Source organism: Mobula birostris, chromosome X (assembly GCF_030028105.1).
Source record: "Mobula birostris isolate sMobBir1 chromosome X, sMobBir1.hap1, whole genome shotgun sequence".
Classification (NCBI taxonomy): domain Eukaryota; kingdom Metazoa; phylum Chordata; class Chondrichthyes; order Myliobatiformes; family Myliobatidae; genus Mobula; species Mobula birostris.
The window spans coordinates 60,258,656-60,533,403 of NC_092402.1; the positions used below are offsets into that span (position 1 = coordinate 60,258,656).

General features: G+C 41.7%; 1 protein-coding gene across 2 annotated transcripts; it reads right to left on the reverse strand.

Moving 5' to 3' along the window:
• Nucleotides 1-2,142: 2,142 nt before the first annotated feature.
• spryd3 (SPRY domain containing 3) lies at nucleotides 2,143-238,649 on the reverse strand. Of its 2 annotated transcripts, XM_072248835.1 has the most exons (11): nucleotides 238,561-238,649; nucleotides 226,762-226,907; nucleotides 215,369-215,444; nucleotides 208,110-208,234; nucleotides 201,345-201,480; nucleotides 196,776-196,964; nucleotides 102,989-103,138; nucleotides 43,981-44,038; nucleotides 19,390-19,509; nucleotides 10,846-10,982; nucleotides 2,143-9,220 (listed from the first exon to the last, which is right to left on the reverse strand). In XM_072248835.1, exons 2-11 carry the CDS (start codon nucleotides 226,887-226,889, stop codon nucleotides 9,086-9,088), a joined length of 1,254 nt encoding a protein of 417 aa, XP_072104936.1. In that variant the 5' UTR covers nucleotides 226,890-226,907; nucleotides 238,561-238,649; the 3' UTR covers nucleotides 2,143-9,085. The 2 variants fall into 2 exon arrangements, with proteins under 2 accessions (XP_072104936.1, XP_072104937.1); XM_072248836.1 differs by lacking the exon at nucleotides 19,390-19,509.
• Between the last annotated feature and the right edge of the window lie 36,099 nt (nucleotides 238,650-274,748).

The window sequence follows — 274,748 nt, forward strand, 5'->3', positions numbered from 1 at the left end:
CCAATGCAAGTAAACCCCAGTTCACATCTCCCCATCCAATATTCTGCTATTGCACGTGTGTGGGATGAGATTGTGAATACTGCAGTATTTTGCTGTTGCATTTTTTGATGTATACTAACCTAATCTAGAATAGATCTGAAAGGCACTTTAATACCAAACGGCTTTAAATGAAGATTTTGCCTCTTCACATAAATTTTATTCACAAACTCAAAACACCTCAGAACTTAAATAGCCTCTGTTCTCCGCTGAGTTAGCTGATTTCATCCCGACAGCAATGGAATGATTAAATGTCCTGAGCCAGCGGGGTAGAGAATTCAGCCAAGGTCCCCGCAATCAGATCACTGCTCACCAACTCTGCTGAAGTTAGTGGTTACTTCTCACCTCAACCCTGCCACTTCATCCCCACTACTTCATGATGTAACGTATTTATCTCAGTTCTACAGATAGCACTAGTCAGACATAATGGCAGTGGCTAGTATACTATGTGAGTGCTTCAACTCCTAGAACTTGCTAAATCTGAGAAGACTCAAGGCCACAGTAAATGCGACAGTTAATGTGTGGCCAGGAATTGCAATAGTTTAAAAGGGCCAAGAAACCTTTCCAACATAAAGCAATTCTGTGTCCCACTGCTGAAGAGAAATCTCCAGTTGTAAATGCTTCTACAAACTCTCACTTCTTATTCTATCTTTCCTTACTGCATGATAGCTGGCAACTAACACACTGATTTTAATAAGGGGGTAGGAATACCAGCCTTGTGGTAGTGTGAGTAAGGCACTGGTGTGGGGATAGGACAGCTCACATCTGTATGCTCTCTGATGACTATTGAATTGAAACCAAGACTAAGCGAATCGGTACTTCACTTGTTGCAGGAAGTTTAAGAGTTGTACTGACAACCATGAGAAGGCTCCTTGAAAACATTCCTTCAAAAGCAGCTTGCAGACGGCAACAAGGAAATAGATTATTTTACAATGTGCCATCTAATATTGATGTTTAATAACCCTGGGGATGTGCAGAGAGAAAACAGTAATGGGGAGTATTCTTAGCAAATGCTAAGGATGTGTAGTTGTCATTAATAACACAAGAGATTCAGCAGATGCTGGAAATCCATAACAACACGCACAAAATGCTGGAGAAACTCAGCAAGTTAGGTAGTATCCATTGAAATGAATGAACAGTTGACATTTCAGGCCGAGACCCTTCATCACGGTTGGAAGGGAAGGGGGAAGAAGCCAGAATATGAAAATGGGGGGAGGGTGACAGGTGAATGAAGTAAGAAGCACAGAGGTGATGGGTGGAAAACAGAAAGGGGTGAAGGAGGAATATGAGAGAGGAGAGAGGACCGTGGGAGAAAGGGAAGAAGGAAGGGCACCTCCTGGGATGGGGTCAATAGGAAATAGAACGTTGGCCGCTGCAACAGCAATGGTCTTCTACTACTCCAGACGTGCTGAACATGAATTGTTGATCACCAACACTGACTCCTACCTTCCCACCCATACCAAAACTCTGTGGTTGCACCTCCGCTCTAAGCACTGGTATCTAATTGACTATGTCATCATCAGGAAGAGAGACAGACAGGATGTAAGGGTGACAAGATCTCTGTGCAGTGCTGAATACTGGACAGACCACTGTCTCATCATTTCTGAACTGAACATTCATATCCAGCCCAAGAGACAACCACAAGGAAAGAAAGCCCCAGGGCGACCGAAAAGCAGCAACGTAAAGCATTCTTTTGTTGGCACTCTGGAAGATTGCCTAAACTCCAGCCCGCTGCACAATCAGAATGTGGAAACTGCTTGATCAACCCTTTGAGAACTGATCTACAACACTACTACAGAGATTTTGGGGCCTGCTACCTAAAAGCCAAGTTTGATGGAAACTGTGATAACATCGAACTGCTGGATGAGAAACATCGTCTCCACAAAGCTTTCCTCAGTGACTGAAAGTCCATCTCAGCGAAGGAGGCCATCAATAACATACATAGAAACATAGAAAATAGGTGCAGGAGTAGGCCATTCGGCCTTTCGAGCCTGCACCGCCATTTATTATGATCATGGCTGATCATCCAACTCAGAACCCCGCCCCAGCCTTCCCTCCATACCCCCTGACCCCCGTAGCCACAAGGGCCATATCTAACTCCCTCTTAAATATAGCCAATGAACTGGCCTCAACTGTTTCCTGTGGCAGAGAATTCCACAGATTCACCACTCTCTGTGTGAAGAAGTTTTTCCTAATCTCGGTCCTAAAAGGCTTCCCCTCTATCCTCAAACTGTGGCCCCTCGTTCTGGACTTCCCCAACATTGGGAACAATCTTCCTGCATCTAGCCTGTCCAATCCCTTTAGGATCTTATACGTTTCAATCAGATCCCCCCTCAATCTTCTAAATTCCAACGAGTACAAGCCCAGTTCATCCAGTCTTTCTTCATATGAAAGCCCTGCCATTCCAGGAATCAATCTGGTGAACCTTCTTTGTACTCCCTCTATGGCAAGGATGTCTTTCCTCAGATTAGGGGACCAAAACTGCACACAATACTCCAGGTGTGGTCTCACCAAGGCCTTGTACAACTGCAGTAGTACCTCCCTGCTCCTGTACTCAAATCCTCTCGCTATAAATGCCAGCAAACCATTTGCCTTTTTCACCGCCTGCTGTACCTGCATGCCCACTTTCAATGACTGGTGTATAATGACACCCAGGTCTCGTTGCACCTCCCCTTTTCCTAATCGGCCACCATTCAGATAATAATCTGTTTTCCTATTTTTGCCACCAAAGTGGATAACTTCACATTTATCCACATTAAATTGCATCTGCCATGAATTTGCCCACTCACCCAACCTATCCAAGTCACCCTGCATCCTCTTAGCATCCTCCTCACAGCTAACACTGCCACCCAGCTTCGTGTCATCCGCAAACTTGGAGATGCTGCATTTAATTCCCTCATCCAAGTCATTAATATATATTGTAAACAACTGGGGTCCCAGCACTGAGCCTTGCGGTACCCCACTAGTCACTGCCTGCCATTCTGAAAAGGTCCCGTTTATTCCCACTCTTTGCTTCCCGTCTGCTAACCAATTCTCTATCCACATCAATACCTTACCCCCAATACCGTGTGCTTTAAATTTGCACACTAATCTCCTGTGCAGGACCTTGTCAAAAGCCTTTTGAAAATCCAAATATACCACATCCACTGGTTCTCCCCTATCCACTCTACTAGTTACATCCTCAAAAAATTCTATGAGATTCGTCAGACATGATTTTCCTTTCACAAATCCATGCTGGCTTTGTCCGATCATTTCACCGCTTTCCAAATGTGCTGTTATCACATCCTTGATAACTGACTCCAGCAGTTTCCCCACCACTGACGTTAGGCTAACCGGTCTATAGTTCCCCGGTTTCTCTCTCCCTCCTTTTTTAAAAAGTGGGGTTACATTAGCCACCCTCCAATCCTCAGGAACTAGTCCAGAATCTAACGAGTTTTGAAAAATTATCACTAATGCATCCACTATTTCTTGGGCTACTTCCTTAAGCACCCTGGGATGCAGACCATCTGGCCCTGGGGATTTATCTGCCTTCAATCCCTTCAATTTACCTAACACCACTTCCCTACTAACATGTATTTCGCTCAGTTCCTCCATCTCACTGGACCCTCTGTCCCCTACTATTTCTGGAAGATTATTTATGTCCTCCTTAGTGAAGACAGAACCAAAGTAATTATTCAATTGGTCTGCCATGTCCTTGCTCCCCATAATCAATTCACCTGTTTCTGTCTACAGGGGACCTACATTTGTCTTTACCGATCTTTTCCTTTTTACATATCTATAAAAGCTTTTACAGTCCGTTTTTATGTTTCCTGCCAGTTTTCTCTCCTAATCTTTTTTCCCCTTCCTAATTAAGCCCTTTGTCCTCCTCTGCTGAACTCTGAATTTCTCCCAGTCCTCAGGTGAGCCACTTTCTCTGGCTAATTTGTATGTTTCTTCTTTGGAATTGATACTATCCCTAATTTCTCTTGTCAGCCACAGGTGCACTACCTTCCTTGATTTATTCGAAGGACTGTACAACACAAACTGCCAGATGCAGGATACCTGGCTGAGTAATAACGCTGATAAGGTCCAGGCATATGCAGATAGGCATGACTTAAAGAACTTCTATGTTGCACTAAAAGAATTCTATGGTCCCACATCATCAGGATCATCCCCTCTCCTTAGTGCTGATGGGAACATGCTGACCATGGACAAAGAGAAAATTCTTCATAGGTAAGCAGAGCACTTTAACAGTGTCCTGTATCGTCCTCTGACTATAAGCGACGAAGCCATCATTCGCCTGCCCCAAGTACCTGTTAATGATGTTCTACTGACCTTTGCCGAGACCCAGACAGCAATACATCAGCTCTCTAAAGGCAAAGCTCTTGGATCAGACACAATACCAAAGTTCAAAGTACATTTATCATCAACGTATGTATACATTATACAACCTTGTGATTATTCTCCCAACAGGCAACCACAAAATAAAGAAACCCCCCAAAAAAACATTAAAAAAGATCAAACACCCAATGTGCAGAGAGAAAAAAACAAATCATGCAAACAATAAATGCAAGCAAATAGCGTTCTCAACTGAAGTCCACAGAGAGTTGGTCCACGGACCCTTATTTCAGCGCAGAGCGTTGCAGCAAGCTGAACCAGCCTGTCCCCCGCCTCGGACTCCATTATCCTGACTTTTTTCAATTTGGCCCCGTGCTTAAATCGGCATCCAAAGGTCGGTTCTGTTGCCTGGACCCTGCCGCCTCAATTCGGCCTGGCGCTTAAATCAATCGAACCTCAGGCCTTTCTCACTCTCGGCAACAGGCCTGCTGCCTCACCTCGTCTTGGTTCTGCCACATCAAATTGCCTCTAAGTCCAAAGGAATGTTACAGACTGTTGCTCATGACGATCGTTTACCAGAAAAAGAGAGATCAACAAAGTATTTAGTTATTTTCTTTGTTTCATCAGCCACCAGCCAGAAGTCACTGAGATTCACCAGCACCATCTTAAACCAGCTGAGGCCTACAAGGAAGGTGGTGCAATGCCAACAGAAAAGCTCCAACTGCTCTTCCAACTCATGTGGCAGCAGAGACGATTCCAGAGGAATTTATAGTTGCATCCATCACCCACCTGTATAAGCATAAGAGAGACCAACAGTCCTGTGACAACTACTGTGGAATATCCTTGCTGTCTATCACAGGCAAGATCTTCACTAGACTTCTTCTTAATTGTCTCGCCTCACACCTTGATTAGGGTCTCCTACCAGAGAGCCAGTGTGGATTTTGGAAAGAGTGTGGGACTATCGACATGTTTGCTGCAAGGTAGCAGCTTGAGAAGTGCCAGAACCAAAGCGCTGACCTGTTCTCCTGCTATGTCCATCTGACATCAACACTCAGCAGAAGGGGTCGATGGAAGATCACTACAAAGCACATGCCAGATGCCCAAGGAAATTCATCACCATGGTTCAGCAACTCCACGTTGGCATGCAAGCTAGAGTTCAGGACAATGGTGAGACATTCAAGCCTTCCTTGTCTCAAACGGGGTCAAGCAGGGCTGCATCTGGTGCCGAGGCTATTCAGTCTGTTGTTGCCTGATGCCTTCAGAGACAGCGATGTAAGCTTCAGCATCAGATTCCCATGATGGGAAACTGTTCAATCTCAGAGGCTTCCTTTTTGCTGATGACTGTGCCTTCAATGCTGGTTCAGAAGATGAAGTGCAGTGCCATGTCAACAAGTTTTCTGATGTGTGTACCAACCTTGGGCTGACCCTCAACACCAAGACTGAATAATGCATCAGCCATTTCCAGGGAAATCATATGTTGAGCCAAACTTCACAATCACCAGTCAAGGACTCAACCCATTAAATAGGTTCACATATCTTGGCAGCACATAGTCCCAAGACATCATCATTGATGATAAAGTAAACACCAAGATTACAAAAGCGCAGCCTTCAGCAGACTTTATACCAATGTCTGGAACAAAAGAGGCATAAATCTACATAGGAAGCTGACGGTGTACAGGGCCACAGTACTTCCCACTTTGCTTTACATCTGCAAAACATGGACAGTGTTTCAACAGCGTGCCAAGAAACGGAACCATTTCCACACAGTCTGTGTCAGAAAGCCCCTCAACATTGACAAGACAGAATCCCTGGAAAATGGTGGCAGCAGTGGGATGGCCAGTCGCAAAGGGGTGCGTTCAACTCAGTGGAGAGTGGGATTGCTGTCCCAAGTCAGGAAACTTAACCCCCAATCAAGTCTAAAAATGAAACAAATGCCTGGGAAACAGCAGGGACCTCAGAAGAGGAAGAACTTCAGCCCAGGGCCAAAATTATCAGGGTCAAGTGTCATCACCTCCAAACCCCCCCCAATATATCTGTTCAGGGAATTTTTCTCTGCCCAGCAGAGGAGAGATGATGATTTTAGAAAGGAACGCTAAAGCCTGCAGAGGTCTGTTGAGGCTGTCGCCCAGCTTGAGTCAACCGTCTCCCCGTCTGACCAGTCCTTCAACCCTCCTGCTCTGCTGCGGAAGGGTCCCAAGATGCCTTCTTCTCAACATGGTGACAGTATTGGGAACTATTTCCTCAGGTTTGAAAGGATAGCCTAGACATGGCAATGGCCAGAGGAGAAGTGGGCCTGCCAAGTAGTGCCACTAATGACAGGTATAACTCTTGAAGCCTACACTGCAATAGAAGAGATATCCAACAACTAGCCTGACCTGAGGGAGGCAATGCTGGCTAAATATGACATAAGCAGAAACCTATCACCAACACTTCAGTTCCTGCACTTTTCTGCCAGGAGAGTCACCCGCTGAGGCATATCACCACCTGAGGGGTCTTTACTGCTGATGAATTTGACCAGTGCAAAGAGGAGATTGGTGAGGCTATTGTTCTGGAGCAGCTGCTGTGGTTTCTTCCTCCAGACACCAGAACATGGGTCCGAGAGCATGAGCCTGCGGATGGACTCTCTGTGGGCCTGACTTGCCCTGCAGTACCTCCATGCCCACAAGGGGGCGCCATCATTCTGAAGCAACAGAGACTAACCCTTCAAGGGACTCTCAGGGTAACTCGGTAGAAGTGGGAGAAAAGCCAGCAAAGAATCTTTGGTAGTTTCTTATAGGACTTATTTTCTATCATTGTCAGCAGGCTGGTTACAAATCCTCTCAAGAAGGCCAAGTTATCAGGCATGTAATCACACACAAGAGAAAATCTGCAGATGCTGTAAATCCAAGCAACATACACAAAATGCTGGAGGAACTCAGCAGGACAGGCAGTATCTATGGAAAAGAGTACAGTCGATGTTTCAGGCCAAGACCCTTCACCAGTCCTGCTGATCAGGTATGCGCTATGTACTGAGTGAGAGAGGGAGATAGGGGCTTGCCAGGAGTTCACACTGGACAAGATTAGGTATGGAGCTATTATTGTGTTTTCTTGTAGCTATCTTTTTGTAAATATTGGTATTTTTTCATTATTTTCACTCATTTTTGTAAGTTTAATTTTTAATGCACCTAATAAACACCCTTGTACTAAAGTGCTAAGCGACTGCAGCCATTTTTTTCTTTGGTAAAATTAAAGGTGATGGCCCATGTTTTAACATATGGTGCCACTGAGGTACTTACCAAGGTGGGCCTGCTCAGTATCTACACCATCCTGATGCAGTCTCAGTTACACTGGGCAGGCCACGTAGCTCAAATGCTAGACCTTTGGCTGTCTAGGAGACTGCTTTATGGTGAACTACAGAAAGGAAAACATTCCAGTAGAGGCCAAAGGAAACACTATAAAGACACCCTTAAAACGTCACTAAAAGCCTTTGGCATCAACCTAGACACATGGGAACATATCGCCCAGGATCGGGTTGAGTGACGCTCCTCCCTCCATAAGGATGCAGCGATACATGAGGCAGAAAGGGCGATTGCAGCAGAGAGACTTAGGCTGGCCAGGAAAGCCCAAGCCAGTGACCCCCAATTTAGCATGTTTGCCATCTTTTATCCACACCAAATAATTTTTTGAGTGTGGATTGGCACCCCCATCCACCTGTGCACCCATGGACCAGTCCTGTCCCTACAAATCACAGATGACTGGAGTGGTTCTCATCATTGCACAGTGGGCAAACAAACTGAATGGTGGAGGAAGGGAAACCCCGTTCTTTGAAGAAGGTGGACATTTCTGATGTTCTGGAAAGGAAAGCCTCTTCTTGAGAACAGATGCAGCGAAGGTGAAGGGACTGAGAAAAGGAAATGGTATTTTTACAGGAGACAGGGTGGGAAGAGGTATAGACAAGATAGTCATGGGAGTCAATAAGTTTATAAAAGATTGGTAGACAGTTCATCTCCACAGATGGAGACAGAGATATCACGAAAGAGGAGAAAGGTGTCAGAAATGGACCAAGTGAATTTAAGTGCAAAGTGGAAATTAGATGCAAAATTAATAAAATTGAAAAGCACAGCATGGTTGTATAAAGCAGCACAACTCAGTCGGCAATGTAGCGCAGAAGATTTGGGGAACATTACCAGGGAAGGCTTGGAACATGGACTGTTCCATGTAGTAAAAGCTCATTTTTACAACCATGAGTTTGGAGAAAGTGGGAGGAAAAAGACATTTTTGAGAGTGAGGACCAGTTCCGCTAGACAGAGGAGGGTAGTGGTGGAGGGGAACTGGTTGGGTCTGTTGTTGAGAAAGAAGCAGACAGCTTTAAGGCTGGCCTTCATCATTCTCCAAAGCTGCTGTGTGACCTGAGCTTCTCCAGCATCTTGTGTGTGTTACTGAGGTAATCAATAATTAGTTCTAGAATATAGTAACTGCAAAAGATTTGAAAGCTGTGATGGAATTTTAGTGTCTTAAAGCAGGATGGAACAAAAGTGAAGTCGAAATAAATCATATTAATAACTTTCCCTATATAACCATTTGTTAAATACACTAACAGAATAGCAGAGTTACATAAAATGGGCAAATAGAACAGTCAATGCTGTGCACCCTCTGTGGAGTTACAGGCTACACCGGATATGGCCAGTAGATGGCAGTATGAAGTAGAGCATGCATTTGCTTGCTGCATTCAGTGAGGAAAAGGGGAAACAGCTCAGCCACTCAATGGATGCAGGTCGACTTTAACCTTTTCACCATTGCTAAGCATTCCGATAGTAGGGTAGAACCCTCCAGATGGCACTGGTGCTTCTTTCCTGCCAATTATCTTTCCATTTCGAGTAAAAAATACCTGAAAGAGATTTTTAAATTAATACCTGCAGTGGGCATATAGAACACAGAAAACTCTAAATAATGCTGCAACAGAAAAAGCTGATTTCAGTTCAGGCTTCAGCACACTTGCCCTGATGGAAAGTGTCTTCCTCAGTTCATAATCAAACTCCACTTACATTCTGCTTCATGGATACCACAAGGTCAAAATCAGGATTGCTCAGAACACAAAACAGTCCTCTGACATGACAATTTGAAGCGAAAAAAAAAAACTAATGTGCTAGCCACCAGGAACTGAAACAGAAAATGCTGGGAGCACTCAGCGGGTCTGTAGAGAGAGCAATGTAAGAAGGTGAAGGCAGAGAAGTCAGTGTGGGAGTGGATAATTAAAGCCCAGGGCCACCCTTGAAACTGAACAGAGTTGTAAAACAGTCACAATGTGGTCACACACCTGTGCTTCATTTCTTCAGTGTAGAGGAGACCACATTGCCAACACTGAATGTATAACACTAGATTGGATAGTGCAATTGAATCATGGCTTCATCGTTGGGTCCCTGGATGGTGAAGAGGGTGGATGTAGAATGACAGATGCTGCATGGAAGGGCAGTGGTTGGAGGAGATGGAAGGGTGGGCCAGGGAGTTGCAGAGGGGAATGGTCCCTTTGGAATATTGAAAGGGAAGGGGTGAGAAAGATTCATCTGGTGGTGGAACCCAATTGAAAACTCTGCAGATTATAAGGGATGACCCACTGAATGTGGAGACTGGTGGGGCAGACAAGGGGACTGTATCCTTGCACAGATTGAGATGAAAGGGGTTGAGGCTGAAAGTGTGGTAAATGTTGGAGATGCGTCTCTTTCAGTTATGTTGATTGGGACACCACATGTATTCTCTTCTGCATAATAACATTACAAGATGTTGTCTATCTAGTTAAGAGAGCACAGAGAGTCTTCGTTTAAAGTCTCATCAACAAGACACCATTTTGAAGAGTGCAGCAATCACAATTTCACATTGAACAGCCCCAAGTATAGCAACACTAAAACCACTTTGCACCAAAATGGACTTTGTTCCTTGGTGGTCTAATTTTGTTTTTTCTTGTATATAATTTATGTTTAATTTCTCTTGAGAATGTTGTATATCTGATGTGATGTGCCTGTGATGTTGCTGCAGGGTTTTCATTTGTAACTGGGCACACATGGACTTGTGCATCTGACAATAAACTCAGCTTTCACTTGGAGTAGGACCTGAATCCATTACCTTCCGACACAGCTAAGCTATAGCACACACTTCAGTTTGTCATATAAAAATTAATTTCTTTACTTGAATTGAGATCCAAACAAAGACAAAGCTTTCATGCTTTCGAACAGAAAGCAAAGAGATCAAGTGACGAGTACCCCTTCCCAAACTCTGGCTGTCACTTCTCTTTTGCTGTCTTTCATCAACAGCATGTTAAATGAAGACTTATCACACTGTGTCATATCCTACCCCAGGTCTCCAAACCCATAGAACTCCTTCCTTCACTCCTACTATCTGCATGCTATTAAATAATCTGCTATCTAATCATAATCTATTGTATTACCTCCTCTCATTCTACAGTAGTGAAAAATGATTGAGACACAATTGAAACAGAAGGAAGAAATGCGTCTATACCGTTACTTTCTTTCCATCATAATCTTGCTCCATATCTTCTTCATCTTCTTCATCCTCATCATTAAAATACATGATATTCCTCACTCGTCTCTGTTTGTATTTGACTTCTGCAGCGTCAATACAGTCATCACTGTCGGCTGTGGAAAGAAGCAGTCAGTCAGGACAAAGTACTTACAGGGAAGATGCACGGAAGCTTTCAAACTGCAACTGAATGGATCGATTATGGGACGCTGGCATTAATGTTTCATCAAACAGGACAAGTTCAATTAATTAAAGACACAGTAGAATGAAACAGGATATATAAATCACAGGCAGTTAAAGAAGGTGGTTAGTGTTGCTACAAATGTTTGAGGACTGAGATTCTATTATTTATGATTTAGTCTTAAAAGTTTAAATAACTTGTTTTAATTTCCTCATTCCTGGAATAGAAAAAAATGATCACACACATAAGAACAGTACCCGCACTACATTCTATGTACAATCCTAACTGGCATTTGAAAATTGTGACTTCTGTCGATCAAGGCCTGACGTCTACTCAATCCCCACAAAAAATCGTCCAGTTAACATTCAGTAAAGCTATGAAAGTTATAACTTGCAAGTCTTGCTCAATATTTGTAACTCATTTCTTATGAAGCCAGACAGCTTCAGCCAGGAGTCCTGCTCTCTGACAACAATGGAGAATCCATTTTAACCCTCAGCAAATCGGTGGCATCCATTAGTCTCGCGAGACCATGGATCTGCACCTGGAAAGTCTTGCTTCTCCTCTCCAGAGCACAAGCCTGGCAGCCCAAGCAGCAAGTCTCCCCTCTCCACGACACCAATGTTGTCCAGGGAAGGGCCAGGGCCGATACAGCTTGGCACCAGTGTCGTCACAGGAGTTGCCAGAATGAGGTTGAAGGCAACGTCGGACTGCCTTAGGGACTCCAGCTCCAGATTTGTCCTCAGGGTTTACTCTTGAAGCCTTTCCCATGAGTGGGTATGGCCACAAGGCAGTGGAGATTTGAAATCAGAGTTTTCCCTCTCTTAAATGGACTGCCTTCCCAGGCTGACAAGCACTGGTTTTAAGGCGCCAGGACCCGCCTTCGCCCCTTCTCCTGTCAGTAGAAACAGTTCCGCCGGGCTTAGAGGCTAAGCCACACAAGGAGGCCAGGAGTTGGACTTGGTTGAGGCTATTTGAGTGCATGCCATGAGGAGCACTCTTAGGTAGTGGGAGCTTGTCCCCACTACCACTCCTCGGCTTGACAACCTTAGGAACCTCAGAAAGTACTGCTTTGAAATTGGAGGTCCAAAAATGGCCTGGGTATTTTTTGAGTGATGTGGAGCTGTGGCTTGTACATTAAAACAATCAGGTAAGACCTCTACCTACTGGTATATCACCTAAAGGGGTAAGGCACCAGGGAGCTTGCAGCAGGATTATCACATCATACCCCACTCTTCCACCACCCCAACTTTGGTGATCAACTGCATTAGGCAGACTAATTCCTCAAAGTGGACAAAAAGAATTTGGCACTGTCATTATCAAAGTAAACCCAAAAGCATGGATAGGAAGTTGGCTAAAGGACAGAAACTACTGCTTGATGGATATTTCTCAAAATAGCGGGAAATAACCAGCACCATCCTCCAGGGTCACCGCTGAGGCCACAGCTCCACTCTTAAATAATTAACTACATGAAGTGAAACTTAAATTGTAACCACATTGCTCAATGACAGCAGAGTTCTGGATGACCTCAAGTTTAGTAGGACAGAAAATGGGAGGCCAGCCAAGAGAAGTTCAAAGGTATCCTAAGCACAAATGAAGACTATGGATGAGCACAGCAAGGCAATTTACCAGAGATGGAAATAGCTGCCCTTTCGGGATGCCACAGACACAGACAAGGCTGAATGTCATTCCAGACTGTAAACATTCCTATTCAGTCTCAGAGCTGCCAACAGGAGGAATGGATCCAGTGGCTAAGGAATGGAGTTTATGTTGAGGAACAAGCCGGGGTGATGTCTAGGCTTTGTTCCATGCAGGCATGATCTGCTTTATTATCTGATGAGTTACAAATGGAACTGAACATTGCACAATGAATATCCCTTTAGAACTTAAGGAAGATCACTGAGGCATCAGCTGACGATGATGGGTGGGGTTGCAACACTGTCCAGTGGGGATGGTCTGGTGATAGAATGTTTGGCCTCCACAACTACAACCTTCTTCCTACCCAAGTGCTTTGACTACAGCCAGTGGAAAGATTGTCCTGGTTTTCATTGATTTCAACTTTTTTTAAAAAAGTTCTTCAATGCCACACTTGGTCACATGCTGCTTAATGTCAAAGACAGTCACCCTCAACTCATCTCTGAAATTCAGCACTTTCATCCATGTTTGGACTAAGGATTTAGTGTCACCGGGATACAAGTGGTCCCAACAGAATCCAAATGGAGCATCAGTCAGCAGATTATTAAGTGTCATGAGACTGTTGTTAATGACTTTTAGCATCACATTGCTAACAACTGACTGTAGACTGAGGGTTGTAAGTCAGCTGAAGTGGTTTTGTTTTTTGTGAGCTGGATAGAAATGGACCACATTGCTGGGAAGATGATAGCTGTAGATGACAGAGTCTCCACAAGGCTTAACTATATTTACTTGGATAGCTGCTTCCTAATGCAGAGAGACTGACAAGGACAATGACTGGGTCATTTTTGTACTTGTGTTGCCTCACTTACTACTGTTGCAGGTTCAGAATGACAGTTATTTGTTCAGAATGCAAGGATGTCTGTCAGTATTAATGCTACCCCCAACCACTCCGCGATGAACAGTGAGGCTCCCACCCGTTAGCCTAAAATGCTGCTTTGACATGAAGCACAGACTCATTAGCTGAGGCTGGACAGTAGGTGGTAATTAGTTTCCCTGGCTGTGTTTGACTTAATAGCTTCTGACTTCCTGGGGTTCTGAGTCAATAGTGAAAACTTTCAGGTTCTTTTCTACAGGCATTTGATCTGTATAACTTTGTGGGCCATTTCAAAGCACAGTTAACAGGCAACCACTTTGGTGCAAGAACACTCAAGTAGGCTTCCTTCTGCCAGTCGTGTGAACTAATTGGCTTTTTACAATTCCAACATTTTTGTTTAAAAGAAATTCACGGTGGTATCTGACCTTTTGTTTTCTAGGTTATTTGTCCAATGACCTAACTTGTTCAATGTAGCCGGAGTAATCAAATCCTCCTGAAAGACAGTTTTTTTTGGGGGGGGGGGGCAGGAGATCCAAAGTCCAGGAGGGACAGGAGGGATCCAATTCAATGACAGGCTCAGGGGGAATCCAAGGACTGGGTTGAAACTTGCTGTGCTGTAATCGGCCAGAACGTTCTAGAAATGAGGAGGAAAAATCTGAGCAACTACAGAAACCTGAAAGAGAAATATACACAGTTACAATGACCTGAGGAACTACATTAGCTATACTAAGTGATGGAAAGCCTCTGCATCTCTAGGTGAGGTATAGGTGGAGGTGCTGGCTTGACAGAAGCAAGGACAGCCTACTGTCATACTAGAATAGGAAGTGTTATTAAAGCAACACTCAGATGCAACATATTGAAGCAATCATGAAGAAGGCACGTCAGAGGAGATTTGGTATGTTACCAAGTATTCTTGCAAATTTCTACAGATGTACCATGGAGCATTCTGACCGGTTGCATCATGTCTGGTATGAAGGCTCCAATGCACGGGATCGGAAAAAGCCGCAGAGGGTTGTAGCCTCAGCTAGTTCCATCATGGGCACTAGCCTCCCCAGCATCAAGGACATCTTCAATAGGTGATGCCCCAAAAAGTATGAAGGACCCTCACTACCCAGGGCATACTCTCTTCTCAGTACTACCATCAGAGAGGAGGTATAGGAGCCTGAGTATGTTTTAGGAACTGCTCCTTCCCCTCTGCCATCAGTTTTCTGAACATTCCATGAACTCATGAACACTACCCTACTATTTAGCTCTCTTTTTGCACTATTTCTTATATATTATTGTAATTTATAATATTTTTATCTTTGCACTGTATTGCTGCCACAAAATTTCCCGACATACGTCAGTGACAATAAACCTGATTCTGAGAACAGTGAACGCTACCTGCTAACATTTGCAACAACAGAAATTCTTTTTGGGAAAGTTTACCTTTCCTAAAGTCTAGTACGTGACAAGACTGCCAATTACTTCTTTACTGCTGCTGAGCATAGGAATTCTGTTCACCTGACAGTCGATTGAATTTCCCTCCCACGGAGAGTTCCATAACTCCAACCTCTGACTTTAAGTGGGTGAGGCTAGATTAACTGAGATGGAACGCATCTTCTCCTTTGTTAGTTAATAACCTCGTGGGAAGACTGAAACATGCGCTGAAATCGTTGTGTGCAAGCTGATGATATAAGCTGCGCTTTAAAATCATGTCCACATCTCAATATATCAATTGCAGCATCCAGTCAGAATGAACTAATTGCGTTAATGTACACCCAACAAATGTAATAGTAGCAGTGGCTAGCACCTCGGAGGGAAGTCACAACTTCTCCTCTTACATGGAAGGCGTTTATTGCTGCCAATCACCTATTACAGCGATGCTTTACGAAGACAGTAACAAGTCATGGGAGAGTTCAGAAGACGGCAAACACTGATTTTCAAACATGATTCTGGATGCCTTGGTTGATGAGGTGGAGATAAGGAGCAATCCTTTATGCCCAAGGCTGAAATACATTAGAGTGTCCAAGGTGGGAGATGGGGGGAAGTGATCAACATCAGGAGTGAAGTCTTATGCCTGTTTGGCTTTGCATGGAATCTGGAGTTCATCTTTTCCAACATGGATATGATCGTCAGCTTCATTTCAACAGAGACTCAATCATCATACACCACCTGGTGGCTGAAGTCAACAGACATATGGTTGAAACATGATCTCCCATTCCCTCAGAGATTACCAGGGTTGCTGAGATGCTGCCTTGGGGAAGCATGTCTTGTTTTCCTTTATTGTCTCAGAGTGACAGCATTTATAGTTATACCACTGCCATATGCCGAACACCCTTGCTGTTTTCCAGCAAGCAGCCAGCTCAGACTACTCCAGGGGAGATGGTGTGGCTTGAAGCCCATGAGTAACTTGAGCTTCTCCTTCAGGCCCACCTACAGCCTTCTCCATTGCACAGGAGCAGCACTCTATGGCAACAAGGGACACATTAGGAGGACTGTAAAAGGCACATAGAAAACAGGCATTAAGGGTATGGACAAGGATAGTTCATTGATACAAGTGTTTTTTTCTTAATTGGATGGGCAAAAATGATTCAACATGTTTGGTTTTGTGTTCATCAGCTGTAGTCGAGCTTCAGCAGAAATTATCAGGGAAAGGAGAACAGTAAGATGGGAATTAGGATGGGACCGAGGGTCTTGTTTTCCTTTGTTCTTATTGACTCATGCAACACACACATGGCTGGGATAATAATTCTGTATTGTTCAGCACCAGATAATCTAAATGCACCACAATGCATGGAATGAAGGCACCCGCACTCCACTGCTAGGTAGAGAGGTCCAGGGTTTAGGCTGAAGCCAGAATGACGAGTGCTTTGGAAGAGTACCATAGATGGTAGCATTGCAATGTATAGTCAAAGCAGCCTTTGGGAGTCACTGCATTCTTATGACGCAAACACTACAGCTCTGGTATGCTAGTTATGCTCAGGAAACGCTCGGGTGAAGGATGGGGTACTAATCATGCAAGGAGCTTTTTCTTGACAGATGTCAACCATCATCAATGCTGCTGGCACACACTCATTCAAACAAGTGAAGAATATTCCTTCACAATTCTGGATCAAAGTCAGGAATTGCCTCTGTCCACAGTTTACACCACTTGAGATGCTTGTGCAACTACAGTAGCTAGGTGGAGACACCAGAGATAGCACCTGCTGGAATCTGAAGCAACACACAAAGTGGGTCAGTCAGCAACTGAGAAGGAAAAAGGACAGTCAACATTTTGGCTCAAGACCCATCTGGACTACTCACAGGAATTTAGGGGACAGCTTTTTGAACTCTAAAAGACATTCAATGGTCTGGTACAGCAGACTGCCTCAAGAGAGTTGTACTTACTCTCTGGGTGTGCAGTGTGTTGATTACGTGCTTGTGACTGCTGTGAGCATTTCGAATGCTGGGGAAATGAATGTGTTTGGGGCTCCTGTACAGGCAATGGACTTGGTGTGGAGCCTTTCATGCCCTGTAAATTAATCGCCTGTACCATAGAAAGCCACACATCTGCTCTGCCTTGAATAAAATCAGAAAGGTCTGAAAACACTCAGATCAGGCAGCATTTGTGGAAGGAGACATAGGGTTCGAGTATTTCCAGGACTGCTTTTATTTTCAGATTCCCAGCTGGTGCAGATTTTTAAAAATTTTAGTAATTGCTTTCTACTCAGAGAGTAGATGAAACCCTCTCTACTTAAGTAGAGAACCCACCTCACCTCCAGAGGTGGCTGCAACCTGGATAACATTACCCACATCTGCCACAGCTCCCTGCAAGCAAAGATATAGTGACCTACCATGACCTTGACTGCCCTGGGCAGAATGACTGGGACATGACTTTGCAGTTGGAGATCGGCCAACTGCAGGAGACATATCTCAAAGACGACCACTTTGGACACATTGCTCCTGAGTGCATGTACAACTTGTTCTCCACAAACATAATGTACAGCACAGAAAAAGCTCACCTCACCCATGGTGACTGTAATGCCTGTTTATGCTAACGCTAGTAGGATCGGCCTAGAGCCTGAAAGTCATTGAGAATCTTTTTAACTAGTGCACCAATGATGTTCGCTCACTGTTGAAACAGGTTTCCTGTGCACGGGTACCACCTGGCAATCACCAGATTGAGACAGGCCAATTTGTCAAAATCAATATTGCACGAGGATCAGCAGAATCGACTGCCTACTCTCCACACATCCAAATGTACATGGAATTCTATTCCACTTAAGTAGCAGTCGCATTAAAAATGCACTCTTGTTATAAGCGCATGATCTTCCATGTACAGTGCCATAGTGCAGCTCTGGAGTTGAAAATAACACAGAGCCCAATTTTGCGACTTCTGTCTACGTGACATTGAATGTGCAATATACTGAATAGCAAAATGCAGCTTGCAGAGTTACATTTCCTGGCAAGTCAATATCGGGTACCAGAAAGGTAGCATTGACAATCAAAGAGAGACAGATACAGATGTGTAATGGTTTGCAAATGGAAACTAGAAAATAGTAGATCACATAAATAGCAGGTCTTTGCAGTAGGGAAAAAAGAATAAAATATCAGAGATATAAAGAAAATTAAGCATAAATGAAGGGAACAGAGATAATTGAAGGATCATTACAAGCAAAAAATGACAACAGACAAACCAATGAGATTACAGAGACACACATCTCCAGGTGTTGATGGCTTCTATCCCATGGTGTTACAAGTACAAGGTGAGGGATCTGCTATAATCCTCTACAGTATCCTGATTCAGGAACACTTTCCTTAGATTGTTCCTAAATGGCACTAGATTTACCAAAAGGCCAAGTGGCAAATTAGGGAATTTCTGTAACATTTGAAGTTACTAAAGCTTATTTTACACAATTACTGGTGGCAGTGATAATACAAATTGAGAAAGAGTTCCCACTGGGTCACAGAAGGGCAAGAAATTCATAGAGACCAGGCAAGGCCAAGAGAGTGACTGGGAAAGTTTAACCAGAAACAGTAGGAAAGGTACTATTCAGTTGTTCTTGAATATAGATAAACTTCTTACACAGGCAGGAAATAGGGTTAATGGGAAAGGTCTTTCAGAGCTTAAGTACTGCAATATGTGGGTGAATTGGAAGAGAAATGAGAGCACAGACTGCAGTGAGGGATGGGGTTTATAAAAGGGACAGGGGAATGGGATTCAGCTCTTTCTGACATTAGGGCGAGGAGATGGAGCAAATGTGGAATTTAAACAAAAATATGAGAAAATGTCACATAACTAGCATTATCATTGTTGAGTGCATCTGAGAGGATGGTGGTGACAAGTCATCTTGAATCGGAGCAGCCTACGTGAGCAGTATCCTTCTATAGTGCAGAGGGTGCGGAGTTTCAAGTGAGCCATTTGTTTTAGAACATCCTATCTCTAACTTTAAGGAACCAAGGCATGTACGGCTGCTCCAATTTATGTTAAAAACAGAAAAGACAGCACACGTGTCATGGGACTTAGTGGAGAAAAGGAGATCTGGACTGGGAGAGAACTCTTTAAGGAGTAGGTGCAGAGACAATGGGTCAATGCAAAAGTATGGAGAAAATGAGAGCTCCAAGTGATGATCAAAGACGTGGTCATCCAATGGAGAATGGAGCAAGGCAATAGAAGGGCTAACTCTAGTCAAGAGGTCTAAGGGGCTCCTTCTATGTTCGAATTTCTATAAAGTCAGCAGACATGCTATTGCATAAATTTGGCTGCATTGTTGGGTCACCACATCCCAACTCATTTTTACTCAGAAGTGAACAATTCTATTTTCAATATACGGGGCACGCTCCATATTATATATTGTACCAACAATGTTCTTACCATCACTGTCTAAAATATAATCTCGAGGAAACATGATACCACAACCCATGATATCACCCTTGTAGCAGCGAGGGCCAAAGGGATCTCCCACTCCACTTCCTTGGAAAAGTTTGCCATCATCTGAGAAAAAAAATCAGAAAATTCAGTAACACACACACACACACACAGCCACACACCTCTCTTTCATAAACAGTATACACACTCTCTTGTTCACACAAACATATAGACATTGTGGTATACAACAGTCACTTGCAACCACAGGGGCACTGTCACCATCTCTCAAACACACAAGCACTATCCCTCAGTCATATACTCCACAACATGCATTTATTCGCAGTCTTTAATCCAGGAAAAATGGCCAAGCAACTCCTTGGGAAAGTAATCAGACAAATTTTGACACTGAGCACATGAGATATTAGATGACCAAAATCTTGGTCCAAGAGGTAGATTTTAAGATTTTGAGATTTTAAGGAAGGAAAGACATAAAGGCAGAGAATTTCATGGAGGAAATTCTAGAGCTTAGGATCTTGGAAACTGAAGGCACAGCTGCTAATGGTGGAGTGATGAAAACTGTATACTTATAAGAGGGGAGAAAGGTTCTTGGAGTAGTGTAGGGAAGGATAACATAAGGGAAGAATTTCCTTACTCTGACACACAGGCAGCTTTGAACAAATGAACACTATACAGTATATGGATAATGTGTTTTTGTACACAGATACTGTATTCTACTATAGATACTATATTCTGCATCAAGTTTATCCACCCCAAGACCCCATGTTTAATGACCTAAATTACTTCTCAATCTGGCATCACTTCAGCTCTAAAATTTCTTATTCTTGAATATAAACGCAACCCCTCGACTTTGTCTGTCCCCACCCAGTGCTACAAACCTCCAAGATCTCTGCTCTCTGAAAATTTTAGCCTCTTAATAGCCACAATTGTTACTGCTCTGCCAACAATCAGGCCATAAACAGGACTGCGTTCAACAGTCAGGCCATAAACTCAAGTTTCCCCTCCTAAAGCTCTGTGCTTATCTTAATATTCACTCCTTAAAAATCACCCTTACAACTTTCCTTTTGTTTTAAACCAAAGTTTTGGTCATCCAACTGAAAGTCTCATCTGGGCCAACATCAAATTTTGCAGTTTGGTCATTTGCTAGCTTGTTAAGCAGCTTGGTTCATCTTTTTTGGTACAATTATCAAGATAATTGGGGAGGGTTTGAACTAATTAGGTAGGAGGAAGAGAAAAAGAAAGCAGAAAAGACATTTTGGGTCTAGAGTGCAAAGAGCTATAAATGATAGTGAAATCAGAAATATTCTAGAAAATCACAGGGACTAGATTGAAAATATCAAAATTGTCAGAGGCATTACTTGTTTGAACAATCAAACAAGGTGAGGAATACATTGTTAATATTGCTGGTAATCAAACCCTCAGGAAACAGAGAAGAATAAAGAGTAAGGAAATTAACAGTATTGCTCAAGGATGATGTTACAGTTCAAAATATAAAGAGATACTAGTTTGTTCAGGAACTGAATCTATTTAACTCAAGAAGCAGAGAGTGAAGTGTTTCATTATTGAGAGTCTGTTTAAAAAAACCTCAAACAAGGAGGTAATGGATAAGTATATTTTGGCAAATTCCCAAGACTAGTAGCAAAAATTGAATTGTAGAATTAGAAGACTCTTATGGCCCTAATGTAGCCTTGGAATAAACAAGTGGTAAGAAGTGAGATGTCTGATATTTTATATTTATGATAACTTTATACTTCTGACTATGACTGCACAGCTCCAATGCCTTATTAAGGTTTGCTGATAACACTGCTGTTGTTGGCTGAATCAAGAGCGGTGACAAACCAGCATATAGAAGGAAGATTGAAAATCTGGCTGAGTGGTGCCACAACAACAACCTCTCACTCAATGTCAGCAAGACCAAGGAGATGATCTCTGAGTTCAGGAGGAGGAAACCAGAGGTCCACAAACCAGTCCTCATCAGGGGAATTAGAAGTGGAGAGGGTCAGCAACTTTAAAACCTCTGTGTTACATTTCAGAGGATCTGTTCAGGGTGCCATTGTGAAGAAAGCATTGCAGAGCCTCTACTTCCTTAGGAGTTCGCAATGATTCCGCATGTTATCTAAAACTAACAAACTTCTATAGACGTGTGGTGGAGAGTATATTGACTACATCATGGCCTGGTATGGAAACACCAACGCCCTTGCATGGAAAAGCCTACAAAAAGTAGTGGATACAGCCCAGTCCATCATGGGTAGAGCTCTCCCCACTATTGATTATGTCTATACAGAGCTCTATCACAGGAAAGTAGCATCTATCATCGAGGACCCCCACCACCCAGGACATGCTCTTGTCTTGCTGCTGCCATCAGGAAGGTGGCACAGGAATCTCAGGACCCACAGTACCAGGTTCAGGAACAGTTATTACTCCTCAATCATCAGGCTCTTGAACCAGAGGGTATAACTTCACTCAACTTTAGTCACCCCATCACTGAACTTTTCCCACAACCTATGGACTCACTTTCAAGGACTCTTTATCTCATGTTCTCAATATTTATTGCTTACTTATTTAGTATTTCTTTTACTTTTTCTTTTGCATAGTTTGTTGTTTTTATTTTGCACATTGGTTGTTATCCACCCTGTTGAGTATGGTCTTTCATTGATTCTATTGTGTATTTTGTGTCTACTGTGTGTGATTGCCCACAAGAAAATGAATCTCAGGGTTGTATATAGTGACATATATGTACTTTGATAATAAATTTACTTTTAACTTTGATACTTGGACAAAAGAGCTTCCTCAATCAAACTGTCCAATTAGAAAGGAGCTAAATGTCTGTTCTGGTTCTGCAAATTGAGGTTGGCCAAACAGGGTATATATTAGGAGAGCTGCAAGTAACTGCCTCTAGAAAATAATTTGGTTTGCAATAATTACAGCAAGATACAAGAAAATACTGTTGGTAATGGTAATGTGTAAGGCAAGGAGAGGTTACAAGATCAACTGAAACACAAGTCATTAGCAAATAAAAAGGCCAAAAATAATTCCTCATTATAACAGATGATATGAAGATCATACTAAAGGTGGTGATGCTTATGGACAGGATAGAAATAGGAATGAAAAAACAGGTTAAAATTTTACTAAAGTTGGGGGAGTCAGCAGGTACTGAAAGATGCAAAGCTGAAGTAGCAGAAGTATCGGTTATAAATGGGCAGGTGACAGACAGAGCACTGCTCTACTCAAGACAGGAGTATGGATGAACTCAGAAACTACAGGTTTGCCAGCCAATGATTAGCAATGAAAAAGAACTTGGAAATCATTAGAAGGATCAAAATAAATTTTAATTTGGAAAAGGCATGGGTTAGTCAAAGGGAAGCAGCATGAATTCGATTACATTCTATCACAAAGTAGCAGAGGTTATTCAAGACAGTCCATATCAACTTCTGGAAGGCATTTGATGAATTGGCACCTGAGGCTCATTAAGAAACTGGAAAGAAACTCTCTTAGAATTAAAGAGAAAACAATGTTATGAAATGGAATTAGCTTAGTGAAAAGCAGCTGAGTATGGTGGAGGAATACTTTTTAGACCCGCAGCTAATCACAAAGGTCAGTTTTGAGTCTATTACACTTAGTAATTTAGATAAACAATATTGACTCAGGCGTAGGGACACGTATTATAAAGTTTGCAGATGACCCAAAATTTGACAAAGTTGTAGATGGTATGGATAGTTCTAACCTTCTCAGAGCATAGCAGATGGAGTTCAATACAGAGAGGAGTGAGGTGAGGCAAATTAGGAGGATTAACTTGGAAAAACAGTATACTATCAATGGCACAAGATTGACAAGTGTAAATAAGAAGGGAGACCTTAGTGTCTATATACACAAGTGTCTTATCAAATTTTTAAGGTGTTTAAAAAACATATGGGTTATTATATATCAAGGAAGAGAGTTTAAAATCCCAAAGACCACAAAAGAGTTTTCTAAATACTTGGAATATTTTGTAACGTCTTGGGGAACACACTTCAGGAAAGATGTAAAATCTTTTACAAAGGGTATAGAAAGTATTTGTGAGGATGTTACCAAGAATGTGAGACTTCTGTGTGGAGGAATGATTAGGAGCTTATTCCATGGAGCACCTAAATACATGACACTTAAACAGGCCCTTTTTCCTATCATGTTGCTATCGACCATCGATACTGATACCATTTACCAACACTTGGTCTGTACCCTGTTATGTCTTGATGATTCAAGTACTAATTCAGATAATACTTCAATCTTGTGAGAGCACCACCCTGAGGCAGTGTGTTCCAGATTCCAACCACCAACTGGATGTAAAAGCTCTTCTTCAGATATTCTTTAAACTTTTTACCCCTTACTCTAAGCCTATACCTTCAAGTTTTACATACCAGTACAATGGGGAAAAGTTTCCTACCATCTGCTCTATCTATGCCTCTTATATTTTTGTATACCTTTATCAGGTTCGCCCTCAGCCTCCTCTACTTCAAGAAAAGCAAACACAACCTCTCCTGTCTCTCCTCAGAATCTGAATGCTCCATCTCAGGAAACATCCTGGTGACCTGCACCCTCTTCAGTGCAATCTTCTCTCGGAGGGGAGGAGAAGATGGCGGCGCAACGCAGTGCGCGCGGCCACTCCAAAATGATATCGTATTTGTGAGTAGGTACCGTGCACAACCCTGATTTGATGGAGACAGACGTGAGAAGCACGGAGGAACACCTGGAGAAACTTCTGAAATGCCCGCTTCACTGCCACTGCTACTGTGTGATCGAGAATCTCCGGAGGGGAAGGCCCCAAATCCTTGGCTTTGCCTATTGCTGAGGCCGGGGTCAAAGCACTCGGCAGAGATGGTGCTCGGTGTTGGAGGGCTGGTCGGAGGCTCGAAGTTTTTGGACAGACCAAGCGTCAGCTGTGGTCGGGTGCTTCCAGGGTGCTGTATTGGCAAGCTTGCGGTGCTAGAAGCTCATGGCAGGGAGAGTTTTCTTCCTTCTACCGTCTGTGTGAGATGATGGGACTTTCGAGAGACTTTGAAACTTTTTTTTTACTGTGCCCATGGTCTGTTCTTTACCAAATTACGGTATTGCTTTGCACTGTTGTAACTATATGTTATAATTATGTGGTTTTTGTCAGTTTTTCAGTCTTGGTTTGTCTTCTGTTTCTGTGATATCATTCTGGAGGAACACTGTATCATTTCTTAATGCATGCGTTACTAAATGACAATAAAAGAGGACTGCGTGTCTTCATAATCTAATCACTTCCTTCCTTTAGTGTGGCCAGAACTGTACACAGTGCTTCAGCTGTGGCCTAACCAATGTTTCATAAAACCTTTCTGATCATAGATTCTCTGCCACAGCTCATGAAGGCAGGTAGCCCATATATTTCCCTCATCACCTTATTTATGTGCATGGCACCCTCAGTCATCTTTGCACTTGAACTCCTTGGTCCCCTTGTTCCTCAATACTCCCTAGGGCTCTACCATTCATTGTTTAAAGTAAATTTCATAAATACATTAACCCTGAGATTCATTTTCTTGTGGGCATTCACAGTATATATAAAGAAACACAACAGAAACAATGAAAAACTGCAAAGATGGACAAACAACCAATGTGCAAAAGACAACAAATTGCGTAAATACGAAAAAGGAGAAAATAACAGGATAAACATTGAGAACATGAGTTGTAGAGTCCTCATGGCGAGCCCACGCTTATTAGTCCTGCCAAACTGCACAAATCGCACTTATTTGGATTAAACTTTGATGTGACCTAACAGGGATATTCATGATGATAGGTTTGATAAGAGTAAATGCTTCAGAAGAATGGGTCAGTAACCAGAAGCTACAAATTTAAACCTAATGGTAGAAGAACCTGAACAAAGATGAACATTTTCACTCAGGGAGCCGGATTAGGTACTGGAGAATAAAGAACTTGATGGGTTCAGGACTAAAAGAGGGCAAAGGCTAAGAATGACACTGTTTAATGCTAAATGTTTCAATAAAATGTGGTAAATTAATGCAGGATTGTCCTTCCAACACAGGGAAACAGATCAATTTTAGCCTCACCAAACCACACAGGAAATGTGCTTGGTTCAGTCACCTGTTTTACTGCAGGGCCAACATAAACATACAGAGACATCTGCACACAAACATGTCTTCAGTCACAGACACCACATCACACCCTCACACAGACGTACACAACTGCAATCAAAGTTTAACATACACAATCAAATGGTCATTCACACAGGATCTTTGGTATTTATGCATGAATGATGCTCTATTATACATGCGTACTGGCACTTTGTTGTTTTTGTTTAGGTGCCAGTATAGTATATGCACTCGCGCCATTATTTTATGCATGTTGAAGTTTTTATTGTATATGCATTGGCAGGGTTACATTATACACATTGGCGCTGTTATTGTACACGCATTAGCGCTATTATCTTGTACACATTGGCGGCATTACTTTATTTCTATTGACAGCATTTTTTATATGCATTACCAGTGCTAATATGCATTGTTGTGTTTATTAGTGTGTTGACCCTGTGGCATATCATTACAAGTAACCTGTTTAACAATATATTTTAATCAGTTAGAAAGGACCATACAATATTCCAGTCCAATCCGTTTGCATAAACCACTCGCCTCCATATATCCACCCCACATTCCTTAACTTCACTTATCCCACATTTCATCAGATCCCCTACACCACCTTCAAATGGCCTGATCCTTCCCTATCCCTCAGAACTGTTTAACCTAATCATTTTGCCTTTAGTTTAAAAAATACATCTGTTCACTTTTCCATTTAGTCCTGTTTTCTAAAAGGGGATTTGGAATCTGAACCATAATCTTGTCAATCTTGTTCTAGCCTTGAACACTTACCTCAAACCTGATTGGCTCCTTCATTACCCACTTGCAATCAGGAGTCCAGGATCAACCCCGATTCTTGCACATGATCCAACAAAAACTCAAACACAATGACCTCTTCACATTTGTACTCTGCTCCCCTGCTAACATCACACACCATTGTTTACTTGCATGAAATGTGTCAACAAAATAACAGACCACAAGAGGAGATCAAATGTCCACTGTGCCCCTGCTGGTTAACTAGCTCCTCCAAATAACTTTACAACTATTTACACATTTACGCAGTGTTTATCCAAATCTCTATTAGTATTGAACCCATTTCTATTGCACTGGTCTTCTAGGCAGTGCAACCCAGCTTGCAACAATATGCTGAGTGGGGGGAAAAGGTTCTTTTCTCAGTTCGTTTCTATGATTTCTTAACCAATCCTACTGCCACTCATAACTGTTTCTTCCTTATGTCATCAAAATTGTAGCTGGGTATGAACACCTCTCTCCTGCTCAACCTCAACCTCTTCAGTCTCTTCACATAACTGAAGCCCCTCAATTCTGAATACTCTCTATACTTGCTCTGTACAAGAGGCTGAGATCGATCTGAAATGTGCAGTTTAGGTGCAACACACCGTAGCTACAAAGCAGGACAAAATTTGCTAAATTATTTGAAGGACTTGTTCTACCTCAACTTTGTTAGGGAAAAAGGAAACTACTTATAGGGATCATCTGCAGGAACAGATTTCAGCAAATTCAACAACTTAAAGTGACTTGATTTCCAAAAAATGCCTTTATACTGTTTCTGAACTGTTACAATTTTTGTTGCTTCCTTCCTAAATTATCAATTCCAACCATTAAGGAGATAAATAATTGAAATAAGGGCAGGAGGTGCAGGCACAGACTCATGCATTGTCACCACAAGGAATCAGTTTTAACATCAGTTACTGCATTTTTCCTTCCACAGTTCTCTTTTCTCAAAGGTGCCAAGTCCTTGCTGGATTACAATTCCAGGAACATCAGTGCTTCTCTCCTACTCCAGGCAAATAGAGTCAATAGGCTAGTGTTGGTGCACCAAATCAAGTCAGATCCAGCTGCTGCCTAGTGCCAACAGTACCTGCACTTTCCAGCAGAAGTCATGGGACAGTGAGTAAGGGCCGAAGTCCTAGTTGAATTCTCTCCCAAGCAGTGATAACCTCACTGGGTACCACAGTTAACTCAGCATAGCAGGGATTTTCTTTTGGACCTTTGGACTTTTACACTTAGCAATAAATGTGCCAGTTTTTGTCACCCTCTCCATTGTCTGGCTTCAAAAATTAACTTCATTAATGTAGGGAAAGTGGAGGGAACTAAGGGGAAGTTAACTATGCTACTGGATGCAGAAACTGTGGAAATATGGAAAATAGCTCCAGAGCTGCCAGGCCACAGAAGCAAGATATCTGATTTACACCAAATTTCAGATTATCACTTCTTGTTACAATTCCAAATTAGCCATTTTCCAAAACAGCTGCTTTCGATCACACTTCACATTTATACAGCTTTACATCTAATCCTACAATGCAACCTCTTGTTTACCAAGACAGACTTTGCATATTTGTCTTGTATCCCAATATCCATTGACATCTTACCTACATGCTGCATCTCACGGAAAAAATGATACTATATTAGGAAAGTAATAAGAAGTTAGTCCAATTGAAGAAACTCACAAGAAAAATAAACAGCACAAGATTTTTTATATATAGGATCTGCTATAAAAGCTTAATTGCAAATGTCAATATTTCTGTTCAGCACAGGAACCTTGATGTTTTCAATTTCTCTTCTAAAGCTATCCAGGCGTGTATTTCCCAGGTTAATTTACAAAACTTAATTCAACTCAGGCTATATTTATCTAATTTAAGTTCAATGTCTCTGAATAATTTAACAGTTTAAATTTGGTGTTATGGCACTCTCTCCCCAGGACAGAAATGTATAAGTGCTAATGAGCCATATCAGTTGAAAGGTCTGCATACACACTTCTGCAAAATGTTAACCAATAGAACATAAAACGGTTGGCTTAGTCGTAAATGGTTTGTTATCTGTGACCAATAATAGAATGTCTGTGATAAACCTTTGGTTCACAATGGGATAACACAGCAGCTTGCACCTGCCTGTGCTGAACTTCAGGTCGAAGATCCTTTCTGATGAAGGGTCTTTTACATAAAATATTAACTGCTTCTCTTCCCACAAATACAGCCTAGCCTGCTGAATACTTCCAGCATTTTGTGTTTTTTTTTAAAAAAGATTTACAGTGTCTGCAATTTTTTGATTTTCATTTTCCATCAATTAAGCATTTCCTTCTACCCTCGTTAACCCCATCATATCCACTCCAAGAATGAACTTAACGCCATTGTACTTACTTGTGCAGAGCCAAATCACTACTCACCTCCCCACCCCCCACTATGCACATGTATTCATGATCTAGCAAGGCCCCAATTTTAAATTTCTTTCCAATCTACTCAGCAGTCTGGTGGTTAACACATTCTATAACAAGTCAACTCAAGGACCTTCTACACACTCTAATGCCACAGGGCTAGACTTGCATCCATTTCCTTCAGCCCACCATGGGTGACTGTGCCTTCAGTTATTTCAAACCCAAGTTCCTCTGTTCTTTCTCTAAATCTCACCATCTTCAAGACATTTCTCAAATTTACTTCACTGACTATGTACTTGATCTCCTATTTTAATGTCTCTTAAGGGGTGGCAGTCAATCTTTGCCTGAACATGCGTCCATGAAATGCTTTGGGACACTTTCCTGCATTAAAAGTATGAAGTAAATGCAAGTTGGTGTTCTATGCTTAAGGATATCCTGAGGCTGAATTAGGTCCACAAGTTCATTTTGCTTTGTATGTGATAACTTATCCCTTTCTTCCCACTATGTCCTGGTAGGCTTTCCATTGTAGCTGTGGGCATGGGAAGAGGAAAATTTCTAGGTCAATTTATTGTACTTTTGGGCTTTGGCACAAGAAAAAGAGGCTGATACTTCTGACATCCTGAATATTAACAGCACTGGATTCAACTACACCCTCCTTTTTTCACTTGCCTTGGAACTTCTGGCTGAGCTCACAAGATTTGAAGATGGAATGTATGGAAAAATACCATTAGCTAATGGAAAGACTTTGTAGTTTGCAGCTTCTTAATGTAGAACTTGGCATTAGTCAGGTATTTTAAATTAAATAACTCAGCTGTAGTGTTCTGAAGCATAGTCCAGAATAAGCAGGAATTCTTGGGCAGGTGCCCGTATTCTCCTGATCACCTCAACTCCCAAGCCCATTGAAACACAAAACCCACACAATCCATTTCTCTCTGGCTTACTCTGTAATCACCTTCCATAACTTGACACCAGTCCAAGTCATCTGTATACATTTTTCTGCCTGTTTGCATGCATTAATGACCAATGGCCTAGTTTACCTGCATATGTACGACCGATCATTTGGATAAATAAACACAAATTATTTACAGCACAGAAACTGGCCACATGGCCCAACTGCTCTGTGTCAATGCCAATGTTCCACATAAACCTCCTTCCACTCCTCTATTGAAACTCACCATCATATTCTTCCAACACATATCAAAGTTGCTGGTGTCCATATTCTTCCATTCCATTCTCCTTCATTTGCCTATTTAGCTTTATTTCTGAATGTTATTTGTGAATTTATTGTCATCTACCATATTTATAGTCCCCAGAACTGGTCTGACCTCTGAGTTGAATATATCTTTTCTATCTCCACCCAATTAAACCCTACCATAATCTTGAAAACCTAAGCCTGGTCACCCTTCTGTCTCTCTATTCTAGAGAAAACAGACACAGGCCCACCAATTTTTCTTGACTGGTATGATCAGTCATTCAGGATAACATTCTGCTATTTAAGATACTTTCTGGGAGGGTGGGAGGCTGCAAAAGGAACAGTATAGCCTGTGATCGGGAAATGGGATGTGTAGAGGATGAGAGATGGGGTGAAACAGGCATAGCTGTAGAACTGTCTATGGTATCTGAGATGTTTATCTTGCATTTGGCACATATCCCTCTATGCCTTTCCTATCCATGGACATGTACAATCCGCCCCCCCCCCCACCCCCAAACACTGTGATTGTGTCTGCGGCTACCACTACCTCCTGCAAATTGTTCTACACACCTAGAGCACTATGCATAAACACAAAATGCTGAAAGAACTCAGGTCAGGCAGCATCCATGGAAATGAATAAACTGTTTACGTTTTGTGCCAAGACCCTTCATCAGGACTGGAAAGGAAGGTGGAAGATGGAAGAATAAGAAGGTGAAGGAGGAGGAGGAGGAGGAGGACAAGCTAGAAGGTGATATGTGAAGCCAGGTGGGTGGGGCGGGGGGAAGAAGTAAAAAAATAAGTGGAAAAGGTAAAGTGCTGGAGAAGAAGGGAGGCAGGGAACACTAGGGGTGTGGAGTCAGGGAGGCAGAGGGGGGGAAGGGCGTGGGGGTGCTGGAGGAGGGATGGGGCTCAAGAAAGAGAGAGAGGCAGAGGGCACAGGGCACAGGGAAGCAGGGGGAGAGAGAGAGAGTGGGAGGGAGAGGGGGAGACAGAGAAGGAGAGGGGCTGGCATAGGGAGAAAGAGAATGGGAGGCTAAGGGAGAAAGCGAGAGAGAGACACACACAGAGGGAGAGGGGGTGGCAGAGAGGAAGAGGGAGAGTGAGTGGGAGGTAGAGAGACAGAGACAGGCAGAGAGGAAGAGAGGGCAGCAGAAGGTGAGAGAGGGAGAGGGGGTGGCAGAGGGGGAGGCATTGGGGATAGGGAGAGAGAGAGGCAGGCAGAGGGGAAGAGAGAAAGTGGGAGGCAGAGGGACAAAGAGAGAGGGTGGGAGGAAGGGGGAGGGGGAGAAAGGGGGTGGGAGGTAGGCGGCGGGAGTGAGAGGGAGGGAGCAGTGGAGGGACGGAGAGAGGGAATGGGACGGACAGAGGGAGGGAGGGAGCAGGATAAACAAAGGGAGAGTGGGAGGGGGTGGAGAGGGTGAGATGTGGGAGGAAGTGGGTGGTAGGGAAGGGAGAGAGACAAGGGAGACAGAGAGAACCTTCTCCAAGCCCTGGATCAATTGAGGCACTCTATTTGTCAGGCTCGAACATAAATATTGCAAACTAGGTGTCTACTTGATACGCAGTCTGGGGCAGTACAATATAGAGAGCAAGCTGTTGTCAATGCAGCAGGCTCCTTCCCCACCCACCCCCATGCAGCTGATGAATCCAAGGGAACAGCAGAGATTGAATCAGTTTGGCACAAGAGGCATTGCAGGAGTTGTCAGTCAGTGTTGGGATTTACTCTCAAAGCCTTCCCCATGAATGGGCATAGCAGCAAGGCAGCGGAGGTTTGAGATTAGAGATTCCTTTTCAAAGTAGCTGCCAACTACGGTTGACGATTCTCATTTGCCCGAAGCAATTGATTTTTAGGTGTCAGTAACCAGCCTTTGCTGATTCTCGTGTCAGCAGAAACGGGTCTGCTGGGCTTAGTAGCTAAGCCACAGGTGAAGGCCAGGAGCGGGACTTGGTTGTCAGAGGCTGTTTGCGACACACGCCACTGGGAGCATTTAATATGTAGTGAGAGCTTGTCCCCACTACCACCCCTGGATATAATAACCTTTAGGAACCTCCATACCCTTCCTATAACAGGGCAACCAGAATTGAATGCCATACTCCAGATGTGGACTAATCGGTGTTTTATAAAGCTGAAATTGCATTCCTTGCAAAAGATTTAGTTGTATGAGGAAGAGTACAGAGTAATATGTACATTGTGGGCATGTCTTATCATCCCATTGGCAATCAAAAGCAATTGTCAATGCATAGCTGTTTATTCTCTTGTTCAAAAGTCAGATACATACCTCCAAAACTAAAATGAACCAAATGATCAAATCATGCTAACTTTTATATCTTTTATGTAACATAAATGACAGCCTTAGCTCAGTAATAGCACTCCCACCCCCGAGTCGGAAGGCCATGGGATCATGTCCCATTTCAGAAGCAAACACTTAACTTAATGTGAGTGCAAAATTCAATGCAGCATTTTTGAAGGATGGCTTGAGGACATGATAGGTGCAGGGTTTACTGCTTTCTTTAAAGTGCATTCCATAATGGCTTGATTTCACCTTCACACAACCTCCATTATCTTGAGTGCAAGTTAAAGCATACCTCCAATCCAAAGCAGAAAGGTAGACTACAGGTTATCCACTTAACAGCGCCATTTGGCTGTATTGTCTACTTTACAAGTACACAATTCACTTAATCAGATCGACAGCCATGCACGACTAGTCTAATCTGCACAAACCACTTATTGTGATACTACTATTAAGATTCAGATATAATTTCAGTGCAGCTACTGGGATAGCAACATTCTCAGGATTTCTATTTGAAGATCAACATTAAAAATGAGAACAATGTTATCAAGTTTGCAGCTTTCCAACCTTTACAATACAAGGCATTTGACCTCTTTTTCACTGATTTCTATCTAGCTAAAGGGATATCCTCTAACATTTTTTTTCTTGCTTTAGTGTTATCCAACACAGATTTTGCAGTACCCATATTTTGTTTGCTCTCCACAGGGTAACGCCCAGTCCTTTTGCTAAGTGAAAAGTGTGAAATAAGAACATTATTGAGGGTTTCAATATTCTGCCCTCCTGAAGGTACTGATTGCAGCATTTCAGGTTCACAGTTGTTGACTGCAGTGCAGGTTCACACTTGAGAGGTCTTGCTTCAGTCTGTATGACTGAAGGTTATTTATTCGCAGGGGCCAAAGCTGAGCACAATACTTGACACTCTGGATGTTTTCCAGCATTAGTCACTGAATAGTGATAAACAGAGTCAATCCTGGCAGAGTTCTTTCCAGTGGTTAAGGTCAAGAGTGGTGAAGCTAATTGGGATGCCCCTATAACATTCAACTTACTCTGTAATGGATTGGTCAACAGGGGTAATGCTCTACTGTGACCTTATCTGTTATATTCTTCACCCAATTGTATGCACCAGCTATGATCTGCTTGCTGCCACAGAACATCCTATCTTGGCAGTCGTGCTGTGCAGATACCACACACCTTCAGGAGCAGGCCATTCAGCCCCTCATGCCTGCTCCACCATTCAGCAAGATCAAGGCTGATCTTTTATCTCAGCATCATTTCCTTATATACTTCTATGCAGTGGTGTGTCAGGTCAATGGCATCAACATGGGTGATGCCAAAAGGCTCAATAAACTGACTAGAAAGGCTGGCTCTGTTATAGGAGTCAAACTGGACACACTGGAGGCTGTGGCAGAACAAAGGATCCTACAGAAAACTCTGGCAATTCTGGACAATGTTCCTCACCCTCTGTATGCCACCTTGGCTGAAGAGAGGAGCACTTTTAGTAATAGACCAAGACAACTGCACTGCTCCAAAGAGTGCTATATGAGTTCATTCTTACCCTCAGCCACCAGGCTCTATAATGAATCGACCTATAGCCGGGGAAGTGATGACCCTCTCCTGTTCGATTGTTTGTGGTAACTTATTTTTATTCTTTCTACTTCTCTTCTAATATTTGTAGAACCGTACACTTGTAATACTACTGTGACATTGTCATTTCCTTTGGGATCAATAAAGCATCCCCCCAAAGTTCTTAACAGAAAAAAAACTTGTCACTGTTATCTGAATTCTCTTGATTTGAGATGGGTGATCTGATCCTAGAGTTTAAATGCAAAGATATTTGAGAGACTGGATGCAGAGGAATTGCTTCCTCTGCTAGAACAAGAGAGAATATTAAACTTAAAGCTAGGCCAGTTAACAGTGAAATTAGAAGTGCTTCCTCCAGTCTGGAAGTAGAAACACTGAATTCTCTCCTGCAAAAAAAAGTTGCACATGTTGGGAGTTCAGTCATTCATAACAAGATTGATAGGAACGTGGGAGTGAAGACCAATAAAATGAAGTTGAAGTAAAAATTGGCCACATTCTCAGGCTTGCGGGATTGAATGACCAACTCCATTTCCTATTTACCAGCCTCAAAGAGATGACCCCAATTAGCTTTACTGCTCTTAACATTTGATTTTTATCGACTTTCAAGGTTCTGGGCATTACTAAGATCAACACTGCCCATATTTAATTGGGAAGGTGGCAGTGAGACACTTCCTTGAATTACTGTGGTCCTTCTGCTGAAAGTATTCCCACGGAGCTGCTGGGGGAAGACGTTGCAGGATTTAGACCCAGCAATGAAGGAGGAATGGTAATATATTTTTAAAGTCAGGATGGTGTACGACAAGGAGGGGAACCTGAAACTGCTGGTGTTCCCATGTGCCTGCTGACCTTGGTGGTGGAGGCTGTTGCAATTTAACACTGAATAATTGATGATACAACTGTAGGAGCGGTTCCCTTATGTAAAGAAATAGGAGGGAGAAACCTATTAAGGTCAAATCACTGGTCCCAAATTCCATTTTTATTTACTCTCATTAGTTGTGCTGATCACTTTTGTACTGAAACTCTGTTTTCACTTCAGTGTCTGGTAGCTTTGATCAAAGTGCAGTTGGGGAGCCAAGCAGCTCTGGTCAGTACTGATTGCTACTTTAAATAGCCATACACCCTAGTGATTAATTTGTTTAACTGAAGATTAGCATTAAGCAGCATTAGCTTCAGACTGCTTGTTTAGGATTGAACAAACAGAATGATAAAAAAATGGTGATGTTAAGAGTTGCTAATATTAACAATTCAGACGTTAACACAAACCATAAGGACGAGGAGCTAATCTGCAGGCATTCAATGTATCTAAAACTACTTTTGAGTCAAAACTCCAGTGAGAGATTTATATCATAGGCCATTTCTTCTCACTAATTCCATAATTTTTCTGGACTAAAAAAGTAAATCAAATGTTGGATTCAGCTCCAATTCTCTCTCATTACTCAAGTCACTGTCATCTCAAAGATGGTAATGAGAGTGACACTCACACACTTGCTTCTGCTTGACCTCTCACAACAGTAGAACAAGATTAGAATCACATAATGTGGAAAACATTCACACATCACGTCTGGTGACATGTAGTCCCTTCACTATTTACGTTGTCCAGATGCGACATTGAATTGTTCTCTGAGGCAGATGAGAAAATATCTCACGTGAAGGAGAGCAGTGGAGTTATCCTGAAATTTTTGGGGCCAGTACTAAAAACTCAACAACCTCAATAAAATAGATAATCTGGTCAACATTGTGCACAAATTGCTGCTGTGCTTTCTAGGTGACAGGAGTGACCAAGTTTCAAAAAACATCATCAGCAGTATAGAGATTTGGGAAGATCTGAAAAATACTATGAAGTCAGGTGCTGCTTTTTGAGGGGAATTAAGAGTTCAAACCCAGTTTAGATCCCTAGAGGAAATGTTACTTTGATATTAGCCATGTGCTCTCTGTACAATAGTGGTTGTATGCAACTTTTCCATATTGATATCTTTCTTATTGCAAAAATATTTATGACTTGAGAGCCATTACTGATGGGGTCATGACTCTGCTAATGGAAAATAACCCAAACTATTATCATTCATCCATTTTTTCTGCCCCAATCTTCAGCAACACTGCAAAGTAGGGGCACTTGTAATGAGATTTACATGTTGGGTTTAAGCAACACAAGGAAGCCAAAGGGATCAACTATCTGAGATTAGATGAGATTAGATTCAACTTTATTGTCATTGTGCCGAGTACAGATACAAAGCCAATGAAATGCAGTTAGCGTCTGACCAGAAATGCAAAGAATAGTGTTATTTACAAAATAACTGCGAATAAAAAGTAAGTGCTACAGCACACAAATATAAAAGTACTGAGACAGTACAATATGGGTGCAATACTGCTTAGCACTGTGATGAGAGGTTCAGCAGTGTCACAGCCTCAGGGAAGAAGCTTTTCCTGTGCCTGCTGGTGCGGGAGCAGAGGCTCCTGTAGCGCCTAGTGGATGGGAGGAGAGTAAAAAGTCCATGGTTAGGGTGAGATGCATCCTTGATAATGCTTTTCGCCCTGCCCAGGCAGCGGTTATGGTAGATGTTCTCAATGGTGGGCACTGGGTGCCGATAATCCGCTGGGCAGTTTTCACCACACGGTGGAGTGCTTTGCAGTCCGATACAGGACAATTGCCATACCACACTGAGATGCAGCTGGTGAGTATGCTCTCAATGGTACAGCGGTAAAAGTCCGTCAGTATCCTGGGACAGAGGTGAGCTATCTTGATGCTCCGCAGGAAATAAAGGCACTGTTGCGCCTTTTTGATCAGGATGGAGGAGTTCAGGGACCAGGTGAGATCCTCGGAAATGTGGACACCAAGGAATTTGAAGCTTAATACACACTCCACTACAGCTCCGTTGATGTAGATGGGGATGTGAGTGCGGCTCCTAGCATGCCTGAAGTCCACAATGATCTCCTTGGTCTTCTGGATGTTAAGGGCCAGGTTGTTGTCCGCACATCACGCGGCCAGGTGCTGGACCTCATTCCTGTAGGCCGTCTCGTCATCCCCTCTGATCAGGCCAACCACCATGGTGTCATCTGTGAACTTGATTATGTAGTTAGAACCATGTACAGGAACACAGTCATAGGTGAAAAGGGAGTACAGAAGAGGGCTCACCACACAGCCTTGAGGCACGCCGGTGTTCAGGGTGAAAGTGGAGGAGGAGAGGTTGTCCAACTTAACTGATTGGGATCTGTTAGTCAGAAAGTCCAAGGTCCAGTTGAAGAGGGATGAGCTGATACCAAGCTGGCAAAGTTTGGCGATCAGCTTGGAGGGGATCACAGTATTGAATGCTGAACTAAAGTCAATGAACAGCATTCTGACGTAAGAGTCGGGGCTGTCCAGGTGGGTCAGGGCACAGTGAAGTGCCGTGGAGATGGCGTCCTCTGATGACCTGTTGGTGCGAAAGGCAAATTGATGGGGGTCCAGGGTAGTGGGCAGACAGGATTTCAGATGTGATAGAACCTTCCAAATTACACAGAGGTTCTTCCATAGAAAAAACTAGCATAATCTATTTAACATAAAACATTTATGCCATATGAATCCCAGAAACTTAAATACTGAATAAAAACATTATAGGTCTGCTTTTTTGCACTGCAAACACAATACCCTTTAATGTTAATTTGTTCATGGAAATACAGCTCTGTAACACACACAAAAATGTTGGAGGAACTCAGCAGGTAAGGCAGCATCTACGGAGAGTAACAAACAGTCGATGTTCCAGGCCGAGACCCTTCATCAGAACTCATCTGTTCCTTCATTGTCACTGGGTGTAAATTCTGGAACTCCTTCCACAACAGCGCCTTCACCAGAAGGACTGCAGTGGTTTCAGGCGGCGGCTCATTGCCACCTTCTCAACGGGCAATAAATGCCCACAATGCATTCAGCACAACCAGTCCACATTAGTGTTTACCTTCCACCAGCGACCAATTAGCCTCACATTCACCTGCCTTCTTCCTTCATCCCTGCATCAACTTTTCCTAATTCACTTCTCAGTCTGATTTTCTCCTCAATTTCCTTTCCAGAATTCGGAGATCTGTAATACTAGCATAACAAAGCCTTTTTAACATCTTCAGTTCCAACTATATTGATGTCTTTCTTTTACTTCAGCCCTCTCTACAGCTGCATTCTTTCTGTGACTGACAATGCCCTTCCACCTAATTTTTTTCTACCAACCTTAATGTATTTTTTTCTTTTCCAGTGAGCAGCCAAGTCCTTTTTATTTACCTAAGTGCACATTTTCTCATCAATATTGAAAGTTGTGCGTCTGTTCCAGTTTTTTTCTTCATCCTTGCATTGTTTAAGTAAAAAAAATGTGTGTGAATAGGGCAGCAACCTAAAAGATTGGGACTTGATCTCCTGTCTTTATTGCCTCATGTTTTGAAATAACATCACACAATTATTACTGGAAATGCTAAAGCAGAGGTTCCAATGGGCTCCTACCGTTAACTGAGGGGTCCGGTTAATGGTAAGAGTCCGTTGGAACCCCTGTGCTAAAGCATATTTCTACTCTGTTAATCAATAGCAAAATTACCTTTACTCAAGGCTTCAGACTTTGGAATTAGAAAGTTAATAATGCTGGTGGTATTTCTCCCTCTTGATTTTGTCATTCATTTAATCAGCATATACTTTAACTTCTCTCCCCAGTCACTTCACATCCTGCAGCTTGTATGAGAAGTTTTGCATGGGAGTCCTGAATGAAGCACACAGCCAGTGCTTTCTGTGTACACACTTCCATTTGTACACAGGCAGCTGCTGCAAGTGTTTACAAAATGTTTCACTGGTAACTATGGGAACAAACAGAAAACAATTATAGACTCTGAAAGATACACACGGGTGGGAACAGATTTCTCATTTCCTTTCCCTCAAGCACCGAAGCCCTGTCACAATAAAAACCATTGCAAAAGAATTCAAAAGACTGGAAAACGAAGACCTCCAGCTTCCTGGCACACAGTAGACATAAGACACTCATTAACCTAGAAAAAGTTACAGAAACCTTGAGGAGCGCCACTTGTTTCGGTCTTATAACTGCTGACTCAATGCATGTCAATTGGGTTCAGTCCTCCTCTGAGCTATAATTGTTTGGGACAGCAATTTCACCCTGTCCCCTTGCTACCTCACTGAAGACCTTTACTGACTATGCACCTAGTAAATGCCACCTAGAATTTTATTTAAATTTCATTTATATCCCTTCTTAGGATCCTCTGGGCTAAAAGAACATTTACATCTTTTGGCATCTAGGTATTGCGAGAAGATGGTGGTGAACTACCTTTTTGAACTGTTGCAGTCTTTCTAATAAAGGTGTTTCGACAGCGCTGTTGGGAGGGAGGGAGTTCCAGGACCTGGATCCAGTGACAACCAAGGATCAGCAATAAATTTCCATCAGACAATTAAGTTTAAGCTGTACTATTTATTTCCAGTATTTAAATAATGAAATTGCTGGCACCGACATGGTAATAATGCATTATGTGAAATAGAATATTCTTATTTAATATTTATATAACTGTGCTATCGTTAGAAATAGTACTTCAGCATCAGAAAGGATTTAGACACCCAGCACCATAACATTAAGAGGCAGGAACAGAATTGGGTAAAAAAAAAGTGGTTTTATCATGGACTTAAGGGCAAATCACTAATATCAAAAGTAAGACTCATAGCCCTTCCATTTACTTGGAATCAGAAAAAGATGAGACAGACAAAACAGTTACGTTTGAACAAGAAAATTGAGCTTCATTCCAAGCTGTGTTGGATGTTAAGATATAGAAAATCAACCTTTATTTTACACCCTTCCTCTACCCAGATAGTTGAATTTTGGTGAGAAAAGTTGTAAGAAAAAAAGGTTAGCCTGTGAAAGGCATTTGGTTATTATTTTTCTCTTGTTCTTGGAGGAAGGAAGTAACATTCAATGAAGAAAATTAGGTATCCTTTGACTCTGTATATTCTCAACTGGAACAATAAAGCAGTTTAACAATTTATATTTAGCCTTGCCTCACTGAGGCGTTTTTAGTTAGCCTTCAGAATCATGCACAATAACGTTATCAGATTACAAGACGTTTCTATTCTTACACCCCACATAATTCTTTTGTTTAAGTAGATATTAGAAGTAGTACAGAAGGAATCCTGCACACAAGATGGTGAAACGACTTAAAGGGGTTACTTTACTTGAAAGAATACATCAGCCAGAGCCGAAACTAATAGCTAAAGTCCTCTGGTGCTACAGTACATAACTCAAAATGGCATCCTTTGGATGAGACATTAGACTGGTTGTTTGTTTGGGCATAAAAGATCCTTTAGCATTACTAGAAAAGTTCTTCCATTGTCCAGGTCAACATTCCACCCTCAATTAACACTACCAAAAACAGACCAATAGACCTCTGATCTTATTGGAGTTTGAGGGATTTTGATCAAAATGGCTGCATGGTAATTTATTGTCTGTTAAATTCTAAAATGAGATTAGCTTTTTCACACTTACATCAAAACATACAGTGAATGTGTCATTTTGTGCTAACGACCAACAGCCTGAAGATGTGCTGGGGCAGCCTGCAAGTATTAACATGCCTCTGGCGCTAACATAGTATGCCCACAACTTACTAACCCTAACCCGTACGTCTTTGGAATGCGGGAAGAAACCGGAGCAGCTGGAGGAAACCCACACGGTTATGTGAAGAACGTGCAAACTCCTGAGAGACAGTGGCCGGAATTCAATCCCGATTGCTGGTACTGTAAAGTGGTACACTAACTGCTTTCATTTGAAGGGAAGGAAAGCAGTGAAAACTACTTGTGTTTTGCATTTCTTCTTTCTGATTAGAATAAGCACATTTTTTTCAATAAGGATGTTTCAACAAAAAAAATGAAAAACTTCCACTGCTTTACACAACTTCAGTATATACCAAATGATTTTCTAACAAATGAGTACACTTTGAAGTGTGCTCGCTGTGGTAAATCACACACAGTTAAGGTCTATCAGCGATAAGATGAATAATCAAATATTATGTTTCAATGGTTGTCATAAACATTGGTGTGTATACCAAAAAGAATCTACTTGTCACTGAATAGTGCGTGGGATTTTTTGCATCCACCCAAAAGATAATTCGCAATCTCTTAACTCATGGCGAAAGTGATACCAAGTCACTTGTGGTTGACAGTACTTGATACCACTGAGTGCAGCTCATAGGATCTGCTCCCGACACCAGTATTCTCTCCCAGGCAGAAATCTGTTCAGACAGGTTCAAACTGTGGAATTACTGGAACAATGGGAATGGATACGGGAGGCAACAACTCATTTAAGTGCTTTGCAGAAAGGAAGTTTGAGACAGAAATGGTAGTCTGCAAGAATTTCTTTCCCCATGAGAGTATGATGATAACAGACTTGTCAAGAGGGACAATACCCTAGGAAGGGAAACAGTTTACAATACAGGGGTTGGGGAGGAAACTTTCATGCTCAGCAATTTATCATAAATATAGTTGAGGGTTGTTGGAGAGGGCACATAAAGAAACTACAGAATTATACAGGTTTAGATGGTGGTGGGAAGCTGTGGAGGCGAAACGATTTATTTGTCGAGGAAGGGAAGAACGATGCAATCAAAGCAACTGAAGGCACAGTCCTGGGAAAGCAATGACATATATAAACCTTTTGGAAAACAAAGGGGAATAGACCAAGTGAAAGCATTTGCTGCTCAGTTCAGTCACCCTGTACAGAATTCTGGTGGTATGATGTTGTTTCAAAAATATAAAAAAGAAAATATAAGTTTTATTTTTAAACCTGGTCTGATTTGATTCCCAGGAAAGTGAAGGGTTCCAAAAAAAACCTGCACCTTCAGTATTTGGTCTCATTGTCAATAAAGGTTTCACTGCTCTCTCCAGAGTCTGACAGTGCTGATTCTTCACTTAGGCCTTAGATGCAAAGAACGTTTACATCTCTTAGTATCTGCAGTAGATTTTTTCCATTCTTTATAACCATAGATTAATACTCCCTAAACTGCCAAGTCCACTACTCACTCCCTAAAATAGCTTAGTTGGAGCTCCAATGATTCAGTGTCCCATGTTGCCAGCATGTATTCTATCTTGGATGTCAACCTCAACTGCTGATGTCCCAGTTTCTACCCCTGCTGCAAAGCCTGCTCCTCCTATGTTCCCAGTAGCCACCTTTGACATGAATCAGAATCAGGTTTCAGGATCAGAATCAAGATTTTTTTTTATTGACTATTTCTGGAAAAGACAAGACATACATCCTAATGCACTATTGTAAGAGTGGAACAGAGAAACAGGGAGTCAGTAAGATGATAGAAGTAGGGAGAAGCCTGCAGCACAATGGCTCAGTTGGTAGCTGAAGTCAGAATACTTAAAAGCATTTTGTTATGTTCTCCCCACATTCTTAGCATGGCTTAGATTCTACCATTCAGCCACAGATTAGGGACAATTAATCTACCAACCCACATGTTTTTGGGGTGTGGGAGGAAACCAGTGTACCCAGGGGAAAACACACACAGTAACAGGAAGAATGTGCAAACTCTACACAGACAGTGCTGGTGGTTGGGACTGAACCCAGGTCTCAAAAGCTGGGAGGCACCAGTTCTACCAACTGCGACACTATGCCATTATGTTCTTCCCAATGTCCAAAGACCAAAGCATATCTCTAAGTCAAAGTCACAAAAATTTATTATCAGATATCACAACGCTATTTGAGGGTCTTGCTGTTTGCAATAAGTGTTTCCCAAATGTGACACATTTTAAAATTATTTCAATGGCTATTATGCACTTTGATGCATTTTGTATGTGAAGGTATTTCCTCACTGTAAAAATTTTGAAAAATCATTCAGTTGCACACCTCTTTGGTCTACAAAACAAACTGTCAGACGCAACTCCAATGAAAGGTAACCCATTCAAAATACTAACTCTGATTTTCTCTACAGATTCTGTCTACTCTAAACAACAAATACAGCATTTTATTTTTATTTTTCAAACTGGTCAAGTTTTTTACCACACAAATTATTACAACTTCTCTTCAGCATACAGCGGTGCTTTAAAATTCCCTTCAGCATTCATAGCAAAGTAATTCTATTGTAATTGCAACATCTGGTCAACAGGTGATGCTGTGGAGCTCTTTAAGGATTCTGCCACAAGTTTGATTCTCACCAACTGAGTATTTTCATCCTGGAAAGCCAATACCAAATTTCTACACTTACTATTTTCTGTTCTTATGCTGTACAATTTCCTTCCCTTTACGTTTTGAAAAGGTTTTCTTCACAATCTCCCATCACACTAACATGGCCCCACCTGGCGTCTTACTTGGGCTCTAGACCGCTACTCTTTCTGTGCCAGCTTGAAGATACTAATCAATAGTTACTGCATTGATATAAAGAATCTTTGCTTCCTCATTAGTTTCCTCGACACTTAAACAGCAAAGTTGGCTCCCACTGATTTAAAAACCTTTGCTCTAATTTCAAACAATGACTATGCTAACCTATATCTACTCCTGTTTTATTAAGGTACATAGGTACTTACATACCTCAGTTGCAAAGAAAGTTGGCTCTCAATCAATCCTACTAAAACCAACCTCAACACAAAAAAAAAACAACCTGCTTTTGAAGCCCAAATTTTGCAGAAAATTTGCCAGATTTTCCTTTGAAAAGTTATTTCTCCTTATCCCATTAGAGCATTGGTTGGATTTTAAAATGCCCCTCAACATAGTCCTTAGCCCTCTGAGCCCTGTTCCTGTTTATCACTGACTAAAAATTTCCTCTTTCTTTTCCATTCCTTACCCACCTACCTCGCTTGCCGCAAGCTTCCCAATCAGCTCCATGCAGAAATAAACCAAGGTGCCATATTATTTTCATGCATCCACCTGCATATTGTAGTTCTTTGCCTTTGGTATGTTCTCATTACCCACTTTCTTCAATTCCACACTCCCAAGCATAACACATCTTCTGTATGTTCAATACTGCATATGTCTGATATGCCAAACATCAAAACTCTTCTCATCAGCCTAAACCCTTCATTAACCTTTCTGAAAATTTTCCTTATCCCACCAATTAAAATCAATGTACCACATAGGGAGATCCAGTGGATTCAAACATTAGAATATTTTACCAACAGAATCCTGTAGCACTTTAAAATGCAAGGGTAATCACCAAACGCAGTGTATTACTAACATAGCAGTCCAAAGGAGCAACAACCAGACCTTATAATAGTTGTGGAAAATGGCTCAGATGCCTCGAAATGTTTGAACTTTATTTATGTACCTGCATGATAGGCCACCGATCCTCGACTCCAGCCAGGGTGCCGATTTTTTGGGTAATCCTAAAAGAGAAATGGAAAGTTATCAAACACTTGGTCAAGGAATTTTCTCTGGGGTGAAGACACAGTGCCTCTGGAAATCAATGGACAAGCACTGGGAGCTGCTTGACAATGGGAATGAATAACATTCTTACTTTCTTCATCACAGTCATAATGTCATGGAGCTGCACTGCACAGAAACAGGCCTTTCGGCCCACTTCATCCATACTAAACGAGATACTACATAGAACAATACAGCACTAGAACTGGCCCTTCAGCCCACAACTTTGTACTGAACCAATTAACTTAGCAATCAAATAGCTAACTAATCTCTTCTACCTACACAATGTTCATATCTCCTCCTAATCTCCCATTCCTTCCCCACCTTCCTCATCCTCCACAAATGTCCCAATCTGTGCTATACAAAAATAAACCAAGATGTACATATTATTTTCATGCATCCATTCGCGTTGTCCTTTACCTATCTGGTGAATTGTACTGTACTATTTAGCCTATATCGGCTAATCATTTGCCTGCATTCGGCCCATATCCCTCCAACTCCTTACCTGTCCACGTACCTGCTCAAGTAGCTTTTAAACACTATAATTATACCTGCTTCTATCACCTCCACTGGCAGCTCATTCCAGATAAACACCAATCTGTGGAAAATATTCTTCCTTCCCCTTTAACTTTCTCCCCTCTCACCTAAAACCTATGTCCTTCAGTTTCAGACTCTCCCACCTAAGAAAAAGACTAATTATGTATCCTATGCCCCCAATCTTATAAACCTCTATAAGATCATCTCTTATCCTCCTCACTCCAGTCAGAACATACCTGAGCTATCCAATCTCTCTATGTAACTAACTCCATTCCAGGCAACACCCTAATGAATCTCTTCTGCACTTTATTTCTACATCACCCTTCTTGTAGTGTGGCAAACAGAATGGTACACACTAGCCTTAGCTTGTTATTTTGTGCTGAGATGAGAAAATTTACTTCTGCAGAATCATTTATGTTCTATTTCAGATGCACACAATGACATCAATTTTTGAAATTTGGATATATGGTCTTCTGTTCCATTGTCTTCGTCATAAAAAATACAGTGAAGAGTTCAATGAACAATTTCTTTTGAGGAACAAATTACACCCAGTACAGGCACATAGCACAGATTTGAACCAGAGTACGACCCTCCTCCACTAAGCCAAGGACAGTAAAGATTAGATATAGAGTGAAACAACCTCTATGTTGTCCCATCAAAAAACTCTCAGGATAGGAGCATCATAGGTTAGAATTAGAATAAAGCCTTTCACATGTTCCCAGGGACAGCACGATTTGGATACAGGATCCCTGCCTCTCATTCCTCAGGAAGGGATACCATAAATTAGAAAAAGAGTAAAGCTCCCTCAGTACTGTTCCATTTATTATCGCAAGAGTAGGTACAGTACAGGTTGGACACAAGGAAAATTTCCTGTACTCTGTCCAAATCCCAATAGTGCACTTGCCATTCCTCGATGTCTTAGCATGGCAGTTTTCTATTATCCACATCACCACTCAGTGACCTGAGTTGATACCATACAAGTGGTACAGTATATCTTGCCATATTAGCATTTATCTGCTGTGCGGTTCCCTGAATAAAGATTTAATTTCAAGGCTTCAACTTGCCCTATAACCCTGGGCTTCAGCAATTTAAAAAAAAACTGACAGCAACTGAGCAAAAATTTGAACCAGTGTGGCGTATTTTTAGCAGTTTGCAGAATCTTATAGCTTGCAAAGTGTATCAATGTACCTCGAGGGTGAAGAGACCTGTGCTGCAATGCTTCAAAATATCTGTTTTACCACAGGACTGAGCAAAACTGGAAACTGAATTATCAGAGCTTAAGAAAGGTGATTGAGAGTGCTAAACAGGGAATTATAGAGCAATTAGCCTAGCATCTATTGTCAGGAAATTACACTGGTCTATAATTAGTAATAGTGTGACTGAATGCCTTGGAAATTTTCAATGATCAGCAGCAGTCAGCGATCAGTGACAGCTGAAAAGTGGGTCATGCATGGATGAAATAGTTTGTCAAAATAACTAAAGTAGCAGCCAAGAAACATGTAAATTATTTATGTACATCTTTACAAGACATATGATCAAGCCCCTCATGAGAAATTGTTCATTGAACTATTCACTGCATTTCTGCATCACAGACAATGGATAACCAATTTTACCAAGGACAGAAGTGTCATTGTGCGTGTGTACAGGTAGATGGAGGCATTAAATTGCAAGATATTAATAGATTAAACCAATAGGCATGGCTGTAACAAGTACAGAATCAATTTAGGCAAATGCGAGGTCAACCACTTTGGATGTGAAAAGGATAGAACAGAGAACTTACTAAATGGTGAAGAGCCAGAAGCAGTGGAGGTCTAAAGCGATTAAAGAGATTTAGAGGGCTTGTACATTGATTGAAATGTCATGGAGAGGTACAAAAAAAAACACAAATCAGAAGTGGTAATGAAATGCTGGGCTTTAGATTTAGCAGATTAGAGTACAGGGAACAGATGCTATGTAATAGCCATACAAAGCCCTGGTAAGACCACACCTGGAGAGAGCAGATCTGGGCGCCACATGTTAGGAAGTATGAATTGGCCCTAAGTGGATTCCATCATAGGTAATCAGAATGGTACATGGACTGCATGGATTTAGTCAGTGTAAAAATTAGGACCAAGCCCTTCAGGAACAAGTTAGCAAACACTGATGTGCAAAGGATGGTATAAGCTTGGAAGTCTATTCGATGCTAGATCAGTTGCCAATTTTATCTGAGATTAACATATCATTGATAATCAAAGGTGTAAATGGATTTGAGGAAAACGTAAGAGATTCTGCAGATGCTAGAAATCCAGAGCAAAACATACAAAATGCTGGAGCATCTAAGGAAATGAATAAACAGTCAACATTTTGGACCAAGATGCTTCTTTAGGACAGGAAAGGAAGGGGGAGGACACCAAAATATAAAGGTAGGGGGAGGGGAAGGAGGATAGCTAGAAGTGACAGGTGAAGCCAGTTGGGCAAGAAAGGTAAAGGGCTGGAGAAGAAGGAATCTAATAGGAGAGGAGAGTGGACCTTGGAAGAAAGGAAAGGAGGGTCAACAAGGGGAAGTGATAGGCAGGTGAGAAGAAGAGATAAGATGCTGAGGGGGGGGATAGGAAAAGAGGGAAGGGAGAGGGGAAAAGAAAAACATTATCAGAAGAAATCAATGTTCATGCCATCAGGTTGGAGGCTACCTAGATAGAATATGAGGTGTTGCTCCTCCACATTGTGGCAAGAAGTGGTCATGGATTGATATGGCAGAATGGGAATGGGAATTAAAATGATTAGCCAGTGGGAACTTCTACTTTAGGTAGACAGAGCAGAGGTGCTTGACAAGGCAGTCCCCCAATTTACATATACAATAGATGACCCAACAGATTCATAGGTGAAGTGTTGTCTCACCTGGTAGTAATGTTTGGGCCCCTGAATGGAGGTAAAGGAAAAGGTGAATGGGTAGGTGTAGCATTTCTGTCGCTTGCAGGGATATGTGCCAAAAGGGAGATTAGTGGGGAAGGATGAATGATAAGGGAATCAAGGAGGGAGCGATCCTTGCAGAAAGTGAAGAGTGGAGGAGTGATAAATGTGTTTGGTGATAGGATCCTGTTAAAGATGGTGGAAGTTGCGGAGAATGATGTGTTGGATAAGGAGGCTAATGGGGTGATAGGTAAGAACAAGTGGAACTCTATCACTATTAAGGCTGCGAGAAGATGAGGTGAGCACGGTTGCCTGGGAAATGGAGGAGATGTGCGTGAGGGCAGAATCAATGGTGGAGGAAGGGAAACCTTGTTCTTTAAAGGAGGAAAACATCTCTGATAGTCTGGAAAGGAAATCCTCATCCTGGGAACAGATGCAGCAGAGACAAAGAAACTGAGAAAAGGGAATAGCATCCTTACAAGAGATAGGGAATTGGTAGGTTTATGAAAGGTGTCGGTAGACAGTATATTGCCAGAGATGGAGACAGAGGGATCAAGAAAGGGGAGAGAGGTGTCAGAAATGGGCCAAGTGAATTTAAGAGCAGGTTGGAAGTTGAAGGCAAAGTTGATGAAATTGACAAAGCTCAGCATGGGTGCATGAAGCAGCACCAATGCAGTTGTCAGTGTAGTGCAGAAAGAGTTGGGGAACATCACCAGCAAAGCTACGTAGAACAGTCTATGTTCTAAGGCTAATGAAAAGACAAGCATAGCTGGGGCCCATGCAGGTGCCCATGGCTTCCTCTTGAGTTTGGAGAAAGTGGGAGGAGTAGAAGGAGAAATTGTTGAGGTTGGGGACCAGTTCTGCCAATTTGGGTAAAAGCTGAGACAAGATTAGAGTGTAGATCTGCCATGATCTCATTGGATGATGCAACAACTTTGATGAGTTTAAAAGCCTATGTTCCTAAGTTTTCACTTCAAATGATGACATTTAAATTCATTAATAATTGCTCCTTTTCCATTATGTGGCAACACCCGCGATTACAGCAGCTGTGGTTTCTTTGTTGGATGTTTGAACTCAAAACAGACTGACATTAATTAAGACACTCCCCTCTATTAAGCTTTTGAAACAATTTTGAGGTTTCAGAAAGGGGAAAAATACTGACCTTTCATAGCTGCTTTCAAAATCTCAGGACATCCCAAAGCCTTTTTACAGCCAATGAAGTACAATTTAATGTGACTCACATTGCTGTTGTCATGAACACAGTGAGCAATTTGCATACTATAATCAACCATGAGTGGTAATGCCAGATCATGTTTAAATGATGTTGGTGAAAAGATAAATCCTGACCCTTATGCCAACTCCTGCACTTTTCTTTAAAATGGTGTCACTGGATCTTTAAAATGCCCCTGAGAGGTTGGGGGAAGGGGTCTCAACTTGACAATCCACTCAAATAATGAACTAATCATGTATTGCACTTGAATGCACGTTGCTAGGAACTGCATAGGATGATAATCTGTCTAAAAGGGCACGAAAGAAGGACAGTTGACAATGTGAGGAAAACACACTGGTCACAATTTCCATTTATCATTTCAGCCAGCAACAAGAACATAGAAAGCAGGATGTTGGCCCTTAAATGAAGGTAATAATGTGAAATCTAGTGCTGCCTATAGCCTGCAGTGCAAGGTAGCTTCACTGTAAAAAGTTCTGGGGGTTGGCCTGCTGGCAGGGATGTTGAAGCTAAGTTGTATAATACTCACAACTTCCTATGCTCTCCCAGACTGCATTCCTTCCAAATGATATGAAAGGGCCCCACTGTGCTTCTGCAAGGCTTTTAGAACCTACTCTCTCCTTAAGGTGCCAGACCCTGACCTATCATGCTCCAGAGCCCAACCACGACCCAGTCGTCCTTCTGTGCTTCCAAACTCTTTCAAGACTCAACTGCATTCCTGTTGAGGTTTAATCCCAGTGTAGATTGGCAAATATAGGAATAATAGGCAAGCATAACTTAGGTTTCAGGTTCAGATTTACCTATCTATCACACAGTGAAGTACATTGTTTGCACTGATAACCAACACAACCCAAGGATATGCTGGGGGCTGCCCCAAAATGTCGCCACACATTCTGGCACTCATATAGCATGCCCACAATGCTCAGTAGAGCAACACAGAACAAGCAACAAATCAACAACAGCAAAACAAGCCCCGTTCCTCCCTCTCCCCCAACCCCTACCTGGCCAGTCCACCAATTCCAAGATAGTCCTCCAGCCTCCAGGCATCACCCATTAGGCTTCGACTTTGGGACTCCCATTAACTTGATCTATGCAATTGATTTAGGAAACCCAAGAGATATACAGATTGGGAAGGCAGGATGAATGGCACTACATTAATTAGTCATAGTCATACTTTATTAATCCCGGGGGAAATTGGTTTTTGTTACAGCTGCTCCATAAATAGTAAATAGTAATAGAACCATAAATAGTTAAATAGTAATATGTAAATTATGCCAGGAAATTATGAAATAAGTCCAGGACCAGCCTATTGGCTCAGGATGTCTGACCCCCCAAGGGAGGAGTTGTAAAGTTTGATGGCCACAGGCAGGAATGACTTCCTATGACACTCAGTGCTGCATCTCAGTGGAATGAGTCTCTGGCTGAATGTACTCCTGTGCCCACCAGTACATTATGTAGTAGATGGGAGACATTGACCAAGATGGCACGCAACTTAGACAGCATCCTCTTTTCAGACACCACCGTCAGAGAGTCCAGTTCCATCCCCACAACATCACCGGCCTTACGAATGAGTTTGTTGATTCTGTTGGTGTCTGCCACCCTCAGCCTGCTGCCCCAGCACACAACAGCAAACATGATAGCACTGGCCACCACAGACTCGTAGAACATCCTCAGCATCGTCCGGCAGATGTTAAAGGACCTCAGTCTCCTCAGGAAATAGAGATGGCTCTGACCCTTCTTGTAGACAGCCTCAGTGTTCTTTGACCAGTCCAGTTTATTGTCAATTCGTATCCCTAGGTATTTGTAATCCTCCACCATGTCCATACTGACCCCCTGGATGGAAACAGAGGTCACCGGTACCTTAGCTCTCCTCAGGTCTACCACCAGCTCCTTAGTCTTTTCACATTAAGCTGCAGATAATTCTGCTCACACCATGTGACAAAGTTTCCCACCGTAGCCCTGTACTCAGCCTCATCTCCCTTGCTGATGCATCCAACTATGGCAGAGTCACCCGAAAACTTCTGAAGATGATAAGACTCTGTGCAGTAGTTGAAGTCCGAGGTGTAAATGGTGAAGAGAAAGGGATACAAGACAGTCCCCTGTGGAGCCCCAGTGCTGCTGATCACTCTGTCGGACACATAGAGTTGCAAGCACATGTACTGTGGTCTGCCAGTCAGATAATCAAGAATCCATGACACCAGGAAAGCATCCACCTGCATCGCTGTCAGCTTCTCCCCCCAGCAAAGCAGGGCGGATGGTGTTGAACGCACTGGAGAAGTCAAAAAACATGACCCTCACAGTGCTCACTGGCTTGTCCAATTGAGGTTAGTAGCGCCATGGAGATGGGAAAGGACTTCATTAACAGAATGGCTCAAGTTGCAATGGATGCAGGAAATATTGGAGAGGTAGGTATAAAGAAATTGACACTGGATAATAGGCAAAGCTTCCTACCACCTGACGTGGTTCAGAAAGTTGAAGAAATTAGTAACTTATATATCATCACCATGAAACAGGAAAATGTATGAAAAACCGGTGGATGTAACACAAAAGATGAATGTTGGAGTGGGAAGGGAAGCCATTTCCGACAGATGTGCTTGCTGTATTTGGATAGTAGAAGTGGAATGAAGCAAAGGCTATTCTATTGAATGGATTAGTTAAGACATAGTCATAGAATCATGTGACAGTCGTGGAAAAATTTGAAGAGAATACTTTGGAAGAACTGAATGGGAAGCATGGGAAAAGTGGAGGTTAAACACATTTTGCTAAATGGAGAGCTCTCTAGGAATGACTAAAGTTTCACTAGTGAGAAGGACAGTACCAAGTAAAAGGGCTGTTAGGGCTGGCAATGAGGGGTTGGAGGAATATGTTCAGCAATGACAATGCCATGGATAAATCAGGGGCAATGGGTGTAAAGTGAAAAGACAGCCAATGAGATGTACAGAAATACATGAGATAAATCTTCTCAACAGAGACCAAAGTAAAAAGAGAATGAGAAAAAGAAAGAAAGAATAGGACAGGGCTCAGAAATGACTCAGGTCTGATGTGGTAACAGGAATTCGCACAGAAACGAACATTAATGGGAATCCTAACATTGACTACATTGTCAGAAAGACCTAGGTATCACAAGGAAGCCAGGATAATGTCTAAGGATTGATCATGAGAAAGAGAATAGAAAATTCCAGACAGGAGATAATTGATAATCAGCAACTGGTTTGGATGCCAGCAAACTATTTCTTTGTAAGAAAAGCCTACAAAATAGCAATATTTCTTTTTAAATCTAAAAAAGGAGAACCCCACACTATTGGGTTGGAGGTTCTTCAATCATAAAAACTCACTCCTTTATAAAGTTATCTGAATTACATAATTTCTGATGGCTTCAATGATCTGGTTTATTGGATAAGTACTAGCTGATTATGTACTGTTCAATAATATTAATTTCAGCACCATCAATAGCTGCGAAGGGCACAGTAATGCACTATTCTACCTCTCTGGTTTAAGTACACAACTCCACAGATAAACACACACATTTGACCTTCTAAAACAATGTTGTGCTTTCTTTTGGATAGCAATAAACTTCAGAAGTGACTAATCATAAAATTAGCTGTGTGTAATGTCATGAATAAGGTGAACAGAAAGGGTCTCTTACCACAGAGAGAGCAAACTTCCCACAAGCTATTATAACTCCTTATTGCTTATACTGAGTTTCTCTTCCCAATCATAGTGATGGCATATTGCCCAAACTCTCGCAATTTTAAAATAATTTCCATTGGCAATCAGACCATCATTAGTGGCACCTGTGGAATCAACTACTTCCTGAGCAAACCTCCCTTCCTAACAAAGTAGAAATGGTCACCACCCAACAACTTACTCTTTTCTGCCTTTGTTCACCACTCCAGGGTGCTGGCTTTTACCATGCCCTTGCATAATTATGGCGAAATAGAAAAGGCAGGTAAAAAGAACAATGCTTCAATGGTCATGGGGAATTTCAATATGCAGTGAGATTGGAAAAATCATGTTGGTGCTGGACTCCAAGGGAAGGAATGTCTACAAAATGGCTTTTTAGAGCAACTTGTAATCATGCCACCAGGGAAAAGGCAATTCTGGACTGAGTGTTGTACAATGAACCAGATTTGATTAGAGTGCTTAAGGTAAAGGAACCCTCAGGGGTGCAGTGATCATTATATGCTAGAATTTACCATGCAATTTGAGAGGAAGAAGTTAAAATTGTACATATAGGTATTAAAGTGGAGTAAAGGTAACTACAGAGGCATGAGAGAGGAGCTGGCCAAAGTTGATTGGAAGGGGACACTAGCAGGGATGATGGCAGAGCAGCAATAGCTAGAGTTTCTGGGAGTAATTCAGAAGGTGCAGAATTAGTTCATCCCAAAGAAGCAACAGCATTCTAAAGGGAGAATGAAGCAAAGTGCCTGACAAGGGAAGTCAGAGACAGCATAAAAGCAAAAGAGAGGGCATACAACATAGCAAAATTTAGTGGGAAGCTAGAGGATTGGAAAGCTTTTTAAAAACCAACAGAGAGCAACTAAAAACAGCAATAACGAGAGAAAAGATGAAATATGAAGACAAACTAGTCAATATTATAAGATAGGATACAGAAATTCTTTTTCAGATATACAAGGACTAATAAAAGAGGCAAGAATGGATATTGGACAGCTGGAAACTGACGCTGGAGAGGTAGTAATAGGGAACAAAGAAATGGCAGACAAAATTAATAAATATTTTTCATCAGTCTTCACCAGAAATATGAGTGTGTCAGGGGGCAGAAGTGAATGTAGCTGCTATTACTAAGGAGAAGGTTTTTGGGAAACTGGAAGGTCTGAAGGTAGATAAGTCACCTGGAGCAGATGGACTACACCACAGATGTAGAGGGAGCTGAAGAAATTGTGAAGGCATCAGTAGTGCTCTTTCAAGAATTACTAGATTCTGTAATGGTTTTGGAAGACTGGAAAATTGCAAATGTCAACCACTCATTAAGAAGAAAGGGAGGCTAAAGACAGGAAATTATAGCCCAGTCAGCCTGACTTCAGTGGTTGGCAAGATGTTAAGAGTCCATTATCAAGGATAAGGTACTTGGAGGCACATAATAGGTTGAAATCACTATTGTTTTCTCAAGGAGAAATCTTGCCTGACAAATTTGTTGAAAATTCTTGAGGAAATAACAGGCAAGATAGATAAAGGAGAATCAATGAATGTTGCTTATGTGGATTTTCAGAAAGCCTTTGACAAAGTGCCCTAAACAAGATAGGGGTCCATGTCCATGAAAGATATTAGCATGGACGGAAGATTGAATGACTGGCAGGAGCAAAAAAGTGGGAATAAGGGGGTGTTTTGTAGTTGACTGCTGGTGACTAGTGGTATTCCACAGGGGTTGGTGCTGGGTCTGCTACCTTCACGTTATATGCTAATGATCTGGACGATAGAATTGTTGGCTTTGTGCCCATTTGCGGGCCAGACATGAATAGCTTGGGGGGCAGGTAGTGTTGTGGAAGCAGGGAATCTGCAGATGGACTTGGACAGATTAGGAGAAAGGGCAAAGAAGTGGCAGATGGAATATAGTGTAGAGAGATGTAGGGCCATGCACTTTGGTAGAAGGAATAAAGGACTATTTTCTAAACAGGGAGTGAATTCAGAAATCGGAGATGCAAAGGCACTTGTGCAGGATTCCCTAAAGGTTGACGTGCAGGTTGAGCTGATATTCATTTTGAGAGAATGAGAATATAAAGCAAGGATGTAATGCTGGGGCTTTATAAGGTGCTAGTCAGACCCCAATTGGAGTATTGTGAGCAGTTGTATAAGGACGGATGTGCTGGCACTGGAGAGAGTCCAGAAGAGGTTCATGAGAATGACACCAGAAATGAAAGAATTAATGTGTGAGGAGTGTTTGAGAGTGTTTAGAAGAACCAGGGGTGGGTTGGGAGGGAATCTCATAGAAACCGACTGAATATTGAACAGCCTAGATTAGAGTGGACGTGGAGAGGATGTTTCCTACAGTGGAGAGTCTAGGACTGGAGGGCACAGCCACAGAATAGAAGGACGTCCTTTTAGAAGAGATGAGGAGGAATTTTTTTAGCCAGAGGGTAATGAAACTGTGGAATTGATTGCCACAAATGGCTGTGGAGGCCAATACACTGGATATATTCAAAGCGGAGGTTCACAGGCTCTTGATTAGAAAGGGCATCAAAGGTTATGAGGAGAAGGCAGGAGAATAGAGAGGAAAAATAAATAGCAGAGCAGACTCAATGGGCTGAATAGCCTAATTCTGCTCCTATATCTTAAATTTGCCAAAATGAATATCTTTCATATGCAAGTCTAAAAAGATCTGACAGTAGAAGAACCAGAGCAGAATTTCAAAGCTACACACACACAAAATGCTGGACAATTCTCAGCAGGTCAGGCAGCATCTATGAAAATGAATAAACAGTCGCTGTTTCGGGCTGAGACCCTTCATCACGACTGGAAAGTAAGGGGGAAGATGCCATAATAAAAAGGTGGAGGGAGAGGAAACAGGACAAGCTAGAAGGTGATAGGTGAATCCAGGAGGGGTGGGAAAGGTGAAGGGCTGGAGAAGAAGGAATCTAATAGGAGAGAAGAGTGGACCTTGGGGTAAAGAGAAGAAGGAGGGTCAACAGGGGGAGTTGATAGGCAGGTGAGGAGAAGAGTTAAGAGGCTAGAGTGGGGAATAGAAGAGAGGAAAAGAAGAAAAACAAAAAAAAAATAAACCGGTTAGAGAAATCGATGTTCATGCCATCAGGTTGGAGGCTACCTAAGTGGAATATGACGTGTTGCTTCTCCAACCCAAGAGTGGCCTCATTGTGCCAGAAGAGGAAGCTATGTTATAACTGGAATGGGGATAGGAATTAAAATGGAAAATTTTACTTTTGGAGCAGAGGTGCATGACAAAGCAGTCCCCCAATTTATGTTGGGTCTGAGGCTTTGGAGTATGTTAACTCCTGCTCCATCAATGCCAGGCATTGTTTAATACAATTTAAAATCCTACATAGACTACATTACTCAAAAGTAAGGATTCATAAAATATTCCCAGAGGTGTCCCTAATGTGTGAGAAATGCAAGTCCTCGGAGGCAAATTTGTTACATAGTTATGTTTTATGTCCCAGGATACAAGAGTATTGGAAGCAAATATTTGAGGTCCTATCGAAGGTACTAAAGGTTCAGATAATACCAGACCCCATTTTAATAATTTTTGGAACTTCTGCGAGGTCAAGTAAATTCCAGGCTACCCAGCAACAACTCCTGACCTATGGCATACTTAATGGAAAGAAACTCATACTGATGTTCTGGAAAAAAAAGAGGAAAATCCATCACTCAGACAATGGCTGGCTGCATTAATGGATACTCTGCATCTAGAGAGGATAAGATACGTTATCAAGGACAGACTCAAGGAATTTGAAAAAATCTGGCAACCATTACTGTTGTATTTAGAAGAGACCGACAGCTGAACTAAGTGTGGGGGGGCAGTAGGACCTAAACAGCACATACGGGAGGGGTGAGGGGAGGGAAGGGCTGGGAAGGGGAAAGGAGATGGGGTGGTAGGGTTTTCTTTGCTTTTTGCTTGTTTACTACACATACATTCATTTGATTTTCATTATGTTGTTATAAGAAAGAAAAGAAAACAGAAGCATTGTACTTTAGGACATTGTCGGTTGTGGTTAAGCTGATGTTGCTTCACAATAAAAACATTTGAAAACAGTTTATGTTGGGTCCCATCAATGTAGAGGAGGCTGGACCAAGAGTGATGGATACCTCAGATGACTCAACAGGTTTGCAGGTGAAGTGTTGCCTCACCTGGAAAGGTATATTTGCCAAGGACAATTCAAGAGTTTTACAGAATGTCATCATTGAAGTCTTAAATTTCCCCACAATAGTTTTAGAAACTGCAGGAACGAAATGGAAACCTTTGAGTACACAAGCAGTGGAACGGTGCGAAAAGTGAGCTGTTATTCTTGGGCATTCAGGACATCACAAAAACTCTCAAAATAGTCAAAAACTGTCCTGTAAAATGGAATGCTTACCCTCTCTACCCAAAATTCTGTGTTCACTTTTGCCAGGACTTTAACTCATTAAAAAAAGAGACACTGTTTGTGGTGAAACAGAATGAACATTTCTATCATTTCATTGCTTTACTGCTTCTGATCAATTTCAGAACATAGGGACATTTTAGCAGAAAAGGTCAGCTGATCCACTGAGCAGAGACTGTGGTTAGTCCAACCACTGAATTGCATTTCAACAAGATTAGTTCTTTTTATTCACTCAGAGATTACAAAACATCGAAACAAATTCACATAAGTTATTTGTTAGCGTTCTCAGACCACTTTCCCAACAACTAGCTCTCAACGAGCTGCACTTCTCTTCAAACATCTGGATGGTTGCAACTCCTGTCGTTAGACCCTACTAAAATCTTTGATTTCTAACCATCGACTCCCTGATTATGAGGCCAAACCAAATGATGCGTGACCTTTGTGAGTACGTCGAGTTCAGATTCCACAGCCACTGCATTAGAGAACACTTTCGTGTAATCATTTGTCTTTCTCCTTTTCTCAGTTCTTTTGTTGCTTAAATGTTCATTCATGATTTTGGCATTTCTAGGCCCAACTGATCCTATTATCTTGCACATCATCTCCCATCAACTATTCTCCACAAACAAAAACCTTGCTGCTTGTATAGACTGTCTTGCTCAACTAACACACTTGTTCTCCTGCCTCAGAAATTATTTGTATTTAGAAGCATGATCCTTCTGTAGTGTTGCCCTCTTGACTCAGTAACACTCTCCAACCAAACAAAAATCGGAGAATTCTGCTCTACTTTAGATCTTGCCTCTTATACGTATTTATCTTTTCCCTACCACTGCAGTAGTGGCATTAAGACACCTGGGCACCCACAAGCAGAATTCTCCCCCAAAAGACTTCCCATTAAATTTGCATCATTATACAAACTTTAAATTAACCCTCTCAAATACCCCTGCTTTGTCTCAGTGTTATTTTAGTCAATTATGCTGTGAAAGGTCCAAGGGAGTTTTCCCAAGTATACTATATTAATGCATATATTTATTGGATGTGGTGTTCACTTATGGGAGTTACTGCTGACATTTCCAGTTAAGATGGCACTACCAAATGTATGCAACAGCTCACTGGCAATTAAAAAAAGCATTCTGCCTAAAAAGATCATTAAAAACACCATTTCTGAGGTAATTTGTGTTAAATTTTCACCACCAACAGTGAAGGGGCAAGCTGAGTTCAGGGGATGAGGTGTGTTGCAGAATCGATGCAAGTGGAAGAGCCATTCGGAGAGGAGAACTCGAGGCAGAGTTGTTCTGATGCCTGTACAACTGGCCCAGGTGTGAGGTTGGATCACTTTGGGTGCAGAGGTGATCTGAAGAGTTTGAGAGCAGCTGCAGGCTGAGCAGCATGGTGCTTCACAACAGCCAGGAACTAGTGCGAGGTACGATCCACTGTTTAAACAATTTAAACGCTGGCCCAGATCAGCGGTGAGAGTTGATTTTGCTTACTCTTCGTGATGTTCACTCCTTTCTCCAGGGCACTGAAGCCTTTTGCTGTTCCGTTGTTAGGTCAATTTAAATGCCAGCCCAGAAAGAGTGAAAAGACAGCGTGTTGGGATGCAGGGCAAGAGCAGATTTTGCTCGTTCTCCACGACGGTCACTCCCCTATCCATTGCGCTGATGCTACGAAGACTGCCCTGGCTGCTGTGCTCAGTGCCTGCCAATATGCTGAACTGATAACTGAGGCTTTGGGTCTACTCCGGGTTTCGGATCTGAGGACTCAATTTTGGTTTGGAATCTTGTTGTTCACTTCAATTGTTTGAATGATTTGTATTTTTTTTCCTCTTGCACATCGTGTTGGTCTTTTACTTTTATTCATATTTTTAAAAAATTGGGTTATTTTGGGTTTCTTGCTCTGTGGCTACCTGTGACCAAACAAATCTCAAGGCTGTATGATTTATACAGTCTTTGATAATAAATGTACTTTGAATCTTTGAAATGTGAGAAAATATCGAGTGCAGTCTTCAAGCTTGCAGCAGACCTCCAGTGCCCAGGCCTGCTCAGTTTGACCGATGGTGGCAGGAGAAACCAAGGGAAGGACCAATGCATTACGCTCAAGCCCTTGAACTGATTCAGGTCGATAAAGGTGACACCAGACAGAGGTCAGCAACAAGATCTTGCTGGATTTCTTTCAATTTTCTGAGCCCAACTGTAAGCAATCTGAGAAATGCTCTGGCTCAGACCAGTTAACTAAATGCAGTTCAGGAATTGAGCCAAGAATTAACATGGTGAATGCAGCTTAATATCAATGGGCATGTTTATTTTCCAAGTGGGAAACCCAAGATTTTTAATTTCAAAACAAACAGTATACATTTGCTCATCTGATACACACACTAATCTTGAAGGAAATGGCCTTTACATCAGATGTTTGTATAAAAAAAATTGTCACCACACCCTTGCCCATTAATATTATTCAAATACTTTAAAAAAAACAATGCTATTGCTAAAGCATACAGATAATTAATCGAAAGATTGAGGCTCAGTCTCACCAGACTTACTGTCACAATGTGCTTCTGGTAGGTCACAGAGCCCTTGCAAAATAATTGAAGCACAAAAATTAAACAAACCCTGCAGGGCTTTACGATGAGGATGCCCTATATCTCTTCATTGTAATGAATGTGGGAGAGCGCTTCAGTAGACTGTGGGCATGGAGAACACAGGCGGTGGGTTGGTGGAGAGAGGACAGTGGGCACATGGAGAGACTGGACCATGGTAATGAACACAGATACACCTTCATGGCCCGCAGTAATTACACAAGCTTTTCGCTTCTGGATTTTTGCCTGTGTCCCCAAGCAGACCGAGTGAGGATGGTATAAACTTGACTTTATGGCTGAATGCTTTGCAGGTACATGCTGCCTGGACTTGCATGAAGCACGTTGTTTTGGAATCTATATAGCACTCCACTCCTTTGGCAAGTGTAGAAGAAGACAACAGCAGAGAAAGTAATGTATAAACACAATGTGGGGTAACATTCTTTGTGGGACATTGAACTTCAGAAAATGGCTTTAAGGCAAGCTTAAAATGTGAGGTAATTTTCAGTGAAGATGTTGCTTTAATCCTATCTCCCTGAATCATCAGGGAAGGACAGCAAGAGGACTCCACCCTATCCTGAAGATGAGTTGTTCACAAGACCCATTGTGTTCACCAATTAACTGCCAATTATCCCAAATCTCAATTACACATTAATTGTTCATTAAACAAACACTGATGAACTCTTTTCAAAAAAATGACTAGCTACTATCAGGTTGGATCAAAAAATATTGAAGTTACGGAATCACTCCCCAGGATCCACTTTGTTTGGTAAGAAGTCCTATATTCGTTTTACGCTTGCCATCCATTTAGACAATCTCAAATTTATCAAACCGAGGTTTATTCAGGCGATAGAGATACTGCTGGCAGCTGATGCCTAAAGAACATATTGAGGACAAGGAGAAAGTAAAAGTCTGTCAGTGATAGAGCCCACAATTAATAATATCCTGTGGCAAATAAGTTCTGTATTTTCTGTAAGAGGGCCGAGCTGGAGGTGAGACCGCAAAGTGGAATTGAGATAATCCCGAGGGTCCTTCAAAATAAGCTCTTCATTGACCTATTTACTTAAACAAACCCACATTATTGATTTTAAATGGGGCCGGGGGCTCAAGTTATTATTTTCCCTCTCCTTATTGTATATGCTGAAAAAGAAGGACTTGCACTTCTTTTTTGCCTTTCACAACCTCAGGAATACAGTTATTGTTGTAATAATAGACAACTCACTGTTAGCCTTCCTGCTGCACCTGTATGCTGTCAGTGTTTCATCTACGTCCCTCTGAAAATCCATTATCTTTTGTAAAAGGCCACTTCTTCCACATTATATTCCGTCTACCACATTCTTGTCTACAACATGTCTTAACATGTCTACAACCTCCAGCATTTTATTTTCATATGCATTTTCCTCAAAGTCTACACTACCACCCACCTTTGTAACAGCAAATCTGGATATACAGGTTGAGTACCCCTTATCCAAAGTGCTTGGGGCCGGAAGTATTTTGGATTTCGGATCTTTTTCAGATTTCGGAATATATAACAATGCATAGTTTGGGACCGCCATCATTTTCAATTCTGAATTTATGCGCTACCGGTAAGCAGTCTTTGTCTTACACTTGTTCATCACAAATACTTACTTAACAGCAAAAATTATTACGTCATTAATATAATGAAAATATAACATGAGCAGGGTAACAAAAGCAGCACAGCAGCATTGAGAGAATACCTGAATCAGCTGTTGAACAACAAACAACGGCAGGCTTTTGGTCTCCACCCACGATGCTTTTTGGTTAAAAGTTTACAGTACACTGTATTTGTATTTTATTTTGATTTTAGGTTTTATGTAAGGTATAAGAACAATCAGCATTGTAGACTTGTTCTGGTGTTAAGATTTTCATCAGTGCTGATTTTCCAAACTTATCAAAGTCTACATTGGTATCACTCCCCAACTTTTCCTAAGCTGTATCAATGACTGCATAGGCACTGCTTCCTGCACCCACGCCGAGCTCGTCAATTTCATCAACTTTGCCTTCAACTTCCACCATGCCCTCAAATTTACCTAGTCCGTTTTTGACACCTCGCTCCCCTTTCTCAATCTCTCTGTCTCTATCACTGGAGACAGTTTACCTACTAATATCTTATATAAACCCGCTGATCTCAGTTACCTGGACTATACCTCTTTCCACTGTCACTTGCAAAAATGCCAACCTTCTCTCAATTCCTCTGTCTTTGCTGCATCTGCTCTCAGGATGAGGCTTTTCATTCCAGAACTAATTAGATGTCCTCCTCCTTCAAAGAAAGGGACTTTCCTTCCTCCATTATCAATGTTGCCACCACCTGCATCTCTTCCATCTCACGCACATCTGCCCTCACCCCATCCTCCTGCTGCCACACCAGGGATAGGGATCCTCTTGTCCTCACCCATCACCCCAGTAGGATCCGTGTCTTGCACATAATTCTCTGTAAATTCTGCCATCGCTAACAGGATACCACCACCAAGCATATCTTTCTTCCCAGCAACACCCCCCCAACCCCCCGCTTTCCGCAGGGATTGCTCCCTACGCTATTCCCTTCTCCGTTCATCCCTTCCAAGTGATCTCCCTCCTGGTACTTATTCTTACCAACCTGCCCCTACAGCCCCACCCTCACTACCATTCAGGGCCCCAAAAAGTCCTTCCAGGTGAGGTGACATTTCACCTGTGAGTCTGTTGGGGTCATCTACTGTATCTGGTGCAGCCTCCTGTACATCGGTGAGACCTGATGTAGATTGGGAGACCACTTCATTGAGCACCGTCCACCAGAAAAAGTTAGATCTCCCAGTGGCCACCCATTTCAATTCTACTTCCCATTCCCATATGTCAGTCTATGGCCTGCTTTACTGTCTCGGTGAGGCCACACTCAGGTTGGAGGCAACACCTTATATATTCTGTGTGGGTAGCCTTCAACCTGATGGCATGAACATAGATTTCTTGAACTTCCTGTAATTGCCACCCTCTCACAATTCACCATTCCTATTTCCCTCTCTCACCTTATCTCCTTACCTGCCTATCACCTCCCTCTGGTGCTTCTCCCCCTTTTCTTTCTTCCATGGTCTTCTACCCTCTCCTATCAGATTCCCCCTTCTCTGGCCCTTTATATCTTTCACAAAACAACTTCCTAGCTCTTTACTTCGCCTCTCCCCTTCTCCCGGTTTCACCTATCACACACCACTAGGTACTTCTTCCTCCACTCCTCCCTTCTTAATCTGACCTCATCTTTTTTTTCCAGTCCTGATGAAGGGTCTCGGCCCAAAACGTTGACCATTTACTCTCTTCCACATGTGCTGCCTGACCTGCTGAGTTCCTCCAGCATTTTGTGTGTGTTGCTTGGATTTCTAGCATCTACAGATTTTCTCTTGTTAGTGAATTTGTCTGCTGCTTCGTGATCAGCAGATGCTTTATCTTTAAAGTTTTTGAAATCTTAAAAATTTAATTTTGTTCCTTTTCTTAAATTTCTACAACAAGCCTGCTAAATGTTCACAGTTACCTTCAGTTTTCAGTTCATCATGGTAGAACTTTGTTTCACGATCAGCATACAATTAGTCATAGTCATACTTCATTGATCCTGAGGGAAATTGGTTTTTGTTACAGTTGCACCATAAGTAATTAAATAGTAATAAATGGGATATATTCACTCAGACGTTGACAAATCCACTCTTACAATTCACAAATGATTTCTTAATTTTTCACTTTTGCAGTATTTTTCTATTTTCCATTAACTTCAGTTCATTACATATGTGACACATCATTTCTCAGAAATGTCTGTGAATCACAGAGAACTGCGCATCGCCTGGGGATCTTCCCAGCACCTTGTGGAGTTTTCCATGTGTGACGTCATGTCAATGCTCAAAAAAGCTTCAGTTTTGGAGGGGCTCAGATTTTGGAATTTTGGAGGAGGGGTACTCAACCTGTATTACATTTGATTCTATCATCTAAGTAATTTGTACTGATTTTACACAGCTGCAGCCTCAGCACACGTGCCTGTGGTACCCCACAAGTCACACCCTCCCTATCCAACAATGACCTATTTAGTACTATTTATTGTCTGTTAACCAATCCTTAATCTACATTAGTATATTATTACCCTTAATACTTTGCAGTTTAATTTTATTTATTAACCTTGTGTGCCATCTTGCCAAAGGCCTTATAAAAATCAAAATGCACCAAATCAAATGACTCTCCCTGATCTATTTTGCTTACAACCTCAACAGCTTTTAACAGATTTGTCAAATGCAATTTTCTTTCCTTTCATAAATCCATGCCCTTTCATATTATTGAGTGCCCTGTTACCACTTCCTCAATGGTAGATTCCAGCAATTTCTTGGCTGTTATTGCTGAATTGTGGGACTCTTTGCAATTCTCAGACTTGCCTCCAGTTTCACCTTTGGTCCAATACCATCATTAAACTTCAACTGATTGCCATGAATGGACCATTTTTTCAGTACACAAGTGGTGAGGTGCAACTCCTTACCACTACATCCACTGCAAAAGTCCTTTATCTGATCCAGACTTCACCTATATATTATATCAAGGCCAGTGGGAAGTGAACATTTTGCACATTCTAATGAGGGGCTTAGTATTATTCTAAAATAACATATCACTATTAAAGAATTTGGAACATTCCAGGCAGCACTTATGTTGAACCATGCTGGTTCCGAAGTGTCTCCTGTACTGGACTGTGTTGTGTCTGTTAAATACCCTTTGGCACAAAGCTATTGTAAATAAGCTTTCAAGATAATCTAAAAGCACAAACAGCAAGTGTATTACAACATACTGTAACGCACACATCAAAAAGTCATTATCCAAGGTCTAGTAGCCATTCAGTAATATCACAAAGACCTCCAGATCCTCCAACGGAACAAAGTTATTCAAATTCTTCAAAGACGCGTATTTTTCATGTCACTCTGCCTGACAGCATCTCCTACTCCTTACCTTTGAAACCCCACTCTTCATCAACATCATTGATCTTAAATGCAACTCCCACATCTTTCGTTACCAAAAGTGCCTCCAACAAATTTTAACTTCTTATTCAGCCAAAGCTCTCACTTTCCCCAAATGAACTAATTCTCTAAAGCTCAACCACTTCCCAAAGTTAGGATGCTGCTCCCATCCATGAATGCTCTTTTACCCTTGGTGCCCATGAACTAACAGGTCAAGAACAGTTTCCCTCTCTTCCCTCATGTGAGCAGCTTCCATTATAACCTTTCTTGTGATTCAATTTTCTTTCTGTACACATTCCTTCTGGAAGTTTCAAAGGAAAGAAGTCTCCTTGTCCCTTACTCTTTTCTTCCTCCTGCAATGTTCAAGCTTTTTTTTAAAAATAAAGAAATCTTCAGCTCAGCTTTAATTAGTCAGAATCAGAATCAGGTTTATTATCACTGGCATGTGACGTGAAATTTGTTAACTTAGTAGCAGCAGTTCAATGCAATACATAATATAGAAGAGAAAAAAAATAAGTAAATCTTATTCAGTATACCTTATACAGTATATGTATATTGAACAGATTAAAATTGTGCAAAAAACAGAAATACTGTACATTAAAAAAGTGAGGTAGTGTCCAAAGCTCCAATGTCCATTTAGGAATCGGATGGCAGAGGGGAAGAAGCTGTCCCTGAATCGCTGGATGCATGCCTTCAGGTTTCTGTATCTCCTACCTGGTGGTAACAGTGAGAAAAGGGCATGCCCTGGGTGCTGAAGGTTCTTAATAATGAACGCTGCCTTTCTGAGACACCGCTCCTTGAAGATGTCCTGGGTACTTTGTAGGCTAGTGCCCAAGATGGTGCTGACTAAATGTACAATCCTCTGCAGCTTCTTTCGGTCCTGTACAGTAACACCCCCATACCAGACAGTGATGTAGCCTGTCAGAATGCTCTCCACGGTACATTTGAGTGCATTTGTTGACATAGCAAATCTCTTCAAACTCCTAATGAAGTACAACCACTGTCTTGTCTTCTTTATAACTACATCGATATGTTGGGACCAGGTTAGGTCCTCAGAGATCTTGACACCCAGGAACTTGAAACTGCTCACTCTCTCCACTTCTGATCCCTCTATGAGGATTGGTATGTGTTCCTTCGTCTTACCCTTCCTGAAGTCCACAATCAGCTCTTTCGTCTTACTGACATTGAGTGCCAGGTTGTTACTGCAGCATCACTCCGCTAGTTGGCATATCTCACTCCTGTATGCCCTCTTGTCACCACCTGAGATTCTACCAACAATGGTCGATCGTCAGCAAATTTATAGATGGTATTTGAGCTATGCCTAGCCACACAGTCTTGGGTATATAGAGAGTAGAGTAGTGGGCTAAGCACACACCCCTGAGGTGCACCAGTGTCGATTGTCAGTGAGGAGGAGATGTTATCACCAATCCGCACAGATTGCGGTCTTCCGGTTAGGAAGTCGAGGATCCAATTGCAGAGGCAGGCACAGAGGCCCAGGTTCTGCAACTTCACAATCAGGATTGTGGGAATGGTGGTATTAAATGCTGAGCTATAGTCGATGAATGGCATCCTGACATAGGTGTTTGTGTTGTCCTGGTGGTCTAAAGCCGTGCGGAGAGCCATGGAGATTCCATCTGCCATTGACCTATTGTAGCGATAGGCAAATTGCAATGGGTCCAGGTCCTTGCTAAGGCAGGAGTTCAGTCTAGTCATAACCAACCTCTCAAAGCATTTCATCACTGTCGATGTGAGTGCTACCGGGCGATAGTCATTAAGGCAGCTCACGTTATTCTTCTTAGGCACTGGCATAATTGTTGCCTTTTTGAAGCTAGTGAGAACTTCTGCCCGTGGCAGTGAGAGGTTGAAAATGTCCTTGAATACTCCCGCCAATTGGTTGGCACAGGTTTTCAGAGCCTTACCAGGTACTCCATCAGGACCTTCTGCCTTGCGAGGGTTCACTCTCTTTAAAGACAGCCTAACATCAGCCTCTGAAACGGAGATCACAGGGTCATCAGGTGCAGCAGGGATCTTCACAGCTGTAGTTGTGTTCTCCCTTTCAAAGCGTGCATAGAAGTTGTTAAGTTCATCTGGTAGTGAAGCATCGCTGCCATTCATACGATTGGGTTTCGCTTTGTAGGAAATAATGTCTTGCAAATCCTGCCAGAGTTGCCGTACATCTAATATCACCTCCAACCTCGTTCAAAATTGTCTCTTCGCCTTTGAAATAGCCCTCCGCAAATCATACCTGGTTTTCTGGTACAGGCCTGGGTTGCCAGACTTGAATACCACAGATCTAGCCTTCAGCAGACGACGTACCTCCTGATTCACCCACGGCTTTTGGTTTGGGAATGTGCAGTAAGTCTTTGTAGGGACACACTCATCCACACAGGTTTTAATGAAATCAGTAATAACTGCAGCATACTCATCCAGGTTTGAAGATGAATCCCTGAATACAGTCCAGTCCACTGATTCAAAGCAGTCCTGTAGGTGCTCCTGTACTTCCCTTGTCCAAACCTTCTTGGTCCTCACTGCTGGTGCTGCAGTCTTCAGTTTTTCCTATACTCGGGGAGTAGAAGTACAGCTAGGTGATCAGACTTCCCAAAGTGAGGGCGTGGAATAGTACGGTAGGTATTCTTGATGGTGGTGTAGCAATGGTCCAGTGTGTTGTTTCCTCTGATATTGCAAGTGATCTGTTGATGGTGGTAGCTTAGAGACTTTTTCCAGACTGGCCTGGTTAAAATCTCCCAAAACACTGGAGAAGGCATTAGAGTGTGCTGTTTCGTGCATGTTGATCCCATTGCTCAGATCATCTAAAGCCTGATTGATGTTGGTCTGAGATGGAATGTAAACTGCTACCAAAATGTCCCCAGAGAACTCCCACGGTTGGTAAAAAGGACAGCACTTTACTGCTAGACATGCCAGATCTGGTGAGCAGAATTGGGACAGCACTGATATATTTGTGCACCAAGAAGAGTTGATCATGAGGCATACTCCTCCTCCTCTACTTCCCTACTTCCCGACTTCCCGTAACATTGCCCTTTCAATTTCACTCAGGCCTACATTAATTGTTTTGCTGTTCATCCAGGATTTTAAATAAGAAATGCAAATAGTATTATACTAGGAAGAGGAAGAGGGGCCCCTCCTGTCTTCTCCTATCATTTTGGATCTCCCCCTCCCACTTTCAAATCCCTTACTCACTCTTCCTTCAGTTAGTCCTGACGAAGGGTCTCGGCCTGAAACGTCGACTGCACCTCTTCCTAGAGATGCTGCCTGGCCTGCTGCGTTCACCAGCAACTTTGATGTGTGTTGCTTGAATTTCCAGCATCTGCAGAATTCCTGTTAGCATTATACTATAAGTTAGACTGGGATTCAGAATATCTCAAAGCTCCAGCAGCTTTCAGCACTTTGGTCTGTTTCCCCATTGCTTTGTCTTAGAACATAAGAACACATGGAGTTGGTTAGACTTTCGTGCTGGAGATGGTCACTACTTGGCACTTATTATACATGTCTTCAGTGTTACTTGCCACATTTGAATGTTGTCCTTGTTTCACTACCCTCCGACACGGACTACTTTAACTGAGCAGCTGCTTATGGAATTCAACATTGTGCACTGAAGAGCAGGTATCCTTACTTCTGACCAAATGATGGAGAAAAAAATACTGATAAAACTAAAGGTAGGTTGGGACTAGGGATGCTGCTCAAAGAAACTTCTGCAAATAGCCCCGGGGAGTAAGATAACTTGGCCTCCAACAAGCACAGTCATTTTCCTTATACTCGACCAGCTAGCAGAGAGTGTTCCCCTAACACGAGATTAATGGAACACTCTGCTCATCAACTGTCATTGACTTCAGTTTACAGAGCTCCTTGATGCAAGTGAGGAATTTGTTTTCACTTAGCAATGGTGGGTGGGTGTGTGTGTGTGTGTGTGTGTGTGTGTGTGTGTGTGTGTGTGTGTGTGTGCGCGCGCATATGCGCACACACACATTTATGTTCAGCTCTATTAAGTTCAATGGATGAAATGTGCAGAACTAGGTACAATTGTTGGCTGAGATTTGCACAGACTGAGTGCTAACTAAAGTCATACATCGCCTCATTCTTCATTCATTTTACTTTGCACTGCTTTTCTGAGATCAAAGTTTGAAACAAACTCTTCAATATCCGTTGATGTCGCATGATGATATAAAATGTAAACTTTAGTTGCGAATAGCTGTCAGTCATCAACAGCAGAAATTATAGCTGAATTTTCCACTCACCAATGCCAATCTTAGCCGGCAGTTCATAGCCTGCTTGCCTGGTGCCAAATCACTAAAGCATTTGAGGAATGAGGGCTTGAATTTTGTCAAATTTCATCCATACATACTGCATGGAAACCCTACTGCCCTACACTTTCCTGGTTCGGGTCCATAACTAGCCAAGCATGTCTAGGGCTTTACTGGCAAAGCCCTGCACAATGCCAAAGCCTTGCGCAGGCTCACTAGATCATGCGACCAGGCCAACAATCCATCCCCACAAAACTGCTCCCAGCAAAGCTATGTTTTCACATTCCCCACTGGTTAGCCAATCCAATTTTGGGAACGCTTCCCAATATCCTTTACATTCAGAAGCATCTAACAGTTGCAAAAATTTTAAATTGAAAATTAGAAACAAAAGATAACCACTTCAGATTTATGCAAAGAATTTTAAAAAATGCAATATCTTTTTCTTTCTTCCTCACAGATATAACATTTAATTGGATTGAATAGATTTGTAGATTCTGAATCGGGTGAAACCCAGCAGCAAGCAAACTCTTTAATTCCCTGTGAAGGATCTCTCAGCAAATTTGGAACTTGCACATTCTAACACGCATTTTACGTCCCAAATTTGCTTGCGTTTAAGTCCACGAACATCAAAAGTTCACTGCAGAACTGCTGGCTGGCACTTAACAGCAAGATTTGGCCCAAGTAATTACCTTCTTCAAGCAAACATTCAGGTGCTAAATTATAGACCCCAGTTAAAGCGGTTACAGGAATCCAGATTTCAACAGTACACAGCAGTTAAAACATAATCCTCTAATAAAGAATTAACCTAATAATAAATTAGGTTATACAGAAAAGCAAATTAGATGCATGCTTGCAAACAATCATGGAGTTTTAAACCCCAAGTAAGGCTGACCATACATTTCTTGGGCAAGAGTTCAAATCCATAAATTGTCTACGCCAGCTTCTTAGAAAACCTACACACAATACAGGCCTTTTGGCCCAAAAAGCTGTGCCGAACATGTCCTTACCTTAGAAATTACCTCGGGTTACCCATAGCCCTCTATATTCTTGGGCATCCTTATTTTGGCTGCAGACACTTGGGGAGAGAACCTATGTGGAACTTCCATAACGTTACAGACCGTAACAATGATAAATTAATTCTGTCTACCATACAGTTTTGTATTTAATGTTTGTTATAAATGGATTACAGACATTTTATTTATTTAGAAAGCACCCTTCGACCTGGATTTTGCAGTCAGTAGTAAAGTAAGGACTTGCTGCTGACCTTGAAAAAAGCTACCCATGAAAACTTGACAACTGCTGTCAGTTCTGTGACATCTAGCAGCTGTGATGTCATCAAGTAGGCTGAACAGCCAATCGCACCAAATTCTCAGACAGAACACCAAGAAGCAACAATTAAAAACTTGCAGAAAGATTTAAAATTTAAGAGACGTTTTAATAAGAAACATTTAGTCTAGGAAGTCATTTGACTTCGAATGACAGATTAATCCTGTCTCAGGACTCAGTCTGTGACTCTGTAGGGTATAAACCCTCCATTCTTATCCAGATACTACTTAAATGTGGTGTGGGTTTCCAAGCCTGCCACTCTGAGGCAGCAAGTTCCAGGGTATCACCATTCTGAGTGTAGATATTTTTCCAAGTCCCCTTCAATCTTTCAACCTATTATCTTAAATTTGTGCCCTCTTTGTTACTGATGCCTCTGATATGCACCAGTTGACAATTTTCCACAGAAGAACACCATATTACAATGGAAGTTTGCATGTTTATGGCTAGAAACAAAATGATCCCCTCTTCTATATTAACCAACACGTACAGAGATTGGCTAACTCATCAAGGCCTACTTGCAGTTCATAGGTCAGGAAGGAATAGTTCAGTTTCTGAAGAGCTAATAAAGTAAGGCCAAGAAACCAGATGCAGCAAGACCTGGGAAATGACAGACTCAATCAACAGCAAGTAACCTGAACTTAATTCACCATACTTGAAGGACTAATGAAACACAGAAGCTCAGCAAATGCCTTTTTAATCAGACAATGGTCTGAAGTTGCAGATTTAAATGTAAATAAAACAAACTGGACAATTTATGCTGCCTTATCGATACAACAGATAAACCAGAAGGATACTGCATTCTCACTCTTTCAGGTTCTGAGTAGCAATTGACATAGCGAGAGTATGGAGAGATGCACCAATCATATGAGAATTAAGACAGAAAAGTACATGTTAACACAACCAAATATGTAAAAACACATCCGACAGTCTATAGCGGTGGGGTTCACATGACACCATTAACTAACACTAATCCCATCCCAACTAGAGTAGTTTGTTTAATTCAACCCATCACATATTAGGAAGGACATGGGGGTGTACAGAAGAGACTTATTGCACAGTTCCACAAGATTACAATCACGTGGACAGACTGAAGAAACTGGCGCAAATCTCTTTAAATCAGAGAAGGCAAAAAGGTTTATTGCAGGTACTTATAAACAAAGGCTTTAGATTAAAAGCAAAGAGGAAGTGTTCCCAGTAAAAGCTGTGTCAGGGCTAATAATAGGAGGGAACAGATTTAATGTCTTACAATCGTACAGCCCAGAAACAGTCCCTTCAGCCCAATTTGTCCACACTGACTACGTTTCCCAACAAGCTGTCTGCATTTAGCATTGCCCTCTAAACATCTCCTATCCACTTACGTATCTAGACAGCTTTTAAGATAAGTACAAGGTGATTGGCAAAGGACAAGAGGGGACACAATGAAAAACTTATTTTTTAAAACAAAGTGGCAAGGATTTGCAACGTGTTACCTGCTTGGGATTCAATAGTAGCACCAAAAAGAACGAATAATTACTCAAGGGGAATAAATATGGGATGAAAGAAGAAAGCAGAAAGGTTGGAGAAAGGATTGCTCTGAATAAAATCTGATAGGCTGAATGTCCGCTCCGTGACATACCTGTCAGTGACTCTCTGAAGTTTTAAATCTCCCTCTAAAAACATAAATATGAGAAGAATTCCAATGCAAACATTTATACTAATTAATATATACATAATGGAATGATTTAAATAAATGAGAAGCTACAGGATTTTAATTCATGATACTTTACTGACTACTTAAGAGGTTCAGAGAGTCAAATTCTCAGGACATACTCTGAAAGAATAATGAATAGGAAAAGCAAAAGGTGAATGATTTTAGCAAGGAACAAAAGCTACCACAAAGATGTTGAATAACTAACATGGCACTCAATACTTTTGTTAGCAGCCTGTTGCTCTATTCAATATTGGGGGTTGGGAAGGACTGTTCTTTTCTAATCCCTGGAAGCCCAGCCATCTGGTTTAGCAGTCACTGTTGAGGGTGAGTAGACCATTTCCATTTATAGCAATTTAAGGAGCTGCAGCATACGTCTGAGACTGCAAATTTCAAGCGCAAAAAAAGCTTATGTTCCAGCCATAAATGAAAGTTAAAAAAATACCAGATGCAAGAAATAAAATATAAACAGCTTAGAAACTTTTCACAAAACAAATACTCATTTTATAAACCATAAGCAAATAGTTAAATAATCTTTTTAGCTCTGAAAAGAGAAAAGAATTTTCACCAATTAAACAAACTCACTTTATACAGACGACAAACTCAGTCTGGAACTTAAATTTAAGAAGAGCCCTCTAAAATACTTCCCCTTGACACTAATCCCAGTCAGCTCATTTCTAAAGAACACTACTCTCTTTTTGGGATTTCCACTTACATTGTACTTCACGGAAAGGGAAAAGTTCTCAAATGCTTTGACAACCCTCATCTGTTCTTTCAGCAAGTAGGATGGTTGTAGCACCTGGAGGCTGGTGCTGAGATAATGGGACAAAGCAACATGTGGGGGAAAAGCCCTACTATAATGCTGCCATTAGATGAGGGGGCAAACACATACAAACATATTTCATCCTTGCTTGCAGTTCACTGGTGTTGACTTCAGAATTAAGTTCAAGGGTACCAAAATAATACATTTATTTTAAAAATAATATATTAACCTATAATAAAGGAAGACAAATTTAAGTTTGTTTTTATGAGTGTTCATTTCCCACAATTTTTTTTTCCAGTACCAAGACATGGAAATCCTTGTTCCTTGCCCTTCCTCTCAAATCCCTGTCTCAGCTGATGTTAAAGTAATTGAGACAACAGTTGCTGAATATGGATCTTCCTTCCTGGAACTACATAAAACTACATAAAACTACAATAGCATGTACTTGAACCTTAACGTCAGGAGCCTTGAGAATGTAATTTTATTTAACGTCTGTTGACGCTTTGTTTGTTGTTCAAGTGCATGCATAAAGCCTTCAGATAAATAGAAAGTAGTAGCTAAACTCAGGAAAATTTACAAAGGATAGTGTAGTGATAAGCATTCCAGCCCCTGGCTTGGGTCCTTGGCCAGCCTCAAAATTGATACCATTTCTGACAAGGTCTTTCCTAAATCTGCAAGATTAAATGACACACACCTAAATCTACCAAGTCTTCTCATTCCGTTCTCATGGACGTTCTGAGGTTTCTTGTTCCACTACTGGGTTCAACCCAATCCTTGTATTCCATTAAACTTCATGATGCACATTAATTCAGTATACAATGTACCATTTCAAAGTCTGCAGATGACAATATACTTGGAAGTGTAATAACAATGTGGAAGATATGAATTGACTTGAAGAGAATGTAGGTAGTTGGTAGAATGTGCAGGCATATCACAAGTGAAATCTAATGCAGAGACATGTTAAGTGTAATATTTTGTTGGAAAAACAATATAACTTAAAGTAACAGAACAAGTAGCAAGAACAGAAAGTCGTGAAGCATATGCTCAAAGACCTTTGAAGATGGCAGGACAGATAAAATGCATTAAAAGCACATGGAAACTAAGGGCTTCTGAATAGTGTCAGAATGTGCAAGGTTGAGTGCCTACAAATTATGGTCATAACTGGAGTACAGATAGCCCCCAGATCCCAGAAAGCAGCCCATCTCTTGATTTTCTGGCATGCAAAACAAAGTTTTTCTCTATGGCGTAACATGGAGACATGGGGGTGGGGGGGTGTAGAGGTCACCTGTATTATGTCCCATTTTGGGTGCTGTACTTTAGGATAGATGCAAGATTATAGTGAGGTAGAGGAATGATTTATCAAAGTAGTTCCTGTGGTGAGTTTGGACTGGAAAACCTGGTAAGACAGGGTGGTAAAGCCACATAAGACATATTTGCCTTTGTCGGTTAGAGCACTGGGTATAAAAGTTGGGAAGTCATGTTGCAGCTGTGTACAACATTGAACAGACCATATTAGGAGTATTGTGAGCAGTTTCAGTTGCCACACTATAAGGATGTAGAGGCTTTGGAGTGAGTGCAGAAGAGGCTCACCAGGATGTTGCCTGGTTGGGAAAGTATTAGCTATAAAGAAAGATTGGAAAAAGGTATTTTCTCTGAAGCATTGGAGGCTTAAGTGTGACTTAATAGAAGTAGATAAAATTATGACAGTAGATAGTCAGAGTTATTCTTCTAGGGTAGAAATATCAAATGGGGTGGTGGTGGTAGTGCGTGCGTATACACACACACACACACACACACACACACACACACACACGGCAAGATTCGTTTTAAACCCAGAGAATGGTGGTAGGTGTCTGGAATGCACTATGAATGGAAGTGCTAGAAGCAGATATGACAACAATGTTTAAGAGGCATAAAGACAGACACACAAACAGGCAGGGTTATAAAGGGATATGAATTATGTGCAGGCAGTAGGGATTAATAGTCAGCACAGACACGGTGGGTTGAAAGGTCTGTTCCTGTGCTGTACTGTTGAGTACTTTTATGTTTGCAGCATATAGCCTGTATTATTTCAACCAAAGTACATTTTGAAACTACAAATGCTATCAATTCATTAAAACATTTACTACTGAGATAGATCCTAGTAACGCAAGGTCTGTAAAAGTACGTAGTGAGGTTTAAGTACAAATCAAGAATAAGGTAACCAAATAGCAGATAAGAGATGAAGGGTTGAATGGATTGTCTTATTTTGCCTTTGCTCTGAACAGCAGCATTTTAATAAATTATTTTTATTTTTATGGATGGAGAGATAATTCTTCTGTTTGACTAAATAGGTAACAACCCTGCCTCTGAACCAGAAGGTCACGGCTTCAAATCTCACTCCGGAGATTTGGTAATAAATCCCGCTCAACACTCCTGAGCAGTGCGTGCTAAACCGAGAGACGTCTTGACTTTGTTTTAGATAAGCTGCTAAACCTAGTCGCCATTAGTTTGTTTAGATGGCAATAAAAGATCTGACAGCTCTGTTTGATGAATGGGCAAGGCATGAGACCAGAGCAGACTGAAGGGGCAAGCGACAGGCTGGGAGTGGGGGGCGGGTGACACAAAATAGTGAGGAAGTGTGCGTGTGCGCATGTAAGAAAAACAGAACATGGGATAAAACATATGGCAGAAATAAGAACAGGGACGTCATCTTAGTCAATTCAACTTAAAAGGTGAATCCTAGCTCAGCTGATGTAAACCAGATGCAGAAATGTGGCAGACTGAATGGAAAAGTTTTCTAATTTGTAAAGCAAGCCAGCTGCTAATCCACCATTGTGCCGAGTAACAATGGACACCAGGTCTTTCTCCTCAATGCTCCTCCTCTGAACCGTTTTTTCCGTCACAAACTTTTTCCTTATTTCATTCCAAGTCATTTTGTGTAACCAGCCACGTTCCAACTCACTCACCCTCTCTTCTCCATCAACACCCATCTTCCACTCGCCGCTATTATTTTCTCACTTTTGCCTCCCTTGACCCCGCTATCTCTATAGGTTACCATACTGTCTACAAACTTCCTTTCCTAGCCAAGGTCCTTAAATACGTTAGCATCTACCACATCTGTCCCACCTTTCCCTCAATTCTGTGTTTGGATGCCTCCATTCAGGTTGCTAGTCCTGCTAAAGTACCGAAACAACCAAAAGCACAATGACATTTTTGTAATCCTGAAATGGCAACTAACACCTTTGCTCTCTGTAGATGCTGCTTGACCTGCTGACAGTATTCTGTGTTTTTGTTCCAAACTCCAGCATCTGCAGTCTCATTAGTCTTTTCAATCTTGACAATCCCCCTTCATTTTCCTTTGTCTTTCTGCTTCCTTCCCCACCATTTATCTCTAAAACTGCCTTTCCATTGTCTAGCTGGCATTGCAATTAATATTGAATTATTATTGTCACATGTACCAAGATAGAGTGAAAAGCTTGTTTTGCATAGTGTTCATACAGATCAAATCACTACACAGTGCATTGAGGTAGAACAAGGTAAAACAATAACAATGTAGAATAAAGGGTAACAGATATAGAGAAAGTGCAGTGCAGGTAAACAATAAGGTGCAAGATTATAGTGAGTTAGACTGTGAGGTCAGGAGTCCATCTTATCATACTAAGGAACAAAGTTCAGAGTAAATTTATTATCAAAGTACAGATACAGAGGTATGTCACCATATCTATCATGTGCCATCTTGTATGACTTGGGCAATCATGGTCTTGACCATGATTGTTCTTCGCAATTTTTTCTATGAAGTGGTTTGCTATTATCTTCTTCTGGGCAGTGTCTCTACAAGATGGGTGACCCAAGCCATTATCAATACTCTTCAGAGATTGCCTGTCTGGCATTAATGTTTGCATAACCAGGACGTGACACGGATGAGCTACTCCCATGGCTTCATGTGACCATAGGACCATAAGATATAGGAACAGAAGTAGGCCATTCAGTCCATTGAGTCTGCTCCGTCATTCAATCATGGCTGATCCAATTCTTCCAGTCATCCCCACTCCCCTGCCTTCTCCCTATACACTTTGATGCCCTGGCTAATCAAGAACCTATCTATCTTTGCCTTACATACACTCAGTGACTTGGCCTTCACAGCCGCATGTAGCGACAAATTCCACAGATTTACCACCCTCAGACTAAAGTAATTTTTCCGCATCTCAGTTTAAACAATGGCGGGAGGAGAAGATGGCGGCGCGATGCAGCTCGCAGCAGCCACTCCAGTGGCGATGTCTGTTATCTGTCAAGTAGGGTGCTGTGCACAATCCCCTGATTTGATGGAGACGGACGTGAGAGCATGGAGGAACATCTGGTGAAACTTCTGAAATGCCTGCTTTGCTGCCCCTGCTGCTGTGTGATCCAGAATCTCTGGAGGGGAAGGCCCCGAGTCCTCGCCTTTGCTTGCTGTTCGGCAGCCAGGGTGGGGTCGAAGTGCTTGGCAGAGGATGGTGCTCAGTGTCGGAGGCTCGAAGTTTTTGGACTGACTCAGAGTCCGCTGTGGTCGGGTGCTTCCAATGGTACTGCATCGGCAAGTTTGTGGTGCTTGGAGGCTCATGGCGGGTAGAGTTTCTCCCTTCTACCGCCTGCGTGAGATGATGGGGCTATCGGGACTTTGAGACTTTCTTTTTACCGTGCCCATGGTCTGCTCTTTATCAAATTACGGTATTGCTTTGCACTGTTGTAACTATATGTTATAATTATGTGGTTTTGTCAGTTTTAGTCTTGGTTTGTCCTGTGTTTCTTGTGCTATCATTCTGGAGGAACATTGTATCATTTTTTAATCCATGCATTTCTAAATGACAATAAACGAGGACTGAGTGTCCTCATAATCTAATCTAATCTAATCGAAAATGGACATCCTTCAATCCTGAAGTCGTGCCCTCTTGTCCTAGAATCCCCTACTATGGGAAATAACTTCGCCATATCTGTTCAGGCCTTTTAACATTTGGAATGTTTCTATGAGATCCCCCCTCATTCTCCTGAACTCCATGGAATACAGCCCAAGAGCTGCCAGACGTTCCTCATTCGATAACCCTTTCATTCCTGGAATCATTCTTGTGAATCTTCTTTGAACCCTCTTCAATGTCAGTATATCCTTTCTAAAATAAGGAGCCCCAAACTGCACACAATACTCCAAGTGTGGTCTCACGAGTGCCTTATAGAACCTCATCATTACATCCCTGCTCTTATATTCTATACCTCTAGAAACGAATGCCACATTGCATTAGCCTTCTTCACAACCGACTCAACCTGGAGGTTAACCTGATTGGGGGCTAAGCAGGTGCTACACCCTGCCCAAGGGTGACCTGCAGGCCAGCAGAGGGAAGGAGCGCCTTACACCTCCTTTGGTAGAGATGCATCTCCACCTCGTCACCCTGTGTCACCATATACATTTTACGACCTGGAATTTATTTTCTTCCAGATATTCACAGTAAATACAAAGAGACACAAAATCTATGGAAAACTGTACACAACGATGGACAAACAACCCATGTGCAAAAGGCAACACATTGTGCAATTACAAAAAAAACAACAAAATAATAATAACTAAATAATAAATATTGAAAACATGAGTTGTAGAATCCTGGAAAGCGAGTCCACAGGTCATGGAATCAGTTCATTGTTGAGGTGAGTGAAATTATCCATTCTAGTTCAAGAGCCTAATAGTTGAGGGGTAACAACTGCTCCTTAACCTAGTGGTGTAGGACCTAAAGCTCCTGTATTTCTTTCCCTATGGCAGCAGTGAGAAGAGAGCATGGCCTTGATGATGGATATTGCTTTCCTGCGACAGGGTTCAATGTAGTTGTGCTCAAAGGTGGGGAGGGCTTTACCCATGGTGGACTGGGCTGTATCCACTACTTTTTGTAGGCTTTTCCATTCAAGGATATTGGTGTTTCCATACCAGGTCGTGATGCAACCACTTAGTATAGTCTCTGCCATACATCTTTACAAGCTTGTCAAAGTTTTAGATGACATGCAGAATGTTCATAAATTTCTAAGAAAGTAGAGTGCTGCCATGCCTTTTATGTGCTGGGCCCAGGACAGATCCTCTGAAATTATAACTCTGAGGAATTTAAAGTTGCTTATCTTCTGATCCCCTGATGATGACTGGTTCATGGACCTTCAGTTTCCTTCTCCTGAAGTCAATATTCAGCTCTTTGGGTTTGCTAACATTGAGTGAGAGGTTGTTGTTGTGGTACCAATCAGCCAAATTTCAATCTTCCTCCTATATGCTGATTCGTCGCCACCTTTCATCCGAAAACAATGCAACAGTCTTATAACAGCAGGGTAGAAGCTGTCTTTGAGCCTGGTGGTATGTACTTTCAGGCTTTTGTATCAGTGGAAAAGGTGCGCAGTTTTAAGTTCTTGGGTATCAACATCTCTAAAGATCTATCCTAGGTCCAACATATGGATGCAATTACAGAAAAGTTGTAACAGCAGCTATATTTCACTAGGAGTTTGAGGAAATTGTATATCACCAAAGCCACTCAAATTTCTACAGGCACACTATGGAGGGCATTCTAATTAGTTGCATCCCTGGTTGGAATGAAGGGGTCACTGCACAGGATCATAAAAGGCTGTAAACTCAGCTAACTTCATCACTGGCACTAGCCTCCCCAGCATCGAGGACATCTTCAAAAGGCAATATCTCAAGAAAGCATCATCCATCATTAAGAGCCCCCGCCACACTGGACATGCCCCCTTCTCCTTATTACTATTAGAGAGGTGGTACAGGAGCCTGAGGATGCATGTTTTAGGAACAGCTGCTTCCCCTCCGCCATCAGATTTCTGAACTGTTCATGAACCCTTGAACACTCCCTATTTTTTTGCTCTTTTTGCACTACTTAATATATACAGTATATATTTCTTATTGTAATTTATAGTTTTATTATGTATTGCAATGTGCTGCTACCACAAAACAACAAAATTCATGACATATGCCAGTGATGTTCAATCTGGTTTGATTCTGAACTTCTGCCCAATGGAGGAGGGGAGAAGAGAGAATGTTCAGGATGGGTGGGGTCCTTTGATTATATTTGACACTTTTTGCATTCAGTTCATTTTTATTAAATCAAATCACTTTTCATAGGCTCGATTCCTATTCACACTGTATTGTCTCTGGAGTTATTTGGTCCCCTTTTATTCCTTTTGGTGATATTGTTCAAAGCACAATATCAAGTTAAAAGTGCACATGCCACTATCTCTGATTTGTCTCATTGTTTAAGTGATAGCCAGTTTTGGATGAGCAGCAATTTCTGGTAGGATAGGGACATCTTAGCTATTTCCTTTGGTTTCCACCATAAACCCAAATTCTTGGCTGCCACCCATCCTAAGAAACTGAAGCTGAGACAGAATATTGGCAGCCTTGATGTTATGGTCCATATGGAGCTGAGTTCACATCCACATATCACTCCATCGATACGATTTCCTACTTCCATCTCCACACTACTCCACCCTCAACTCAACTGCTGCTGAAATCTTCATTCATTTGCCACCTTGGGGTCACCGTTCCAACACTCTACGGGCCAATGCTTTCCAAAATATTACACTCATTCAGAACTCTACAACATGCATATTAACATTACGAACCTCACTCACCCATGTTTGCCAACTCACATTCGCTTTTGCTTTGAAAACAACTCAGTTCTAAAATCTTCATCCTTGTCTCCAACTCCTTCCATTGCTTCACAGCAACTCTCAGTCTCCCACTGAGATGAATTAGCACCCCAATTGTTTCTAATGTAGGTCAATGAAATGGATTCAGATATTCAGAGTAAATTGATAACATTTACAAAATACACAAATGAGGAGTTGTATTTTTATAATTAAATGGGATAGCTCGTGAAATTGAATAATGAAATCTGTTTAAACTGCCATATAATCCAAAAATTAGTAAATTTTACTGAATTACAATAGTTAAATCTGGTAGATGCAGCTTTATACATCTCATCTTAGTGTCCTGTAATAGTGAAAGTTGCTTACAAACATGATCCAATGTCTTTTCTATAAAGTGTTTCCTATACTTGCATCAGCTACAGAACAAGGCTGAGGAGAGGAGGATTGCTATCATAACTTAGAAGAGGGAAAGAACAAAACAAGACAGGACAGGGCAAAATCCTGCTACAAACAGGATGAACTTTCCACATACATTTGTGGGTCATCTGACGCAGTAGAATTGAAGTACTGACATCAATCACATCCACAACATAACAACCTAAACAAGAGCTGCCTTCCCAAACTATTTATCTTAGCCTTTAAATAAGATAAGCATCAATAATCAACATGAAGTACTGGAGACCTTGAAACACTGAGCTTTGACCAGATGTCTACAAGTTATTCGACCAAAAACTACTTAAATAACATGAGAGCGGCTCAACGTGAAACAACAGAGATCTTGCTGGAAGACCGTACAATCCACAGTGAGCAAAAACAAATTAATAAAAGCTCAGACTTCAGTTTTATTACTATATATTTTACAATCACATTTCTAATAAATACTTAAAAGTTTCCCAGTCATGGACCTCTTATTTCCTCAGGAGATTTTCGTTCCACAGCTTCCAGGAATAAAGCCTCCTAACATTACAGTCCTGATGAAAGGTCTTAGCCTGAAAAGTCAATTTTTCATTTCCCTCCATAGATGCTGCCTGACCAGCTGATTTCCTCCAGCATTTTGTGTGCGCTGCACTGCCCTTTTGCTTCCTCCCCATAATCCATAAGGTAGTATTCCTAGGTAGACCCACTGTTTCAGCCTACTCTTGACCCACAGAACATATTTCTTCCTACCTTGACTTCAGTGCCTCCCCACATGCATTCGTGACATCTCCAATGACTGCCACCAATTTGACAGTTTCCAATTACCTCGTCCCAACCAGTTCATCTTGACCGTGGACATCCAATCCCTCAATACCTCTATTCCACACTAGGATGGATTGAGGGCTTTCTGCTTCATTAAAAAGTCTCCCCTCCACCAACACACACATTCACATTTCCATTCACATTGCATAATGTTTTTTTTCCTGTACACTGGGTGCTTGACTGTCTTTTTTAAAAAATGGATTCTATTGAGTTTCTTTGTTTTGTGTCTGCCTGTAAGAAGATGAATCTCAAGGTAGTATATAGTATACATACTTTGATAATAAATGTACTTTGAACTTTGAACATTGAGCAACTTCTTCCTCAATTTTCTCTAGATCTAAGGTGCAGCTACTGCATGGCCTCAGTTGTGCTTATCTTTTTGTGCAATGTGGGAACATTCCTTGTATCAGACCTACCCCAGCCCACTACCTCAACCCTTTTACTGGTAATGACTGCATTAGTGCTGTGTTTTGTACTCATGTGGAACTCAAATTTAGTTATTTTAGCTGCTGATTTCCACCCCTCTCTCACCCTTACAATTGTCCATCTCTGACTCTTCCTCTTCTGATCACAGGGAATAAGTTAGCGACAACATCAATACAAACCTGCTGCCTCTTACGGCCATCTCAACTACGTATCCTCTCACCTTATCTTCTGTCACTGTCATATTTGCTCTGATAATGAAACTTTCCACCTCTGAAATGCTTTCCTACAAGAATGGAATTCTTGTGATAGTAATTTATTGTCAGCATGGGAAGAAGAGCCTGGTTCTTTTCTGTATGGCTCCACATTCCCTATGTGGCTCAATAATAAATTCAGTACAATAATGCTCCTGTGAAGCACTTTGTCTCACTCCCATCAGGAAAGAGGCTATGTAGCATCCACGGCAGGAATACCAGACTCAGAAACAGATACTCCCCCCCCCCCCCCACCGCCAAGCAGTAAGATTGATCAACACCTTCATCCACTAACCTGCCCTTCACACCAACTACCACTACTTTATCATTTACTGTCAGTCCCTATGTCAGGACTCCTGTGCCTAGCATCATTTTATGGAGCTACATCAATGTATATAAGCTATCTTATTTATACTTATTGTTTTACTATTATTGTGTTCTTCATCTTATTGTGTTTTGTTTTGCGCTGCATCGGAGCTGGAGTAACAATTATTTTGCTCTCCTTTACACTTGTGTACTGGAAATTACATTAAGCAATCTGGAATCTTTGAATGCTTTTTTAAAATTATGTTAATAGAAGTACAGAATGCAAGTTGCTTTTGCTCTACATAGCCTGGGTGCCACAACAATGTATTTGCACTACCTAAATTTTATAAAGTGGAAAATCAGCCACAATGCAATATAGCTACATCAACAGGAACATTTTAATTAGAGCTCAATTACAGTGAATAAGTGGTTAAGCATGATTTCTGCACAAACTGAAAAAAGTCACTCATGCGATAGAAATTTGGCACAATATAAAGTGATTAAATTCATCACTAGTTTCAAAACTAATCAGAAAATTGAAAACACAAAATATGCAAAGTGTTATCCAAAAAAAACCCTTCCTTGTCGGTTTCTTTGATCAGTTCTGGGATTTTAGTACTTGTTTAGATTTTTCATTTTATTTTTCCTCTTGCATTTCCAATTTTTTTCTTGGCTCATTGCCTTCTTTTGCCCTATCAACAGTCAGGCTCTTTTGTGAGATGTTGCGGTGACCTCCATTCTAGGATGCAAAGCCTTTGATTTTTTTAAATCTTCTTTTGGTCCCCAATTATGGTCCAGCTCAGTCACAAAATTTGCCATCGAATTAACTCAAAATGTCAATCCTGCTCATTGTTGCATATATCAAGCAATTCAATGACCTTGCTAGCTATCTTGAATCTCAGATATTACAGGTAACAATACATGAAAGTCAAAATTGTTTCTGCCACATCACTCAAGTGTACTGACCTTTGAATAATTGTCTAATCCTATCTGTCTTGCATACACCTACTCTAATTACTAGCTACAACTTTACTGAATTGTTTCTAAACAGAACTGCTATCTTGCTTCTCAATACCTGCATCCTGGTCCCATTGCTCGGAAACTCTTCAAGTACTTCTGCTTCATTCCTGGATGGGATGCAAGGAACACACGCAACTGGGGAATGATTTATTGTTTCACCCAGATATTCAATGAAGCAGTTATTATTATTTAGACAAAATACGCAACACAAAAATTAATTTAATCCTTAATTTCAGCTTCTCCTAACTTTAAACTCGTATTTTTTTAAATGCCATTGTTACCACTTCAGCTAGTTTTCTTTGCATTTTGCAGTTATTGTCCTTTCATTCCGCAAATGGTGCCAATTTACAAATTCTTTCTGCTCTCTCTGCTCAAACCAAGGTTCAGTGCACCTTCTCTAGCTCAGGACTTCAAGACTCCCTCAGTATTTTTTTCCTCATTCAGGCTAAATACTATTAGATTTACCTTGTCCTCTTGTGCACTTTTGAAACTGTGTTGGCACCCTGTATCAGTGGCCTTATTCTATCATACTGAAAGAACAGAGTAACACAAGCAAACTGCTAGACAGTGCCTGTATACTATATATTGGTTAAAATAGGCAAGTGGTTGCAATTACAAACAAGAGAAAATCTGCAGGTGCTGGAAATCAAAGCAACACACACAAAATGCTGGAGGAACTCAGCAGGCCAGGCAGCATCTATGGAAAAGTGTGCAGTTGACATTTTGGGCTGAGACCTTTCAGCAGGATGTAGCTTTGTATTAACTTGGTAGTATTATGTGTTATTTGGTAATTGGAAAGCCATAATATACAGTAGTGTGCTAAGGTTAAAGTCTTGGGCATTTTAGAGAGATATATATATATATATATATATACACACACACACATACATACACACACACATATATATACACGCCTAAGACTTTTGCACAGTACTGTAGAATTAGGCTGGATAGCTATTTTTTGGTCAGGAAGACATACTGGCTCAAATATCCTCTTTCTAGACTGTAAACATACACGAGTTAAACTGATTGTCAAAAATACACGAGGAGAAATTTATTTCACAAGTGGTTTGGATTTAGAATGTATTGCCCAATAGGGTGGTGGAAACAAATTCAGCAGTAGCTTTCCAAATGAAATTAGATAAGTACTTGAAAGAGGGCCTAGTGTAATGGTAGAGGAGGAGCACTAATTGGATTGTTTTCCACAAGAACTCACACGGACTTGGTCAAATGGTTTCCTGCTGTGCTATATACAATGAATCTATCTTGAAGCTTGAATTTTAAAACTTACCCCCATCTGACATTGGTTTATTTTTCCTTCCTCCTTGCAACAAATATTTAAAAATATACACTGGAAGGGTCAAAAAATTGGTTTAACATATGTAACTTAAATACATGCCTTTGAACTATTTCAGTAATCCTTGCTCCAATGTAAAGGATAATGAAATGGTCTTTTCATTGACTTAAGCAAGCAGGATAGCTAATATTTGCAAACTTTGGTTGAATTGGTCAGGGTCAGAAGGAAGCACATGGGAGTTTATTATAAAACATTAAGGAGCATTGATAGAATAACAAACCAGAACACAGAAGAAAATTAGTTCAAAGTACATAAATTATCAAAGTATATGTACTGTATACAACTTCGAGACCCGTCTTCCCACGGACAGCCAAGAAACAAAGAAACACAGTAGAATCCAATAAAAAAAACCCGCACAACAAAAACTGTTAAACACCCAATGTGCGAAAAAAGAACAAATCATGCAAAAATAAAAAAGTAAACAAATAGCACACAGAACATTTCACAGTTACAGAGCCAGTTCAGCGCTGAGGTGAGTGAAGCCAGTCCAGGTGCCCAATGGCTGCAGGCCATAAACCGCAGAGGCAAGTGCCGATGGTTGCAAGCCACAGCTGCAGAGTCAGTTCAGCGCTAACATGAGTAAACTTTGCAGACTGCTGAACTCCAGTTCATTCCTCACCCTTGGCCTTGACATCTTGATCAAAGTGCGCAAATAGTTTTAAAAAAAGTAAACAAAAACACAAGGAACATGAACTGAGGAAAGTGAGTCCACAGCTGTGGAGCCAAGCCGAGTGAAGCCCATCCAGAAGCCTGACCGCTGCAGTGCAACAACTGCTTATGAACCTGCTGGTGAGGGAGTCGAGACTCCTGCACCTCCTGCCTGACAGTAGTAAGTAGAAGAGAGGGAGACCAGTCAAACACAGGCAGACTGCGCTGAATACCTGTTTGTTTCCTGACTCTCGACATCGACAATTTTAATTTTGCTCGACGCTTTAATTAGTGCGGAGTAATGGAGCTGACCATCTGTTTGTCTTCCACCATCAGGCCTCAATGCAGAGTTCACCCCCCAGCGATGGCCACCCCGGCCATATCTGCATTCTTGAGAGTTTAGTTCACCCAACCCCCCAGAAGATCGCAAAAGCCTTGGATTGTTTAGTCAGTTCCAAAGAACATCCTTAAAAGGGAAATTACAGGCTGCAGACTGCAGTGATCACAGTTCAGAAGTACATCTATTAGAGTATCTAGTAGTTTTGTGAGCAAAACGTCACCATTGGCACTGGCATCATCTTATCAGATTCAGAGGGCTTGCGACCTGTTGTATCCTGAATGGTCAGCTCTGGGGCACGTGCTGGATACAGCTCTGCATATGCAGTGTTAAAATTTGTTGATTTCAGACTACTGCAGTTTTTGACATGTATTAATCACTTAGAACTTGAGGGTAAAAGATAAAAAGGAAATTGAGAATGGATATTCATAAGAATGTACCAAAAAGTGTCAGATGGAATTAAATATTACTGAGTGCAAGAAGATGGATTTTTAATTCAAAATAAAGTAGTTAAGCTCTTAAAAACCCCCAGTGCTACTGGGTTTGGGGTTCAGTTCATAAGATACAACACTGCCCAAAAAGTTCATTGAATTTAGGTTTTACCTTAAGATACCCAACTATAACAACCTGTATAAAATTAGACAGACATTCTGCAGCACCTTTATGAGCCCTTTAGAAGGATATTGCAAATTTAATGCAGCTTAGTTTGGAACCCTGAAGTAGACAGACAGACGCTAAAACAAAAATTGCTGGAAACACCCAGGTCAGGCAATGTCTATGGAAAGAAAAACAGTTAACATCTGAGGCTGCAGATAGTTCTGTTGAAGGGTCTCTGACCTGGAACAGTAATTCTGTTTCTCTTTCCACAGATGTTACCCGACCTACTGAGTGCTTCCAACATTATCTGTTTTTGTTTCAGATTTCCTGCATCTGCAGTCTGTAGGAAAGACTGACATCTTGGTGTAACAATGTAGATTAGGGGTAACATGATTCTGCATTTAAAATTACTAAAAGAATGGGTGAATGGACTGCTTCTAACAGATAAGAGTCTGGAACAAGAGACCAAAGACAAAAAAATTTATAAGAGATTCAGTTCAGAATAAGAACAGAGTCACAAAACTTTGGAATTCACTTTCAGGCTTTTGTGGTTGAGGCAGCAACTATATCAACATTCAAAATTAGATTAGGTAGGTGAATGAAGGAAAAGTGGATGAAGAGATTTGTGAATGCGGCCATTACACATGGCTAGGATTATGTGAGATATCCTACTTATTCTGTTTCCTGTTGTTAAACCAAATACGCCTTGAGGACCAGATTTTAAACCCCTCATCTGTGACAAGTTATTGAGTCATTAACCATTAACATGGAAGCATGTCAAAATGTTTCTGAAATTCAAGTGTAGAATCAACTGCAATTCTGGTGAACCCCATGTCTGCAATATCTTAGAAATAACATTCTCGGATTAGTTAAATATGATGTTCGTGTAGGAACTGTTGGCACTCTCTCTAATAGAGGGAAACAGCTTTAGGAGCCACGCACCAGATGCTTTGGAGGCTGATTAGAGAACATTTTCTTGCTGGAAACAAAACTGCTCTTTCATTTCCTCGCTTCCCACTGTCCAGAGTCCAAACACTCCTTTCAGGTGAAACTTTAACCCCCTTTTAAACACAAATCAAGGTGTGGGAACACCCTTAAATAAGTCTTGCACTCCTACTTTGGTGATGTTATCACCTGAATAATTCCAAACACTTCTAATACAGCATTGATACCCAAATAAAACAGTCATATGGTATGGTCATCATCTTCTCCTTTCAACCAGTAATATAAGGAGCCAATGAAAGGTTTATTTTATTCCAGTGTTCCATGCACCTGATTTTCCATGAATGAAAACAAGCATTCATGTCAAGATGGATCTAGTCAACTCCATCTTGGGTACTAGTCTACAAAGTACCCAGGACATCTTCGGGAAGCGGTGTCCCAGAAAGGCAGCGTCCATTATTAAGGACCTCCAGCTCCCAGAGCGTGCCCTTTTCTCACTGTTACCATCAGGTAGGAGGTACAGAAGCCTGAAGGCAGACACTCAGTGATTTAGGAACAGCTTCTTCCCCTCTGCCATCTGATTCCTAAATGGACATTGTACCCTTGGACACTACCTCACTTTTTAAAAAATATACAGTATTTCTGTTTTGCATGTTTCTTAATCTATTCAATATACGTATACTGTAATTGATTTACTATTTATTATTATTATTTTTATTTTTTCCCTTCTATATTATGTATTGCATTGAACTGCTGCTGCTAAGTTAACAAACTCCATGTCACAAGCCGGTGATAATAAACCTGATTCTGATGTTAAGCAGCAACACACACAAAATGCAACAGGTCAGGCAGCATCTATGGAAAAGAGTAAACAGTCAACGTTTCAGGCTGAGACCCTTCTTTAGGACGGAGCATCTTCTCTTCTTCAGTTAAGTAGCAGCTAACACTGGACAAAGAGAGGAGAGTTAACTGATGGCCACCAGCAAGGCCTTAAACACGAGGGGACAGGTCCCTAGAAAACCATGGATGTATCACATGTTATTTTCTTGCTATTAAAGGTTAATGATTGTTAAATACCAAGTAGTAGTACTGATTTTCCTAAGGAGCCACCTAAAGCCCCTTGAGACACCAAACACTGAGCTTTGGCCACTGGAGGTCACTTAACAGATAGAATAATCAAAATATTTTTTATTGTAGGTATAAAATGAAATTTCAATGAATTAAGTTTAAAAACATTAAAATGCAGTTATTTTTAAAAGTAGTATTTGAATCAACTGGGTTTTAGTCACTGAAAGAGAAAAGGCTAAAAAGTAAAAGCCCTGTAAAACTTAGCCAACATACTGATTCACATTTTTAACCGATATTTAAAAACGACACAAAACACGATTTTACTATTGTTTATGTTCTGCTGGTTCATTATTGTTAGCATCACCGTGAATTCTCAACTTTGCCCACTCATCTGACAATCTCCCTCTTCGCTACGCAAGCCCTTGCTGCCAGCAACTTTAATTATCTGGAATATGTACATGGAAAAGAAGGATCAGATTTTAACTTCTGAGCAAATTATCGACAGCGGTGAGATCTGCATTAATTTCTGGGCCATCTGGAAACATTTTTAAATGGAAAGAAAACTTCTCAGAAACCAAATTGTACCAGGCCACTAACATTTGATGAGTGAGAGGTGAAAGGCCAAGCACCCAACTATAGAACATTGAGTGCGGCTAACAAAACAGCAATAAATGCAGAAGTCAACAAGCATAAATGTGCTTTGTCATTTCCCATTATCAATTAAATCCCATGCTCTGCTAATGGTACTTTTAGGTTTGGCACCAGTCCATAGCACGAAAACCACGAGTGTCACACACTATTCCTCTTGAACAGTTCATGATAGTGAGCATTCTGCAAGAGCTTTGAAGACACAATACCGCTTCTAAAATGCAGTTCTATTAAAACCAAATACTGCAAACACAGGAAAATGAAAATTAAAAAAACAGAAAATGCTGAAAATACTCAGGTCAGGCCTCACCTGTGGAAAAGGAAACAATGTCCACAGACAGTTGTTCTTTGACCTGAAAAGTTAACTTGGTTTCTCTTCTCAAAGAAACCCCCATGGCCCAACATGATGTTCACTCGGACCCTGTGGGAGGCTAGTACAGAAATTGTAGGGGCCCTAGCAGAAATATTTAAAACATTATTAGCCATGAATAAACTGTTAAAGGATTAGAGGATAGCTAGTGTTGTTCCATTGTTTGAGAAATGCTCTAACAATAAGCCAGAAAATTATAGGCCAGTGAGCCTGACTGACATCAGTAGTGGGAAAGCTATTGGAAGGTATTCTAAGGAACCGTATATATAAGTATTTGGATAGACATGGACTGATTAGGGATAGCCAACATGGTTTTGTGCATGGTAGATCATGTCTAACCAACCTTGTAGAGTTGTTCGAGGAAGTTACCAGGAAAGTGGATGAAGGCCAGGCAGTGGTTGTTGTCTGCACGTACTCTAGTAAGGTCCTTGGCAAGGTCCTGCATGGGAGGTTGGTGAAGAAAGTTCAGTCACTCAGCATTCAAGATGAGGTAGTAAATTGTATTAGGCATTGGTTTTGATGGTAGTAGATGGTTGCCTCTCTGACTAGAGGCCTGTGACTAGTGGTGTGCCACAGAGATCAGTGCTGGGTCTGTTGTTGTTTGTCATCTATATTAACGATCTGGATGATCTGTGTCGCCACCCACAGCTTCAATCTGCTAATTAAATTTGCTGATGCTATTACAGTGATTGGCCTAATCTCAAATAATAATGAGGCAGCCTACAGAGAAGAGGTCATCACCCTGACACAGTGGTGTCAAGAAAACAACCTCTCCCTCAATGTCGCAAAAAAAAAGGAGCTGGTTGTGGACTATAGGAGGAATGGAGACAAGTTAACCCCTATAGACATCAATGGATCTGGGGTTGAGAGGGTGAACAGCTTTAAGTTCCTTGGCATACATGTCACCGGGGATCTCACGCGGTCTGTACGTACCAGCTGTGTGGTGAAAAAGGCACAACAGCACCTCTTTCACCTCAGGCGGATGAAGAAGTTTGGTATGGGCCCCCAAATCCTAAGGACTTTCTGCAGGGGCACAATTGAGAGCATCCTGACTGGCTGCATCACTGCCTGGTATGGGAACTGTACTTCCCTCAAACGCAGGACTCTGCAGAGAGTGGTGCGGACAGCTCACCACATCTGAAGATGTGAACTTCCCACTATTCAGGAAATTTACAAAGACAGGTGTGTGAAAAGAGCCCAAAGGATCATTGGGGACCTGAGTCACCCCAACCACAAACTGTTCCAGCTGCTACCATCCAGGAAACAGTACTGCAGCATAAAAGCCAGGACCAATAGGCTCCTGGACAGCTTCCTCCACCAGGCCAACAGATTGATTAATTCACGCTGATACAATTATATTGCCATGTCATATTGAGTGTCCTGTTGTGCATACTAATTATTACAAATTACTATAACTTGCACATTTAGACGGAGACATAACGTAAAGATTTTTACTCCTCATGTATATGAAGGATGTAAGTAATAAAGTCAATTCAATTCAATATGATAAACTGGATCATCACATTTGTGGATGACACCAAGATTGGGGTGTAGCAAATAGAGAGGAAGGCCAAAGCTTGGAGTGGGATCTGGACCAGCTGGAAAAATGGGCTGAAAAATGATAGATGGAATTTAATACAGACAAGTGTGAGGTCTTGCACTTTGGGAAGACCAACCAGCTTAGATCTTACATGGTGAATGATAAGCACTGAGGAGTGCCGTAGAACAAAGGGATCTGGGAATACAGATCCATAATTCTTTGAAAGTAGCGTCACAGGTAGATAGGGTTGTAAAGAAAGCTTTCCTAATATTGGCTTTCATAAATGTATTGAGTTCAGGAGTTAGGATGTTACATTGAAATTGTATTAGATGTTGGTGAGGCCTAATTTGGAGTATTGTGTGCAGTTTTGGTCATCTGCATACAGGAAAGATGTAAAGAAGATTGAAAAAGTACAGAGAAATTTCTGCGAGGATGTCGCTGGGACTTGAGGACCTGAGATTGAGGGAAAGGTTGAAATGGTTTGGACTTTATTCCCTAGAATATGGAAGATTGAGGGGAGATTTGATAATGGTATACAAAATTATGAGGGGTATGTAGGGTAAATGCAAGTTAGCTTTTTCCAGTGATTGGGTGAGACTACAACTAGAGGTCATGGGTTAAGGGTGTAAGGTGGAATATTTAAAGAGGAACATGAGAGGAAACTTCTTCACTCAGAGGGTGGTGACAGTATGGAACAAGCTTCCAGCACAAGTGCTAGATGCAGGTTCAATTTCTAAATCCCAACCCTGGCATCATTCAAAATTTGTTTTTCTTTTATACGATATTCCTAATTGAGATGAGCTTCACTATGCAGATTAACAGCTCATTTAAAAACAGCCTGCTTCAGTAGCACCACTTTATATCCACTGCCCTCCAGCAGCAAGAGCACAGTGGCTGCAGTATATACCACATACAAAATCTACTGTAGTAACTCACCCAGGCTACTTCAAAAGCACCTCCCAAATCCCCATCCTCTACTATCAAAGTGGACATGGGAGCACCACCACCTATAGGATGCACAACATCTTGACTTACAAATTTATCACCGTCCCTTCATCACCGACAAGTCTAAATCCAGAAACTCACTCCCAGATAGCATTGCAGGGGTACTTTACTAGAAAGATTGCAGTGGTTCAAGATAATAGCTCACTATCACCTCCTTGAGGGGCATTTAAGAATGGGTGGTAAACATTGCCTTGCCAGTGATTTCCATGAACAGAAAAAAAATGTAAGGAAGCATGCATTACCATTATTTCAAAGAAAAAGCGAAAACCATTCTACATTTAGGATTTATGGATACAATGTGGTCTTGCCGGAAAATTGACGAGACTGGAACATGATTCTCACTCAAGAGATTTAAATCTGTAATCTAGATTAACATTCCCATCATTGTACTGAATGAAGAGACCCATTTTCAGAAGAGGAGTTAAACTGAGGCGCCATCTGTATGGAAGTAAAAGAACTATTTGAAGAGCAGCAAAGTTGTCTTTAGTGGACTGACCAACAAAGCCAGTTAGCAATTTAATTCCTGGCTGTTTGTGGTACCTTGTGATGTGTAATTTGGCTGTTACATTTCTTACATTACAATTCAAATCAACTTTGTCCACACGATGCCAACAGGAAAGCAGACAACTGCCCCCAATATTGTGTAGTGACTGAAAGCATATTGCTCCCTAGATCCCTTTCAGGCCCTGGCTTCTGATTAAAGTCTGCCTCCGGCTCCAAGGCATGATTGCAGGAGATCAGCAGAGTAGCAAATGCATCATATGCAAGCCAGTGAGATCAGTAAATTCAACATTTCAATTTGCCAAATTTCAGTATTTTAATTGTCTTACTGAAATATGTTAGCATTTCTGGAGAAACATCTATCAACTGCGGCACAATTCCTATCTACTGACACCAGGGAGACAATTGCTCACTATCTCTTGTTTCCACAGTGAACAGCAATCAGAGTTCTTGGATGAGAGCAATTTGATAGAAGTATACAAGATAGTAAGAGGCATAGACAGAGTGGAAAGCCAGAGAGTTTCTCCTCAGGGTGGAAATGGCTTATGCTAGGAGGCATAATTTTAAGGTGTTTGGAGGAAAGTATGGAGCATGTCAGAGGTAGTTTTTTTTAAAAAAAATAGAGTGGTGGATGCATGGAACACCATGCCAGGGATGGTGGTAGAGTCAGATACATTTAAAAACTCTTAGATAGGCACGTGGATGATAGAAAAACAGCGGTTTATGTTGGATTGAAGGGTTAGAGTGATCTTAGAGTAGGTTAAAAGGTAAGCATAACATTGTTGGCCAAAAGGGTCCGTACTGGGTTGTAGTGTTCTATAGTCAAGGATACTTTAAAACCATTTTATCATCCAAGGCTTAAAATATAAATTCTTCAAATATACCCCTCCCACCTACTGGTTAATCCATACAACAGCATCCCTCCAGCAGAAATCACTGGTACAGCAGTAGCTAGGCATGGGTTGATCACAGAAAGCTGGCTCAAATGGGAAAATTTGAGCATGTGATATTCCAAACTATTGAGTATTAAGGAAATATTGGGGAAAATACATTGATGGTATTAGGTGGCATTGATCAATGAAATAATGTTGTACCACAAAAGATCAACCACATCACCAGAAGTCAATTCCTGTCTATTTCTACCCAGACTAGTTGTGGGAAGAGGAACAGTAAGAGTCATTGTTTATGTTGGGATTGATAACACAAGTATGAAAAGGGTTGTGATTTTAAAGATTGTATCAGTATAGTTCATCCAACGATATTGACAGCATGTTATTTCTTCAAAGATTAAATATGATTTTCTTTCACAAAACCACGTTGACTTTGCTGGATTACCTTGAAATTTGCTAAGTGGTCTGTTATAAAATGCTTTAATAGCTTAAGTTAGTACTTCATTTTCCTGGCTTGAAAAGTTACTTGCAAGATTGACAGCACTTAAAGTAGACAACTCATTTGTCAAGATAGGGAAGAAAGGATGGAAGTTATGGAGGTCTGACCACAATCTTCTGATCCATCTAGATTTGGAAGTGGTGCCACAGGACTCAAAAACCAGAGGTGGTGAAGGATAAAAGTTGATTTTATCTTTCTCCCCATTTACAACAAAGGCTGAGAAGGATAAAATCAACTTTAAATTACTGTCTAAGAAGCAGTATCAGTGGGAAAACATTACAGGCAAGAATCCATTACAAAATCAATTGGTATGTGGAAAACTACGGGTTGCTAAAGGAAACCCTGCAGGGAATTGTTCATTACATTTGACTAATGATTGAATTCTTTGAGGTAGCAATGAGGGCAATGCAGTAAATATTCTGTATATGAAATTCCAAAGGTGCTTAATAAAGTATCATATAATAATACTTATTAGCAAAATTAAAGTTTATGGGATTAAGGGATAGCTACCCCAATGGATGTAAAATTAGCTAAGGACTAGAAAGCAGAAAGTGGAAGCTGTTTTTCCAGATTGAAGGGAAGAGTAGACGTTTGAGGTATCATTTGATATATTAATGACTCGAACTGGGTTCAAAGAGCAGAATTTTAGTGTTTGCAGGTATCAGAAAACTCAGAAATTAGTGTATAGAGAATCGTAAACACCTCATAAGGATAGAAGCAGACATGAATTGGGCAGAAACACATCACGTTAAAATTAAGGTAAGGGAGTGTGAAATGCTTTTTGATAAGATGAGGAGAGGTAATGTAAACTAAATAGTACAAGTATAAAGGGATAGAGGGATCCTAGGATGTACTCTGGAGATGGCAGGAAAAGTTGAGAAGCCTGTTTAAAAAAAAAACTCAAAATCTTTTGGTTTACAAATAAAAATATGACGGCAAAGTACAGAAGTTCAAAAACTTTATCAGCACAGACTATGTTGCACTGAGGTATTATCGTGGATTCTTAGATACTACACTTTGAGAAGGATGTCAAAGCCTTAATGGCACCAGTACTTGGGAAGAACAGAATGGAGTTGTTCCTAGCATATCAATTTAGGTAATTGGCCAAACAATGGGGTGCTGATGACTTGGTTGCCCCATGGCTCTATACAATTGCAGTAGAGCTCTTTTAATTATCTCAGATCAGAATCAGAATCAGGTTTATTATCACCGGCATGTGACGTGAAACTTGTTAACTTAGCAGCAGCAGTTCAATGCAATACATAATCTAGCAGAGGGAGAGAGAAAAAAAGTACAAAATAATAATAATAAACATGTAAATCCATTACATATATTGAATAGATTAAAAACACGCAAAAACAGAAATACTGTATATTTTAAAAAAGTGAGGTAGTGTCCAAAGCTACAATGTCCATTTAGGAATCGGATGGCAGAGGGGAAGAAGCTGTTCCTGAATCGCTGAGTGTGTGCCTTCAGGCTTCTGTACCCCCTACCTGATGGTAACAATGAGAAAAGGGCATGCCCTGGGTGGTGGGGGTCCTTAATAATGGATGCTGCCTTTCTGAAACACCGCTCCCAAAAGATGTCCTGGGTACTTTGTAGGCTAGTGCCCAAGATGGAGCTGACTAGATTTACAACCTTCTGCAGCTTCTTTCGGTCCAGTACAGTAGCCCCTCCATACCAGACAGTGATGCAGCCTGAATGCCCTCCATGGTACAACTGTAGAAGTTTTTGAGTGTATTTGCTGACATGCAAATCTCTTCAAACTCCTAATAAAATATAGCCGCTGTCTTGCCTTCTTTATAACAACATCGATATGTTAGGACTAGGTTAGATTCTCAGAGATCTTGACACCCAGGAACTTGAAGCTGCTCACTCTCTCCACTTCTGATCCCTCTATGAGGACTGGTATTGTGTTCCTTTGTCTTACCATTCCAGAAGTCCACTGACGTCTTACTGACGTTGAGTGCCAGGTTGTTGCTGCGGCACCACTCCACTAGTTGGCATACCTCACTCCTGTATGCCCTCTCATCACCACCTGAGATTCTACCAACAATGGTTGTATTGTCAGCAAACTTATAGATGGTATTTGAGCTATGCCTAGCCACACAGTCATGTGTATATAGAGAGTAGAGCAGTCAGCTAAGCACACACCCGAGGTGCACCAGTGTTGATCGTCAGCAAGGAGGATATGCTATCACCCTGATAAAAGTTATCACAGCTCTTGCCTTCTCATTGTATACTATATACTTTAACTCTGGCACGTGACATTGTTCAAGAAAATATGGGTTCCTCTAAATAGAATTCCTGTTTTATCTCTTTTTATATTCTGCTTTTCAGTTTTGCCGAACAATGTGGATAACTTGTCATTTCACTGTTCCATATTCCATTTGGCAACTCTTGTACCCTGCTACATCTCATTTCCCTTACAACTTGCTTTCCCATTGACTTCTGTCTTATCTGTAAACCTTGGCACTGCATGACAGCAGGAGTTTGTCACCCATCAAACTTTGCAGCAGGAGTTGGTTACCTGCAGAATGGTACTGCAGAGATTTGTCACCTGTGTCACTGTCTGGCTACAGAAGCTTGTCAGCTGTAGGACTGCACCACAGCAGGAGACAATGTATTTGGTAAAGGAGACTGGAGAGGAGAAAAACCAGAAGAGAAACTGTCAAAATTAAAAGTTCTGCAATATTTTCCACTGTTTAAAATATGATACTGCAAAAATAAATAGGATGATATTTTAGCAAAAATTGGTAAGAAAATCTGAAAGCATGATGAGTTTATTTTTCCAAAAGGCATCTTTTTGCTATGCCTCGAAACAATCTGTAGCTAATTTTCTTTTCCATTTACAACATCAGATGAACAGGAGGAGACCATTCAACTCCTCAACCATGTTCCACTAATTAATCAGATCAAGACTGATCTGTACCTCAACTTCTACATGCTTACTCAATGATGAAACAGTTGAATTCGACTTGGCAAAAGTTAATGGTTCAAAGTTACCAACTGGAAACCCAGTGATCAATTTACCTAATTCCTCTTGGCTATTACACATCATATCTTCCCTTGGAAGACTTCATATTATCTACAGCATTGCCAATGAAGTGGATAGGCTCGAGTCTGGTTCTCATTTTGTATACTGAAAGAGTATACAAACTGAAAAGATGATAATTGCGAATAGTTAATGTAATTGGTTATGGGAAAATACAGTTATTGAAGGGCTTACTGATTGTAATCAACAGGGATATCAATATTGATGGTGGTGGTTGGGGGGCAGGGGAGAAAGAGTGTTTTTTTAACATTCTTCGTGACAGGGACAGAACCCTAATTATTTCTAGTGAAGTACCACTGTGGATACATTTTCAGAACATTTAAGTTATGTTGCTCTGGAGTCAGAACAATATAGCATGGATACAGGCTCTTCGGCTGAACAAGTCCATGCCAACCACAGTACCCACTCAGCTAGTCCCAATTTCTTGCGTATGACATATCCCTGAATGCCCCACCCATCCGTGTACCTATCCAAGTGCTTCTTAAAGAAACTACTGTACCTGCCTCGTTCCATGTACTCATCACCCTCTGCATGAAGAAGTTGTCCCTCAGGTCCCTTTAAAATTTTTCCCCTTTTAACCCAAATCTATGCCCCTGGTTTTAGTCTACCCTACCCGGGGAGAAGACTTACCATCCACATTATCGATGCTGCTCATAATTTTAAACATTTCTATAATGCAACCCTCATTCTTCTATGCTCCAAGGAATAAAGACTTAGTCTGGCCAACCTGTCCCTGTAACTCTTCGCTTTAGTCTAGGCACATCTAGTAAATCTTTTCTAAACCATATTTTGTATTAGAACCATGGCTCCAGTCAGTCCATTTAAACAAACATTGAGTTTATGTTACAATCCTGCTGCTTCAAAAAAAAACAGAGGGATAAACCAAGTAACTAGGGGGGCCTATCTAAAATTGGTTATGAGGATTTACTGGGAGGAGAGGGACTGGTGAAAAGTGATGCTACATTACACTTGAAATATAATTATCTATATTTTTAGTTGCTTTGCTCACTGAATGTGGACATCCCTGCAACGCTAGCATTTATTTTCCATCCTAATCATCTCTGTACTAAATTACGCATCAACTAGATTGGAGAGTTTGGAGTTACATATAGAGCAGAACAGATAGGACAGCTATCCTTCCCCGAAAGGGATTTCTTACTACAATCTGGTTGTCTCTCAGTCATTATCACTGAGACTTGATGTATTTTTTTTCAATTCTAAATGAATTACTTGAACTTAAGTTCCCCAGCTTGTATACTGTTATTTGAACTTATGGTTGAGGGTCAATGGTCCATACAACTCTGGTATTAGTCCAATAAGTTAATCATTACACAAAATGTGGGACACAAAAAATGTGAAAATGAGGAGAAGTAATGCTAACAGTTTAAAAGCAATACAGGAATGGAAAGATCTGTAGGTCATCTACTTAAGTCTCTGTAGGTGGTAGACTAATTAATATTTAGAAAAAAAATTCTGAGCTGCAGTAATATAGGCACATACTACATAGCAAGATTGCTATGCTAATTCTTTATAACAATCATACTCCCCAACCAATAACCTAAAACATGTTGACTAATTGGTAATTAAATTATTATTGTCATATGTACCGAAATATAGTGGGGAAAAAATGTTTTGTGTGCCATCCATACAGTTCATCTCAAAATGCAACCAAATTGAGGGAGAACAATGGGAAAGTAGCAACTGAAAACAGAATAGTGTTACAGATACAGTGCAGTGCTGGTATTACCCTTTTCAAATGGTATATATTTTGCAGTTCTGTAATCTAATGTATAGCAATTTTCATTTCATTTTACTTTAGCTAACTCACTAGTCTTACTAAAATCTGCTCTTCTTTTAGTGCTAACTTTTCCTTTCAATTTGGACCTTTGACATTCTCCCATATTTCCTTTTCTAATGCTCACTACATTTAAGTAATTTATCTGACCAACAGCATCTGTTGTCACTAGAGGTAGTCAAGACTCTTTGTCACATCACGGACACACTGTTCTAGGAAGGAGACCAACACACGTAGCAGGAATTCCATTTTTTTTCTAGTTTATTCCTTCCCTGTGCCAGTCAACAAGTGGGTCATTAAGATCTCCTGGAACGGTAATTTTGTCATTTCCTTGCTCTGTTTACTGATTTCCTCTGCCATTTCCCTTCCACAATTAGTTCCCCAGTGCAATCCCACAAACGTAAAGGTTACTTTTTATCCATAATCTCACACCCATACTGGCTCTATTTGTACCTCCTTTGCGTATGGCAATCCTGTCCATAGTAGCTTTCCCTCCTCCATCAATGTTGCTAACACCTCTCCTTCTTCCTTACCTATTCCATCCTTTCTAAAAATATTGTTTATTTTTCAGTCCTGCTGACATTCTGTCAAGTTTCTGTTTGTGGTTTTAAATCTACATCTTCCTGTGACATCATTGTTTCTAACACCCCCACTGAACTTCCCACACTTTTAGACTTACAAAACAAGCTCTGTCTTTTCCCAAGTTTGTATTTAAAGCTACTTCTTTTCCCTTGGGTATTTTGTCCAAAGTAACACTTCATTGTGTTATCTTGCTCTCGTTCCTGCTTATAACACTTCATCTTGATCTTTCACCTCAACTTGTTTTCATCCAATCACTTATGATATTTTTAGTCCTATGTTTAACTTAACAATTTCTACACATCTGTTTATCTTTAACATAAAACAGCACAGTATAGACCCTTCGACACACGATGTTGGGCTGACCTAAATCGACCTACTCCCATTAGATCCTTCCTACACAGCCCATAACCTTTTATTTGTGCCTATCTAAGAATCTCTTAAATGTCCCTATTGTATTATTCTCTGATACCACCCTCGACAGTTTGCTTCAGGCATCTACTACTCCGTGTAAAAAGAAAACTTACCTCTGACATTTCCCTTAAACTTTCCTCCACTCACATTAAATGGATGTCCTTTGGTATTAGCTATTCCTACCCTGGGAAAAAGGTGTTGACTGTCCACTCTGTCTATGCTTGTCATGATCTCATACATCTCCAACAAGTCACTTCTCATCTTTCTCACCCAAAGAGAAAAGCCCTAGATCACTCAACCTTTCTTCATAAGGTATGTTCTCTAATCCAGGCAACATCCTGGTAAATCTCCTCTGCACCTTCTCCAAAGCTTCCACATTCTTTCAATAATGAGCTCGGAACTGAACATAATATTACAAGTGTAGTCTAACCAAAGATTTAGAGTACTGCAACATTACCTCATAGTTCTTAAACCCAGTACCCTGACTAATAAAGGCCAGTACACCATATTGAACCACCCTATCAACTTTAAGGATCTATGGACTTGGACCTTAAGAACCATCTGCTTCTCAACACCACTAAGAATCCTGCCATTAACTTCATACTTTGCCTTCAAGTTCGACCTTCCAAAGTGTATCACTACACTTTTTTCTGGATTGAACTCCATCTGCCACTTCTCCACCCAGCTCTGCATCCTGTCTATATCCCATTGTAACCTATGACAACCTTCTACACTGTCCACAACACCACCAACCTTTGTGTTATCTGCAGACTACTAACACACCCTTCCACTTCCTCATCCAAGTGATTGCCTTTATTTTTCCTCTGCTCACCCATCATAGTTAAATAATTTGTTTAACTAATTTGTTTCACAATTTAATCTCTTCCGAACTTATTAGCCCTTCCTTGTGGAAACATATTTTATCCAAAACTCCAACAAATGGCTCAGATCAGAGTACCACCTCATCCCTAATATTACTCGTTCAGCTGCAGATTACTATTCTTTGAAGTGTTGATTCCTAATATTCAAATTATTACAAGAAACATTTTCCCCTACACTTGGCTCCCGCACTCCTTCCCCAGTATTTCCCAGCCTTTTCAAAATATCCTTAACCTTAACATCTGGAAGGTGACAAAATAAGTGAGAATCTATCTGGATTGCATTCAATGTGATACAAGTTCTGATGAAGGGTCTCAGCCTGAAACATTGACTGTTTATTCCTCTCCATAGATGCTGCCTGACCTGCTGAGTTCTTCCAGCATTTGGTGTGTTAGATGGTACCAGGGATACTTGCCATTATTGATTAAGGAATAGAATTAAAGAGCAGGGAGGTCATTCTGGAACTGGACAAATACTGCAATATACCTCTATGATCATCATTCAATAAGAAGGACACGATAGCACAAGAGAGGATCCGGAAGAGATTCACAAGAATGCAGCCAGGGCAGGCAAATTTAGTTACAAGCAGAATTTGGTTCATGTGAGGTTTTCTATGAAACAAAGGCAGCAATGTTGAAGCCCCAGACAGGTTAAAGTGGACCCATGCCTTTTGAGCGGATGGTCAATAGCCAGAGGGCATAGGATTAACATGGATTTAATGCTTGAAGCAGAAGACTGTACTAGAATTGACCTTGGCACATCTGTGTGCATCACTTCATGCTCAATGATTGCTGAGCATGTGAAGACACGCCAGTTGACATGTATGCAAGTTAAACATTACCTACACATAATTTTGTTGTGTGCACAAGCTCCCAGGAACGCTGAAGCAGGTGTTAACTTGAGCTAGCTGGTTAAAGGTTTCCACCCTACCTGGGCTAGTGCTGTCAGAGGCAACGACCTTCTAGGCAAGTCTTTTAACTTGTATTGTTACTCATTACACCTCTATCCCTCCACTCGTTACTAGTGACTTCTGCTTCCACCATCAGCTCATCACTATCCCACTCCCAACCATCGATTCAGCCAACATTCAAGCCACCTCAGATCAGGCAGTATCTACAGACAGAGAAATAGTTAATGTTTCAGCTCAAGGACTTTTGCAAGACTGCGGGCTTTAAATTGCAGAGTGGCGAAGGTAGAAGGAACAAAGGAAGTACCTGGGACAAATCAAGGTTGTCCATGCAACACAATTACTTTTAGTGCTAAGAGAGGGAATCAAATGCAAGGCAATCATAATGGATCTATCTGGTGAAGCATAAATGCAGACCGTTGAATGAAGGCAGTTGCAGAGTTGGAACAAAAGAAGGTTGTTGAGAATGCTTGCTTCTGAGATGGAGGAAGCCAACAGTGGCGTCTGCTTGAAAACAGGGTTAAGGACTTTTATTGATCCAAATTAATGACTTAGATTTGAGAATACATGTCATAATTTCTAAAATTGTGGATGATACGAACCTGGCAGTATTGTGAATGGCAAAGAGGATAATGATAAACTATTTCAGGTCAACACTCTTCATCTGAAGTAGATGTCAGTTAATAGTCTGTCTCCCAAGATGCAGACAGATCAAGAAAGGGGAGAGAGGTTTCTGAGATGGACCTTGAATGAGGGCAAGGTGGAATTTGATAGCAAAGTTGATAAAATTGACAAATTCAGCATGGTGCAGGATGCAGACATCAATGTGGTGGAGAAAGAGTTGGGAAGTGATACCAGGCAAATGTAGGGCCTCCACTTGAAATGTCGACTGTTCATTTTCTTCTGTAGTTACGGCCTGACCTGCTGAGTCCCTCCAGTGTTTTGTGTGTTACTACAGGTTGGTATGTAAATTGGCCACTGTAAATTGCCCCCAGTATGCAAGTGAGGGGAAGAATATTGCATTGGTGGGTATTGTGAGGAGAATAAAATGTGTTTAACAAAAAGATTAGTGTAAATGGGCGGTTGATGGTAGGTGAGGATGTGATGGGCTGAAGGGCTTGTTTCTGCACTAAAAAATTCTATGGTTCTATGTTTGTTATCCAACAGAGTGACTTCAGTATATTAGAGCATATTCACCTCTGTAAAAAAAATTAGGTTGATGTATTGTGCAAAAAAATGGTAGCAGAAACACTTGGTGCTACTAAAATTGTAAGTTCAGAAGGGATTGAGCTAAGAACATTAACATAAATGGTAGGATTTCAATACAGCAGAACTGCAGGTGTTCAATATTAAATTGTAAGATTCCTGCTCACACTGTTGGGTTTCCTTTGGTAAAAAAGTGTCCAGCTACGTGAAGCACCAAGATTACCCACCTTCCAACTGCATTTCATTGCTGCTCAGCACAATTTCGATTTGGAATTTAGTTAGATATCCAGACATTGGTGAAAATATGCTTTCATGCTAAATTGACAACATCACTCAGAAACTCAATGATTTCAGCTCTGGTTTTCTGGGACTGTGGGAACAGGACATGGCTTGGCTCGTCTTAGTGCAAATACTGATTGTTGCAATTCCCAGTGTGAACTCCCTTCAACCTTGATTAGCATAAACGTTAATAGCAGTACAAAAAGAAGTGTGTTTTTGTACCACTTACCTTTCGTGCCAATCCTAAGGCAATGTAGCACTTTTCACCTGGGTCAACTATTTCTACTTCGAAGTAATGACTTCTGGTGCTGAGAGGATGTCTTGCTTGTGCCAGACCTACATCCATTATGCTTTTCCCTTTGCCGACATATTCTAAGAGCTAGAAACAAGCCAGGGAAGGGACGAAAAGGAAAGTAAAGTGATATTAGTCTTGCGGAGATATTCAGTAATCCAAAAACAATATCATATTCCATTTATTCTTATTTGTACAGAATGTGAACTCAAATGTGAAGTTTACAAATACCCATTTCAGCATGACAGGGTGCACATCTCCAATTTCTGGTAATTACTCCCTACCTTCTCTCTTTTTCCATTCCCCATTCTGGTTATTGTCTCACCCCCTTCTCTTCTCCTTCCCTGATGGACACCTCCCTCTGATGGCACCCCTCTTTTCCTTTCTTCCATGGTCCATTGTACTCTTCTATCAGATTCCTTTTTCTTCAGCCCTTTACCTCCTCCCCCTATCAGCTCCCAGCTTCTTACTTCATCATCCCTCCCCACTCATCCACCTTTCCCCTCACCTGATTTCATCTTGGTCCAAAACATTGACTGTTTATTCATTTTCGTAGATGCTGGCTGACTTGCTGAGTTAGACCATAAAACATAGGAGCAGAATCAGGCCATTCAGCCTATCAAATTTGCTCCGCTATTCCATCATGGCTGATCCTGGATCCCACTCAACCCCATACACCTGCCTTCTTGCCGTAGCCTTTGATGCCCTGACCGATCAGGAAATGATCAACTTCTGCCCTAAATATACCCACGGACTTGGCCTCCACTGCAGTGTGTAGCAGAGTATCCCACAGATTCACTGCTCTCTGGCTAAAAAAAAAATTCCTCCTTACCTCTGTTCTAAAATCTAAAAGGTCACCCCTCAATTTTGAGGCTGTACCCTCTAGTTCTGGATACCTCCACCATAAGAAACATCCTCTCCACATCCACCTTATCCAGTCCTTTCAATATTCGGTAGGCTGAGTTCTCCAGCATTTTGTGTGTGACCCTCTGATTGCATGGATTTATCAGCCAATTAAAAACAAATTTGACCCAGTTTTTAACCAACACCTACAGGCTTTTACTTTGTTTTACTAGTTGGGGGTTGGGAGATTGATCACTGGATGAACAGATGGAACAGGACCCAAAGCTAAGGTTCCTTCTTCCCAGTTTAAGGTCATTGAGGCCCATCTGTCCTACCTGAGATCAACTAAACAGTAGAGATTAGGAATGTTATCCAGTCCCTTTCTGCTCCGCAGCTCAGTATCACCCTAACAGCTATTTTTTTTAAACTAACATAACTGCCTTGGAGAGCTTAGTAAGAGATTTCATGAGTTTAACAGTTTAATTTGCACGACAAGTAAGCAGGCCTGAGATTATGGCACCTCCTCACCTCTTAGTAACTTTCTTGCAGAGGCTGAAAATAGTCGTAAAGTTACTATGCTATCTTGGCCCCATGACTGCAGTTGTACAGCTGTTGTGAATACTGAGCTCCATAAATCCAAAGGGATATTTAAAAAAAAAGCATTTGGACTGACACCCAATTTAGCACTTACACGAACAATTGCCTCTCACACTTTAGTCTGCTACTACAAGCCGTAACTGAGACATTGCCACCACAAAGCACCAAAATACAGCAGATTTCCAACAGTATCACAAACAGCTACAGTCACAAGGTGACCACATCAAGGACATTTTTTTTTCCAAATCACACAGCAGTTTGGTAACATCTCAAAATTCTCAAGAAAAATTCACAGTCAAGTTATACATAATGGGATAAAAAAGACATTACACTTCAAAAGAATGTCAAACCTGACAACTTATATGCTACATACATTAATAGCACCAAACTGGGTAACACTTATTGAACTGAAACCAACAGTTCTTCCACTTGAAAATGTGCCCATTTTGGAATCAGACAGTTCAAGAACAATATAGCACGCTAATATTCTGCCATTCACCAATGCTTACATATTTTGGAAGTGGCCCTTGTCATCTACCTATATGGGAAGTGGATTTTGAAATAGCAGTTACCTATTCAAGGGACTTTTTGAAGGCAGGGCTATCTTTCCGAAGGAATCAATCAGCTCTTCTGAGTTTCCTGTGTTGCCCTATAAAAGCATTTACAGCTGGGATTCTTACTGAGATGAGGCTAAAGTGTCTAAGACTAGAGGGCATAGTGAGAGGTATGAGGTTTAGAGAGGACCTGAAGAACTTTTCTCTCCAAGGTGTTCATGCTTTTATGCACTGAGTTGCTGCCACATGATTGGCTGATTAGTGATTTGCATTAATGTACAGGTGTACTAATAAAGTAGGCACTGAATGTATTCATATAGCACCTTTACTATAGCACTATCACAGTAGCGTAGTGGATAGCGCAATGCTATTACAGCTCAGAGCGTTCCAGAGTTTAGAGTTCAATTACATAAAACCATAAGATATAGGAGCAGAATTAGGCCGTTTGGACAATCGTGTCCGCTTCACCATTTCATCATGACAGATCCATTCTTCCTCTCAGCCCCAACCTCCTACCTTCACCTCATATCCCTGACCAATCAAGAATTTGTCAACCTCTGCCTTAAATGTATATAAAGACTTGGCCCCCACAGCTGCCTGCGGCAATGAACTCCACAGATTCACCACTCCCTGGCTAAAGAAATTCCTTCTCATCTCCATTCTAAATAGATGCCCCTCTATTCTGAGGCTGTGTCCTCTGGTCTTAGGCACTCCCACTCCAGGAAGCATGCTCTCCACATCCACTCCAACACTTTTCACCATTCAATAGGTTTCAATGAGGTTATTCCCCATTCTTTGGAATTCCAGTGAATACAGGCCCAGAGCCATCAAACGCTCTTCATGTGACATCACAGTGCCATTCTGTAAGGAATCTCCGTATGTTCTCCCCATGGATTGTGTGGGTTTTCCCAAGATGCTCCGGTTTCCTCTCACAGTCTAAAGATGTACTGGGTAGGTTAACTGGTCATTGTAAATTGTCCTGTGATTAGGTTAATTGGATTTCTAAAGGATTGCAGGGGCAGTGTGCCTCGAAGGACCAAAATGACTTACTCTGTGCTCTATCGCTAAAATAAATGCTTTTTAAAAATCAAGGCACTGCAGAGGAGTGGACAAAACTTGCGCAGTAGTAAAACCAGAAAATGTTGGAAATATATTCAATCATCTGACCTGCCATTCGACTTTGTGCAAGTATATACTCAGTGACCATTATATTAAGTACACCTACAGAATGTATAAAAGCATGCTGACATGGTCAAGAGGTTCAGTTGTTGTTCAGACTAAACATCAGAACGGGGAAGAAATGCGATCTAAATTCTGTGGGTAAAAATATCTTGTTAATGAGAGGTCAAAAAAATGGCCAGACTGGTTCAAGTGACAGGAAGGCAACAGTAGCTTAAAATACCCAGCATTACAACAGCGGTTTGCAAAGGAGTATCTCTGAATGCACAACATGTCGAACCTTCAAGTGGGTGGGCAACAGCAGCAGAACACCACACTGGGATCCACTTTGGCCTCAGTTACCTCAGAGCCTACAAATCCAGAATGGATACAAATCATCCTCAGTTCTCAGGAGATGCCTAAAATGATGGTGGGACTGAGCAAGAGAGTGGAGTTAACTAGAAAGCTCTTGCGGGGAAAAAAGGATGGCAGTCATGATGTGTTAAACGACCTTTTTATGCTGGAACACATTCTGATTAAATGAATAGAGGATAATTACTTCTGTTAGTCATAGTCATACTTTATTGACCCTGAGGGAAATTGGTTTTCGTTACAGTTGCACCATAAATAATAAATAGTAATAGAACCATAAATAGTTAAATAGTAATATGTAAATTATGCCAGTAAATTATGAAATAAGTCCAGGACCAGCCTATTGGCTCAGGGTGTCTGACCTTCCAAGGGAGGAGTTGTAAAGTTTGATGGCCACAGGCAGGAATGACTTCCTATGACGCTCTGTGTTGCATCTCGGTGGAATGAGTCTCTGGCTGAATGTACTCCTGTGCCCACTCAGTACATTATGTAGTGGATGGGAGACATTGACCAAGATGGCATGCAACTTAGACAGCATCCTCCTTTCAGACACCACCGTGAGAGAGTCCATTTCCATCTCCACAACATCACTGGCCTTACGAATGAGGAACAGCCAGCAAAGGACCATTTACATCATCATATTTCCCTCCTTAACAGAAGCTTTTTGAGCACAATCAGAATAGATATTTTTGGTGAGGACAATGGGTTAACACATGGATACTGTGCTGTGCTAATGCATGCACTCTCAAATTATTAACTTTATTATTTAAAAAACAATCCATTACACAGCAGCCAAATGGAGTTACTCAACACATCAAAAGAAAGCCTTGCACCTTGTCTGACACAGTCCCAGGCAGAATGAAAGACACGCTATGCAAGCAAACTACAGACCTTGGAAGTTTAATTCTTCCACTGGCCTTCCAACCTCACTTTAAATGCATAAACTGCTGGGTTAAAATATTTTTACACTCCATTTAAAGACATGAATTAAAATTGACAAGTCAAGTTTATTTTTTACATTTTTTTAAAAAAAAATGACTCCAGTAAGAAATTGTGCATTACAATAGGCCATGGCAGTGTAAGCAAAAAGGAAGCTGCCTATGATATAGTTATTGTTGTCCTCAGGTGTCAAGCCGTAACTCCAGAAAGACAAATCCATCATAATAGGATAAAGAAAGCAACTGGTCAACATAAAAATATTTAGTTTAACAACCCTCTTTCTGTAAGTGATTTGCAACATTCATTCAATAAGAAATTGTCCATGGGATCTGCATTGCATCATCTTCCCCATATGCCATTAAAAAAAAACTGTTATTCCACCTATTTACTTTGTATTACATAGCTCCCTATCTATTCCATCTCCCAATCACTTTTAATATATTTACAGTACTGTGCAAAAGTCTTAGATAAATGTAAAAAATTCTGTAAAGTGAAGATATTTTCAAGAATAATGGAATGAAAAGTTTCTAAGAATCAAAAAATTACTATAATAAGCAGTAAACAGTGGAAAAAACCCTAAATCAAATCAATATTTGGTGTGACCGCCCACTGCTTTTAAATCTGCATCAATTCTGTTATGCAGTTGTATAAGACAATCTGCTGGTAGGCTGTTCCAAGCATCTTGGAGAACTTGCCACAGTTCTTCCGCAGACTTTGGCTGTCTTGCTTGTTTCTGTCTCTCCAGGTAATCCCCAAAAACCTTGATGATGTTGAGATCAGGGCTTTGTGGAGGCCATACCATCTGTTGTAGAACTCCTTGTTCTTCTTTTCACTGAAGATAGTTCTTTATGACCTTGGCTGTGTGTTTGGGGTCATTGTCCTGCTGCAGAATGAAGTTGGGACTGATTAGACACCTCCCTGATGGTATTGTGCGTTAGATGAGAATCTGCCTGTGTTTCTCAGCATTGAGGATCCCATTAATTCAGACCAGATCACCGACTCTAAATGCAGAAACGCAGCCCCAAACCTGCAGGGAACCTTCGCTGTGTTTCACTGTTGGCTGCAGACACTCATTCATGTAGCACTCTTCAGCTCTTCTACGGACAAACTGCCTCCTATTTGAGCCAAAAATTTCATATTGAAGCACTGGTCCAGAGCACTTGCTGTCAATGTTCAGCACCCCAGTCTTTGTGTTTTTGTGGGGTAGCTGAAACCCTTGGCTTTGTTTCCACTTCAGAGGAATGGCTTCTTCCAGTTTAGAAGGGACATCAGTTTGATGTATCTCTCATCTACCTTGCTCAGTTTCTGTGGCTGACCACTGTGTTTCTGGTCCTCAACCTTACCCATTTCTCTTGTGGTTCTTCAGAAGAGCTTGGACAGTACATCTTGAAACTCCAGTCTGCCCTGAAATTTCTGCTTGGGAGAGATCTTGCTGATGCAGGATGACCACCTTGTGTCTTGTTGCTATGCTCACTCTTGCCTTGGTGTAAGAATTGATGATTTGAAGGTTAAACTGTCACATCTGCCAGACCTTCACCTTTTAGTTTGGCAGCCTTTTGCCCAATTTGATTCCTTCTACACCCATTTCTGTTTCAGTTAGTCAGTTTAGTTCATTCAACTCATCATATCATTGATCATTAGCATCTTGTTTGTTATCTTTGTTTAACCATGCACTGGTCCATATACCTACAAAGTTATCAAGTTTTTATTTGAAAAGTGATCTATTATTTAATATGTTACTTCCTTTAATGAAATACAAAAAATTCTCTGTAATATTTAATTTTTTGGTAAATGAATGTTTGGAAATTTAAAATTTGCTCTTTTCTACTTACACACTAATGCAGAAAACAAAAATCACATAAAACAAAATTTATATAAAAATCTAGAGTGTCTAGGGTGTACAGTACTTTAGCATTTAAAAAAATTCTAGCAATACACTCTTGAAATTCATACCCATCAAAAGGTTTTAAGATCATAGGATTAGGTTATTCAGCCATTTGAGCTTGTTCTACTATTTTCTGATTATATCTGATCTGTATCCTAACATCATTCAACCACACTGGCCCCATAACTGTCAATAGACGGAGGGTGGAGCTTAGGATGATGGCGCCTATCGGCAACTCTTTTGCTTGCATCTTCAGAAACAGCTCTATTTCTATCTTTAATACCTCTTTTTTTCCCTTTTCAGGGTTCTTTTGAAGACCCTGACCTGGAGTTACACACTGACTTTGGTTCTTTGCAAAAATGGGATTCGCCCTCAGGGCCTCACGACCAGCTGCTTTTCGATATGCCAAGGATGCGGCCTGGAAGACCAGCGCGCTTTCAGGGTGCTGGATTTTCATGACTCTGGAGGCAGGCGGATATGAGGTTGATGCTGCCGCCTGGTGTGTCAGCAGAGTACATGGAAGATCAAAAGCAGTGAGCTGGCTGCTGGCTATGCGCCCACAGACCCGAGATCTTTGGGCACAGAGCTCAGAAAAAGTGTCGCAGTACACTTTTAACACCATAAATCGGCGAGTTGTTTTGTTACGTCTCCCCTCTCACTGTGGACACCTCTTTTCCCCTTATTAGGGAGGGCGAGAATACTGGGTGAACGAGTAGCCTTTGGGGTACTGCAAGTCTGTCTTTACTGATGCTTTGCTACACTTTGCGTGCTCGGTGGGGGGGCACCGATGCTTTTTTTGCTGGAGGGGAACGAGGGGGTCGTTGCCTTGCTGCTGCTTGTGCGTTGGGAGGGGGGAGCTGGGGGGGGCTTTGGGGTTCTAACATTTAACTGTCATTCATTCTTTGAGGCACTGCTTTGTTTTTGTGAATGATTGCGAAGAAAAAGAAGTTTAGGTTGTATATTGTATACATTTCTCTGACATTAAATGTACCTATTGAAACCTATTGAAATATTGTTAGCTAGCAACACCACTGAACTTCAGATTTTAAAATATTAATGGAGCCAGTCCAAAAATGATCAGTCTTGGATACCCTTACTGACAGCCTCCACAGTGCATTGTGGTGGAGAATTTCAAAGATTGACAATTCTTGCAGAAGAATTTTCTTCTTATCCCAGTCAGGTAGCAACCCCTTATTTGAGACTATGTCTCTAGCTCCAGACTAGCTCACTAGCAGAAACATTCTCTTTGCAACAACCTCATGAAATTCCCTAATAATATTGCATTTCAATGAGGTCACCTTTGTCCTTCTCAGCTCCAGACAGTATAGGCCTAATCTTCTTAATCTTCCCTTACAAGGCAGCACCCCCCCCCCACTTCACCCTAGGAATCAATCTAGTGAACCCTCAAGCACTGCTTTTAAGACAAGCATATAACTCCTTCACAGTTTAGTTCTGAAGATAAGCTCTATTTCCACAGAACTTTGTTGGAGATGATGTGCAACATGTGTGGCAAGAAAGGTTGAGAAAAGCATTGGAGAAACAGTGCAGCTTTGTTTGCCACCTGTTTTCTCTAAGATTGGTTCTGTTAACCAGTTGCTTAGGATCACAGCTTCGATGCTGTCATGAAGCAATCAAAAAATAAAGACAAATTTCTATGAGGGTGCTCCACAGTCATTCTTAATTGTGGAAGCAATGCTTTATGGAAGTTGAAAAAAGGCCTCGTATAGTGGCTAGATCCTCCTCTCTGCATTTTTCTTGGGAGTTGTCGCACATGATTATCAGGACCACTGTGACGCTAAGTGGATAGACACCACACTGACACTTGACCACTGGGAGAAGCAGACATCCCACCCTGCAAAAACTCATTTCAGGGAGGTAGCACCACCATTTCAGGGAGGAGGCACCCCCGCCCCCTGCAACCCCATATCCTGCACCCCCCCTGCCCCCCGGTTGACCTCCTAGGGTGTATGTAATACTTTGTTTAGTGATTTTGTCTAATCTGTAAGCCAAGTTGGGTATATGCAGAAAATGTGACATTAAAATATGTACTTATATATTATCATGTTTATTCTATTACAACTTTAAGCAAGTCTACAGTGAGTTTGGCCTCATCACATAGGACATCAATAGTGTAGCTCCTTAGCAGCCAGCCAGCTAGTTTAATTAACGTTAGCTATGCTAATGAATGAATGAATGACACCTGTAAAACTCACCTCAACACGTCTTTTACAGTCTTAACCCACCATGGGCAATAGAAAAGTCACTGTTGCAAACAGTGCAGCGAGCAACACTGTCATTATTTTTGAGGTCGACTGTAAAGCCCGCCCACAGAGAGAACTGATAGGTCTACTTAGCAGGGGTCCCCAACCTTTTTTGCACCGTGGACCGGGTTAATATTGACAATATTCTTGCAGACTGGCCAACCAGGGGGCGGGGGGTGTTAATCACGACCGGAATATAGGTGATAAGTCAACTATAAGTCACTTATAAGTGGCTAATACACTCAATTTCATTTCTAAAAGGGTTTATCTAACGAATTTAATATTAAACACACAGCGCATACAGGTGTCCCCTGCTTTTCGAATGTTCACTTTACCAAACCTCACTGTTACGAAAGACCTACATTAGTTCTCTGTTTTCGCTTACAGAAGGTGTTTTCACTGTTACGAAAAAACTCAGCGCACAATAAAAAATCAGCTGTGGCACCACCATTTCAGGGAGGAGGCACCCCCTGAAATAAATAAGGTGTCGGAAAAGCCTAAAAGAGCTCGTAAGGGTGTTACACTTAGCGTAAAACTAGACATAATTAAGCGTTTTGTTCATGGTGAACGAAGTAAGGACAACGTGAGTTTGGCTTGTGGAAGCTGACGAAGATGATGTTGAAGAGGTTTTGGCATCCCATGACCAAGAACTGATAGATGAAGAGCTGATGCAATTTTGGAAGAGGAAAGGATAACAATCGAAACTGAATGCAGTAGCGAATTGAACGTGAAGCAACTGCGTGAGATTTTCGCTGCAATGATAAAGTATGACTTTAATTTTGCAAGGGTACGTAGGTTTAGGGGATATTTACAGGATGGTTTGAGTGCTTACAAAGAACTGTATAATAGAAAAATGCGCGATGCTCAGCAGTCAAGCAAGCCTTCCACATCAGCCACAGCAGACGACAAACCTCGACCTTCGACATCGAAGCAGGCAGTCATAGGAGAAGATGAGCTGCCTGCTCTAAATGGAAACAGACGACAACGAGATGACACCCCAGTGTCCCACCACCCCAACACCCAGGCCGTGGACAGATACCGATTTGCGGAGAACGCAGTGGTAGCCGGGAGGCACACAGCATATCTTTAAGAAAAAAGCCGAAATAAACATGCTAATTAATTAGGTGCCTCCCAACACGTAATTGTCGGCCCAGATCAGAGGTGATGTAATTGGCAATCGGCACTGATCTGGACCGACAATTTCGTGCTGGGCGGCACCTAATTAATTAGCATGTTTATTTTGGCTTTTTTCTTAAAGATGTGCTGTGTGCCTCCCGGCTACCGCTGTACTCCTGCATGCTTCGTGGATCGGTATCGGTCGGTGGCCCGGAGGGTGGGGACCACTGCACCACCCAAACTCTGACGACTCAGTCTAACACACCACCATCAGTGTGCTCCGCGTTTTCCCAATTCCAGTAAGTGATACTACACTGTACATACATTATTTCTACTTTATATAGGCTGTGTTTTTTTACGTGTTATTTGGTATGATTTGGCAGCTTCACAGCTTAAAGTTTACTGGAGAGAGTGTTTTTGCCAGCAGCGCTTGCGTGAGATTTTCTGCCGACGGCGCTTGCGTGAGATTTTCGCTACGGATAACAATGCAGGCAATGATTGTGGAAAAGTATTTCTACTTTATATAGGCTGTGTATTTATCATATCATTCCAGCTTTTACTATATGTTACTGTTATTTTAGGTTTTATGTGTTATTTGGCATGATGTGGTAGGTTATTTTTGGGTCTGCGAATGCTCACAAAATTTTCCCATATAAATAAATGGTAATTGCTTCTTCGCTTTACGACAGTTCGGCTTACAAAACGTTTCATAGGAACGCTCTACCTTCGGATGGCAGGGAAACCTGTATTTTCCTCGCATGAATATAGTGATAAGTCAATTATAAGTCAATAGCATCATGACATTTTAAGTAACGTTTGGATGTTAAACACACAGCGCACATTTTCCCCGTATGAACATATAAAATCATTGCAACACACCAATATCGCTGAATCAGTGGGAGCCCTGGGCTTGTTTCCCTGTAACAAGACGGTGCCATCAAGGGGTGATGGGAGACAGCGATACTCGAAGGGGGTTCCTTATGTCCATTCTATTCCGCAATTTTGTTTTCGTTGCATTCATTGCAGAAAACCCTGCTTCGCAGAGATATGTTGGAAATAGAAGCAACGTTTTCAGTGCTTCCGTGGCTATCTCAGGACATTTATCCTTGACTTCGATCCAGAATGCCAGTAAAGATGTTACGTCAAACATACTTTTCAGCCCGCCATCATTTGCAAGCTCAAGGAGATGATCTTCTTCCCGTACTGACATGGATGACGCATGGGTCATGACCTCATGTGCGTTCAAGTTCAACAGTGGCCGTGACAGGGAGTGAGGAAAGGTGCAGCTGACTCATATCGTTTCAATCGCCAAATCATATTGTTTCCTCGCAGCCCAGTGGTTAGGGACCACTCTTAGCACGAAGACAGACCAATCAGGATGCTCTCTCTCCCTCTCAAAAAAATCGATTTCCGGGATATTGTATATAATTCCCAGGTGTCAGGGAGCCACTATCAATATGTGGGAGACTCCCGGAACTTCCGGGAGAGGTGGGATGTCTGGAGAAGGAAGTTGAAGAGGACCATGGTGAAGTTTAAATGTTCTCTTCGAAGTGAGTTCAGTAAGATCCTCTCTCACTGCTCCCCGTGATCTCTACTGCCCTCTTGACTCTTCAACCACATGCTCACCCGGACTCACTAGCACAGCCATGAGTTCTTCCTGGGAACTTGTCTTCACTGCCATCTTGCTCAACTTCTAGCTATTTTCCTTCCTCTCCCCCACCTTTTTGTTCTGTCATCTTCCCCCTTCTTTTTCAGTCCAGAAGGAGGGTCCTGAAATGTTAACTGTTTATTCATTTCCATAGATACTGCCCGACTTGCTGAGTTCCTCCAGTATTTTAGATGTTACTGTGATTACCTTTTGTCTTGCTTCTTGCAGATGGTCACAATTACAGCATCTCTGGATCTCATCTACACTATCTCCATTGCCTTCCTATAGTGTAGCAACCAGAACTGTACACAATACTTCACGTGTAGCTTTATCAATGTTTTGTGTAACTGCAAGATGATATCCCATCTTTATACTCAGTGCCTCAGCCTATAAAGGTAAGCATACCAAATGCCCATACTAGTGTCTCCCTACTCTCAGGGAGCTATGGACCTGCACAAAAAGACCTATCTGTACATCAATGCTCCCAAGAACTTGCCATTTACTCTTTATATTCTGCCAGCATTTGACCTCCTAACGCTCATTACCTCACACTTGCCTAGATTAAATTCCATCTGTCACCACAACGCCCAACTTTCCAGCTGATTCATGTCTCACTATACCCTTAGACCAGGGGTTCCCAACCTTTTTATGCCATGGACCCCTACCATTAACCAAAGGGTCAGTGGACCGCAGGTTGGGAACCCTTGCCTTAGACAATCTTTTCGCCATCCATGACTCCTTCGACTTGCTAAAGGTACCACCTACATTCTCATCCAAGTCACTTATGTACATTACAAGCAACAACGGTCCCAGCACAATACAGAAGTCCAGTCAGAAAAATACCCATCCACCACTACCCTGTCTCCTATCACAAAGCCAGTTTTGGATCCAGTTTGTTTACCCTGCCCCATTTGTGGGGAAGTCTGAGCCCCACCTCATCAGTCACCTTAGGGAACCAGTGTGGAAGTCATCCTTGAACCCAAGAGACTACCAAAGGATAAGAAGACTTATTCCCACTTGGAGTACTGTGCTCAGTTCTGGTCGCCTCACTACAGGAAGGATGGTGGAAACTATAGAAAGGGTGCAGAGGAGATTTACAAGGATGTTGCCTGGATTGGGGAGCATGCCTTATGAAAATAGGTTGAGTAAACTCGGCCTTTTCTCCTTGGAGTGACAGAGGAAGAGAGGAGACCTGACAGAGGTGTATAAGATGATGAGAGGCATTGATCATGTGGATAGTCAGAGGCTTTTTCCTAGGGCTGAAATGGCTAGCACATGAGGGCACAGTTTTAAGGTGCTTAGAAGTAGGTACAGGGGAGATATCAGGGGTAAGATTTTTTTTTAATGCGCTACCGGCGACGGTGGTGGAGGCAGACACAATAGGGTCTTTTAAGAGACTCCTGGACAGGTATATGGAGCTCAGAAAAATACAGGGCTATAGGTAACCCCAAGTAATTTTTCAGGTAAGGACATGTTCGGCACAGCTTTGTGGGCCGAAGGGCCTGTATTGTGCTGTAGGTTTTCTATTTTTCTAAGGCGTCTTCTTAAATGAGGCAGCCAAAACTGTATGAAGCACGCCAAGTAGGGTATCACCAATGCAGTGTACGTCTGTATAAAGACCATCCTTTGTACTATCAGCCCTGCAACTTCTATTTGTTAATATTGTACCTGCATGCTGACTTTATGTTCCTTGCATGAGGAAATACAGATCTCTCTGAGCAATATCATTTAGTCTCATACCATTGAAATAACATCCTGCTTTTATATTCTTTCTCCCAAGTAGATTTCATGTATGCCCTCATTGTACACCGACTTTATACCAGCTATTTAACCTGCCTATATCCCTTGTAGACGCTGTGCTCTCTCACCTTTCTTCAATTCACCTGCAAATCCAGATATATTGTTAGGACCCTTCAACAAAGTCAATGGCATAAACTGTAAATTGCCAAAGTTCCCACAGTGATCCCTGAGGAATCCCAAGTATTACAATGCAATAGCCTGAAAATAGAGTGTGAGTGTGTTAACCATACCTCTATCCAAACTACCACATTGCTCTCAATCCCACAAGACTTTATCTAACACCTCACTCAATTACTTAGTGAAATTACCAATCACCTCTTAAAAATTCAAATACTGGCACCCTTTTCCTTACCACGACAAAATTCAGAATCGGAATCAGGTTTATTATCTCCGGCATGTGACGTGAAATTTGTTAACTTAGCAGCAGCAGTTCAATGCAATACATAATCTAGCAGAGAGAGAAAAAATAATAAATAAACAAATCAATTACATATATTGAATAGATTAAAAATTGTGCAAAAACAGAAATACTGTATATTAAAAAAAACATGAGGTAATGTCCAAAGCTTCAATGCCCATTTAGGAATCAGATAGCAGAGGGAAAGAAGCTGTTCCTGAATCACTGAGTGTGTGCCTTCACGCTTCTGTACCTCCTACCTGATGGTAACAATGAGAAAAGTGCTGGAGTGCCTGAGTGCTGGAGGTCCTTAATAATGGACGCTGCCTTTCTGAGACACCGCTCCCTAAAGATGTCCTGGGTACTTTGTAGGCTAGTACCCAAGATGGAGCTGACTAGATTTACAACCTTCTGCAGCTTCTTTCGGTCCTGTGCAGTAGCCCCTCCATACCAGACAGTGATGCAGCCTGTCAGAATGCTCTCCACAGTATAACTATAGAAGTTTTTGAGTGTATTTGTTGACATGCCAAATCTCTTCAAACTCCTAATAAAGTATAGCCGCTGTCTTGCCTTCTTTATAACAACATCGATATGTTGGGACCAGGTTAGATCCTCAGAGATCTTGACATCCAGGAACTTGAAGCTGCTCACTCTCTCTACTTCTGATCCCTCTATGAGGATTGGTATGTGTTCTTTCGTCTTACTCTTCCTGAAGTCCACAATCAGCTCTTTCGTCTAAGAAAATCATTCAACACCATTTCTCTTTCAGGAAACCTCATCAACTCTGCTTAGTCACGAGCTTTTCCAAGTACCATGCTTTCATTTCTTAATAATGGATTCCTATATGACTGATAAGCTAGCTGACCTGTATTCCCCTGCTTCTCTTTCCTTTCATTCTTGAACCACCGTATCGCAGTCACTGTATTCCAATCTGTTTGAAGCCTTCCAGAATCTAGAGATTTTTGAAGGAATGTACCCAATGCAAACACTATCACTGAAGCCAGATAACACAGAACCAGCAACAGGCCCAAATTCCTCAGTCCTGAATCCTAATAGTTTGTCTATTCCTTATTTTGGTCTGTTTTAAATTTTTTACTCTTTTGGTGACCAATTATTTTTAGTATGTTTTTTGTGCTTTCCACTGTGAAATTGGTTGCAAATACTTGGGGAGACACAAGAAATTATAGATGCTGGAATTGGGAGCAAAGAAAAAGATACTGGAGGAAATCAACAGATCAAGCAGCATGAGTGGAGGGAAATGGAGCACCTGGTTACAAGCTATTTTAATTCTCCTTCCCATTTCCACACTGACCTGTCACTGACCTAAGTCCTCAACATCCTCCAAAGCCAAGCCAAATGCAAAGAAGAACAGCACCTCATATCGATGTGGTGCTAACACCTAACAGCATGAATACTGAATTCTCCGATTTCAGATAACATTGCCCCCTTTCTCTCTCCTGTAAATCTACCCATCTCCACACACACCTTTCTGTAAACATCCCCTGCCCCAGCCACTTTCTCAGTTTCTTCCCCTCCCCAGCTTGGATATACAACTTTCTACTCCTTTTACCAAAATGTGAAGAAATGTAGATGCTCCAGAACAGATTAGTTATCACTTTCTGTTAGAGTATTTATCTCTTACCCTCATTCAGTCTCCTAAAGCTTAACCAATCCTCAAATCAAATACAAAATACTTTGCAGACGCTGGGATCAAAGCAACACTCACAACACGCTGGAGGAACTCAGCAGGTCAGGCAGCATCCGTGGAAACGTTTCGGGCTGGAACCCTTCGTCAGGACTGTAGAGGGAAGGGGCAGAGGCCCTATAAGGAAGATGGGGGGAGGGTGGGAAGGAGAAGGCTGGTAGGTTCCAGGTGAAAAACCAATAAGGGGAAAGATAAAGGGGTGGGGGAAGGGAAGCAGGGAGGTGATAGGCAGGAAAGGTGAAGAAGGGATAGGGGAAAACACGATGGGTAGTAGAAGGAGGCGGAACCATGAGGGAGGTGATAGGCAGCTGGGGGAGGGGGCAGAGTGAAATAGGGATAGAGGCAGGGAAGGGGAGGGAATTACCGGAAGTTGGAAAATTCTATGTTCATATCAAGGGGCTGGAGACTACCTAGACGGTATATGAGGTGTTGCTCCTCCAACCTGAGTTTAGCCTCATCATGGCAGTAAAGGAAGCCATGTATGGACATATCTGAATGGGAATGGGAAGCAGAGTTGAAGTGGGTGGCTACTGGGAGATCCTGTCTGTTGTGGCGGATGGAGCGGAGGTGCTCGACGAAGCGGTCCCCCAATCTGCGTCGGGTTTCACCGATGTAGAGGAGGCCGCACTGGGAGCACCGGATGCAATAGATGACCCCAACAGACTCACAAGTGAAGTGTTGCCTCACCTGGAAGGACTGTTTGGGGCCCTGAATGGTGGCAAGAGAGGAGGTGTAGGGACAGGTGCAGCACTTACGCTTACAGCTGCTAAACTCATTATTCCCACACCCCGTACCGCTCGGTTTTACCTCCTTTCCAAGGTACACAAGCCTAACTGTCCCGGTAGACCCATACTTTCTGCCTGCTCCTGTCCCACCAAACTTGTATCTCCCTACCTGGACTCCATTTTGTCACCCATAGTTCAGTCCCTCCCCACCTACATCCGGGATACATCCCATGCCCTCCACCTCTTCAATAACTTCCAGTTCCCCGGTCCCAACCGCTTCATTTTCACTATGGATGTCCAATCCCTATACACCTCCATTCCCCATGAAGAAGGCCTCAAAGCCTCCGCTACTTCCTGGATAATAGACCTCACCAGTTCCCCACCACCACTACCCTCCTCCGGTTGGTGGAACTGGTACTCACACTTAATAACTTCTCTTTTGGCTCTTCCCACTTTCTTCAGACTAAGGGTGTAGCTATGGGAACTCGCATGGGCCCCAGCTACGCCTGCCTCTTCGTTGGTTATGTGGAACAGTCTGTGCTCCAAACCTATTCTGGTACTGCTCCCCAACTTTTCCTTCGGTACATTGACGACTACATTGGTGCTGCTTCCTGCACCCATGCTGAGCTCATCAATTTCATCGACTTTACTTCAAACTTCCACCCAGCCCTCAAATTCACTTGGTCTATCTCGGACACTTCTCCCCTTTCTCGATCGCTCGGTCTCCATCTCTGGAGACAGACTGTCCACTGACATCTTCTACAAGCCCACTGACTCTCATAGCTACCTCGACTATACCTCTTCCCACCCCGCCACATACAAAAATGCCATTCCCTATTCCCAGTTCCTCCGTCTCCGCCGCATCTGCTCCGAGGATGAGGTTTTCCGTTCCAGGACATCTCAAATGTCCTCTTTCTTTAAGGATCGTGGTTTCCCTTCTGCTGTCATCAATGATGCCCTCACCTGCATCTCCTCCATTTCCCGCACTTCGGCTCTCACCCCATCCTCCCGCCACCACAACAGGGATAGAGTTCCCCTTGTCCTCACCTACCACCCCACTAGCCTCCGGATCCAGCACATTATCCTCTGCAATTTCCGCCGCCTTCAACAGGACCCCACCACTAAACACATTTTTCCCTCTCCACCCCTCAGGGATCGGTCCTTCCGCCACTCCCTTATCCACACGTCCCTCCCCACGGATCTTCCACCCGGCACTTATCCCTGTAAGCGTAAGTGCTACACCTGTCCCTACACCTCCTCTCTGGCCACCATACAGGGCCCCAAACAGTCCTTCCAGGTCTGTTGGGGTCATCTATTGCATCCGGTGCTCCCGGTGCGGCCTCCTCTACATCGGTGAAACCCGACGCAGATTGGGGGACCGCTTCGTCGAGCACCTCCGCTCTGTCCACCACAACAGAAAGGAACTCCCAGTAGCGACCCACTTCAACTCTGCTTCCCACTCCCATTTGGATATGTCCATACATGGCCTCCTCTACTGCCATGATGAGGCTAAACTCAGGTTGGAGGAGCAACACCTCATATACCATCTAGGTAGTCTCCAGCTCCTTGGTATGAACATAGAATTCTCCAACTTTCAGTAATTCCCTTCCCCTCCCTGCCTCTATCCCTATTTCACTCTGCCCCCTCCCCCAGCTGACCATCAGCTCCCTCATGGTTCCGCCTCCTTCTACTACCCATTGTGCTTTCCCGTATTCCTTCTTCACCTTTCCTGCCTATCACCTCCCTGTCGCCCCTCCGCCACCCGTTTATCTTTCCCCTTACTGGTTTTTCACCTGGAACCTATCAGCCTTCTCCTTCCCACCCTCCCCCCACCTTCTTTATAGGGTCTCTGCCTGTTCTCTCTGCAGTCCTGATGAAGGGTTCCAGCCCGAAACGTCGATTCATCATTTCCACGGATGCTGCCCGACTGCTGCGTTCCTCCAGCGTGTTGTGAGTGTTTCCTCAAATCAAATCATGTTCATTTGCAATTCAATGCTCTCTCAAGTTAAGCACCCACTAGGACTCTGACCAAACCTCAGCACTACGGAACTAGAGTGGAACAAATCATCCTTAACCCTAAGCAACAGAAGGTGAGGATGCAGAAGCATTCTCACTTATGAATTATCTCACAGGTAGAATGATATAGAATCTGTAAGCCCACAGATACTCCCCTGTTGATATTACTTACATGTTGGAAAAATTCAGCTGAATTAGTCATTCTGCTGACCCACTTTGAAGCTATGCTGAATCTCTCAGATCAGCTTATATTTATTCAAGTGTTCAGTCACTTTATTCGGTATGCTAACTTTTGGTAACTTCCCCACAACTAATTCAAACATGTACGTAGCCAGTTGGCTTCTCCTTCTCATCCTTAAATAATGCAGTGACATTGGCAGATTTCCAATCTAATGACACAATTTCAAAGAGTATAAAATTTGACAAATTGTGACTAAAATTTCTGCACTTCACTTATTTATTTTAATTTTAAAAAGGAAAAAAAAAGAAAATGCTGGAAATACTCAGCAGGTCAGGCAGCATCTGTGCAGAGAGAATAGGAGTTACATTTCAAATTGGCAGCCTTTCTGATGTGCAGAGGATTAATATAGTAGAAAGATTATTAAATGCAGTGAGTTCTAGTTAAAGGTGATTAACTCAAAACGTTTACTGCCTCTCTCCTATATGCAGGCTTCCCCCGCCATCTGAAGGTAGAGTGTTCCTATGAAACGGTTCGTAAGCCGGAATGTCGTAAAGCGAAGAAGCAATTACCATTTATTTATATGGGAACATTTTGTGAGCGTTCACAGACCCAAAAATAACCTACAAAATCATGCCAAATAACACACAAAACCTAAAATAACAGTAACATATAGTAAAAGCAGGAATGATATGACAAATACACAGCCTATATAAAGTAGAAATACTATTCCACAATCAACACACATCAAAGTTGCTGGTGAACGCAGCAGGCCAGGCAGCATCTCTAGGAAGAGGTACAGTCGACGTTTCAGGCCAAGACCCTTTGTCAGGACTAACTGAAGGAAGAGTGAGTAAGGGATTTGAAAGTGGGAGGGGGAGGGGGAGATCCAAAACGATAGGAGAAGACAGGAGGGGGAGGGATGGAGCCAAGAGCTGGACAGGTGATTGGCAAAAGGGGATACGAGAGGATCATGGGACAGGAGGTCCGGGAAGAAAGACGGGGGGGGGGGGGGACCAGAGGATGGGCAAGGGGTATATTCAGAGGGACAGAGGGAGAAAAAGGAGAGTGAGAGAAAGAATGTGTGTATAAAAATAAGTAACAGATGGGGTACAAGGGGGCCTGAACTGTTCTCTGTAGTGAAAATCTCACGCAAGTGCTCTCAGCAGAAACATGCGCAAGTGCCATCAGCAAAAACATGGCACAAGCACTTTAAGCTATGATGCTGCCAAATCATACCAAATAACACATAAAAATACACAGCCGATATAAAGTAGAAATAATGTATGTACAGTGTAGTAATACTTACTGGAATCGGGAAGACAGCGCCGAGCACACTGATGATGGTGTGCTAGGCTGAGTCGTCGGAGTTGGGGAGGTGCAGTGGCCCCCAACCCTCTGGGTAGCGAACCGATACCGATCTGCGAAGCATGCAGAGGTACAGCGGTGACCGGGAGGCACCCAGCACATCTTTAAGAAAAAAGCCAAAATAAACATGCTAATTAATTAGGTGCCGCCCGGCACGTAATTGTCGGCCCAGATCAGAGGTGATTGCCAATTGCACCACCTCTGATCTGGGCCGACAATTACGTGCCGGGCGGTACCTAATTAATTAGCATGTTTATTTCGGCTTTTTTCTTAAAGATATGCTGTGTGCCTCCTGGCTACCGCTGCATTCTCCGCGAATCGGTATCAGTCCGTGGCCTGGGGTTGGGGTGGTGGAACACTGGGGTGTCATCTCATCGTTGTCTGTTTCCATCAGGGCAGGTAGGTCATCTTCTTCTATGTCTGCCCGCCTCGATGTCGAAGGTCGAGGTTCGTCGTCTGCTGTGGCTGATGTGGAAGGCTTGCTTGACTGCTTAGCCTCGCGCATTTTTAGATCATACAGTTCTTTGTAAGCACTCAAACCATCTTGCAAATTTGCCCTAAACCGACGTACTCTTTCAAAATTAAAGTCGTACTTTATCATTACTCATTCGGTTTCGATTGTTATCCTTTCCTCTTCCAATTGCATCAGCTCTTCATTTATCAGTTCTTGGTCATGGGATGCCAAAACCGCTTCAACATCATCTTCGTCAACTTCCACAAGCCAAACTCACTTTGTCCTTACTTCGTTCACCATGATCGAAACGCTTAATTATGTCTAGTTTTATGCTAAGTGTAACACCCTTACAAACTCTTTTAGGCTTTTCCGATACCTTAGAACTCATCTTGCTAACGGCTGCTCACAGGCACTTGTTTAAGCAATGCCGGCTATAATGCCGTTCCGAATCCGGGAGAGAGCGGCTGCTCGGGATGCGCACTTTTTTTTTCGTGCGCTGTCTTTTATCGGGCGCTGCTTTTTTCGCGTGCTGCTTTTTTCGTAACAGTGAGAACACCTACTATTAGCGAAAACAGGGAACTAATGTAGGTCTTTCCTAACAGTGAGGTTTCGTAAAGCGAACGTTCGAAAAGCAGGGGACACCTGTACTGAGCCGCTTCCATTTATTTCTTTTAATAACAAGGGTAAAAATCTAAGTAATTTATATAATTATAAAAAAGCAAGGGGCTTAGTATATACTCCTATGAAACACCAGCTATTGTGACCTGACAAGCAGAGGAATTCCCTTTATTCCTATTCTCTATGTTCTAGTTTTCAACCAACTACCAAGCTAAATCATAAAGCTACATCCAAAGAAACAGAACAATTATAACCAACTGGAGAAAAAGAACAGATTTTGAAATGATTTTGGAGACTTCAAGTAGACAAATCATTTATGGGTGCATCCCCGAATGTTGAAAGAAACAATGTAGAGGCTTTAAAAACTATTCCAGTGGGAATGGAGAACTACATAAAAATTTTAGATGAAGTGACTGACTGAATTAATCCAAAAAAGTGCAATAAATGTGGTATATTTTCCACATTTGTTATCCCAATTTATCTGTATTCTTTTGTTGGAATGACCAAGTAAATAAACCATGCTATAATGAAGAGTGCTCTGTATCATAATGAACAAAAGAATTCCCCCACATTGAGAAAAATCTTAAATTAGATTTCTTTTCACTAAATGAGTTCAGTGAGCCAAGTCCTGGTTTGGAGTTTAAAGAGTACTTTGAAAAGCATAAGGTAAAAGTAGTATCGGTCATGCACTGTGCCATTCTAGAACTCGGGGTGAACATTAACCCGTCACATGGGGCCTATACATTAAGAAGGCTTCAGCATGATGTTATTCAAGACAACCAAAATTTAGCAAAAAAAAGGAGGCTAGAACTTGTTCTACAAATCAATCTCAGCACAAAAAGATGTTTCTACATTTTCCATCAGAAACTGGACTGATATATAACAAAAGTAAGGTAATATTAAGATCTCCTACTGACTACAAAAGGAAAAGCTGACAGCATGACCCATGATAGAGCTTCACAAGCAGCACAACAGAGGTAAATCATAAGAAACAGAGTATGCACAGACATTTAAAGAATGTCCAAGTCTTCACTCCATCCCCAACCATGCCACCTAAATTCCAGACATATTTATAGTTTAGTGCACAGGTTTCATAAATGAAAGAATTTGGATTTTTCTTTCTGGTTTGGTACTGAACTTTTGCATTCCACTGAAGTCTCTGGCTGTTTCAACAGAAACTTACTAGGTGACTCATTCCATTTCTTTTAAATCCATACCTGTCAACCTGAAGGTCAATGTACTTCAGTTAGGCTGTTTGAGAGTATAACAAATAAAAGAACTTGTAAACAGAGCATAAAATGAGGCTACCTAGGGGTATGACTGATTAAAGTAAACATGATAAGTGGCAAAGTGGAGCTCAGACAGAAGCAGACAGCAGATAAGCTGGAGGAGCTTTTGACTTAGTTCTGTTTACATTCTTAAACTAATACCATGGATAGCACTTCATCTATTTAAAATAATGCACCTACTGAAATCTTGCATACTAACTCTGCACCCTCTAACCCACCATCATCTGACTAGGTAACTCAATTTCTGAAATGTATTAACTTAATTGTCTGGAATTTTACACTGGTGTAGTGATGCAAAATAGTACTGGCAAGAACAAAATGAAATTATGTACATTGCTATTTACAGTATTAGTCCATAATCAAAGTAAAGTGGATTCCGGTTAATTGGGACACATTGAGACCAGTACATTTTGGCCCCATTAAGTGACTACCCCCATTAGCTGAAGTTTCATGGAAATAGTTAAAAAGTATAAAAAAGATAAACGACTGGGTAACCGAGTAACACATTAGGCATTTAAATGAAATACTGAACAAATTGGACCAACTCATCACCATTATGTGCCATGTCAAATGACGTGGCCGATCATGGTTCTTGTCAAACTTATCTACAGAAGTGGTTTGCCATCACCTTCTTCTGGGCAGTGTTTTTACAAGACAGGTGATCCCAGTCATTATCAATATTCTTCAGACATATGCCTGGTGTCAGTGGTCGCATAACCAGGACTTGCGATATGCACTAGCTGCTCATACAACCATCCAAACCTGCTCCCATGGGTTCACGTAACCCTGATTAGGGGACCAAGCAAGTGCTATACCTTGCCGAAGGGTGACCTGCACTGCAGGCTAGCAGAGGGAAGGATCGCTTTACATCTCCTTTGGTAGAGATATACAGTGCCTATAAAAAGTATTCACCCCCCACCCCCCCTTGGAAGTTTTCATGTTTTATTGTTTTACAACATTGAATCACAGAGGATTTAATTTGGCTTTTGAAAGGTCCTACTGCTGGCGAGTCAGTATCCTGGCAAAAACTACACCATGAAGACAAAAGAACACTCCAAGCAACTGTGCAGAAAGGTTATTGAAAAGCACAAGTCAGGAAATGGATACAAGAAAATTTCCAGGTCACTGAATATCCCTTGGAGTACAGTTAAGTCAATCAGAAAACTTCTGAAATGCCTGCTTTGCTACCGCTGCTACTGTGTGGTAACCGGAATCTCCGGAGCTGAAGGCCCCGAAATCTTCGGCTTTGCGTGTTTCAGTGGCTGGGGAGATGCTGAAGGCGCTCGGCATAGGATGGTGCTCGGGAGGCTGTATCAGAGAGGCTGGTCAGAAGCTCGAAGTTTTCGGACGGACGGACTCGGTGTCGGCTGTGGTCAGCTGCTTCCAAGGCATCGGCAAGTTGACGGTGCCTGGAGGTTTATAGCAGGGGGTTTCTTCTTTTTGCCGCCTGCTATTGGGGACTCGGGAGTCGATCGACTCGGGGACTTTTGCGACTTTATTTACCGTGCTCTGTGTTGCATCTTGGAGGAATAAGTCTCTGGCTGAATGTACTCCTGTGCCCAACCAGTACATTATATAGTAGATGGGAGACATTGTCCAAGATGGCATGCAACTTGGACAGCATCCTCTTTTCAGACACCACCGTCAGAGAGTCCAGTTCCATCCCCACAACATCACTGGCCTTACGAATGAGTTTGTTGATTCTGTTGATGTCTGCTACCCTCAGCCACTCACATGAAATCTTGGCTAGAGTTTGCCAGAAGGCATGTGGGAGACTCTGAAATCGGCAGGAAGAAGGTTCTCTGGTCTGATGAAAACAAAATTGAGCTTTTTGGCCATCAGGCTAAACACCATGCTTGGCGTAAGCCAAACACATCCCTACCTTGAGGCATGGTGATGGCTGCACCTCATGCTGTAGAGATGCTTCACTGCAGCAGGCCATGGAAGGCTTGTGAAGGTAGAGGGTAAAATGAATGCAGCAAAATACAGGAAATCCCGGATTTCCTGTATTTTGCTGCAAGAGAACTGCGACTTGGGAAAAGATTTGTTTCTCAGCAAGGCAATGACCCCAAGTATGAAACCAAAGCTACACAGGAATGGCTTAAAAGCAACAATGTTAATATCCTGGAGTGGTCAAGTCAAAGTCCCCACCTCAATCCAATTGAGAATGTGTGGCTGGACTTGGAGGGCTGTTCACTCACAATCCCCATGCAATCTGACTGAGCTTGAGCAATTTTGTAAAGAAGAATGGGGAAAATTGCAGTGTCCAGATGTGCAAAGCTGATGGAGACTGATATCCACACAGACTCAAGGCTATAATTGCTGCCAAAGGTGTATCTACTAAATACTGACTTGAAGAGGATGAATACTAATGCAATCAATTATTTTGTGTTTTATGTTTGTAATTAATTTACGTTTGTAGATCACTTTGTAGAGATTTGTTTGCACTTTGACACGAAAGAGTCTTTTTCTATTGATCAGTGTAAAAGAATGCCAAATTAAACCCATTGTGATTCAATGTTGTAAAATAATAAAACATGAAAACTTCTAAGGGGGGTATATACTTTTTATAGGCACTGTATATAAGCTGTTTGAGCCGTGCTTAGCCACACAGTCATGAGTAGGACGAGAGAGCACAGTGGGCTAAGCATGTATCCTTGAGGTATACCTGTGATGTTAGTGAGGAGGAGTTGTTATTTCTGATTCGCATTGATTGTGGTTCTCCGATGAGGTGGTCAAGAATCCAGTTGCAGAAGGGGGTACAGAAGCTTGTCGATTAGTAATGGAGGGATGATGGTGTTGAACACTGAAATGTAATCAACAAACATCAGCCTGACGTATGGATAGCTATTGTCTAGGTGCTCCAAAGCCAAGTGCAAAGTCATGGTCTTCCTGCTCTACGTGCAGCAATTCTTGTCGACATGCTTTTCTTTTATGGCCTCACTCTCTTTACTGTTCTCATTCAATCATTGACTAGGTAACTTGTTTACCCTGATCACCCTGGTTTTACCTTATCAGAGATATCAGCCTTCCCTCACCTTTTCTGCAGCTTTACAAGCTGTTTTTCTCTCCTTCCCAGTTCAGAGGTATGTTCTATTGTTGTTACAATTTATGATCTAAGAGTTGTATGAGTACTTTGGAATACATTACCTGCTTCGGGAATCTGGTGTTGGGCATCTGAACAACATGACAAGCCCAGTGTACCTATCCAAGAGCACTAGGCCCTCAATGCTGAGGTTGTTGGCCAGGACAAGAATACTTATCCTTCCAATGAATTTTGAAGGATTTTGTGAAGACAGCATTGGTATATTTTTCCAGCGCCTTGAGATAGCCCAGGACTCAGAAACTCAGAGGAGGGCTCCAATCATTTCTGCCATGTAGACTACAAGACTTGTGCTGGGTCTGATGTCTTGATCTTCAAATACCCCTTTCCTCAATCAACCAAAAGTCGTGCTGGCATATTGAAGACAATGGCAAATTTCATCGTTGTCTGCTTTTGTTGTGAGGTAGTTTCCAAGATCTGGGAACTGTTCCAGTCTCCACGGTCTTGTCAGACGGCAGTGCCTTGTGGATGTTCAGCACAAGGCCCTTCTTCTCATATGCTTAAAAGGAGTCAAACACCTAGTGGAATATTTGATAGAAGAGTGTGAGAGAGAGGTGGAGCTGAGTTTTCTGGCCTAGGCTTGTATGTTCTTGTGTTCCAATAAAATAATATTTAAGTAGAAAAACAAAGGATTTCAGATTAGATGTTGCAAGAAACATTGCTGAAAACATACCTAAGCCATTGAGGAAAGGGCAGGAATTCTTGCACAAAAGAAGCTGGAGTCTAGAATGGAAATGTTTAAGGATATTATTGTAAAAGAACTTGTAGATCAGAATTTCGCATCAGTGTATTAGGCAATAGAGAGCTAAAGTAAATCGACAATAATGGGTCAGTAAACTTGGAGTGAGATAAGATATGGATGGGAAAGTTTTGATAAAGTTTAAAATTAAGACAGAGATGAAAGGAAGCTGGCCGGCAGTGTTAACCAGTACAGTAGGGTAGACTGAAGCAGAACCAAGGATGTGAAATGCGTAGATGAACAGTGTTGCAATGGAAGAAGTGAACAGCTTTGGTGATAAATTGGATGTGTTTTAAAGCTTAAACTTGATCAAAGCACTAAGGTTGTGGAGGGTCTGGTTCAGACAGATTGTATAACAAACCTGATAGAATGGAGACTGCTTTCATATACAGAGAAATGAAGCTTGGTTGAATTATAGATAGATAGACACTTTGTTGATCCCAAGGAAAATTACAGTGTCACAGTAGCATTACAAGTGCACAGATTTAAATATTAAAGAGAAGTAGAAAGAATAAAAAATAAGTTCACACTGTCTAACAGGAGGGGGTCATCACTTCCCCAGCTGTAGGTTAACCCATTATAGAGCCTAATGGCCGAGGGTAAGAATTACTTCATATGGCACTCTTTGGAGCAAGGTAGTTGTCTTAGTTTATTACTAAAAGTGCTTCTCTGTTCAGCCAAGATGGCACACAGAGGGTGAGAAACATTGTCCAGAATTGCCAGGATTTTCCGTAGGGTCCTTCGTTCTACCACAGCCTCCAGTATGTCTAGTTTGACTTCTACAACAGAGCCAGCCTTTCTAATCAGATTATTGAGCCTGTTGGCATCACCCGTGTTGATGCCATTGCCTCAGCACACCACTACACAGAAGGTTGCACTAGCAACAACAGACTGGTAGAACATGTGAAGGAGAGGCCTGTATACTCCAAAGGACCTCGGTCTCCTCAGGAAGTAGAGTTGACTCTGACCCTTCTTGTACACAGCCTCTGTGTTGGTGCTCCACTCAAGTCTATCATCCAGGTGTACCCCCAGATACTTGTAGGTCCTCACCACATCCACATCCTCACCATCAATAGTAATAGGGAGCAGTACAGGCTTAATCTTCCTAAAGTCCAGTACCATCTTCTTTGTCTTACTGATGTTGAGCTGCAGATGATTCAGCTTGTACCATTTGACAAAGTCCTCCACCAGGACCCTGCATTCATCCTCCTGTCCTCCCTTTATACACCCAACTATTGCTGAGTCATCAGAGAATTTCTGCAGATGATATGCCTCAGTGTTGTATCTAAGGTCTGAAGTATACAGGGTAAGCAGAAAGGGAGCCAATATAGTCCCCTATGGGGACCCAGTGCTGTTTATAGCCATGTCTGACACACAGCTCTGAAGTCACACAAACTGTGGTCTGCCAGTCAGGTAGCCCATTATCCAGGATACAATGGATGTGCCAATCTGCATTGAACGGAGCTTTTCCCCCAGCAGAGTTGTATGGCATTGATGGCACTTAAGTAATCAAAAAAAAAGCACCATCCTCACAGTGCTGCCTTGCTTATCCAAATGGGAGTAATTGTTTAGCAGATAGATGACAGCATCATCGACTCCAGTATGCTCCTGGCAGGCAAACTGCAGGGGATCGAGGGCTGATTTGACCAGGGGTTAGAGGTGAGCCCGGACCAGTCTCTCTAGCATCTTGATGATTTGTGAAGTCAGGGCCACTGGCCGGTAGTCGTTCAAGACTTTCGGTTGACCCTTCTTGGGTATTGGGACCAAACATATGATGTTTTCCACATAGTCGGGACCCTTTCCAGGCTGACTCTCAGACTGAAAATGTGCTGGAGAACTCCATACAATGGCTCAGCACACTCCTTCAGGACCTTGGGGTTCACATCATCCAGTCCCAATGCTTTATTTGAAGTGTAAAAGATCTGATCCAGTGCTTATCAGTAATGGAGTTGAGAGAGATACAGTGGAAAGGGGGCCCATGGTGACCTAGTGTAGAAAGATTACTCACGGCATCTTTTATGGTGCATTAACTGTGTTCGTTTGGGTAGGTGTGTACATTACAATTGCAAATGCTTATTGTCACAAGCAGTGTGGGAGTGTGTTGATAGCATTGAGCACTTTTATAAAGATTGGGGGCAGATAATAAATCTTTCTGATTTCAGCAAAAGGCAGACTTGCAAGTTTGCTTATAGAAAAGCAGATTGAGTAACATGTTGCCAAACACACCTGTTTACTAGCAAGTGATTGCTGCATAGTTTGTTCTGTGCATAATGGGATAAACCAGCTTGGCTAAGGTTTTGACCTTTATGGGTTGCATCAGTGCACACAATGACAAAAGATTTAATGTAATATAAAAGCAAAATACTGCAGATGTTGGAAACCAGAAATATCAAGTGGCATGGTAGCATAGTGGTTAGTGCAATGTTATTACAGCACCAGCGACCTGCGTTCAATTCCATCACTGTCTGTCAGGAGTTTGTATATTCTCCTGTGACCAAATGGGTTTTCTCCAACATTCCAAAGACCTATGGGTTAGTGGGTTAATTGGCCACATGGTTGCAATTGGGCAGCACAGGCTCGTTTATCTCTAAATCTAAATAAAATTAAATTCTGGAGATACTCAAGAGGTCTGGCAACATCTGTGTAGAGAGAAAGGCAATGTTAATATGTCAAAATAATGGCCTTTTATCACATTTCAATTCTGATTGAAAGTAGTCAACTCGAACCATTAACTGCTTTGCTCTCTCTCTCACTCTCCCCCCGATGCTTTCTTACAGGCTTAAGATTTCCAGCCTTTACACATTTTATTAAAGATTAAATGTGTTTTTTTAGTAATTTGCATCCTTTCAGACCACTAGCAATTTTTTGGGCACTCTGTTAGCAGATTTAAGTGGCAATGAACCAAGAGTTCTCATTCTGTCCACACTCTCAGATTTCAAATATTCAAATAGTGAATGTAGGGATTAGTAAATGTGAATTGCCAGGGCCTTAAGGGCCACATGGAAATTGCAGCGGGTTCTGTTGTGTGTCCTAACCTGCTATCATAGTTTACAGGATTTTCCCATTATGATTCTCAAAATGTTTAGTGCTCAATGGCAATAGATGCAATCTCAGGATGAACACAGACAGAATAGAGAGTCTATTCAGGCCACCTTGCATTGTTCATCTAAATGAATAAAGATTTCTTAATTCACATTCACCATACCTTCAGTGTAATGGGTTTTATTCCTTTTGCCCTTCAAAAAGATTATGTATTATGTAAAATAGTTTTTTCTGACATTTTCACTTAACTTCACATTCGCTCATTTTTAATCAATATTTCATTCTAGTATCTGACCTTCATTAACCTTTTCTGCACTATTTAATGCCTTGTCTGCTATTATGAGGATCATTCTGAGCTGCCAATTTTCAGAGCTGAGGGGTGTCAGGTTCTCTAGTCTTTGCACACTACTTGGTTCCTCTTGACACCATCTCTGCGCTACGTTGGTGTAGTATGACCTGTAAACTCTCCCTGGGTCACACTTGTAATTAGGGTGGATTTCGATTAATTGGGGCAGCCACTTATTTGGGAAAACTCTTAAAAAACAAAAACTGATTGAAAAAATAGCCAGCATTCCCTTCATTTATTTGGGACACTACGCTGCTTAATTGAGACAGGATACTGTTACTGAACAGTTTCTAACCAGCATCAGAGACGTGAATTTGTGCGCCCATTAGACACTACACCATGCAAACAGTTTTCAAATAGCACTAGTCGCATGTGTATGTGTTCAAAAAGCAGTGATTTTTGGTGAGAAATAAGCAACAAGGCAATTCAGAACTGTTTTGCTCACTGCGGTTTCAAGCATTCATGCTTGGAGATGCCTGAAACGGCTGGAAATGAAAATTAAACTATTTTACTACTTCAACAGGTTAGAAACTATGAAAAATTTGAAGGTATTAACAATCATCTTGAATGTTACAATGAAAATGAAGATTTGGAGGATGCAATCAAAGGCACTGTTTGAAGGCAGTCCATGATCTGCACTAGGTGTGCACGAATTTTGTTCATTTGCAGTCAAACAAAAGAACACATTAGCTTACACTGAATTCCTCTGATAACTATTAGGAACTAATACACAGTTGCATAGTACTGTAGAGATATTGATCAGGTGGCAGATTGAAGATACAGTGCCTATAAAAAATATTCACTCTCCCATGGAAGTTTTCATGTTTTATTGTTTTACAACTTCGAATCACAGTGGATTTAATTTGGCTTTCTTGACACTGATCAACAGAAGACTTAACTGTACTCCAAGGAATATTCAGCGACTTGGAAATTATCTCTTATCCATCTCCTGACTTGTGCTTTTCAATAACCTTTTCACAGAGTTGCTTTATAGTATTCTTTTGTCTTCATGGTGTAGTTTTTGTCAGGATACTGACTAACCAGGAGTTGGACCTTCCAGATACAGGAGTATTTTTACTACAATCAATTGAAACACCTTGACTGCACACCGGTCTCAAAAAACAGATCTCCATTTAACTAATTATATGACTTCTAAAACTAATTGGCTGCACCAGTGTGTCATATTAAAGGGTGGTGAATACTTATGCAAACATTTTGTGTTTTATATTTGTAATTAATCTAGATCACTGTGTAGAGATCTATTTTCACTTTGACACAAAACAGTCGTTTTCTGCTGATCTGTGACAAAAAAGCCAAATTAAATCCACTGTAATTCAATGTTGTAAAACAATAAAACATGAAAACTTCCTGGGGGGGGGGGGAGAATACTTTTTATAGGCACTGTAAATTCATCAATGACACCACTGTGGTTCGCAGAATCTCAAATGCTGACGAGGAGTTGTACAGGAGTCAGCTGGTCAAGTGGTGTTACAACAACCTTGCACTCAACATCAGAAAGACCAAGGAACTGACTGTGGACTTCCAGAAGGGGAAGTCAGAAGAACACACACCAGTCCTCATTGAGAGGTCAGTGGTGGAAAAGGTGAGCAGCTTCAAGTTCCTTGGTGTTTACCCTTGGGCCCAAGAGAATGATGTAATCACGAAGAAGACATGCAAGCAGCTATACCTCATCAGGAGTTTGAGGAGACTTGATATGTCACCAAAAACTTTGCAAATTTCTAGATGTATGGTGGAGTGTATCATGACTGGTTGCATCACTGCCTGGTGTTGAGCCCCCAATGTACAGGATTACAATGGATGCAGAGGGTTGTAGAATCAGCCAGCTCCATCATAAACGCATACCTTCCCACCATTGTGAATATCTTCAAGAGGCAGTGTCTCAGGAAGGCAGCACCCACCATTAAAGGTCCTCACCATCCAGGACATGCCATCTTCTCAACATTGCCATCAGGGAAGAAGTGCAGTAGCTTGAAGAACCACACCCAATGTTTTCAAGAATAGCTACTTTCTTCTGCCAAATTTCTGAACAGTCCATGAACCCATGAACACTACATCTTTTGCAATACTTGTTTTGCAACTTGTAGTGATTTTTGAAGTCTTGAACTGTACTGCTGCCATAAAACAACAAATTTCACAACACGTTAGTGATAATAAACCTGATTCTGACCTGTCAGCAGGTCGGGTTGGGCATGTCCTCCACTTTGAGAGAAAATAAGAGAGGGGGTGGGCAGGTGGGAAGAAATGGTCTTTATTTCATTTCTAGCTGTGCCGACTCCATCAAACCTTCTCCAGTACATCAATGACTATTTCGATGCTGCTTCACAACAACTTACTTTTGCTGCTGATTTCCACCCTGCTCTCACGTTCACATGATCAGTCCCTGACTCTTCCCTTCATTTCCTGGATCTCTGTCTCCATCTCAAGAGATAAGCAAGTTACTAATATCCATAACAAACCTACCAACTCTAACAGCTAGCTTGACTATCCTTATCCTATCATGACTCCTGAAAGGATTCTATTCCACTCTCCCATTCCTTTGTCCTTGTTCTGATGATGAGATTTTTCATAAAGATGCCCCTGGCGTTCTTCCTTCTTGCTGAACCTTGGTTTCCCCTCCATCATTGTTAACAAGCCTTTAACTGCATCCCATCGATTTCCTGCATCTCTGCTCTCATCTCCTCCTTTGTTTGAGATCAAGGAATTCCCCTAGTCCTTGTCTTCCACCCCACTAGTCTCGCTTTCTTTCTCTACAATTTCCTACACATTCAGAGGGGTTCTACCACCAGACATTTTACTTTCTTCTCCCCTTTCAGCATTTCACAGGATCATTCTCTTTGTGACTCCTTGGTACTCTCTTCTGTTCCCACCCATTTCCCCCCTCCTTATGATACCTCCCCAAGCAACCACAGGCAAAGAAACACTTGTCTTTTCACCTCTTCCCACTATCCAGGGACCCAACTGGTCTTTCCAGGTAAAACAATTATTCACTTGGACTTTCTCCAGTCTATAATATTCCATTTGACGCTCACATGTGGTGCTATCTACTGGAGAAACCAAAGGTAGACTGTGTAACCTCTTAATTGAGCACCTTTGTGCTGTCAGCATTGGCCACCCTAAGCTTCCTGCTACTTTGATTCTCCATCCCATTCCAACTCTGATGCATTAGTCTGTGGTCTCCTGTAGTGCTACAACAATGCCAAATGCAAGCTTGAGGAACAGCACCTCATCTTTTGCCTGGCATACTGCAGCCTTTTTCAGTCAATGGTGAATTTTACAACTTCTGTTAACTTGATTTCTGTCAGTATCTGTCACCCACCTATGATACTGGCTCAGCGTGTTTTTCTTTTCTTTTTTTTTCTCTGGAAGTGGAGAATCAAGTCAAGCCACTTTTTATTGTCATTTCAACCATAACTGCTGGTATAGTACATAGTAAAAACGAGACAATGTTTTTCAGGACCATGGTGCTACATGAACAATACAAAAACTACACTGAACTACATAAAAACAACACAAAAACTACACTAGACTACAGACCTACCCAGGACTGCATAAAGTGCACAAAACAGTGCAGGCATTACAGTAAATAATAAACAAGACAATATGCACAGTAGAGGGCAGTAGGCTGGTGTCAGTCCAGGCTCTGGGAATTGAGGAGTCCGATAGCTTGGGGGAAGAAACTGTTACATAGTCTGGTCCTGAGAGCCTGAATGCTTCGGTGCCTTTTGCCAGATGGCAGGAGGGAGAAGAGTCTGTATGAGGGGTGCGTGGGGTCCTTCATAATGCTGTTTGCTTTACGGATTGCAGTGTGTGGTGTAAATGTCTGTGATGGCAGGAAGAGAGACCCCGATGATCTTCTCAGCTGACCTCACTATCCACTGCAGGATCTTGCGATCTGAGATGGTGCAATTTCCGAACCAGGCAGTGATGCAGCTGCTCAGGATGCTCTCTGTAGAATGTGGTGAGGGTGGGAGATGGACTTTTCTCAGCCTTCGCAGAAAGTAGAGACACTGCTGGGTCTTCTTTGCTATGGAGCTGGTGTTGAGGGAGCAGGTGAGATTCTCCACCAGGTGAACACCAAGAAATTTGGTGCCCTTAACGATCTCTACAGAGGAGTCATCGATGTTCAGCGGAGAGTGGTCGCTCCGTGTCCTCCTGAAGTCAACAACCATCTCTTTTGTTTTGTTCACATTCAGAGACAGGTTGTTGGCTCTGCACCAGTCCATTAGCCGCTGCACCTCCTCTCTGTATGCTGACTCATCGTTCTTGCTGATGAGACCCACCACGGTCGTGTCATCGGCGAACTTGATGATGTGGTTTGAGTTGTGTGTTGCAGCACAGTTGTGGGTCAGCAGAGTGAACAGCAGTGAACTGGGTACACAGCCCTGGGGGCCCCCGTGCTCAGTGTGATCGTGTTGGAGATGCTGCTCCCGATCCGGACTGACTGAGGTCTCCCAGTCAGGAAGTCTAGGATCCAGTTGCAGAGGGAGGTGTTCAGGCCCAGTAGGCTCAGCTTTCCAATCAGTTTCTGAGGAATGAATGTATTGAATGCTGAACTGAAGTCTATGAACAGCATTCGAACATACGTGTCTTTTTTGTGCCCAACTGGACTCTTTGGGTATGTCTTCTTACTCTGCAGTTCACAATTTTCACATTCTTTTGTTTTCACTATTTAACTGCTCCCATTCACTCTTTGACCCAACAATCTTGTTTATAGCTTAGTCCCATGGTCACCCCAGTTTTATCCCATCAGAGAATCGACTTCCTGCAGCTTAACAAGCTTTTGTTATCTGCCCAGTTCTGGCAAAGAATCTTCGACCTGAAACACTGACTGTTTCTCTTCCCACAGATATGGCCTGACCTGTTGAGCATTGCCTGCGTGATGTGTTTTTATTATGCTGAAATGTGAAATGAGTTACAAAATTGAGGGAAAGGGCTAGAAAGCAAGGTACATCAGTTATGACATTTATTTTGGCACTTTGGATCAATTTCAGATACAAACTAATTTATAGATCACATCTTCCCATTCCCACAATCTTTCTCAGTCGTTTTTGGTATCTGGGCAATTAAGCAGCATATTGGATCAGGTATAAATTGGTAGTTACTATTATCAGCAAAGTTCTGTGTTTAACAAAACTAGTTTTCACCAATCACCACCTCACTGCCTGGCTGAATGTCTTCTTGATGTTCGCATGAACTCAAGAATAGTTGACCATCAAAGACCAATCTCACTTACAGAAACAACAAAAGTGGCAGGAGTTAAAAGTTAAGTATTCTCTTCTCCAGCACTGAAATGCTTCAACGGAGCAGAACAAGAGTCCTTTCTGCAAAATAAAATTACACATAGAACATGCTTTCTTATTTACAAATCTTCCTTTAAATATTAATTTATTTCATCCATAAAACAGTAAAAGAACAAGTAGGTGGAATAAGAACTTATGCATCACCTTTTTCTTCCTTCTTATTCATGGAACCACCCTGCAATATTATGCAGAGTTTTATTAAGATCAAACATTAGAAATCCACCAAGTTTCCGCATGAAGTCATTACACAGTCAGAGTGTAACATTTCTTTTTTAAATATTCCACCTACCATATCCTTTTCCAACTTTACAATCAATGCTTTGAGCAATATCAAATCACCAATATTAAGGTACATCACATCAAGATTTTTCAGCAATGCTTTGTTGAGCTCCACTGATGGGTATGTTGTCCAAGTCTCAAATAACGTGCCATGAATCAGTGCAGTCAGATACCAGAACACAGATTCAATCTCAAGGCACAAGCTAACAAAGAATCCACAGCTCCTTTTCAGGGGTCTTTGTCTAATTCTGTTCCACCTGCGAAGATCAGATCAGTCACGTTCTACACAAGCTACAAACTGCCAAAGAACACTGCAAGACAAAGTCTGAAATCCAATACACACATGCTTAGCCTGTATTGTTTAGAATATCTATAGAACATCTATTTAACAGGAACTTTTGTTCCCTTCATGGAGATATTAGCTAGTATTCATTCTCGCAGCCTCTGCCATCTTCCTGCCATACAATCCACCTATATATCATGGTGCAAGGATCAGCAATTAGACACAAAGAAGAAGAAGAAAGCCCTTAATTCGAGTGGAGTCATCGGGACGCCGTCATGACGACGTTTTTTTTAAAGCAGGCTTTCTTATTTTTATGAAGCCAAGTTGCTATCTCGACACTCAACCCAGCACGGATGGAAAGCGTGCAAGGGAGCCGGCAAGATTCGAACTCAGGAGCCTTCACTCTGAAGTCTGGCGCAGATGCCACTATGCCACCAGCCAACCAGCAGACACAAGATACAGGAAAATCAAGCAACTCAACAGGCCAGCTGTGCTTAAACTAACACACTACCCACACACTTTTCCTGTGGCCACACTTACTTGCTGTAAAACCATTGTTCAAATCATCCTGGGACCCTGACAGACATGGCTATCCCGTGAGCTGAAGTACTTCATGAGCACCAACTAGGACTCAAATGGCAGATTTTGAATACCTACCCTTGACTCTGCTGACAAACTGCTATTTTCAAATACCGTTGCACAATTGTAACTATTGTCATGACCACAATTTTTTAATTAATTGAATGGGTTTAAATAATTAGAGATATTAAAATTGTTTTCAATAACACATTTAAAGAATATAGAAATTAATTAAAAGCAATCAATATTAAAGAGCAAGAGATTTTCCTTAACACAAGAGAATCTGCAGATGCTTGAAATCCAGAGTAACACATATACAAAATACTGGAGGAACTCAGCAGGTCAGGCAGAATCTACGAAGGGGGATAAACAGTCGATGTTTTGGGCTGAGATCCTTCACAGGACTGGAAAGGAACAGGGAAGAAGCCAGAAATTTTCTTTTACTCATCTATTTGAACGAGGTATGCAACCCCATTCAAATGAATGGCAGAGCACTCTGCGCCCCAGCTAAGATTGATAAAGTCTGACAGGAGTGACTGAAATTATTCCATTCTTTTGGAAAGTTTGCTAAAAGCAATGAAGCAGCACAGGTGAGATGGGGAAAACCAGATTTTTCATAATGATTTTAAGTGCCCTTGTTGGTGAGGTGGAACGAGGTCTTTTAAAATCACAGCCCAAGGAAGTGTCCACATGCTCAATGAAGCAGCAACAGCAGGAAGTCGCACATAAAGCTAATGACAGGATGAAGCACCAAAGCCGCTAAGTAACGCTACAAAATGAACACAGTCAGGATTCTATTACACATTACTTAATCCCATCTTTCAAACAACTGCTCTAGCCATACACACTGCTCTATATGCTGTCACTTGCAACAGTTCTCACAGGACCCTTATCAAACATTCATTAGTCTTACCACATACATTCAGATCTCTCAACATCAAACTACCAACTCTTCCAATTACAGTAGACATATTCTACAAGTCATCAGCACACTCCTCTCTCTCTCTTGCAGAAGAACACAGTACATATCTGGCAGAGGATAACTGTTTCAGTGCCCCAGAGGAGAGTGTTCAGACTATTAATGGAATGAGCACCACAGAGCCCATATCTAGCAATTTTACAGAGATCAACGATGACAATATTCCCACATGCGATCCAATTTCTCATCTCTCCATTATCCCAAAATATCTTTTCATTTACAAGTCACAAAGGGTCTCACTTTCCCTTATTCTCACTGTGACCCTGTCTTGAGCTTTTCATCTTTCAGATAGCTAAGAACTTCTATCTGGCCAGCCAGCAACTGTTAAGCAAGATGACAGTGACAAAAAAAGGTGCTTCATTGCTCACAGCCGCAATCTCATATATTGGCACTTCAGGTGTTTGTAGAAGATGACTTCGATGTAAGAGCTGCATATTGTGACATAGCTCGAGCAGGGGAAAAGTGTGGCCCAGAGGCTTCCCGGATGAAGCCATGGAAAATTTCAACACCAGTGGATTTGGATCAGGACCTTATTGGGGCAGCTGAAAAAGGATAGCTAAGAGCCTTAAGTTGGTTGTAAAACTTGCATATTTCATTACATTAACCTGCAAATATATTATCCTCTTGGTGAAGAAATGTCAGAGTCTCAATTCTGAGTGGCTGACCCTCGTTCTGACACTAAAACAGTGATAATTTTATATCCCATATTGGCTGGACTTCAGGATATTCAGAATATGAGAAAGGGTATTTAATAAGGCCAGGGTTTCTTTCCATTTTAGACCTTTGATGTTATATTCACCCACATTTAAGTCAGTTATACAATCAATAGAATCTCACATTACTGTTCTAGGAAGGAGACCAACACACGTAGCAGGAATTCCATTTTTTTTCTAGTTTATTCCTTCCCTGTGCCAGTCAACAAGTGGGTCATTAAGATCTCCTGGAACGGTAATTTTGTCATTTCCTTGCTCTGTTTACTGATTTCCTCTGTCATTTCCCTTCCACAATTAGTTCCCCAGTGCAATCCCACAAACGTAAAGGTTACTTTTTACCCATAATCTCACACCCATACTGGCTCTATTTGTACCTCCTTTGCGTATGGCAATCCTGTCCATAGTAGCTTTCCCTCCTCCATCAATGTTGCTAACACCTCTCCTTCTTCCTTACCTATTCCATCCTTTCTAAAAATATTGTTTATTTTTCAGTCCTGCTGACATTCTGTCAAGTTTCTGTTTGTGGTTTTAAATCTACATCTTCCTGTGACATCATTGTTTCTAACACCCCCACTGAACTTCCCACACTTTTAGACTTACAAAACAAGCTCTGTCTTTTCCCAAGTTTGTATTTAAAGCTACTTCTTTTCCCTTGGGTATTTTGTCCAAAGTAACACTTCATTGTGTTATCTTGCTCTCATTCCTGCTTATAACACTTCATCTTGATCTTTCACCTCAACTTTTTTTTCATTCAATCCAATTATGATTATTTATTCCGATATTAAACGTAATTTCTATAGTCCCCCTCTTTATTGCTCTTATTTACAATCAACTATTACTTCATTTTAAACGGTCCTTCATAATTTATCCATTTGCCAGTTCATTAACTTCTCCCCACCCACCCACCCTGATCAGCCTTGTGGAAAAAGGTTGCGCCATTCCCACAACTCTAACAAATGCCTCATTACTCATTTGGTCACATTGCAAGCCCTTATTTATTTATTTAGCGATAGTGCGGAGTAGGCCCTTCAGGCCATGCCAGCCCAGCAACCCCACAGCCTCGATTAACCCTACCTAACCACAGGACAGTTTACAATGACCAATTAACCTACCCAGTATGCCTTTGGACTGTGGACGGAAACCCAAGCACCTGGGGAAAACTGATATATTACATGGGGAGCACGTACAGAGACTCTTTACAGAAATGAGTCAAAATTGAACTCTGAACTCCAGAACATTCAGAGATGTAATAGCGTCGCGCTAACCGCTACACTACCGTGGCACCTGTTAACTAGCTATCTATCAAGTTTAACCTCAGTTAATAGTTGACTTTTCGGTACAAGACCCTTCTCCAGGACTGTCTCGACTGTTTATGCCCTCCATGGATCCTGTTTGACCTCAAACAACAGGAATTCCGCAGATGCTGGAAATTCAAGCCACACACATCAAAGTTGCTGGTGAACTCAGCAGGCCAGGCAGCATCTCTAGGAAGAGGTGCAGTCGACGTTTCAGGCCGAGACCCTTCGTCAGGACTAACTGAAGGAAGAGTGAGTAAGAGATTTGAAAGTGGGAGGGGGAGGGGGAGATCCAAAATGATAGGAGAAGACAGGAGGGGGAGGGATGGAGCCAAGAGCTGGACAGGTGATTGGCAAAAGGGATATGAGAGGATCATGGGACAGGAGGTCCAGGGAGAAAGACGGGGGGGGGGGGACCCAGAGGATGGGCAAGAGGTATATTCAGAGGGACAGAGGGAGAAAAAGGAGAGTGAGAGAAAGAATGTGTGTATAAAAATAAGTAACAGATGGGGTACGAGGGGGAGGTGGGGCATTAGCGGAAGTTAGAGAAGTCGATGTTCATGCCATCAGGTTGGAGGCTACCCAGACGGAATATAAGGTGTTGTTCCTCCAACCTGAGTGTGACTTCATCTTTACAGTAGAGGAGGCTGTGGATAGACATGTCAGAATGGGAATGGGATGTGGAATTAAAATGTGTGGCCACTGGGAGATCCTGTTTGACCTGCTCAGTTCCTCCAGCATTTTGTGTGTGATTCATTATAGGAATGTAGGGTAATGTAATTGGTGTAAACCCACATATTCACAGCCACCAACATTGAGTTGGGGTTCAATTTAAGAGGCTGGTCTAATGCAATGTTGTAATTACATGAAGTTCTTTTTACCACGCTTTGTGTTTGGTGTTTGGAGTATAATAAATAAGTTGTTACGGTTTTCCTTAAATATAAAACGCCTCCGCCATTTTTAATTTGTGAAAGCTTACATGATTTTTTTTAGATTATGAAGACACGCAGACCTCTTTTATTGTCATTTAGTAATGCATGCATTAAGAAATGATACAATATTTCCTCCGGTGTGATATCACAAAACACAGAACAGACCAAGACTGAAAAAACTGACAAAACTACATAATCATAACATATAGTTACAACAGTGCAATAATACCATAACTTGATGAAGAACAGTCCATGAGCACGGTAAAAGTTCAAAGTCTCTCAAATGTCCCACATCTCACGCAGACGGGAGAAGGAAGAAAAACTCTCCCTGCCGTGCCTGACCACAATCCGTCTCTGGGTCATCCGAAAACTTCGAGCCTCCTTACCAGCTCTCCGACACCGAATACTAAGTGCCATCTCTGTCCGAACGATTCGACCTCAATCTCGGTCGCCAACAGCAGGCAAAACCGGGGATTTTGAGGCCCACCCCCGGAAGATTCCCGACCACACAGTAATGACAGCAGCGAACGAGAGTTTCAGAAATTTCTCCAGGTGTTCCTCTGTACTTTCACGTCCCTCTCCATCAAATCAGAATCGTCCATGACTCCTATCTTGTAGATCGAATTGGGTCTCGGCTTGTACAAACTAAGGAACGGCATTTTGCCCCCAAAATTCCAGCAGTTTCAAAGCGATTGCATTGACCGACATGTTCAATAACTCTGGAGTCGTCCTATAGCATTGGGGTTGCACTAAGGTTTATGTGGCACGATCTTAGAAAGGATGTGCGTGATTGGACTGCAGCTTGTGTGGAGTACCAGCGCACAAAATTTAACCGTCATGTTCAGGTGCCATTGGCACCTTTTGAGGTCCCTGAGTGACAATTTGACTTTGCCACGGTGGACCATACCACCAGCAAGCCAGAGGCCGTCCATCTCGCATTGATGATGGCCGCAGACATGGGCTCAGTCGTTCATCAGCACCTGGGTTGCTTAGTTTAGCACCTCATGTGATATTTCCTCTGACTGCGTTTCCTGAGAGACTGAGGTCCTTTAACATCTGCTGGACGATGCTGAGGATGTTCTACGAGTCTGTGGTGGCCAGTGCTATCATGCTTGCTGTTGTGTGCTGGGGCAGCAGGCTGAGGGTAGCAGACACCAACAGAATCAACAAACTCATTCGTAAGGCCAGTGATGTTGTGGGGATGGAACTGGACTCTCTCACGGTGGTGTCTGAAAAGAGGATGCTGTCCAAGTTGCATGCCATCTTGGACAATGTCTCCCATCCACTACATAATGTACTGGTTGGGCACAGGAGTACATTTAACCAGAGACTCATTCCACTGAGATGCAACACAGAGCATCATAGGAAGTCATTCCTGCCTGTGGCCATCAAACTTTACAACTCATCCCTTGGAGGGTCAGACACCCTGAGCCAATAGGCTGGTCCTGGACTTATTTCCTGGCATAATTTACTTTTTACTATTTAACTATTTATGGTTTATTACTATTTATTATTTATGGTGCAACTGTAGCAAAAACCAATTTCCCCCAGGATCAATGAAGTATGACTATGACTATATCAGACCTCTGGGCTGTGATGGCATCAAACCTTGGCGTTAGGCTACATCACACCACAGCGCATCACCCGCAGTCCTATGCGAGTGGTTTCACCGCTCCTTAAAGGCTACTCTGAGGGCTTTCCCAATGGATAAGTGTTGGTACAATCGTCTCCATGGGTCCTGTTGGGGCTCAGAACTGCTCTGAAAGAGGACCTGCAGTCATCTATGATAGAGTTGGCATACGGGCAGCCATTACAACTGATTTTATTCCTGATGCTAGGACCGCCACGCCAGCCTCTCAACAGTGTTCCATCCTCCTCAGTAAATTCAATTCCTTTTCACCTATTCCTACCTCCCATCATGGAGTACAGTACTCTTGGGTTCCTGTTGATCAACGTTCCGCCTCGTTTGTTTTCGGCCATCATGATGCACACTAACTTCCCCTTCGGCCCCCTTATGATGGTTCGTTCCATGTTTCGAAAAGAGGAGAACAGGATTTTATCATAGATAAGAAGAGTACCTCAATATATTTCGTAGATCACCTTGATCCAGCTCACTAAGAGGATTCTGCTACCATGCCCCTGCCGTCACGACATGACCACGAGTGTGCCAACATACCTCTGGATGAGCCAGAGGCACCTGCAGTTCCTCCACCCATGGAACACAGGACCCGAACTGGGTAGCTCGTCCGAGCTCCAGACAAGCTCACAATGACGGTTCTAGTGAATAATGAAGGGGTGGGGGGCTGTGTAGGGTAACTTAATTGGCGGAAATGTACATAATTCACAGCCACCGACGTTGAGTTGGGGTTCACTTTAAGAGGCTGGTCTAACCTGATGATGTAATTACGTGAAATACTTTTACCCTGCTTCGTGTTCGGTGTTTGGAGTACAATAAATGAGTTGTTATAGTTTTTCTTAAACATAAAGCGCATCTGCCGTTTTTATTTGCAAAACCCTACAGGAAGTTCTTCTCCACACCCCCAGGTGAGGCGAGTTAAAGAGTGAGAGTGAGGGTGAGGGAGAAAACAAACAAAAGAGCAAGTTAAAGTTGTGAAATACAGGTCAGAGCTGTTTCAGAAACCTGAAACCAGGAGGAGGATGCTGAAAATGCTAGATCAGACAGTGGCTATGCAGCGTGGTTATCTGCCTAATCTTTAATGGCTTTTTATAAAAACAAAATACCTCAAATTGCGTGGTAAGTAGATAACTGTTTTTGCCATTGTTGACAATATCAGGTGGCTCAGTCAAGAATAAAACAGTGCAACAGAACAGAATTGCCAAGGCACTATGCGATCAAGTTTGTCCCCTTTTCAAAAAACATCTTATGAGCAGGATAACTACACTGCAGCAATTGTCTATGGAACATCATCTAATACACAATATTCTGCCACCAATATGTCTCAGGTATAAGTTAATTGAGCAATGCATGGGAAATTCATGCTTTTGTAAAATTCAAAAGTGGCTTTATTTATTTTTATTTAGAGATACGGCACGAAAACAGGCCCTCCTGGCCCAATGAGTCCGCAGTCCCCAACACACATGTGACCAATTAACCTAATAACACACACAATGCCACAGGATCTCAGCAGGCCAGGCAGCATCTATGGAAAAAAGTAGTCAGCGTTTCGGGCCGAAACCCTTCGGCAGGACACAAACGTTGACTGTACTCTTTACCATAGATGCTGCCCGGCCTGCAGAGTTCCTCCAGAATTTTGTGTGCGTTGCGTGGATTTCCAACATCTGCAGATTTTCTCGTTTGTAACCTAATAACTCATATACTGTATGTTTGGAATGTGGAAGGAAACCCATGTGGCTACGGGGAGAATGTACAAACTCCTTACATACAGCAGAGAGAAATTAAGCTGGGTTGCTGGCACTGTAATAGTATTGTACTAACCACAAAGCTACCACTTTGAATAACATTCTACCACCTAGTCTATTATTTTGCACTAAACCAACAGTAGAAATACAATGCAGCATTGATACGGGGGGTGTGGGGGAAGAGAAAGAGAAAGGAGTGATGAGTGTGAGAGAGGGGGAAAGAAAGTGAATGGGAGAGGGGGTGGGGGGGCAGGCGGGAGGGAGGGAGAGGGAGAGAAACAAGCAAACATACATTTTGTGTGCATTTTGTCAAAACAAAAACCTGCACATTATGTCTCTTGTCCTTTTTTTTCCCCTCACCCCATACCTGACCAAGTTCATATATTCAACAAACACAAGTGGAACACTTTGATTGTGGCTCTGGATAACTGACTTAAACAGCAAGTATAGCTTCAGTCGGGTGTCAAGTCTGCAACCTTTCAAAATTAAATGTAATTATTTTAAGCCATGTAAATAGTTGTCCCCATCCAGTACTTTAGCCAAGCATAACACACTGGTTAAGCCCATTTAACAACCAAAACATAAAACCAGCTGTGAACACTTATATGCAGAAAAACCTCCAGTAAACTGAAATTGACTTATTTTGCCCATCAGATGGCTGATGTTTTGTACATGGAAAATATCTACTTAAAAACTTGAAACTTCACATGGTCCCAACACTGCTTCCACCAGCTCCCATCCAATTATTTACCTGACCGTTGTATTAAAACTAATACTGTGCATACCGTCTTCACCCTATATTCCACCCAAGCCATACGTCGTCTCACTAATGCATAGATTTACTCCTTCTTCTAATGGTTTTCACCCAATTTCTCACTTAAAGCAATTTTGATATATTGGGACATTTAATGAATACTGGCAAATAATACCTTCAATTCAGTGGGAAGGAACCATGGTAAATTGTAAAACCAATAATAATTCATGGGATAGTTGGAAACCAACTGTAAATCAGAATAACTAAAAACGTTGACAAACTTCTGTAGATGCACATTGGAGAGTATTCTTACTGGTTGCATCAAGGGCTGGTATGGAAACACCAACACCCAGGAATGGAAAAGGCTACAGAAAATAGTGGATACATTCTAGTTCCTCACATGATGATGATGATGATGCTGATGATGATGATCATCATCATCTCATCACCCTCACAAGCGAAGCCTCCCCAGCATTAAGCACATTAACATGAAACATTGCCATAAGAAAGCAGCATCCAGCATCCATCATCAAAAGCCTCCACCATCCAAAGCCAAGTTCTCTTCCCACTACTACCACCACCAGAGCTTTAGGTCCCACACCACCAGGTTCAGGAACAATTGTTACCCTACAACCATTAGGCTCCTGAACCAGCGTGGATAACTTCACTCACTACTACTCTGAACTGATTCTGCAACTGCTTCAAGGAATCTTTACAACTCATGTTCTCAGTATTATTTTTATTTGCACAGTTTGCCTTCATTAGCACATTAGTTGCTTGTCAGTCTTTGTCTCTGTATAGTTTTTGCATAAAATTCTATTGTATTTCTTTTTTCCCTGTAAATGCCTGCAAGCAAATGAATCTGATGGTAATATATGGTGACATATATGTAATTTGATAATAAATGTACTTTGAACCAATCCTTTAGGTAAGCAAGCCCCCCCCCCAATCAGCCAGTTTTAACCCAGCAACAGCCCACAAACAGAAGTGATACAAACAATTTATCTGCATTCAATTTCAGAGGAATAAAGATCGTCAGCACACTAGGAGGACACACTGCTTTTATTCCGTGGGGGTTTTATATCGACTTGACGTCCTGCAGCAGGCTGGCCTCTAGAGGACACTGGGAATGCATTCTGTAGTCCTGTAGGCCTCTGGTGATCAGGGTCGACCATGGATGTTGCATCCTAGCTGTCTACATTACCAATACGCAAGCCAGGGCAGTACAGTATGGAGAGCAAGCTGTTGTCCATGCAGCAGGCTCCCCTTCTCCATGCAGCTGATGAAGGAACAGCAGAGTTTGGCACCAGCGGTATCGCTGGAGTTACCAGTCAGCATTGAACTCAACGTAGGACTGCCTTAGGGACCCCAGCCCCAGAATTTTCCTCAGGGGTTTACTCCTGAAGCCGTCCAATGAGTGGATATAGCCGCAAGGCAGCAGAGGTTTGAGATCAGAGTTTTCTTTCTTCTAGATGAGCTGCCAACCACTGCTGATGAGCCCCACCTGCTCGAAGCGATTAGTTTTAAGGTGCCATTGGTCTGACTTTGCCCATTCTCTTAGTAAAAGCTGTTCTGCCGGGTTTAGTAGCTAAGCTACAAGCCAGGAGCTGAACTTGGTTGTCAGAGGCTATTTGAGACTAATGCTATTGGAAGCATTTAATAGGAAATGCGAGCTTATCCTCACTACCACACCCGGCTAAAATAACTTAAGGAACTTGTGTGATGCTATTATAAAGTAAATTTAAAACAATAACCACTTGCATTTAAATAGCATCTCTTGTTGTCAATCATCCCACAGTTTGTCACAGAACAGGATCATAGAACAAAACATGACACCAAATTATGTATTTTATTAGAACAGGAGACAAAAGCTTGGTCAAAGCTAAATGCAGTTTAAATATAGAGTGAGTGTTGAAGGGGCAGAGGGCTTTAGAGAGGCAGTTCCATAACTTTGTGCTTAGGTGTCTAAAGGCATAGTTGCCAATAACAGAACAATGAAAATTAGGGCTGCACAAGTGATCAGAATGGGAGAATGCCATAGATCTCGAAAAGCTGTGGACCTGGGCCAGGTTTCAGTGATATTTAGAGAAGTCATTGAATGGTTTGAAGAAAAGGATGAAACTGAGACTCCTGAGATGGGTGACAATGTAAGTCAGTAAGAGTGAAGGAATGAGTGAATGTGGCTTGGTGCAGAGAATAAGACACGGGGGCATAGCTGATATTAAGGAGTTTCTCTATCCATAAGATGGAGGAGAAGATGGTAGCGCGCGCGGCCACTTCGGTGGTGATGTCTGTTATCTGTCAAGCAGGGGACTGTGCACAATTCTGATTTGATTGAGATGGACGTGAGAGTACAGAGGAACAGCTGGAAAACTTCTGAAATGCCCGCTTCACTGCCGCTGCTACTGTGGGGTAACTGGAATCTCCGGAGCAGAAGGCCCTGAAATCCTCGGCTTTGCGTGTTTCAGTGGCTGGGGAGAGGTCGAAGGCGCTCAGCAGAGGATGGCGCTCGGGAGGCTGTATCAGAGAGGTTGGTCGGAAGCTCGAAGTTTTCAGACGGATGGACTCAGTGTCGGCTGCGGTCAGCTGCTTCCAAGGCATCGGCAAGTTGACGGTGCCTGGAGGTTTATGGCAGGGAGTTTCTCCCTTTTGTCGCCTGCTATCGGGGACTCGGGAGTCGATCGACTCGGGGACTTTTGAGACTTTATTTACCGTGCCCACGGTTTGTTCTTCATCAAATTATGGTATTGCTTTGCACTGCTGTAACTATATGTTATAATTATGTGGTTCTGTCAGTGTTAGTCTTTGGTCTGTCCTGTTTTCTGTGATATCACTCCAGAGAAACATTGTATCATTTCTTAATGCATGTATGCATTTCTAAATGACAATAAAAGAGGACTGAGTGTTCTCATAATCTAATCATATGATCTGGGACCAGGATGAAAAGATGGACAGAATAGGAGACACAGAAAAGCTACAATCATTTAGTGAACAATTGCATGCAACGCTAATGTATCATTCTGAGACACAGGAGATTCTGCAGATGCTGGAAATCTTGAGCAACACATGCAAAACTCTGGGGGAATTCAGCAGGTGAATCAGCATCTATAAAGGGAACTGAACATTTAACGTTGAGCCAAGACTCTTATCAGGACTGAAAAGGAAGAGTGCAGAAGGCAGAATAAAAAGATATGGAGAGGGGGAGAAGCACAAGCTGGCAGGTGATAGGTGGGTTTAGGGTAGAGGGGGAAAGTAGGTGGGTGGGGGAGGGGGGATGAAAGGGAATGGTGTGAGAAACTAGGATGTGATAGGTGGAAGAGGCTAAGGGCTAAAGAAGGAGGAATCTGATAGGAGGACAGTAGATCATGGAATGGAGGGAAGGAGGTGAGGAACCAGAGGGGTTGATGGGCAAGGACATGGGGGGGGGGGGTGGTAAAGGAGGGATAAAGGAAAACAATGGGGGGAATATAAAAAACAGGGGGGAGCAGTTACCAGAAGTTAGAGAAGTCAATGTTGATCCATCAGGTTGGAGACTACCAAGACGGAATATGAGGTGTTGTTCCTCCACCCTGCATCTGGCCTCACCTGGGCAGTAGATGAGGCCATGGACACACATGTCAATGTGGGAAAGTGAAGTGGAATTCAAACAGCTGGCCATTGGGAGATCCTGGCTGTTGAGGCAGATGAAGCAAAAGCTGCTCAGTGAAGCAGTCCCCTAATTTGCATTAGGTCACACGGATGTAGAGGCAGCTGCACCAGGAGCACCAAATGCAATATATGACACTGACAGACTCGCAGCTGAACCAACACCTCACCTGGAAGAATTACACAAGGTATAAAGGACTTAATCTACAATTCTCAAAAAATGCAACAAGATCCACACAATTGCCTCATTCTGCTGCATAACAGGCCCAGGGAAATTAACCTTACCTATCAATGCACGTGTGCTATGAATTGTGTGCTTGGTAGGATGAAGTGTCATCATCTCTTTCCTTTATTCAACAGCTAAGCAAATTAGAAAACATACATTTCACTGCCTTTCCAGTACATCAACAAAAATAAATGGTCATTAAGAGGATTGCCAGCTTGGAAGGGAGTGGCTCGGCATTTAAAATTTCTATTTTATTTTGAAAAAGTTAACTACGTTTATTATTTTGTGCTTGTGTGTCGTTTGCCCATACCTTCCTCCAAACATGTGGGTTGTATTAGCAGCCAATGGCCCATGATAATAAAAAGCAGCAAGCCAATGGAAAATTTCTGGAAGCAATTTTGTTAATACATTTGGGGTCCTAATTTTAGAACATGTCAAGCAAGAAAATGCTCAAACATGAGAAAGGAAAGTGAAACAAAAATACACAGAACATTTGGGTGAAAAAAGACGAAGTAGCTGTTCAAGTATTGCACAGCTCGCACAGTACCACCATAGAAACTATAAAATAGCCAGTGCATCTGTTTGCATCTAGGAGAGGCACAGCAGAATGAAGCACTATTGACTAGCTATTAGTGTCAATTTTTAAAAAATAATAACCCAATTGTTACTGCAAACTGTTTTGACTGCAGCTTTTTTAGGTTGGAAAATCCAAAAAGTTGGGTACATAATAATTGATACTCACTTTGTGTGGTTTAAAATCAGAAATGCAAATAATAAATCCAAGCAATTTCTAAATATGTAAATTAACATTTAAATAAATTCTGCAAAAATATGGGATGACTTTAAATTAAATGCACAGCAGCCTGTATATCAAGCAACAAGATGATAATGTCAGACTGTCATGTTCCTTTTGACTTGTTCCTGCTGCCTTATGGAGGCAAATCACCAGTAGGTGCATTTTAGCTGGTGTGTAATCTGCAGGGCATTTCAGAAAAAGGTAGAACAAATGCAAAGCTCTGTAAAGTAATTCTAAATTCTCTCACAATACAGGTAATCCAATGACCTATTGTCATAACAACTAGAACTGCTATCATTGCTGTGATCTACTACCTAGCCCAGAAGCAAGACTGGAATAGAGGCATCAACTTTCAATGAAGAGTGAAGTGAGGATTCTTTGATGACATAGCTAATGTGAACTACCTAGGGTGGGTCAAGACAAAATATTCAACCAAAGCATAATAGCAAATAAACCATTTAGAATGTTTTAGGAAAAATGACCATAAAAATGCAAGATGTCAAGAACAGTTTAAAAAAGGAAATATCTTTCAATTTACAAGTGACCTGCACACTTCTCTAAACCCATAATGACAGCTTCATTTTCTTCTGACTTCATTTTTTTTCTTTCATCCTTCATGAAGATCTCCACTGGACAGAGCAGACAACTCTTGATTTCAGCGAGAGTTTAAAGAGTTGGAAATGATAAGCCAAATAACACAATTTCCATGTTTAGAAAAAAACATACAACTGAGGGATAGAATATTCAGGAACTGACCGATAAGTCAATAATGGCTCAAACACAATTATCTCAACCTGTAGCACAATAAACATACATTTACTAACATAGAAACCATTACACTCTTTCAGCTCTCAGTGGAGGACTTCTGAAGTGCAATCTCCATTATAACGCAGGAAACACAGCAGCTAATTAACACATTGCAAGCTTCCACATCTATGTGATAATGGCCATGTAATCTGTTTTTGTGATAATAATTGAGGAAAAATATGCTCCAGGACATTTGGGGATAATTCCCCTACCATTCCTCAAAATAGTACCACTGTACCCTTTACAGAAAGTCTAAGCCTTGGTTTAGTGCCTCACCTGAATGAAAGCATCTCCAACAGGGCAACACTTGCTCAATACTGGCCAGATTTCTGTACTCAGGTCTCTGGAACTAGACTTGAACCCACAATCTTCAGACTCTGATCTGAGAGGAAATGAGCCTGTAGTGATACAGTGCATGGATACAATGGTGTTCAAATTAATTCCTCTTGTTCTTGTAAAGCTATTTCTTTAACTCACGTATAACTCATCTGAATTATATATCACCATGCAAACAGGCGACTAGAAGACTGTAGATATTAACCTATGCTCTACTCCAGGGGGGAGGGGGAGGGTAGTTGATAGAAATTTGGTTATGTTTAAAATGTAGGGCTTAATATGTATTTAGACTTTTAAATGAGCACATAATACTCACCAGACCTAGAATACCTCGCAATTAAGTGCCGACCATTTTACCTGCCACGAGAGATATCAGCGATCATTTTGGTAGCGGTGCACATTCCAACTCAGGCCAACGTCAGACAGGTTCTAGACAAACTGAGCAATGGGATCAACAGGCATGAAACAGCACATCCTCAAACCTTCCCCATCATTTTGGGGGGATTTTAACCAAGCCAGCTTATAAAGTCACTAAATAATTATCAACAAATCATCTGTGGTACCAGAGGAAACAAAACACTGGACCACTGTTACACTAAGATCAAGAGTTCGTACCGTGCTATCCCACACCCACACTTTGGTAAGTCTGATCACCTAGCTGTACTTCTACTCCCTGACTATAGGCAGAGTCTGAAGACAGTAGCACCAGCAGTGAGGACCAAGAAAATATGGACAAGAGAGGTGCAGGAGCGCTTACAGGACTGCTTTGAATCGGTGGACTGGACTGTCGTCAGGGATTCATCTTCGAATCTGGATGAGTATGCCACAGTTGTCATCAACTTCATTAAAACCTGTGTGGACGAGTGCATGCCAATGAAAACTTATTGTATATTCCCAACCAAAAACCGTGGATGAACCAGGAGGTCTGTAGTCTGCTGGGGGCTGGATCTGTGGCATTTAAGTCTGGTGACCCAGGTGTGCATAAGAAAACCAGGTTTGACTGATGGAGGGCTATTTCAAGAGGCAAGAAAAATTTTGGGAGAGGTTGAAGGCAACATCGGATGCACATCAACTCTGGCAGGGTTTGCAGGACACTACTTCCTACATAGCAAAACCCACCATCATAAATGGCAGCGATATTTCACTCCCAGACAAGCTCAATGTCTTTTGTGCTCACTTTGAAAGGGAGAATAAAACCACTATCAGGATCCTTGCAGCATCCGACATCAAGCGGTCTTTAAAGAGCCCTTGCAAGGCAGCAGGGCTCAATGGACTACCTGCTAAGGTTCTGAAAACCTGTGCCAACCAACTGGTGGGAGTATTCAAAGACATTTTCAATCTCTCACTGTTACAGTCAAAAGTTCCCACCTGCTTTAAAAGGGCAACAATTATACCAATGCCCAAGAAGAGCAGGGTGAGCTGCCTTAACGACTATCACCTAAGTAGCACTCACATCTACAGTGATGAAATGCTTTGAGAGGATAGTCATGGCCAGAATCAACACCCGTCTCAGGAAGGACCTGGACCCATTGCAATTTGCCTATTGCCACAACAGGTCTACAGCAGACGTAACCTTAATGGCTCTCCACGCAGCCTTGGATCACCTTGACAATGCAAATACCTATGTCAGTACGCTGTTTATTCACTATAGTTCAACGTTTAACACCATCGTTCCTACAGTCCTGATCAAAAAGCTACAGAACGTGGGCCTCTGTATCTCCCTCTGCAACTGGATCCTTGACATCTTAAACAGAAGACCACAATCTGTGCGGATTAGAAGTAACATCTCCACCTTGCTGACAATTAACGCTGGTGCTTCACGGGGTTGTATGCTTAGCCCACTGCTCTACTCTGTCTACACTCATGACTGTGTGGCTAGGCATAGCTCAAACAGCATCTATAACTTTTCTGATAATGCAATCATTGTTGGCAGAATTTCAGATGGTGACGAAAGGACGTACAGGAGCAAGACATACCAGTTAGTTCAATGGTGTCGCAGCAACAACCTTGCACTCAGTGTCAGCAAGACCAACGAACTGATTGTGGATTTCAGGAAGGACAAGATGAGGGAACATAAACCAAAAAATCCTCATCGAGAGATCAGAGGTGGAGAAGTGAACAGTTTCAAGTTCTTAGGTGTCAATATCTCTCAGACCCAGCCTGGACGCAACACAAGAAGGCAAGATAACAGCTATATTTCATTAGGAGTTTGAGGAGATTTCGTTTGTCAACAAAAACACTCGAAAACCTCTACAAATAAACCACGGAGAGCATTCTGAATGGCTGCATCATCATCTGGTATGGAAGGTGGGGGGGGGGTCTCGCTACTGCACAAGATGGAAATAAGTTGCAGAAACTTGTAAAACTAGTCAGCTCATCATGTGTACTAGTCTCTGTCGTATCCAAAACACCTTTAAGGAGCGGTGCCTTAGGAAGGCGGCATCCATTATTAAGGATTCCCATCACCCAGGCCATGCCCTCTTCACACTGTTACCATCGGGAAGGAGGTACAGAAACTTGAAGGCACACACTCAACGATTCAGGAACAGCTTCTTCCCCTCTGCCATCCGATTCCTAAATGGACATTGAACCCATGAACACTACCTCACTACTTTTTTTATTTCTGTTATTTTGCAATATTTATTTTAACTTTACATATATATGCTTAATGTAATTCAGTTTTATTCCCTCTATATTTATCATGTATTTCATTGAACTACTGTCATAAAGTTAACAAATTTCACAACGTATGCCGGGGATATTAAATCTGATTCTGATACTCTTTAGAAGTGATTCATCCTTAAATTTCTATTGCAGGAGGTTTTAACCAAAATGAAATATAAAAAGTACCCAATTCAATTGACTTAATACCTTCTTTTTTTGGAAAATACATAGAAACAGGCTTTTTGGGCAGAATTTACTCTACACGTAACTGTAGATCCATTTAAATTGTTATTATTCTGTTACTTAACAAGATTCAGCACCATGTAAAAGAGAAAAATGGAATTTCTTTCTCTACCTTATCCTTCACAATCCAGTTCCTTGCCATCTCGCTCCTTCTTGAACAGCCACCATCCTATCTGCTCCCCTCCATTGCTCCTACATTCAAACTGCTGTGCCCTGTTTATTGCTGCTTCTTGCTCAACACTTCACTTTATCTGCATATAAAGCAGAGAAACATTGACTCGTTTTTTATTTAGAAACCGCAGTTCTTTGTTTCATAATTCTCCACCAAGAGGAGAACAAAATAAAACACACAAATGCACATTACTGCAGTCCAAAATTAGAACTAAAGCTAGCGGAAGTATTAGTGAACAAAAACCACTTCTTTTGAGAAAAATCCTACTGTTGGATAAGAAATGGGTGAGAGAAAAGACTAAACATTCTAAACACTTTATGATTCTGTCAAATCTTTTAGCATTCTCTGCTCCAAGGAAAAAAAAACACTTCCCTGGTCAATCCACATAACTGTAATCCCTCATCTCTGGATCCATTCTAATCAAATCTCTTATGAAACCCCTCCTAAGACTTTCCAAAAATATGGTGCACAGAACTGAACATAATTCACAGAATGAAAATAAAGGCTGACCTACTGTATTATAAACTTTAGCATAAATTCCTGGCTGTTACATTCTAACATTCTATTGTTCTATTTATAAGCCCAGTATCCCAAATGCCGTATTAATTGCTTTGTTAACCTATCCTGTAGCCTTCAGAGATCTGTGCAAAACAATTCCCCAAGAATTTATGAAAAACATCTCAAATTTGTTTTCTGCAGTCTTTTTAAAATTATACCTTCAGCACTGTTTCTTTAATCTTCCTACCAAAATGCATCGCTGTTATTTTCACCTTCTGTGTGCCTGCCTCTCTCACCTGCTTGCATGCCCTCTTGATGTCAGTTAATATCTCCTTCACTATGTGCGTGCTCAGTGCAAATTTCAGAACTATCCCATGGATCTCCTAAGTCCATGCACATCAAAAACTTAAGTTTCACTGATCCTGGAGAACTCCATAATAAAGCTCCAAAAGTTCAAAAATCAACCCTTCATCCCAATTCTCTAATATCCATCGCTCAGTCAATTTTGTCACTTTATTAATTCTTTTATCCCCCTAGCTGCAATTTTGTGACTAATACTTCTGAAACGCCTTTTCAAAATCCATTCATACATCACTGCACTGCCTCAAGCATCCCCTCATCAAAATACACTAAGTTAGTCAAATTAAGTTTCCTTCGAAAATCTATGCTGGTTCTTCACAATCAGTTCATGTGTATCTAAGTGTCAGCTAAATACCTCCTGGGCTACTGCTCCTATAATTTTGCCATCAATGGTGATCAGGTATGGATATATTCTTCTCCATTTCTTTGAAAAAGGGTGCAATATTTGCAGCCCTTTAGTTCTTTGGGTATTGCTTGTGATCTGAGATGGGAAGCATTTCTAGTGATCTTGTCTTTATACATTTTTTGTCTCATCCAGTATCCAGGATACAATCTCATTAACCCTCACTCTACCAAAGACACTCTCTTTGGCAGACAATGACTTAACTATGCCTTCAAGCTCCCTGTTAGATCCTTATTTTGGTTCCTAATTGGCCCCAACTCCCACCCAATAGCCCTTTTACTGTTTTTGGATCCCCCTTGATGGTTGTCACCAAGCTATTTTATTCATGTTTCTTTGGTCTTATATTTCCTTCTTCACTTTCGTACCTTTCATATTCAGTCCGATCTTCCCTTGTTTCTGTTATACATCCACCTTTTAAAAGTTTTATCTCATCCGCTAACTTCTTTACATGCTTCTTCAGCTATCTGCCTAGGGTATTTCCGCCTGCCAGTCTTCAACTTTCCATTTACACACACAGTCCTCTTCCATTCACTGAAATTCAGTATGTTTGTTCATGATTGCTCCTGATCTTTCTCTATAATTAATTTCAAACTTTACGATTCTACTGTTGTGACCACCCCCTCACCCCAGGTCTAATTCTAGGGGTGAATCCTTCCTCATTGAACAGGAGATATACAAATTAAGAACATGCTTCAGAAATATATTCTATTCTCTTCCCTTAGATCCCCAGTGCTGCATTCAATATTGGCATATTTGTGTCAAACAATGCCTTAAAAAATGTATCTATGTAACATGAACTTTCAATACAAGAAAAACAGTTGCAGTAGATGTGCATGGTCAAGGAGCTGGTTTAATGGGCTATTCTGAAACTCACATTGGTATCCTTCTGCAATTGATATAAATTCAATACGTTTATGGAAATAGTTAAGTCATAAAAACTCAAGAGGTTTACTAACATAGTCAATGGAGCCAGCTAACTTGCTCTGGTCTGGCTCTTAATGCTGCTCTCAAAGCAACACAGCATGGTAATAAATAGTTCCTTTCTAGTGTTCCATCCCAAGGGCAAATAACAAAAAGCAATTTGGGGGAAGGGAAACAACTGTGGACTCCAAGATGGCAAACAAGATCTTACAAAGAGTCAACCTCAGTAATAAATGACGACTCTGTCAACAACTCCACCTCACTGGAAATACAACCTTGAGCCACAAACCCAGAATGCAGGTTAGAACCTGAAGGAGGTTGAGAACACGTCGAGGGGATAATACAGTCACTGACTATATTAAGAATATCACATAATAAGGAAGTGACTGAGTGTATGTTTCTGGTCTTCTGCTGCTGTAGCCCATCCACTTCAAAGTTCCATATATTGTGCATTCAGAGATGCTTTTCTGCATATCACTGTTGTAATGCGTAGTTATTTCAGTCACTGTCTCATTCCTGTCAGCTTGGACCTGTCTGGCCATTCTCCTCTAACCTCTCTCATTAACAAAGTGTTTTCACCCACAGAAATGCAGCTCACTGGATTTTTTTTTTGTTTTTCGCACCATTCTCTGTAAGCCCTAGTTACTGTTGTGCAAGAAAATCCCAGGAGATCAGTAGTTTCTGAGATACTCAAACCACCCCGTCTGATAGCAACGATCATTCCACAGTCAAAGTCACAAGGTCACACTTCTACCCCATTCTGCTTTCTGGTTTGAACTACAACTGAACCTCTTGACCTCATTATGTGCTGTGTCATATGATGTGGGCAATAATGATCTTGACCAGGCAACACACATTTTTTTCTACAGAAGAGGTTTGCCATTGCCTTCTTCAGGGCAGTGTCTTTACAAGATGGGTGACCCCAGCCATTATCAATACTCTTCAGAGATAATCTGGACTTGTGATGTGCACCAGCTACTCATTTGACCATCCACCATCTGCTCCCATGGCTTCACTTGAACCTAATCAGGGGCCAAGCAGGTGCTACACCTTGCTCAAGGGTGACCTGTAGGCCAGCAGAGGGAAAGAGCACCTTACACTTCCTTTGGTAGAGACACATCTCCATCCCACCATTCTTTAACGAGGCATACCTAATAAAGTGGCCACTAAGTGTATAACATTACAAGCTCAACTTGTATCAAACATGAAGCATTGTGGCTGAAAATTATAATATCAACAAAGATTCAAAGTACATTTAATATCAAAATATGTATGCAGTATACAATTTTGAGATTCGTCTTCCCACAAACAGCGATGAAACAAAGAAAGACCATAGATCTTGTTTGAAGAACACATCACCCAATGCCAGTCCGCCCCAATCAAAATCACACAAAATAGCAACTAAAAAAAGGAGTAACCAGAAACACATCATAACATGAACTGGAGTCCAATCCACAAACTGCATTGATTAAACCGTGCCCAAGATCAAAGACTCTAGCAACATCGTCCAGCAGATTCGAGGGAGAGGAAGAGACGAGTCAAATGTAGGCACCTTCCTCTGGGAGGTAGACAGACCGGTCAAATGCAGGCAGATGGTGCCGAACAACCGCTTGCCTTCTACTCTCATCCTTGACTTCAATCTTGCTTGATGTTTTACTCAGTGGGAAATGGAGCCAATCATGGGTTCACGTCCCATCCCCAGGCTTCCTGGCCTCCGGGCCTCATACTCCACTCAAAACCTTGCCAAACATCCTCGGAGACAGAAAAGCACCAGATTGCTCAACCGGTCCAAAAGTACACAGGTTCCAAAAGTAGCAGAATTATATTTGAAAGAAGTAGTAGTAAAATAAGCAGTTTTGTGAACTGTTTGAAGGGTGTCACCTTTTATCATGTTGTTCACTGGCGCAATCTTCTTCATGATCAGGTCATTCCAGTAAATGGATCAGCTGAAAGGCTAATCTTTTGTTCCAGAGGGCAGCAATGTAGTTAATCAATTAGGGCATCTTGGGAGAGTAAAACTATTTAATATTTTCAGATACACCTGGCAGACAGTCAAGAGGGGAGTTCAATTAGGCTATGAAAGGAAAAACTGGAGAGGTAGTCAGATCTTGAATAGTAACGCCATCAAGTTTGATTCATTAAAGTTTGCTTACAGAGGCAAAGTCAAATTTCAGCAAGACTTGCTACATTTTTGACTTGGGAAAATGGGTGTATTTCACACTCATCAGCTTATTTTGGATTTGTTTTGTTTGCACAGTGGCAAAGTTCCCTAGATCTGCCCATTCCAGAAATTTAATATTTTGAAAAAGATACATCTCAGAACAGGAACGTTGTTTGCCTTTGATATTTCATTGATGTCTGTGTTAATTTCAGCTATGTCACCCTCTTATATGAGGTGCTTTCTCACATAATATTAGTCAAGTTGGCAATTCTTTTGAAAGGTTGTTCCCAGATGGCAGAATGTAATCTCAAAAAAAAAACCTCTTAAGAGTGATTCTGAAGGTGCTCAGAAGATGAAGCACAAAATGTCATGAGAAACAGAGGCAGTAGCGTATAAGACAATGAAAAAAATGCTGCGATTATAAAGTGTCTCAAAGTGACCAGACAGAAAACATTACAAAAAATAGATTAACCTTCATTTAATTTATAACCCTCTGATAACCAAATATTCTCTATGTACTGTAGGATTGTACTCTTTCCTCCACCCACAGTGATTCTTACCCAACTGCAGTATTAATGGAAAATTGTAACTAGTTCTTTGTACCTGAATGAACAGAACAATTCAGTAAAATGGCTGGACAACTGGGATTAGTGAAAGAGTGCAATCGAAAGGAGCTCAGGGTTAGATTGTATTGTTAAAAAGTTTGCTCATTCAATTCACCACAAAGCATTCAGCTTGAGGCTCAATTCAATACTGTGAAACTGCACAATACCTCAATCTTCTCTCAAAGAGCAACCACAGACCATTATGAGCAAAGACAGAATGGGAATAGAAGCTTGATTTCAGGGAATGTTAAACAATTGTACAAAACCTTGGAAAATGGCAGGACATGTTGAGATAGTGATTAGTAAAGCATATGGGACCTTGGGCTTTATAAACAGAGGCATAGCATTAAAAGCAAGGAAGTTATATTCAGCCTCTATAAACCACTGATTAGACCACAAATGAAGTATTGTGTCCAACTGTAGTCATGCCACTTTGTGATGGATGTGAAGTTCCTCAGAAGCTGGGGTCCTTGGAGGAAGGAAGGCTGACAGAAGATTTGAGACACAGAAGATCATTACAGGGTTGAGATAGGGAAGTGGAGACAGGTTTTTCAAGGACCAACAAATATACATACTGTAGATATAGACTGGGTGAAAGATGCAAAGGGATGTAAGAAAGCTGATTTTTAATATAAAGAATGGCAATGATCTTGAATTTTGCTTCCACTACCTTTATAGGAAGTGAGTTAAGGGATTTTTAAAAGGGAATTGAATTGGTGTTTGAGAGAAAATATGTTGTAGGGCTACTGGGAGAGAACAATGAACAGACCGCTCTACCTGAAGCTGACACAGATTTGATGGGCAATGTTAGATTAGACTGTAGAATTGTTATTCTTCTTATAGTTTAACTTTATGATGCTTGCTTAATGTTATATAATCACATGTATGTATGTAATTGTTCCATGAACTTTTCAGTAATTGTAGCAAAGCTGATACAGTAGTTCTCTAGAAGTTTCTTTGCAGCCTGTCACACCACTGAATCTGATTATTTCATAGGTTATTCCTTATCACTGGAATGCCTTGTTATCTCTCTCATTTGAGAGTCTTTCTCTGTTCTTGTAACACCTACGGGGTGTCAGGGAGGAGTAGCACCTCTGGTAGGGGAACATGTCGCGTCCTTTTCAGGGCGGTTAGTCCACCTTTGGTCCCCACCTGGCACTCAGCTCTCACCTGTGGCTCCTCATAGCTGTTTGCATGTGACAGTGGCCACACCCCGGACAACAGCTTCAACAAGCCGGCTAAACCAGGTGAGGGTAGTCGACGGGTCTCAAACCCTCGGTGAGATAGGGAGTTGTCTATCCCAGCATGTGAAGACAGACTCCAGCGGATTGAGCGGACGAGACCATTGGAAGGTCCAATGGTCAAGAAGGCGGTCTCTGCAAGTGTCATGGAATGTGTAGAGCATGACAAGACACGGAAGACGTCCCAGTCATCCACTCTGCCTAGTTCCATCTCCAGCCGTCTTGACTCTTGTCTTGCCACTGGATCCAGATAGGAATTGGGAAGAGAGAGTGAGGCTGACGCCGCGCAACTCTCCCTCACTTAAATCCAAATCACGCACTAGTCTCAACACCATTAATGGTGTCGAGGTCTTCATTGACGACGCCGATGGACGAACATTGTAACACCTAATAAACAGCTGTAACTGCCAAGTTTCATGCCTCATTCTTGACTTCCGAAGAATTTCTGGATCACAATATCACCACATCCAACCACTGAAAGATCTCCATCTGTGCTATAATGATTCCATGACTCTTGTTTGAACAAAGAAAAAAAATCAGTACTAGAATCCAATATGGGCAAACACATTGCCATTGTTTGCAATGTGTGCAATGCTATAGAAAAGTAGGAGGGGCTCTTTTTCATACTTTAGGTCAGTCATATAAATAAAGGAGTTCCAGGAATTGGTCAGAGACAAGACATTCTACAGCTAATATTGCCTCTTAATTTTCTTAATTCCAACCTACATCCATGGCACAGGTCTAAAGACTGCAGGAATGCTATCCACGTGCCTGGATGTGCACCTGCAACAACATTTAAGAATCTCCCGGAGCAAAGTAACTTACTTGATCCGACACATTACACACCACATTAAATATTCATTTCCTTCACCAGCAGTGCACAGTAGCTGCAGTGTGCACCTAACACCTACATTTACTCACCCCAAGCTCTCTGACAGCACTTGACAAAACTTTATGTCTACAACCAAGGTCAAGGACAGCAGGTACAAAAGAACATTGCCACTACCCAGTATTCTGCCAAGTCTCACACTATCAAAATGCATCAGGTTTCCTTCAATACCCACCCAACAGCACCAGGGGAGTACCAGAAGAACAGAAGCAGTGTGAGATGATGGCTCATCACCACTTCCCCAAGGTCAATGAGAGAAGGGCAATGAATGCTTGCACCCACATTCCATTTATAAGCAGAAATAAAAGAGATATTAAGTTATACACATGGAGGTGGAGAGAATACTATATAGAAGCTCACTCAGTAATTTACACATGGTTGGAGGTGGGGAGATGGCTCTTTAATCATTCAATAGGTTTTATCAATAGGTTTAGTCATTTCTTCATATAGGCAGAAGACTTTTAGTTATTTATACACAGGTAGAGGGGCTTCTTTATAAATAATTTACTCAATGACTTATCTGTGAAGTTATACATGAAATTCTTCTATACAGAATCTTGTTCAATTATTGATACACCCTATCCTTGTTATATGCGAGGGATACGTTCCTCAAAGTTGACGCATAATGTGAAACCGCAAAATGTGAGTAATTATTTAAATGGAGAAAATAGGGATGCATTCCAGAGGGTTTCCTAAATATATTTTATCTGTAATTTATTCACATTTTCATACCAATACGACACAAAAGCAGTACTACAAGACAACATTTGTATTATATTTAATCAATTTAAGGTAATATTCAATTTAATAAATCATAGAAAGTTAACATCCTCTGGTGCACAGTACTCACCAACACCAGCAGGTGTGTTCGCTCCGAGATGAGTGGTTGTTGTGGTGTCGGGCAGCTTTACACGGATAAGGTGGATGGTTGCGGTTGTCAGGATATCAAGCACAGCAAGGGGTGAAGGAAGACTCACGGAACTCTTAGAACTGCCAGCAGCAGAAGATTACAGCGATTTGAAGAAAGTGGTGAGGGTTGTTTGCTTGGCAGCATTTTGTTTTTCAGTATAAATTTGCTTGTAGGGAAGAAGGGTTGACAGCAGGGAACAACTGAAATGCTGACTCCGTTCTAAACTTGGGTCCATATCCATCACAATTTGTGCCAAGTGTTCCGACTTCCACCATTCCTTCACCGTTGGTAAACTGCCGGGATTTTCAAAATCGTCTGTTGCTTACAGCATCTGAGAGATAGTTCACCGCAAAAAAAAAAGTACACCTTGAATGTGGATCACACCGGTCCAGTGGTTGAATCAGCGATGTTGTGTTAAGCAGCAGGAAACGCACAGTTATGTTAGGATCAATGCTGTCCAAATGTTTAGGATGGGCTGGCGCATTGTCAAGCAACAAAAGAACTTTAAAGGCAAGATTCTGCTCCTGGCAGTAGTGTCCCAGAGCTCTGTTACCTTCAGCTGATGCTGCGCTGTTTATAATTTCCAACTTTTTTTCAAGTGTTGAAGTGGTTCTCTGCCGCTTGGCTGACGGCCCAAGACATGACATCCGACGCTTAGGAGGCATAGTTAAATATTTCAAGCACAAAATCACTGCACTGTAGGTAACACCAACAGAAGTTTAAGATCGCGCATCCACACCTTGCCAAAGCCAATGTGAGAGTGGCAGGAGTGAAATTGTGAGGCACGCACACCTGACTTGTATTGGTGGGAAAGCGGTGCTTTTCATCCCAACAGTGAGACTGTGAAGTGCGCACACGTGACTTGTATTGGCGGGAAGGCAGCGCTCCTCACCTAACTGTGAATTTTGGACGCATATAAGGAGACGTTGGTAGAAATAGGTTCCTCGCATAACTGTGAATCCGCATTATCTGAAGATGCAGATAACGAGGATAGGGTGTACATGCATAGAACACTACAGCACAGGAACAGGTCCTTCGGCCCACAATGTTGTGCCGAATGAATTCATCTATGACAACTAATTAAATTAATTCTTCTGCCTACACAATATCCCTCTATTCTTTGCATATTCATTTGACCATTTAACAGCCTCTTAAGCACCCTTATCGTATTTTCCTTCACCACTACCCTTGGCAGCATATTCCAGGCTCCCATCACTCTTTTCAAAAAAAAAACTCTCACATCTCCCTTAAACTTCTCCCTCTCACTTTAAATACATGCCCTCTAGTATTTGATATTTTGACTCTGGAGAAAAAGACACCAGCTATCTACTCTCTCTATGCCTCTCATAATCTTATAAACTTTATTCAGGTCTCCCTTCAGACTCCAAAGCTCCAGAGAAAACAATCTTAGATTGTCCAACCTCACCCCATTAGCACATCTTCATATCCAAGCAGCATCCTGGTAATCATTTGCACTCTTTTCAAAGCTTTTACATCCTTCTTTTAATGGGGTGACCAGAATTGAACACAATACTCCAGATGCTGCTTAACTAGAGTTTTATAAAGCTGCAACATAACTTGATTCTTGAACTCAGTGGCTCCACTAATAAAAGCAATAATGTAGGAGTGGTGATTAGGAGAGGTGAGCTCTTTTATAGAAAGATTTGTTCAATGATGGAGGTGCGTCTTTTAGATACAAAACCATATCCAGTGATTCAATTGAACACACAACTTGAATATATAATTTTGTTCAGTGATTTCTGCACATAAAGCCATGGGGCACTGAAAAGCCATCCATGTCACTGCTCATGTTTTTGCATATCTGTACTAATCCCACGTTTGCCTTATGCAATGCTTTTTTGCATGTCAAGGTGCTTGTATACAAAGCCACCCCAAGAAGAGGCATCACATCAAACCATACTTAACTTTTGCTGGCAGATCAGAAGAGCACTGCAGGAGAGGTACTCCTTACATTCAGCATGGTTCTGACTTCTGAAGCTGCATGCTGCGTACTGCAAAGCAGAAGTAAGGGACACAATGTAGATCAAATGCCAGTACATCTGACCTTCTGCTCCACTGTATTTGTCCCCTCAGCTTTATGCAGCCATGGCTGGCATAATTTGCACTGTACTATTTGAGTGGGGTTGCTGGTCTGGATGGAAAAGATTTTTATTTTATGTTAAATAATTACAATCAATTTTAATTAATATTTTAAATTATGTTTTGAAATAATTAAAATTATTTAAATGGTTTCAACTATTTTGAAATATCTAAGGCAAAGGCCTGTAGCTCATTTAGATCCTCAACTGTATCTACAAGAGGATCATCACTGTATCCATCATCTGGTCAAAGAGTTCAACAGAATTACCCAGTGGTAATTGATACTGAAATATTTTATTTAACACAGGGGTTCCCAACCTTGTGTATGCCATGAGCCATTAACCAAGTGGACTCCAGGTTGGGAACCCCTGCTTTAACATCTGAAAAAAAATTAAACGCTAATAACGGGTGAATTCAACATCAAAAAGCCATGAAGTTATATTCTAATTACGTCGACCAAAAGAGGAAGATGGAAGATGCAATCACATGACTTCTAATGGAAGAAACATGACCAAGTTTTATCACACAACAAAAGGCAATAGAAGAAATAGTCAAATTAGTCACTGAAGAATGAGACTGAAATATGAAGTTTAAATTCATCTATATTGTCCCCTTCCACCAACAATAAAGTGAAGTTTACAGCAAAGATGGCAATTCACAGAACACTTCTACAATTCTGTCACCCTCAAAGGGGGTAACAGGAAAGCATCAAGTATCCTCCTGGTTGCATCACGGTAATTCGAGTGTGCAGGAGCACAAGGCAGCAATGGAGTCAGCCTAGTGCACCTCCCCACCATCAGTATTATCTACAGAAGGTGCTACCTCAAGGCGGCAACATCTATCAAAGATCCCTATCATCCGGGCCATTCTATTTTCTCATAGTTATCATCGGGCAGGAGGTACAGAGGTCTGAAGTCCCACACCACCAGGTTCAGTTACTTCCTTCAACCATTTGGTATTTGAACCAATTGGTAAAACTCTAATCACTGCAATTCACTATGACCACATTGATCACTTTGCAATGAAAAGGACTGTTTTGCTTTATTCAAATGTGCTTTCTTGTTAAAAAAGTGTGTAATTTGTTTAATTTATGTTTTTCTTTTGAGTGAGTGCCATTTATATGATTTTATATGCCGACAATGCAGATTTTCATTGCACCTATGCATACATGTACTTGTGCACATGACAATAAACTCAACTTTGAACAGGACTAAGGGATTAGCTATTTTACAAATTGACATGCAGCAAGTATAGAGTAAGCTCTAAACCACTTTAACATAAGTTAGTAAAATCTTTCCTTTCATTGTGTAATTTACCTGCTTCAACAGTTAAATATTCATAATATTTCTCTTTCAGTCAGATACAACTTAGACTGCCTAAAAATCTCCCAGTGGTCTATATTATTTACATAGACAATTCCATTGTCTGCAAACAGTTCTGTAGTATTATTTGGCATGGGTACTATAGGCTTCATTGTTCTACCACAGCCACACAGGCTGCAAAGCTTTATAGAATACTTACAAGTATCTTAATCCTCAGACTGTCAACAAGTTCAGAGAAATCCTAGCACTGACTGATTCGACCATTTTTCAAATCTATCATCCAAGTATCAGTTTGTGGCACCTCCACCTGAGGCATGAAGTTGAGCATCCAAGCGCTACTCAAACTACATGAACATGTAGGGATATACCTTCCGATAATCTCCCAGCAGTTGCTCCCATAACTGCCTGCACTTACAAGCTTCTCTTTGTAAAAGACAGGTAAATATTGAGGAAAGCTACTTGTTCAGTGACAGGAGATGAACTCAGAACGAACATAATTTGGCACACCCTGACCACGAAGTGGTGGGAGGCACATTGCTGTTCCTAATTTTGGATGAAACAAGAAATTATAATTGCAAAAGTTTTCAATACTTGCACCAGGTTTTCTATTACTTAGCAAACCACTTCTAGTAAGCTTTATGGAGCTAATTGAAATTAGCTCACTTTGTCATATTGGTGAAAACCTGAGCATTGATTAGTTTCAACTTTCTCAGGATTACAAGACAATCTTCCTTGTATTGCCAAGTGCCCCCAGGAGTCTGTCCCTTGTGTTGTGTAGTAGCAGTTAGTTATAGCATACAATACTCCCTGATTACTTCCCACTGAGGTTACCGCTTCCATACTATCAAAAGGTAACTCAACAACACTTCACTTGAATTTGAAAGCATAAGGGGCTTGAATGCTTTGCCTGGGAAAAAGTCTGGGACGGTGAACTGAGCAACTCTGTACTCTGCTTCCTTTGTGAGAGTCGCACAGCATGGCGACTGGGATCCAAAAGACTAGTTTATCTGGCAGCCAGTGAACTGAGAGCAAGGATTCAATGACTGTCAAGTCCATTCAGGGGCGTAACCTGCCAATTATGGTTGAAAGGCACTTCACTGCTTAGGGGCTCACCAATCACTAGATTCCGGACTCTCAATGGGGATTGTTGCAGCTGCATGGTTAAAAGACAGCATACTCTCATTGGCAGGCAGCTTGCCAGGCATCAGAAGATATGAACCAATATCTAGAGCTAACATTCTTGTATGCTACTGAAAGATCTCCACTGTGATGCATCATCTTTCAATTAACTGAGAAGGCAGTCTGGACAATTGTCATAAATCTCATACCACAACTCAAGACAATAACTAGCATTTTTGAGGTTTGTAATAACAACAACTTGTATTTTAACTTTAAACAATGCAGAACTTAAAGTTTTTTTTAAATGGGACTGCCATTGCATTTTAAAACTGAGCCAAAGAATTAGGACTGGTGACCAAAAGCCCGGTTTTAAAGGACATTTAAAAAGAGCAGGAAGAGGAGGTTTGGGCTGAAACTCCAAGGATTAGGGCCTAAGTGAATGAATGTGAGGTTTGGTGGGAAAGAGGAAGTCAGATGCCTAGATTGGGTTGCTTTCAATGTTTCTGAATAGCATAAACATTTATAAACATTCAAAGTCTTTTAAAAATTTTCATAGCTGATAAGCCTGAGTGCACTTCCTGGGGAAAGTCTTGCATTTTCCACAAGGCAGACCTGCGTTACCAATCAATAACTGGAATTGGGGAGCAAGATGCCATTGTTGGCAGATGCACATGCTACTTAGAGATCAGCCTGACTGAACCTCTCCATGGTCTGGTTGCAGATGGGTGATCTATATATTGTAAATCATTCATCTGGGATAAAATCCCTATAATTAGGAATGTTAAACTCCTTTCTTACACTACTTTGTTTCAGTGATAGCTATAACAGCACAACTCTATATCTGTCTTTATGCTCAGATCATTTGCCTTAAGCACAGCCACCTTCCTTTGATGTCTGCTTTTTTTTTTGTTTTCCAAATTTTCTGCCTCTCATTTTCAGCTTTCTTTCCAAAGCTACTCAGATGCTCAAACCCTAAGCTAGTTCAAACTCTTACCAACACACCACCAGCAAAACAGGATTCTGACACTGTTCTCAGCCCCCTTCAGTTTGTACAGATTGTGATTCCTTTTCCAGAGCAGAACTTAGTGCCTCAGAAGTCTCTTGAACTGGACTTTTATATCTATCTCTAATCTTAATGTTTGGCACTACAAATAATTGTTAGTATCTTTGAGATAACTTTCATTCATTTTTAGCTGCACAAATCTGCTTGCAGGAATTCACCCATCTTTCTATTCATGTCATTTGTACTAAGGGGACCATGACCTCTGGCTATTCATCCTCTCCTCCCTTAGAATGTTTGCAGCTGTTCAAAGACATCCTTGATACTCCGGCACCAGGGAGGAAATGTACCATCCTGGGACCACTTCTATAGCTGGAAAAAGCCTGTCCCTCCCTACACTGAATTTCTTATTACTATTGCTTTCCTGACCTCTTTTCTCTCCTGTTCAGCTGAGCCAACCATGTTTGAGTGGTCTAAGCTCTGGCTGGATATTACCAAGAAGCCAGTATCCTTATCAGTATTTAGAAACGAATGCTGGTTAGAGAACAAAGGGTCTACATGCTTGGTTCTTATCTGTCCACCCTTAACTTTCCTGCCTGTGGAATGCTCAGATTCTGAGCACAGGACAGTACAACAGACCCTTCAATCCACCATGACTGCACCCACTATGGTGCCACATTAAGAGTCCCATCTGTCTCCACATGGTTCATATCCTTTCATTCCCTTGCCTGTTCATGTGTTTTGTCTGAATTCTCTTAAATGTTGTTACTGTGTTCACTTCCACCACCTCCCCTAGCAGCACATTCCTGGCACTCACCACTCTCTTGAATAAAAAAAAACAAAGTTGGCTGGCAAATCACCTTTAAGCTTTCTCCTCTCAACTTAAACCCAAGCCCTAGTATATTTGACATTTCCACCATGGGAAAAAGATTCTCTCAAGTTTATATACTTCTAACAGGTGACCCCTCAGCCTCTTCTTATGGTTAATATACTCCAATCAAAGCAATTCAAGTGAACCCTCTTCTGCACCCTTTCCAAAGCCTCCAAAAACCTCCTGTAATGTGACAACCAGATCTGCACACAACAGTTTAAATGTGGCCTGGCCAAAGTTTTATACAACTGCAACATGACTTCCCAACCTTCATGCGAATTCTTTACCACCTTGTCCATTTGTGTTATCACTTTCAGGAAGCTATGGATTTGTATCCCAAGATCCCTCTGTACAGCAATGTTCCTAAAGTCTGTAAAGCACTGTCTGTGTAGCTCAATATTATGGATGTACTGCTGTGAAGCCAGCTGCTCTTCAAACTCCAAAACCCAAAGCTCAAGTTCCTCTAGCCAATAACATTTCATGCATCAACTAATCACCAATCAGCTAATTCCCTTGTGCAGACACCAGATTAAGAGCTTTTTACCCCCCTGCTGGCTGTTCCCTTACCTTCAGGTTCTCCAATTTTGCCTATTCCAATTTAAAATAGTCAATTGAAATATACTATAACATTTTTATTAATTACTAAACTGACATTAAATTATCAGTTACCTGCAACTCAACACACAGACTCTCTTTGTGCTATGTCACATTGCATTTTCCCCCTCCGGCCTCGTGGCCTTGCAGTTTTCATTGCCTCTGCTGTATCTTAAACTGGTGCTCCTCAGATTCCTAATCTTTTGAGTTTCTTTCTGAATTGTCTTTGCCAATTGTGATTTTGCTCCTCTGTGAACGAAAGCTCTAAAAATCTAAATGCAATGCTTTATCAATAACATTACATTACTGCGTCCATGGAAATTACATAAAAAATAAAAGACCTTTCTTCCAAGAGCTCAGATTTTAAAACTGACATACTAACTCAGGGTTGCGATGTGTCAGCAGACTATATTAAAGGGCACTATATAAATGCGAGTTTACAATTCTAGCTACAGTTTTCTGTGGTGCAATAGTATAGGGTCAGCTATACTAAAGCGTTTTAAAATTTCACTTCGGGCAACTTCTTTACAAATGTTCTCAGAACTATTTAAAAAAACATAAAAGAAAGCTTTACTGAAATAAATCTCAAACTGAACATCTGTTTTAATGAGAATATGTACAAGTAAATGAGTGAGCAAGCTCAGAGGGGCCAAGCAAGTTATTTTGTGACCTTTGAAGTGAAAGAGTAGAAAAAAAACAGGAATGCTTTTTGTCAGCTCACCTCACCAGTGGAGAGAAATGTTAATTAATAACAGTGCTGCAAAACTCAATGGTATTAAGCAACAAAGGGTGATTTGAGCATTTTCCATCTTTATTTCAGAGTTCCAGCATGCATCTATTTTTTTCTCTACCAGTTTCACAAGTTTGCAAAAGGCATTCTATACTGTATACAAAGAACCTCAATCTTCAAAGTGAAAAAAAATCAAATATGACAACGGTATTTCTCATCGCTTTATTTCTGTTTGAGAACAATTGGATAACTTGAAAGACTTTCAGAAATTCTTAATAGCCACTGGATACTATGCAACTAACTTTACAATCAAAATGGAATAAGAATGGGACCCAAAGAAGAAAAAAAAAATCAGGTCTTAGTATTAGTACAGCAAAAAGCAAAGTTACATGCATGAACTGCATAAGACTTGGCAGGATTATGCTAAATGGTTGTCAAGGATAAAGACCAGTTTACCTACTTTGGTAGAATCATAAGAAAGGTTGTCCAAATAAGAATAGATAACATAAAGCAACATCTGCATCCCGAAAGAAAATCTGAGTAGTCCAGAAATTCGTTCATTAGACTAAATTTTCCTTTTTATGCATAATAGTAATTTTAAACTGAGGGGGGAATACTGAATGAAGCCAAGACTATGCCAGACAGTTCATTGACTATGTGTCAATAAATGCCTGTGAACAATCATGGACATTCACTGACCTAATCAAGAATAAGGAACTGAGACAAAAAAAATACAAGACAAGAAACAAAGCAGAAAACAATATTGAAATGAACATGCCTGTGGCAACACCCATTCATCATTGATGTGGAATTCTCAAGGGAATAGACAAGACAAACCAAAACTTGGTGAGTGCTGTATTGTAGATGCCCAAAAGTGAACTAACAGGATCAGTTGGAAATACTTATCCAAACAAACACAAGAAAACAGATGAAGATGCATACTCCACAAGTGATGTGGTTAAATAACGCTGAGGCTCTTTTTTTTACCATAATGACCTCAGGTGTGATTTGTTCAGATAGAAATCATCAATATGTACAACTATGTAACCTAAAGGAGAAAAACTGAGAAACTATGAAAATAAATTAAACTCTAAGAAAGGAACAATGACAGTTTCTTTCCTGATTTGAATTTGACTTTTCCTTAAAGCTGAATTCTGAAAACAAAGCATGAGAAAACATAAAAATGTAGAGAAAATGTAGGGTGGAAGAAGAGAGGAAAGAAAATGTTTGAAGCAGAAGAACTCTTTGATCCCTTGCCATCTGTTCCAGGAATGATGAGATAATGTAGATGAAAAGGCTAGTACTGAGATGACTGAAAACAGAATGGTGGGGAGAAGAGATGATACAAGGATTAAGTAAGCAGTTCAAACTGAAGTAGTTGCAGTAATTAGAGGTGATAGGAAATGGAATAGTAAATACCATGGGAGCAAAGAATTAGACAGCCATATGAGCAATGGGGGGGGGGGGGGGCGGGTTCCAAAAAGACCAGCTAAGGACTGCGTTACCACCTAAGGACCACATTTTCCCCAGAACTTTCATCCCACGTGCACTCTACTGTTATCAAATGCTACAATCAATAGATTAATAAGAGTAAATGGACTACTCTTGATTCTACCCTCATGCTCTTATCAGTCACTATTTTGCTGCCACAGGACATTGTTTCACTGACAGGAGAAAAAAGTCTGAGAAAGAAGCAAGTCGTAAAAGGGAGATGTGGAACGAAAAATAAGCATCAACACTTTAATACAGCACGTACAAGACCACAGGAGATCAACTAGTGGTACAGTAAATTTGCTACATATATTGCACCTTCCAAGTTTGGTATCACTATTCTGTCACCAAGGTAGGATTAACTCCTCTATGTTAAACAATCATGCTTGCAGTTCTACATCTTTACTGCTAGGTGGCAGTATAAATAATCCAGCTCTTCAACTTTCTGGATTTACCTGCCTGGCAGATTTTAGTTTTAAATTTTAACTTTAAAGAAAACAGCTTTGGCTTGAAAAGTCCTTTTTTGTCACAATAAGATCCTGACCTCACATTTCTATTTCCTTCACTTAACCCAGCCTCCAGGCACTGTATAGCTGGGAGAGTAGGGAGATTTAATTTTTTAATACAAAAGGCTGTGCTTCACTTGACATCTAAAACTTTTGCCAGACCCAAAATCTCCCTCCATTTCCAACCAGCTCTTGATCTGACAGTCCTATCCCACAAGATGCTGAGTTATTACCTAGTAACCATGGTTTTCTGTGGCCTGCTAAACCTCCACAACCTTCAACCCTTTCTTGTCTCTCCACACTACCACCTATAAACACATCTTTGGGGGAGCAGAGCATTTCGAATAGCACTTGCTATTACTTCTGTTCCCCATTCTTCCTTAGGATAACCCACACTGTCTGCACCAAAAACATTTTTTAAAAATGCTGGAAATCATCAGCAAGTTGTCAGAAGTTAATTCTTTCTCTTTCCACAGATACTGCCTAAGCTGAGTGTTTATAGCATTGTTTTGCCTTTATTTCAGATTTCCAGTATCTGCAGTTGTGTCTTATTTGGTTTGCAACATGACACTAATTACTAACAATATCCATTTTTATCAACAGCCACCCTCTCTAATTCATTCTATTTACATTTAGTATGCTCTCAACATTTCTAATCCCCTCATTTAAAACCTTTGCCTTGTAATGACCATCCTTTTGATGTAAGCAGTTTGGAAAATAACTGCCATTTAGTTGGTTAAAATAGAACTCAGTTAATTTCAACAATAAAATAATTAAAACAAAAGATGGACTTCATTGTTTCCTTTAAGTGGCCTTTGAGATATTGAAGTACAAGGGGGCTATGGACAAAAGGTTAGCAGCACTTCTCCTGGAGGCATACCTTGTCCAAGTTTGGTACTTTGGATTGAACTTTACATCAGCTAAGTAATACAAAGTGATTTCAGAGCTATTAGCACAACATAACAACCCCTTGCATTTATAATCAGACATTTAACTCAGCAAACTGTCCCTGGGCACAGGAGGAAATAAAAAGGCTTTTTATTCTATACTGCCCTGTACAATCTTAAGACATCCTAAGTGCCTTCCAGTCAATTAAGTTCTTTTCAAATGTTGCCACTATTATGGGTTAGAAATATAGCAGTCAATTTGTGCTTTGTACATTCCCACACACATCAATGTGATGGGTCTATAAATTTGATTTTTTGTTGTTAACTGAGGGGGTGTTATAGGCTAGTAAGCCAAGAATAGATTCCTTGCTCTCCTTAGTGCCATATTTATGTTCATCCAAGAAAGCAGATGAGGCACTCATTTGACACAGCATTCAAAAGACAACACCTCCAACAGTGCAGCACTCCTCAGAACTGCACTGGTGTCAGTCGAAACTTTTGTACAGACCATTTGCAGCACAAAAGAGGCTATGTGGCCCAAAGAGCCATGTCAACTGAGAAAAATACTCAGTCTCATTGGCCTGCTCTTTTCCTATAATACTGCAAATTATTTTCCTTCAGTCCTATGCATTTTATTAAACTTTGGATTCTATCTGCTTTACTAGTCACCCTCTCAACCTACCCCATCACTTTTAAAGACTGCGCACAAGAATACCAGCACACCCTTTAAAACTGCCATTTCATCTATATTGTTTTCTGTTACTGGATGAAAGGATTAAGTGTTCTGTAGCCAAATTTGTTGGTAAATACAAAGATAAGCGGATTAGCAGATCATGAAGAGAACAACAAAGCCTTGGAAGAAATAAAGGTAGGTTAAGTAAGTGGGCAGGAATTTAGCAGATAGAGTATATTGTCATAAAATGTGAGGTTATGCACTTTGGAAAAGTGAAAGTTAATTATTATTTAAATGGAAATGAGGCTATCAAATGTAGTGGTACAAAGGGATGTGGGATCCTAATTATGAAATGCAAAAAAAGTCAGCATGTAAGCACTATAAACACGAGATTCTGCAGATACTGGAAATCTTGAGCAACACACAAAATGCTGTTGGAACTCAGCATCTATGGGAAGTTTATTCCCCTCCATAGATGCAACCTGACTTATTGAGTTACTCCAGCATATAGGTACAACAGGCAATTAGGAAGACTCCTGGAATGCTACTTTTGTTAATTATTGCAAAGGTTATTAAGTATAAAAGAGGAGTTTTGATGCAACTTTACAATCTGACGTGAGACCATACCTAGTGTACTGAGGGCAGTTTTGGTCTCCGTATTTAAATAATTATAGATCTGCATTGGAGACAGGTCAGAGAATGCTTATGAGGTTGATTTCTGGGATGAAGGAACGTGAAGAAAATTTGAGCACATTGGGCCTATACACATCGGAGTTTAGAAGAATGACAAGTGGTCTTACTGAAATACAAGTTTCTGAAGGGTACTGACAGAGTGGATGTTTCTCTGGTGGGGATACAGAGTCATAGAGAAGCACAGTACAGAAATGGGTCCTTCGGCCCATCTAGTCCATACCAAAACCATTTAAACTGCTTATTTTCATTGACCTGTACTGGGACCATAGCCCTCCAGATCCTGACAATCCATGTACCCATCCAAACTTCTCTTAAATGTTGAAAATAGCCACTGATCTACATACCATCCTTACACATCTGGAGAAGAAGGATGCTTATGTGAGAATGCTGTTCTTGGACTACAGTTCAGCATTCAACACCACAGTTCCCTCCAGGCTCGACAGGAAGCTCAGAGACCTCGGCCTTGACCCTGCCTTGTGCAGCTGGATCCTGGACTTCCTGTCAGATCGCCGGCAGATGGTAAGAGTGGGCTCTCTCACCTCCAACCCTCTGACTCTCAACACAGGTGCCCCTCAGAGCTGTGTATGAAGTACCCTCCTTTACTTCCTATATACCCATGGCTGTGTTGCCACCCACAACTCTAATCTAATTAAATTTGCAGATGACACTACATTGATTGGCCTAATCTCAAACAATAACAAGGTGGCCTATAGAGAAGAAGTCATCACCCTGACACAGTGGTGTCAAGAAAACAACCTCTCCCTCAATGTCACAAAACCAAAGGAGCTGGTTGTGGACTACAGGAGGAATCTAGACAGGCTAAATTCCTATAGACATTAATGGATCTGGGGTTGAGAGGGTAAACAGCTTCAAGTTCCTTGGCATCCACATCACTGAGGACCTCACGTGGTCTGTACACACCAGCTGTGTGGTGAAAAAGGCACAAAAGCGCCTCTTTCACCTCAGACAGTTGAGGAGGGTTGGTATGGGCCCCCAATCCTAAGAACTTTCTACAGGGGCACAATTGAGAGCATCCTGACTGGTATGAAAACTATATTTCCCTCAATCGCAGGACTTTGCAGAGAGTGGTGCAGACAGCCCGGCACATCTGTAGTTGTGAACTTCCCTTGATTCAGGACATTTACAAATACAGGTGTGAAAAAAAAAGGGCCCAAGGACCCAACCACCCAACCACAATCTATTCCAGCTGTTACCATCTGGGAAACAGTACCGCAGCATAAAAGCCAGGACCAACAGGCTCCTGGACAGCTTCTTCCACCAGGCCATCAGACTGATGAATTCACGCTGATTTGAGTGCGCTTCTATGTTACACTGACTGTTCTATTTATTATAAATTACTATGATTGCACACTGCACATTTAGATGGAGATGAGGAGTAAAAATATTTACGTTACGTATATGTGAAGGATGTAAGAAATAAAGTCAATTCAATTCATTCATTCAAATTGAGCTTACATGCACCACTTGCACTGGTAGCTCATTCCTCACTCTCATGACTCTGAGCGAAGGAGTTTCTCCTTCATGTTTCTCCTGAAACTTTTCACCTTTCACCCTTAACCCATGACCTCTGGTTGTAGTCCCACCCAACCTCAATGGAAAAAGCCTGCTTGCATTTACGCATGTAGAACATGGGCACATAGTTTCAGCATAAGTGGTTTTCCATTCAAGAGAGAAAGTGTAAGGAACTTCTTTCAGAGGGCTATGAATCTTTGGAAGTCTCCACTTCATAGTGCTATGGTGGTAGTAAGGTCACTGAATATATTCAAGGTGGTGACTAACAGTCACTTAAAGTACAAGGGAATCAATGGATATAGGGAGAGTGGGTGGAAGTAGCAGGGAGATTGACTGGATTGACCATGATCTTATCCAATGGCAGAGCAGATTCAAAGTTCAAAGTAAATTTATTATCAAAGTACACATATGTCACCATATACAGCCCTGAGATTCATTTTCTTGCGGGCAATCTCAGTAAATACAAATACAAGAAACAAAATAGAGTCAATGAAAAACCACACCCAACAGGGTGGACAACAACCAATGTGCAAGAAAAACTGCAAATACAAAAGGAAGGAAAAAATAATATAAATCAATAAGCAATAAACACCGAGAACATGAGATGAAGAGTCCTTAAAAATGAGTCCACAGATTGTGGGAACAGTTCAGTGATGGGGCGAGTGACATTGAGTGCAATTCTCCCCTCTGGTTCAAGAGCCACATGGTTGAGGGGTAGTTTGTTCCTGAACCTGATGGTGTGGATCCTGAGGCTCCTGTACCTGCTTCCTGAGAAGTGAGAAAGTGGCCTGGATGGTGGGGATCCTCGATGATGCACACTGCTTTCCTGCGACAGTGCTCTGTGTAGATGTGCTCACTGGTGGGGACTGGACTGTATCCACTATTCAACATGCCAGTTGGCTACTATTGTTCCTGTCATTTATTTAGAGATACAGCATGGTAACAGGCCCTTCCAGCCCAATGACTCTGTGCTATCTAATTACACCCATGTGACTAACTAATCTACCGACCTGTATATCGTTGGAATGTGGGAGGAAACTGGAGCACTAGGAAGATACTCATGTGGTCACAGGGAGAATGTACAAACTCCAATTGAATCCAGGATGCTGGTTCTGTAATAGCATTGTGCTAACCACTATGCTATCAAACTGTATGACCTTACATTGCTTATATAACATTTCTTTTTACATTTTGCCTATTCTACCAGCCTACTTATGAACCCATGCAATCTGTTACTATCTTCCTCACTGCTGACAACACCTACATCTATGTCAATTTCTTATTGTCACTGACCCCTTTATTTTACCAGTATCAATTTTGCCAAACAGCCTACTTGAGACTTTGTCAGAAACCTTGCACAAATTCATAATGACAAAATTTACGACATCCCCTTCATCAATCTTCTGAAAGCTCAAAATATTTAATCCGCTTAGTCAAACACAATTTGCCTCTCATAAATCTGTGCTGTCTTTCCTTTATCAACTCAAATTTCTCCAAGTGTTTTTTTTCACAACCTCTGATTCTTGTTTCTCAAGTTTCTGGTGTGGCTTTCTGATTAAGAGGCGAGAATGCTAACAACTGAGTGACAGTTGACAATATGCCACATCTTAACAGGTTTCTCATTCTCTTCCCCACCCCCACCCCCCGCCAGACAATACTTTACATTACAACATTCATTTGAAAACAAGTAGTTCCAGCCAACATTCACACAAATCTCCCACGTAGTTAAGAGAAAATTAAAATTCCCATGAATGCTATAAATAGCAAAGCTTTAAACACATTTTTCTCCATCTTGATACCATAGCCAGCATTTGAGGGAGGGATGGAGGAACAGAGAGAATTATCACAGCTCCTGATGCTTATTTTGACAGGTTGGGAATGTACTAATTTCATAGCCTTAAGATACAGGTACACCTTGCAGTTGTGCAAATTTAGAATGCCACCCCCATGCCTTGAAATTTGCACCTCTCTATACATTTTCCACAATATGTGCATAAATACTAGCTCCAGAGATTCTGTTCAAACAAGAGCAATGGAATGCAAAAATAGCTCCATGTACAATTCACCTAAAAAGATGCACACAAAATGTACTCTATTTGCAAATGCAACCTCTGGCCCAACCCCTCTTAACTAGGCACCATTTCATCATTATATTCCTTTGTGTATACTCACACATACACACACCCCGAAGAGAAAATTGCCTAGAAATTCATTCCTAGAATAGAACTTTGTTTTCATTTCTCAAGACAATGAGATTGTGGTACTACTGCAGTCCGTGCAAAACATATAAACAATGCATGCGGTATGGCTTAATTATAAAAAAAATTCTCATATTTACATGCAACAAGTGACTTCAATAGTCCTTAACACTCAAAGGCCATTGGCAAGCTGGGGTGTAGCATTATTCAGCTGCACAACAACCCTCGGGAAGTTGTTTTTTCAGTCTTACTGTCTTGGCCAAGATGCTTCTGTATCTCCTACCAGATGGCAAGAGATTGAACAGACAGTATCTGGGATGGGTTGGGTCTTTAATGATGTTACAAGTGTAAGAGTAAGTGATGTAAGTGTCAAGAATTGTAGATTGTAGATTGTCTCCAGGTTCGGTAGTTGAGTTCCATCCTAATCACCCATTGGAGTACTTTGTAATCTGTCTTGCACATATTGGTATTCCGTATGTGAGTAGGCTGAATATTACATTCTTAAGCTTTTTTAAAAAAGGGTTAGAAATTTACCACTGTATAGGGTCACATTCCTGAAACAGTCAGTGGTAGCCAAGCATCCCCTGGATTGTCTGTTCTGCTGTTGCTAATTACCAGTATAAATCAATACCATTGGGCCTGTCAATGGAAGGATTCATGACTTTGGTGAATGAACATGCATTGTAGTGTTAGTAGTTGTAATATGCTGTGATCCAACCAGCCACTCAGAATACCAGGATCAGCCTGAAGCAGCCTAAGCTAGTAAATAAGGGTATCAAGTGATTGAAACTAATTGTGACTTTGTTGCTTTAATCATAAGTTAAATAATTATATAGTTTGAATAGTCCAAATGAAGTAGTTTTATTATCAAGTCTAATTGATGCAATGGGAAAATGCTTTGCCTTAATGGACGCTGATCCAGTACATCATGGCACATATCTCCCCACAATTAGTAGTATCTACAGGTGCTGCCTCAGGAAGGCAGCTTCCATCAAGGATTTCCACCATTGGGTCATGCCATCTTCTCACAAATACAGGAGGTACAGACACCTGAAGTCCCACACCACCAGGTTCAAGAACAGCTCCTTCCCTTCAACCATTTGGTCCTTGAGCCATCCTGCTCAACCCTATAACCACTCTGCACTAAAATGGATTTGTTGGTTTAAGTGCTTCTTGTGAATGCTGCTTATAAACTGCTACTGTATTTGCCTGTGATGGGGTATCCAAGGAGGGGTAGCACCTCTGGTGAAAGGGCTTATTGTGCCCCTCAGCTCATCCACCTTTGGTCCTCACCTGACACTCAGCTCTCACCTGTGGCTCCAAGTAGCTGTTCGCATGTGACAGCGGCCACACAGCCCGGTACATTGCTTCGACAGGTCAGCTAATCCGAAACATAGGTGAGATAGGGATATGCCTATCATAGCATGCAGAGTCGGTTTTGCTGGACTGGAAGGGAAGGTGGTCCTGTAGCGCTCCATGGAGAGTGAAGGGCATGGTAAGGCACAGAAGACATCATGGCCATTCACTGCAACCAAGGTGGTCACGATGTGTGACTATCACTCCTAACACTGGACTAGAGCTTCTGAAATTGAGAGAGTGGAACTACCCCAATGCAACAGATTTCCCAATTTAAAAGCTTTCTTACACAGGTTCCTATCATTATTGTCAAAATTGACGGACAACCAACACGTGCCTGTGATGCTGTCGCAAGTAAGTTTTTTATTACACCTCTGCACATATATACTTGTGCATATGACAATAAATTCAACTTAGACATAATGTAAATTTCACAATATGTTCAATGCTTGTCGCTATTTTTGTTATCTGCTTCAGTGCTATCACCCCTCAAATCTCCACTTTCTTCCAATTTTGACCTCTTGCACCATGGTGACAAAAACTGATCAAAACCCTTAAAATCCTTCTAAAATTGAAAAAAAAACAAGATGGGGTTTCATCCCAAATATACAACAAAGATGGAACTACTAATACCGGGTTAAAAACAGTGAGATTGAATGTACCCAAATATTAAAGAACCACATTCCTGAGCTATTAACCAACAAGAAACACTAAAATAGACACAAAATTAAGACAAGCAAGGCAACTCTGATAGAGGAAAAAAAGCAGAAAGCTATGTTAATAGGGTAAGGCAGAGCAAGAGGAGGCTCACTCATGTGGAGTGTAAATGCTGGCACATACTGAAATGGCCCCTGCACTGTGAATTACAGATGTAAAATGGAGATGTATTTAACCATGAAAGAAAGCTGTGCAATTTTCAAAAAGAGCTATTCCTTGGATTGAGAAAACTTCATTTAACCAAAGAGCCAGGTTCTCAATCTTTTCTCCCTCTTTTGGCATTCTTTACAGCTATTTAAGAAATAATAGAACACAGAAATTTACAACACACTACAGGCCCTTCGGTCCACAATGTTGTGCCGACCATGTAACCTACTCTAGAAACTGCCTAGAATTTCTCTACCACATAGCCCTCTATCTTTCTAAGCTCCACGTACCTATCTATGAGTCTCTTAAAAGACTCTATTGTATCCACCTCTACCGCCTTCACTGGCAGTGCATTCCACGCACCCATCACTCTGTGTGTGAAAAGAACTTTGCACTTTCAGAGCTAAATGACTACCACCCAGTGGCACTGATAGCAATCATCATGAAGTGCTTTGAACAGCTGATAATGGAACATATCAAATACTCCATTCCTGTCACATTGGACACTCAGCAATACACTTGACAGCACAGCTCTATGACAGTTGCCATAGCAAGTGTCATGCACATGACCCTGGCTCACCAAGAAAACAAGGACACTTATGTCAGAATATTGTTTCTGGATTTCAGTTTGGCATTCAACACTATTGTCACACAGACGCCTGTGAACAAAGTCCTACTCCTTGTGCTAAATACACCATTGTGCAACTGGGTGTTGAACTTCCTAACTAACAGACCTCAGATAGTCAGGATGCACAACCTCTCCTTCCTCCCCATCACCCTCAACATGGGTGCCCCCCAGGGCTGTAGCCAAACCCATTACTGTACACTCTGCTCACACATGACCGCACAGCCAAACACCTGAGGAATCGCATCAAGTTCACCGATGACATGACAGTGGTGGAGATCATCACCAAAAATGATAAGACAGTCCACAGAGAGGAGTTGGAAGAGCTCTAGGCTTGGTGCCAGGCAAATAACCTCTACCTCAGTGTCAACAAGACAAAGGAGATGGTTATTGATTTCAGAACTCACACCACTCACCCCTCCCATAGGAAACTGCATGCAATTTCAAGCTCATGGAATGCACATCACACACAACCTCTCATGGTCCCAGAACAAATCCTACAGTTAAGAAAGTTCACCAGCTTCTCTGCCTTCTAAAGAGGCTAAAGAGAGCTGGGCTTTACAAGTCCATACTCACATTGTTCTACAGAGGTACAGAGGTGCAGTAGAGAGCATCCTGACAAGTTACATCACTGCTTGGTACAGAAACTACACTGTGGTGGGCAGGAAGGCTCTGCTACCCAACGCATCACTGGCACCAGCCTACCCACCATCAAGGACAGATACAGAAAGGTGCCGGAAAAGGGCCAGTAACATCATGAAGAATCCCACCCACTCTGCTCATGGACTGTTTGTCCCACTCCCATCAGGGAGGAGGCTACGTAGTATCCATGCCAGGACCACCAGACTTAAAAAGCAGGTAATTTCCCCAAGCAGCAAGGGTGACCAACATCTCCACCACTACTAGTCAACCTTTAGGGAATCCTGCCCAAGGAAGGACTCAAGTCCCTTTACACCTCAGGTTTTTGAATTTTCTTCCCGTTTAGAAACTAGTCTGCGCTTTTGTTCCTTCTACCAAAGTGCATGACTATACACTTCCCTACACTATATTCCATATGCCACTTCTTTGCCCATTCCCCCAATCTGTTCAGGTCCTTCTGCAGACCCTCTGCTTCCTCTACATTACCTGTCCCTCCACCTATCTTCATATCATCCACAAACTTGGCCACAAAGCCATTAATTCCATCACCCAAATAACTGACTTACAACATAAGAAGTTGTCCCAACACCGACCCCTACAGAATACCACTAGTCACTGGCAGCCAATCAGAAAAGGCTTCCGAAATTCCCACTTTTTGCCTTCTACCAGTCAGCCAATGCTCTAACCATATTGGTGTCTTTCCCGTAATACCATGGGCTCTCATTTTGCTGACCAGCCTCATGTGTGGCACCTTGTCAAAGACCTTCTGAAAATCCAAGTACACAGCAATCCTTTGTTATCTCTTCAAAGAATTCCAACCAATTTGTCAGGTAAGATTTTCCATTAAGGAAACCATGATGACCATGGTCTATTTTATCATGTGCCTCCAAGTACCCTGAAACCACATCCTTAACAATCGACTCCAACATCTTCCTAACCACTGAGGTCAGGCTAACTGGTCTACAATTTCTTTTCTTATGCTTCCCTCCCTTCTTGAAGAGTGGAGTGACATTTGCAATTTTTTCCTGAAATTGATTGATTGATTATTTATTTCTTCTATATTATGTATTGCATTGAACTGCTGCTGCTAAGCTAACAAATTTCACAACACATGCCGGTGATAATAAACCTGATTCTGATATTGCCTTAATATGATGATACTTGACCATCTCAGTGTTTGATGTTGGCAGGAGGAGTTAAAATAGCAAAGTTACATCACACCAGTGGTAAAGTGAAGATTATGTTGATCCAATTCCAGGAATGTGATCAAGTATCCTCTACAGTACAGGATTTTGAATTTAATCTGTGTGTGATAAGCATCCTGCAGGTGAGCAGTGCATAAGTAGAGAAACCAATGTCCAAGCGTGACAATGTGGACAAGTGGCTGTGCTGAAGTGAGATACTGACATTACCTTTCGAAACAGATCCAGGTACGAGTAGGATGGCATAGAGTTTCTTTCATTCAGACTGATCTACCTGACATTGGTTCTCTACTTCTAAACACAAAAAGCCAATGGATGCTCTTTGGTGAAAACAAAAAATATTAAGGACAAAAAATAAAATCATTACTACAATGTTTTTAGAACATTTTAAATGGTTACAGTGGAAAGAAGCATTCAGAGTTAACTGAAACAAATGCAGAATTAATTTTCTTAATGGCCTTTGTCAACTGTAGATCACACCAGAGTCTCCACAAATCCTTAAAGATTATTTAAAAGACATTTAGACAGGCCCTTGGAGAGAAAAGGCATAGAGGGATACGGGCCTAATGCAGGCAAATAGGATTAGCTAAGATAGGCATCATGTTCGGCACGGATGAGTTGGACCAAACAGGGCTCATTTCTGTACTGTTCAATGATTCTATTTTGAATTGACATTCTCCAGATAACATCTTGGGAGATTTCATATCAGACACTCCCACCTAAAGCTGAGTTCTTGTTGAGTCTGTGCTTCTTCTATAGCCAGCATGGGTCACCACAGAAGCTGCACATGATGCAAAAGAGCAGAGATCCAGATGACATGTCAGAACTGAAAATCAAAAAGACTGCACATGTCAGATATTTTAAACTGCAACAAAATCTGAAAATACTCAGGTCAGGCAACATTCTGCGGAGAAACATTTCAGATCAAAGACAACCAGAACTAGAAAAGTGCATCAGAGATGGATCGAATTATCAGCTGAAATGATATCTATAACAGGATAGAGATCGAAGTTGTCCAGGTGGCATGTTTTCACAGACATTTAGCAGATAGATGGATTAGGGCAGTTTGAGAAAATTTTTAAAAAAACAGAAGGACAAGCCAGAACTGTGAGAGGCTGCCTACTGAAAATCTGAAACTAAAGGAAATGCTGTAAATGGCTAGCAGACCAGACAGCATCCCTGGAAAGAGGAAAATTGAGTTAAAGTGGATGACTTATTACTATTGCCACCAAGGACCCATCTCCTTAAGGCAAGAGACACAACACCTATCCCATTTACCTCACCTATTCCCTCCATCTAGTGATCCTCCCAACCCTTCCTGGTTGAAGCAACAATTTGCTTCAAAGTTCAAAGTAAATTTATTATCAAAATATATGTCACCATATACAACCTTGAGATTCATTTTCTTGCAGGCATTCACAGTAGAACAGATAAATAGAATAGAAACAATGAAAAACTACACACAAAGACTGACAAACCAGAAGTGCAAAAGACAAACTGTGCAAATAAAAAGGAAAAGTAAATAACACTGAAAACATAGGTTGAGTGTCCTGGAAAGTGAGTCCATAGGTTGTGAAATTTGTTCAGAGTTGAGGTGAGTGAAGTTATCCTGGCTAGTTTGGTGCCGATGGTCAAAGGGCAACTGTTTTTAAACCTGGTGGTGTGGGACCCAAGGCTCCTGTACCTCCTTCTCCATGGTAGCAGCAAAAAGAGAGCATAGCCTGGATGGTGGAGGTCCTTGATAATGGATGTTGCTTTCTTGTGGCAGAGCTCTTTGTACATGTGTTCAATGATGAGAAGGGCTTTGCCTCTGATGGACTGAGCTGTGACCACTACTTTTTATCGGCTTTTCCATTTTTGGGCATTAGTGTTTCCATACCAGGCCATGATGCAACCAGTCTATAGAAGTTTGTCAAAGTTTTAGATGACACACGAACCTGTGCAAACTTCTAAGGAACTAGAAGGGTTGTCGTTTTTTCTTTGTGAGGGCACTCGTATGCTGGTACAGATCACCTGATATGATAACACCAAGAAACTTAAAGTTATCGACCCTTTCCACCTCCAAACCCTTAACTGGCTCATGGACCTCCAGTTTCTTCCACTTGTACTTCTGATCTGACATAACAACATTCCATGTACACAATGCAAGCTGCTCTACATTGGATGAGCCAAATACAGAGTAGGTGGTTGCTTTACAGACACAGAGATTACTTAGTCTGCAACAGTGACACTGAGATTCTAGATGCTTCTTCCAACCCACTATGACATACTGTACATTTCTGCCCTACGCTGTTTTGACACAGCTGATGCATGGACAAGGAATATTACCTTATCTCTCATCTCCATGTGCTGCTGCCTTAAGGACTTTGAATTGAATTCAACAATTTCAGACAACTAGTTTCTACTGTCTTGTATCAGAACTGGCCAAGTTCTCATGGAAGGCCACTTTAACTCAGATTTTCTCTTTCCAGAGATGCTGCCTAATCTGCTGGGTATTTCCATCATTATGTTTTGTTTCAGATTTCCAACAGCTGCAGCTGTCTCCCAGTTTTGACATGTTATTTTGGGGTGTTCCACTCCAATTATCTGATTCATCCATTATCTGTTTTGTTCTGTAAGCAGTGTGTGACTTAGGCAATCTTTATCTCCACCCTGTCACAGACAACTCTTTCTCCACACCTTGCCAAACCTCCTCAAATGGTCCATCACAACAACCTTCATCTATCCAACAAATTTGACCTCTCACTCTAGCTTCTTGCACATCCCTGCCTCAGACAGAAGGTAACAGGACCACCAGACTCAAACACAGTTACTTTCTCCAAGCAGTGAGGCTGATCAACACCTACACCCATTAACCATCCCTCCAAACCCCCAACCACCACTATATCATTTTCTGTCAGTCATCTTATGTACTGGCACTCCTGTGCCTAGCATTACTTTATGGACATCCAATCAATGCATAGAAGCGATGTATTTATATTTATTGTTTCTTAATTAGTGTGTTCTTTATCTTAATTTTTTGTGATGTATCAGAGAAGGAGTAGTAATTATTTCATTCTCCTTTACACTTGTGTACTGGAAATGACATTAAACTATCTTGAAGACATTTGCAGATTTCAGAAATGATTCCAACAATAAATCTTCACAAGGATTGTAAACACCATTTCTCAAAGTGAGATATGCCTGTGTTACAAATGAAACAGATCTATTTCCAGTAATCAATACAGGAAAGAAATACTCCCAGGGCAGGTACAACATTGCTGTACAACATATTAAACAATAAAGCTCCCTCTACACTGCTCCAAGGGCAATCACAATGTAAAATAGAGACAGAATAAATCTTCTATATTGTCCTATTAAATACTACTATATCGCTGAAAAAGACTAGAGAATCAAACAATGCTGATCCAGAAATACAGTATAAATTGTAGATGATGCAAAACTTGGAACCCTAGAGCCATTGAAAGATGCAGCTCAAACTCTTAGCAGTATTAAATATGCAAGCCCACAGAAGAATGGCACATGAAATTTAATATTTATTGCGTGCAGAAAGTGATGGGTTTAACATATGAGTAGCATGGAAATGATGAAGGATATTGCCAATCCAGATTTGAACTTTAAATTTGAACAGTAAGATTATGTGACCTCAAATCAGTAATAGCTGAAGTTAGGACATAGATCAAAAAAATTTATTGCACAAAAAGTGATGAACGAATAGACCAGAGTGCTGAGTAAAGCACTGGAGACCAGAGTAAGTTGGTATCTTCATGTACACGCATTCTTGGCTCTTAAAACATGTATTTTCTTTAAACAATAATTATAGAAGCAAGAATTCTAAATGGAATAAGAGGATATGGAACTATTGTTAAAAGATAACTAGAAAAAGAAATTAACACACCTGGGAATTCTCTGAATTTGACTGTTCTGAAGTTGTAAGTTGTGAACATTACCAGGGCTCTGAGGAGTTCAATGTGAACTCCAGATTGACCCAAAAGCTCTCAGAGGATTAAATGTTTTGCCACAGGAAATGTGCAAACTACACAATTTTCAAAGGATAATATAAGATTTTTGGAACAGAAAACATCAGAATAAAATGAGAAATCAGGGCAATGGAATAATTTTTGGATTGATCGAGCATAGAGCCAGTATATACAAGATAGGTTGAATGATCATTTCTATTGCAAACTTCTCTGGTTCTATTCAGAATCCTTACAGACAAATAAAACCTTTGAAACATTAAAATGAAAAATGAAAGATCATTGAATAAACTCATTAATCAGCTGTGTACCTGGGGAATATACTCAGTGGTGGTCAGATAAACAATACATGAACTTAGCTTAATACCCAAGGTTACTGGCCCTGGAACAATTACTTTCAGTGCTGTGTAACAAGAAAGAATTTAAAGAAAAAACAGAACTCAGCAGTTTTAAGGTTATCTCCATAAATATGCTCAATTAATTATACTGCATTCCGTATCAGGAACAGATAACATAAGCAATCCATTGAAGTTTTAATTACAGCCTAGCCAAGAACAAACAAGTCATACGTTTTCTCCAAATAGCATTCTGCAGCACTGTAGATGTTTGTACAAACTCAGTTATTCAATATCCAAATCAGATTAACAACCATTTGAAACATAACTACTATAGCCTCAAAAAAACATCTCCATATTTTCTCCACCAAAAGGTTACAGATTAGAAATGAAAAGCAATCTTTATCAGCATTGAAATTCCACTGGGTTGTGTAAATCCATCAATTTAACTAGCAAGATACTTTAGGATGTTTCTCATTTAATCATAAAAGGAAAAATATTCTTTCCCATACCTTATATAAGATTCATCCTTTGCTATCACCATATTGTTTCCTAATATACAACAGGCTATTTTCAGTACAAACATGGAGAAAGGGCAACACATTGGAGAAAGAAATGGCAAGGGTGCATGAGTAAAATGGAGCACAGTGAGACAGCAATCGAGAGTATGCACAAAAGTGACTTATTCCCCCAAAATGAAGCTGTTGGTAAATATGATCACAGTTTTAACTCATTTAAAGCAGACTAATCTCCTGCAATAAAAAAAGGCAGCAATGCTTACAGTGGTCTCCAAATTACTCACTATACATTCAGATAATATTTCCCAGCTGCATCTAATACTGAATACATTCCATTTTGAGGTCCTTAAGCTATTGTACCAAATTAACACACTACGTTTTCTCAATGTTAAGTGGCCACAGGCATAAATTGTCAAAAATAGGTTTCAATGAAGGGCACAAGAGATAATCAAATAATATAATCAATCCATGATAAACAGAGGAAAAGGAGTAGGCTATTCAATATCTCATCCTTATTTTGCCATTCACTTTAAAGTAAAGTCATCCGTTAGTCTTGCGAGACCATGGATCTGCGCCTGGAAAGTCTTCACTCTCCAGGGCACAGGCCTGGGCAAGGTTGTTTGGAAGACCAGCAGTTGCCCATACCACAAGTCTCCCCTCTCCACGACACCAATGTTGTCCAATGGAAGGGCATTAGGACCCATACAGCTTAGCACCAGTGTCGTCACAGAGCAATGTGTGATTAAGTGCCTTACTCAAGGGCACAACACATTCCCCTGGCTGGGGCTTGAACTCACGACCTTCAGGCCGCTAGTCCAATGCCTTAACCACTTGGCCACGTGCCATTCACTTTAGACCAGGGCTAATTGTAATTCAACCCATTTTCAGATGACAGAATAATATGACAAGAGATTTTGCAGATGCCAGAGACAGACAGACACACACACACACACACACACACACAAAGTGCAAGAGACACTCAGCAGGTCAGGCAGCATCTATGAAGAGGAATAAACAGTTGATATTTCGGGCCTCTTCTACATCAGTGAGACCCACCTTAGATTGTGGGGGGGGGGGGGGGGGGGAAGAAACACTTTATTGAGCACCTTTGCTTCTTCTGCCAAAAAAGGTAAGATTTCCTGCTGGTCACCAATTTTAGTTCAACCTCCCATTCTGACATATTGGTCCATGACCGCCTCTATTGCCACGATGTAGTCAGCCGTGAATGGTGGTGAACAATCAAGCAATTCACTGGAGGAGGAGGCTCCACAAATATCCCCATCCTCAATGATAGAGGAGTCCAGTACAACTTTACAAAAGGTAAGGCTGAGGCATTTGCAAAAACCTTCAATCAGAAGTGCTGAGTAGATGATCCAGCTCGGCCTCCTCCAGAAATCCCCAGCATCCCAGATGTCAGTATGCAGCCAATCCAATTCACTCCACTTGATATCGAGAAACTGCTGAAAGCACCAGATAACTGTGAAGGTTATGGGCCCAGACAAAATCCCAGCAAGTCCTGAAGACTTGTGCTCCAGAACTTGCCACGCCACTAGCCAAGCTATTCCAGTACAACTACAACACTGGCATCTACCCGGCATTGTGGAAAATTGCCCAGTATGCCCTGTACACGAGATACAGGACAAGTCCAACCCAGCCAATTACCACTCTATCAGCCTACTCTCAATTATCAGCAAAGTAATGGAAGGGGTCATCAGCAGTGCTCTCCTGCAGCACCTACTCAGCAATAACCTGCTTATGGATGCCCAGTTTGGGTTCCATCAAGGCCACTCAGCTCCTGACATCACCACCTCCTTGGTCCAAACATGGGCCAAAGAGCTAAACACCAGAAGTGAGGTGAGAGTGATAGCCCTGGGCAGCAAGTCAGCATTTGACCAAGTATGATATCAAGGTGCCCTAGCTAAAATGGAGTCAATGGGAAGTAGGGGGAAACCCTCCACTGGTTGGAATCATATCTGACACATAGGAAAATGGCTGTGGAGGTGGGAGGTCAATCATCTGATCCTCAGGACATTGCTGAAGAAGTTCCTCAGGGAAGTGGCCTAGGACTAACCATCTTCAGCTGCTTCATCAATGACCTTCCTTTTGTTATAAGGTCAGAAGTGGGGATGCTTGCAGATGACTGCACAATGTTCTGCACCATTCGTGACTCCTCAGATAGTGAAGCAATTCATACCCATATACAACAGGACCTGGACTATATCCAGCAAGAGAGGCTCTAACCATCGTCCCTTGACATTCAGTGGCATCACCATCAATTAATCCCCTACTATCAATATCCTGGGGGTTACCATTGACAGGAAACTGAAAACACAAAATTATCTGCAGATGCTGGGGTCAAAGCAACACTCACAACACGCTGGAGGAACTCAGCAGGCTGGGCAGCATCAGTGGAAAAGATCGGTCGACGTTTCGGGCCGGAACCCTTCATCAGGACTGTAGGGGGAAGGGGCAGAGGCCCTATAAAGAAGGTGGGAGGAGGGTGGGAAGGAGAAGGCTGGTAGGTTCCAGGTGAAAAACCAGTAAGGGGAAAGATAAAGGGGTGGGGGAGGGGAAGCAGGGAGGGGATAGGCAGGAAAGGTGAAGAAGGAATAGGGGAAAACACGATGGGTAGTAGAAGGAGGTGGAACCATGAGGGAGGTGATAGGCAGCTGGGGGAGGGGGCAGAGTGAAATAGGGATAGAGGCAGGGAGGAGGAGGGAATTACCGGAAGTTGGAGAATTCTATGTTCATACGAAGGGGCTGGAGACTACCTAGATGGTATATGAGGTGTTGCTCCTCCAACCTGAGTTTAGCCTCATCATGGCAATAGAGGAGGCCATGTATGGACATATCTGAATGGGAATGGGAAGCAGAGTTGAAGTGGGTGGCTACTGGGAGATCCTGTCTGTTTTGGTGGACTGAGCGGAGGTGCTCGACGAAGCGGTCCCCCAATCTGCGTTGGGTTTCGCCGATGTAGAGGAGGCCTTCTCCTTCCCACCCTCCCCCCACCTTCTTTATAGGGCCTCTGCCCCTTCCCCCTACACTCCTGATGAAGGGTTCCGGCCCGAAACGTCGACCAATCTTTTCCACTGATCCTGCCCGGCCTGCTGAGTTCCTCCAGCGTGTTGTGAGTGTTGACAGGAAACTGAACTGGTCTAGCCATATAAACACAGTGGCTACCAGGGCAGGTCAAAGGCTAGGAATCCTGCAGCATGTAACTCACCTCCTGACTCCCCAAAGCCTGTCCACCATCTACAAGGCTCAGGTCAGGAATGCAATGGAATACTCGCCACCCGCCTGGATGAGTGCAGCTCCATCAACACTCAAGAAGCTTGACACCATCCAGTACAAGGCAACCCATGATTGGTACCCCTTCCACAAGCATCCTGTCCCTCCACCATCAATGAACAGTTGCAGCAGTGTACACTACCTACAAGATTCACTGCAACAACACACAGGCAGCACCTTCGAGACCCACGACCACTACCATCTAGAAGGACGAGAACAGCAGATACCTGGGACACCACCACTTGGAAATCCTCCAAGTCACTCACCATCCTGACTTGGAAACATATCGCCATTCTGTCATTGTCACTGGGTTAAAATCATGGAATTCCCTTCCCAACAGTACTGTGGGTATACCTACACCTCAGGGACTGCAGTGGTTCAAGACCATCACCACCTTCTCAAGGGCAACTAGGGATGGGCAATAAGTGCTGGCTTAGCTGGCAACTCCCACATCCCATAAATGAATAAATTAAAAAAGAAACTCCGGTTGGTGGAGCAATACCTCAGATTCCATCTGGTTAGCCTCCAACATGATGACATGAACGTCAATTTCTCTAACTTCCGGTAATTTCTCCCCACTCCCCCACCTTCTCACTTTTTTCATTCCCATTTTGGTTCCCCTCTCACCCCTTCTCTTCTCCTCACCTGCTCATCACCTCCCTCTGGTGCCCCTCCTCCTTCCCTTTCTCCCATGATCCACTGTCCTCTTCTATCAGATTTCTTCTTCAGGAGCTTTTACCTTTTCCACCTATTACCTTTCAGCTTCTCACTTTATCCCTCCTCCTCTACCCACCTACAATCCCCCTCACCTAGTTTCACCTTTTACCTTCAAGTTTGCCCTCCTCCTCCCTCCACCATCTTCTTATGCTGGCTTCTGCTCCCTTCCTTTCCAGTCCTGATGAAGGGTCTTGCCCTGTAATGTTGACTGTTTATTCCCCTCCATAGATGCTGCCTGACTTGCTGAAAATAATATGGCAGCCCACTATGCCATTCAGCTACAATGCTAATTCACCACTTTAATAACCTGTTGTATAGTACATGGAAGTTCAGGTGATAATCCAATGTATCTAGTGCCAGAATGTGAAAGAACAGTGAGGCAAGCCACATTATCACCAGTGTTTGCAAGGAGAGTGTGTTATCCCAGTGATAACCACTGTTGTACTTTGATCCAGAGTCCAAAAGGGCGAATTCCTTTACATCCACAGTGTGAAGGGCAAGTGAACATTAAAAACAAAGGAAGACTTTAATTGGCCTTGGGTCTGATGCTTCAAAAGCTTGTGTTGATGACCTCTACCAAACAATTTTTTTTTCTAAAACTCATGTAAGAACAAGGGCATCACTGGGTTGGTAAGTATTTCACATCCACCTCTAAGAGATGGGTGATGAACTGCTGCAGTCCTGTATTGAAGGTTCCCCACTGTGCCACTGGGTGAGGAGCTCCAGGATTTTGTTCCAGCAACAATTATACAATATTTACAATGCCGGAAAACGTATGCATTTGGAAGGGAACCTACACTGGTTGTGGCATTCCTATGTCCCCGCTACCCTTGTCCTATTCCGTTTTAGAGTCTATGAATTTGGGAAATGCCGTTAAGGCATATTCCTGGACCGCACTTTGTTAATGGCACACGATGCAGCTATAGTGTCCCAGTGTGGGTGGTGTAAACATTCAGAGTGGTGGTTTGGGTGCCAATCATACCTGACAAATTTTGAATTAATGAGTGCTCCTGAAGTATAATCATGGTAGCATTGCAACCAAGGCTACTCCTGTAAAAAGCAATGACTAAATAATCCAGTTTATTTTGTGATGCTCACTGAGGGCCAGGGATAGTCAGTGCTCACTCTTTGGCCTGTTACTAAGTGATAACTCAAAACAATGTTAAAATACAACTTGACACCTACTCATAAAGGGTGTGTGACAATCTCTCCTGCCAACACAAAAATAGCACGATTTTTAAAAAGCCTTCATTGGTCAAACCTTACCTCACTCAGAAACCATGAACTTAATCATGGTTGTGTGCAAAGTTCATTAACTGTTTTTCAAAAGACATAACTAACCATCTGTCATTAATAAACCATTGACTACTTGACTGGCAAGTTGGCACCTGCCTAAAAGAAACGCAATGGCATTCAAAGCCCACATTCAGCAAGCTTAAACCTGTTTATTTTGCTACAAGATAGCAGTCATTATTAGCAATGAATTTACACTATTCATTTCTATTTACATATAGCCATTATCAATAGAAATGCAATTCCAACTGTACCAGATGTTCATTTTGAGGAGCAGTGGTTAAGATGAAACTTTGCTTTCAAAACTTTGATGTGAATATTGCTGTGCACTTTCAACCTTACATTCCAGTCAACTTCAAGACCTAAGTCTGCTGTTCATCATTTTAATGTCATGAAATTAGTTAAATCTATTAGTAATTTTTTTTTGCGTTTTTGCAGTCACAAACAATTAGAGATTCTGAAAATCAGTAATGCTTGAGGAAAATGAATAGAAGAACAGGAAATCTTGCAGACCGCAAGTCATAATTTTATAAAGCACCTAGATCATATATGCATAATTTTTAATAATTAAAATAATAACTTCACAAAGGACCATACCACCTGTTGCCAAATAGGAAGAAAGAAGCAACTGTGTCTAACACATCTGGAAAGTGATTGATGTACGTGCTTCAGGGACCAAACCCAGGTGATCTGAGTCAAAGATTAAAACCAACATTTTAGCACAGATTATGTTAACTGCTGAACTTTTCTCCCCCAATCAGAACTACCAGCTTTCAATTGATGAGACTCTAGTTAAGTTCCAAACTCTCTGTGCAAGTACCATGAGGTGTGAAAGTTTGGACCTTATTGACAAATTCAAAAGACTGAAGCTGTCAGTTCACTGCTAGACACCAATACTAAGTGCCAAGTGGAGAATTGCTTCTCTGGCACCAAATCCAAGATGCCACTGATTTCAGTGAGAACCCCAACGATTTAAGTGAGGAATTCACTCCAGGAATTTAGGAAGCAAAAGGAAGGCAAGTTACTTTTCCTAAAAATGTTTTTAACATGTGTTTTTAGTTAACTTTAGAAAAAAAATTTAAATTTAATTTTCCAAATGAATCCCATCATCCCTGTGTTTTTTTTTTGCCAATGAAGTTGCTCATGCATCTCAGTATTGAATAAATTAAGTTTCCATGAGTGACTATCCACCTGAAGTACACACTCCCTCAAAATTATATTGTTTCAATAAGTGAATTTTAAAATCCTTCTGCACTGTTGCAATTTGCCATCTTAATCAAGGACATCAAATTTATTACTTATTCAAATCTAGACACATCTGTGTTTGGTTTCAATGTCCAGCATGGTATGAAGTACCAGTTGGTTAAAAGGGATGGAAAACACCACCAACCAAAGATGTATCACATTTTCAGAATGCAGTCATAGAAACATACCCAAGGTAGCAGCTTTAAGCAAATAGATCAACGAATCTTGGTCATTTGGCCTTTACTAAAACACATGCTCATATAAACACAACCATTTGTGAATGGAGTTGAACACTGCAGGAAAAAAATGAATTACAAACAAAATAAAAAGATAATTAATTATAGGTACTGAATGTGGTCAAGAATAGCAAATAAGCAGGAACCACATATGTCTGGCATGGTTTTGAAGAGGTCAGACACACCAACAATGAATACTACATTTTTCAAAATACACTGATTTGTTGTATTTTAGCTTACTAGATCATAAAAAACCCTTGCAGATTGTTTCTGCCACCATTCAACTTCCACAAAAGCCTCTTCTTAATTTTCACCAAATCACATCAAATCATTCTATTCCTTTCTCTCCCATCTTCCCTAAAACTCTATTTGCTACAACAGCTCCATGCATTACTAAACAAAAGAATATCTAAAATACATTTGAACACAGAGCAAAAAGTCTATTGAATATTGTAGTTGACAAGCAACCTGGAAATAATGAGTTCAAATGGTGACAAGTACTTAAAATAATTTGGGGGTTGCCATCAAAAAATTGTTAGATTGCTGCAAATATGCAAGTGGCTCACTGATGTCTTTCTGGGATTGTAGTTTATCATATTAATCCTGTCTGGTCTATATACAACTCCAGCTCCACTGCTCTTAATACTCATACATGCATCAAATATTGTCTTGACTGTGTTGCCTACATTCTCAAGAACACATTTTAAATGTTCAAACACACTTAAGAGATAGAGACAAAACAGTTTGATATCATAGCTATTGGTAAATATATGTCCATAAAGAATCAACCCAAAAGAACATCTTCAATTCTAACTACATTAAGGTATAGTTAAAAATAAACAAATGGAAACTGAGCAGACTATGCAGCAAGAAGTTAACCCTTTACAGATCAGTTAATCAATGAGGCAACATGGCTTGGTTTAAACTGAGTGGAATTCAAGGCTCACAGCAAACCCAAGGATCACGTTCATTACCGTCGGCAATTTATGAAACAGGAAGTATTTAACAACAGGAACTAGTGTTCAATGACCTCTGTACTCAAAGTTAGTCATGATGTTCAACAATCTATTTTTCAAGTAGTTACAGTATACCTGTTTTCTCCATTAACAGACTTTCCTGATGCAAAGACACACTCTGTGATATACGTTCTTCAAAAAGTTACTTACTGTTCCACAAACTTTAACATCATGTAGACGGCCCCATTCATCTTCATGGCTGTCGACCATCATGACACTGTCATCGTCATCCAGTCCCCATTCTGCTTGGAGGTCAATGCGTACTTCTTCTCCAAGGGAGTGCATTCCAACTGCTGGGAACAATCCATCTGGGGACATGGCCATAACTACAGACCCTACCTACACACACACAAAAAGGGAAAGTTCCAGTCTCTCATATAGACGCAAAATGTTTAAAAAGAATATTAAATCAAACAGTAGTTACCGTAGGGGAACAGGGTACATTACCCAATATTTAACAGAAGATTTATGCAGCTTAAAACACAACAGGAACATTGCCATTCAATTCACTGAGCTAATTCTGCATTTCAATCTAATCATGGCTGATCTACACCTCAAATCCTTTACCTACCTTTGATCTATTATGAATATTAAGAAACCAGGGACAATTAATAGCTACAGAAATGTTTTGATACTGTCCTAAAAATACTCCCAAGACAGGAACAAAGACGACTAAATAAAGGGTAAAGTGTCCAATACACTACCACGAAGCACTCACAGAATGGGCACCAAATGGATCGGATTCTGAGTGGAACTACAGTGGATTCTGGTTGATTGAGACACATCGGGACCAGTACATTTTGTCTCAATTATGTGGCTGCCCCAATTAGGCAAAAGTTTCATGGAAATAGTTAATAGGTATAAAAAAAAAGACAAGCCACCATTTAACTGAGTAACAATTTTAAATGAAATACAGAACAAATGAGAACACCTCTGAAACCTCTACAGCAGTGGTCCCCAAACTCCGGGCCACGGACCGATACCGGGCCGCGAAGCACGCAGGGGTGCAGTGGTAGCCGGAGCGCACCCAGCACATCTTTAAGAAAAAAGCCGAAATAAACAAGCTACAGGAATTCTGCAGATGCTGGAAATTCAAGCAACACACAAGTTGCCGGTGAACGCAGCAGGCCAGGCAGCATCTCTAGGAAGAGGTGCAGTCGATGTTTCAGGCCGAGACCCTTAGTCCTGACGAAGGGTCTCAGCCTGAAACGTCGACTGCACTTCTTCCTAGAGATGCTGCCTGGCCTGCTGCGTTCACCAGCAACTTTGAAATAAACAAGCTAATTAATTAGGTGCTGCCCAGAAGCCAGTCTTCATTAGAGGAACTGAGGTGGAGAGGGTCAATAACTATAAATTCTTTGGCATTAAGGATCGACGTTTCTCTCTCTGAAAAGTGTCAGAGGATCTGTCCTGGGACCAGCACGTAACTGTCATTACAAAGAAAGCATGGCAGCGCCTATACCTTATTAGAAGTTTGTGTAGATTCAACATGTCACCTCGATCCTGACAGCCCTGTCTTTTCAGCCTGTCTGGGCTGGCGTTTAAATTGACCAAACAATGGAACAGCTAAAGGCTCCAGCAACCTTGAAAGAGGAGTGAACATCACGTAGAGCAAGTGAAATTGGCAATCGCCTCCGATCTGGGCCGACATTTACGTGCCAGGTGGCACCTAATTAATTAGCTTGTTTATTTCGGCATTTTTCTTTAAGATGCGGCCCGGAGGTTGGGGACCACTGAACTGCATTTGCGTAATCATTTTGCTGAACCTTCCCCTGCCCCACCCAATCCCTCTATCCAATCCAGGCTTGGTTCCCAATTTTCTGCCTGTATCTCTTTTGCTTGTAAGGCTTCAATACTTAAGGTTTATCATCTGGGTGAACCTCTGGGGGTGGTGGTGGGGTAGGGATGGGACCAGCCCCAAACAAATACCTTCAACATGAATTATTTTCTCCCTCACCCCCACTTCTAATCCTGCCTTTGTCTTCTCCAGCCCTCATCTGGCCCCTGCTGTCACAGCCCCATTTCTCCACCTTCAAATGTTCCTTCCAACCCCAATCCCACCACCTCCACAATCACTGCTGTCAATACTCCTGTTGTATTACCACCCTGCCACCGTTCCCCTTGCTCCCACACAGAAGGACACCATTCAGTCCACAGTGACTGCCTAAGCCCTGGAGTTATTGGGCGTGTAAAGTTTCAGCCACAATCCTTTGCCCCATCCCATTTCCGTGGTCACCTTACAGTAGTCGGCTTGAGTGGCTCGGCCCACAGATCCCCAGCCAGCTCAGTTAACAGTAAATGTAACTGCACGTGTCTGTCCCATCTCACTGGATGTTGGAGTCACTGATTTTATTTCACTTCTTGGTCTTCTCCTGGCTCTCTGATACATTTACCAGCATGATGTGTCCACTGCCATGTGTCTTTTACTGTGCCGAGGTTTGATGCTATGTTTAATTTGAAAGGCATTCAAATTTCCATGAACTTTAAAGAAACAGGTTTGTGCACTTCCAACACCAGTTTTCTCTTCACCTGTGTTGTGACATCCCTTCCTCCACTTTCTCCAGAAGGCCGAGAGGATGCCTGCTCCCTGCAGGCTCTTTTCAATCACTCTTCAGCCGGATCTCCAATCTACTTATTGACCCTGCTGTACAATCTCACTGAGCCTCGTTGCCAATGAAGAATGCCATCTGGGTAGGGTTACTTGCATCGTTCAGCTGCAAGTGCGCCAAAGCTTCCAGGCATATCTGGGGAGGAGTGTTGTCACACTTATCTGCACAGTTCTAGTTGAAGAATTACCTGCCATGAGACGTGTGTGGCATCAACACTGGAAGCCTCATGGGCAGAGCTTATGGGTACAGTGCAGGCAACCTTGGTGAATGTATGGGTTCTTTGGTGACTGTATGCCTCTACGCTCTGAAATGGGCTCTTTGCCACCTCTAACTCACTTGGAAAATACTTGCAGGGACTTGTTGCACTGAATGTCGAATGAAAGAAGCAAAAGCTCAGGTTACCCTTGGTGGTGTTACTGGATGGACAGTTCTCCTCTTCAGAGGCCGTTCCTTTACTTAGCATTTTATAGCAAGAATATTGCGCTATATCAGCAAATAGCCATTCTGTGATGGGAACCATTTTGTAATGCCGGGTATAGGCGCTGCCATGCTTCCTTTGTAATGACAGTTACGTGCTGGTCCAAGGATAGATCCTCTGACACTTTTCAGAGAGAGGAATGTTGATCCTTAATGCTGAAGAATTTAAAGTTACTGACCCTCTCCACCTCAGTTCCTCTAATGAAGACTGGCTTCTGGGTGGCACCTAATTAATTAGCTTGTTTATTTCGGCTTTTTTCTTAAAGATGTGCTGGGTGCGCTCTGGCTACCACTGCACCCCTGCATGCTTCGTGGCCCGATATCAGTCTGCAGCCCGGAGGTTGGGGACCACTGCTCTACAGTACTATAAAACTGTACTGGTTCCAAATAGTTAGCAACGAGGAATTCATCTGCTGTGTTCTTTAGATTGATTGTAAATGAATAAAATCAGCACAGACACCTAGTGCAGATTATGGACTCCTTTCATACAATGCCTTCGATGATTGCATTCTCCAAATTTTTATTTTCATTGTAACGTTCAAGATACCTTCAAATTCTTCACAATTCCTAACTTGAAATAGTGAAATTGTTTCATTTTCAATCCCAGCCATTTCTAGCATTTTCAAGCCTGAATGCTTGAAACCGCAGTGAGCAAAACGGCTCTGAATTGTGTTGCCGTTTATTTCTCGCCAACTATCAGTGGGGGACAAAGAATCGCTGCATTTGAATACAAACACATAAATGACCTTACTTAAACTGATCGCTCTAAGCACAGTGTAGTGTCTAATGGCGAAGTGCACGTGACTGACGGCAGTTAGAAACTTTATCAGGATTCATCAGTTCTTATATTCAAGAGTTTCTCATTTCTCTTATTTTTTTTCATAACAATGAGGCCATTATTCAGCCCACTGAGTCTCTTCTAGCTCTCAGAAGATCTGTCCTTTTTACTACTTAACAGACCTTACTGGCTCTCATTTTCACCAGTTGTCATACAAACATGATATGACAGAAAACAGCTTTGATTTTCAAAAAAAAAATTGGTCATTTTTTTAAAAACAGGTTGGTAGTTTCCAAAAGTCTTTCATTTATCTTTGGTCATAATCACAAAAGAGCTCAAAGATAAGATAAGATCTTAAGGAAATCAAAGAAAAAATGCAGAATATGGCATAAAAAATACAAGAATGAAAAGCATGGAAACCCTTCATAGTTGTAAAATTACTCTAGAATGAATAGTAGGCCATGAGCTAAACATCAGAAGTTTGTTACTAAGGCTGACAGAGTAAGAAATTGAAATGCCTACAGATGAAGCACATACTGTCTACAACAGAGGGCTTAATGAGCCTAGCAACAGCAAAGGTAGTGGTTTGTAACAGACCATGTCAAAGAAGCCAGATCATTACCACTAAACTTCAGTCGAGAGCCCATCGCTGTTTGCTGCAAGCAAATATTGTCTACGACTGAAAATATTTTATTCTAGTGGCAGAATCCACAGCTGTCTTGAACACTAATGCTACTTGATCCTTGAAAACGATTGTGTAGAATCTACCAGTTGGACTATTGCATGGACTGAGAACCCATTGTGATACGAAAATTGACAGTTTTACTGCAACATATATGAAAAATACTTCCATACCTCTTTTCCATTTCTTGTGAAAAACACAGTTGCCATTCCCCTGTCAAAGGACTCTGCCTGGACACCACATCCAATTCGGTCACCTGTAAAACACTTGGGCCCAAATTGCTGGCCCATGCCATTTCCATTAAACAACCTACAAAGTGGAAGAAAAAAAAGATAGGGTCACTAAAAAGGAGCTCTGAAGGACTGAGTCATTGGAAGTCACAACTTAAAATTGCTACACATTCAGCTCCGCTCACTAGAGGTCAAGCTTAAAAATTACACAAATCAGCAAACCAAGATTTTAGAAAGAACACAGGTAACTTAAGAAAAGGGAAAAGGGGAAAATCAGCCACTCTATTTCCAAGCTGAGCAAGATGGCACCAGCGACGTCCTGCAGACAGTTCACAAAACTACTGTACTTCTTCATTTTCTTTTTATATTTAATATTTTTATTAGTTTCTACAATGAAAAAAAAGTAAAGAAATTCATACAGTGCAAAACAAAGGTATTGAATGGACAGTTCATAAGTTTTAAAAAAAGCACCCACGTTAGAATCATATATAGTTAGTTACCACCCCACCCTCCCATTCCCCAACTCCAAGCCAACCTTACAATATATATAGAAAAGTTAATCAGAACTTTTATCTCCACAGAGCTGTATTTATAAGAAAGGTATATTGCCTACTATCTAGGCTATAGTATGTTTACACATCAAAAACCGTAAATCTTAACCAAAAGAAGCTAGAAGTAACGGATTATATGCCGAAGGGAAAAAAAAGGGGAATTATGAAAATATTCAAGAAAAGGTCCCCACACCCTTTGGAACTTTATGTCTGAATTAAGAAGTGAATAATGGATCTTTTCATGGTCTAAGCAGGACATAAAGTATCTGAGCCATTGAGCATGAGTGGGTGGGGCAGCATCTCTCCACCTAAGAAGGACTGCGCGTCTGGCCAAAAGAGAGGCAAAAGACAGTGTACGACGTTTAGTCGGACTCAGGTGCATGTCAACTTCTCCCGAGGTGCCAAAAAGAGCAATCAGAGGATTAGGTTCCAAATGGTAATTAAGCATATGGGATAAAGTTAGAAAGACATCTCTCCAGTACTTCTCCAAGCCAGGGCAAGTCCATGTTAAATCATGCATAGAAGGCTGAAAGAGATGATTATGTAAGATAAGATGATTATGTAAGAAAGTATAATGAAGACCATTATACTTTCTAAACTGAGCCCAAATTCTCAGAGTGTGCCTGATAACAGGATTAACAATTGGTTTAGGCGGATGGCAAGGAAGTGTGGATCCAAGAAGTGCGGAAATGGAGAAATTCTTGTTAGAGTTCAACTCGACTGCCACCCATATTGGGCAGTCAGACTGATTATGAAAGTAAGACCAAAAGATAAGACAACGTATGTTGGCTGCCCAGTAATATAAGCGGAAATTGGGCAAGGCCATACCCCCTACACTTTTAGGTTTTTGAAGGTGAGCTTTATTTAGTCGGGGACATTTGCCCTTCCATAAATAGGACGAAATAATTGAGTCTAACGAGTCAAAGAAAGCTTTAGAAATAAAAATTAGTAAAGATTGAAATAAGTATAAAAATTTAGGAAGGATATACATTTTAACGACATTAATTTGACCCATCAGGGACATGGACAGGGGTGACCACTGTACTAAACTCTGTTTTATATGATTTAAGAGATTAGTAAAATCTTCTCCAAAAAGACTCGTATAATTCCTTGTTACTGTAATGCCAAGGTAAGTAAATTGATTATTCACTACTTTAAAAAGGGAGTTTGTGAAACTCTAATATTTGTGCTTCTCTGTTTATTGGAAAGAGTTCACTCTTATATAAATTAAGTTTGCAACCGGAAAATTGGCTAACTTTGTTAAGGAATGAAAACATTTGGGGTAAGAAGGTAGTCGGATTTGATATAAAAAGTAAAAGATCATCAGCATAAAGAGAGACCTTGTGCTCAACACCCCCCCCCCGCACCAAATCACCAACAGATCAGCACAGTTACGAAACGCGATCACCAATGGCTCTATGGCCAGATCAAAAAGTAAGGGACTTAGAGGGCACCTTTGCTGGGTGCCACGTTTAAGATTAAAAGGTTGGGATTGCTGAGAGTTAGTCAAGACAGAGGCAGTGGGATGGGAGTATAACAACTTAATCCACGTAATAAAACTTTTCCAAAATCAAAATTTTTCTAAAACCGCAGAGATAGGTCCACTCCACACGATCAAACGCTTTCTCCGCGTCTAAAGAAATGATACATTCAGGAATCCCAGCTGAAGGTGAGTATAAGATATTAAATATATGCCGTATATTGAAAAAAGGAGACAATTTTTATTAAAACCAGTTTGGTCTTCATAAATAATTAAAGGCAGAATGTTCTCCAATCTACGGGCCAAAACTTAAGCCAAAATTTTAACATCAACACTTAGCAAAGAGATTGGCCTATATGAAGAACACTCTGTTGGATCTTTGCCTCTTTTCGCTAAAAGAATGATACATGCCTCATTAAGTGATGCTGGCAACTTACCTTGTTTAAACACGTCAGATAAGACCAAGGTTAGTTGAGGTGAAAGCAATGAGGAAAATGATTTATAGAATTCTGCAGAGAACCCATCAGATCCAGGAGATTTACCAGTCTGCTGTATAGAAATGGCTGAGGATATTTCTTCTAGTGATATTGGCTCATTCAGTTTTGCTTTGAGATCAGGAGAAAGCATAGGAATATTTAGACTATTTAAAAAATTCTCGGCCAAAATATTATCGTTTAAAGATTCAGAAGTATAGAGTCAGGAATAAAAATTCCTCAATGTGTCATTGATTTCAGAATGATTCAAGGTAATATTTTTCATTTCCCATTCGAATTTTAGTAATTTGTTGTTTAGCTTTGAAGCGTCTTAGTTGGTTGACTAAAAATTTACCGGATTTATCACCATGAATATAAAACCGGCTTAAATGGAAAGATATGGGGCCCCTCCTATTCACGCCCAATGGTTACGTGATGTGATGTCATATTTAAATTTAGAGAAGATTCGATGTTCAATTTTTGAATCTAATCAAGACTTTCAAACATTGTGGGCAGCTTTTCTGAATTATTTTCAAAATCTTTGATTTGCTGTTAAAGCACAGATGGACAACTAAGAATCTTTTTTCTTTCTTTTCCTACTAATCAGCTTCGATCTTGGTAGTGGGTTAGTTTTTTTTTATATATAATAAAATTACTATTTTTCAATGTTACGAACTAATTGACTTCTACGAATATAGGGTAAGAAGTCTTTATATGCGATTTAGTTTAATGTATTGACATATTTTTTTTCCTGTACTCTGTATTTTTATATATATAAATTAATAAAAATATTGGAAAAGAATATAAAACCAGCTCTTACTTTCCAAAAGTTGGTGTTCAATTGGGTAAGTGGAAATACTTAGTTTGAAGTTCCACTCGTTTCTTATATAGTTGCGGATTTTTGGTTTGGGCATGTAGTTGGTCTGTTTCTTTGATTTGATTGACCAGATCTAATCGCTCTTTATAGGTCTTTCTTTTCAAGTTCGCAGTATATGAAATTATTTGACCCCTTAGGTATGCTTTCATAGCGTCCCAAACAACCAGACTTGAAGTTTCAGATGATGTGTTAGTATTTAGAAAAAAAAATTATCTGGTCCTCCATAAATTTTACAAAATCATTATTTAACAATAAGGTCAAATTAAAACGCCAATACTTATTTATTTGTGGAAAACCAGGAATAATTATAGACAGGGTGACTGGGGCATGATCTGAAATCATTATACTCTGAGAGTCACAAGAACGGACAGATGGGATCAGCTGATTATCAATTAAAAAGTAATCAATTCTAGTAAAAGTGTGATGAACATGAAAAAAAAGTATAATCTCTCTCATTTGGGTGGAGAAAACGCCATACATTGGAGATACAATAATTGGAAAGGAACGACTGAATTAATGAAGATTTGGTTGGTAGTCTGGGAATAGAAGACGATTGACCCAAAACTGGATCTAACCAACAGTTAAAGGAGAAGGGAGGGAACGTCGACTCAGACCATGAGACGCCTGTGTCTGGCATTTTCATGCCTTACAAGGCACAGATTGGACAGTTAAAGTCACCACCCAATATGAGAGAGTATGAACTCAACTCAGGCAATAGAGAGAAGAAACGATCAAAAAACTCCATATCATCCGAGTTGGGAGCATATAAATTAGCCAACACTACCAATGTATTATATAATTTCCCCGAGACAATGATAAAACGACCATTTGTATCCGATACTTTCTTATGGAGTTCAAAGGGAACATTTTGATTTATGAGAATTGAGATCCCCCCCCCCAACTTTAGCCTGAAAAGTAGAATGGAAGTGGTGCCCCACCCATCTTGACATGAGACGAGAGTTATCAGAACTACGAATATGTGTTTCTTGCACAACAGAAATTGCTGCATTAAGCTGTTTGAAATGCAAAAACACCTTCCTTCCTTTAACAGGATGGTTCAATCCCTTAACATTCCAGCTCACAAAATTCAACTGACTAACCATTGTCCTTTTAAAAAAAGATACAGGATAATAGGCATAAGCAATGTCAGAAATTCAAATAACAGCTCTGGGGCAAAAGTATAAAACAAAGAAAAACAGAATAAAAATACGTCCTGAATAACAAAAATATCTAAAGGTTCTATGAATGATATTGGCACTAGAGTTCCCTCCCCCCACCTCCCAACCCACAGCAAGACAGCTACCGAAAAACAGCAGCAAGCTCTTCAAAACAAAAATCGTCCCAAAATTCAACTTCCTGTCTCGTGACATCATCATCAATGCCGTCTTTTATCAATTAGAAAAAACAGAAAACTTTTAGCACTCCAAACTATTATACATTGTGAAAAATAGAGCAATTCCTCCAAAATTTATTAAGCATGACTCAAAGTAATAATCCAAAGATATAAACTAGTATTTAGAAAAAGAAAGATAAAAACAAGTAAACAGACTTTACCCAATGATCCATCCACGAAAGATTGTAAAAAAAATCACTGAATTGAAAAAAAGGTCACGAAGGAAAACAGAAAAAAAATGCCTCTCCGCCAATCTAGCTGATCAGACCGAACCTGAAGAAATCAAAGTAATAGGGAGGCTATCAATAAATTTCTGAGCTTCTGCAAGCGAATTTAACCACTTCTTGTCTCCGCTGGGAAGAGTAATTCAAAGTCGTGCCGGAAACCGAAGAGAAGGCCTGAATCCACAATTATATAGCTCCTTCATTACTATCTCTGTACTCGGCTCGTAAAGTCAGAACTTGAGGAGCATAATCCTCAACAACACGAATCGATTGACCCTTGTACTCTAAATTCTTACTCTGCCGAGCTTCTTTAACCAGGAGATCTTTAATCTGGTAGCAATGGAATCATAAAATGACTGGGCACAGTCTGTGCCCCGTAGGTGGTTTAGGTGCTAGGGAACGGTGAGCTCTATCTATCTCAGGCGGAGTCAAAACCATATCCTTCCCGAAAATCTCACATAGCAGAGTGGAGAAAAATTCAGTGGGACATCCACGTTCGATAGACTCTGGCAAGCCCAAGATATGTAGATTCTGACGTCTGCTTTGGCTTTCCAGGTCGGTAACTTTTGCAGATAGCTTGTTATTATTGTCGCACAAGCTGGAACAAATGTTTTCCAGCTCGTTAACGCGATGGTCCAAATCATCCATAACAAGCTCGAGATGTGATAAGCGTTGGGCCTGATCCTCCACTTTGGAATTGATTTGATCCAATTTCAATTCCAACGAACTGAAAGAGGACTGAAAGAGAACGATCTAGCACCTTTGCTGTCTCTGAGGGAATCAGTGTGGTTGAGAATGAGGCTGAGAACAAAGTATGCTGGCTGATGGTGGAGCGTGAACCCATGATCAGCTCTAATTCTTGACCAACTCGCCAATTAAAGCGTCAAGCAAGATTAAAATCAGTGAGAACGAGAACGGAAGGCAAGTGGGTGTTCAGCGCTATCTACCCGGCGTTTGACCGGTCTCCCTCTCCCTCACTGCAGGAGTCAGGTGGGGGGATGAATTGGGAGGGGTAAACAAAGGGAGGAGAAAACTAGGTGCATAGGAGAGAGTGAGAGAGCGCAAGAGTGCGAGAGAGAAGAGGTCATTGGAGGATGGGGGTGAGCTGAAATTGGAGAATTCAACATTCATGCCATTGAACTGTAAGTGACTCGAGTGGAAATTGAGCTGTTCTTCCAATTTGTATCTGGTCTCTCTGCAGCCACGGAGAAAGCAGAGGAGAGAGAAGTCAGTGTGTGAGAGGGAAGGAGAAATAAAATAACATATGACGAGAAGCTTGAGAAGGCTGGTGCAGACGAAGAGCACAGATTCTTTGCAAAACAGTCACCTTGTCTATAATTATTTTCACTAGTGTAGAGGAAGGCAAATCTGAGGGTGTCAGTAATTCCACCTTTTTCCTATTCCACTAACAGGCAAACATAGGATCATGAGTGCTTAAGCAAGTCCCCACTGACTTGCAAAGCTGTTACAAAGAATGAAATTACTCAAAACAATACTTGTTAGGTTTCATCCCCAAGATTGAATAATTCCAATAATTTCAAGACAAGATATGCTGGCACACCACTATGACCGAGCACTCTACCAATTTTGTAATAAGTTCTGGGTTGCATAGAATATAAAGCTTCTTCAACATTGTCTCATAGATTAAATGCAAACTAACAACGTGAGATTAAATCCCCTCTATCTCAGTTTTTCTGCTGTAATACTCACTTGCCATCATCTGCATGGTAAGCAACAGAATGTGGAAGCCATCCTGGTTGGTGATCTAGCTTGTAATACTGAGGGACGAGTCCTACTGCAATTGTTCCTCTCACACCAGTATCCACTATACACACCTGCAAAGGGAAGGACAAAACAAATACATTCCATCCATAAAATAACATAATTGAGCACAACAGAATTCTCAATAAAATCCATGTTTCCTATCAAGTCCTGGAGCAATAGCAATGTGAAACAATGTGAAGAAAATAATTTCTTCTTCATCAGAAGAAATTCAGCATTTATAATCTCAGAAATCAGTGGCAACTGCAGAGATGCAAACTCAAGTGGAAGTAGGTATGGTCACATATAGTTAAGTTAAATGAAGGCATGAATTTGAATTGCACCCAGGCAACTGGAAGATTTCAATGTTATTGTTGATATTTTGTGAAGGCAAATAAAAATGATCAAGATAAGCATTTGTCACATGTAGATTGAAACAGCGAAATGTGTCATTTGCGCCAGCGACCAACACAGTCCAAGAAGTGTTGCTGTGCCTCTGGCACCAACATAGTATGCCCACAACTTGCTAACCCTAACTGTGGGGGAAACTGAAGCTCCTGGAGGAAATCCGTGCAGACACAGGGAGAACATACGATCTCTTTGCATATAGCAGCAGGGACTGAATTCAGGTCCCTGGTGCTGTAGAGCAGTACACCAACCACTATGCTACTGTGCTGCTCTTAGGCAGGGAGAAGCACAGCAGGGTGAAGAGGTTAAAAAGGAGAAAGTAGGTCAACGCATGGACGTGAAGACACTGTGACGATGACTGAATAGCTTGATGGTGGCAGTGATAGTGGGGAGAGGGCAGAAGAGAGATATAGAATAGAAATGCATTGTAAGAGTTAATAGCACATAAATAAAGGAAATATCTTGAATAGGATTTCAAGTAACTTGAAGAAGATATCTATGGCTAAGATTTTGGTCTATGACTGTCTGCAAATGACATTGAATATCAAACAGGTAACAAGAGGGGATGGCTCCAAAGTCAACTTCACCCCCAACAATGGTAGAGCTCAGCACTGCATGCCAAGTAGAACAGTGAAGCATTTGCAAACCTCTCCAGTGAGAAGTGCAGAGTGAAGTATCAACGTTGACCCCTGCCATGGTCTGAATCCTAGCAGAAGATGGCTTTCAGTCAAATTGAATCACTCACTCCACTCAAGGAAAACAGCTTTGGATGCAGCCAAGCTTGTGAGACCAGACAATCTCCTGGTTTGTAGTGCCGAATACTTGTTCTCCAGGATTAGCCACAATACTAGCCAAGTTGCTGGAGGGCAGTTACAACACTGACATCTGCCTGACAATGCAGAAATCAGCCCAGTTATGCTCTGGTCACAACAGGCTGGGAAATATTAATCAGTTGATTAATCGAAGTGATAGGTGTTATCAACAGGTGTTGACAAGCAGCACTTCTGCCATGGTAACCTGCACACCAATGCAAGGGGAGACCAAATGGCCAGGCAGACATCAAGTGGGAAGTGTGGTAGAAAGGGAGGCTGCTTTAACACAAACTCCCTCCAATGGTTTAACCTGATGCACAAAATCAATTGTAACTTGCTAACCATCAAAACATCCCAAGATACCTCAAGAAATAAAATCCATCACTGAACCACATGAAAATTTAAAAAGCAAACAACCAAGAGGTAGGTTTTTTTAAAAAAAGGCATTGGTTTAAATAGGGACTTCCAGGGCTCAGCACCTTAGCATCTGAAGGCACAGTAAACAATAATAATTATTGCTGGCTCTTTATTGTTCAGGGATAATCAATGTGCTATAATTTGGGAACAGATGTACTGATGGCAATATGGAGAAGAGACACACAACTATAAATTAAATTTATCAAAGTACATATACTACCCCGAAATTTATTTTCTTGCAGGCATTCACAGTAAATACAAAGAAACGCAATAGAATCAATGAAAAACTGCACGACAGAGAGGGACAAACAACCAATGTGTAAAAGGCAACAAACTCTGCAAATACAAAAATTTTTTTAAAATAATAAATAAATAAAATAAGCAACAAATATGAAGAACATGAGTTGTAGAGTCTTTGAAAGTGAGTCCACAGGTTGTGAAATCAGTTCAGTGTTGGGCGAGTTAAGTTATCCACTCTGGTTCAAGAGCCTGATGGTTGAGGGTCCCTGAACCTAGTGGTGAGGGGCTTGAGGCTCCTGTACCTCCTTCATGATGGCAGTAGCAAGAAGAGATCGTGGCCTGGATGGTGGGTCTCGGTTAATGGACGCCACTTTTCTGCTACAGCGCTCGTGTAGATGTGCTCAATGGTTGGGAGGGCTTTACCCGTGATGGACTGGGCTGTATCCACTACTTTTTGTAAGTTATTCTATTCAAGGGCATTCTTCTGTTCAAAGTCTTAGAAAACATTGCGAATCTGGACAAACTTCTAAGAAAGCAGAGGCACTGCTGTGCTTTCTTTGTAATGGCACTTGCGTGCTGGATCCAGGACAGAGCCTCTGAAATGATAACGACGAGAATAGTTCCTTACTCTCCACCTCTGATCCCCTGATGAGGACTGGCTCATGGACCTCCAGTTTCATCCTCCTGAAATCAATAATCAGCTCTTTGGTTTTACTGATATCAAGTGAGAGGTTGTTTTGGCACCATTCGGCCAAATTCTCAATCTCTCTCCTAAATGTTGATTCGTCACCACCTTTAATTTGGCCCACAACGGGCCAACTTAAATATGGCATTGGAGCTGTTCTTACCCTCAAAATCGTAAGTTTTAAGCGGGTAGAGCAGTGGGCTAAGCACACAGCCTTGTGGTGTACTTTGCTGATGGAGATTGTTTCAATAGGTACATTTAATGTCAGAGAAATGAATACAATATACATCCTGAAATAATTCTTCTTCACAAGCATCGACGAAAACAGAGGAGTGCCCCAAAGAATGAATGTTAAATGTTAGAACCCCAAAGCACCCCCTAGCTCCTCCCTCCCATACATAAAGCAACAGCAAAGCAATGACCCCCCCACCAGCAAAATAAGCTTCAGTGCCCCTCACCCAGCACTCAATCGTGCAGCAAAGCATCAATAAAGACACAGACTTGCAACACCCCGAAGACTACTCATTCACCTGGTGTTCAACATACCAGAGACTCTCTCTCACCCTAATAAAGGAAAAAGAGATGTTCCCATTTCACAGCAAGAGGGGAGACATAACAGAGCAACTCGCTGATATATGGTGTTAAAAATCTGTTGCATTGCTTTTCTGAACTCTGTGCCCAAATAACTCGAGTCTCTGGGCACACAGCCAGTAGCCAGCTCTCTGCTTACGATCTTCCGTCTGCCACGACGCATCAGGCAGCAGCACTGGCCTTGAATCCACCCACCTCCAGAGCCATGAAAATCCGGCACCAAGAAGGCATGCTAGTCTTCCAGGCCGCGTCCTTAGCATATCAAAAAGCAGCCGATCGTGAGGCCCCGAGAGCGGGTCCCATTTCTGCAAAGAACCAAAGTCAGCGTGTAACTCCAGGTCAGGGTCTTCAAAAGAACCTTGAAAAGTAAAAAAAAAGATATCAAAGATAGAAATAGAGCTGTTTCCGAAGATGGAAGCAGGGGAGTCACCGTTAGGAGCCATCGTCTCCTAAGCTCCTCCTCCTTGTGGAGTAGATGTTGTTGCCAATCTGAACTGACTGGGGTCTGTAAGTGAGGAAATCCAGGATCCAACTGCACAAGGAGGTATTGAGGACTAGGTCTTGGAGCTTGTTGATCAGTTTTGAGGGGATGATAGTATTGAATGCCGAGCTGTAGTCAAAGAGCATCCTGATGTATGCATCCTCACCATCCAGATGTTCCAGGGCTGAACGGAGAGCCAATGAAAGGGCATCTGTTGTTCACCTGTTGTGACAGTAGGCAATTTGGAGCAGATCCAAGTCACACCTCAGGGAGTTGATATGTTTCATCATCAACCTCTCAAAACACTTCGTCACAGTGGATGTAAGTGCTACTGAATGATAGTCATTGAGGCAGGTTACCCACATTCTTCTTAGGCACTGGCATAATTGAAGCCTGCACTGGCATACTTGAAGCCTGCTTGAAGCTGGTGGGTACCTCAGACGACAATGCTAGAGGTTAAAGCCAGTTGATTAGCACAGGTCGTCAGTACTCAGCCAGGCATCCTGTTTGGGTCAGATGTTTTCCATAGGTTCACCCTCCTGAAGGATGCTCTCACGTTGGCCTTAGACTCAAATCAAAGGGTGATCAGGGGCTGTGGGAGTTTGTGAAGGTGCCTCCATAATTTGATGGTCAAAGTAAGCATAGAAGGTATTGAAATCACCTGGGAGTGAAACCTTGTTGTCACATATTTTGCTTGGTTTCACTTTGCAAGAGGTGACAGCATTCAAACCCTGTCACAGCTGTCAAGCATCCTTCAGTGATTCATGTTTGGTCCAGAAAAGCCACTTTGCATGTGACATGGCTTTGCAGAGGTCCTGCCTGGACCTTGTGCATTTTACTTGGTTGCTAGACCTGAATGCCATTGATTTTGCCCTCAGCAGATTACAAATCCGTGACTTCTGGTTGCAGGAGGCTCTGCATGACTCGATGGGGACACAGTCATCAACGACTATCTTTATAAAGTCTGTTACAACCGTGGCAAATTCATTCAGATCCTCTGATGAATCCTTCAACATGGCCCAGTCCACCGACTCAATGCAATCCTGCAGCCACACCTCTACCTCCCACGATGACCTCTTTGTTGTCCTCATCTCTGCAGCCTTGCTCATTAGCCTCTGCCTACATGCAAGGTAGGAGGACAGCCAGATGATCCAGTTTCCAAAATGCAGTCTGGGGAATTGAACAGTAAGCAATTTTTGTTCCTCCATTCACTGAGATGCTAAGTACCTATCGCCATGTCCTTGCTGCTTTTCAACTCTTCAGCTCAATTCATTTGCTCAGAAGTTGCCGAGGAAAATAATTTTAGCCTGAAGGGAGAACGCATATGTCTAATTAAACCTCTCTAGTGTGTTATCCACTTCAATGGGACATCCTGGCCTTGGCAACTATATAAAAAAGGAACTGCATTTTAAATGAAATTCATACCTGGTTTACAAAAAAGGTAGAGGACAAAATTATATTTACTATGCAAAAGTGAACACAGGAGAGCTTCCTTGTGGATTTAAGATTTAAGGATTTAGATTACTGAAGCCCCAATGAAACATTCAACATTAACAGCCACTCCAGTGCAAAGGCACAAGGGTTGATATGGTAAAATTGAATGCCTTCATGCAAATGATAGAATGCATTGGAAAGAGAACAATGGATGAAATTTTGCTAGCCAAATTACTGAAGGATATAAGACACAATGGAAATGTTATGACTACTGAGGCTAAATGGAAGTGATAATTCCCAGCGCTTTATCACTTTCTACTCAAACAAATACAAGGGAGTCAGGAAAAGTCCTGACGAAGGGTCTCGGCCTGAAACGTCGACTGTACCTCTTCCTAGAGATGCTGCCTGGCCTGCTGCATTCACCAGCAACTTTGATGTGTGTTGCTTGAATTTCCAGCATCTGCAGAATTCCTGTTGTTTGAGTCAGGAAAATGTTTAGTTTGAGAATGGATTGGTTTAACAATATCTCAAGTTCACCATGGTCTTATAGCATTCTCCAAGTTGTCTTTAGGTGCTAAGGAGCAATTTTGCAAAATATATTTTTCCTAATATTGGTCCCTTTTATCTCAATTGTTTTTGTTTCCCCATGAATGAACGTCAATGTTTTCAATGGCTAATGAATGATGATGGGTTTATTGGATTTTTCTGAGCCTTCCAAGTGTCTCGAGGCAGCACTCATTTTGGTGAGAGATTTGTTGGCTCAAATCCCATTTCAGAAACTTGACCTCAATTAAAAGTGACACCTCAACACAAGCCTGAAGGCAAACTGCATTATAAGAGGCATTGTTCCTTGGATTAGACGTTAAACCAAGGCCCACTCTACCCATAACATAGACGTAAAATATCACATGGTAATGCACAAAAGGCAACAAGAAGTTTCCCAGGTGACCTGGCTGATGATTAAAACCAAATAGAAACATAGAAAATAGGAACAGATGTTGGCCATTTGGCTCTTCAAGCATGCTCCACCCTACAATATGATAACGTATAATGTTCAAAATTCCTTCTCTCCATATAGATTAGATTAGATTCAACTTTATTGTCATTGTGCTGAGTACAGATACAAGGCCAATGAAATGTAGTTCGCATCTAACCAGAAATGCAAAGAATAGTTTTATTTACAAAATAACTGTGAATAAAAAAAGTGCTACAGCACACAAATATAAAAGTACTGAGACAGTACTTCAAGCCCTAAGAATAATATTTAACAACTTCTTGAATATATTTAAAGGGCTTCAGGCTTACCACTATCTAAGATAAGAAATTTCACATCTCAGTTTTAAAATGCTTGTTGCTTATCCTTAGACGTGACTCCCCACCATTGGGAACATCCTTCTGGCAACTAGTTACTCTAGTCTTATAGAATTTTGTAGATTTCTGGAAGACCCCCTTTCATTTTTCTAGACCCTAGTAAATATTGACCCAATCTCTCTTGCCATCCTTGGAATCAATCTGGTGAATAAAATAAATTAAGTAGTAATCTATCTTATTTGTTATTTATGGGAATTTGCTTTAAACAGAACAGTACAAATGCCTGAGTTTCTTTAAACTGCCACTCAAGACAATTCAAATTAACCTATCTGTTAAAACTTAAACCAAAACAATGCAATTCGAACCTAAATTGCTCAACTATGTTTATTTCTTCAACTTGAATGAAGTAAAACCCCAAATGCCACTTGCTGACAATTATTCTATTAAAAGGAAATCCACTAACTCAACTATAATTTAAGGCTGAAGCAATTTTCTACAGGACTCCAGATGTACAGTAGTACATCAGAACCACCATATTTTTATCTCGGCAAATTTATTCTTGACCACACAAGTAAGCTCCATACTTAAGAGCATAAATATTTCACTGCTTTTGTCACAGTGAACAGAAATTTAGGAACAACTGGGTTCACTAATAAGAACCTTTATGGACAGTGGCCATACCTTACATGAGTGGAATAATCGATCATAGTAAATAATGTGGATTTAAACAATAGTCTCTGACTGTTGATACATTAATTTTGATTTCAATAATCATGTATAGTAAAGCATGTCACTGCACAGCACAAGAAGCTCATTTAAATTCACACACCTCAAAATAATTGCTCTCCCTTGTCAACGGATGTGGGGCCACATAACAGCCAACTTCATCTGAGTTTCCATGGTAGCTGGGAGGAAAAACCCACAAGATTAATATCCATAAACATTGCATGAATTTGCTTTAAATAAAATTATTGAAAACCTTGTGTGAATGAGACGTAACCCCCACCAATAGTGTAAAGCTGCCCATAAGTCAGTTAAGAAATATCCACCAAGTGGTATTGTTAATTTCAACAATAGTTATCACTGGTGTGGGGGCTGACCACTCTCTTCACCACTCAAATTCCTTTGTTCACCAATTCATTCAACACATACAAGTCACCCAGAGTTCCAAGATTACCTACAAGTCAAAATCTATAAAGTGATTATAACCCAAGCATAATTACATATGATCTGTATCATCCAATTCTAAGGATTCAGATTAGAGATGAGAATTTCCTTGACCAGAGATGGGACCCCTGTTCATCACAAAACATCCCTTTGATTCAACCACTGTCATATTCCTTCAAAGTCATTTGTATTCTACAGGCTTGTTGTTCATAGTTCCTAAAGCCATCATCTCTCCCCACATTCCTACAGAGGTTAATTATTTTAAGAACAAGACCATGGCCCCTTTATGTCTTAGAAAGTGTTCCATCTGGAGCTGGTGGTCAATAAATCCTTCCCAGCGTCCTGGCTCAATTATGGAAACAAGGTCTGACTTGTGTAATAGGACAGTGACATTTGTTCTTATACAATGTTTTACCAGCTGCACCAACATGCCAATACCATAACAGTATATAGTCACGTGTTCTAATTTCCAATCATCTAGGAGCAACTTGAGAAGAGATAAATAAATGTATTTGCAGTACCCACCAGCTTATAGAATGGGATGTTTCCACAAGTACAGCAACATCATAAATGGGCCTTCAGTGTTTCTCACTCTCAGACAGTTTAAAGACCTGCCCAATAGTATAATATTACTTCAAATGAATCTAGCCTAGGGGCCAGGGCTACATCCAAAACCAGAAAAGGGCAGGGATGCCTAAACTACTCTGGCTAGATGTTGATTTGCTTTTGCACTGCTGAGAACATAATGAAACACTGAAAATCTTCAGGCTCAACTGTTAAGGTCTGTGAATAATAATAAAAAATCGTGGATTGATAGCACAACAGCCCATTATGTTTGCTTTGCCATTCAACAGAAGCACCACAGATTTGATCATTTCATCTGGCCATTTTTTGGAATGACTCCCAGAACTCCACAATGTAAAGGTCTTAGCTATGTCAGTGCTGAATATACTTAATGAGCAAGCACCCACAGTTATCTGGGCAGAAAATTGAAAAATACCTAAACCTCATAAAAAAAATCCCACTTCACCTCAGACATAAATAGCTGATTTCTTATCTTCAGACAATGGCCCAGAGATCTTTATCACTCTACATGCTCACCAAAGAAAACATCCTGACTACCTCTTCACGGATTTACATGTTTTATTGAGATCCCCCATTCTTCAAAATTGCAAGCTGCACGGACCTTTTCTACTTAATCCTTCTTCAAAAGACAACCTCTTCCCCTCAGGAACCTTTGCTGCACAGCAACCATATATTTAATTAAGTGTCGACAAACATTATACCCTGTACTCCAGATGTTGTCTCATCAAAGCCCTGTACACTTGTGGCAAGATTCCAAAAAAAGATAAAACAACAGTAATTTTTTAAAAATCATGATAAATATAAACACACAAGATATCTTTTGACACTAGGCACAGGAGTATCTGCACATTACCTGTTTATTGAGATACCATGCAGAACAGGTCCTTCTGGCCCAGCAATCCCCAATTTAACCCTAGCCAAATCACGGAACGATTTACAATGACCAATTAACCTACCAACTGGTATGGCTTTGGACTGTGGGAGGAAGCCGGAGAACCTAGAGGAAACCCACATGATCACAGGGACAACTTATAAACTCCTATAGGCAGTGGCAAGAACTGAACCCGTGTCACTGGTACTGTAAAAACACTGTGCTAACCATTATGCTACCTGCGAGTACTGTGCAAAAGTCTCAGGCAGATACGTATAGCTAGAGTGCCTAAAACTTTTACTCAGTACATTATTTGTCAACGTGGAGTGGAGAGCGCGTTTGTAAGTCTCATGGGGATAAACGATGTTGGGAATGGTGAGGCTAGGGCACTTCAGCAGGGGTGTGGGACAGGTGGCGGGGGGGGGGTGCACGGGTGCAGACACACCCACCAGGTAAGGTCATTTGATTCCAAACGATTGATTTATTAATCATTACAGAATGTCTCTCTGGTGCTTTTCCCAACCATGATTCCCCTCTCTCTGCCTCCCCACCTTCCACTCTCAGTCTACAATAGAGACCTATATCAGAATCAGGTTTATTGTCACTCACATATGTCATGAAATCTGTTTTTTTTTGTGGCAGCAGTAGTGCAATACATAAAATTACTACAGTACTGTGCAAAAGTCTTAGGCACTCTAGATATATAATGTGTGCCTAAGACTTTTGCACAGTACTGTAAGGTGACTGACAGGAAATGACAAAGTAGTGGTGGTTGGGGTGTGCAGGAAAGGTTAGTGGGTGGAGGTGTTGATCAGCCTTACTGCTGGGGAAAGTAACTGTTTTTGAGTCTTGTGGTCCTGGTGTGGATGCTACATAGCCTCCTCCCTGATGGGAGTGGGATAAACAGTCCCTGACCAGAGTAGGTGGGATCCTTCATGTTAATGGCACCTTTTTGTATACGTGCTGTTGACGACAGGTAGGCTGATGGCAGTGATGTGTTGGGCAGGTTTGACTTCCCATTGTAGAGCCTTCCTGTTCACTGCAGTGCAGGTTCCGTACCATGCAGCGATGCAGTTTGTTACGATGCTCTGTACTGTGCACTTGTAGAACAGTGTGGGTATGGATGTGCACAGTCCAGCTCTTTTCAACCTCCTCAGAAAGTAGAGGCATTAGTAAGCTTTCCTGATTGTGCAGAATGTGGTCAGAAACCATGAGAAGTTGTCCGAAAAGTGTACTCTCAAGAGTTTGAAACTGCTCACAGATGTGGCACCGATGTAGAGAGGGGTGTGAGTGGTGCGAATTCTCTGGAAGTCAATAACCATCTTGTGTTTTTTTTGAATTTTAAGGAAGAGCTTATTTGGCTGGCAGCAGGCCTCGAGCTTTCCCACCGCCCTTCTGTAAGCGTCTCATCCTTGCTGGTGATGAGCCAACTGTTTCTTTGGTAAACCTGACAATGTGATGACTCAGGTGTTTGGCTGTACAGTCATATGTGAACAGAGTGTACAGCAGTGGGCTCAGCACACGGCCCTTGGGAGGGGGAGCAGCCATGTTGAGGATGATGGGGAGGGAGGAGAGGCTGTGCACCCTGACTATCTGAGGTCTATTGGTTAGGATCCATAGATCCCTCAAGTTGATAGGGTGGTTAAGAAGGCATATACTGTGTTAGTCTTCATTAGTAAGGGGATTGCATTCAAGAGCCACAAGGTAATGTTGCAGCTCCATAAAACTCTGGTTAGACCACACTTGGGAGTATTGTGCTCACTTCTGGTCGCCTCATTATAGGAAGGATGTGGAAGCTTTAGAGAGGGTGCAGAGATTTACCAGGATACTACCTGGATTAGACAGTGTGACTTATGAGGATAGGTTGAGCGAGCTAGGGTTTTTCTCTTTGGATTTTAGGAGCAGAGATGACTTAAGAGAGATGTAAAAGATGATAACAACAGGCAGTGATAAGAGTGGGAAGCCAGTGCTCCCCCCCCCCACCCCCCAGAGTGGGGATGGCTATTATGAGGGCAAAATTTTAGATAACTGGAGGAAAGTTCAGGGGGGAATGTCAGCAGCAGGTTTTTATTTATTTATTTAAAACACACAGAAATAAACTGCCAGTGGTGGTGGTAGAAGCAAATACATTAGGGACATTTAACAGACTCTTAGTCACGTGGATTAAAGAAAAATGGAGGGAATGTGGGAGGGAAGAGTTGGATTGATTTGGAGTAGGTTAAAAGGTCGGCACAAAATCTTGAGCCAAGGGGCCTGTACTGTGCAGTACTGTTCAATGTTCCATGTGTCTTAAATTTACTAATTCTATAAACTCAACATATTCTGTTTTCTCCTCACAATTCACTTTCCCACTCACCTTTGTAGCAGCAATCTTGGATACAATTATGCTTGGTCCCTACATCCAAGTTATCTACATAGATAACAGGCCCTAACAAACCCTGCTAAATACGGCTTACCACCGTGATAGTGACACATTTAAACTTGCTTTGTTTTCTTTCTATTAATAAAGGAAACAAATTCATGGAATGAATTTAAGGCAGATTTCTAGAACTACATGGTGCAATCCAACCAAGAAATAATCCACTGTATGTTGGATCTGTTTTCGGTATCAAAAGGTGTGATGATTTTTTTAATTTTATTGAGATACAGTGTGGAATAGGCCCTTCCAGCTGCATCGGCCAACAACTGATTCAACCCTGCCAAATCACAAAGCAATTTACAATGACCAATTAACCTACCAATCGGTGTGTCTTTTGACTGTGGGAGGAAACTGAAGCACCTGGAGAAAACCCACACGGTCATGGGGAGAATGTACAAACTCCTTACAGGCAGCAGTGGGAATTGAACCCGGGTCACTTGTACTGTAAAGCACTGTGCTAACCACTACACTACCTTGCCGCCCTCATTACACAGGCCATATGCTAATATATTACCCTCCAACAACCTTACCTTGCAATTTTTTACTTGTCACCTCTTAAAAATCAAATTCACCCCATGTATGCCATTCATGAAAGAACATTACCTCAGCCTAATTATATAATAATTTGCTTCCCCCATCTCTTTCCCATTATTATTGTAATCTCAATTTCCAAAGGAACAAATATTAATTTTTGTACTTTATCAAGGTATTTACTTGCAGAAGCTCTTACAATCTATGTTTACATTTCTTGCTGGATTCCTCATTCAATTTTTCTTACCCTTATCAATCTTTTGAGTCACCTTTTGCTGGGTTTTTAAAATTCCTCTAAGCCTCAGGCTCACCTTATCTTTCAATTCATACTTTATAAACCTTATCTTTAGCCACCCAGACACCTCGTCTTCTGACGAAGTCCCAACTTCCCAATGGAATATACAGTGGATTCCAGTTAATTGGGACACATCAGGACCAGTACATGTTGGCCCGATTAAGCAGCTGCCCCAATTAGCCACAAGTTCATGGAAATATTTAAAAGGCATAAAAAAACTCAAACTACTGTTCAATTGAGTAACAATTTATTATTTAAATGAAATAGAGAACAAATTACAGCACTACCAATACAGGTTTCCCCCGCCATCCGAAGATAGAGCGTCCCTATGAAACGGTTCGTAAGCCGAAATGTCGTAAAGCGAAGAAGCAATTACCATTTATTTATATGGGAAAAATTTGTGAGTGTTCGCAGATCCAAAAATAATCTACCAAATCATGCCAAATAACACATAAAAACTAAAATAACAGTAGCATATAGTAAAAGCAGGAATGATATGATAAATACACAGCCTATATAAAGTAGAAATACTTTTCCACAATCATTACTGCACTGTTATCCGTAGCGAAAATCTCACGCAAGCGCCGTCGGCAGAAAATCTCACACAAGCGCTGTTGGCAAAAACACGGCGCAAGCTCTCTCCAGTAACCTTTAAGCTATGAAGCTGCCAAATCATACCAAATAACACGTAAAAATACACAGCCAATATAAAGTAGAAATAATGTATGTACAGCGTAGTATCACTTACCGGAATTGGTTCAGCGCTGAGCACATTGATGATGGTGTGTTAGACTGAGTCGTCGGAGTTTGGGTGGTGCAGTGGCCCCCACCCTCCAGGCCGCTGAACGATACATTGCCGCGAAGAACGCAGGGGTCCAGCAGTAGCCGGGAGGTACACAGCACATCTTTAAGAAAAAAGCCGAAACAAACATGCTAATTAATTAGGTGCCGCCCATAACTGTCGGCTCAGATCAGTGCTGATTTCCGATTGCGTCGTCTCTGATCTGGGCCGACAATTATGTGTCGGCGGCACCCAATTAATTAGCATGTTTATTTCGGCTTTTTTCTTAAAGGATGTGCTGTGTGCCTCCCGGCTACCTTTGCATTCTCCGCGAATCGGTATCTGTCTGTGGCCTGGGGGTTGGGGTGGTGGGACACTGGGGTGTCATCTCATCGCCTGTTTCCATTAGAGCAGGCAGCTCATCTTCTCCTATGACTGCCCGCCTCGATGTCGGAGGTCGAGGTTCGTCATCTGCTGTGGCTGATGTGGAAGGCTTGCTTGACTGCTGAGCCTCACGCATTTTTCTATCATACAGTTCTTTAATAAGGACTCAAACCATCCTGCAAATATCCCCTAAACCGACGTACCCTTTCAAAATTAAAGTCGTACTTTATCATTACTCATTCGGTTTCAATTGTTATCCTTTTTTCTTCCAATTGCATCAGCTCTTCATCTGTCAGTTGTTGGTGACGGGATGCCAAAACCTCTTCAACATCATCTTCGTCAACTTCCACAAGCCAAACTCACGTTGTCCTTACTTCGTTCACCACGATCAAAACGCTTAATTATGTCTAGTTTTACCGTAAGTGTGACACCCTTATGAGCTCTTTCAGGCTTTTCCGATACCATAGAACTCATCTTGCAAACGGCTGCTCACAGGCACGTGGTTAAGCAATGCCGACGACAATCCGGGGGAGAGCGGCTGCTCAGGGCGCGCTGCCTTTTATCACGCGCTGAATTTTTTTTTTCCATAACAGTGAAAACACCTTCTGAAAGCGAAAATAGGGTACTAATATAGGTCTTTCGTAACAGTGAGGTTTCGTAAAGCAAACGTTCAAAAAGCGGGGGACACCTGTACCTCTACAATACTATAACACTGTATTAATTCCTAACAGCTGAGGGAGGAATTAATCTGCTGTGTTATTTTGATTGATTGCAAATGAACAAAATCAGCAGACACCTACTGCAGATAACCGACTGCCTTCATACAATGTTTTAGACCAGTAGTCCCCAACCTCCGGGCCGCGGACCGATACCGATCCGCGAAGTATGCATTAGTGCAGCAGTGGCCAGGACGCACCTAGCACATTTTTAAGAAAGAAGTCGAAATAATCAAGCTAATTAATTTGGTGCCGCCTGGCATGTAAATGTCGGCCCAGATCATAGGCGATTGCCGATTGCGTCGCCACTGATCTGGGCGATATTTACATGCCCAGCGACATCTAATTAATTAGCTTATTTATTTTGGCTTTTTTCTTAAAGATGTGCTGAGTGCGTCCCGGCTACCGCTGCACCCCTGCATGCTTCACGGATCGGTATCGGTCTGCAGTCCGAAGGCTGGGACCACTGTTTTAGATGATTGCATCCTCCAAATCTTCACTTCCATTGTGCATTCAAGATATCTTCAAATTCTTCATAAGTCCTAACTTGAAGAAGTGAAATTGTTTCATTTTCATTCCTGGCCATTTCTGGCATCTCCAAGCCCAAATGCTTGAAACCACAGTGAGCAAAACAGTTCTAAATCGTCTTATTGCTTATTTCTCACCAACTATCAAAAATCACTGCTTTTTGAACACACACACACAACTGATGATGTTTTAAAACTGTTCACTCTAATCATGGTGTAGTGTCTAATGGCCACATAAGTGCACATGACTGACACGCGTTAGAAACAGCTGAGCAAACAGCCTCCTGCCCAATTAAACGGCATACTGTCCTAAATAAAGAAAGGAAATCCCGGCTAGATTCATGATTTCATTTTTTTTCCTTAAAGAGTTCTCCCAAATAAACAGCTGCCCCGATTAACCAATGGCCCAATTAACTGGAATTCACTGTATATTCACTGAGAATGATGAAATATTTCTTTAAATGTCTCCCTCTGACATTTTACCATCAAGATTATACAGTGAAATGCATTGCTTGTGTCATACTTTTGATTTAAAAGTTGCCAATCTACCCTTGTTATGTAAACCTTACTACCTACAGTACTGTGCAAAAGTCTTAGATACATGTAAAAAAGATTCTGTAAAGTGGTTGCTTTCAAAAATAATGAAAAGTTTCCAAATATCAAAAAAATTTACTATAGAGCAGTAAACAGCAAAAAAACCAAATCAAATCAATATTTGGTGTGAACGTCTTTGCCTTTAAAAATGCATCAATTCTGTCATACAATTTATTAAAAAAATCAGCTGGCAGTTTGTTCCAAGCATCTTGAAGAACTTGCCACAGTTCTTCTGCAGACTTTGGCTGACTTGCTTGCTTCTGTCTCTCCAGGTAATCCCCAAAAGCCTTGATGATGTTGAGATCAGGGCTCTGTGGAGGCCACACCATCTGTTGTAGAACTCCTTGTTCTTCTTTTCACTGAAGATAGTTCTTTATGACCTTGGCAGTGTGTTTGGGGTCATTGTCCTGCTGCAGAATGAAGTTGGGACCGATCAGATATCTCCCTGATGGTATTGTGAGATTAGATTAGATTATGAGAACACTCAGTCATCGTTTATTGTCATTTAGAAATGCATGTATGCATTAAGAAATGATACAATATTCCTCCAGAGTGATATCACAGAAAAACAGGACAAACCAAAGACTAACACTGACATAACCACATAATTATAACATATAGTTACAGCAGTGCAAAACAATACCATAATTTGAATGGGCACGGTAAAAAAAAGTCTCAAAGTCCCGAGTCAATTGACTCCCAAGTCCCCGACAGCAGGCAGCAAAGGGAGAAACTCCCTGCCATAAGCCTCCAGGCGCCGACAACTGCCGATGCGTTGGAAGCACCTGACCATAGCCGACACTGAGTCCGTCCATCCGAAAACTTCAAGCCTCCGACCAGCCCCTCCGATACAGCCTCCCGAGCGCCCTCGACTTCGCCCAGCCGCTGAAACAAGCAAAGCCGAGGATTTGGGGCCTTTTCCTCCGGAGATTCCGGACCACACAGTAACAGAGGCAGCTTGAAACACCTTGTGTCATGGTGCGATAGATGAGAATCTGCCCGTGTTTCTCAGCATTGAGGATCCCATTAATTCAGACCAGGTCACCGACTCTATATGCAGAAACGCAGCCCCAAACCTGCAGGGAACCTTCGCTGTGTTTCACTGTTGGCTGCAGATACTCATCCATGTAGCACTCTTCAGCTCTTCTACAGACAAACTGCCTCCTATTTGAGCCAAAAATTTCATATTGAAGCACTGGTCCAGAGCACTTGCTGTCAATGTTCAGCACCCCAGTCCTTGTGTTTTTGTGGGGTAGCTGAAACCCTTGGCTTTGTTTCCACTTCAGAGGAATGGCTTCTTCCAGTTTAGAAGGGACATCAGTTTGATGTATCTCTCATCTACCTTGCTCAGTTTCTGTGGCTGACCACTGTGTTCTGGTCCTCAACCTTACCCATTTCTCTTGTGGTTCTTCAGAAGAGCTTGGACAGTACATCTTGAAACTCCAGTCTGCCCTGAAATTTCTGCTTGGGAGAGATCTTGCTGATGCAGGATGACCACCTTGTGTCTTGTTGCTATGCTCACTCTTGCCTTGGTGTAAGAATTGATGATTTGAAGGTTAAACTGTCACATCTGCCAGACCTTCACCTTTTAGTTTGGTAGCCTTTTGCCCAATTTGATTCCTTCTACACCCATTTCTGTTTCAGTTAGTCAGTTTAGTTCATTCAACTCATCATATCATTGATCATTAGCATCTTGTTTGTTATCTTTGTTTAACCATGCACTGGTCCATATACCTACAAAGTCATCAAGTTTTTATTTGAAAAGTGATCTATTATTTGATATGGCACTTCAATGAAATACAAAAAATTCTCTAACATTTAACATTTTGGAAAATGAATGTTTGGAAATCTAAAATTTGCTCAATTCTACTGATAATAATGCAGAAGACAATAAAACCATGTAAAACAAAACTTATAAAAGATCTAGGGTCTGTAAGACTTTTGCACAGTACTGTATGCCTTTAAGACTCTAAACTTGTTCCAAATTATAACTCTGAAATTGAGATTCCTTTAATACAAGATTATTAATTTTGTCCCATTGACAGGACCAGATCTAAACTACCCTATCCCCGGTTGTTCCAAGAAATGGTTGGCGGAAACCATTTAAAATGCATTCCATGAATTCATCCTCAAGACCACCTTTATTGATTTCATTTCCCTAGTCTATGTGAAGGTTAAATTCACCAATTATTGAATTACCTTTTTTTTTTGAAAAAGACCTTTTATTCCTGATTGTTACCCTGCTCATAATACAAGTACTAATAGCTAGCCTATCAATTACTCGCATTAGTGTTTTCTGCCCCTTGCTATTTCTTATTTTCACCCAAGTGGTTTCTACTCCCCAAGCTATCAAGTCAGGAAGCTTGCTCATTACTGTCATCTTTTGTTATCAAAGCTACCCCTGCTCCTCCTATTCCATTCTGCCAACTTTTTCAAAACGTTACTTTCAGTTACCCAACCTTGATCACCTTGCAACTACGTGATGAGATTGAACCCATCCATTTGTACATGTGCTAATTCATATCGTGTTAATTCTGATTTATTTTAGCCCAGTTTGACCTTATTTACAATGAAACCATTACCATAATGCACACTAGCAATTCGTTTCACAATCTGGGTGTAATTCCCCATTTCACTAAACTGCATCATTCTCTAACATTCTAAAGTTACTCCCATCTGAAATCAGTATATTCCCAGATCAATCCATTCACCCCACCCACTCTTATTTGTAGCCTTAGTCATTCATTTTGCCAGAGTACTGGTCCCAGTTCATATCAAGTGAAGCTTGACCCAAGAGAACAGCATGCTCTTTCCTCAGTACTGGTCGAAACAGCCCATGAAGCAAAACTCTTCCCTGAACCATTTTCTGAGTCATTTTCAACCCTCCAATTTGTTGGCTCTCAAGGCAATTTACATGCAACTTTAGTGATAATCCACCTTTTATTACCCTTCTTTTACATTTCATCTTCAGTAATATTTCAGTAATACCCTTCAGTAATATTTCATCTGCAGAAACTCTTCTTAGTACTGCACAGCAAAACAGCTTGCCAATACACTTGGGTACCCCAGTAGGACCATCCCTGGTTGAACACAAACAGAAAGCAGTGGTTGCAAGATGGGATGAAGAAATGTAAAGAATTTGGATTAAATCCATTTTCAAGGAAAAAAGCAAGCATATTTACCCCATTCTAATAAAAGCCACAGCATTAACAGCAACATTTCAAATACCTAGGATGCATACTGGGTCAAACTTTCTAGCATAGATTATGTTGGGGGGGGGGGGAGAGAGAGAAGAGAGAGAGCGAGAGACACAGTTAAGCAGAACACTGAAGCTGTAGCACAGAAACATTACCTCAATATGTCTCCATCAACAAGAATGCGCTTGTATCTCTCTTGATGGCGAACTGCGCGTACTTCTCTTATTTCCCTTATTCTTCTCCTCCAATTTAGGAACCTGTAGTGCAAGTTGAAGTCGTCCATTTCCTGTGACTACTGATCCTACAGACGAAAGAAATATTCAGGGTCAATTTCAAACTGCAGTCTTTCAGATCTCACTCAGCTGCCTTAAGCTGGAGCTCAAACCCGGGCCATGTTCCAAACAAGCCTGAGCCAAATTACTGGCAGGGAAGTTGACATTTGGATTTTGAATTCAACCTCGGTTGAAGGGAGCTTCATTGATGTGGCAGATCATTTAATTGGATGTGTTCGTCAATTTAGTGGTTTATATATCCCTTGACTGATATTATTGCATCTCAACCCTCTATAGACAAGAAACAGTTATCAATCTGGGCAGCTGAATTACAGATAAGAATATTTAACTATTGAGTAGAAAATGTTAACATCTCCAAGCATGATATACAAATATTGTTAACTAATATGTAATGTAAAAACAGGAGAGGTTCTAAAACTGAATCTTACACAGACACCATTTTACAAAAAAAAATCCAGCAAGGCACGGATGTGAAAACATATTACTCACTGATATCCCAATGACAAAGCTGACTTTAATTCAGCTTAAACTTCCTCTCAACCACAAGCAGCAACGGGATAAACCTACAAAACAACTCAGAATTCTCAACACAACTGGCACTCTTTGGAGGACAGAAGTGTGTACATTCAAGTCTATCCCCTCCCGTCAGCAGATATATCTGGTCTGTTCTTCTGTCCCCATTGACCACTCCCCACCTTGAGTACTTAATGAGTGCCTACTGTAAGACAGTTCAAAAACATTGGGAATGTGTACAGCTTACCTACTCCTACTCATACTACACTAATACTGATACAGAGCACAAAGTCCCAAAAAGTGCAATCCCAGCAATACTGTGATTTGCTCATTCCATATCCCAGTATTCTTTCACTTTCTTTTCGAAGTGCTGATGTAATGTCACTTTAAATGACACTTCAGTCCCTGTACCAGTATCCCTCAGGGCATACAATATTCAGAGCTAAGTGATCACACAACCAGCAGATGAGATCAAAATAAAAACAGAATCACTAGAAACACAAGTCAGGGAGCAAATCCACAAAGAGAAAGAGTTAACCTTTCAGGTTCAGGACCCTTCGTCAGAACTGGGAAAGGAAGAAAAGCTAACTAGTTTTCAGAGAAAGTGGGGGAGAGATGGGTAGAACAAAGGGAAAATCTCTGATATTTTTGCTTTTGGCAAGACCAAAAAGATGAAGGGAGCAATTAAGAAGAGTAGCTTTAACAAGCACATTTTACTTTGTGCAATGTTCATTCATTATGTGCTGTGTGATATGATGTAGACGATCATGGTCCTTACATGACCATGATTGTTTCTGGCAAATGTTTCAACAGAAGTGGTTTGCCATTGCCTTCTTTTGGGCAGTGTCTTTACAAGATGGGTGACCCAGCCATTATCAATACTCTGAAGAGTTTGTTTGCCTGGTGCCAGTGGTCACATAACCAGGACTTGTGATGTCACCAACTGCTCACACAACCCATGGCTTCATGTGATCCTGATCGGGTGGGGAGGCTAAGCAGGTCTACACCTTGCCCAAGGGTGACCTACAGGTTAGCAGAGGGAAGGAGCACCTTACACCCCCTTTGGTAGAGACGCATCTCCACCCCGCCACTCACTGTGCAATGTATTGCTAATAAAAAGGCTAAGGGACACACCTATCAGGCCAAACTATGCAAAAGGAGAGAGAAAAATATAGCCAAAATGAGGACAGGTATAAATGGCCAGTTCTGAAGCACACTGTATCAACGAGCATGTTATCCAAATTTGATACAGTCCAAAAAGCTGCAACATGCCCAGACAGTAGATGGAGCATAGTTCCTCAATCTTGCGTTGAGCTACAGCGTAACAGTGTAGAAGGCCAAAGATATTTGCATGGGTGAGAGATGAAGGATTAAAGTAGTGTGTACCCAGAAACTCAGGTTCACTCCTACAGACTGACCACATGTCCTCTGCAAAGTGATCATCCAGTCTGTGTCTGGTTTCTCCAATGTAGAGGAGACCACACTGTGAACACAGAATGCAGTGCACTAAATTGGAAGCAGCACAGGCAACTCACTGCTTTATCTGAAAGGACTATGTGTGTCCCTGGATGGTGGGAAGGGGAGAGATGAAAAGACACATGTTGCATCTCTGCCAGTTACGTGGGAAAGTGCCACTACATGGAGAGCGGCCAATAAGGACAGAAGAGCCGACCACAAAGGTCCGCTGACAGGAAGGGGAGGGCATTTGGCATTGGAATCTTGTTGGAGCTGGCAGAAATTCCAAAGGATGATCTGTTGAGTGTGGAGGGTGTTTGGATGGAAGGGCCAGGCAACTTTGTTCTTATGGCCAAATTTGTTCCTGATCCCAGGAATGAAAAGGTTTTATGGCTCTGGGCCTGTACTTGCTGGAGTTTAGAAGAATGAAGGGAAATCTCATTGAAACCTATTGAATATTAAAAAGCTTAGATCGGGGTTCCCAACCGTTTTTATGCCATGGACCCCTACTATTAATCAAGGGGTCCGTGAACACCAGGTTGGGAACCCCTAGCCTAAATAATGAACATTGAGAGGATGTTTCCTATAGTGGGGGAGCGTAGGACCAGAGGGCACAGAATAGAATCATGTCCCTTTGGAACAGAAATGAGGAGGAATTTCTTTAGTCAGAAGGTGGTGAATCTGTGCAATTCATTGCCAACAGACAGCTGTGGAGGCCAAGTCTTTGGGTATATTTAAAGCGGTGGTTAATATGTTTCTGATTAGTAAGAGCATCAAAGATACAGGGAAAAGGCAGGAGAATAGGGTTGAGCGGGATAATAAATCAGCCATGATCGAATGGCAAAGCAAACTCAATTGGTCAAATGGCTTAATTCTGCTCCAATGTCTTATAGTATTGCTATGTCCAGGACGAGAGAGTGAGACCAGAGTTGCAAGAAACAGATCATCTTGAAGATCTGCAGTCCTATCACATCTAGTCATGAAAGGCTTTGGACTATTAAATGGCCAACAGGAAGTGGTGATTACAAGAACATCTTCAAAATGGCTGGGCCAGCAAGTAAACACTAGAGACAAGGTTGGAGTACTCACAATAATTTTCAGCCAGAAGTACTGAATGGACAATCCATTTTAGCTCCCTCCTGAGATCCCACCACAGAAGCCAGCCAATTCTATTCTACTCCACAATATCCAGAAATAGTAGAGAATATTAGGTGGAGCAAAGGCTGACACCAGGCAACATCCCTATTTAGTACTTGTGCTCCAGGATTAGCTGAATCTCCAGCTAAACTGTTCCAGTATACTGACATCTGCCAATGATGTAGAAAATTGCCCAGGCTCGTTCAGTTCACAAAAGCTAATCTAACAACATGTGTATTCTCAATCATCAGCAAATTGATAAACGGTATCACAAGCATATCACTAATAACCTGCTCACCAATGCATAGTTTGGGAGTCAGTGAAAATATATGGGCCCAGACCTTACCAAAGGCCTCCTTAAATAGTCACAGTGATTGCCCTTGATACTAAAGTAGCATTTGACTAAGTTTACCATCAAGGCAGCTAGGTAAAGTTGAAGTCAATAGGCAAAGAGAAAACATGCCTTTCACTAGAGTCACAACTTGCACAAAGGAAGATGGTTGTGACTGTTAAGAGGTCAACCACAGGGTATCATTGGAGGAGTTCGTCAGATTCCAAGACCCAACCATCATCAGCTGATTCATTAATGACCTTAATTCTCCTGGGAGGGGGGAGAAGATAGCAGCAGGAAGACAGCACGCACGGCCACTTCAGTGATGAGTATCTGTTATCTGTCAAGTAGGGGACCGTGCACAATTCTGATTTGATGGAGACAGACGTGAGAGCACAGCGGAACATCTGGAAAACTTCTGAAATGCCTGCTTCGCTGCCGCTGCTACCATGTGGTAACCGGAATCTCCGGAGCAGAAGGCTCCGAAATCCTCGGCTTTGCATGTTTCAGCAGCCGGGGCGAGGTTGAAGGCGCTCGGCAGAGGATGGCGCTCGGGAGGCTGTATCGGAGAGGCTGGTCGGAAGCTCGGAGTTTTCGGATGGATGGACTCAGTGATGGCTGCTTCCAAGGTATCAGCAGGTTGACGGTGCCTGGAGGTTTATGGCAGGGAGTTTCTCCCTTTTGCCACCTGCTATCGGGGACTCGGGAGTTTGAGACTTTTTTTTGAACTGCGCCCATGGTCTGTTCTTTATCAAATTATGGTATTGCTTTGCACTGCTGTAACTATATGTTATAATTATGTGGTTCTGTCAGTGTTAGTCTTTGGTCTGTCTTGTTTTCTGTGATATCACTCCGGATAAACATTGTATCATTTCTAAATGACAATAAAAGAGGACTGAGTGTTCTCATAATCTAAGAATTCCAAATTCAAGAGCAGAAGTGGGGTTGTTCTCTTACAATGTTCAATTCTATTCACAATCTTACAGCAAGTGAAGCAGCACATGATTGCACTAAAACTTAGACAACACTCAGACACGAACTGATAAGGGACATGTGCCAGGCAATGACAAATTCCAAAAGAGAGAGCCTAATCACCTATCTCTGACGTAGGATGGCACTAACATTGTCTAGTCCTCAACCATCAATATCCTGAGTGGGGAGGGGGTGTCAACATTGACTAGAAACTCAACCACACCAAACTTATAATTCCCATAGCTACAAGTGCAGGACAGAGACTGGGACTCCAGTTCTCTCCCCCCTCCCTCCCCCCACCAAAAGGCTGTTAGACTAATTGGTTCCTTTTGAATGCAAATATTACAGTTTCTGCACAATTTTCATTTTTAAGAAACTTATAACTATAGAGTCTTTGTTCAGTAGCTGTTTTAATCTTCTTTGATGTCACAGCCTTGTCTTAATAACCACCCCCTGGCAAGAGACAACCTTTTAGGTGAAACAATAAACTAAGGACCGTTTTCCACCAATGTCTTTACCATACTGGTCAATGAATGAAACAGAGCAGGAGTCTATTCAACTCGTTATGTCTGTGTCAGCTGTTTGGTTTATCCCTCAAACAAGCTTTCAAACATTTCTTTTAATTCACTACTGATCACAACTTGGTGGCTGCATCTCCCCAATTATACTTCTGGCTGAGAAGTGCAAAACCAGAGCTCACAGTCTGAAAATAAGGAGCTTGTCATTTAAGACAAACAAGGAGAAATTTCTTCACTCAGAGGTGGTGAATCTTTAGGAATTCTCTATCCAGGGAGGGCTGTTCAAGCTTTATCATTGTGTTCATTCAAAACAGATCAACAGATTTCTAGACATTAAGGGATATGAGAATAGTACAGGGAAATTCACGCTGAGGTAGACAAATCAGCCACAATACTAATGAATGGCACAGCAGGCCTAAGGGGACATACAGTCCACTCTAATGTTCTCATCAACAGTAACAAAAGTACTTAATCAACAGCAAACAGTTGGAGTCTAGGACCATAGGGCATAGCCTCAGAATACAAGGACATCCTTTAGCAGAAATAAGGAGGAATTTTTTTTAGCCAGAAGCTGGTGAATCTCTGGAATTCAATGCTGCGGCAGGCAAGTCATTGGGTGTATTAAAAGTGGAATTTGATAGGTTCTTGATTAGTAAACGCATCAAAGATTACAGAAGAAAGCAGGAGAATGGGGTTGAGAAGGAAAATAAATCACCCATGATCAAATGGTGGAACAGACTCAATGGGTCAAATGCCCCAATTCTGCTCCTATATCAAATGGTCTAAAATATTTACAGATGCTTCAAGTCATGAAAGATGCTATAATTCTAATCCTTATAATTTTCTATATTCTTGTTTTTATTTCAGATCACAGATCTGGTTTTATTACATGCCTCCCATTACGGTTTCAGTTTAACCCTTAAACATCAATTCACAGCCAATCAAAATATATATTGTTGTCTCTCTTCACATCCTGTATTTGAAGATTCCCAACTACCACAGACATGGAAGTGCATTCAATTAAATAGATGAAGGGAGATGCGACAATCACCAGTCAGGTGGTTCTCAGCAACAGCAAAGATGATGCAGTGTGAGAGCAACAAGCTTTCCCACGATGGCAAGTGGTCCATTTGCTGCAAGGAGGTTGGAGCATACTCTACTTCCTGCTCACCTATGGGTCATAGCTTGTGCCCCTCTGGTGATTCTTCACATTGACTATATCAGCCTTGACCAGGTTTCCCCAGATTGAGTGATCTGGGCAGGATGCTTCTAATTTTCCAAGGGAATGCTGAATTTTTAATGACCTTGGTCATTTTGTTAGAGCTTTCGCCTTCCTCATCATCATGGGCTGTTCTTCAGTTGATCAGAGCACAGGCTTTGGCAGATCACCTTAATGCATGTAGTCCATTGTCCCAGTCTGATTATGTCTAGCATGGTCTATAGATTTTAGTCCAGTTTTCCCAAGGATTTCACCATTAGCTTTGAGTGACTCCAAGAATATTTCTAAGGAGGAAACAGTTCAAACTATTCAATTACCACTTCTGCTTGGAGTACATGACAGAGCTCTCATAGCAACAAATAAAGATACTGAGGAACATTGTAGAAAATGCTGGAGGAACTCAGCAGGTCAGGCAGCATCTATGCAGTGGAATAAACAGCCAGTGTTTCAGCTTGAGGACCTTCAGTACAACTGGAAGGGAAGGGAGAAGAATCCAGAAAAAGGAAGTTGGGGAGGGGAAGAAATGCAAGCTGGCAGGTGATAGGTGAGACCAGCTGATAGGGAAGGCGAGTGAGTGGATGGGTGGGGGGGAAGAAGAGATGAAGCAAGAAGCTGAGAGGTGATGTGGAAGAGGTAAAGGTCGAAGGAGGAATCTGATAGGACATTGGATCATATGGGAAAAAGGCAAGGAGAGGCACCAGAGGGAAATGATGGGCAAGCGAGAAGAGAAACAGTAAGATGGAAGCCAGACTGGGGAATAGAAAAAGGGGGAGGGGGGAGGACACAGCACTGATAAGCCTGTGTTCAGCATCAGTAGGTTGCTGCTCCTCACATACAAATTAAGCTTGCCAACATTGACAGATATAAGTTTTTTTCTATTTTCACATCTAGTTGTCCATCACACCTAAATGAGTTGGTAAGACAAATTTAAGTAACAGTAGTGATCCACATTGCCTCATCCTTCATAACTGATGTAGGTTTCTGGTAAAGGAGTAGTACTTTTGACACTCCAACTACTTTCTTGATACTAATTACTATGCCAAAGTTGGTTCATGCAATACAGAACTTGAACATCACAATCTGTAATTCATTAAGAGACTTTAGAGGCGAATGCAGCATAACCCATGAAAAGCCGATGCCAGCTAGTGAACTGGCTAACATGCCTTTTTCTCTGAAAGGCATGTGGCATTGAACAAGCTGCCATCTGTCCTCAAACCAATTAGTACATCAAAATGATTGTTTTTTTTAAAAAAAACTTCAGAAGAGTGAAGAAGCCAAAGTTGGCAGGCACTGAATCCGAACGTTGTTTCACATTAGTGTCAGCTTAACTCAGATGATATCCAGTCCAGATGTAGGGCTTCAACCCAAAACAGCGACTATCCATTTCCCTCTGCAGATGTAGTCAGATTTGCTGAGTTCCTTCAGCGGTTTATTTTTTAAATCAAGGTTCTAACATTTAGTCTTGTGTTTCAGATGATTGCTTATTCTCACATTGGATGATTGCCTTCAACTTCTTTAACAAGGTAAGCACTTGTTGTCAAGCTAATATTCAACAGGATTTTGGAGATGCCATTTCTGCTCACCATGTTAAAAAGCCTTCTGTGGTCAACCAACAAATGCTACATCTAGAGGTAGCTGGTGTTCATGTTTTTTTCCCATCAGTCAGAATATGAAGGACATATCACTTGTGAAATATCCAGCCCTCAAGCCACACCTGCTATCAGGCGAGACCTTTTCAGCAAAAACAAGTTTTCAGTTGCGTGCTTGTAAATACCATGTTGACAATACTGAGCAACGATCCCTCTGCATTTGTTGCAGTCAGCTCTGCACCCTTTATCTTTATACATGGTGCATAATCATTATGAAAGTGATCATTGCGTCATTGATGTTAGCGCAGAAGGTCCCTACCTGGGGTCCACAGCCCCCTTAATGGTATTGGTCCACGGCATAAAACGGTTCACAACCCCTGTACTAGTGGGAGCTCTCAACATTGAAGGAGTTTATACTTCACAAGTATTTAGTTGCCTGTTAAGGCTTTCCGGAGTATTCAGAGAACATTAAAGGTGCTGAAAGTACAAATCTTTGTTTGCTTTTTAACCCTAGAAATAATTTTAAAAACTATTTCGAAGTTACAGAATGGCACACCAAGTACTCACAGTACAGCAAACAACCCTTTAAATAAACTGTCTGCTTAAAAATTGGGAAAATATTCCAAGTCATAGTGACATAAATGCAAATGAAATCACAAGGAAAAGTCAAGCAATTTCCCTCTGCACTGAGGTAATCTAACTTAGAGCACTTTTAATGAGGGGACATGCCTTGAATATAAACTTCCGAGTAACCCTATTGCCTTATTTTAACAATTTACCAAGATTGAAAAATGAACTCATATTGAGAGATATATTGGCAACAGATCACATAGTTTTCTGTCCATGAGGTCAACTATCTTTGACTGTACACACAATCCCAATTCTCACTGCCATCTGTGCAAACCACACATAACCTCACTGCTAGCCAGTGCCAATGAATTATACACTTTGTCTATCTAACCAAACAAATGTAATACCACTAGCCAGTGCTGCTCGAGGAGGTCACACAAGGATAAACTCCTGAGTTGTTGAAGCACCTGAACACCACACTAAACTTCCTGAACAATCTTAAGTAACGGGATTAGTACTTCAAACTATCCTTTTCAGTAGTATTCATTTATTCACAATCAAAAGATTTTGCATTTGCATAGCACCTTCATTCATCCTTAGGGTGGCCAAAATACTTCAGAATCAATGGATTCATTAGAATTTGACAGCTAATTTAGCTAGGTCAAATGAATGGAGTTGGCCAAGCATGAATGTCAGGCAAGAATTCCCTATTCTTTTGCACCAACCCCCATGGGATTTTCTACACAAACCCATAAGACATAGGAGCAGAAGGAGGCTATTCAGCCCATCGAGTCTGCTCTGCCATTCCATGACTGATTTATTATCCCTTTCAATCCCATTCTCCTACCCTCTCCCTGTAACATCTGACACCCTTACTAATCGAGAACCTTTCAACATACATTTTAAACCACTTTCAAATCTCTTACTAGCTCTTCCTTCAGTTAGTCCTGACGAAGGGTCTCAACCCGAAACATCAACTGTACCTCTTCCTAGAGGTGTTGCCTGGCCTGCTGCATTCACCAGCAACTTTGATGTGTGTTGCTTCATATTTCACTGTATCTGCAGAATTCCTCGTGTTTACGTTTTTAAATATACCCAATGACTTGGCCTCTACAGCCATCTGTGGCAATGAATTCCACAGATTCACCATCCACTGGCTAAAGAAATTCCTTCTCATCTCTGTCCTAAAAGGACGTCCTTGTATCATGAGGCTGTGCCCTCTCATCCTAGGCTCCTCCACTACAGGAAATACCATCTCTATGTCCACTCTATTTAGGCCTTTCAATATTCAATAGGTTTCAACAAGTTCCCCCCTTATTCTTCTAAACTCCTGTGAGTACAGACCCAGAGCCATCAAATGCTCTTCATGCATTATCCCTTTCATTCCCATAATCATTCGCGTGAACCTCCACCGGACCCTCTCCAATGCCAGCACATCTCTGCTTGGATAAGGGACCCAAAACTGCTCACAATACTACATATGCGGTCTGACAAATGCCTTATAAAAGCAAGGATGTAATGCTGAGGCTTTATATTCTAGTCCTCTCAAAATGAACACTAGCATTGCATTGATCTTCCTTACCACCAACTCACCCGCAAGTTAACCTTTAAGGAATCCTGCATGAGGATTCCCAAGTCCCTTTGCACCTCTGATTTCTGAATTTGCTCCCCAATTGGAAAACAGTCAATGTCTTTATTCCTTCTACCAAAGTGCATGACCATACACTGTATTCCATCTGCCATTTTCCTAATCTAAATCCTTCTGCAGACTCTCCGCTTCTTTAACACTATATGCCTCTTCACCTGACTTAGTACTGTCTGCAAACTTTGACACAAAGCCATCAATTCCATATTACTGACATATAATGTGAAAAGCAGTCCCAAAACCCCCCTGCAGAAAACCATTAGTCACCAGCATCAACCAGGAAAGGCCCGCTTTTTGAAATCTTGAAATCTCTGGAACAGACAAAACCATGGTTAAAGAACATTAAAAATAGAAGTAGGCTATTCAGCCCTCTCATGCCTGCTCCAGCATTCAGTAATATCATGACTGATCTTCTATCCCAGCAACACTTTCTTGCAATTTATTGATATCCATTGATTCCCTTAAGATCTACAAAAACAATGCATCTCCAGTATCCGAGCTTCTACAAGCCTCTAAACTAGTAAATTCCAAAGATTCACAGATGTCGTGAAGAAACTCTGAGTGAAGGAATTTGTTATCTGTCCCGAATAGCTGGCCATTTATTCTGAGACTGTGATCTCAGGTTCAAGACACCCCACCCAAACGAGGCATCATCCCCATATTTCCTCTGTAAAGTCTGGAAGAATTTTGTACGTTTCAACATGATTGCCTCTCATTCTTCTCAAGCCAAAAACATACAGGCCCAACCTGCTTCAATTCTTCTTACAGGGGACGATCTCATCCTGCACTCTAGGAATGTTGCCCATTCTCCAGCACAAGGAAGGCCACTAGAGCTGCACACAACATTCCATTCCAATTTCACCAGGGCTCTATATAATTGGAACAAGATGATGTTGACATACTGCATCAACTATCATATCTCCACTAATACAGCACTTCTTCAGGACTGAGTATCAAGCTATAAGCAGGGCATCAGCTTAACCTTCTGACTTACAACATGTGTGCCACAAGTTAATTCAAGCTGGCATTATAAGCATCAAGTTAAAAATACTTTCTTCCAATCCACAGGAAAGCTGACTAGCCATTCTTAGTGCAACTGCCTGGGGCATTTTCAGGCTCAAGTCAATTATCTCAAAATATTAATCTATCAACAAAACTGATTTGTCAGCAGCAACTGCTGCAATGCTTTATTGATCCAACTGTTTCAAAATCAGAGAAGCCACATCAGGATGCAGTGCTGGGAGAGGAGGGAACTCAACTGTCAGCTGAATGAGCCCAAGGTGGTTATAATGAGACCTGCTGGTCCAGCTCAGTTTATGTTGCATCTTAACTGCGGTACTCTAACTGACCTGGAAACACTTAATGAGTGTAAAGTGAGTGTAAGAGAGAACAGTCAAGTTTAAGTAATAAGAAGGTTCTGGGGTAGGGTTAAGTATTTCACGAACAGAGCGATCCTCGTTTTAATAAGGCACAGTAATCTTCTCCCCCTAACCAGAGAACTATTCTTCTGCTTTACCATGGCCTGTCACAAGTTCAGAAGTGGTTGCAATGAAATGCGGCGCGCCATTAGTCTTTGCTGCCATGCCTGGAAACCGGTTTTACACTTTGAAGTTCATCCCCACCCGCCTATGCATATTGTCCAATTGCCCTCACTGAAAACGTGAAGCGGTTCATCACGCACAGGTTCCCCATTCAGACAACAAACACCCTACCTGGGCTTTCTGTGTAAACTCCCTTATAGCAGCCGGCAAAGACTCCCTTTCTAACCCCAGTAACTATATGACGCACCTCTAGCAAAAACTTCACAGGGAAGCGGAAACTCAGCACAAAGCTTTTGATTGGCACTGCCTTCAGCCAAACAGAGTTAGCAGAGTGAAGTAAGTGACAGCAGACGGAACAATCAGGCGAGTCGGTAGGAGGAGAGCTCAGCACGCACCGGTCCAGCCTCGGAGTCGAGTGGTCTGCGTCCGTGTATTTCTACGTCACAGCTTCACGCTCTGAGTCCGGGAGGCGTGTGTCATAATCGGCTTCGTGGTGACAGGTTAAGTTGGGTCAGGGATAACTGTGTCGTTCGTAGGCTTGTTTCTGCAAAAGCCATGGATGTACGTGAGCAGAAAAAAGTATCTGCCAAACACTGTGAGTTGAGAGTTGTCAGCCTCCGACAATACTGGAAACACTGTATCAATGAAAGCTCCATGAAGCGCTTGCAGCTTTTCTAATAGTGAATGGACTGATGTCAAACTGTTCATAAACTTGGCACCCTATCTTTATATAGTTTCAAAGATGAAGGAGTACTGAAACCAGCACTAGTGAAAGCTAATATTTTATTATATGAAAGGGGGAATGGAATAAAACTGACTCTTTACTTGAAGGCATAATTAATGTTTCTATTTATACGTGAAGTGTGACGTTGAAACTACGCATGTAATTCGTCACAGAAAACCATTCAGAAACAAAGTAAAATTAAGACAACTTTGAAACGCATAACAAATCCGATAAGTTCTTTGAAAAACAATGAAAAGAATAGACAAGATTGGTGGAACTAATGTCATATGTTAGGGGTTTTTTGAAGGTCTTTTGTTTCTAACAGTAATTGTGTTAACTGGAGTGGGGGACGAATAGCTGAATAGATAACAAATGAATAAACCTTGAAAGTTGAGTTGGGCATATGAAGAAAGTCGGAAGTTGAGCTTATTGTCATATGCACGAGAATAGCTTACTTGTGGCAGCATCACGGGGACATGCATCATATAAGTAGCATTCACAGGGAAAACAGACACAAGCAGACACAATGGTATTTACTCAGATTGGAGGGAAGTAGAAAGAATTTTCCAGAAGGATGTTATTTGTAATTTAAATCAATAAACTGTCATGTAACTTGAAATTAAATTTGTGGATAATACCAAACAGTAGAATATAGTAAACACTAGTCTAGAATGTTGCTTAAGACTAGAAGATGTTCAAAAACTTGAAGGCTAGGCAGGTCAGTGGCAAATGAACTTTGATACATTTGAATATGAGGTGATGCGCTGTGAAAAGAAAAATAGAAACATTCCATATGCCTTAGAAAGTAAGAGATGAAATAGTGTAGAATGGCAAAGGGAGGTCATAGTAGGACAAAATGGGGTACATTTAGTAAAGCTCCAACCTCTCAGCAAGTTCATTCCTGCCCGTGTGGAGCTCACTTGTTCCCCCTGTGACTGTATGAGTTTCTTCCACGTGGTCTTGTTTCCTCCCATATTGCCAACAGAGTGAGGGTTTATAGATTAATTGATTAATGTACATTGTCTTTAATGTGCAAATGAGAGGTCGATCTGGGGAAGATTGATGAGACTGTGAGAAGAATCAGCTACAGGGGAAAAAATAGCGTGTGAATAGGATTTTTCTGTAACTCCGCCAGAGACAGTCCCAAGCTTAACTGCAAAAGGAGGGCAGTTGGACATAGGGCTAGCAACCCCATCCCATAAAACTCAGAGAACTACAGAAATGTCAAAAGAAGCTCCAAGACCTCATCACTGGGAGAGGAAGGGTTTTTGCCTGCTGACTGGTCCAGGACAGAGGACTCGGGCGAGCTGCTGTCAGTAGCCTATGTCCCAGTAGGTATAATTGGTTTAAGTAACTAAGTAAGTAAGGATTGTTCTGTGAGCCAGCATTGACCCTATAGGAAAAAGTTACTCCTATATAATCAAGAGATATAAGCAGAGAAAGACTAAGCTGACTTTCTGCAGAAGAGACTGCACTTGAGTTACACAAACTGGGAAATTAATGACAAGCAAGAAATAGAAATGAGAACCATTTAAAAGGGTAACTAATGGAGTCTAAGAGAAATATATCCCATTAGAAAGTAAGAATAGACTTGCCAGGAATAACACACCATGGATGAAGAAAAGTATATGCAAAACTCAAGCCAAAGAAAAATACAAAAGCAAAATTTATTAACAACAAAGGCAAGGATGACAGGGATAAAATGCTCATAAAAGACAGAAAAACAAAGAGAAACTTCATAGTTATTATTAGAGTATATACAAAGAAATAATATTCTATGGATACATAAATAACAAAAGCAAAAAAAAAATGATGGGACCACTAAGAGATTACACACAATAGGTCTATGTAGCTACAGCAGAACTGTACAAATATTTTAAAACTATGTTGTCTTGGTTCTCACCAAGGAAACTTACAGATGCTTGACAATAGGATACAGTATATTTCTGTGCTGTACTTTTCTATGACTATGACTCTAAAGACATTTTAAGACAGAATCAGAAAATAATTGATTAGCTCAGGAAGAGTAAGACCTTGTGTAGGATATTTTCTGGGTATTATAATGCAGTTTGTTGAACATCAGTGATAAGAAAGTGGTGGAATCCTCAAAGATGCACTCAAACAAAATATTTAGAAACTGACAATAATAAAAAATAGATTATACACCAGAGACTGCAAAAAGAGAAGGTTATTCTTGACCAACCTTATTAAACTCTTCGAAAAGTGGCAGAAAGGATACGTATGAGCATAATGTATTTTGATTTCCCAAAATGGTCCTTGATTAAATGCCGCATAGCAGATATGTGCTGAAGGTCAGAGGAGAAGTAGGACGATAGCAAATTTTCTATGAACCAGAAAACAGAATAGGATTTAAAGACAATTCTGATTATCAAAGTGGAGTTTTGGAAGGATTGACACTAGGACCATGATTCCCCAATTATGTAAATGACATGGACTAACAGATGCATTCAGAGTCTCTTGTTGCTTTCTGCATGCACACCTGCAAGTAATATTAAATTTCTAACATCAGGAATTCTGCAGATGCTGGAAATTCAAGCAACACACATAAAAGTTGCTGGTGAACGCAGCAGGCCAGGCAGCATCTGTAGGAAGAGGTGCAGTCGACGTTTCAGGCCGAGACCCTTCGTCAGGACTAACTGAAGGAAGAGTGAGTAAGGGATTTGAAAGTTGGAGGGGGAGGGGGAGATCCAAAATGATAGGAGAAGACAGGAGGGGGAGGGATAGAGCCAAGAGCTGGACAGGTGATTGGCAAAAGGGGATACGAGAGGATCATGGGACAGGAGGTCCGGGAAGAAAGACAAGGAGGGGGGGGACCCAGAGGATGGGCAAGAGGTATATTCAGAGGGACAGAAGGAGAAAAAGGAGAGTGAGAGAAAGAATGTGTGCATAAAAATAAGTAACAGATGGGGTGCGAGGGGGAGGAGGGGCCTTAGCGGAAGTTAGAAAAGTCGATGTTCATGCCATCAGGTTGGAGGCTACCCAGACGGAATATAAGGTGTTGTTCCTCCAACCTGAGTGTGGCTTCATCTTTACAGTAGAGGAGGCCGTGGATAGACATGTCAGAATGGGAATGGAATATGGAATTAAAATGTGTGGCCACTGGGAGATCCTGCTTTCTCTGGCGGACAGAGCGTAGATGTTCAGCAAAGCGGTCTCCCAGTCTGCGTCGGGTCTCGCCAATATATAGAAGGCCACATTGGGAGCACCGGACGCAGTATATCACCCCAGTCGACTCACAGGTGAAGTGTTGCCTCACCTGGAAGGACTGTTTGGGGCCCTGAATGGTGGTAAGGGAGGAAGCGTAAGGGCATGTGTAGCACTTGTTCCGCTTACACGGATAGGTGCCAGGAGAGAGATCAGTGGGGAGGGATGGGGGGGACGAATGGACAAGGGAGTTGCGTAGGGAGCGATCCCTGCGGAATGCAGAGAGAGGGGGGGAGGGAAAGATGTGCTTAGTGGTGGGATCCCGTTGGAGGTGGTGGAAGTTACGGAGAATAATATGTTGGACCCGGAGGCTGGTGGGGTGGTAGATGAGGACTAGGGGAACCCTATTCCTAGTGGGGTGGCGGGAGGATGGAGTGAGAGCAGATGTACGTGAAATGGGGGAGATGCGTTTAAGAGCAGAGTTGATAGTGGAGGAAGGGAAGCCCCTTTCTTTAAAAAAGGAAGACATCTCCCTCATCCTAGAATGAAAAGCCTCATCCTGAGAGCAGATGTGGCGGAGACGGAGGAATTGCGAGAAGGGGATGGCGTTTTTGCAAGAGACAGGGTGAGAAGAGGAATAGTCCAGATAGCTGTGAGAGTCAGTAGGCTTATAGTAGACATCAGTGGATAATCTGTCTCCAGAGACAGATCAATCAGTCAGTCACTGAAAGCTTTTGGCTGAATGTCTGAAGAACATTGAAAAAAGAATAATAGTCTTCTACAAAAGAACACTGGTATCAAAATACAGATGGGTTGGCCATACTGATCGAATATTGAATTCAATCTGCCATAAGATCATGAAAAGATGCCAGCTTTATATGTATCACATCCATACATTTGCTTTGTACTTGTATTTGGTAATAATTATTTCAGTAGGGCGTAGACATGATTCCTTGAGAGTTATAATCACTGTACCATAAAGACTTTACAGCTTTCCTTAAAAGATGAATGCCAAGTTTCTGCTAAATCCCTAAATCACAACTGAATCATTATTAGAAAACATTGAAATAAGTACAAATTGCATACTGCCAGCACAAAAAATATAATATGTTTAGTTTGTTTTATTAAGATCGCCTTTAAAGTCTTTAATTGAGAAGTCCAAGTGAAGGGCTGAGGTTCACTGGACATGAACCATAGTGGTTGAAAATAGTTGCGGGGGGGTGGTGGTGGAAAGCAAGATGAGGCTGCTACTATGCTGTGGTAAATTAGTAACCTGGTTCAACACAAACTTGCGTGGAAGTAACAAGTTTTTAAAGACTTTAGAGTCAGACTATTCAGCCAAAAGATGTAACACGTAGGTTTCCCAGGAGTCTATACCACAACAGCATGGTCTGCTTCACACTGACTTTTGGCCCATATTAAACATTCCCACTTATCACTCCTTGTCTGAGTGCTCCTAGGTCATACTGTATGCAGCTGTTGTGTATTTAGTATTTCAGAAACAAAGCATTCCTGGTCACCCCTTGTTTTTCTTTCAATTAGTTTTATGTTTTTGAGGTACAAAACATAACAGTGGCAATGAGGAAATTTTAAACAAACCTGAGACAACTGCGGACCTGTTGTAGTGCAACAAAATGTTCAAGTTTAAAAATGTGCAGTGAGGATTTTGTTTAAAAAAAAGGTCAGTGAGACATTTGAGTTAAAAAAAAAGGAAGAAAATGGATGGAATTCACAGGTTCATAAACAATGAGTACTGGGTGATGATAATCATAAATTTAATGAAAGCAAAAATGGCTGGCTACATGGGAAAGATAGATGTGTTCAACTGCATAAGAGACAACTGGATATTGTATACTGAGCGAATTGTGCAGTACTTTAAAACAAATGGAATAGCCAATAAGAAGCAAGTGCCGGTTTTGTTGAGTGCATTGGGTGGAAGAGCATACAGTTAACTTAGAAGTTTGACTACTCCAACCAAACCAGCTGAAATGAGCTTTGTTGATATCATTAAAGTAATACAGGAATATTTAGAACTGAAATCATTGTTGTTTGCAGAATGCTTTAGGTTTTGTAAGTGGAATCAAAAGGAAGGGGTGTCCATTTCAGTGTACATGGCTGAATTGAAGAAGTTATCTGTGCATTGTCAGTTCAGTGATGGGCTTAATGATGCAGTTTACGAAATTTTACAAGAAAGCATTGAAAATCTGCTCCTAACTGAAGTGCTACTTACACTTAAAAGAGCAGTTGAATTGGCTGTATCAATGGAAACAGCAGACAGATGCAATTGAATTGCAGTCAGGAATGAAAGTGAGCATGAACAAAATTACAACATCTGAACAGAAACCACCTGGCCGCACAAATTGTGTTACCATTGTGGCAGGGGCTCACATACACCAGACCAATACAGGTTTAAAGGTGAAACTTGCATAAAATCCAACAAAGGAGGACACATACAAAGAGCATGTCGGGCAGACAAAAATAAATGGACTGCACAGGGAAGAGGTAAAGATAAAAAGTCAAGTTGCATTTTCAAAAAGAGCACTAATCTGCATGCTGTTGATGAAAAATCTGATAATGTTGAGAGTGATACAGGACGAAGTAGCCTTAAGATTTATAATGTGAAAACTAACAGAAGCCAGTCAATATAGCTTACACCAGAAGTGAACAGTAAATTAATGAAAATGGAATTGGACACTGGTTCAGCTGTTTCAGTTATTTCACAAAATGAGTTTAAACGGCATTTCAAAGATACTGAACTGAAGCCTGCAGATATCCAACTAAGAACTTATAATGGAGAAAAGATAACTCCTGTGAGAATGACACTCACAACAGTGAAATACTGGTACATTAGGCTTGTATGTGGTAAAAACAGGAGGGCCAGCATTGTGGGGCTGTGAGCGGCTGAGACAACTACAACTTGATTAAAAAATCTATCGCTACTCAAAGTCAATGAATCTTGGATGGTGCTCTCTGGTAGAAAGCACATTTCCCCTTTAAGACAGGGAAAGAAAGGATGCTGTACTGACTTAAAAGTTTGTTTAAGGAGAAGAGGGTTCTAACTACCACTGCTGACTATTCTGCTGGCAAATGTACAGTCTCTGGTAAATAAAATCGAAAATCTCAGAACAAGATTGCTGAAAAGAGGGACATTAGGAACTGTTGTGCTTTTTGTTTTATGGAGACTTGGATATCCCCCATCATTCATGCCGTAGCTAACAGCTGGTTGACTTCACATATCACTGCCAAGATAGGACTGCTGAGTCTTTCAAAGGCAAAGGAGGTGGAGTATGCTTTATGATCAACTCCTTGTGGTCCTGCTCACCGAACTTGGAACATCTCGTGATCAAGGATCATCCATTTTAACTTCTGTGGACTTTTCAGCCATCATCCTGATAGTGGTGTACATCCCACCTCAGTCCCATGACAAACATTTCAACAAACTGAGCGACATAATCAACAGGCATGAAACAGTGCACCTTGATGACTTCCCCATCATTTTGGGGGATTTTAACCAGGCCAGCTTGAAAAAGTCTCTAAATAATTATTACCAGCATATCACTTGTGGAACCAGAGGAGCCAACACACTGGACCACTGTTATATTCGCACCACATTCTGGAAAGTCTGATCACATGACTGTACTTCTACTCCCTGAGTATAGGCAGAGACTGAAGACCATGGCACCAGTAGTGAGGACCAAAAAGGTATGGACAAGGGAGGTGAAGGAGCACTGCTTTGAGGTGGTGGACTAAACTGTATTCAGGGATTCATCCGAGTCTGAATGAGTACGCCACAGTTGTCACTGATTTCGTTAAAACCTGTGTGGGTGAGTGTGTGCCTACAAGAATATATCGTACATACCCATATCAAAAGCCATGGATAAACCAGGAGATTCATGGTCTACTAAAGGCTAGATCTGTGGCATTCAAGTCTGATGATCCAGGACTATACAAGAAGGCCAGGTACAACTTATCGAGGACTTTCTCAAGAACAAAAGGACAATTCTGACTGAGGTTAGAGATGGAATCGATGCATGTCAACTCTGGCAGTGGTTGCAGGCCATTACTTCCTACAAAGCGAAACTTATCATCATGAGTGGCAGTGATGCTTCACTCCCAGATGAGCTCAATGCCTTTTATGCTCGCTTTGAAAAGGAGGATAAAAATACAGCTGTGAGGATCCCTGCGGCATCTGGTGACCCTACGATCTCTGGCTTGGAGGCCGACATCAGATCATCTTTCAAGAGGGTAAACTCTTGCAAGACGACAGGCTCCAATGGGGTACCTGGTAAGGCTCTGAAAACCTGTGCTAACCAACTGATGGGTGTGTTCAATGACATTTCTGATCTCTCATTGCTACAGTCGGAAGTTCCGAGTGTTAAGTTCTGTTCATTTGGGCTATATAAGCATTTAGTAGACACGCACTCTTATTCTGTTATGGGCATGCACATGAGGGCTGAAGGGGGATTGTGGGTATAGAGATGGCGGCCCTCATGTATTGAACTTACGATGGAGGAAGTAAGGTTGTTTAAACGAAAGAAAAAATAGGGTTCCCCTTGTCCTCACCTACCACCCCACTAGCCTCTGGGTCCAACATATAATTCTGCATAACTTCTGCCACCTCCAACGGGATCCCACCACTAAGCACATCTTTCCCTTCCTCCCCCCCTGCTTTCCACAGGGATTGCTCTCCACGCGACTCCCTTGTCCATTCGTTCCCCCCCATCCCTCCCCACTGATCTCCCTCCTGGTACTTATCCTTGTAAGCGGAACAAGTGCTACACATGCCCTTACACTTCCTCCCTCACCACCATTCAGGGCCCCAAACAGTCCTTCCAGGTGAGGCGACACTTCACCTGTGAGTCGACTGGGGTGATATACTGCGTCCGGTACTCCCGATGTGGCCCTCTATATATTGGTGAGACCCGACGTAGACTGGGAGATCGTTTCGCTGAACACCTATGCTCTGTCTGCCAGAGAAAGCAGGGTCTCCCAGTGGTCACACATTTTAATTCCACGTCCCATTCCCATTCTGATATGTCTATCCACGGCCTCCTCTACTGTAAAGATAAAGCCACACTCAGGTTGGAGGAACAACACCTTATATTCCATCTGGGTAGCCTCCAACCTGATGGCATGAACATTGACTTCTCAAACTTCCACTAATGCCCCATCTCCCCCTCGTACCCCATCCATTATTTATTTATTTATATACACACACTCTTTTTCTCTCTCTCCTTTTTCTCCCTCTGTCCCTCTCACTATACCCCTTGCCCATCCTCTGGGCTTTTCCTCCCTCCCCCTTTTCCTTCTCCCTGGGCCTCCTGTCCCATGATCCTCTCATATCCCTTTTGCCAATCACCTGTCCAGCTCTTGGCTCCATCCCTCCCCCTCCTGTCTTCTCCTATCATTTTGGATCTCCCCCTCCCCCTCCCACTTTCAAATCTCTTACTAACTCTTCCTTCAGTTAGTCCTGACGAAGGGTCTCGGTCCGAAACGTTGACTGTACCTCTTCCTGGAGATGCTGCCTGGCCTGCTGCATTCACCAGCAACTTTTATATATGTTACTTGGAAGCAGAGGCTGGTTCTCAATTATAGGCTTCCGCCAGCATTCAATGAGAGCAAGCCTTATGAAAGCAGGAAAAATAAAATTGAAATATGGACTAGTGTTATGGAGCTCAAGAAGGAGAACCAGGCCTTTGCAGTTGTGTTGTCAGTTTCAGGAACAACGATGGAAATTTCATTGGAAGACTTGAACAAAGATGATGGTTTAAATAGTCTGATAAATACACTTGACTCAGTTTCTCTGAAGGAAGAAAAGGATCGGATTTATGAGGCATATTCAGACTTTGACAAAATTTCCAGAGACATTTCCAGAAATATGGCTGATTATATTATTGCCTTTGAACAAAGTACAGTTGCAGGCGTAAATACAAACCCCATTTCCAGAAAAGTTGGGATATTTTCCAAAATGCAATAAAAACAAACATCTGTGATATGTTAATTCACGTGAACCTTTATTTAACTGACAAAACTACAAAGAAAAGATTTTTAATAGTTTTACTGACCAACTTAATTGTATTTTGTAAATATACACAAATTTAGAATTTGATGGCTGCAACACACTCAACAAAAGTTGGGACAGAGTTAAAATAAGATTGAAAAGTGCACAGAATATTCAAGTAACACCAGTTTGGAAGACTCCACATTAAGCAGGCTAATTGGTAGCAGGTGAGGTATCATGACCGGGTATAAAAGTAGCGTCCATCAAAGGCTCAGTTTTGCAAGCAAGGCTGGGTCGTGGCTCACCCCTTTGTGCCAAAATTCGTGAGAGAATTGTTAGTAAGTTCAAAAGGAACATTTCTCAATGCAAGATTGCAGAGAATTTAGGTCTTTCAACATCTACAGTACATAATATTGTGAAAAGATTCAGAGAATTCAGAGACATCTCAGTGAGTAAAGGGCAAGGTCAGAAACCACTGTTGAATGCGCGTGATCTTCGAGCCCTCAGGCGGCACTGCCTAAGAAACCGTCATGCTACTGTGACAATTATAGCCACCTGGGCTCGGGAGTACTTCGGAAAACCATTGTCACTCAACACAGTCCGTCGCTGCATCCAGAAATGCAACTTGAAACTGTATTACGCAAGGAGGAAGTCATACATCAACTCTATGCAGAAACGCCGGCGAGTTCTCTGGGTCTGAGCTCATCTCAGGTGGACTGAAAGACTGTGGAACCGTGTGCTGTGGTCAGATGAGTCCACATTTCAGCTAGTTTTTGGAAAAAACGGGCGTCGAGTTCTCCGTGCCAAAGATGAAAACGACCATCCAGATTGTTATCAGCAAAAGGTGCAAAAGCCAGCATCTGTGATGGACTGGGGGTGCATCAGTGCCCACAGCATGGGTGAGTTGCATGTGTGTGAAGGTACCATTGACTCTGAGGCGTATATTAGGATTTTAGAGAGACATATGTTGCCATCAAGGCGACGTCTCTTCCCGGGACATCCATGCTTATTTCAGCAGGACAATGCCAGACCGCATTCTGCACGGGCTACAACAGCGTGGCTTTGTAGACACAGAGTGCGTGTGCTTGACTGGCCTGCTGCCAGTCCAGATCTATCTCCTATTGATAATGTATGGCGCATCATGAAGAGGAGAATCAGACAACGGAGACCACGGACTGTTGAGCAGCTGAAGTTTTATATCAAGCAAGAATGGACAAAATTTCCAATTGCAAATCTACTACAATTAGTATCCTCAGTTCCAAAACGATTAAAAAGTGTTATTAAAAGGAAAGGTGATGTAACACAATGGTAAACAAGCCTCTGTCCCAACTTTTGTTGAGTGTGTTGCAGCCATCAAATTCTAAATTTGTGTATGTTTACAAAATACAATTAAGTTGGTCAGTAAAACTATTGAAAATCTTTTCTTTGTACTTTTGTCAGTTAAATAAAGGTTCACGTAAATTAACATATCACAGATTTTTGTTTTTATTGCATTTTGGAAAATATCCCAACTTTTCTGGAAATGGGGTTTGTACAAAATGGAATTTCCTGATGCAGTATTAGCTTTTAAATTGTTGGATACTGCGTGTCTTGAGAGCTAGCATGAACTGCATATAAAGAACTTAATTTTGCATCTTTGAAATCCATAAGACTACAAGATATAGGAGCAGATTTAGGCCATTTAGCCCAACGAGTCTGCCCCACCATTTCATCCTGGCTGATCCAATTTTCCTCTCAGCCCCAATCTCCTGCCTACTCCCCATATCCCTTTATGCCCTGACCACTGAAGAGGATTTTTGGAGAAAGGGCCACCAAGACAACACTTGGAATTAGTTTAAGTCAGGAAACAGCATACTTCACTGAGCAGAAACGAGAGTATAACAAGTGGCAGTCCCAGGGTCACCAGACGAGGGTAACATTACCGAGCACAAATTCATTAAACAAGTACAGAGGGAGATCGAAATGTGCGGTGTGTCAAAGTATCTACCATGAAAGAAGAAACTGTCTGCACAGAACCGAACAAGTTAGACTAACTGAAGAAAATTACAAACCTGAAGATGTAGAAGAGTGCCATATCACATTGTTTGTAAAGGAATCATTTACTACTGTGGAGACATCTGAGGCAGAAATTTTGATGATAGAATCTCTAGGATCTGCTGTTATTGATACAGTATGTATGTGCACAGTGTGTGGAAGTAAATAGCTTGAAACCCATGGAAGTGAGCTAAACCACAATGAAGTGCATAAACTGGTGAAAGGAAATGGTTGCAGACTTCAGGAAGGTTCAGACAAACCATCACCCTCTGTGAATACATGGCTCCTCCAGAGAGAGTTAAGTGCTCCAAGATCCTAGGAATTCACATCGCGGATGGTCTCTTAATATCATCTCCTTGAACAGCAGCACCTCCACTTCCTAAGAAGATTGAAGCAAGCAAGGGTCCAACCCCACACCCCATCTTAACTGTGTTTTACAGGAGCACCATTGAGAGCATCCTGACAAGTTACATCTCCGTCCAGTCTGGGAACAGTCGAGCATTGGATCGGAAGGCCCTACAGAGGACTGTGAGAATGACCGAGAGGATCACAGGGGTCTCCCTACCATTCATCAGGAGCACTGCATACGCAGGGCCCTTAGTATTATTAAGGATCCCACCCATCCATCCAGCATCCTCTTTGACTTTCTACCATCAGACAGGAGACTATGATGCATTAAAGCAAGAATGGTCAGGATGAGAAGCAAATCCTTCCCCCAGGCCACGAGGCTTCTGAACTCCCAACCACATCGTGTTTGATGCGTCACTGGTTAATCTGTTTCATACCTTATGATATTTAACATTAATGCACCTTAGTTTGTTATTTATGTGTCATTCATCTCTAGACTTTATCCTTACTTCATAAGTTATTGTGTGTTATGTGTTTTACACCCTGGTTCAAAGAAACATCTCGTTTCTATATACATTATACATTATATACATGTATGTAGTTAAATGACAATAAGCCTCTCTTGTCACTTGTCACTTGAACACAGATACGCCCAGTTACAAAGCATTCAAATTTGGAGATGGGAAGATTATATTATTTTACCAAAAGAGTGAAAATTCCCACAAAAATAGGGCAGACAAAATGTTACCTTGAAACAGAGGTGGTACCAATGAACATTCCATTACATCTCTAAAGAAAGCAGGGGCAGTATTGGATATGGAGAATGACCAAGCAATGATGTTTCAACAGCCAGTGTCTCTTGAGGTGACCGGCTCTGGACAGTACTGTTTGAACAGTCTAGATAAAGACATTACTGAGAATCAATGTGAGAATGAAGTACTAATTGTCACAGAGAACATGACCCTAGATGAGAAACGCAAAGTGTTGCTCAACCTTCACAAGCAGTTTGGACACACTTTGACTGATAGACTTCAGAAACTGCCCAGGAGTTCAGGAAACAAAGATGCAGAGTATTTTTCTATTCTAAAGCAGATAATTTACAGCTATGAGACATCCCAAAAGTTTGGAAAGCCCAAACCCAAGCCCAAGCCTATGGTTGGTCTGCCACTAGCATCTGAATACAATGAAACAATAACCGTAGACCTACGTGGTATCTCCACATCATTGATGGGTTCACACATTTCAGTGCTGGTAGCATTATAAATACAAAGAGACCCTCAGAGATCGTAAACAACTTCATCCATTCCTGGATAAGTGTGCATAGCTCACCACGTAAAACATTCAGTAATAAATTGTGGCAAATCTAATAATGATGAATTCAAAGATATGGTGGAGAACTTTAACATAGAAACACAGACAATAGCGGCATACAGTCCTTGGAGTAATGGATTTCTGGAACGACACAATCAAATGCTTACTGAAATAATGCTGAAGGTAAAGGAAAGCAATGGCTGTGATTGGAACACAGCCCTGGACTGGGGCCTTCTGGCGAAGAATACCATGTACAATGTACACGGCTATAGCCCATATCAACGTGTTTGGCCAGAATCCAAACCTTCACTCTGTATTGGTTGATAGGCCACCTGCTCTAGAGGGCACTATAAGGAGTGAATGGTTTGCGAAACATATTTCAGCACTGCAGATGAGAAATATGAGACAGGGGACAAAGTGTCTTGCAAAAGAGCAGAGTGACAGAATGGAAAGGTCTCGGAATTGTCATTGGTCAGGATAGAGTTGTGGTATTCATGAGACATGGAGGTACACATGTGAGAGTGCATCATTCCAGACTACTTAAAGCACTAACTAAAGACGATCGGAACTCCATGGAGAATGTCACGAAAATGAAAAGCACTTAGCTAATCGAGTGTCACATAGCACAGACAGTGCTGAGGACCCAACAGCGGCACAGGGAGTGCAGTTGGGGACTCTACAAACTTGTTTGAACAGAAATTGTAACAGGTGCAAAGACAACATGGAAGTTTCAGGCTTAAAACAGGACGAACTGAGTTTTGTAGTCCAAGACACTGGCATCTGATACAAAGCTGAAGCCTTAGGATGAGCAGGCAAAGCCACTGGGAGAAACAAAAGTTGGTACAACTTGAATTACCTAGAACCAGCCAGGGTCGCTGGCACCGCAGGGTCAGCTGACATGTCAGTGGAGACAGACTTCATATTGAACCAAGTATAGATCAGGCTGGACCATCTGAGAAATGTCAAGATGAAGATGTCCTAGTAACTAAGGAGGTGTCATTTGAATCTGCAAAACAGGATGAAGTTAGTTGTTGGAGAAAGAATTTGAGGAAGTCAGAGACATTGGTCAAAAGACAGTGTCTACAAGATGGGTGTGCACCCTGAAATAAACCCCAACAGGAATTACACCAAAAGCATGCCTTGTGGCTAGAAACTGAACATAGAGGAACTCCAAAAAGACTCACCAACATGTGCATCAGAGTCTGTCCGACTACTTCGCTCAGTGATACGTCAAAAGCATTGGCAACCCCACTTCATGGTCATAAAATCTACGTTCTTATAGGGAATGGAGCTGTCACGTGACATTTACATTCAATCCCCGCATGAAGCCAGAAATGAAGGAACACTGTGGAAACTCACAAAGTGTGTGTATGGTCTAGCAGCTGCATCACTCTACTGGTATAAAAAGGTCAAGGAAATAATGTTGAAAACAGTTGGAAAGACGTCACAAGTGGATCCAGCTGTTTTTCACTAGCAAAATTCAGAATGTTGTGATTGGAATGTCATGTACTTGCCTGTCATGTAGATGACTTCATATGGGGAGCTCACAAAACTTTGCCACAATAGTTATCCCTCAGCTAAAGTCAGCCTTTCAGGTTGGATGGGAGGAACATGACAGATTCTGCTCTGTAGGGACAGACATCCTTGCTGTTGATGGAACAGTACAACTGCACCAAGAAGGCTACATCAGGAATCTTCAGGCAATCCGCATGGAATCCTCACGTGCCACACAGCGGCATGCACCCCTCAGTGAAGCTGAAGCTGAACAGCTCAGGTCAAAGACAGGTCAGATACTGTGGGTGCCAAGGCAGAGCAGACCTGACATTAGGTTTGATGCCTGCAACTTGGCATCCAGCACAAAAAATGCCACAGTACAAACTTCACATGAGGCAAACAAGATAGTGCACAGAAGTCAATCTGAAAAAGTAGTCTTGAAGTTTCAACAGCTTGGAAAAGATGGCTCACTGAGGCTCGTTGTCTTCAGTGATACCTCACTTGGAAATTTTCCTGATGGAGGGACTAAAGGGGGCATTTTATTGTTCCGATGGGAGAAGATGGAAGATTTTCACCTCCCTATTGGCAATCAAAGGATCTGAAAAGTTATACGTAGTACACTGGCAGGAGAAACTCTTGCAATGTCTGATGGTGTTGACAATGCTGTTTATCTGGCCACACTCTATTCTCAGCTTGTCCATGCTGACCCAAAGAAGAACAGTCTGCAAGTATCTTGTGTCACAGACAACTGCTCTCTGGTTGACGCCAAATCCACCAAGTCAGTTACAGAGGAGAGGCTTCGTCTAGAGATAAGCAGCATCAAAGAACTCATCCAAGCACAGAAAGTTCATCACGTGCTGTGGTCAACTACAAAGGAACAACTAGCTGACTGGCTCACAAAGAACCAACTCTTGTGCTGCTAAAGGCACTTAGTGATGGCATTTGGTACCTTAAGAACTGTATCAACATCAAGGGTTGGAACTAATTCCCATATCCTAATGGACATTTGAATTTTAAAAAAAAATTAATATAGATAAAAACGATGGGAGTTTGGTGAATTCTGTTCATTTGGGCCGTGTAAGCATTTAGTAGGCATGCACACTTACCCTGTTATGGGCACGCACGTGAGGGCTGAGGCAGAATTGTGGGTATAAAGATGGCGACCCTTGTGTACTGAACTTATGATGGAGAAAGAAAAGTTGTTTAAACAAAAGAAAAACGTGTCTTTGTTGTTTGAGTGTTAACAGCCACCTGCTTTAAAAGGGCAACAATCATACCAGTGCCCAAGAAAATAAGCTGCAGAAAGTTGTAAGTTGCCACATAACAACAAATTCCATGATATGTACTGGTATTATTAAACCTGATTCTGATTCTGATCCATCAACCATTTGCACATGTCAGGATGCTGTTTACTGAGTACAGCTCAGTGTTTAACACAATCATTCTTACAGGTTGGATCAAAAAGCTCCAAAACCTGGGCCCCTGTACCTCCCTCTGCAACTGGATCCTTGATTTCCTTATCAGAAGACCGCAATCTATGCAGATTGGAAATAACACCTCAATTTCACTGATAACCACACTGGCACACTTCAGGAATGTGTGCTTATCCCACTGCTCTATTCTGTCGACACCCATGACTGCGTGGCTGGGCACAGCTCAAATGCCATCTCTAAATTTGCTGATGACACAACTATTGTTGGCAGAATTTCAGATGATGACAAGAAGGTGTACAGGAGCAAGATAGATCAGCTGGTCGAGTGGTGTTACAGCAACAACCTTGCACTCAACATCAGTAAGGCCAAAGAATTGATTGTGGACTTCAGAAAGGGTAAGACGAGAACACACACCAGTCCATGTAGAGGGATCAGAAGTGGAAAGGGTGAGCAATTTCAAGTTCCTGAATGACACCATCTCTGAGGATCTATCCTGGGCTCAACATATCGATGCAATTACAAAGAAGGCTCGACAGCGACTGTATTTCATTAAGAGATTTGGTACGTCACCAAAGACACTCACAAATTTCTACAGATATACTGTGGAGAGCATTCTAACTGGCTGTATCACTGTCTGGTATTGGGGCGGGGGGGGGGTTGCGGAGGGGAACCACTGCACAGAATCGAAAGAAGCTGCAAAGTTGTAAGCTCAGTCAGCTCCATCGTGGGCACTAGCCTCCGTAGTATCCAAAGGCGACATCCATTATTAAGGACCTCCATCACCCAGGACATGCCCTCTTCTCATTGTTACCATCAGGAAAAAGCTTGAAAGCACACACTTGGAGATTCAGGAACAGCTTATTCTCCTCTGCCATCAGGTTTCTGAATGGATATTGAACCCACGAACACTACCTCACTACTTTTTTTTGCACTGCTTATTTAATTTAACATATATATACTGTAATTTACACTTTCATCATTATGTGTTGCAATGTACTGCTGCCACATAACAACAAATTCCATGATATATACTGGTGATATTAAACCTGATTCTGATTCTGATCCATCAGCTATCTGCATGCCACATCCCCTGCAAAAGAGTCAACTGAAAGTGAACTAAGATAAGTACTGGATAATGCCATAGTAGTGTTCAGGGGTGGCATTTGAAAACACAAACGTATCAAAGGTAAAATAGTGTTAAATGAAAATGCCACATTCAAGTTTTACAATGCCCAGGATATCACCTGTGATAACGTAGCCAGTGAGCTAGATCACATGGAGGCTGAAGGAATTCTTTCCAAGGTTGAGTGGAGCCCATGGGCAACACCAGTGGTCCCGGTAGCCACCAAGAATGGGTCTGTCAGGATCTGTAGTGATTTTAAGGTCAGCATCAGCCCAGTACTGAAGGTAGATCAATATCCTCTGCCCAGGATAGATGCTGCCCAGGCACTCAGTGTTACCTGGTGACATCATTGTTACTGGTAAGGATGACAAGGGACATCTCCAAAACCTCAAGAGAGTGTTAAGATTTGAAGATTATGGGCTCAGAGCATGACATGACAAGTGTGAATTATTTAAACCAACCATCACTTACTGTGGTCACACTATTGATGCACAAAAAAAAACAAGCATGCAGAGAAAATTCAAGCAGTGATGGATGCTCCAAGGCCTAAGGACATGTCACAGTTGTGATCCTTTTTAGGATTTGTCAATCACTATAACAGGTTCCTGCCAAACCTGGCTATTGTGCTTCACCGACTGAACTCATCACTACAGATTGGGAAGAAATGGCAACGGACAAAGCAGTGGGAGGTGGCTTTCCAAAAGACAAGGGAAATGGTGACATCAGACACTGTACTCACACGTTATGATCCACATTGTTTAGTGAAGCTTGCCTGTGATACCTCACTTATGATATAGGTGCGGTCATGTCACGTGTTGTGAGTGATGGAAGTGAATGCCCCACAGCCTTTGTATCACACTCCCTTACTGCTACAGAGAAAAATTATTCACAGATTGACAGAAAGGCCTTGAGTCAGGTTTGGGGTGTAAAATTTTACAACCAGTATTTGTATGGGAGAGAATTTACTCTGATTACTGATCATCAACCACCAGTGTCCATTTTCAATCCACAGGTGTTCCACTAACAGCAGCAGCAGTATGAATACAGAGAGGGGCTCTGGTTCTTTGAGGACACAATGACAAGATTGAATTCTAGAGGATGACTAATCATGGAAATACTAGTGGATTGTCCTGTTTACCCTTGGAAAAGGAAATACCTGAAAAATTTACAAAGGAGGACACTCCTCTTGACTAGAAAAGACCCCACACTGTCTCAGGTCTACATGGCCACCCAAAATGGCAGGAATGTGAAGCAGAAATCCCAGTTTCTTCATTTTTACCAACACCCGGATGAACTTGCCCTTGACAGAGGTTGCCTTAAGTGAGGAATGAGAGTTGTTGTACCATTCAAGCTGAGAGCTAAAGTGTTGGAGAAGCTACTGTACATGCTGGTCATCAAGGCATTGTCAAAATGAAAGCCTTGGATTGAAGCTTTGTCTGGTAGCCTGGAACAGATCAGCAGATCGAGCAATTTACCAGGCACTGTTTGGGATACCAACATGTCCAGAAGAAAGGTGTCTAGAGCTGTCAGAACCACTTCCTGCAGTCCCAGAGTCAACTTCTACAACCACCATGGAGGAGGCCCCAGAACCTGAGAATATTTCACAGCTACAAGTCTCACCTGCCAAGCAGAATAATCTTCCTTGTCAGGAAATATGTTATCCCACAAGAGTAAGAAATCCTCCACAGTGATTAAACCTTTAGATCTGAATGGGACAATTTTAAAAATTCTATGCTATGGATGTCTATATAGTAGCTGTATTATATGGTGTACTGTGTATGTATATATAAGTTGAGAAGCATTCTATATTGAGTTGGAGCTTTTAGCTATGCAGGGAAGAGTGTTGTGTATTTAATATTTCAGTAATATTTGAGTAATATTGTAAATATATTGTTTGATTAAGTATCCTTTGTTGTTTACATAATGCACTGTGGGTTATCTGTAAAAGTACGTGAATGGCATAAGTCATCACACCACCATGTCATAGGTGCATGCCTCGCTTAAAGTAAAGAAATGAAGTGTACATGTTCTCCTAGTCCCCATGTTTTTCTTTCAAATAGTTTTATGTTTTGGAGTTACAAAACATAACACAGGTGTCATGAATTCAGATTGTAATTGTGCAATCAAAGGTGAGTTGGCAAGTGAAAAATAGCTACTTAGAATCTTCCAAGTAGCCTGAGAAGATTAGTGGACTTCCTTGGACTTGCAGGAAGCCATCTCAATCCCAATATGGAAAGACAAAATAAATTGAAGAGGTACTACTAATTACCAGTGCACTGTTAAGACACACATTAAAAATGCATGCTAAAGTACAGTGGATTCCATTTATTGGGGCAACTGCTTAATTGGGACAACTCTTAAAGAACAAAAACTAATCAGGAAAATAACCGGGATTCCTTTTGTTTATTTGGGACACTATGCCGCTTAATTGGGGTGGGAGACAGTTGCCAAACAGTTTCTAACTAGCATCAGATGCGTGCAGTTTTATGTCACAGTTAGGCACTACGTTGTGCTTTGAGCGAACAGTTTTTAAACAGCATCAGTTGTGTGTGTTTATGTTCAAGAAGCAGTGAATTTTGTCACTGATAGTTGGCAAAAAATAAGAAGTAAGACAATTCAGAACTGTTTTACTCACTGCAGTTTCAAGCATTCTGGCTTGGAGATGCCAGAAACGGCCGGGAGTTAAAATAAAATGATATCACTACTTCAACAAGTTAGGAAGTTCAACGAATTTAAAGGTATCAACAATCATTTTGAATGTTATGATGAAAATGAAGGTTTGGAGGAAGTAATCATCGAAAATAGTATGAAGAGAGTCCATTATCTACACTAGATGTCTGCAATGATTTTGTTCATTTACAGTCAATCAAACAACATGGCAGTGTACACTGGATTTGTAGATAACTATTAGGAACTAATACACAGTTTTATCGTACTGTAGTCGTATTGTTAGTGTTCTAATTTGTTCTGTATTTCATTTCAATATATAATTTGTTACTCAGTTAAACAGTAGTTTTTTTTTATATCTTTTTAACTATTTCCATGAAACTTCATCTAATTGGGCCAAAATGTACTGGTCCTAATGTGTCCCAATTAACCGGAATCCACTGTATACGAAAGAAGAGTCAGATCTATATATTAGAAAAAAATAGTTACCAAAGGTGCAGATATGGTTCTGAGGAGGCAGAGATGTTGTCTTTACCAAGGAATGGCTCAATGACAACTCCAGATAGCAAGATGACTTTTGCTACCCAAGTGAAAAGAGATATAAGTTGTGGTCAGTGTTGAAACAGTAATCCACATATGTCAAAGGTTTTTCAAATATAGCAGATTTGTTGTGAGACCAAAATCAATGACCTTGCCCAAGTTTGTTGTTACATTTGGAGTATGGCAAGATGTGTATTATCACAGCTAATTATTTGCAAACTTTGTTAAAATCTGCTAAGAAGCAATTACACAAGAGGATCTGCTGGAAAAACAGCGGAATCAATGAGCACCTTTTGAAAGCTTTGATTGTAGATATGCAGGTCAGCTATGAGAGATTGAATGAACCATGTGCAGGCCTCACATTTCTCCTCACTGAATTCCATTTGCTATCTAATTATCCATTGATATCTTCCCGCAGCCTTCAATTTATTTCTTACTCTTAATAATACTACTAATCTTGGTATCTTAATCATGGCCATTATTTAAGCAAAATTATTGGTGTATGTGTAAGAAGCAGAATAAAATGATGGGGGAGAGGGGAAGGAGTACAAGTTGGCAGTTGAGGGGTGGGTGGGGTGAGGAGGATGAAGTGAGAAGCTGGAAGAGAATAGGTGGAAGAGGTAAAGGGCTATAAAAAAGGAATCTAATAGGAGAGGACAATGGACTATTGGAGAAAAGGAAGGAGGAGGAGCACCAGAGGGAGGTGATGGGCAGGTGAGGAGAAGAGAATGGGTGAGAGCTAACTAGAAAGGGGAATGGAAAAAGAGAGAAGGGTGAGAATTATCAGAAGTTGGAGATATTGATGTTCATATCATCAGGTTGGAAGATACACAGACAGAATATGAAGTGTTGCTCCTCCAACCTGAGGGGCCCTCATTATGGCAGTGAAGGAGGCCATGGACCAACATGTTGGAATGGGAATGAGAAGTCAAATTGAAATGGATGGCCACCAGAAATCCAGTCTTTTGTGGAGGATGGAGCAAAGGTGCTTGACAAAGTGGTCTCCCAATTTACATCAGCTCTCACCAATGTAGAGGAGGCCAATCTAGGAGCACTGGACACAGTAGATGACTCCAATAGACTTGCAGCTGAAGTGTTGCTTTATCTGAAAGGGATGTTTGGGACCCTGAATGGTGGTGAGAAAGGAGTTGTAGGGGCAGATGCAGCACTTGTCCTACTTGCAGGGATAGTGCCAGGAACAGTAATATCAAAGCAAACAGCAAGAGCTCCTCCACATTCAAGGAAGATATAGCTGTAATCATTTAAAGGAGCTTAATGCAATCAAACCAATTTAACATGGTTTTGTGGAAAGTAAAGCACTTGTTAAGGTTCCACATAAAAAGTTGGTACTCAAGGTAAGAGTATACATTATTGGAGAAGATATGTTAACATGTATTGAAGACCGATTATCATATAAAAACCAAAAACTTCACATAGAAAACAAAAAATGGAAGGATAAAACTAATGGAGTGCCCCAAAGGTCAGTTCTTGGCTCTCAACTATTTACACTTATATTAATGGCTTGGAGGAGTGTGAGGTTTCAAGATTGCTGATGACACAAAATGGGTGGTAGAGCATGCTACAATGAGGATATTTGGACTGTACAACAGATAGGTTAAGTAAGTGGGCAAAAACCTGGCAAATGGAGTTTAATATGGGAAGGGTAAGGTCGGAGGAATAAAAAGTCAGGTTATTTTCTTAATGGAGAGATTAAGAAATGGAGGTGTAATAATAACAGGGTTGTCGTGGTGGGAGATTTTAATTTCCCAAATATCAATTGGCATGTCACTAGAGTAAGGGGTTCAGATGGGGTGGAGTGTTTTAGGTGTGTTCAGGAAGGTTTCCTGACACAATATGTAGATAAGCCTGCAAGAGGAGAGGCTGCACTTGATTTGGTATTGGAAAATGAACATGGTAGTTCATTTAACAACAAACAACAGGAATTCTGCAGATGCTGGAAATTCAAGCAACACACATCAAAGTTGCTGGTGAACGCAGCAGGCCAGGCAGCATCTGTAGGAAGAGGTGCAGTCGACGTTTCAGGCCGAGACCCTTCGTCAGGACTAACTGAAGGAAGAGTGAGTAAGGGATTTGAAAGTTGGAGGGGGAGGGGGAGATCCAAAATGATAGGAGAAGACAGGAGGGGGAGGGATGGAGCCAAGAGCTGGACAGATGATAGGCAAAAGGGGATACGAGAGGATCGTGGGACAGGAGGTCCGGGAAGAAAGACAAGGAGGGGGGGACCCAGAGGATGGGCAAGAGGTATATTCAGAGGGACAGAGGGAGAAAAAGGAGAGTGAGAGAAAGAATGTGTGCATAAAAATGAGTAACAGATGGGGTACGAGGGGGAGGTGGGGCCTTAGCGGAAGTTAGAGAAGTCGATGTTCATGCCATCAGGTTGGAGGCTACCCAGACGGAATATAAGGTGTTGTTCCTCCAACCTGAGTGTGGCTTCATCTTTACAGTAGATGAGGCCGTGGATGGACATGTCAGAATGGGAATGGGATGTGGAATTAAAATGTGTGGCCACTGGGAGATCCTGCTTTCTCTGGCGGACAGAGCGTAGATGTTCAGCAAAGCGGTCTCCCAGTCTGCGTCGGGTCTCGCCAATATATAAAAGGCCACATCGGGAGCACCAGACGCAGTATATCACCCCAGTCGACTCACAGGTGAAGTGTTGCCTCACCTGGAAGGACTGTTTGGGGCCCTGAATGGTGGTAAGGGAGGAAGTGTAAGGGCATGTGTAGCACTTGTTCCGCTTACACGGATAAGTGCCAGTAGGGAGATCAGTGGGGAGGGATGGGGGGGACGAATGGACAAGGGAGTTGTGTAGGGAGTGATCCCTGCGGAATGCAGAGAGAGGGGGGGAGGGAAAGGTGTGCTTAGTGGTGGGATCCCGTTGGAGGTGCCGGAAGTTACGGAGAATAATATGTTGGACCCGGAGGCTGGTGGGGTGGTAGGTGAGGACCAGGGGAACCCTATTCCTAGTGGGGTGGCGAGAGGATGGAGTGAGAGACCAGGGGAACCCTATTCCTCCATTTCACGTACATCTGAACTCTGCTCTTAAACGCATCTCCCCCATTTCACGTACATCTGCTCTCTCCTGACGAAGGGTCTCGGCCTGAAACGTCGACTGCACCTCTTCCTACAGATGCTGCCTGGCCTGCTGCGTTCACCAGCAACTTTGATGGTAGTTCATTTCCCAATACCAAATTAATGAGAGTAGTGCAGTGGATGTGATCTATGTGGATTTTAGTAAGACATTTGACAAGGTTCCACATGGCAAGCTTATTCAGAAAGTCAGAAGGCATGGGATCCAGGGAAGTTTGGCCAGGTGGATTCAGAATTGGCTTGCCTGCAGAAGGCAGAGGGTCATGGTGGAGGGAGTACATTCAGATTGGAGGATTGTGACTAGTGGTGTCCCACAAGGATCTGTTCTGGGACCTCTACTTTTCGTGATTTTTATTAACGACCTGGATGTGGGGGTAGAAGGGTGGGTTAGCAAGTTTGTAGACGACACAAAGGTTGGTGGTGTTGTAGATAGTTTAGAGGATTGTCAAAGATTTCAGAGAGACATTGATAGGATGCAGAAGTGGGCTGAGAAGTAGCAGATGGAGTTCAACCCGGAGAAGTGTGAGGTGGTACACTTTGGAAGGACAAACTCCAAGGCAGAGTACAAAGTAAATGGCAGGATACTTGGTAGTGTGGAGGAGCAGAGGGATCTGGGGGTACATGTCCACAGATCCCTGAAGGTTGCCTCACAGGTAGATAGGATAGTTAAGAAAGCTTATGGGGTGTTAGCTTTCATAAGTCGAGGGATAGAGTTTAAGAGTCGCGATGTAATGTTGCAGCTTTATAAAACTCTGGTTAGGCCACACTTGGAGTACTGTGTCCAGTTCTGGTCACCTCACTATAGGAAGGATGTGGAAGCATTGGAAAGGGTACAGAGGAGATTTACCAGGATGCTGCCTGGTTTAGAGAGTATGCATTATGATCAGAGATTAAGGGAGCTGGGGCTTTACTCTTTGGAGAGGAGGAGGATGAGAGGATTCATGATAGAGGTGTACAAGATAATAAGAGGAATAGATAGAGTGGATAGCCAGCGCCTCTTCCCCAGGGCACTACTGCTCAATACAAGAGGACATGGCTTTAAGGTAAGGGGTGGGAAGTTCAAGGGGGATATTAGAGGAAGGTTTTTTGCTCAGAGAGTGGTTGGTGCATGGAATGCACTGCCTGAGTCAGTGGTGGAGGCAGATATATTAGTGAAGCTTAAGAGACTACTAGACAGGTATATGGAGGAACTTAAGGTGGGGGGTTATATGGGAGGCAGGGTTTGAGGGCCGGCACAACATTGTGGTCCGAGGGGCCTGTAATGTGCTGTACTATTCTATGTTCTCTGGTCAGATGTCAGGTCTCTCAGTGGGAGAGCATTTTGGAGATAGTGATCACAATTCTATCTCCTTTACCATAGCATTGGAGAGAGATAGGAACAGACAAGTTAGGAAAGCATTTAATTGGAGTAAGGGGAAATATCAGGCTATCAGGCATGAACTTAGAAGCATAAATTGGGAACAGATGTTCTCAGGGAAATGTACAGTAGAAATGTGGCAAATGTTCAAGGGATATTTGAGTGATGTTCTGCATAGGTACGTTCCAATGAGACAGGTAAAGGTTGGTAGGGTACAGGAACCGTGGTGTACAAAGGCTGTTGAAAATCTAGTCGAGAAGAAAAGAAACGAAAAGCTTACGAAATGTTCAAAAAACTAGGTAATGATAGAGATCTGGAAGGTTATAAGGCTAGCAGGAAGGAGTTTAAGAATGAAATTAGAAGAGCCAGAAGGGGGCATGAGAAGGCCTTGGCGAGCAGGATTAAAGAAAACCCCAAGACATTCTACAAGTATGTGAAGAGCAAGAGGATAAGACATGAGAGAATAGGACCAATCAAGTGTGACAGTGGAAAAGTGTGTATGGAACCGGAGGAGATAGCAGAAGTACTTAATGAATTCTTTGCTTCAGTATTCACTATGGAAAAGGATCTTGGTGATTGTAGGGACGACTTACAGTGGATTGAAAAGCTTGAGCATATGGACATTAAGAAAGAGGATGTGCTGGAGCTTTTGGAAAGCATCAAGTTGGATAAGTCTCTGGGGCTACTCTGGGAGGTGAGGGATGAGATTGTTAAGCCTCTGACGATGATCTTTGCATCATCAGTGAGGACAGGAGAGGTTCCGGAGGGATGGAGAGTTGTAGATGTTGTGGTAGAGATAGGCCAGGAAACTCACTAGACCAGTGAGTCTTACTTCAGTGGTTGGTAAGTTGTTGGAAAAGATCTTGAGAGGCAGAATTAATGAACATTTGGAGAGGCATAATATGATTAAGAATTGTCAGCATGGCTTTGTCAAAGGCAGGTTGTGCCTTACGAGCCTGATTGAATTTTTTGAGGATGTGACTAAACACATTGATGAAGGTAGAGTGGTAGATGTAGTGTTTATGGATTTCAGCAAGGCATTTGATAAGGTACCCCATGTAAGGCTGATTGAGAAAGTAAGGAGGCATAGGATCCATGGGGACCTTGCTTTGTGGATCCAGAACTGGCTTGTCCACAGAAGGCAAAGAGTGGTTGTAGACGGGTCATATTCTGCATGGAGGTCAGTGACCAGTGGTGTGCCTCAGGGATCTGTTCTGGGACCCCTACTCTTCGTGATTTTTATAAATGACCTGGATGAGGAAGTGGAGGGATGGGTTAGTAAATTTGCAGATGACACAAAGGTTGGGGGTGTTGTGGATAGTGTGGAGGGTTGTCAGAGGTTACAGCGGGACACTGATAGGATGCAAAACTGGGCTGAGAAGTGGCAGATGGAGTTCAACCCAGATAAGTGTGAGGTGGTTCATTTTGGTAGGTCAAATATGATGGCAGAATATAGTATTAATGGTAAGACTCTTGGCAGTGTGGGGGATCAGAGGGATCTTGGGGTCCGAGTCCATAGGACACTCAAACCTACTACGCAGTTTGACTCTGTGGTTAAGAAGGCATACGGTGCATTGGCCTTCATCAACTGTGAGATTGAGTTTAAGAGCTGAGAGATAATGTCACAGCTATATAGGACCCTGGTCAAACCCCACTTGGAGTACTGTGCTCAGTTCTAGTCACCTCACTGCAGAAAGGATGTGGAAGTTACAGAAAGGGTGCAGAGGAGATTGACAAGTATGTTGCCTGGATTGGGGAGCCTGCCTTATGAGAATAGGTTGTGTGAACTTGGCCTTTTCTCCTTAGAGCGACGGAGGATGAGAGGTGACCTGATAGAGGTGTATAAGATGATGAGAGGCATTGATCATGTGGATATTCAGAGGCTTTTCCCCAGGGCTGAAATGGCTAACATGAGAGGGCACAGTTTTAAGGTGCTTGGAAGTAGGTACAGGGGAGATGTCAGGGGTAGATTTTTTTACGCAGAGAGTGGTGAGTGTGTGGAATGGGCTGCCGGCGATGGTGGTGGAGGCGGATATGATAGGGCGTTTTAAGAGACTCCTGGATAGATACGTGGAGCTTGGAAAAATAGAGGGCTATGTGTAAGCCTAGTAATTTCTAAAGTAGGTACATGTTCGGCACAGCATTGTGGGCCGAAGGGCCTGTATTGTGCTGTAGGTTTTCTATGTTTCTATTACAAATAACTTGAGCACAGAGGGTTCTAAGTGTTCTTGTTCATGAATCACACAAGGTTAACAGGCAGCTGCAGCAAATGACATTTTGATCTTTATCGCAAGGGAGAGTTCAGAATCAAAATCAGATTTATTGTGACTGAAATATGTCATGAAAATTGTTGTTTTGCAACAGCAGTATAGTGCAATACATAAAAATTACTATAAACTACAATAAGAAATGTATAAAAAATAAGTAAATTGTGCAAAAAGAAAGCAAATTAGAAGGTAGTGTTTGTAGGTTCATGGACCATTCAGAAATCTGATGGCAGAGGGGAATAAGCTGTTCCTAAGATGTTCACCATATGTCTTCGGGCTCCTGTACCTCTGCCCTAATGGTAGAAATGAGAAGAGGGCATGTCCCCAATGATGGATACAGCCTTTCTGAGGCACCACCTTTTGAAGATATCCTCAAAAGTGGGGAGGGTTGTGCCCATGATGGAACTGGCTGCAACCCACTGCAGCCTTTTTCATTACCATTTTGCAACCACTTATAATGTTCTCCACAGTACATTTGTAGAATTTTGCTTGTGTCTTTGGAAACATACCAAATCTCCTCAAACTCCTAATGAAGGATAACTGCTGGTGTGCCTTCTTTATGATTGATTCAATATGTTGACCCCAGGATAGATTCTCAGGAACTTGAAGCTGTTCAGCTTTCCATCTCTGACCCCTTGATAAGAACCGGGGTGTATTCTTCCGACTTCCCCTTTCTGAAGCCCCCTATCAATTCTTTGGTCTTACTGGTGTCGAGTGCAAGGTTGTTGTTGCAGCACCATTTAACCAGCTGATCTATCTCACTCCTGTACACCTCTTGGTCACCATCTGAATTTCTGCCAACAATAGTTGTGTCAATTTATAGATGGCGTTTGAGGTGTGCCTAGTCACACAGTTATGAGTGTAGAGAGAGTAGAGCAGTAGGCTAATCATGCATCTTTGAGGTGTGCCTATATTAATTGTCAACGAAGAGATGTTATTTCCAATCCACAATGACCGAGGTCTCCTGATGAGGACAACAAAGAGGTGGTCATGGGAGGCTAAGGAGTGGCTATGGGATTGCTTTGAGTTAGTGGACTGGGCCATCAGAGGACCTGAATGAATACACCACGGTTGTCATGGACTTCACAAAGGTACTCCATAGAAACCATAGAAAAACTACAGCACAGAAACAGGCCTTTTGGCCCTTCTTAGCTGTGCCAAATTATTTTCTGCCTAGTCCCACTGACCTGCACATGGACCATATCCCTCCATACACCTCTCATCCATGTATCTGTCCAATTTGTTCTTAAATGTTAAAAAAGAACCCGCATTTACCACCTCATCTGGCAACTCATTCCATACTCCCACCACTCTCTGTGTGAAGAAGCCCCCCCAATGTTCCCTTTAAACTTTTCCCCCCTCATCCTTAACCCATGTCCTCTGGTTTTTTTCTCCCCTTGCCTCAGTGGAAAAAGCCATGAGTGTAGTAAAAGTGTAGAAAGCCATGAGTGTAGAAAAAGTACTCATGGATGAGTGAGTCCCCACAAAATAATTCTGTCTTTCCCAACAAGAAGTCATGGATGAACCAAGAGATACATAATCTGCTAAGTGCTAGATCAGCGGCGTTCAGATCTGGTGACCAAAGAAAGTACAAGAGGTCCAGGTACAACCTCCAGGAAGCCATCTCACATGCGAAGTGGCAATTCTGGTCCAAACTTGAATCACAGAAGGATGTTCGACAGCTGTGGCAGGGCTTGAATGCTATCACCTTCTACAACGCAAAACCAAGCAACATATGTGACCACAAGATTTCACTCCTAGATGAGCTCAATGCCTTTTATGCTCACTTTGACCGACAGAACATGAAGACACTTCCACGAACTCCCACAGACCCTGATGACTTTGTGATTTCAGTCTCTGAGGCAGACGTAAGAGTATCCTTTAGGAGGGTGAATCCATGGGAAAATATCCGGTTCAGACGGTACTGTCTGAGGTACCCGACTGCTTCAGGCAGGCTTCAATCATACTGGTGCCCAAGAAGAATGTGATAATCTACCTCAATGACTATCATCCAGGAGCACTTACATCCACTGTGATGAAATGCTTTGAGAAGTTGGTTATGAAACACATGAACTCCTGTCTGAGGAGTGACTTGGATCCACTCGAATTTGCCTACCATCACAACAGGTCAACAGCAGATGCTATTTCATTGGCTCTTCACTCAACCTGGAACATTTGGACAGTGAAGTTCCATACATCAGGATGCTCTTCATCAACTATAGGTCAGCATTCAATACTTTTCTCCCCTCAAAACTAATCAAGACCTTGGCTCCAATACCTCCTTGTGCAACTGGATCTTCGATTTCCCCACCTGCAGATCCCAGTCAGTTCAGATTGGCAACAATATCTCTGTTACAATCTCCATCAGCACAGGATCACCATAACGTTGTGTACTTAGCCCCCTCTCTACTCACTTCATACTTAAGACTGTGAGGCTAAGTAGAGCTCAAAAGTCATATTTAAGTTAGCTGATGACTCCACTGCTGTTGGCCGAAACAAAGGTGGTGACAAATCAGATTTAGGAGTGAGATTGAAATCTGGTTGAATGGTGCCATAACAACAACCTCTCACTCAATGTCAGCAAAACCAAGGAATTATTCACTACAGGAGGAGGAAACCAGAGATCGTTGAGCCAATCCTTATTGGACGATCAGAAGTGGAGAGGGTCAGCAACTTTAAATTCCTTGGTGTTTTCATTTTTAGAGGATCTATCCTGGGACCAGCACAAAAATACCATTACAAATAAGGCACTTGACTTTCTTCGAAGTTTACACAGATTTGGCATATCATCTAAAACTTTGACAAACTTTTATAGGTGCAGAGTGGAGAGTATCCTGACCGGTTGCATCAAAGCCTGGTATGGAAACACCAATGCCCAAGATGGAAAAACCTACAAAAGGTAGTGGATTCAGCCCGGTCCATCACTGGAAAAGCCCTCCTCACCATTGAGCTCATTCACAGGTATAAGGAGCACTGCCGCAAGAAAGCAGCATCCATCATCAAGGAGCCCCACCATCCAGGCCACGCTCTCTTCTCGCTGCTGCCATTGGGAAGGATGTACAGGAGCCTTGGGTCCCACATTACCAGGTTGAGGAACAGTTATTACCCTACAACCATCAGGCTCCTGAACCAGCATGGATAACTTCACTCAGCTCAACTCTGAACTGATTCCACAACCTACAGACTCACTTTCAAGGATTCTACAACTCATGTTCTCAGTATTTATTTCCTATCTATGTAATATTATTACTTGTTTTATTTGTATTTGCACTGTTTGTCTTCTTTTGCACATTGGTTGTTTGTCTGTCTTTGTGTGTAGTTTTTCATTTATTCTATTGTATTTCTTTGTTCTACTGTGAATCCTCACAAGAAAATGAATCTCAGGATTGTATATGGTGACATATGCGTATTTTGATAATAAATTTACTTTTAAGTCAAGGATCCACTTGCAGAGGCCCAGGTTTGGGAGCTTGTTGACTAGTACTGAGGGTATGATGATGTTGAACACTGAGCTGTAATCAACAAACAGCAACTTGGTAGTCGAGGTTTCAGACTGCCCAATAGACCATGAGTTTTGAGTAAAGTTTGAGATCATGATCTTCAAACACCATTTCCTCCAGTCAAATAAAGGGTCTACTGGAATCTTGAAGGGGTGGTGAATTTCATCATCAACATCTACGCTGGGAGGTGGCTCCTGAGAAAGAAGAAGCTATCTCTGTGAACCTTTAAGCAACACACATCAAAGTTGCTGGTGAACGCAGCAGGTCAGGCAGCATCTCTAGGAAGAGGTACAGTCGACGTTTCAGGCCGAGACCCTTCGTCCGGACTAACTGAAGGAAGAGCTAGTAAGAGATTTGAAAGTGGGAGAGGGAGGGGGAGGGGAGATCCAAAATGATAGGAGAAGACAGGAGGGGGAGGGATGGAGCCAAGAGCTGGACAGGTGATTGGCAAAGGGGATACGAGAGGATCATGGGACAGGAGGTCCGGGAAGAAAGACAAGGGGGGGGGGGACCCAGAGGATGGGCAAGGGGTATAGTCAGAGGGACAGAGGGAGAAAAAGGAGAGTGAGAGAAAGAATGTGTGTATATAAATAACGGATGGGGTACGAGGGGGAGGTGGGGCATTAGCGGAAGTTAGAGAAGTCAATGTTCATGCCATCAGGTTGGAGGCTACCCAGATGGAATATAAGGTGTTGTTCCTCCAACCTGAGTGTGGCTTCATTTTTACAGTACGGGAGGCCGTGGATAGACATGTCAGAATGGGAATGGGATGTAGAATTAAAATGTGTGGCCATTGGGAGATCCTGCTTTCTCTGGCGGACAGAGCGTAGGTGTTCAGCAAAACGATCTCCCAGTCTGCGTCGGGTCTCGCCAATATATAGAAGGTCACATCGGGAGCACCGGACGCAGTATATCACCCCAGCCGACTCACAGGTGAAGTATCGCCTCACCTGGAAGGACTGTCTGGGGCCCTGAATGGTGGTGAGGGAGGAAGTGTAAGGGCATGTGTAGCACTTGTTCCGCTTACAAGGATAAGTGCCGGGAGGGAGAATGGTGGGGAGGGATGGGGGGGACAAGTGGACAAGGGAGTCACATAGGGAGCGATCCCTGCAGAAAGCGGGGAGGGGGGAGGGAAAGATCTGCTTAGTGGTGGGATCCTGTTGGAGGTGGCGGAAGTTACGGAGAATAATATGTTGGACCCGGAGGCTGGTGGGGTGGTAGGTGAGGACAAGGGGAACCCTATTCCTCGTGGGGTGGCGGGAGGATGGAGTGAGAGCAGATGTGCATGAAATGGGGGAGATGCGTTTGAGAGCAGAGTTGATGGTGGAGGAAGAGAAGCCCTTTTCTTTGAAAAAAGGATATCTCCCTCGTCCTGGAATGAAAAGCCTAATCCCGAGAGCAGATGTGGCGGAGACGGAGGAATTGCAAGAAGGGGATGGCATTTTTGCAAGAGACAGGGTGAGAAGAGGAATAGTCCAGATAGCTATGAGAGTCAGTAGGCTTATAGTAGACATCAGTAGATAAGCTGTCTCCAGAGATAGAGACAGAAAGATCTAGAAAGGGGAGGGAGGTGTCGGAAATGGACCAGGTAAACTTGAGGGCAGGGTGAAAGTTGGAGGCAAAGTTAATAAAGTCAATGAGCTCAGCATGCGTGCGGGAAGCAGCGCCAATGCAGTCGTCGATGTAACGAAGGAAAAGTGGGGGACAGATACCAGAATAGGTTTGGAACATAGATTGTTCCACAAAACCAACAAAAAGGCAGGCATAGCTAGGACCCATACGGGTGCCCATAGCTACACCTTTAGTTTGGAGGAAGTGGGAGGAGCCAAAGGAGAAATTATTGAGAGTAAGGACTAATTCCGCTAGACGGAGCAGAGTGGTGGTAGAGGGGAACTGATTAGGTCTGGAATCCAAAAAGAAGCGGAGAGCTTTGAGACCTTCCTGATGGGGGATCCTGATATGGCCTTCTATATATTGGCGAGACCCGACGGAGACTGGGAGATCGTTTTGCTGAACACCTATGCTCTGTCTGCCAGAGAAAGCAGGATCTCCCAGTGGCCACACATTTTAATTCCACATCCCATTCCCATTCTGACATGTCTATCCACAGCCTCCCCTACTGTAAAGATGAAGCCACACTCAGGTTGGAGGAACAACACCTTATATTCCGTCTGGGTAGCCTCCAATCTGATGGCATGAACATTGACTTCTCTAACTTCCGCTAATGGCCCACCTCCCCCTCATACCCCATCCGTTATTTATTTATATATACACATTCTTTCTCCCTCTCTCCTTTTTCTCCCTCTGTCCCTCTGACTATACCCCTTGCCCATCCTCTGGGTTCCCCCCCCCCCTTGTCTTTCTCCCCGGACCTCCTGTTCCATGATCCTCTCGTATCCCTTTTGCCAATCACCTGTCCAGCTCTTGGCTCCATCCCTCCCCCTCCTGTCTTCTCCTATCATTTTGGATCTCCCCCTCCCCCTCCCACTTTCAAATCCCTTACTCACTCTTCCTTCAGTTAGTCCTGACGAAGGGTCTCGGCCTGAAACGTCGACTGTACCTCTTCCTAGAGATGCCGCCTGACCTGCTGCATTCACCAGCAACTTTGATGTGTGTTGCTTGAATTTCCAGCATCTGCAGAATTCCTCATGTTTCTGTGAATCTTTGTCGTCAGAGAATAGAGTGAAGCAACAGTTCAGCATATCTGAATGAGCCAGCATATCTGACTTGCCCTAGAAGTATTTTATTGGATGATGTAAAGGGAACTTTACTCCATACCTGCCCTAGAAGAGGTTAAAGGAGTGTTTTGGAGATGGCTTTATTTTATGATCTAACCATTAAGTATCTACCCTGGGAGTCAAAAATGAAACAATATAGGGGGAGCTTTACTCTGTATCTAGCTATGCTATACTTGGTATGGCTAGATATAATTGCGGTGTTTGATGGGGCAGTGGGGTGTGCACTGTACTCCAAACCTAATATCGTCACACCACTCCCATCATGTCTCCATGTGGGGAAAATCACATTCATCAACTTATGTTTCATTGTGATGTGGTATTCAATTCCTGAGAATGGATCCTTAGGAGCAGTGTTGTTAGGAAGATCTTTCAGTAACATTTTTGAGTAGCAGATTAATGGGATAGACTGCCACCTAATGGAGAGCACATTTGAACTTTTAGGATCTAATCTTTAGTTTTCAATTAATTGCCAAATAGGGCACAGTTTACTGTTGTTAATAAAGTTAATGTAGTTTGCAGAGGTTCTACAGGAGGCGCATAAACATGTAGTCTTTATTTGATTGGAGAAAGTATAAAAGAAGTGATAGTCACCCTAAAATTAAAGCTGGGATGTCCTAGAGTAATAAAAGATTTGATCTACATTTGTGCAACACTTTTCACAGTATCTGGATATTTTGAATTGGTTTACAGTCTGTGAAGTGTAGTTACTGTTGTAATGTAGGAAAGCAGTGTTTTCTCTCTTGTGCTGTTTAACTTGCAGCCAAGGGTTGAGGGTCATTTGAAAAGTTTGAAAATAACGTGTAGAATTTTGTTCGGTTAATCTATTAACAGATACAAAAGCAAGGCACATAGATGGAGTTAAGGTAGCAATAAGCTATGATTTACATGAATGAAGGTTCAAGGGGCTATGTGTGAATTGCAATAATGTGGATTTAAAGCAAATGTTACGCACTTCACTGTAGCACAGCCAAATCAATCCTGCAATCAAAGGTATAATGTTAGAGATTGAATTGGTGGCTTTGATATAAAAGTTTGCTATTTGCAGAAGTGTAACCTTCAAAAATATTTCTAAAATGTGGCTTTACACCATGCCCAGCTTCGCAGAAATTTACTTTTCAGCTAGCAGATGCGCAGTGCAGTGCTGAGAAGTAACAGTTGTGTATATATGCTTTGATTCAAGTGCTGTGATAACTGTTAACTTCTTAAGGCTGATAATCACAGTTAGCTTGCTCTGTTAGTTTCCTAATGGGAAGCTCTCTGTCCAAACATGGATTGCACACTGAATAGATACAGTGTTGGATCGCCCATCAAGGGGAAACGGCAGCAAGGACTTTAACCATCTGAAGTCATCTGGTACGTTTGTGCCGATGTGCCCTGGCAATAGAGGAAAGTCAGTACATTTCTGTTAAAGAAGTAGATAGTGAAAATAACATGATCTTTGCAACATTTATGAGAAAAGAGGCAAAAATGAATGAAGCAATTACACTAAAGTTCACCTGAGCCAGCACACACTTGGTTCTGGAGCAGTATAGTACTAATTGCAGCATAAATTTGACATGGACTGATAGCTTTTGCACAAAAAGCTGGCAGACCTCTGGGTTTTCCCACTATTATTTCCAGTTAAATAATGGGACAACAGTTGAGGAAGGAATTTGAATGCAAGAATTGAAAATACTAGACCACAAATCCATATCTGCAACAAAGAGGAAACAGAATGTATAGCTAAAGATAACCTTGAATCCTCTTGAGCCCAATTACAAATGCTCTGAAGGATTGTGTCGGAGGCAACATCTTAGTACGCTCCTGGACCCCTGCTGAACAGGACAATTGCAGCATTAAAAGGAAGGAAAATCTCCATAACACTTAGAATAGATAGATTTTTTTATCATTTTACTGTTAAGAGCAGACAAAATCTGGTTTTGAATGAATGAACAACAATGTCTTTCATTTATATTGTGCCCTTAATGCAGTGGTATCAGACAGCACTTCATAGAAAATAAAGCAGAAGTTGACACTGAGCCAAAGAATATGACAATGAAGATAGGTGACAGAGCACTTGGCAGGAGAGGTAAGCAGTTTCTTAAAAGAGGAAAGATTGTGCAGAAATTTGAAAGGGAATTCCAGAGATTCCTACCTAGACCCCCTGAACGATATACAGAAGGTCAGAATTGCAGGAATGTAGAGTTGTTACAGAACTGTAGGAGATTGCAGAGTTACAAAAGGACATCAGAGAGGATCCTGATGGTAAGGAAAAGATATTGGGAGGCAGCCAGCTAGCAGAGCACGAGAATGGTCCATTCCAGAGGTTATAAAAGAAACATCATTGAGGGGTGCAGCATCTGATGTGCCAAACTAGGATTAGATGTGGGTGATTTTCATAGGGCTGGAAGCCTTTGGGATAGAGAAGATACAGAGTTGGAAGTTCAGGTCAGAGTCAAAAAGTATTCCAAGATTGTGATTGGTCTGGTTCAACCTGAGGCTGTGGACAAAGGAAAAGAATGGAATTGGTGGTTTAGGAATATGACTGAAAGCAGAGGACTCCAATT

What these genes read in the sequence shown, in the direction of transcription:
- spryd3 (XM_072248835.1), bottom strand. Translation starts at nt 226,889, where the DNA reads ATGGACGACTTCAACTTGCACTACAGGTTCCTAAATTGGAGGAGAAGA. An exon ending in TTATATTTTAGACAGTGATG is followed by an intron (nt 10,983 to 19,389) that starts GTAAGAACATTG and finishes TTCTTTCCACAG; the next exon opens with CCGACAGTGATGACTGTATT. An exon ending in ATGATGGAAAGAAAGTAACG is followed by an intron (nt 9,221 to 10,845) that starts GTATAGACGCAT and finishes AATCTCTTTCAG; the next exon opens with GTATTTTTTACTCGAAATGG.